At 40.5% G+C, this 238658-nt stretch overlaps 6 protein-coding genes across 26 annotated transcripts; 5 read left to right on the top strand and 1 right to left on the bottom strand.

Moving 5' to 3' along the window:
* The first annotated feature begins 38187 nt into the window (after window positions 1-38187).
* On the top strand, window positions 38188-157966 carry neo1a (neogenin 1a). Of its 13 annotated transcripts, none has more exons than XM_037248499.1 (29): window positions 38188-38758; window positions 80568-80891; window positions 101889-102164; window positions 103469-103619; window positions 113248-113384; window positions 119948-120102; window positions 120553-120673; window positions 132862-133030; window positions 133858-134012; window positions 135671-135819; window positions 137126-137264; window positions 137514-137563; window positions 140479-140623; window positions 141864-141974; window positions 142064-142258; window positions 143206-143301; window positions 145714-145889; window positions 147626-147764; window positions 148482-148589; window positions 148737-148931; window positions 149949-149981; window positions 150211-150279; window positions 151096-151231; window positions 151630-151874; window positions 152920-153012; window positions 153275-153430; window positions 154391-154678; window positions 155185-155321; window positions 155831-157966. In XM_037248499.1, exons 1-29 carry the CDS (start codon window positions 38665-38667, stop codon window positions 155981-155983), a joined length of 4395 nt encoding a protein of 1464 aa, XP_037104394.1. In that variant the 5' UTR covers window positions 38188-38664; the 3' UTR covers window positions 155984-157966. The 13 variants fall into 13 exon arrangements, with proteins under 13 accessions (XP_037104394.1, XP_037104399.1, XP_037104393.1 ...); XM_037248504.1 differs by having other exon boundaries at window positions 145657-145889; window positions 155897-157966; XM_037248498.1 differs by having other exon boundaries at window positions 145657-145889.
* A 1474-nt stretch (window positions 157967-159440) lies between these two features.
* LOC119120755 (sorting nexin-1-like) lies at window positions 159441-167618 on the top strand. 2 transcript variants are annotated; one of them, XM_037247950.1, is made up of 15 exons: window positions 159441-159603; window positions 159980-160124; window positions 162766-162893; window positions 163028-163094; window positions 163210-163253; window positions 163338-163479; window positions 163789-163867; window positions 163984-164059; window positions 164152-164265; window positions 165325-165418; window positions 165573-165778; window positions 166008-166151; window positions 166245-166325; window positions 166425-166496; window positions 166616-167618. In XM_037247950.1, the coding sequence occupies exons 1-15, from the start codon at window positions 159484-159486 to the stop codon at window positions 166664-166666; spliced, it is 1563 nt and encodes a 520-aa protein (XP_037103845.1). In that variant the 5' UTR covers window positions 159441-159483; the 3' UTR covers window positions 166667-167618. The 2 variants fall into 2 exon arrangements, with proteins under 2 accessions (XP_037103845.1, XP_037103846.1); XM_037247951.1 differs by having other exon boundaries at window positions 159442-159603; window positions 159998-160124.
* A 1384-nt stretch (window positions 167619-169002) lies between these two features.
* csnk1g1 (casein kinase 1, gamma 1) lies at window positions 169003-194348 on the top strand. 4 transcript variants are annotated; one of them, XM_037247218.1, is made up of 14 exons: window positions 169003-169245; window positions 174994-175381; window positions 175737-175777; window positions 177155-177224; window positions 180730-180881; window positions 181187-181421; window positions 181973-182058; window positions 182623-182707; window positions 182848-182996; window positions 183071-183178; window positions 184455-184565; window positions 186157-186263; window positions 188421-188444; window positions 191041-194348. In XM_037247218.1, the coding sequence occupies exons 2-14, from the start codon at window positions 175195-175197 to the stop codon at window positions 191093-191095; spliced, it is 1410 nt and encodes a 469-aa protein (XP_037103113.1). In that variant the 5' UTR covers window positions 169003-169245; window positions 174994-175194; the 3' UTR covers window positions 191096-194348. The 4 variants fall into 4 exon arrangements, with proteins under 4 accessions (XP_037103113.1, XP_037103115.1, XP_037103114.1 ...); XM_037247220.1 differs by lacking the exon at window positions 184455-184565; XM_037247219.1 differs by lacking the exon at window positions 188421-188444.
* A 555-nt stretch (window positions 194349-194903) lies between these two features.
* rps17 (ribosomal protein S17) lies at window positions 194904-196310 on the top strand. The gene is made up of 5 exons (XM_037248108.1): window positions 194904-194983; window positions 195374-195525; window positions 195845-195950; window positions 196032-196097; window positions 196182-196310. Exons 1-5 carry the CDS (start codon window positions 194981-194983, stop codon window positions 196257-196259), a joined length of 405 nt encoding a protein of 134 aa, XP_037104003.1. The 5' UTR covers window positions 194904-194980; the 3' UTR covers window positions 196260-196310.
* Window positions 196311-204102: 7792 nt separating this feature from the next.
* Window positions 204103-212920, top strand: LOC119120951 (cytoplasmic polyadenylation element-binding protein 1-like). Of its 4 annotated transcripts, none has more exons than XM_037248235.1 (11): window positions 204103-204559; window positions 204686-204889; window positions 205717-205946; window positions 207197-207449; window positions 207519-207632; window positions 208663-208767; window positions 209969-210105; window positions 210635-210833; window positions 211293-211387; window positions 211449-211529; window positions 211613-212920. In XM_037248235.1, the coding sequence occupies exons 1-11, from the start codon at window positions 204529-204531 to the stop codon at window positions 211721-211723; spliced, it is 1560 nt and encodes a 519-aa protein (XP_037104130.1). In that variant the 5' UTR covers window positions 204103-204528; the 3' UTR covers window positions 211724-212920. The 4 variants fall into 4 exon arrangements, 3 of the variants coding, with proteins under 3 accessions (XP_037104130.1, XP_037104129.1, XP_037104128.1); XM_037248234.1 differs by having other exon boundaries at window positions 204103-204581; window positions 208663-208752; XM_037248233.1 differs by having other exon boundaries at window positions 204103-204581.
* A 6878-nt stretch (window positions 212921-219798) lies between these two features.
* On the bottom strand, window positions 219799-226996 carry rbpms2a (RNA binding protein, mRNA processing factor 2a). 2 transcript variants are annotated; one of them, XM_037247660.1, is made up of 8 exons: window positions 226478-226996; window positions 225058-225135; window positions 223703-223741; window positions 223474-223536; window positions 222400-222550; window positions 221882-222045; window positions 221187-221259; window positions 219799-220817 (listed from the first exon to the last, which is right to left on the bottom strand). In XM_037247660.1, the coding sequence occupies exons 1-7, from the start codon at window positions 226529-226531 to the stop codon at window positions 221194-221196; spliced, it is 615 nt and encodes a 204-aa protein (XP_037103555.1). In that variant the 5' UTR covers window positions 226532-226996; the 3' UTR covers window positions 219799-220817; window positions 221187-221193. The 2 variants fall into 2 exon arrangements, with proteins under 2 accessions (XP_037103555.1, XP_037103556.1); XM_037247661.1 differs by having other exon boundaries at window positions 221897-222045; window positions 226478-226995.
* Window positions 226997-238658: the final 11662 nt, after the last annotated feature.

Here is a 238658-nt window from a genome sequence, read left to right as displayed (position 1 = left end):
TTGGAGTTGTCATTAAGCACGCTGCATGCCTTAAGTGGTTGTGCTGAACAGAGCTGCTTGATGCCCTGTGAGTTGCTGCACTTATTTGTGGAACGTTGCTTTGCCATTCCTCATCTTTTTACATTTCACATCGCCTGCGAAAGCCGCCCCAATCCAAATATCAGTGGCATCTACCAACAGTGATGCTGATTATGATTATAACTTAATTATAACAGCCATTTGAAGTAATTAACTACTCTTAACGCCTTACTATTTCAAATGTAGTAGTCTGATCACACTGGTCTGCATAAAAAAAATAAAGAAGAACGAGTATTTTCAGGTTTTTTTGCATTTCTTAATTCCATACCTAAGTCAGTGGTCAGCGGTTAGAACTATCCATGCTGCTCTTGGATCTTCACCAAGATTTTTTTGCTTTCACAGTTTTGCTGTGAAATGACAAACAGGATGGTTGGTAAATAGTTGAGGCAAGACTTAAATAAAAAGAGGTTTTCCACGGTTCTAACACAAAAGACGGTTCAAAACCGTTAAAACAATGCATAATACGGACATCTCAGCTCACTCAGAAAAGTGAAACGTGTCCTTATAGCAACGTTCCTGCTTATAGTTAGATGATGAACCTTGACACTTGATTTAATAAATATCAGGTTCAGCAGCGACAGAATGGCTATCAGGAGCGATGTAAGTTTCCCTATGGGACCAGTTTGCTATTTAGGTTGTTCATTTTAGAAGCTCCTAAAAAAAGTGGGGAAGGTTACACAACCCATGTGACATTTATCTGCAAATGCATGAAAGTTTTGCACATTTAAATGGACAGATCAAGTGTATGTGAGTTGACAGACAGATGTACAGTGCATGTTTACATCATGTCATAGGTGAGTGGAGACCAGCATTTAGCTAAAACGCTGAATGGAAACAAGTCCTGGATGGTTGTGTGATGTATATTTCTATAAATGACATAAAAAGAGATCACCTTTTCCAGATAATTAAGCGGATCCAATTCACAGATCATCTAAGTTTCCTCCTCATCTCATAAAAAGCTGTTTCTCTCATGTGGCTGCCTGCGCTTGTTTGTAACGAGACATGTTTACGGCCACGCTTGGCGTCCAAGTTGTAACTGGGGGACAGCAAATAGAGTGCGAACCAAATTTCCCAGTGGAACACGTCTTCGTCTCTCAGCAGTGCTGGTGGCTGACACCTGGAACATGGCAGTCCAATTGAAAATTAGATTTAAGAGAGATGGTAGTGTTTACAGTCAGGCTGTAAAGCAGATGTACTTGTAACACGGCGAAGTGGAGCTTTGGAGAGCTGACCTGATTTGTAATCTTCTCGCTTCAAAGGATATGATCAGCCCAAAACTTGAATATATCTTAATTATAAACGCAGATGTTTTTCCTTTGAGGCCAATTTCATGGTCAAGTTCAAATGCAAGTAAAGAACTATGTAGAGGAGATAAGGTAATTTGTACTGTTGAGAAAAAGCACTTTTTCAGTGTTTACTGAAATGCCGACAGTGGCTCAAAACTTCAATAATTCAAGCATTAGTTGTGATCTGTTCTCCAACAGTCTGCTGTGTTGTGCCACTTCCACATCACAGAGGTGTTTTTGCCTCTTTAATATGGAAGAATTTATAGTGCTGCCCTATAAATGTTATCGAGAAAGCAGTTTAGTTATTCAGTTGTAAAGCAAAGTGGCTCACTACTTTAGCAAAGTGATCAATTCATATAGCTCTTAAAAATATTTTTAATTGGCATAACTTCCTTTATGGGGAATTGGTTTATTTGTATGTATCATACATTTGTTACATAACTGGTTTTAGGGCTGTAATAAAAGCATTACAAAAACAATAAAAATGTTAACTTTGAAAAATTATGATTGAACATTCCGGCTAAAAGAACAAATAAAAAAGATGTAATATAATGTTACAAAAATTAAGTCATACTTTTATGAAATCTCACAAAAAATGAATTAAAGAATAAATGAGGTAAGAATGAGGTGATGAGAAAAATAATGAATGACATGCCAAATTTCCCACACAAACAACCAATTACCTAACTTAAATCAATTTCAATTCATGCAACTTTACAATGTTAAAGCTCCAATTTTCTTTTTCAGTTCGGCGCCTCTATAACACCAATGCAGTTTGTATATTTGTCTTCCAACTTGTGCACTGCATGTTTTTGCTTACCAAAAATGAGGTCAGGCTGACAATATGGTTAACAAGAGAAAACAGAGCCTTATCAAGTCTTGACAAAGACTGCTCTGTCGGTTGTGGTTGCCCTTTAGCAATTCTATTGATGTCTGATTTATACATAAGCCAGCGTTTGTGCTTGAAGTTAAATTATAGCATAGACACGCCACGGAGTAGGCACGAGAGAGAGACAGGCCTGATGATTAGTTTTGCACTCTTACCACATTTCACGATGACGCTATTAATGCGTGATTAAAAAAAAAAAAAAGTGAAGGTTGCTGTTTGAATCAGCGTAACGATGCTTGGGAAGCCTTCTACTCATCGCTGTGCGAGGAAGCGAAGGAGCAAAGCTTTGCATTTCAATTGAGGCCACTCAGTAGCGGGCACCGCATGCTTTTTGCTATTGTTGTTTATCTGCACACACTGTTTGCTTGTTTGCTCTGAGCACCGTCTCCCAAAATTCCTCCCTCTGCTCATCTGCCGGAGACAGCTCAAAGACCCCCTGCTGGCATCTTAGTGGAGCAGCTTTATCTGACTCGGCTGCCACGGGCTCAGTGATTGTGTCATTGGCGCATATGCTGCGAGTCACCAAAGTGCATCGTCTTTAGAGAGGAAGGAGCCTTTCATTAGGGCATCAACAACAGCTCCATTCTTCTCGCACCACTTCACAGGCATGCCACTCATAGACTTTGTGAAGAAATAGACATGAGGCAATTTATGGGAGGTGTATTGCATATTTTCCCATGTCCAATACCTAAAAATAGATCATTTCTCTTCTTATAGAAATTGACCGATTAGTTTCACAAAAACGTTGCACTGCATAATGTCATTTTTATAGGAATTTCTTGCCCGTTACCTATTTGTATAACATTTCACATTCACACCCAAAAAAAATGCTGTCTCGTTTTCGTAACCCACTCGCTGGCTGGCTGTTGATTTTGTGGCTGATTTAGGTAGTTACTTTTACTCGATGTTGGGTTAAATATTTTTCACTCAGCAGATTGGGTTGAAGAGCTGAAGCTGGTGGCCATTTCGGACAAAGTTCTTAAGGTGATGTAACATTCTTAGAAAACATCAGCGGCGACTGGGTTGTGGATTAGTGTGTAACAGCTGACTTTATACACGGGCATCAGTGTTCAAATGCTGGTCAAGGTGGATGGCCCACCTGTGAAAAAGGGTGGCTTGCGTCTACTGTAGTGTGAAAACTGACAAACGTACCATGTGAATGACTTGCTGCGGTGACTCCTGTGGTAACCCATCCATCCATCCATCCATCCATCCATCCATCCATCCATCCATCCATCCATCCATCCATCCATCCATCCATCCATCCATCCATCCATCCATCCATCCATCCATCCATCCATCCATCCATCCATCCATCCATCTTCTTCCGCTTATCCGGGGTCGGGTCGCGGGGGCAGCAGCTTTAGGAGGGACTCCCAGACTTTCTCTCCCCAGTCACTTCATCCAGCTCATCCCGGGGGATCCCAAGATGTTCCCAGGCCAGCTGAGACAGTCTCCCCAGGGAGGCGTCCAGGAGGCATCCTGATGAGATGCCTGAGCCACCTCATCTGGCTCCTCTCAACATGGAGGAGCAGCGGCTGTACTCAGAGTCTCTCCCGGATGACCGAGCTTCTCACCTTATCTCTAAGGGAGAGCCCGGACACCCTGCGGAGGAAACTCATTTCGGCCGCTTGTATCCGGGATCTCGTTTTTTCGGTCACGACCCATAGCTCGTGACCATAGGTGAGGGTAGGAGCATAGATCGACTGGTAAATTGAAAGCTTTGCCTTTTGGCCCAGCTCTCTCTTCACCACGACAGACCGGTACAGAGTCCGCATTACTGCCGACGCTGCACTGATCCGCCTGTCAATCTCGCGCTCCATCCTGCCCTCACTCGTGAACAAGACCCCAAGATACTTGAAGTCCTCCACTTGGGGCAGGATCTCATCCCCGATCCTGTGGTAACCCATTTCTTTGAATTCTTTTTTTTAACCTCTAGTTAGATCAATTGACCCAAGGTGCTGTGTCAAATCCTCAATCCAATGCACTTGCTATTAGCAATCCAGCAGTGGCTCTGTCTTGTTACTTTTGACCCAGCCGTTTTAAGAGTGAAGAGCAGAAAAGCCACCTGCTTCTGGGCTTCCTGTGTTGCGTGTGCATGTACTCTGGTTTCCTTCCAAATGGCTGGAGACCAATCCCGGGTGTACGACCGCCTTTTTCCCCAGAGTCGTCTGGGATAGGCGCCAGCTCACTCACTACCCTAAAAAGGACTAGCGCGATACAAAATGGCCGATAACATCCTGTGAGATAACGTCGATACTCTAAACACTGTCCGAGCGAATGCCAAGAGGCTCTTTGCCTATCATGATGGCTGCTGTTGCTGCAGTGGTCCTGCAAACGTGCCTGAGTGGACTGGATAGCGTCACGGATCAATACTGCCGACTGACGCGAGATTACTGCAGCGACCACCAAGACACTCTCTGCCACTCTCTTGAGTAGTATTCATTTTGCCACAAAGCAGGGGATGCAGCTGGAGAATTATCAAGTGGGAGACGATGAATGGACTCTAGTGATAGGAAATCGTGTGTTATCAAATGTGAGGCACGAGCAGGTTTAATCTCTCAAAGTGTTTTTGTTAAAGGCAAGCATATGGAAACCCGCACATGATAAACATGTAAAGATGGATTGAGCTGAGATTCGAACCTGGGCCCTGCCAACTGTGAGGCAGACATGTAAAACATACATTCGCCATGCTGCCATTTTGAATCTGTAAAGAATGTACAGTGTACGTATATAGGGGAATTTGGACTGGTTTGTTAAAACATTTGGCCGCCCTTTTTTGCAGCAATATTATATCAGTAATGTATAGATTGCATAGATAATTTAAAAGCAGAGCACATCAAAGTTGCAGCGAGCTGCAGGCTACATTTAAAATGTTTTTGAAGCCAAGTAGCAAGGCCTCCTACATGGCCACCAATCTTGGCAGAGCTGATAAATAGAGTCTGTAATCAGAGGGCTCAGTTGGACGTGTTCTCTTCTGCACAGCCTCATCTCAAGTCATGAAAAACACCCAGCTCTATGAGCAACCGAGACTTGGAAGGAACGACATGCTGGATTGAAGCATCACGGGGAAAACATGTTTCGCCGGGTGACGTCACGTGTGCGGCAGACAGTCGCCATTACTGTCACATGATCAAATTATAGTTTCAAAGGCAATTACAGGACTTAAATAGAAACAAACTGAGACTGTAGTTGGATTGGAACACAGCGGTGAGGGAAGTCCTTGAAATGTCCTTGTGTGGCGTGCTCAATGCTGCCACTTGTGTTTGTGTGGGTGGTCCATTGAGGAAAAAAGACACGTTTGTAAATGGAAAGGTGAAACGGCAATCCAAATCTCTTTTTATTAACATGCAACATGGTAATATACACACTTGTACAAAATGGTCACAGAATTAGCTTCAATCTCACAAAAGAAATACTAAATAAAAATAAATTGTCAAATTTAAACAATGAAAACAAATGAAACAGGCTTCTACGAAAATGATGGTACATCTCGAAAATATTGAAACATAGTCAACACCTCTTCATGGCCTACGTTGCTAGAGGCAGCTGGAGGCAACGGAACAGAAGCCAGAAGTAAGCACTGCTACTTTTATGTCGAAAAATTTTGTGTTTTTGGTTGTCTGAACCGTAATAACAAACATTTGAAATTCTATCATCACAGCCTCCTCCAGTAAGAGAAATCGCAGACTGTTGCTGAATGCGATTCAGTGAGAGCACCGGACTGAGTGTATCATCATCACTCATGTTTGCAGTGCACACTTTACATTAGGTAAGATTTAACATGAAATATACTATCATAAAATGTTGAAATTGATGATTGTCAATGCCGTACGTGCTCGTCTTCTGTCCCTGTCGTTGACTCGGCAGCCCTTGTGACTGCGGGACACAAAATTCATTGCTCAAGTTGTTATATTGTAAATCGTGTCTATTCGAGACATAGGGAGGTAGAGGCCTCTAATGATTTACAGGCCTTCACTTTATCTTTGGTATCAACACTCGTTTTTTTCTATAAATGTCCGGCAATTGCACAGTGGGCAGTCCTGTTAAATTGTCCCTCCATTATGTACTATGTGAGGGCGTAGGGGTCGATAAATATCGTCCCATCACTCAGTCAACTTTTTAAAGTGCCATTTGAGTTTACTGACTTCTTCACTCAAATGACGTTTTTGTAAATGATGTTTTTAGCATCCCCACCTACGTAAAAGCTCTGAGAAAATATGCTAACTGGGTTTCAAGCGATCATACTGGTTGTTTTTGCCGCCAAAAAAGCTGCACCCTATAAATGACGTCACAATGTTTACATACTTTGAAGAGGATATGTTCAACCAAGTTGTCTTCTTTAAATTGCTTGCAATCAATAAGCGTGACTATTTAAAGGGAGACAAATTGGCTTCGTTTAAATTGCCACACTGCAGGGTGTGATACTTAATTTGGAATTTTTGGTAATGTTGATATTTAAAATGAAAAAAAAAAACGTTTTTATTAAATATATGTACTGTTTCACAACAACAAATCCAACTTCTAATGTGAATGGAACGCGTCCAATTGTTTGATGAACAGTAATTGGGGAAAATGTTTTAGAAAATACACTTCAATGCAAAATAAAATTATCGAATTATTCGATTAATCGAATCTGAAAATAAACCATACTGACATTCCCATTTTGCACCGCGCTGCATCGAAATATTCCATTCATCGATTCTGAAAACATTCAATAATACCAGCCCCATTTTGCAGTGTGCTGCATGTTTGTGTATGGCGAATCAGAGGCATACACAATCCACGCCTTTTGCGAGATACTCCTGAAAACTGCAGCTCACAGAAACACACTGGGGATGTTTTGTGTTTGTGAAGTGAATGGTAATGTATGCAGGTGACTCACATGGAGTCTTGGTGCACGTTTGTATTCATGAATACTGCAAGTGGTGGCTACAAAGGGAGCGACGAAGAACAGCTTTGGGCCAAACGTGAGGCTCGGTGAATAATTGGCAAGTGTTGCCCGGCTGGGTCAATCTGTTTCCTCCGCTGGGATAGTCGCCTTGACGTCATCGTGCCACGCAGGTCCTTTACGAATAGAGACATTCTCAGTGTGTTCATTTTCTGGATGGCTCCACTGCAGCCTCACACATGGAGCAAACGACCCGGCTGCATCCAATGTGAGATTGGAAATGTCAATGATAATCTCTGCGTTTGTGTGCATGAGCATGCAGATTTACAAATGAGCACAGACAACGGAGTATGTCATGTCAGTCAAACGGGTCATGAATCAGCCTTGACCCAAGTTTAATTACCCCCAAAGAAGCCGTTTCTGTGTTAGATGGTTTGTCAGTGTGGCGGCACAAATAAGGCCTTTTAAAGACAAACCACGAACAAATGCTTCTGCTGCTCATGGGAGTGCTGAACTATCAAGCATAGCATTATGCATCCTCACCGAATCGATCCGTCACAAAAGATGTTACTCCAATGAGCTTTTTTGTTGCCGATGCATGAATGTTTCTACGTTGATTCATTGGCTCGGCATGTTTAGATCCAGGATTAAAATCAATGAGCACAATTACGGCGAGCTCGTTTCAAGTAATTCCTTTTTCTTCCCTTTTTCTGCTTGAGTCTGAAAATGATGCAACAAATCAGTCAGCCCCACAAATAATTTCTTCCTTTCTTCCTTGCTTTTCTTCCCTAATTGGTCAATAGTGTCAGAACAAATAACCGCAATGAATTTGTGTCATGTACTACGTATTAGTGCAGCTCCAAGTTTCCGAGAGCAGCTGGTTAGAAGCATTAGCTGCAAAGTCTCATACATATTTCCCATTGGAGTTGGAGACTAGTCTTTATCCTCAGGTACACCTCTAATGAGATACAATGAAAAAGCTGCTGAATCTGGGTCTTTTTCATCATCCTATATTTATGAAGGGAGAGTTTCTGAAATGTTGTTGCCCAACAAAATTATGAAGTAGACTGGATATAAGTAATGCATTTTGCCTGTTATTGTCTCCCATTACCTCAAGACGGGGACGGCCCCCTTCAGGCTACCACTACTAAAACAAATATTGTATGTTCAACGTAATAGTTTTTTTAAATGTTTTCCTTCCCATGTGTTTCTATGTGGGTCTGTCAAAACATTGTATCAAATGAAGTTAGTTCATGGAACCACTATAGCCCCCAATGGACCAAATTTTCACATGGATTCCAATACACACTTTTTTATTTGATTTGATACATTAGATCAATATTAGCTTAGGTTTTCTTTTAGGACTATACGCCTTGCAGGGATAAATAGCTTGCGCAGATTGGCAATTTATTGCTGTTGTCAGTATATTGGCAATAACGCTATCGAAACAAGACCCGATGAGATATAATGCTGCTTTCTGTCAACCACTCGAAAGCCCCTATCCAACTGAGAGCCGAATAATTGAGTCTTTTTGAAGGCAGCAAATGTTCTGTTCTCGTCAGAGTTCGTCTAGGTTTGTTAAAGGTCGCAAATGTTGCTAAAACGTTCGCTAGACAATCGCCAACGCTTGTAGTGATTTTTCGCAAGAAAAGTACAGGCGAATGTCTGCTGAATGTCTGGCGAACATTTATGATCTTGAACAAACCCTTCAGAGACTGTATGTATTCTCTGTGTTTGAAAACAGAATAGTTTGCCCCTCAGTGGGATAGGGTCTTAAGACGTAGTACAGTACTCAAGAGCAAACGAATAGGTGATGTCATTCGCATTGATAGCAATGTTCAATTAAATGAGTTAAATATTTAGTCCAAGGAAGTTTCTTCAATGTGAGGTAAAAGAAAATCAGATCCAAAATGTCGGCAAAGCAAGCCATTGTATTAGTGTCACCAATTTTGTGTTCAGTGGTTTGTTCTCTACTACTACAACAATATTTATTGTTTTGAAGTGAAACAAAAGTTGTGCGAGAAGCCCGAGATGCCACAGTATTTTCTTCATCTTAAGCACAAGTGTATATCCTTTCTTTGACTTAAGTTGCTCCTCAACGCTTGCTTGCCTCTGACTAACACAACTGCGCCACTCGCAAAGCTGCTCTGAAGCAATCCTTGGATCGGCAAAGTAATTTCTCTTGGGAGGAGTTACGATGCACACGGTTGGTCTATCGGTGAAGTTCCTGTGTGGCATGCATTGAACATGGCAATGTCTAGAAAGCCATTGCAGGTGAAAATAAGTCAACCGTAGTATAAACTAACCGTTTTTAAGGGTTGCGTATCCTTTGTGATGAATCATTACATTTTCAATGGTACTTTTATTAACAAGTTTACTTTATTCTACACAGTCTGACTTGCAGTTGCAGCCACTTTTGAGCTCTCCTTGATATATGTCTAGTCTAGCTCTAGCTCTGGTGAGAGCTCTTGATGTGTGTTCTTTATAGCAGTGTCCAGCTGCTCCTCTGCAAAATGTTCTCATCGCTAGTAACTCACTGACTCTTTTAAGCTCTCCCATTTTTTCTCAGACCAATTGGAAACCTTGAGCCACGAGGTGTTTCTTTGTGCCATTGTTCTTTTTCTTCATCGCCTTTGTTCTCTGTCTTCCCCGAGTGGTCGTCTCCTCTTTCTCTATCAGATAAAAATAGAATGACAGTCGTAAAGGAAGCCCTCATCCGCGTGTGTAGCAGAGCTATGAGAGAGTCACCTGTGAGGCCAAGTGTGCCCTTCATAGTCATCTGCATGCATGCAGATGAGACGAGAGACCGCACGGAAGCTTTATTAGAACTGATGACCTCGACTTTATCGTTCATGCATCATTATGGTGAAGCCAATCTTAATTTGCCTTTCAAATCGAGGGGCGCATACACATGGACACATGTGTCTCTATCTTCATTTATTTCTCCTCCTCTGTCTCGTGCACACAGAATCAAGGAAGGGCAGCGTGCCATCTGTGGAGTAACTAGATGCTTTCGAACATTTAGACTTGTAGCAATTATGTGACGTACTGGAGAAAGTGGAGTCCAGGAAAAAAAAAAAATCATCAAAAAGCAGCATCGCTACTGGATTTGTAATGAGGCAGTGCTGCTCATCATGTCTCATCACTGTCTGCAAGCAAGCGTAGTCACGGCCAGGCTGCTGGTTCATTCTCATCTGTTGAAAGGTGTTGTCTTGTTGCATGGTATAGTCATTATTGTCAGAACATTATCTCAATAATATAGTCCGGATGGCAAGATAGTACAAACATTAAGAACACAAATTCTGTTAAAGGCGTATTCTGTTTGATTTGACCATTCATGACTAACACATCTTAGAAATAGCAGAATACCTTCTTTTAAATCAACAAATGCAGACATCGGTCTGTCCATTTTTACTTTATACAGACATCTGTCTACAAGGGGTGGGCTGAAAGACCCCAATTACTCAACAAGTCAACCTAAAAGAAGTTTTCCTAAAGTGGTGAAAAGCCCAAGCTAACAGCAGAAGTGGGTCCTGCCAGCATTGTGTATTGTGTTGTGTAGTTCAAAATGTTTCAGCAGGATGTTTAGTACATTCATGTGCTCCGCCTCACGTCCCATTTTGGGATTACCTGGGGGTATTATGTTGCCACGGACAAGTAACCTCTTTTACCGATCCGTCAGCAGGTTTTAATGGATTTCTATTCGCTATATAATTATCTGCTTAAACTGTCCATCAAAATCTGGTCAGACATCACGATGCCCTCAAGGTAAGAAAAGACTATATTGTTGTGGCAAAACAGAGAAAGGCTCCCAAACGATAATGTTTGTTCCAAAGTACATTGATGAGTACAGCATACTGCATTTACCGTATTTTCTGGACTATAAGGCGCACCTAAAAACCCAAAATTTTCTCAAAAGCCGACAGTGCGCCTTATAGTCCGGTGCGCCTTATATATGGACCAAATTCCTAAAGTTAAACTGGCCCGAAGCATTGTGTCATGAAATCAATCATAAGTGGCCCACTGAAGACTATGAATCATGAATCAAAAAGACTATGGATCATTATTTTGTGATTATAAAGTCATTTGTTGCGTCTGAAGTTGAAATAGAAAAGATAAAATGGGGAATGATTTGATTTGGATTAAAAATGTGACATGATGCATTAATGGTGCGCCTTATAGTCCGGTGCGCCTTATATAAGGACACAGTTTTAAAATGGGCCATTCATTGAAGGTGCGCCTTATAGTCCGGTGCGCCTTACAGTCCGGAAAATACGGTACATGGAGCAGGAATTGGATTGCGTTTGGATTTGTTTCCCAGACTGTCATATAATTATTCATTTTTATTTCATGCACACAACTACTTCATGGCCACAAAATTATTTTATGCACACATTATACCTGATTGGGGACACAATGCTTTTCATTGCGTACCAATCAAAGGTGGTTTCCCCTATGTAATGTCTGAGGTACCGTAATATATTCATTTTTTTTAGATTTTTGATGAGAAAAGGCATTCTACTACACTATCCTTTAAATCACATTAAAAATAATAAACCACACTTTAGTGTCATCGTTTCATCCAGTTAGCAGTCGACACTGAACAAATGTAATTTCACCGTCGTCCTCACCTGATAACCACGCGACACTTGCAATGAGGCAACAAGGCAGGATCATTCTCGGTCCAGTGCACACATGGACAAAACCACATGTAACCAGGATGCTTGGCTACCTGCAGAGTATTAGTGCAGAACGAAAGGCCTGGGGCCATGAAGTGGGACCGGGATGAAGAGGTGCTGACACTTGACTTCAGCAAGCACTCATTCAACGGCTGATGCACCCGCACATGCATAAATATACACACACAAACAGTCTTGCACCGGGCTTTTAGGGGCTTAGTGGAAAACCAAATGGGTGGGGGTGGAGAGGAATGGCCTGGGTCTACAGGGACAGCTGCATACGTCTTCCCTCCACACCGCCTCGCACCTGTTACCCATCATGTCCGCTACGACGCACACAATCTCCAAGGGTGAACCCCAACACACGACTCCAGGCCCAGGGAATTAGTCTACACACACACCCCACACGCACATCCTGGATTTATAACCCTTTTCCGCCCACAACCCTTTTCCTTACAACTTAAATGCATTGAGTTCATGCAATGACACATTGTTGTGTCATCACAACATGAGGAATCTCTGAACATGAACACACTCCGAACTATTATTTATTTACAGTGTGTGTCAATGAAGATCGACATTATGAATCCTTTAAAAGCATCGTGCGTATTATTTATGTAGGTTATTGACGACAACAATATAGCATAGTACAGTAAATAGAGTATGGCTTGCATGCCATAAATAGTCATGTTATATTTGCTGCATTAATTTAATTATTTTATCCTCAAACTGGTTAATCAGAAATGGTTAATGTCATATATATCTCATTAGAAGGGAAGTCCTGATTGGTTGTGATTTGAGACCTCGCAACTGTGATGTCATTTTGAGTCGACAGCAAGTGGCAAAATGGCCGCACACCTGAGATGGATAAAAATGGATGAATTTTGCTGCTTAACTCATATTCCACAAACTCAATATTAATCAGAATGCCGCGTTTAGGCTTGTGGGGGCACATGCAACATATTGTTAGGAAATGTTTTGGGTTGACTTCCTCTTTAAATTATTAGTAACTCATTTATTTGGAAATAATTTAAACTAAAATGTTCCATATGTGTACTAGAACACAGAAATTTACTGTTACATTGGTAAATGAATCATAAGTAACATGATTATACTTTATTATTTATTTTTAATTAATGAAGCTTTTAATCATTACAACTTAAATACTATAATTACCATTTGAAATGTATTATTCCTCATCTTAAAATAAACCGACCCATCTGTCCGATTTAAAAATCTAATTTGGCCCTTGAGTACAAAAACCTGCCCGCCGCTGGTCGAGGTGCATATTTCCTCTGATTGTATATGCCGCAAAATGGCATATTGCTAGGTGAAGCAGTAAATGATTTAGCCCAGACATTTCCTGACAGGAAAACTGCAATATACTTTTTTCTGTTTCTTGTAGCTTTCATCTGAGGAATCCATCCCCAACCGTTGAGTTGATTAGCTCCATTTAGCATAGTTCATGGCAACAACAAGCCAATAGGTCATTTCCTGAAAAGCGTTTGAGTTTACTGTCCAAAATTGTCTTTGTGTGGTTGATTTATCGTTTTAATGAAAACGCTAGGTTTGCGTGCTGGTCTTTATTTATGTGAGTTGTTGAATCGGAAAGAAGTGAAGCAGGGTGCCCTTGAGAGCTGTCTCATGTCAGGGATTGTTGGAGACCCAAGTAAACATCAGTCAGACTGCTGAAGCTGAAGGGAGGACATACAGACATCAAGTCAGAGACAATGGCAGTCCTTTATTTTGTGGCGGTTTTAGCTTCAATGTGTTGCCAGTGACAAAACAGAAACTACCTAGAAAAAATCATTGTAAAAGAGAATTCGGTTGTCATCGGGAGAAATGAGTGGCTGAAAAAACTCACAAAACTTATCAGTCAAAAAGACCTTGGCACAGAATTTGTGCTGTTGGCCTTCAGCTAACATTCTTCCATGCCCCTGATGAGTACAAACTATCCACCCCAATCGTCTGATTTCCGAAATGTTTTGCATGCAAAATAGGTGCAAACAATGAATGCACAGTCAAACAGATGTGGAAACTCATCTATGAAGTGGGTGCATCTGCCAAACGGGCAAAATTACCATGCTGGTTTTTTTTTTTTTTTTTATTCTAAGGGGAGTATATGTAAATAGATCACTTTTGCACAAACCATGTGATGTCGCCATTCTGAGGTGAATTTCAGTGGCTAATTTCGCATCTTTAAATACGGTCTGAAAGCCAGGTTATGATGAGGAAGGGAAGGAACCAAAATTATTGTGACATATTGCATCTTGAAATGTTGAACCCAGTCACAAACCATGCAGTATCACTTGTGAAAAACTTTTTAACTCTGCATTATCTTTCATCTGGGTCTTTTTGGCGCACTGTGACAATCGCGCATCAGTTTTAAACAGTGTCATGCTTGATGAGCAGATGCATATGTTCGATTCCCATCAAGACCGCGTCCAGTCTGTTAGCATGAAAATGCAATTACAAAAACACTTGTTGGGATCTTACCGAAACGGGGCTCAGGTCTTTTCTTGCTTCTGCCATTTGGCTACTGTCCCACAATCTATCTACCACATCTTACATGATCTTATCTTACTATTAGTTGAGGTTGGTTGTGCTATTATACCTGAATTGCCGTCACCAGAATCAATATATTCGTTCTTAGTTTTGTTATTTGAATCTGAAGCTTCCTCCCACAATCTTATAGCAAGCTGCTTAGGTTAATTAATGACTGTAAATGATCTGTAGGTGTAAATGTGAATGTGAGTGATTGTTCTCTGATTTGACCCTTGCTATAAATTGGCAAGACTAGTGCCAAGAGGGAGCGGACCGATGTAGCGGTGGCCCGGGATCCGAAAATTTATTAACCATCCAACAAAAAGTTCAGATTTACGTTTGTCACATGTCATTCCCAATGCTCTCCCGCTTGCTTGAAACATAATATTTGAACAAGGACTGCAAATGTAAGTCTACGCTAACACGCAGAGGCGCTTTAAATTATGAATGTACTGTCTACGTTTGCTGCTGTTATCCTTTCCTCCCTTCCTTCGCCATACATTTCACAAAATGATTCCCCAGCAGGCCTCAGCTCGGTCAGTTCCATTGCCAGCAGCCCTGAGGCGAGTTTAGACTGCAAGCAGAGATGCACCTGAACATTAAACTGGGATTGCGGCACTCAAGCTCACTAAATCTCTGTCCACTCAACAGGTTTTAACACCTAAGCAGTGAATCACCACCACACACATCTCCTCCTCCCCACTGATCAGCCTTTACTGCAGCGTCATTGCTGCCCACAGTCTAGTAAAAAGCCTCGTTCGTCAGCGTGCAAATGACCGCAAAGGCGACTGTCATGGGAACAGCATGTCAATACAACTTGTCTTTCAGTGGCCTATTTTTTTCTCTTTGCCCTCCTCCCTTCTTGTAAACATGCTTTAGTTTGTTTGTGTGTTCTGTGAATGTAGTTAGCTCACCAAGGGCAAGGAGCGATTGCGAATGACTCCTTTATGCGCCAGAGACGACTAATGTATGGTCTGTGTTCTGTATGGCTTTAATTATGTAACAGTTTGTTTCCTAGCCTCTCATAGTTCATTGCAAAGCCTTACAAACATCATCATATTTCAAACGTCATATTTCAAACAACTGCGTCTGTTTGCCCACTCGCAGATGTCCAAATGACTTCTCCGTGAACACGGCGAAATTATAGTTGCATATGTTTCCATATGTAAGCTGTGATTGATTGGTTTGTTCATTGTTTGTATCACCCCAGGCAGTTTGACCATGTTGTGTTGTGGGACCCTAAAAAGAATTGAGATCATTTTTTTATGCAGAAGTTTTCTCATCTTGCTTTGTGTCATTGGGGCTGTTTACATAATGCTGTTTTTAATTGGAAGAAAAGTACTTTGTGCTTTTGTAGACTTCAGCATTGCTTACCAACATTTATTGAACTACGGTGCATAGTTAACATTAGAAAGAAAAAAAAAAAGAACCTAAGCTTAAACCTAAAGGGGAAAAAAAGCATTTAATTGTTGTAGGTACTTGTCATCACAATATATGCCGCTGACACAGATCAAAACAGATACAAGTATTTGTAGTAAATATATAATTGTCCAAATCAATCAATGAAATTGATTAACTTTCCACAGAACACTCGGTGATCTCTTGACCATGTTAATGTGAAGCCAACCGACTTTGGTATGCAACCACTGTGTGTGTTTTATTTTTATTTATTTTTAAATCCTCATCGTGCCGCTGTATGGTAATGCTTAATGTGCCATATTAAGAAATCAGATTCTGCAATATATCAGCCACATCACATTAGTGATGCTATATTGAGACTGATTAATTTGCCCGTGAAGCGATGCACTTGCATTTTTTACATCCAAACCGATTTTCCAGTTAAAACTGATTTTCCGATTCAAATTGGTTTTCATTACTTCCCTGATATCCAATTATAAATTGACCTGATGTGTGCGGTGTGCTGTGTTGCTTTTAAGAGCAATGAGCCCACTTTTGACAATTTTTTGTCTTGCCGTGCATCACGTTTCTTCCATTTTAATTTACTTAAAATGTCCTAAGCCCATATGTGTTCATAGCACTTCGGGGAGCCATTGTTAATCAGAAATTCACTTTTATTTTTTATTATGACCAGTCCAACTTCCACGACTGCAATGCACTTGAGTGTTGTTATATTGTCTATGTGCTGCTCAAGCGTTTCTGTTCAGATATTTTTTTGCTTGAATTGTTATAAAACGGCAATGCGAGAGATTGCTCCACAACGGTGGTAGGGGTGCTATAGCCCCATCCGGAATCTGTGTAGCTCCAGTTAAGCTTCTCTAGCATTTTATTTGGTATTCTAAAATATACCCTTCCTTCCATTTTCTGAACCACTCATCCTCACTTTTGCTATGCAGCAAAATTATAATTATTTTTTCAGCTTTCCTATGTATCAATCAAGCCCTCCTTTAGCCCCGGGAGAACAAAATGCTGGAGCTCTGGCTAGACAACAGCCTATTTGTTGTATTTTGCATTGTTTGATGGCATTAGGTTAAACGGACAGTTGTTTGAATACACAATGTGATTTCTTTGTTTTATGTTTAGTTTGGCAGTAAACTTCAACTTGGAACAGGTTGAAGCCTCATTTTTGAAGAATTGTTCCCTGATTTTAAAAAACAGAAAACCTATGTCTCAGTTGGATTTCATGGCACCACAGTTTAAAGAAAAAAAGAAAACATTTGGATATTATTATCAATCAATGTTCCGTAAAAGTGGCCATAATGTGTCTCCCACCCTCCATTTTGCAGCATTCCTGTCATTTGGCCACCAGGATGCGGAAGGAGATAATGACTGATGCTGTGTGGTGAGAGAGGGTCAAAGCCACAAGGGTCACGGTCTGTCCCCATCTCTGTCATCTTCCTTCCCTTATCAACTATTTACACACAAACACACGTACACACGTCCATGTCATTTGATCTTCCGAAAAGAAAGGATTGAGATGCCGAGATGCTTATATTTAATAAGACAGTTAATGCTATGAAGACATAGACGTAGCTAGTACTTGCGACAGTAGTCCGGTTTGTTACATTATAATGCTACCCATCGATCAATCTGTCCGTCTGTCCATCTGTCTATCCACAATCTGTCTGTGTCCTGGCATTCCTAATGTGTATCACCTTCTTTCTGTGCTGCAGTTGCCCACACCACTCAGATCATTATGGCCGCATTGGGGAAAGGTTTGGAGAGGCAGCTCACTACCTTCCATGCGGCTTCCCCGAGGGGTATTACCCTGAGCAAGGCAGAGGCTTTGTAATCTGAGCCCAGCAGGTATGTCGACAGCACTGACATCAAGTGTGTGGTTGCGTGCATGCGTGGGTGTGCTTGCGGGCATGCTTGTGTGCGTGCTGCATAGCAACTATGAGGAAAATGACGAAAGACAAAGCTTTCCATGGAAGTTTTCCACATGCGCAATGCTTGTTCTCATATGACGAACAAGGAACGGAGGGGCACCACTGAAGGGGAAAAAGGGATCCCAGTAAACTTGCAGGTCTGAATGTTAGTTTGATCACAAGATTTGGAATCATGTTAAATTACTTTTGGGTCAGTCTTGAAGCTTTACAGTTAACATTTATGCTTTCTTTTCATGCACTCATTCATTTTCAGTGGTAAGAGGTGAGGTCCACCTTAGACCATGGGTAGGCAAACATGCAGGACTGGAGTTGCCTACCCATGCCTAAGACTGATCGTCACTCAAACACAGGGCAGCTTTCTTTTTTCATTTGCTTTTCGATACTGAATGAGTGCATAGTGCAGTTTTTATTTACGATCCACTCACTCACTTTACCACTTCTGTGACCAATGGCGAGACAATGAGAAACAAAGTGAAGCCTTATTTATGACACTCCATAAACATGGCAGTAAGGCATTGAGAGCTCTAAATTTTATTTCCCTGTCTGATTAGGACATATTTCATTAGTAATTTACAGAGGTTCTCTTTTTACAACAGTGCAATACTGTTCATATGGTCACAAAGAACTTCCAGAGTACTTGAATATACATATGTACTTGACGACATCAATTAGCTTTTTGTGTTCACCTTTACTTGCTACTTGTGACTTATAATGAAAGATGCTTACTTAGAGTTGGGAGGACACAAAATTCTGATGTTAGTCATCTTCACTTCCATCAGTTGAATTGTAGCAAGTGCAAGAAATTAGACAGTCCCCATTCATCATTTCCTGTCTATCACGCAGAATCTTCCGCCAATGCCAGCAAGTAAGTCAACAGGAACGTATAAGCATCCTGCAATGCTCTGCAGGTTGCCTTTATTATGACAGTGGGGAGGCATGAAAGCAGAGAAATGTAGTCTTGCAATGGAAGCAGAAAAATCCTGTCAAGATTCAGCAATATGATATGTTACCATGTGGCTGGAGTGATCAGCCAATCATGAGCCAATCATGGTTTGGAACTTTACAACATAAACACAGTCAATGCCTTTCACTGGCCGGCAAAGGAAAAGCGACATTTTAAATGTGTTTGACCTTGACAATTGTTTATTACTTGAATGCAAACAAACACTCTTATGACACCTATATTTCTGATGTGGATGTGTCAGTCGTGTCACTGATTGAAAACTCAGGTAATCCATATCACGTGGAGACCAGTGCAGCTAGCTGTGACGATCCATAAAGCAAGGACAGGGAGCCTCGCAGCTCCCTCCCATTTTGAGCTGAAGCTGCACCCTCTTTTCCAAAATGGTGTCCCTTTTGGAAGGACTAGGGTCGGAAAGTAGGAAAAGATGGAGGTTGAGTGGCTTCCAGTCAGTCCAACAGGGTAATTCGAGACAGATTTAGGTGAGCTGTCCCCAAGGTCTTGCCAAATAGAGGTTCATGAAAAAGTAAAGGGCAGCAGCATGGACCTGGGAAAGGAAGTCATTTTGACAAATTTGCCATAAATACTGCAGTAGCCCCTGAAATATAACAGACCTTCCAGTTCCTCATTAAGTTGCTCTGGCCATTTAAGGCATTCGTGAAATCTGCACACAGTGCTGATGAATTGTACAAGGTTAAAAAAAACAATAATGCCAAATGTTTATTTCGCCACTTTACTCATGAAAAAATAAATAATAGCGTTCATAGTGTTCCAGCTATGTCACTCATTCGGCAGTTGCTGAGTCCAATCTATCATGTTTCACCGTTATTGTCAAGTAGCGTGTTTTACAACCACTGGGATGTTATTCTCCAAGTGGCCTGTATACAATGGCCCTCTCTGTGGAATGTACTATTGGGCACTCTGCCACTCAGCCATAGTGACATTTTAGGCAATGCCTACATCAAGTTAAGGCTTTCTGGCAGCACAAACATGTCACCATGGCTGTATGTTATTTTTGGAAAAAGTGGAGAGCTGAGCAGGGTCGTGATTGCTGTATTGCACCTCATCAGCCAGCCCAACAGTCCAGATGAGGGATTGTTTCAATTTGGCTCTTTGCCTTTGTCGGGACTTAACATGCAGATGGCCAGCCAGATGAGGGACAGCTTCTTTCTTACTTTGAATTAGGACAATTCCTATTTTCACTTTAAAATTCAAGTCATTTGCCTTGACATTTAATATGGGTTTGTATTTAAAAAAATACTGAGAGTAGTGCAGAGTGATCTGGTTTATTTCATCCCTAGTGGTGCCTTGCTCCAGATGACCTTGTAGCCCACGTACAAAGTGGTTTCACCTGCAAAGTAATCAGAAGTTGGTGTGCGTGCGTGCGTGCGTGCGTGCGTGCGTGTTTTTCATCCTACTAGTATTACTACTTATTTTGCAGTTTTTTTTCTTCCACTCACAATTGATAAAAACAATTGATGAAAAAATTATGAGTTTGACCACTATTTTATTTTATTTTATGTGCTTTGACACCATCCTACTTTGCATTGGAAATTTTAGAGGAGTAAAAAAACGTAAATGTATTGCAAAATGTTTAAATTTAACACAGTATCGAAAAATTCAAAGAATGTGATCTAAACATTTATTTATTTATTTATTTTATTAAAGCTCTCCAATTTGGGGACTAATTAGAGATACCGTAGGTGACTGTGCAACAATTTAAATGAAAGCATGAGACTCTTCCAAAAAAAAAAAAAAACCTGTGCTAACAATAATAATATTTCTGTAATCAATGTTTGAATACGCAATCATAGACATTATTCTTCTGGGGTTGTAGCACGCATAGAGAAATCTGGAACGGGGCCATAGAGGCCATCGGGAATTTTGGTAGATTCCCGAACGGCCCGTCCCACCACCGACCCACACGACCCCTGTCGATGATAGGGTTTCTGATGAGTGGTGGGCGAGGTCTTTAATTCCCCTCCACGACCCCCGGTAAGAACATATTCACTGTGATGATCAGTCTCCTCCTATTCCAACTCTCTGTGCACTTTGATCATCAACTGAATTGCATACAGTCCGGCGTTCTACCGAACTGTACTGCATTACAATCATCATTGATCAAGCTGCTGAGTCCCTTTATGTATGTGTGAATTCTTATTTTTTTCATCCTTACACCCATACACACAAGTGCGATTTATGAGTATCGCAGATGCTTCCATTCTCTATTTTGAGTGCAGCCTTTATATGCCACCAAAGCAAAGCAGCCTCTTTGAAAAATGTGAGCATAAATCCTGCCAACTATGCACATGCCAAACATTTCATGCTAATGATTGTACTATGCATACATCTTCAGAAAAGCACCTTTCTCAAAAGCCCCTGTAATAATCCACTTGATAATTATTTCTCTACAATATAATCTGCATTTAGCAGGAGAAAATTAGTTCCCTTTGTAAAATGCCATTTTTGACATTTGGCTTCCACGGTGCTTTAAATAGAAGAATGATGTGCTCAAACTGTAACTTTTCTTTTTTTCACTATTTTGAAAAATAGCGAATGTCACAAGTGAGGTCTAGTAGAATTCCTGTTTTACTTTTGCTGGTGTGAGTCCTCTCCAACTCACTTCCCAGTCCAATACAAGTATATAGTATTAATGTAAATTGTCCATGTAGTTGGTAATTGATTTGCTACCAATTGAGGAAAATATCCCAAGTCATTCCCAGAGAAAGTGACCCTGAAAAGAACAAGGATTCTATAAAAAGACCTAGTAGGAAAAGGTTCCCCACCCCTGCACAAAACAACTCCATACACAACAAATATAATGTCAACCTAAGATCCAAATGGCATACTTTTTCCCACTTATACACACATACCAATAATTAGATCATATTTAGTGTGGGGTCTCTTCTGCACAAAATTGATTAAAATGGGTTAAAATTTGATATTTATGTACCACGCTTTCCGTGGATCTGAGTTTTCATGAATCCAGGATCCTGAAGCCCTCCAGTATCAAACTCCAGTATCAAACTCAAGGCCCAACCCCCCCCGAAGCCCGCCCAGTGGATGAAGACTAACAAAAATGTTGGTTTCATAAACACATGAAAACCTCTGTGGTGCTTTGAGCTTGGCCTCGATAATAATTACAAAATCTATCATTGGGCAACTACAAACTAACTAACTAACTAACTAACAACATCGGCACTGTGCTTGTATTTCAGCAGGCGCCACCATATACTGAAGCTTTTCGAGAATGAACAAATTGCCCATTACGATTCAGTGAGACATCCCAGTGATTATTCATTGGCTAAAGTTTCTGACTGATCACGCCTCAGAGATGTCAAGAGTGCAAAGTTTCTGAAACTTCATTTCACCGTCGGCCTGACCTTTCTTTTTCTTCTCAATAATCATGATGAATAATTGTCTGGAAGTTGCGCAAAGAAGTGCTGAGCTTCCAGCTGACAAATGGACACCTAGTATAGAAGGCAATTGAAGACTTTTCTGTGTTTGTAATTTAGTTGATCCTAAAGTTGTTATTTTTGCTTGGCCTTTGAGAGTTTCTTGTCTGTTAAATGTTTCGCCGTATAGTTGTGTTTCATGGCAAGCAGCTCTCTTTACCATTCTCGTTGGGAATTTCAGTTGTTTTGTGAAAACTGTTCCTATACTTGGTCCCACCTGGCAAAGCTGTCAGAGGCATGGCTCGGTGCCTTGGCATGCAGCCGCCATCTTCCTGGCCCAGTGTCCACTTTTGGATGCCAAGTGGGCCTCCACTGATTATACGGATGTCCTGTTGGGGGACGCCTGGAGGGGCTTGCCTACCTATGTGTTCAGTGGGAACCTGAAGTGCACCTTCAATGATTCCTTAATTTCTCAGACTCATCATCAATGTACTGTGTTTGAACGGATAAGACTTTATTGGAAATAAACTGTGACATTTTTCAGCCATCTTTTTTCAATAGAATTTGTCCATATTTGGGGTGGGGCGGGGTGGCTTGTTGTTTTGTCAGATGATTCTATAGCTTGTCTAATTCTTTGTCATTAATAAACCAAATGACAACTTATATTGTGAATCAAGTCAAACGCTGATGGAAAAACTTGATAAAACGTGATATGAAAGCTCGAAGTTCTTCGAAAGACACATTTTTGCACTTTATTTCCATGAACTAAACTGCTGGTTTTATCTCACTGATCATTTAAATGTGTCAGTGAACTGATGTAAATAATTGAATGTTTGCAGCGCATGAATTACCAAAACTGACCTTAAAATATGGATGTTTGTCTTATAGCAGCGCTTTGCAAGTGTATGCACTTGTGTTTTGCTGTCAAAAGGAAGATCCAAACCATGATGTGTTTTGATCTAATAACGTCAGAAGAAGAAACCTCAATACGTCAAGAGAAACGGCTGCTTTAACAAGTAAGTTGTCTTGGCTTTATGGATGGTTTAATTGGCAGTTTTGTCGCAAGTGTCACACAAAGTGTCAGCAAAGTATGTGCTACGATTCTCTGGTGTCATAGGGGGCTTTTAGAAGGTCCTGTGTGAGTTCAGACAACTGTTAGCGTTTCCTGAGCTTTCCTACCACTCCACATGCAGTCAGTCGATGCTTTCCAGACCAGTTCCAAAGAAATGTTTGCAAACTACAGTTTTATTTTGCGAGATTACTTTGCTAGAATTAGAAAATGTGCAATGCTAGGTTGTTCTTTGTTGCAAGAAACAAAATTTAAGATTCGTCTGAAAACGGAATGCTTAACTTTTGTACTATAACTTGACATGTCCTGAGTGTTGTTAGTCACCTATATGTTGAACAGAGGGTGTGTTTTACCGAAGTCAAATTCCTTGTTTGGCACGCTCAAACATGGCGAATAAAAAACTCTTGAATCTCTTGAATCTTGAATCTTGAATCTTGACATCTCTGTGTTGGGAAACCGGGGGATATTCACCATTCCGCATTCCGTTGTGCTCGTATGTAAACACTAACTGGCAATACAACCAGTTTAACAAGGAGGTGCAAATTTAAAGAAAATCATTTTGAATCCATTTTATGTTGTGAGACGAATTAGATTAAATCAAAATAAATCATACAGTTTCTATACTCTGTATATTTTAGCGGAGAAGGATGTCACAGAGATTCATCTTACTTCAATCACTCTTTCCATAAAACAAGGTTACCAATTTCATGAAGAGCTTCCCACTTGGATTTGCTGGTTTAATGTCCCATCAATCAAAAATAGTCATTACTCTTCATTCATCCATGTTAATTAAACCCAATTTACTCGTCTCTCATCACCATATGTTCTAATTTGCCTCTTTGAATTTGTTGTTACAATCATATAGTTGCATACAAGTAATGGCCTTGACTTCAGTTCAACAACTTTCTGTGGTTTTCGTGATGCAATTTCAATCTTGTATTTCAGCAGCATCAAATCGATCCACTGACTTCATATTCTTTTTGCACAAGCTCAAGTGTGAAAATATTTCTCTGCTGTATTTCAAAGCCAGTTACGGCTCAATCTCCTGGGAGTGTTTGTCACACCGCACATTGATACAGCAGCTGGTGCAGTAAATGTGCTATAATTGCACAGTCGCACATGGCTTTGGGTGTGTTCATAGTATCACACCAAATGTGTTCATCAACAGTCTGTGACAACTCCTTCCTTTACTTATTCCCATTCAAGCCCAACTAAATGTTGGGTATGCATATTGTTATCACGCCTGTCATCTGCCAACAGGTGTATCTCAGAAAATGTTGGAGGAAATGATTCAGTGTTATGATCTGTATGGCATCTTTGCAGCAATGACCGTTAATGGGAGGTGCTAGCAGTGCAGATCTGCAGGTGCTATGCTGTTAACAGGGAGCCAGTTGAGACTAGCTGTGCCACACTACTCACAGTGGTGACAATTCAAGCAAAGCCCTCTCATGTAAAATCTCGTTTCTTATAGGGATTGAAGATGACAAGGAAAGAAATCGTATACCTCCACTGAGAAACATAACATGAAAAGGAATGGTGAGTTATTTTAGTTCTGTAGATTTGTCAGTCATTAATATGCAAGGGTCTTTGTTGGGAGACAGTCAGTTACCGCAAAATATAATTAAATAATTGGATTCAGGAATTACATTTGGGCCATATAGTAAAGAAAGCAGACTGAAGGCTCTGCAGGTTCACAGAGTCCCATAACGCTGTAATAAAGTCTGGACTCAAACTGAATGCAGCTACAAAAACACTTCTCGTATAACAACCAGGCTTGTAGATAAGCACAAAAATCTCTGTAATAAGACAAGGCCATTTCACTATAAAGCTGGGAGTGTTTTTGTTCTCTTTTGCTATTCAACCTGTGTTTGGTCGAAGCGAGAGTGATTTCTCTCACCACCGGTCTCCCTGATTCAACATGTTCAATCAGCCGGACAATCCTCTGACATGGGCTGATCCGTGCCAACGGTGCAGGATAAACCGAGCACACTGCGACCACAGCCATACGCTCACAAAACGCAGTGAACCAGGCTCATTAAACCTTGAGCGCAAGCGCACACATGATGGGTGGCCATCTGTTTCACTTCCTCTAACGTCACCTGAGCTTTAATGACTTTTGTTATTAAATGTGCTTATTGGAGCTAAGAAGTAGATTTCTGTAGTAAGGTTCTTTGCTTCAGAACCTAAACCTACAGTGGCTGCAGAGACTTGCAAATGTGTATGACTGTGGTCACCAATTCCAGATAATCAGCAAAATCTGCCAAAGCTGAATAGCATTTCTGATCATGATCAAGGTTGTTCTTGCAATTTTAAAATGAGACACAGAATGTTATCCACAGACTGTAAAGAAAATAGATGAAGCAGTTGAATTTAATAATATATAATATAAGAATGGATAATGTTCTTATATTTGACTTTGATTTGCTATTTCTGTTTCCACAATGCTTGTACTATGAATTATATATTCATTAATCTATCAATATTTATCACATTAGATGATCAATCAAAGAACGACTTCACTTTGAATTGGCCACACATTCAATTGATATTACAGAATCCCTCATTTTTGGGCAGTCTTAACCCGCGTACAAAACGTATATCTTGAGTATTGTTTGTGAATGTCCATTAATCCATACATTTCCTGAACCGCTTATCCTGATGAGGGCCTCGGGCATGCTGGTGCCTATATTCAATTTTTTTTTTTTAAACTCCTTCCATGATTGGCAGTGGGAAATCAACCTCTAAAAGCGTTATCCTACACGTTGTCACAGTTAGCAGTTAGATTATCCATCCATCCATCCATCCACCCATCCATCCATCCATCCATCCATCCATCCATCCATCCATCCATCCATCCATCCATCCATCCATCCATCCATCCATCCATCCATCCATCCATCCCGCCTCCGAGCTTCTTGTGTGGAGTTTGCATGTTCTCCCCATGCCTGCGTGGGAATCCTCCAGGTACTGTCGTTTCCTCCCACATTCCAAAAAACATGCATGGAAGACACTCCAAATTCCACATAAGTGTGGTTGGTTGTGTGCCAATGATTGATTGAATGATTGATTGATTGAATGATTCATCTATGTATGTGTGCCCTGTGATTGGCTGGCACCCGGTTTGGGGTGTATACCACCTACTGTCCCGAAATCAGTTGGGATAGGTTCCAGAAAGAAAAGCGGTTCACATAATGAATGGATGGATAATAATCAATAACTTTTAAAATTAATTGAAAAAATTAGACATTACTTTTGAATATACAGTATAATTTCTCCAACACTCCACTGATGAAAGCTGGGAATGCAGAACTACACATCCTGTGCACTTCATCAAGGCTAATTTGTCAAGTTGATATACTGAGTATTGTCGGTTTTCAAAAGACTCCTTAAAAGCCAACCTCGACCCTAAAAGCATCATGTTGTGTGCTTACAAATGTAATACGGCTACAGCGCTTTCTATTGCCATGGCTTTACTTCATGATTGATACCCAATTAGAAAATAAAGGAATAAATGATTATCAATCACTGCTGAAAGCAACCCTAGCAATTTATGCACTTATAGACAGCATGCGGAATTCTCCGGGGGGATGTTTTACAGACATAATGAGTTAGAAAACATTGGGGTAAACAAATCGACTTTTTTTTTTTCAGGGAGACCTAATTACAGAGCAGGGATAAAAAACTACTATTGCAGAGGATTCAGGCATGCAAGAGTAATGCATTGTAATGGGTCTCGGGGAGTTAATGCTTTTTTTTTTCTGTGTGATATGTTGCATGTTATGTTCTGTGTTGCGTTTGCTTGAAGATGTTTCAGGTCGTTTTACTACTTAATCGTTTTAGATTTAATCAGAACATTGGTTTGTAACTTAACGATGGCAAAGAAATCAGCCAGATTTATTGGTGCTGCTACGTCAGGATAAAATTGGAGCTACTAAGAAAACTACTATAGCACTGATACATCAACTGGGGATTTTAGGTACAGTACATTTTCAAATAATAATTTTGCGTGTTTTAATATGAACCAATGGAGTACTGACCTTGTTACTTAAACTTTAACCTCGGACATACTGGTACTAATATTTTCAAAACCCCCAAAAAACAGTTAACTAAGATAGGAATAGCATTTTGCTTTATAACACCCTGATGAATAAAGAAAATTCAGTTCGTTATTGGTAGCTTACAACTACTGCAGAATTCAGCAGCCCAGGAGCAGAAAGGGAGATTTAGAGACTTTTTGTGTGTTTCAACATAGATTTTAAGATTTTTTTCCCCATTAATTTATTACACCCTTTATGGTTTTGGCCCCTCTTATCACGCAGATCATTAACCCTCGCGGACCCTCAGATCCTCCACGAGCAGCCTTTTAGTAATACCCAGAGTAGTTGTTGACATTTTTTCCAGGAATTCCCATTGTTTTGGAGTCTATCACTGTCAGCTTCACTTCTGGCATAATGTCATGTGTACATTGCATTTCATGTTGATTTGATTTATTGAACAGCCCGGACGTTATGCTGCTTTTCAAAACAACATCTTACCAAGTGAGCCAGAGTCAGGACAGGAAATTCCAATGGAGTTTTATCGCACTGAAAACATTATTTATGTAGTCTTTATGTGTCTGGAACGCAGCATATAATTTCCAAAAAGTGTAATTATCTCATCATCAGTCTTCATCTTAATCACACGCACCATAACTCACAGAACCAAAAATAATTCAAGATGCAATACACAGCAAGGCAGGATTTGGCAGTAACTGCCCTAACCCATAACATTCTCACATTGGTCAGAAAATCCACCTTGTCAGATGAATCTGAGGGTAAGGGAAGGAGGGGGAAAAAAAAAGATCCCTCAACCGAGTGTTCTCTTCACAGTAATCGTTTCAATCTGTTCTGCCAGAACAGATTGCAGCATTTTGCTTCCCTGTTGGAGGGCCCTCTACTCGTCGTCCTTCCTTGTCATACGGCATCCCATTTCCCGTTATTGCAAAATGACATTTTCCATTTCATTGTCAGACTGGATCGCATATACTCAATGTGCCCCGTCCACCGGTCATCTCCTATGATCATCCATCTTGGACAAACCATTACACAGCAACCACAAATTCACACTTAAGTGGAAAATGGGGGAATAACAGAAAATATGCGAGTAAAATTGGCCATACACCATCAAAATGAAACACTTGTGAGACCCTCTACATTTGTGTCAGGTCAAAGACAATGCTTTCTTTAGGCCCCGTAAACACAAAGAACCCACGGAACATTAGGTGCGACTTCACATTTTCTATTTACCGGAGCTCGCCTGGCTCTTTTTAAGGATTTGCAGTCCATGTTGATTGATAGAGCCCGTGTAAGTGGCCATGGCAATTCCAGAAACAACAGTCAACCTCCTCTGGCAGGAAGAAGGCTCTTAACCACAAGAGCTGAGGCTGAAGGGGAAGGTGGGAGGTGAGCCAGAGGGAAGGCAGCCTGCGGTTGCACATCTTTGGAAAGCTTCATGTGTTGCAGAGACAGCCCCTTAAGTAACTGAAAGATGCTCATTATGAGCGATAGAAAGCCTCCCCTTCATAGCAACAAAAACTGCAAACCGAGCCCGTCTGGAGAGGAAGCGAGCACAAAAAGTTGTCAAATTAGGACTAAGAAAGTGAAAGGCTTTGGAACAAGTGCAAGTCATAACATCCACCAGCCTTTACAATCACAGCAGGATATTTAGAATTTTAATGTATCAACAGGGTTTCCCCAGAAATTGTAAATATTTACTCATGAAGTGACAGAAAATGCAAGGGGGCTCCACAGTTGGTCTCTTTCATCATATTTAAATGCCAGTAATTCAAGGCGGCCACCAAGGCAAATTCCATACTGCATAGAGTATTCGTTTTGAAGCCCATGTTTATACGCTGCCAGTTATAAGGCCAGTGTCTCCATGCAGGGGGCTCCTGCTGGGATGATAAGGAACTGTCTGCCTCTCAAGATAAAGTCCAAAAGAGAAGGAGGGCAAGTTGGGGAGTGGACTCACAACAGTATTATCCGTCATTGTGGGTTTCATTTGAGTAGCCCGTTTTGATAGATTATGCATTCCTTTCACCCATCATCACCCTTTGCTTTTTCACGACGTTGCTCAAATGTTCATATATGGCCTTTGGGGTGCAGGGTCTGTTCTTGACCATATTGAGCAAATGAACCAGAGAAAGAATCACTCAGGCCTGCCTGTGAAATGGGTCTGTTGTAGAGCACAAAAATATGAAGAACCAAGATTGGTTAGGCTTAATAGCTTTGACTAGAGATTCATAAAAAGCCACTGACATTTCAAGCAAACCTCAGGCTGATTTCCCTAATCGGCAATTATATTACATGGGCCCTGCCTCACCTTACAGGAGGCTGACATGTTTCACCGCCATTTTTCCATCACATACCTAAAGGAGACGAATCACATCACAAATTCGCTGAATCACGGATGGGTGAGTACTGACACCAGGTATCGTTATCTGTGCTGATACCAGCCTTTCGATTGTGTTCCATTTATCATTTTGTTCTGTTTGCGGACAATTTTTTGAAACATGAGTATGATATAATAGTAGTAGTTGTATTGTAACTTTTCTTTTCTTCACTTGTTGTTAGGGGGATGCTAAGTCTTCAGTTGCCTAAACTAGCCACACTCCGAGAGAGAATTATGCGAGGTAAGTTTATTTGTATATCACATTTCAAATACAAGATAATTCGAAGTTCTTTGCATAAAACATTTAAAAGCATTACAGAAAGAGAAACAAATTATGAAACAGAAGGCAGCACAGAACTTGAATGCAGTAGATGTTTGTGCGTGTGTGAGCCGTTGACCATGTTTCATACATTTGTGTGAATTTTTTTCCACGAAGACGTGCTACTGGAGTACGGATCATATTCAGGTGGACATTTTTACGGTTAATCTTTGTGATTTCCTATGGGTGGGACATTTTGAAAGGAAAACTGCATTTCTCTGAACTACTAATTATAGACAAGGAAAATGTTCCTCATAAATTGTGTGGGGGAGGTAAACTGGGCTTATGCAAGGATGAGACAAGTCTGTAAATTAAAGTTCTGACTCTTAGCCTCTGTGGCAGACATTGGCTAGTCAGAAAATAAACCATTACATTAAATACATTACAGTCACAGCGGTCACCACCCCCGTGTTGAAATATTGACTCACCTTGTCAATTGAGCTTCAAGCTGCTCTTTTGTGCTTCGTGAATGAGGAGCTTTGGTGTTTCTAGAGTGCCTTAATTGACTCACATCACCTCTAAAATTGTAGAAATTCATATTATATATTTTTTACATTGTACGTCATTCTGGAATAAGTAAAAAAAAAAAAAAAAGCTAAACTATAAAGTACTTTATTGAAACGTAATATTTAAAAAATCGCCCTGGTCTCAAAAATGGTTTGTTCCACCCAATCCCTCCTACCTGTTGTCGAATGGGCTCTCACCATGCTGTCTGCACAAAGCTATACACTGCCTTCTAGTGATATACAACCATTGTGTCAATACTTGTCTTGAACCAGGATACATGGAACATTTCCTAATTTCTACTACTCAATACCAACAGATCATCATGTATCACAGGTATCGTTTTGTGCTGTTATCAGACTTAGGGAGTAATGGCATAGTACATGTACCAGCTTTACGTATCCAGAATACCTGAATAAATGTAACAGTATTCTGTTTCATTTACATAAGTTACATTAGTTTTGGGCCACGATGGCTGCCTTGCACTACTCCACTTGCACTACTCCTCCTGTACTTTTGCGCTATTATACTGACTGTCTGCTGTATGCACAATTGCACCATTTCCACCAAGTTGCTCTTATTTATTCATTGCTCTTATTTATTCATTGTATGTACCTTCTTATTTTTACTTTTTGTATTGTTTACTTGAATGTGTAATATGTCTTGTCACCGTGGGATAGTAGGAAATGCAATTTCGATCTCTTTGTATGTCTTGACGTGAAGAAATCGACAATAAAGCAGACTTTGACTATGATAAAGCACACATAATTATTTATTAAAGACATGAGTATTTCGCAAGATTACATTTTATGTTTATATGTTTATTTGAGCCATCAGCGCAAGAAGTGGATAAACATTTGTCAAACATTTGCCACAATTATCTCACTCTATGGGCCGCTGAGACTCCAGTCACTCGATGGATGGATGGATGGATGGATGGATGGATGGATGGATGGATGGATGGATGGATGGATGGATGGATGGATGGATGGATGGATGGACGGACGGACGGACGGACGGACGGACGGACGGACGAACGGGCGGACGGGTTAGTGTGTGGGTGGGTCAGTTGGTGGTTGGGTGGATAGATGATGGAGGATGGATTTTTGGGTTGGCGGGTGGACGGACAGACGAACGGACGGTTGGATGGATGGGAAATAACATACTGTACTCCATCTGGTCAAGTGCAAATTAATCACAGTTGTAGGCATGATTCTGCAGCCCTCTGCATACTGTACACAACGAAAATCAATAAACCCTCATATGTAATAATCCACTGTCATCTCGAGATACACTCCATTGCATCATTCAGAAAGTCAATAAATATATTTTGTACTGTCGAGCCTTTATTATAACCTTATTCAATAATCTAAAAGAAATGTATCCCCACAGTCCAAGGGCAACAGAATGAGAGCTGAGATTGCTGTCAAATAATTTGAGCTGAGCAGTGTGCATGTACATTATTTAATTGGCTTGTGGATACGAGTTCACTTGAACTGACAGCTCCACCATGAAATATTCCATTATTTTGCCATTTGATAAAGAGGAAACCATGCAGTAGAGCAGGAAGTCAGGATGGTTGTTTATCTATGTGTGCCCAGCGATTGCCTGGTGACCATAGCTATTGCATTCTTTTGTTCAGACAAGGTATACAGATTTTACCTTAAAAAACCTTTCCGACAGTTTCGGTAGCAACTTCCGCCTTCGTCAGAGAGTAAGACCTGTACACCTTGTCTGAACAAAATAATACAATGGCTATCATCAACGAAGACATAGCGTATTTTCCGGACTATAAGGCGCACCTAAAAACCTAAAGTTTTCTCTAAAGCCGACAGTGCGCCTTATAGTCCGGTGCGCCTTATATATGGACCAAATTCCTAAATTTAAACTTGCCCGAAGCATTGTCATGAAATCAATCATAAGTGGCCCGCTGAAGACTATGAATCATGAATCAAAAAGACTATGGATCAGTACGTTGTGATTATAAAGTAATTTGTTGCGTCTGAAGTTGAAATAAAAAAGATAAAATGGACAATTATTTGATTTGGATTAAAAATCTGATATGATGCATTATAGCCTGGTGTGCCTTATGTAAGGACAACGTTTTAAAATGGGTCATTCATTGATGGTGCGCCTTATAGTCCGGTGCGCCTTATAGTCCGGAAAATACGGTAATGAACACAATTCAACTACAATCAACTGCCTGGTGACCAGTTTAGGGTGTACCCCGCCTACCGCCAAAAGACCGCTGGGATAGGCTCCATCACGGCGACGACCCTTGTGAGGATAAGCAGCTAAGATCATGGATAGATGGATCGTTCTATAACCACTTAGAGTCACGGGTGTGCTAGAAAGAGAAACACAAACGTGTTAAGGTCACCGGGGGCGAACGTCTTGTTAAGCTCTGTTAACTGCTACTCGGTAGAAGAGCATCAGTGCAATCAGAACCTAATTAGTAAAGATCCAACATATTTAATAGAATGCACAAGGGAATTTTTAAATGCAGATGGGGCTACTGTGTAGCAGTGATTAACAACCACTGTGCCATGGCAGTAGTGTTGTGAGAGATGTGTGCCATGGGAAATTATGCAATTTCACTTCATTGGGCCAAATATTATTTGTTACCTAAAAATACATTATCTATCTATGCTAGCAATATATAGTGACAAACAGAAGAACTAATGCACTTCCATTGGATGGCAGAAGATACAGTTGACCTGTTCATCTACCTGGACTTGTGCATGTTATGCCGAACACAGGTTTCTATCCTTTATGCACAGCAATTGGACCAGGAGTACAGAATATCAAATATTGTATGGTCCATCATAGGACATAATGCATCACCATCATTCCAAATAATTTTCCCCATAGATTTGATGACGTTAAAAGAAATGAATGTTATTGATTTCATGGTCAATTAATAGCCCAATTATTTTGGACGCGCTTCACAATCCATCTATATTAAATGGATCTTATAAATTAAGTTTCCATCCATCCATCCATCCATCCATCCATCCATCCATCCATCCATCCATCCATCCATCCATCCATCCATCCATCCATCCATCCATCCATCCATCCATCCATCCATCTTCCGCTTATCCGGGGTCGGGTCGCATTGGGCACCAGCTTTAAGAAGGACGCCCAAGTTTCATTCGTGGTAAATGATTTCTCTCATGTGTTTCTTATGTCACTATCCTGAAAGAATCAGCTCCAACAACTGAGTAATGCTTTCAGTTAGTGACTCAGTCATGTAAGAACATGTAATGCTGAACTTATGACCAACAAGCTCAAAATCAACACAAAAAAGTAATGTGGGCAGATGGCTTGAGATAAGGAACAGCTGATGACAGGAAAGGATTCTACGAAAACTCATGCTCAGTATTAACTTACTTTCTATGGAAACGATGTTATTCCACTTATTTTAGGACATATGTAATCAAATATACATCTAAGATTGGTCACTCCCCCAGTAAGAGTAATAAAAATAATTATTTTCTTTTTATTGCTAGTGGTAGACAGGATTTTCAAAAAATAAAAACAGATATGTGTATATGCATATGTAAATAAAGCTTAAGATGAAAATGAAAAGACTTCATGAAGTTCATTCTGTTGATTTTTTTTTTCTTGGTGCATTGGATCCTCCCCTCTCTCTCTCTTCTGACAGATTTGTGTTAACCAGAAAGCATGAAGCAATTTACAGATGGAACACTGAATCATTCATAACTTTGTTCTGCTGAGCTACTAAAATATGAGGTGTGTTCTTTTTTGCTTATACAAAACACATTGATATATTAGGTATTCTCAATTGAAGATAAACTCAAGGGGGTATATTGTGTCCCCGTGCATGAGGCATTATTTTTTTCCAATGGCTTGTTTTCATGTACTGTCGATAATGCCAAAAACATGACTGATCTCAAATGTGAGCCCTGAGGCACACCAACTTAATGAAGCAGCGGGTGGGATGGATATGCTGAGTATGTTGTGGGTTTTTCACACCAGCGGAGGGAGCTATTCCATATTACTAAGTGAAAAGCTTTGTTTTGCACCTCAATGGAGGCTTGACAGTGACTAGGCCTGTTTTTCCTCATTCCCTTCCCCCTTAAGCCAAGCGACAAGTTTAGGGTGGTACTCCTTGGAATCATAGCCCCACTGTCAGTTTTATTGTCTTTTCATTCTCTGACAAAGTATAATACACACTGCCCCAGGGATCATTTTAAGCAACTTTATCTGAAGCTTCGGGGGCTATTTTGTTTTACTACGTAAGCCTCTCTTTGGATTACGAGCCACCGTGCAACATCATCTGGAGTCAAGTTACAAATGTTTAAATGCAGCCTCAATGTATATTTGAATAACTAAACCATGCAATATTGCAACTATATGACAGGAGGTTTTGCGATGTACTATATAGTATATCACAATACGTAAATCTTGTTTGACCCTAAAAATTATGAGATGGAAAATAAGAACCTGTTTATTATCTGGGGCTCCTTCTCAATGTTTCTCATTTTCCCCCCCAGATGATTTTTGTGTGTGTGTTTCATTCCCTTCCCGCGGTTATGATCAGGGGATATTGTTAATACTTGTCAACTGTAGATATGTTAAGCCCTTTGAGACATTTCTGTGATTAAGGGCTATACAAATAAATTTTACTTGACTATCACTGAAACGCAGGGATTCGTTTGATCAATATTGTACGAATCAGTTAAGTTGTAAAAAGTATCTAAAACAAGGTTAATCAATCAATCAATCAATCAATCAATCAATCAATCAATCAATCAATCAATCAATCAATCAATCAATCAAGTTAATGGAGATTAAAGGCAGTGCAGCACAGTTATGGTTTTAATTTTCGTTCTTGTGAATAGAGGGGTCAACAGTGCGATGGATGGGAGTGAATTCCGAAGAATGCTCTGTCCTTGGGACCTCGAGATTATTAGCGGAGGATGGAGGAAGTCTTTAATGTAGTTAGTTGTGAGCCTGGTTATGGAAGCCTTTATGGATGAATATGTAAATGTTTAATTTGATGCGGTAAGGCGTCAGAAGACAGTGAAAATTCGGAGAGACAGGGGTGATGTGGCCACGGGGACGGGTATGGGTGAGGAGTTGGGGGAAAGAGTTTTGAATGTATTGAATTTTGCTGAGTAGATTTGAGGGCGTGCTGAAAGGATGCTGTTACAGTAATCAATGAGAGATGATATAAAGGCCTGGATAAGGGTTTCAGCTGCAGAGAAAGAGAGGGAGGGGCAAATGCGGCCAATATTTTGGTTGGATTTAACTGCAGCGTTCGATACGGTGGACCACAGTATTCTGCTGGCTTGTTTACAGCACCAGATTAGCATTACTGGCAATGCTAGAGTTGTTTAGATCCTATTTGGCTGGACTAACCTAAGTCACTTTGAGGCTCGCTTTGCCCCTCTGTCGTGTATGGTGTTCCACAGGGTTATATTCGGGGGCCCTTGCTGTTTTCATTGTATTGTGTTCTATTTGCTTTTCAAATCTCTAAATGGCCTTGCATCAGTTTACCTCTCTCCCCCTACGCCTCAGGTCCGTAGACCAGACACTACTGGAAGTCTGAGGGCGAAGTGGAGCCTCAGAGGGGATCGAGCCTTGTATTGTGTTGTATTGTGGAATATTTTTAAGGTGATATGAGCTGGTTTTGTTACTTCTTTAATGTGCTGGGAGAAGGTGAGATTGTTAAACATGATTCCAGCAATGGGGTGCAGGTGAGAAGGCGGATTTATCTAAAGAGAGGCAAACGTTTAGGGGTGGTGAGCTGAGAGATTTGGGACCTATTATGATAAAGTCAGATTTGGTACAGTTAAGTTTGAGAAAGTTACTTTGCATGCCAAAGGATTTGGTAGATAAGTAGATTTGGATTTCATCAGTATAACTGAAAGTGGAGACCATGGCATTAGATAATCTGACTGAGGAGGAAGCTCTGAGCTCTCAAGGACACCTTAGGGGACAGGACATTGATTTGACTGTTTGTACTTCACCTGTGCTTTTATTGCATTTGAGGATAGAGTTCCATATTTTGCAAGTGAATGAGCTACCAAACATTTTTTTCTAAAAATCTTCCAGTGAACCCATATAGTCATACTGTAAAATGATACGTGTTGCAAAGTTGCTGCGTGATGTATTGTACAACCGCCATAATGAATAGAGGTCTTGATATTATTGGACAAAGAGGCTTCTTCATTTTGTGCTGCAGCCCTCATTTCTTAGTGCTCGTCCTTTGGTCTTGCTACCGCTGGTATGAATCTTTTAAGACAAGAAACAATAGTCAAAGCTAGCAAGGCTAACCACTATGCTCTCCCACGATTAATTTATTTTTGTAACCTTGGCACTGTACAGACGCATAAAAACTGTGTTGCTTTGTTGGCTGGAAATTGCTCCTGCACTAGTCCAGCGACGGCTGTAGACGGAGAAGTCATACATAGTTCTCTGTAAACGGACCGATTAGAAGCAGAAATGCCAAGAACACATGAACAGATAGTCAATGTCAAACATTAAACGCCGAATAAAGGCATATAGTCAACTCATTGGTTCAACCTCGAGCAAATGATTAATGTGAAATGACGTCAACAAATCTGATCATGCACTTGAGAAGTTGACGACTTCTCTGCATTCATCTTCCAAAAATTTGGCTAAATCCAAGCGAGGCAGCAAGTAAAAGGAAAGCTGGACTCAGTATTCACTCTTTTTATTTGCGCTACCTAATTAATTCAGCATGCAATGGCTTCAATTTGTTTTTTTTTACAACATTCGAGGTTTTGTAAGCTAAACATGCCACTGTATATTAAAGTGATATACATGTGTCTCCAGGCTACTGTGATTTTGATCAGGCACGTGATCTACATCTAACCTTGGACTTACTGCAGAATCAGAATGCCTTTTATTGTCATTATACATAGTATAATGGGATAAGAGCTGCCCAACAGTGCAAAATAAAACTATAAAGTATATAAAAAAACATGATAGATGTTAAACTATATATGTATATACAGTGGAGCCTCGGTTTTCGAACGCAATCCGTTCCAGAAGGCTGTTCGAGAAGTGAATCGTTCGAATTCCGAATCATATTTTCCCATTACAAATAATGGGGAAATAATAATCCGTTCCAAGCCCCCCCCCAAAAACGCCTTTTTAAGCATTTTTTCATTTGCACATTTTTGTCCAATCGCGCAACTGCAGCGCACCGCCGAAGGCGCAACCGTAGCGCGTCGCCGACCGCGCAACTGCACCACGCAACTGCACCGCGCAACTGCACAGTTGTGGTGGTTGAAGTATAAATATATTGCACGTCCAAAGTGATCAGGCTTATTACATGTTTGAGTTGAGACTTATTGCACTTAAGGTTTTGTGAAAGATTATATAACAATTTGTTGATTTTTGTTCATTTTTTGAGTTGCTAGTACAATTTTAAAAATATATCTAATATATTAAGCTTATTTTTTTGTTACTTGTGAACTTTAATCTCACAGCCATCAAATTCACTCTTAAAAAAAACAAATATGCCTAACTATTACAGAAAACACTGAAACAAAGGATTAAGAAATATATTAAAACGAGCAAACCAGATCAACAACAACCCCCAACTAAGTTTCAATAGCCAAAACGAACTTAAACAGAAAAAACGGTTTTAACCGAGGGTTCCCTGAATTGAATTCCAAAGAAAAACTCCTCACCACATTTTCGTGGTTTCCTGAACAAGCCGCCAGGATCCAAACGTCCACGAGACTCCACGCCCCGTTTTCCGGGGAGCCAATGGAGTTCCAGCCCCCCTCCGCTCCGCTCCCCTCCCCTTCCAGGCTCCACCACGCTGCTCCCTCACGCTCTCGTCCCCACCGTAAGCGGCGAGCTGGCTCCGGCCAATATTTGCCTTTCTGCTTGGATATCATTTCCCCATTTACTAGCTCTTTTTCGTTTTGTGCACGCGGTGGACACTGGAGTGGAGACGTCAGCGCGTTGGACGGCCCTCGCCGGCTTTGCTCTTCATTGCTCTGCGCCTCCCTAGTCATGGATTGATGAGTGTTTTTTCTTCCGACCTCTGCCTCAACCAAGTTGCGAAAAGAGTGTGCATAACCTGCGGCGCTCTGTTTCCCAGCTTCATGTTTTTCCCGGACTCTTTTCTAAGTACCTGGCTCCGCATGCGTCTTTGCGGTTTGCCGATTTGAACTTTTTTTTTCTTTTTTCTTTTGTTTTGGGAAAAGGATTTCATTCAAAACCGGGATTTTTGAAAGTCTACCAACATTTATTTGTGAAAAGTGATGGCCGAGCGGGGAGCTCTGTTGCTCCTCTCTCTCCACTTCTGTCTTACCTTTCTGTGCACGGGGAGCACGGCGGCCAAGCATGTTGACAAAGGTACACGTCTCTTCGTATCTTATTGCGTTTTGCCATCCCGGACTGTGAAAAGTTTCATCGTGACATGCCGAGAGGAACGGACAACTCTCCATTTGTTTTCCAAAAGCTCCTATCGCAGCTGATTGTATTGCGTTCATGTCATGGAGCCTTTCACCATCTTGACAAGTTTAAAAGTAGACTTGTTCCATTCTACATTTGAATGCAATGTCTTCCAAATCCTCCTCCAAAATTGATGTTTTGAATGTGAATGCAAGATAAACACGTGTTTAGTGCACATGAATGTGTTGGCCTCTATGCAAATGGGGGGCTTTTAAGAGAGGGAAGCGCCACCATCAGTCCAGTAGACATCTCATTACCTGGGTGTCAATACACGTTTAGCTGATGGATAAACACATTCGCAATTCATTAGCTTTTCACCATCAGTCCAACTGGTGGTGTTCTGTTGTGGGAAATGTCACTACCCCCCTCTTTTCATTGTTAGACATCAGAGAGCAGCTATTGATTGCAGCCTGAGCTCAAGTCACTGTTGGCAATCTGTTGCCATTTTAAGCGTAATGATAGAAAATGCGCGTTTGGAGTCTATCACAGACCTCATCTTGACTGTTTAGTCAGCATTTATTTGGGGGAAAATAACTACAGGGCTTGACCAAGGTTGTGTGTTGCAAAAGGGATTGACGGGTCTCTGCTTGCGTATGAAGCATGATGAAAGACCCTCTCCTCCATGAGGAGCTCTGCAGTGGTGGAAAGGGAGAGAAAAAAGGGAGAGAAAAAAGGGAGAGAGAGGGTGTGTGTGGAAAAAAGCCCCTCCTTGGTTTGGTAGGAGACACATACAAAAGAGGTAGATGGGGGTAGGGTGAAACAGGCTGACTGTCTGGAAAGTAATAAAACCAAGAGATTAGGGGGACCGGGAGTTCCTTTGGGAGGTTTGATTGATTCCAGAGAATTGGACTGGGACCCACACGCAGCGAAGGAGTATCAAATTACTAATTATGGGGTACCCCACCTCCCCTTCAAAATATCAGTTTATTCACAACGCGTATCCTTGGAAGTTTTTAACCATAGTCACCAGATGTTACCTTCAAGTTGGCCATGTTGTAGTCAAGTTTGTCCCCTTGGGTCAGGTACAGGTTCAATGGATTGCTCTGCCTAGTCCGTTGAAATGTGGCTACTATTCTTTCGCCTTCTCCCTTTGCCCTTCCCTGCAAGATGTAACATTCCACGAAAAGTTTGGCTTTTGTAAACAAATTGCTGCTGGCAGTGTAAAATCCACTTAGGCCCTATCTTATCTCTGTAATCCAACTGGGACTGACTTGTGTGCTGATCGTCTCCCAGCGGACAATGCAAATAACTTGCTGAAATGCGTAAACATTTGGCCACCCTTTCTGCCTTTACACAGCACTGCACAAGGTGTTATTATAACACAGACCACCTTCGATGTAACATGGCCTGCAGACTTCTCAAACAACTGTTGTTTTCATTGGCACTGATGACTGATAACCCTAACCCTAACCCCCCCCCCCCCCGAATAAATTCCGTGAAACAGCGATGCTGTGAAAGGTGAACCATGAGATAGCAAGGGAACACTGTATACTGTTTAGTGATTATTTATTTATAGTCTTAGGGTTTGCAGAAAGTCCTAATGATCTCTATCTTGACATTTGGATAACTGTGTACTTTGCCAAGTGTTTGATTTATTTGCCCTGCTAATGAATCCCCCTTCCCATTGGACATTTGTTTTGGGGCTCTTTCATAGTAGAGAAAGTGAATATGATGCTGCTCAGTGCTATTGACGTTCGAGGTGGAGTAAGAATGTCCCCGCTATCATGGTGAAACATAGACGCTACTGCCACTATTATAGCTATGAAGTCTGTGCTTGAAAGGCTTTGTGGGGTGGTCAAATTAACAGCAATTATTGAAATAATTTGCACTGACTGTCACAGTCTATGGTGTGTAATGGTTGGGAAATGCAGATCAATATCTCCTGAATAGATGGCGTCACGTCAGCTGGTGCTTCTGTTGGGGGGTTAGTGTGCTTCAAGGCTGCCTCCATCATTCCGGTGCCGAAGAAACCTCAAATCACCTCATGGGATGACTACAGACCTGTGGCACTGACTCCCATCATGATGAAGTGCTTCGAAAGGCTGCTCAAAGATCACATCGTCTCCAGACTCCCCCCAACATTCGATCCGTTCCAGTTTGCCTACCGGCAGAACCGCTCCACTGAGGATGCCATCTCCTCCGTTCTTCACCTGAGCCTGGCTCACCTGGAGGAGAGGAACACCCACGTGCGGTTGCTGTTCCTGGACTTCAGCTCAGCGTTTAACACCATCATTCCACAACATCTGGTGGAAAAACTGGAACACCTGGGCTTCAGCACCCCCCTTCGGAACTGGCTGCTAGACTTCCTCACCAACAGACCTCAGTCAGTCCGGGTCGGACAGAACACCTCAGATGTCATCACCCTCAGCACAGGCTCCCCTCAGGGCTGCGTCCTGAGCCCCCTGCTGTTCACCCTGATGACACACGACTGCGCCCCCAGGTTCACCACCAATCACATCGTGAAGTTTGCAGACGACACAACGGTGGTGGGCCTCATCAGGGACAACAACGACCTGGACTACAGAGAGGAGGTGGAGCAGTTGGTGGGCTGGTGCAGAGAAAATAGCCTGATCCTGAATGTGGAGAAGACGAAGGAGATCATCGTCGACTTCAGGAAGAACCAGCCTCACCACGCTCCACTGATCATCAACAGCTCAGCTGTGGAGGTGGTCAGCAGCACTAAATTCCTGGGAGTCCACATCACAGACGACCTCACCTGGACTGTGAACACCACAGCACTGGTCAAGAGGGCACAGAAGCGCTTGTACTTCCTGCGGAGGATGAGGACAGCCCACCTGCCCCCACCCATCATGAGGACGTTCTACCGAAGCACCATAGAGAGCATTCTGACAAGCTGTCTCTCGGTGTGGTGTGGAGGTTGCAGCGCCTCCGATTGGAAGAACCTGAGGAGAGTGGTGAGGACAGCAGAGAGGATCATCGGGGCTCCTCTTCCCTCCATTCAGGACTTGTCATCCCAGCGCTGCGTGTCCCGAGCCCGTAATATTATCAGTGACCCATCACACCCCCACCATGGACTGTTCTCCCTGCTGCCCTCTGGGAAGAGGTTTCGCAGCATCCGCTGCAGGTCCACCAGGTTCTGCAATAGTTTTTTCCCTGCTGTCGTCAGACTGTTGAACATTCAAACGTAGCATTCCTCTGCACACTTGTAAATACTGCTTTTGTCTCCTGCACTGTTTACATACTTTATCACTGCTGCACTTTGTACTTTATAATTATCTTATTTCATATTTTTATATAGAATGTCACTTCTTAACCAGCCGAAATGCCACTACATTGTTGAAAGCCGTATGCAACGAAATTTCGTTTTGTGTACACCTAGTGTTGACAAAATGACAATAAAGTTCTGTCTAAGTCTAAGTCTAGATGGGATTTCACAAATTAAACTTTCAGTTGCCTATTGTGGCACAGTAAATAGACTTTTAGTTCATCCAACAATGCACTTGTGTTGACTCATTTGCTTGTAAATTAATCTTGTTAAAAACTTTTGTACATGTTCAACTTCAGCCAAGACCTTATTTGCACATTGGAAGTAATGGACTTCTCAAAACTTGCAGAAGAAGCTGTGACTCAGCTGGACAAATGAGCCTTGTTTGTAGCAGGTCTTGGTCCAGTAGTTCTGTCGAAATCTTAAAAGTGGCTACTAAAGGGGAGTACACATGGGACACAGGACATAGGTTGTTTTTCCTGCCAATGATATTGTAATTCTTTGGCTATATATATATATAGAGCTGTGGTGAGCTGCTATTGGTGATGACTTCTTTGTTTGCTGTTCTAAGTCCAGACAAACTTAACAAGGGAGCTTGAAAAAAGCCAAACACTGCCAAGATGCCATAAAGCTGTTGGAGGTTCCCAGTATGACTTCTCCCAGACTTTATTGTAACCCGAGGAGTGCAACATTTTTTACATTCTTGCACATGTGATATATATTTATTTGGAAGTCTCACTTTTTTTTCCCCCTCTTTTGCCTTTTTCTAAATTGCATTACTTTTTAATTGTATTCTCATGGCTCCTGTTGTGCTTTTACCAGGCTTTCTTGTTCTGCTGTGATTGAGTAATGTTGAGGCTTAATGACTTCTGGGAAAAGAGGCTTCCTTGGAGCTGGCTGACAGGTGTGGTAGCCCAACAAGCAAAGCATACACAAAGAGGAGTTTGAAATCGGGCTTTGATTTTTTTACTGTCTTTTCATTGCCGTGTACTTCAGCTTCTGTGCTGCTGTGATAAACACCACGTGATGCTTTTGTCCTGAAGCCTGTAGTAAGTCAGTATCCAGTGGGTTGCTTGTGTTGGAAAGGAGTCCGTTTGATTTGGACATTCCTTCGTGTTTGTTCAACTTTGTCTTCACATAGTGTGTCGGCATCGGTATTATACTCGATTGCATTCTTGAAGAAGTTGAGCTAGTGCTACTATAGCACAACGTGCTTCCAGTAAGCAATGATGCTAGCAGTTCAATCTAAAATAGATCACATGCACCATTTATGTCTCAGTAGTTTGGCAACACTTGCCCTGATCATCATTTCATTGGGAGCTAAAAATGCAGTTAAGGTTAATGCAATAGTGAGGTGGCGAGACTTCGTCTTGGCAGCCGCCGAGGTCACAAATTATGGCATCTTAACTGATTAATAACCCTCATTTGATTGCAGCGTACCTGCTGGAGTGCCAGCATCCTGCAGCTCTCAGATATAAATTTATTCTCTGCTGTCGTTTTGGAGGACGTCCAGGATGTGATGAATTCCCTCGAAGGTCTTCTCAACGGGGTGGTTTTGTGATGAAGTGCAGCTGTTGATTAACTTGCGCTTATAAATGCAGTGGCAGAATCAGACAACATTCCAGATAGTGATTTTATGAACTAATTGATTTCCTACCCATCAAAAGCTCAACACATTCAGTACAGCATCAACTATGTTACACAGGGTGAGTCTCAGGCTCGGTCGGTCAAAGGAGCTCTTCATGCGCTGGAAGGGTGTGGAGGCTCCTAGTCACAGAGAGTCGATTGTGGGCGCCGCTTAATCTAGCCGGCTGCCATCGTCTTGTGCCCGGCCTGTGGCTCTTGGCAACTCTAGACATGGATGGCTGTTTGGGACTTTTTATACAAACCGATGTTCCACATCTGGGCATGAACAGATGTTCCCTCCATGACTTGAAATGATTATTTTTGCAACAGTGTGTGTCAGTTAACATGTAGCAAAGATTAGATTCAAAAGTTTTTGTGCTCATTTTATTTGGAAAAAGCGGGTTGAACGGTCTTCACAAACCTATGTGTTTTTGAATTTGCCTATAAACGACTTTATTTAGAATCAGGCCAAATGACAGATTACGACACGGGAGTAATTTGCTGGTCATGTGGTTTTGGTTGGTCTGTTAAGAATTTTGATTTCTAGATCAGAGCATAGATTTTTTTATTTTTTTTTATGGGCCTCACATAAATTATAGCCTGGTTTCCCCTTTACTGAATCATGCCTAAGATAGTGTGACCACATTTCCACATTGTGACTACCCCTTTTAATACAAGTTTCCTGAACTCCAATCATGATTCCTCATTTAATTCATTCTCTTTGAGGTTGGGGTATTTCCTCCATAGCTTATTTAATCAAGATCTTAGAGCTTGCTGACGATCCGATCATTTGAACTGGCTGTGTTGCCAAAGGGAAACATGGAAAACAGGCAGGACGGTGACCCTTGAAGACCAGAGCTGGACATACCCGATTCAGAGGCATCAGCAATTCCTGATGCCTTCATCAACTTGTTTCCTAAATTTCCTGTATTAATTTATACTCCCCCTCCTGCTGTAGTAGTATTAACCCCTGTTTCTGCGGCTAGATTGGAGCTGAAACGGCTGTTTGAGCAGTGGAGTGTTATATAGAGGTTTCTTTGTGCTTGTTGGGATCACCCCTTGGCTCTGGCTCCACTGACTGCACTGAGCCAGTCTCATCTCAACTCTGAGCTCATCTAAAGCTGACAGAGGTCGAGAGCTAGCTCAAAATGTGAAATTAGCGTCTTTCTTTCACTGCCATGGTGTCATGCAATCGGTCCTCTCTTTTGAGTCTGCTTTTGTGTCTTTCTTCCCAGTTGAACAGCAGCACAGTGAAACGTGATGGCATTTCTTTTGTGCTCAAATGTTTATGTGAAGTAAAAGTTGAGACAGGCCAGAAAATTATAATTGCCCCTTGAAATGTGAAATCCAGTACAAGTACTTTTCACTTGTAAGGGAAATATCAAGCCACAAGGGACATAGTATGTGGGCTTTCTGTACGGATTACAGAATTATGAAGGAGCTGCTTGTGGATTTGTCATTTTGCTTGTGCCTTTTTTGCAGTCAGACTAAACCACTTCTGGCTTTGGTGGTTGCATGTGTTTTTTTTCTTGCACAATGCTGATAACGGCCAGATAAGATTACATGCCTTCCCTTCACTCGGGGGCTCATTTCCTAATGTGGATTAGAAACCTTGACCTTTGGGTAAGAATATCATCTATGTGACAGTTTTAATAGTCTGAATAAAGACTTTACAGTGCTGTGAGAATTATACAGAATTCAAATGGCTCAGTACTTGCTCAGGACAATTTCTGTTGTTCCATGTGGCGCTAGCACTCTCTTACCACTACGAATACTCATACGATGCATCTGGGTTTCAGTCTTTGTTAGACAGAGTTTAGGAGAGGCAACCTCTTTGATGAAACAGTCACTTGAGTCCTTGCAATGCAGATATGACCTTCCTGTGACTGATATGAAGGAGGAAGAGCAGGGTGATCTTGGTGAAATGATAAGCAGACGAAAACAGAGCCAGAACCTGCTGCAGGTGAGGATTTTTACTTGGCCTGATGTTTTTGTGATAGGCAGTGAACCACTGGGATTCACGGCTTGATCGCGCCTGCTTTTGTCACCCCTGCTTGCTCCCAGCCCGTGGCAGGTCACTCATGAACAGCACCAGCATGGCTGCAAAATGGATGGCAGCTAGCAGGGAGCACCTGCGGAGGAATAGCAGGCGAGCAGCATTCCATCACAGGACCCTGAGACACAGATGTCATATGAGACTCGAGGGAGGTGTTTAGAGTGGGGGTAGGGCGGAGGGGCCAATGGCAGAGGTTCTGCTGTGGTGGCCCAGTAATGGAGTCGGGTCGAGCCACCTGCTACCAACTGATATTTAATGAAGTGCCTCATCTAGAACACCGGGAGATGAACATTGATGACAGCAGTTTAACTTGTCTCTTGTGACCGGAACTACTCTTTTATTTTGCGACCTCCATGGTTGACATTGGTTACATATATAGATATAATAGATGTATATTATTTCCCAGAGATGAACTGGGCAGAGGGCACCTTCAATTTAGTATGCTTTTTATCCCGCTCTTGAATTCAAGGATTACTGCCAACTCAAGGACTATATTTGTACTAACTCACTTTTAGAATCAGGACCATATGGTGCCGTGCAGAATTAAGTGTGTAAGAATACTTTCGTAATCAGATTGTGATGGGTGCTGATTTGCTGCGTCGTTGACCTCTTTGAACAAATATTTTGATAGGTTCAATACAAATCAGACTAGATTTGAGTGAAAGCACAAAACTGGATACCTACATAAACCACAAAGAAAACTCGTAATGGCCGGTCAACCTTTTTATACTGTTTATTACTCACATTGATGCAAAGTGAAAGAATTTACATGTTTAAAATCACTTTCAAGGTTTAGTTTTGTTCTGAAAGTTCTCTGCTTTATTAGTCCAACTGTTGTGGTGCCAGTTCATACAGAAGTTTATTTCCCCCAAACAACTTGTATTTAGGAGCGACTTTTAAAAGTTATTTTCTTCTTTATTATGCATCTTTTGACGACTGCAACTTATACTTGACTTTAACTTAACATTGTTAAATTTCCTTTCTCTATGTTTACACCTTAAGCACCCAGAGTACTCTAAAATGAGCACCTGCACTATATTCGGACATCATAACAGACTGAAATATAGTATGCACTGCAATCTGTTTATGCCATATGCTGTGCAATACAGTCGTGAAGTGCTCATCTAAATAAAAACAAGCTTAGCATTAATTAAGCAGGTGTGAACGCATGATAGTCTCGGTTGGTTTTGACACTGCTGTTAATTCCTGGACAGCAGTTAATTCAGTTGACAAGTAAATACTTTCATCTGCCTTCAAAAGAAGATGTCAGGAGTGGTTGGGAGTTATAAAGGGTGCAGTTTTTATTAGCCATTGTTGGCCGGTGGGGTGCTTTTTGTTGCAGACTGACAAGGGACTCAATAATGAAGCTCTAATCCAATGATGTCTGAATCAGTGGACCCCTCTTGCACCCCCCCGCCAGTGCCAGCGCATTCCTGGCCTTGCGGGGCAGTGTTTCGGGGCCAGCGCTTTGTCACGCACCCGTCCGTTCTGGCCGCAAACTACCATGGTGGTAGTGGGGTCATGGATTCAAGTATGTAAATGTAGGGGATGCAAGAAATGGCACAGCTTGACCACAACTCAACTGATTATGTCAAATGTTTTTTTGTATCTCTAGTTTTTGCTGAGATTATTTGGTTGCCCCCACAAGTAGCCAGCCACTTGGCTCTAAATTGAGCTCTCCATCTTCATCCTGTGACTATGTTGCCTTGTAAATTTCTTAGCAGAGGTGATGATGGACCCTCTTGGCTCAAAACCAATGGTGGCATGCGCAGAAAACAAAACGTGCGTTTAAAATAGAGCTTTGGTGTGAATTTTGGGAATGCACATAGACTAGTGTTCCTCCTAGTCTCATGTATACATTGTGTTTCATTGTGGGCTAGAGAAGCTTAGCTGTATTAATTACCTGTGTTTCTCAAAAGTAACTCTAAACTTTGACTTGCATGGATGGTTTGAAGGAAGTGTGTCTTTGGAAGCTGTAAAAATCCATTTAAATCCTTTTTAATGAATACTTTTGGGAAGATGGCATTTAAGAGTTGGGTGGGATTATCACTTTGTTTTCATAGGTTTAATTAATGAAGTTGTTTCATCCATAGCTTAGTAAGAGGCTTTAAAAAAACAGTGGAAGTTTTAAGCACATCTGAAATTGCACTTAGTTTTGGATCAAAATTATACTTTTCCTTTCATTGAGTTACATGAAGAATGGGGTCAAAATGAATTATGCAGTGATCACTTTGTTGACTGGCAAATGTGATGTCAACCAAAATATGAAGGAAAATATGAATGTAAAGCGCATTACAAATAAAATTTATTATTTCTATTATTATTTATTTTATTACAATTATTATTATTATTGTTATTATTATTATTGAAATCATACACCTCCCTAAGTAAAAAAAAATACAGTATATGCATTCACATGTAATAAAACAGACAGTACTTGTACTTTGTTTTTTGTTTATTTTTGTCAGTCTCTAACAATATAATTTCCTGTGGGGAAGCAATTGAGTGAAATGCGGGAAACCATTAGGAAGCCTGGGACTCGTGTCTCTTCCTGCTGAGTAAATAGTGCTGAGGCCTCCATTCATTTCTTCCACTTGTGAATGAGCCTAGTTGCACTTGTTAAAATAACATCAGGATATGAACTGTACTTGCACAGGAGCATCCAGAAGCTTCCTTGTTCTTCTAATTGACTCGACTGAATTGGGCTGTTTTGGTTTCAAAAGGTTCCAAGGTACCTCTGAAATAGGTTTGAGAAACAGCAAATGAAGAACTGCCCACGTATGTTTTTGTGCTTTTGGCGATCACTGTTAGCACGCATTGCAGTCATTGGTTCATAAGTTGGCTTTTGAAAAGAGTGAAGTCAGCGATGGGGAGAAAACTACAGAGTGCATTGTGCTGTCTTGTTTTCTTCTGGCTAACCCTTCTTGGCAGCGACATCCTCATTTTTCTGTGTGGAATGCATGCGTGACTTGCAGCCAGACGGTGTTACTTAAGTTGTCACCCGAGAAGCCCTCCGGGGTAAAATTGTTTTGTCCTTGAGAAGAGACCATAAGCGTTTTTGAGCTGGTCCGCATTCTATGATGATTTGGAATGTAGTTGGGATTTAGGCCATGTCTACTGCCAATCCTTTCCTCTGCGGGTAAAATTCAATTTACGTTTTAAAGTAGTGTTTGACTCGACTTTTCACTTCTTCACAAGATTTTCTTGACATAAGCTTTACTTGAACTGCTTTCAGAATAGCTATGTTTAATTGTTGGGTCAGATTGTTATGCCCAAATTCGGTACTTATTGTAATTGCGCTTTGGTTGGCTCCCAGATTAAGCCGCAACTAATCAGTTTAGCGCTGCAGATTTTCTCAGATTAATTCCAGGAGTCCAATCTGACCGGGTTTACTTTCTTCCCTGTAACAGACAGAGCGTCTGCGTTACCTGGGATTTACTAGCATATGAAGATGAAATGATGAGATCAGAGGTGGTGATAAATCCTGATGGGAAGACTCCGTAGGCAAAATGAGATGCACACACAGCATCGTCTCAATCGTCAAATGCTCATCCCCTCGTTCCCGATAAATTGGTTTTAGTTGTTCTACTGGTGAGAGGGGGAACAGTCCTACAGAATTGTGGTTTGTTCTGTCAGGTTGGCCATAAATCTTCCGTTATAGCATTCTTGTCTCTAATGGTGTCTGATGCATCCTTGTCGTTACTTATTTGCATTGTTGTATAGGAGGGGGGGGGGGATGAAATCCAATATTGGATGTCTTCCCTTTTGTTGCACTCCATTTAGCCTCTAGTGATATATTTATAGTTACAACCAACTAGGCAGCACCGATTCACACTGTGTAGACAGTGTGAGCTTTCCTAGCCGGTGTCCCGGCAGATTCACAGACAACTAATTTAGTGCTTGTTAAGTGATTTAGCGTCTGTTTTTATAGGACCCTAGCGAACCACAACAGACCCCACCCCACACACACACCCTTGCCCATTGCCTTTCCTGCCTGTGGCACTGGGGCTGGCTTTTGAATATCAATCAGCCCGAGACGCATTGTTGCGTTTATGGAAGGGGGATGGGACCAAGTGGATCTTGGTTGTAGTAACTACTTGTGGGTGTCAATCAAAAATACAGCGTGACCAATGCGTAGCTCATTGGAGGCTAGTTGGAGTTTTCTCACGGGGCATGAGACTTAAAGCTTCTGCCTGAGGGTCGAACCCTGCCGTTCCGTCTCTCCGTACAATGAGAACATTGGTCGGGCAATCAATAACAAGCTCCCTCTCCTCGCCGCTACCCTGGTCAGCTGCTCCCTGCTTTCCATATATCAACACCGTGTTCGATGTTGGCTTCATCATTCTCTGTCAACCCCGCCAACACCTCTGTGTGTAATTGTATTAGATTAGTCATGGTGGCGTGGTTATTTGGAGCACCCTCACCGCTATTGGGCCAGAGGTTTCCTCTTATTATATCTACTTCCCCAGATATTAGTTTCAAGTATGTAATGTATCATTTCCCCCCCATAGGTTTCAATAGTTCTTTATTAATGGCAAACCCAATTGCGATGGGACTGATCAGTTCATTTCTTCTTAAAAACAAATCCCAGAGCAGCCATGTTTTAGTGGAACAGAATAAGAATAATCCTGCACATGCTCTCAGGGAGAGAAGATGTAAAGTCACGCTTGGCGATAGAATATAAAAGAACAATTTCCACACCTTGTTCTTAGCTGCTATTCAAAATGACCTACAAATGTTCAAATGCAGTGTTTATTGGCTCATTACAAGGGTGTGTTTTTGGTGTGTGTATTGTGGACAATTGTAGTTATTCATCTTTAGAATAAGGAAAACATTACATTTCCTTGACGTAATTATCTAAAATGTACTGTTTTCTGAAACAGCAGAGCACCACCTTTTACTAATCCCCTCATCAACTAATGAGCATTGCTTCGTGTTAACAACTTTTGTATAACCTGTTGTGCATGTGTGGATAATCTTGTTGTTGAGATACAATGGCAGTATGTTTTTGTGAGAATAGCACAACCTAGAATGGGAAAGATTTAAAAGACACGGCCAGAGGATCTGTCTTTGTCGATTACACACGCACTACAACCTTGGCGGCCACATTAGATCTCTTTCTCCGCACACCAAATTCCCATTAATAATGTATACAGCGCTCTGGCGCGTTTGCTCCCTATTTTGCCCTCCCCCCAGCATTGCCCCTGTAGGCGTCCTACACACCCACCTACCTTCATCCTGTTGTGCCAAACCCTGTTCGTCCCTCCCCCAGACACATACACACGAACGTACACTTTCAGCTGTGAGACTGCTTGCCAGGAGCCCTGGCAGGCGTGCATATATCATTATAGTTTTGTCCACACCCTCCCAAATAGTCACCATCGCAGTGTTGGTGCCAATGTTTTGTTGCCGTTATTATCTGTGTTTCGATGAGGACTTGAGCTTGTTTTGTTTCCCCTGACACAAACCTGCGAACGGTAACAAATGAATGACAAGTTCAGAGGAGGTTGTGAGAATTAAAAGATGTCTACAAGCTTTTGTTGATTGCCTTCTGCGTACAAAGTGGGAAAAGTCGTGTTTTATTCATGTCATTCTCTGTTTGATTGTCACTTTAACTTTGCAGCCCTCATTTGATCAGAGACAAGCCTCTTTAATGTCTTACACTGCAGTCTCAGTTGGGGAATCAGACTAACTTACAATAGGACATTTTGTCCACGATATGAGCCTAATCATGGTAAAATAGTGCCATGACTCTATAAATGATCAGCACGTGTAGAAATGGTTTTTTTCTGATATAACAACACAATCAATATTAAGACAATGTTTACATATTACACTTGATGTGTTCTTCATAACTAACACCCAGGAATCTACCAGCGTAAGAAAAACAAAGTATCTTAAGTATTGTGCACAATCCTTAAATGCTTAACATCAGTCACTTTTATAGAGAGTAGCAATATTTATAAGCTGTTTAATCATCATTGTTATTATGATTTATTATTCATAAGGATCCTGTCAACACACAAGTTTAGGTTCTGGCCTCATTCCAGTGAGAAGTATAAGAGAAACATGTGCGACCCAACACATTTATTAATTAATTCATGATTTGTAGCTATGGTGAGAAAGTTGACATGTGACATTTATGAACACGTGTATGAGTTGGTTGTGGCTAAAGTCATAAACCTGTACATTTTGCGTTTGAAATGCACTAATGCAGTAGTAATCCTCCCACCATAAGTGAAAGATGGAAAAAAAAATAACCTAATGGATGAGCATGATGGATGAACTTGCCTGCGAGGGCACTTACTTGAGCCGCATTTCTACCAAGCAGTTGGATTCACTTCAGCGCGTCATGGTTTGACTCGGAAGTATAAATCCTTATGTTTTCACCACGTCGTGTTTAAGTGGGATGGATTAGCTTTCCAGCTCACACATACGTGATGGCAGTAGGGAATGTCCCAAGTGTGAACAAAATTGTGTGATTGATCCGATCTATGACATCATTGATTGACTGATAAATTGACATTACAGATGATCTATGTGTGACTTGTTTGAAGGTTAATTTACCATAAAATCGGATCTAATTTTGATCAACATGTCTGAGTTTTACGTAAGATAGCATTTATGTAGCGGATGTTTGTTGTTTAATCAATAGTTTTACATTTACAAATAACATTTCACCTCTTTTTTGCCGACATGTTCGCAAAAGTGAAAACATCCACTCATGGACAAAAAAAGAAAAGTAACAAGTGCAGTCGAGATCGTGACTTACCATTGAAAGGCCTCTGTGTTATGATCCACTCATTTGCCTCGTGCCGTGTGACGTAATATGAGTGATGTGACGTAGCACGTGAGTCACGCAATGACACAATGAATCGATAATGAAATTAATTGCCAAGACCTTTAAATGTCAAATTTGACCAGTATTATTGATTTGTTGTAGCCCTATCCTCAAGCACACTTCTTACTGTTTTGCATTTGGGTCAATATAGTCTGATGTTACAAACGATGATACAAATTGATGTTTATGCTTTCTGTTGATGATATTGAAGCCATTAAGAGAATTCCACCTATTGTTTGAAAAGTAGTAACTATAGTCACACGGTAATACATTTTTTTAGGGTTAACCCGTAATTGAACCAAATTGTGAGCCTTTGAATCATAATCGAAATATAGGGCAGCGAAGGATTGTCAGCCCTGTTGTTGACCGAATCCAAACAGTGGAATTAATACAGCGGATTGAGTACAATACTGCCAGGTATTTTAGTTGTCATCAAACACATTCTCATCAGGTTTACAACTCAGTTTGGTTTGGATGTCTCACTCATAGCTTTTCACAGTCAAACAAAGAGTAAAGCGAGAAAAGCATTCAGTGAAAAATATCAGTTGACAAATCAAGGGCAGGTTTTCCTCACTCCTAGAGGAGAAATATTTGCTGTCTTCTCCTGCAGGATTATGTTTATCTACTCTTAAACTGTCGATGTCATCTGCTACGGTATATCTATGAGCTCATTAATCTACAAGACTTTAAAGCTACTGCTCAGTAACATCAACAGAAGTGATGGCCGCCACGGCGCAAAGGATATGACTCAATGTTCACAGGGCTCACATTTGATTGAACACGAGCATATCTTTATGGAGACAATGCAAATATCTAACATGATTAATAATGGAGAACCTTTTTTTTAACAGGGATTCACAGTCATGCAGTGGAAGCAACACCTGTCTGCTTAATTATGCCAATTTCAGACAAAAGATGAAATTATAAGCGGACATAGAAGTGGTCGGTTTCAGCTTTTAAAAGTTGGGAGAAACATCCAATGGAATTTGTTTGCTATCCCTCACGGAAATGTCCTCCCACCCTACCCGAGGCTATCTGTCTTTGTGTCATCCTATTCATTCTAGCAATGCTAATTAATATGGAGAAAAGGGCACAGGGTTTAAAGAGGAAAAAAAGTGGTGACTATTGGGGTGGTGTGTGAATGGAAAAGCGGGAAAGATTAATCAAACCCGAAGACACTCTTAGTGCTGGCATATGCCTTCTGTACCTCTCAAAAATGTCGAGCTGAAAAGTCTGAGCGTGCGATCTGATATCATTTATATCTGCAGTATCATATACTTGTATTCAGGAGGTGAGTTCGAGATGTTTGACCTTGCGGGCAAAACGTCTTTTCAAATAGGAATGAGATATTTACGTCTCCTAGCATCATCTCGTCTTGGATAAATGTTAGCTTATGTGTTATGTTACAGACGCTCAGCCTGCGTTTAACTTGAAAAATGGCAGTGTAGAATTTTGTTATGATGAATTGGCTTCAAGTAAACATACCCAGGAGGATATCTTGTGCCTTGCCTTTGTTTGTCTTCCAGTCCACACGCCCTTTGAGCTTAATTTACATTCATATTGAATTCGTTACATGTCATATGCTCTCACGGATGTTGTCAGGGGATACGGGCAAGACTTATCGTTTTTTATGGGGGCAGCTGTGCCCATTCAACTGTATTTGTTCTAAGTGATGAGATAAGGAGGAGCATGCATAAATGTTTGATGAAACTGATATGTTAACATTGTCCTTTGTTCTTTTTGACAAGTGAAACAACACAATTTGTCATATTTACTCATTGGCATTATTTAAAGGGAGAATCTGAAGCTACAATAAGGCCTTTTTTTAAGCGTTCTTTTTTAGTTACTCTCTTTATCAGATGATTGTGAGGTGGTCTCATGTATTATTGCAACAAGAACTATGTCAACACATAAGTTATTCTACAAAGAACAGTGTTTGAATCGTTTCTTTACTATGATTACAGGAACTGTAGTGTCCTACCTGACCTTGCAAGTATGCGTTGTGTCACCACTCGGACCGTTGAAAGACATTCGTGCAATAATTTGCAGCATGTTTACACAAGCCGGCCCACCGCTCTCAAGCTTTCCTTCCACATACAGTAGTCCGTCAGGACACGGCCATTCATCCCTCCCTGAAATTGTCAGTAATGTCAGAAATAGTGTCCATTAATCAGCACAGCGCCTAGTCAAGTGATGCAGGAAGCACAGAGGTCAGATCCGCCTTCCAATTATCATACGTCATCCCTTTAAAAGGCCTCTCGACACTCAGCCAACAGGTTGCCATGGAGACCCAGGACAGGGAGTGTGCGGCGGGGGTTAGGGGTTGGATAGCAGTACAGGGGACCATTAGAGGACCATTCTATTGTAATTAATGGTGGTCCTTTTGGCTGGAAATCAGAGTCCTGAAATAGACACACATTCTCTGAGAGTAGATGTCACTGTGGCAAGATATACGTCCACGTTGCTGCAAAGCCGAACAGGTAATAGAACACAGATGAATGCTGAATGGTACAAAAGGGATAGATGGTCAAACAGTTTTCATTTAGAATAGCGCTATGTAAGTAGCATAAATACGACACTGATAGATTATTTCGATTGCAAGGGCTTCTTTTTATAGTCTTTTGCTAGAGGACAACCTCTCTTATTGCTGTCTTTTTTGTCCATGCTTAAATAATCACGTGTCTAATCAAGTTTTAAACGCTGTTCACCTTGCGAAAACGCACCTCAGTTTATTGGCTTTATAATCAAATCTGAGGTCTGCTCACCCATTGGGGATTTTCAGTGTGCCAACCATTCATGCAGCCACAGCCACTTTGAAGTGCCGGCAGACCCATCTCCCTCCTCCCTTCTCAAGCAGATAACTCCTCTCCATCTTGCATGCCTAAATGTGCATACATACTCTGATATAAAAAGCAATACTAAGGGCAAATGAAAATGCAAACGCATGGCACACAGATGCCCTTGTTGGGGTCGAGAAAATAACAAGACACAGAACACTTGATGGTTAAGTTTGGCAGTGGGCTTCAGAATATTCATGGGGACTGACGTATCCCAAAGGTGTAGTCGTGACCCAACTCCTCACAAGTATACATGTATATTCTGTGTCACACCCACTTAAACGATCTCGCTTTTAAAACACCGAAACGTACGTGCACATGCAGGAAGCAGCCTTAGGAGAGCCTGCTGGCGCCATACCATCAATTACTTTTGTCATCAACCAAATCCCATTACTCCCACAGATGTTTCATTGCCATCTTTTCATGCTCAGACCGCACCCCACACAGGTGTAGTCTCTACCCACTCGCTTCCATCTAATGATGGAGACAAATCTCCATTCACCATTCCTTGCGCTTCACTCTGTGGGGTTGAGTGTGTGCAGGGTTGTGCTGATTGATCTGCTGCTCGAAAGGGTGGAGGAGGCGATGGATAGAGACGAGGTATGGCGAGGAAATGCAGGCAAGACAAGACGGGCAGCTTTAGTATTTATGTAGCGTGTTTCATGCACACATAATCACCCAGACCTATCACCAAGTGCGTTAATATTAGCGATGCAAAATATATGCATAAAAAAATCAATATTGCGATATTGGTCCATGCAATATGCATATTGTCATTATCTAAGTTAGTTACAATTAATTAGTTAAGACATGTTGAGCATGCTTAATTTGCTCCATGAAAAACCATAATTCCTTCATAATTTTGTTTAGGCACAACCAGATTGTGCAGCCCTAGTCAAATGACACATTTATTATAGGTCATCAATGTTCTCCTTAAGTCAGCAGCACAAGGCTAGTCGGCAGAGATGTGAACTCAAGACAGAGAGGTAGAGACTTTCTGGGCTCAGTGGGTGTGACTGCTGAACTGAACCCGCTGACAACATGCAAGATGTCGCATCTGGCGCCCAACGTGGGGCACAGCCATAAAACCCTGGGCGGAGAGTTTTAGCAGCAGTTTATTCACAGTTCATAAGCAGTCCAAAATGCTCAGTCGAGCTTTTCAGGTTTGTCCGGCAGGTCATTGTCATTAATGGTGGTCCTTTTGGCTGGAAATCAGAGTTCTGAAATAGACACACATGAGTAAAACAAAGAAGTTGAGATTTGACTAATACATCTAAAATTAGAGGTTTGAAAGCATGGATTGGTGGATGGATGAATGGATTTCATTTAAAATTAGGGCCTTCACAAACAAATCTTTTTAGAGTCAATTAGCCATAATCCATTGTTTATTTAAAATACCCGCCCCCTTCCAGCTGAATCCGAGAGGCATAGGAAGTGCTGCTTGTTGGTTGATGCAAATTTCTTGTTTAATATATTTTTTAATTTGTTACTTAAGTTGTGTACTTACTGATAGCACAAACACATTTGTATTGTTACTCCCTTGGGCTCTGTCTGCACCCCATCTCTCTTTGCTCTTCGTCAAAAATGGCAACACATTGAAATTAATATAAAAATGCCACTTGTAGAATGAAAATCTAATTAATTTTGCTTGCCGCTTTGATCTAGTAAGCCGAATTGTATTTGCTGGCAAGCATCCTAGATGTAGACCGCTTTCTGCCCAAAGTCCGCCGGGATAGGCACTATCTCACCTTTGACCTTGAGCAAGATCGGAAATAGAAAATGGATGGATGGGGTTAAATATTTACCCAGAGCTGGAGGAAAAGAATGGATGGGCGTAAGCAACAAAACAGCCTTTTCAAATCCTTAGCTAGTAGCCCAGGTGCTAGCTCTCAGGTATCCTACCGCACCACCCCTTTTACTCTTCTGTTGCCCCGTGCTCTGTGATGTGTAATACTTCCTTGCGGGCATTTTGGCCCAAGCTATGCTTTGCTTTCACTTCTCGCTCAGTCTCAACCATTCTCCTTCACAATAAGACACGATTGATGTGATAGAAAAACATACATGTGGGTTTTCCAGCTTTCACCCCTCCTTCCACCATCTTTACCCCCTAATTCTATCGTTCCCTCCGTCTTACCCATCTTTGCCCATGGGGCTCCATTAATATCATTTCATCCTGCGGAGCTGCTGACACGCTGCAAAGAGTCCATGATAAATAATTCACTCCCTTGGTGCAGGGCAGACAGACTCTCTCGCTTAGGAATTCAACATGAGTGAGTGTATGTAATGGTGGGGAGGGGGTTATTGGTGGGATTTTGACTAGTGGCGGCAATACACATAGATGTGGGTCGGCAACACGTACCGCACACTACGGGACAGATAATCAAATGGATATAAAGTATTGACACTGTAGAAGATGCTCCCTCACACTGGTGGAGAAAATCGACATGTCTTGTCTCACGAGTTTATATAAAAAATCTTCCCACTCTCACCTTTGTGTCTTCATCTCTATGTTTTGCTCCCAGCAAGCAGAATTGTGATCACAGTCTATCTGATAACATAATTCAGAAAGTAATGACTGTTTGATTTATTGATGGGATTATTTATGCAAATTCCTGATCAATATCTTATTTAATTCAGAAACAAGCCCCAGCTACTCGAGTTGAAAGCCAAATTCAAGCAAGTCACCCACAATTTATGGGAATTTATATTTTATTCAATTCTACTGACGAATAAAAACTCGAGGTGCAATACAGATATTGCAACAGTTTTGACAGAAGTCCCCAAACAAATTTATTGAAACACCATTTTCAAGTCAACACAAGTCCAGTCTCTACATGTTTGACATTTTGTTTTTAGGAAGTACAAACACTTTTATTACACTATTTTAGTGGCAGATCCTCCTAAAAAAGAATCATGAACTTTACTGGTTGCACACAGCACCTGATACAAATCCCATAGCACAAAAATTAATATTGCACATACAAAGATATTGCTCTACTCTCAACATGGACCTGCTCAAAATTAACGTGGCAACTAATGCAACCACTAATGTTTAGCATGTTGTCACCACCTGCCTGCTCTGTGCTTTCCAATAGAAGAGAGGAGAAGGAGAGTGTCACGGAAGGAATGGAGGAGATATTCTTGGATTTGATTAGCCTCAAGCTGCAAAACCTAATTGCCCCTTCCAACAAAGCCATATTGAAATGATGTCTTCATCTTGAAGCTCCAAAGTCTGCTATCATATGTTGCCAGAAAATAGGATGCCCATTGCTTCGTCCTCCATTGCCTTTGTCACAAAGAGTATAAGGGATGCGGCGTTTGCTATTCATAAAAGAATGTAGGATGATGTTGATAAGAGAGAAGGAAAGGACTTTTTTTTTTTAACCAAATTCTTAAATACTTGATGACTGTCTGTGTTGTGAGGCTGTGCCATTAAATATTAAGCAACTAATTAATTTATATTGTTTTGATTGTTTTGACATTACAACGCCTACGGGCTCAAGTAATGACCGTTGCATCGCACGTTTTCTTGGTTTGGTCATGTAATGTCTGCAAATAGAACATAGTACACCTAAATTTCAATTTTACGCAGATGTTGGGGTCTAGAATTTGGGTATTGTGTTCATCCTGAAAGCGTGTGGTATAGAAAGTATTGTTTTTTAGAAAGGCATGTTTTTAGGCGGTCAAAGGGTCCACACACAATGAAGGTTGTTGATATTTTAACAGCTGATATTTTACCAGCTCAGTGGCCTAGTGGTAGAGTGTCCGCCCTGAGACTGGAAGGTTGTGGGTTCAAACCCCGGCCGGGTCATACCAAAGACTATAAAAATGGGACCCATTGCCTCCCTGCTTGGCACTCAGCATTAAGGGTTGGAATTGGGAGGTTAGATCACCAACTGATTCCCGAGCGCGGCACCGCTGCTGCTCACTGCTCCCCTCTCCCCCAGGGGATGGATTAAAATCACACGGGGATGGGTTAAATGCAGAGGACAAATTTCACCACACCCAGGTGTGTGTGTGACGATCATTGGGACTTTAAACTTTAATTTTAAAAAAAGAGAAGCAAGACGCGGATGATAATATCTGGTGGATTGATTAAGTCATTTTGATGCTATGTGAATTGGATGAAAGAGAGAATAATTATTCTACTATTCTACTCCTGTGTCCAGCCACGATCTTTGACTAATGAGTGACTGTGTGGATGAGGTGCTTCCGCGAACTTCCTCGTTTTTGAATCAGCAAACAGCCCGGCTTCTTATTATCTAACGCCTTTAAATTGGGCACAGAAATTCCGGTTGAACAACCAAACAACTCATCTTTAACCAGAGTTTATAATGTGTTACTTACTTATAATGTGTTACTTACGTCAGTGATGTAAAGTTCAAATACTGGTCACTTCTGGGGAAGGGCTATTGAGGCGACTCTGTTACTTCATTATTCAAGGAAAACAGGACTTGGCACGGCAGAAAATGAAAGTGGCTTACATGGCTTACAATCAATCAGGCTGGTCGTCTGTCCTGTTGCTTGCAAAGATGAGTCCATATGCTATTAGGTCAGTGTGGGAGGAAAGGTTCAGAAAAATTGCATTGGCTTTCATCTGCTGCTGTTTATATGTGACCTCAGTGGAGTCAGTTCATCCTTAGTAGTGAGAAGCTCAGCTCTCAAAGGCCATGGTATTTGGCCTTGACTTAATCCTCAAAAAGGATTGTTCTAAGCCATGACAAAGTAATATGGCCTAAAGAGATTGAGCTAGTATTCAATCCGCATTTGCTGTAATGTGACACTACAAATCTTGGTGATATTGCATTAGCTTGTAATTTCTCAGACATTGTATTGTACATAATGTTACTTACTATATTAAACTGTTTTCTTATACTTAATTTCAAAACACAATTTCAAATGTATTAAATAACGGTAACAGTTAATTATCGACCAGACTTTGGACGAAAAGCATTTGACTACTAGGAATTGTTCGAGGAAATATGAGACTGAATGGTTTGGTTTGCCTTCAACCATGAAATGTCCAACTAAAGCATAACATTTATATACATGTGATTAGTGTCAGGTTTTCATGCGTGGGTTTTATTTGGCTTCAAACAGAACGAGAGATACGAACCAAATTGATTCTGAGTGAAACTTATCAACTGCTTAATGAATCCGGTTAATTGACTGTGCAAAGGGGTGCCATAACACTTAAGAGCAGTAGCGATCTCCAGAAACCAGTCTGCTCATCTGTGCTTGCGTCACTATTGATTTTAGACTACTCTTCAAACTATGACACCAACATAATTTTTTGGCACGCAAAAGGCCATGATGATGGCCATTACTGCTCTATCAGGAGCATTTGAATGACTTGACACTTTTACTGCTCCATCAGAAGCATTCAAATGACTTGACACTCTTGTAGAGTAATTAGCCTCTCCGCTGAGATTGCAGAATAGTCCCATCGGGGTTTTTTTACCACTCCGCTTGCCCCCAGAGATTTGCACTGGGGTCTGTGCTATCAGTGTATCACTAGAGACAAAGAAACCTCTGCAGAAGCAAATGAGCAGTACCGCTTTATCTGCTGCTTTAAAGTAAGGTTGGAAGAGTATTTGAGGAGATTTGTAGTTAATACATCACAGGAAATGGAACGTAGAGCTCTCGACTGCATGGTGACAATGAAATCTATGGCCCCCGTGCTTAAGCACATAGCTACTGACTGCCGCCAAGAAGTCTGCGGCACATCTTAAGGTATTAGCAAGGCGACCTCACTGTGCCACTTCACTACCTCACGGTAGAGATGCCATTTCCCTTTCACCTCTTCTGAAACTATCAGTGAGTTTTGGAATCATCTTGGTTGGATGCTATTTGGACTTGTTACTCCCAGTCACTACCACTCACTATTTCCCCATCAGTCAGTCCTCTGGATCTCCCTCCCACCTAGCTCGCTCTAGCTCTATAATAAGCAAACAAACCCACTTCCTCTTGACACTTAGCGCCGTCGCGGTGATTTGCTGTGCTTGTCAGGTCGAATCCCGAATGACACGATGACCTCTGTCAACAAAAGGACGGTTCCCGGAAGCTGGTCGGGTGTCATAATTTGTGCATAGGATAGATTATCTCTCCGACACGCCATTCGGATTTATTTTTTTTCTCTATTGTCGAGAGTAAAACCTGGTGTGCTAGTTTGCTTGCGGCAACCACAAAATGCATTGCTTAACGTGCTTTACCAACCCACATTGGTGGAAGTGCATATGACACAATATTTTAACACAGACATCCATGCTTTCCTGTTATTCTTGGCGCTTATTGTATGCCTGTAGCACCTTCTGTAATTGTATGCATGTCTGTGTCGTTAATTCTAGTATGTTGTTTTGGCTCTATGTCTAATTTATACTGGCAGTGCTGTGTCACAGTTGCACAATAGCTCCTATGAAAATACAAAGCGTATCCCCAGGTGAATGATTGATCTTTTTTAGTCAGGATAAGGCATCTGTATTGTGATTATAGGTCCAGCAAGTTCTTTAACCCCCATTGACACAGACAGGCATGCCTGTACACTGAGCATCCATGAGCAATTTGCTTATTAGCACATAAATGAGTCTCTGTAAACCAGACACACAGCCACATAAAGTGTTAGTTTTCCCTAGATAATGAGATGCAAATGATCATGCATGGGGAATTGGAAATCCTCAGCAACAGGAGGGGGAAGGGAAATGATAAGTGTGTCTGCATGGTGGGATATTCTTGGCCTGCAAACCTAGCAGACAAGCAGATTTCATGGCAGGGAGCTACATGGGGTGTCTGAGGTGTCATTGCCAAGCAGGGTAACACATCCTTTACTGGTGTAATGGGGGTTAGGGGCATTCATGGTTGCATTGGGTGCTTTCCACACTCTGCTATTGCAAGGTAGAATGGGATAGCTGAGCCTCTCCTTTCCCAGTAGTGAATATAGACTGCCTTACAAAAGAGGTAAACACTACAAAAGCCTTGGACGGTGCTAGGTAGAGAAAACAGAGTATGCATTTTTTGTCGAGGACTTAATTGTATTGTGGAGCATTTTCTTTTCTTATTTTGTATGACCGTGAATGTGTAAAATAGGCTCTCTTTAAATCTTCAGAAATCCAGGCTATGAAAATGAATGAAAACTCTGTTGTTGCATGCCGGGCCTGTACCACAAGCATGCTACTTAAATACTTGTCTATAGGGCTTTGCACTACCAGTCAAAAGTCTGTACACACTTTGTCATGTTATTGAAACCATGTTCAAACTTTTTACTGGTAGTCGATGCAGAAGTATATTTTTAGGAGGTTACGCTGCGTATATTTGGGTCGAGAATTTGAGTTATGTGAATAATGCACATCCCTGGTCACAGTAAATGTGCATGTAGCCCGAGAAGCGTTTTTTAGATCAGAATCTTAAAGTGCACACAGGCAACAAAAGATCTGTGTTCCACCATTCATAAATCAATGTGACAGCCTGTAAATATGTATTTCATACACCCTTGCTTTAGAACTGGGCTGTGCAGACATTTTAAATCCATTGTAACCTACTTGTTGAGTCTTGACAATGACAACCAGTTTGAGAGTTATTTTCAAACGTTGGCGTTTCACTCGCCATTATTTTAATTCCTTTAAATTCAGATCTGTTTTTGTCACCACTTAATATGTACTGGTTTTTGTCAAACCTAATAATGAAAATAAAATGGAATTTAGTTGCAGGCAAGCAGGGTAACAAAACTAATGTGACAGTTAAGACCTGTCCAAAAAAAAAAAGACCAACAGAGGTTGAGAACAGAGAAGCCCCCACCAAGTAGAGGAGAAAGGGATAAAGTTTCTTTCTTAATGTCAAACTGAATAGAAATCCATTTACATTGACTGAATTTGAGGAAAACAATTATTGCCACAGGTAAATTTTGTCATTTGAAGTGACCATCAACCAAAACAATCAACTAGAACTGTAAAAACAAAACAAAAAACAGACATAAATTTAATTCAGATTATGTTACTAGTTGGGATTATGTGTAAAAAAAAAATACAAAAACTCTGATCATTGTTTTCTAAATAAAACCAGATGTTGCAAATGTTTTATTTTGATCCATCACAAAATAACATTAATCTACTTTCATTGTGGACTACAGAAATAGAGCGTTCAGGGACTGAAATTCAAAGTATATGGGCAGTTTCAAATAAAACAATGTCTCTGCACAGTTAATTGATTAAATCAATAATGATCGATTAATTTGATAAACAATTAGTTGTCGATTAATCTAGACTCGAGAGTTGCAGCCATCCAGGTCTTTCATGATCAATTTTCACTCTGGCTTCAAATTTTATATTCTTTTTTGTTTACTGCTTGCTCAAAGAACTGCCCTTGTGAGATGCACGCTGCCACTACACATTGACCTACCAATCTATCACAGTTACGCGGTGAAAGAAGTCAATTGATGTACGAGGCCCAACAACCCACACTGGGCTGTTGTAATTGAAAGTTGAACACTCACTGTGACTCGGCTGTGGCGCTATGTAAATCCAATCCATGCTTGCTGTCTTCTTCATTCTGCATCCTTATTGTGACAGAAAAGAAGAGCACATATGGTCCCGTTGGCAAATGTTGCGATTCACACATTTGTCACGGTCTTTCACTTAGTCAACATGGAATTAGCCCTGTAAAGATGCTTTATGTATTTTTACACAGTATATGGCGACAGACGAGTGTGTTTTTGTGGCTAGATTTATGGGATGTGTTCAGCAAATTCATGGTTGGTTTGATGATTCAGCAATGGGAGGAAATAGCATGAAAACTTTAAAAATAGTAGTAAAACTTGTACGCCACTGTTTATGTTGCACCTGGGATATACAGTTAATGTGAGAAATGCAAAAGTCAGTTTTGGGGAGTCAACATTGTACATTATACATTGTTGAGATAAAATGTTGAATTCAAGCACCTTCTATTTTTCTTGCTCTTGGAGAAAGATTCGTGCTAAGAAATATGTAATTAAAACAAAGGAAAGACTCTCAATTCAAATGACTTTTTTCCCAGTTGAATGATATATCTATGTCAAATGTTTGTTTCAATATTATAAATTATTTAAAGCGTATTATCTGTTTGTACCATCCTTCTGCATCACACCATATTTCTTCTGCTGTAACTCCAGCTACTATATTTTCAAATTTTCCATAAATCTCTTCTTGGGTCTTCATCCGTCCTTCTAGCTGGCAGCTCCATTTCCAGCATCCTTTTACGAATATAGCCACTGTCCCTCCTCCGCACACAACCAAACCGTCTCAATCTGCCCTCTTTAGTCAAAGAGAGAATTGTTTGTCTTCCTCTAATGGAGCACATTAGCAAACATCTTGAGCATTCATGTGGCAATTTATGTCCCGCTGTATGTCCCACAGAAAAATTCAGACCGACACTGAGCCCTGACGATTGACCTAATTATTTATGGTTTTCTGGCATTATAATGTCATAGCTAATCACTGTTGCCCTATATAATCTTATTTGCCTTGGTGAACTGACATTCATTTAATTACCATAAGAGTTTCATATAGGGAAAAACAAAAGTATATTTTTAGACTATCAGGACATTGTTTTTTTATTATAAGGCAACTCTTTGTGGACAGCTGTCCAAAGAGCTTAACCACTCCGTTTCCTCGAGTGTGTTTTTGTCTCTGCACCATCGTTATATTTCCCCAGTGTAAGGACGCTATATTTCCCCAGTGTAAGGACGGTCTTTTTTTTTTTTTAACCGACCTAACATTGCCACAAAGGAATAAAAGGCCTTTGAAGGTACACCTTAAAGAAGAGATGTTTCTACAGTCCCTGGAATCAAAGGATGCAGTGCAACTCCTTTGGGATGGTCTCCGTGGTTAGCCAGCAGTCTTAGCTGGGGTCCCTAAAACCAAAAGTGTCTTTTTTTTTTTCTTTTCTTAAGAAATCACCATGGGGGCATCAACACAAATCATGCAGTCATCTGTGATGTTTGTAAAAATAAGAAGTGCACTATTTGCTGTGTTATATCAACATGTGGGACTCCTGTCACAGCATTAAACATGAATTGTGATGGCAGTACTGATGAATAGGAAAGAGTTAAAGAGCTGGAGCGATCTGTTGAGTCTAGCGTGGTAAAGCCAGTGGACTGGAGCAAGACTCGCCCAGTGACTGGCTGAGCTGGCTCGTTGCCAGCAGCGCCCCATGCTGCAGACAATACTACCTGTGTGCTGTGAGAGTGTGGGAGTGCACGCGCACATAGACATTTGAAAACAGCCAACTGCTTATTTTGTGTTGACTGGAGGTTTGGGACTTGTCCTTCCCTTTCCATCGTGCCTCTGTCCCCTAAATGTCTATCAACAAGCTTCAGCTCCTGTTTTGGCTCTTTGTATTTCAATGCATGTTTGAAATCTACGACAAGGGCTTAGAAATTAAAGGGGATCTGAATTTTTTTTTTTCCGAGGGTGACTTTTTGACCATTGCCTTACCGCAATTGGATACCTGTGACCTACAATAAACACACTGGCGGCAAGAGGGGGAGGAAGGTGAACCCAAGGGGGTCTCCATTCTCTGGTTACTGCATAGAGGCTGCCACTGACCAAGGGTCGCTATGGCAACGCTATTTGATTCCTACAACAATACAGGAGCGCCACTCCCCTACCCCCTTAGAAGTGCCACATTTGCAATCTGGACCTGTGTGATTGGCCCATCATACTGGCGATAACCATCAAGTGGTCGATTTTGCTGTTTCTGCACCCAGGGTGTATTCAAGACTAATTGAATACAATAGAATTAAATAGCACATTTGATTTCTGCCCGACTATTAATCTGTGTTAATATTTGATTCGTTTCTTTGGCAGTGTTGGGTCATGCAATGAACAATTGTGACTCGTGAGCAAATTTTACACTGCTCCGCACTGGATATCCTTGAGTAGAACTCAATTAAAAAGCGAGCTGTTTTCGCTATTTCCCGACCAGGAAGGTCAAACACCTGACCAGCTAATGACCTACAAGATTTTTATATAAGATTTTCTTTTGGTCTAAGGTGTGTTAAGATTGGATTATTCCTGATAAGTGTCCAAAACTGTTTGCGGCCAACAGCCTTTGAATATTCAATTTGAATTTGATTGATGATATTCTTATCTTAATGTGTGTGATACGGGTAAAAACAAATCTTTTGAAATTTGAAAAATCCTTATTTGTGTACAAAGCCTTAGTTGTTTTTGTCTTCAGATAAGACATTGGATATTTTTAGCAGCTTTGTTTTGTTGCTGAAGGCAATCACACATCAAGTTGTTATCAGGTAACAACCTGCTAGTTGTAACTTGCTAGCCTGCATGGGATCAGAGAGGGTGAGGGAATGCATGTTTTGTCAAGACAAGAAGTCTTAATTTACAAAGTGTGCAAGAATGTTTCTGCTTCTTGTTTCACAGAAAGAACGGGGACAAAAAGACAAAACTTGAATGTCAGTGTTGTATTGACATAAAATACTTGACATAAAAATATTTATTTAAGCCGTGATTGGTACCTTCTTTGGCCGTGAAGGTGCTTGCTATCAACAAAACATCACAACCACAAATGTGTCCACATGGCACTTAGGTCCTGGCAGTTGTAAGATAGCTTTACTGATTAATATTAACATATAATATTTATTGATATTAATATTTATGAATACTTGAGTTTTTTTGTCATTGTTTTTAAAATATTCTTATTTGACTTGCTTCTTATTTATCGTCTTGTCGTTCTTTAACGTTAATTTCAAAGTTGAGTTTTAATAGTTGAATAAATACGAAGTTTTGAAATCAATGAAAAATCATGCTTATTAATTGTAGATCCAATATCAGTTACTATGTGTATATAGTGGTGATGATTTATGTTTCCATAAGCACCCAGACCGACTCCTCAACTCTTAACATAAAAACTGTAAACACCATAACACATTACAACCCAGAAAGATTATCTTGGGTGAAAGTTGAAAGACAAAATATTCCAAAGTGGGTAAGCTGAGAAGACTAAAGCCATATGACCAAAATACATCATGTGGTGTGCCCAGTGCCCTGCCCCCTACATTTTACAGGAAATACCATGTTGGCTGTGTATGAGAGCAAGAACATTGGCTGGGCCTCTAGGGTGTGAGCACATGGACCCAGACAGCCCTATTTCTTTGTCCCCCTGCTGTCTTAACAAGCTGTACACTTCAGAACATCGACTGAGTCTTTCATCAAGCATTTCACCTTTAATATGGACTCGATGCCCTCCCCTGGACCAGCTTTTCATATCTGTATTGGGAGTATATATACTATTCTTGCTGAGATGTCAAACATCTATGGAGCTCCTATTGAGGGATCTTTGAACTTGTAAAGATCCTAAATAAAGGGCACCTTTACCCCTTTTATTTGGGATTTTTGTAGCTTCTCATTAGTGGATGAAATTCGATATTAGCAGTATTTTGGCAATGTTAGGACCGCCCTTGCTGGTCAGGGCAGGCCAGCCTTTAAACAGACGATGGTATTGTTTGCACATCAAAAGAGCCAAGACCAATTATCACCTCTGCCTCTCAACACGACAGATGCTCCTCCTGTCGAAAGTGGGGGAAAAAAAAACTGTATTCGAACTCACAGCAACCCTTCATTAAAGTTGTGCTTTCATTTTTTCTGGCTTTGTGTTAAAAATTTCGTGGCAGTGATGCACAATTGCCATTGCTTTCACAGATCACTACAAAAATTGAGCTAATTATCCCATCCCCAATGGTATGTACAAATAGGTTCATACGATAGGAAATGTGGCATAGTCAAAAGAGTGGAAACTGAAGACGACAAGTCTAAGCCTCAAGGTGATTTTCGCAGATATTTGCCTTGGTATTTTTTTACAGACTTTCAAGGTGTTGTGTTGTAATACAGTTTTCATGCAGAGTAAAGGCCTATTTATATTTGCGCAGGTAACAACAGCCGCGTTGCATCTCATGACCCAAGCATTGGGTCGTGCAGCACCTCTGCAAAATTGTTGCTGCGGATCAGCTTTCGTGATTGGTCCGTTTAGTCACATGCTGTGATGACATAATGGGGCCTTCTCCGGCACCGGTCCATTGTAATTTGTCACCACGAATATGCACCATGCAGCTTGTTGCTGCTACTGCGAAGCAAGCTAGCTTGGAGGCGGCGGTGTGCGATGTGCATGTACCACCTACGATGCCACCTTCTTGATAGGCAATACAATTAAATGCATCATCGATTCTGTGTCCCTTTGCTCTAGCAGGCATCTTTTTTATTAGTCGCTTTTTCACTTGTTCAAAAGCTAAAGTAAAAACTCCCAACTCTACTCCGCCCCGACGAGTATGAAAAGGCCTAAACGGTAGCAATGTTTGCTTTGGCTCCCATTCCCATAATCCACGTCAGAATGGCTCTTCCATTACCTTTGTGTTGCCTGTGCTCAGGATGGATGAAGCTATCAGTAAAACATTCACTTGCCATATCCCCTAATGCACAGGATTACAACAAACATACATCATTTTGACAGATTACTCTCATTGTTTCACTTTTCTTCTGCAAGATGAAGTGCTTGTAAGGGGGATTTTAGTGAAAGAGTTGGAGTTAACTCAGAATCATGTCATCGGTCGAATGAAGCCGTATAAACAAACTTTCTGTAGCCAAGACGCCAACTTCTTTGAGTGCTTTATCATTTTTGTTTGTGCACTGTTAACTCAATTGACTATTCCCTTAGTTTACCCGTGAGTGGAGTAATGACCAACCCACCAAGATACTTTAATATAGTATTGTTACAATAATAGAGCGCCAATAACAGACCGTGTCGCTACATTAAATGAGAATACCCAAAATATAATTACAACTACCCAACTTGTTTTTGACAAGTACCACTGCGTGAACACAGATTAGTGCCAAGTTCTTCCACACTAAACTCACAGGAAAGAGTCTAAGTTGCTGACCTCACCTGTCAGTCCCCCCTTGCTTACGTCTCAATCCTCTACCTGCAGACCTCAACCTATACTGTCAGCTCGGAAATAAGTCGAATAATTTCAAAATAAAACTACTTTGCTTTTCCAGTTTCAATGTTTTAGTAAAAAAAATAAGCAATCGAAACAATTTGAGTTTGTTTGTTACCTGTAGTTCGTTAAATGTATGTCTTAACTGATGGGTTAAATTTGTGTTTTATGTGGGGAAAACATGAAACGTGTGCAATACAGTAAAAGCATTTGTAATTGTAGCTACGGCAAAGGCAAACTTTACACGATGCTTTATCGAAGTGTAATGAAGTGCACTTCCTGTTAAGTACACTTGAAAAACTGTGGGGTCAAAAACACCCCATTTTGGGTTAAAAATGGACCAACCCAGGAAGTTGTGTCAATTTGCACAAAATAAGCCATTTTTTGTATTCATTTTTTGTTTGGGGTTGTTTTTTTGCAGAATAACCCATACTCGGGTCACATTTACCCAATTTTCTGGACCGATCCCATTTTTAAGCAGCGTGTATCTTTTTCAGATAGAGAATTAGTGCCAGTAGTGTCACACATATAATTGCAACTCATAACTGATGAAGGCATATTCATTCATAACATTTGAAAATCAGGATCCACTCCAATTGTGGATTTGGGCAAGCTGCCATTTTTTTTCATAACATTTGAAAATCAGGGTCCACTCCAATTGTGGATTTGGGCAAGCTGCCATTTCTTTTTGCTATCCAAAGATTTCTCAATGTACCAAGACACCTTGGTAGGGAATACCTTCATCTTTGGGATGTACTTTTTAAAAATGTGTTTACTTTTGGCTGGCAGTGTTTGTCGCTGCTTTTGAAGATAATTATTCTCTATGCTAATTCCATATCGCTGCACCACAGCTCGTCTCACCCTGAGCACTTTTAAAGAGCCTTTACACAACCAGGAATTTACGATCTACTACTTGTATTAGATTGCTGCTGTGGATTCCTGGCCGTTTTGTCTTTATATTCAGGACACCTATGTACTGTTTATTAAATCTGACCGAGTAAAACCATAGCAACCATGTCTGATTGACAGCACTGTGGCTGATTAGTTGGCGAGCACTCGGTCATAATCCACACAAGCATGTAAACAAGGACTGAAGTTGCCTGTGCGTACTTTGTACTACCGCCTCGCCTTTTGGCTAAACAACCTTCAAGGGCAGTATTAATAATTGAAGCAAACACTCAGGAGGACGAGTGACCTGCAAGAACCACTCTGCTTAAGAGAGACGATTAAATATGGAAACTATTTCTGGTGACTAATCATGTATGGTTTGTTTTCTAAGAGCTTAACACCTACCATACTGTGGGATCACTCCTCCCAGCCAATAAGGTTAATTGTTTGAGCAAGAAAAAAAAATTACGCTAGTGACTGCCGTAGGGATGTAAATGGGCTTTCTTTGTTTGCACTTGCATATGGTTCCATCAAGCGGAAGGGCTACCATACCTTTGTATTCAACATAAAGGGTTTGGGGTTGGCTGAAATCAAAGGCCTAATGATAGCTGGAAATGCAATAATGTTAACATGTTCTGCTCAAATTTAGATCTTTTTAACATATGTTTATTTCTGCCTTTGTAAAACACATATCTCGCACCACAGACACAAATACAGATTCTTGCATATTGATGCTCGTGTTGTGTTCTGCTGAACACCATTTTGAAAACACACACAAACGCCGGATCGTTAGTTTTCTGTGTTCAGGATTAGGCACATTTGGGGCCATCTTGCCCTCTTAAGTCGGTGTGGTGTTCAGGGTGGACGGGTGGGATGTGCATGAAACCCTCAAGGGGAAAGACTGAACTGCACACAAATCATTACTGCTCATCAGCCTCCGCCGCTCAGCCACTTATTTGCTTGGCAGCTTGGCTCGTCTCGCCGACACGCATTTAAGGCAGCACTCCTCATTATACATCAGGCTTGTAGGGAGGAACAAAGAAGGGGAAAACACAGTTGCATCGGAGAGGGATGGTCAAATAACGAAAAATGTGCAACCAATTCGTCATCATTTCCAAGCCCATTGTCCCAAAAATGTGTCACTCATCTATTTGTGAAAGAATTTCAACATGGCAGAAAAATGTGACCTCAGCATTACGCAGCCCCATCTGACACCCCTCCGGTGCATTATTTATGGCAACTATAATAAGTAAGGTTGTATGCAGTATATTAAATACATAATATTTTATTGATGCCCCTTTAATGGAAACTTTACAGTTAAGACTGACAGGAGAGCTTTGTATTTAGCGGCTGGTAAGCATGTTTGAATGCCTCATTTGAGCCAATTGAAAATTAAACCCACCTTCAAATACTTGCTGCTGTTTACAGGAGAATTGGCTGTCGGACTGTATTGCTCTGCGGAGGTTACGTCCGCTCTTGAAATACAGTAAACATTTACAGGCTGTTATGTTCAGCAACAGACTGTTTACACACCTTGGCCGAATGATAAGACGGCACGCCAGCTGCACTCTGATCAAATCTGCCACAGGACATGTTTGTGTCAAGTGCTCATGCGCCGCCCGATGTGTGTTTCCATTGTGAGAGGGACACATGCAGATAGAATGATGAAAGAGAGAGAGAGGGGATTCCTCGTGATGCCCTCGATCTCTCCCCGCACACAAAAACACATGCTCACGATATCATCACACGATCAAGCCGTCGGTGTTCAGGAAATAGGGTTTCTCTAACTAAGTGACTGAAGCGTTCCAGTAATTGCTGAGATAGGAATGTTTTGTGGTTAGGGCACTGCCAAATTGATATGATACAATAATATGGCGTAATCGCTCCACTTTTATTTCATTCGGAAATCTTCAAGCAGTACTGCAAGAGGTTTTTGTAACCTGTTAAGAAAAGTTAGTTAAAACATTTACATTGAAAATGTAAACAGTCTGTATAGACAAAAATTGTTTGTATTAGTGTTATGCAATTAATTGACACATTAATAACGCCTGCACAAGCAAATGAGTACAGTCTTGCAAATGCTACTGTTGAATGATGCAAATGAGCAGTTTTGACCCACACTGCCACAGACATATTGATTAAACAGCTTTATTCTTAGTTATAAACTCTTGAATATGGTATTCATTTGCAGCATCTTTTGAGAGATGGAGGGGAAAAAAGTCCTTCTATTTGGCTTTTCAGAGTTTCTGAGCCAAATGGTTTGACTTCTACTGTCAAAGAGCTTTCCAGTTCTGGTTTTCAAAAGAGGATTGTAGACTATAAATCGTTTCTTGTAAAATGTTGAACTTAGTTGCAAACCTAATGATGATTGGCCTGCCTCTGAGCTGAAAGTTTTTTTGGCCTGTATGTGTGTGCCCATCGCTGTTTTATGAGGATACGAAATGATGCAGCTCCTTTCAAAGGTGATCTTTTTGCAGCACTTTACCCTCCATATTTGCCACCCACTTTACTACATCCCCCAGTATCCTTTGTTTGTGTAGTTACACAAGCAGAGACTGGCGCCGGCCTCACACTCGCTGTTGGAGCGTGAAGAAGAAGAAAAAAAATCCATGTGGTGGCACAAAAGTGCAAACAAAGCAGTGTAATGATTGAACAGATGTGGGCAAGCTTGCAGATCTCCTGAATGGAAAAGCATGCCCAGAGGAAGAAGGGTGTCATTCTGAGAGGATTGTCACACACCGTAGACTCACTGATAACCATTCAGCAAGGCAGATTTGAATATATAGAATAGTTGAGACTTCAGCTCCACCACCGTCTGCATTGAGCTTGTCTCTTTTGTGGTTGGCTATAGACCTGGGCAGTTAATTCTGCTTATATTGCATTCCGTCATAGTAGTTTGCTTCTAAGATAATCTTAACTTTACCAGCAACATGAGCACAACTAGTTGATGGCAGTTCAAATAACTTATTAAAAACAACATGCATATTCTGTATGGTAGCTGAGCCCTTGTATCATTTGTTCATTCATTTTCCAATACAAAATAGCATGAAAAATATTTGTTCATATTTGTTTCAAAAACTAAAATAATAATAAAAAAAACAGGTAATAACCCATTTTCTGATTTTCAGTTTTCCGATCATAGAGAAAATGGGGGGAATAAAAAATGTTAACGACTTGTTACCTTTTCGTCTGCCGCAAGTTGTGTGAACCAGGAAAAACATTTGAACTTGAAGCAAGCTTTCACGAGACCTTGGAGGGTCTTCATTTATTTATATTGACACTTGGGCATGAGCACACTTAAAAGAAAAAAAATCATACCTTACAGATTTTTTTCTTCAAGCAGTTTTCAAGTGGTTTCGTTTTGTTTGCATGCAGGCCTCATGCATCTAATTCTTTTTCAATGTTTTGAAAAAGAATGAGCAAATGATACACTGATTTGATGTGTAGTATATTCCAGATGCTTTGACGCTGTGGTGATCATTGTGTGTTTCTTAGGCTCAGAGTAAAATGAGTCTTTGTATGAAAGAGAACGACAAAGGAAGGTAGACAATCTTGTACATGATGATGGCAATAATAACGAAAAGCATCTCACAGCCTTTTCATTTAGTAGTCTAGAGATAGGCCAGTGGTGCAAACACTTCACCCCTGTGACCACGCTTAACTCCACTCTTATTACTTGGCTGTCGTTAAATGCGTTTCTTAACCGCGTCCATGTTGCACAGGATACTTCTATGTCTGTATGGATTTTAAGTTTACAATCTTTTTTTTTTTTTTTAAGGAGTTGTTGCGTTTTGTTCAAGATGTCCGTCGTTGAACAAGGAAAACAAAGATCTGGAGGAATAGTTGGTTCTTTATTTGCAAGATCTTGGGTTGTTTTACGGCAGTCAGTACACAATGCACTTCAGCAGATGAAACAACGTCAGACTCCAGATCAGAAGGTTTTATACTGTCCGCAAGCAGGAATACGGAAGGGAAGAAAAGGAAGGGGGAAAAAAAGGAAAAACATCCTCATAAGGCAGACATTTGTTCTGTTATCACCTGAATGTTTTGTATCTATGTGTCATGACGTTAATGAGCTGTGCCTTAATGTGTAATGGAAAAGTTACAAAGCTGTGTGTGCCGTGTCTGTGCTCTGATGGAGCAACAATGTTTGTATAAATTAATAAGAGTATTTAGACATTGCTGTTGCTCCCTCTTCAGAGTCATATTCGATTTCAGGTAAAACAGTCATGAAGTCTCCCTCCCAGAATAATCTAGCTGACTTTGATCTCTTGTATGACAGTGTTAAATGATTTTCTCCGAAAGGCTGCGAGCAGGCAGAGACTTGCTCCTCTTTTATCAGCACCTCCCCATCAAGCACTTTGAAGCTGTTTATGCACTGCAAAATATCCCAAAAGAACAGAGTTCCTGCACATTGTTTTCAGAAAGAGTGAATCAACTCATCTGAAAATGCCATCCCAGTATTTGAATTTATATTTACGTCTACGGCCTTCCACGTGCAGACAGGGACAACAGTTTCTTCTCTTTTTTTCTCTCAGCTGTTTACATAAACCTCAACGTACAATTGGGGCAACAGGCATAAAATTCCACAATGCCTTTCCAGCTCATGATTTTATAAAAAGTGTCTTGTGTCTGTGTCCTCAAGAGAGGGCAACATGAATTCCAAGCTAAATGCAGATTAATAGGATTATTCAACCAAAATGAAATTGTGGTTTAAGGGGACTGGAGTCTGACTATTCCTTTTCCGTACGAGGCCAAACTGGGGGGAAATATTGATTTAAGAATCCAATACTTATAATTTGCTACATTTAAATGTGAAGGGAATTCTGAAGTTTATTGATTTCTTTTGTGTTTTGATGAGTGAAAATGGTTGCAAGAACCAGTGGGCTAGAGAACACTATTGGGTATATTTTCCAAATCCATAGATGTTTCTTTAGTCTCGTGGTGGCGGTGGTGGGCTGAGGGTGTTGGAACTGGTAGGGCGAAAGATGAATGCGAGTTCCTGTCTCAGATGACTATCTCATTTGGTGGTGTTCACAGAGAGGAGGAACTCTGCTCAATCTGCCCAGTCTGTCGACTACTTCCTGGCCATGTCCATACGTAGATCCGGTAGCTTGTCCCCAGATGGATGAAATCATTACAGACTTGGATAATCACAGGACTGAGGGGAAACTGGAGATTTTTTCTAGTTTCCTGAATTATTCAGAAACAAATTCTGTCTCTTTAGAATGCTGCTGCGGTGCTTTGGGCCTCTACGCAATGTGTCTATTATGAAATCGGTGTGGAATATTCAGTTATCAGTGGTTGACTGAAATTCAGTTTAAAACCTATGTATCGTAATGTAAAACTGTGTTTTTCTCAAATTAGCAAAGAAAAGTGTGCTCAGCATCTCTGTTGGTCTGCATTGCTGTCTCAGTGGGTTGCTCCTTCACTGGACATCCACTTTTTTGATTTTCATATTATGTATTATTTGTGCCCTCTGCATCCATTTCAACCTGGTGATCCTGAAAGGGGGATCCTTCCATCTGTGGTCCCTTCTCAAGGTTTCTCATTTTCCCCTGGCAGGGGTTTTTGAGTTTTTCCTTGCCCTTTTGGGAGCTTAAGATCAGGGGATGCTTTGAGAATAATTGTCAATTTTTGTCTATGTGAAGCCCTTTGAGACTGCTTGTGATTTAGGGCTATACAAATAAACTTGACTTGACTTGACTTGACTGTGGGCCCATGGGGGGAAGTCTAATAAGAGGGCGAATCCAAGCCTCAATCACTGCCGGTTAATTATCACATCCACAGCAGGTTCGAGCTTTCCCCACTGTGTCATCCCTCCCGGATCTCGATCAACTACTAACACACATAAGAAAATCCATCTTTCTGTGCATTCTCCCATTTGTGGAGGTATCTGTTCAGTTTTGCTCCAAATATTTATTAAATGGGTCATGTTGTGTGACACAGATAAGGCTTAACCACATAATTTTCATTTCTTTGTGTGGCTACCTGGTAGGAGTGGGAATTAAAAACCGGTTCTTTTCGGGAACCGGTTTCCAGTAATATCTAGGAAGCGTTTGTTTATCAATCCTGTAAGTGGGAGAACAAAACCAGCCCCTTGACATGAGCTCGACCGCCGGTGATGCCTCTTAACGAGTCTCGTTCTTTGGTGTGATCCGGCCTATGCGGTGGAGGGGGCAGCAGGGAGTGAGAGGAGAGAAAACCGTACTGATTATCACATTAACAGGTTATCTAACAAATATGATTTAAATATTTAAATCAGATAGACAGCCAAACTTGACACACTTCCCAACCATGCATCTCTCTGAAGTAACTTGGTTGTATTGACTTTATTGGCTTTCTGTTTTGCAACTTAAAACGTCTCTCGCATAGCAAAAAAATAGGATGGTAATTGAGACAAGTGGAAGAAAAGTCAAGCTTCCTCTTCAGTTGCACAGTTATTTTTGACTCTGTGAAGACTAATGTGAGTCGTGTGGCGACATTCAAGCAAGTCACAGTTTGTTCAGGTTTTCGGCCACACAAAAAAAAAGTGCCTGCAGTGTATTTCAAAGCAACAAGACCTGTACTGTATTGCCGTTCAGACTTTTAAATTGCAATTCCAATTCTTTGTGTGTTGAAGTGTTTTACCAAGATTGCCCTTGCCTTTGTCCCCCCCCCTCCCAGTCACATTGGGGGCTCCTTTGCAGTAAAACCAACTGGTTTTGAAAGTTCTGTCTAAAGAGTGGCTCAATAAGAAGGGTAGTCAATATGGTTGCTCTCAGACAGTGTCTCAGTAAGGGAAGAGGTTTCCTGCTGAGCCACTGATGGAACAAAACAAGGTCTTTGTTCGAGCAGACTCTTTATCGCTCTCCTTTTCAGTGTTTTTCCACAAGGATGGCTCTTGCCTGTTTCATGGAGATGCTTGGATGAGTTATGCACCAATGTACTTTTGCTCTGTTATTTTCCAACATGGGCTTATGCTTAATAATATTGCCTCAGCTTGAGAGCGCAGTATAGAATATCATGGCATCACCTTAAGCTGCGCTCCCGAAAACCTTTAATGACACAGAGCAAAGTGGATTTGGGACAGAGGTAACAGCCCATACTTATCAAGTAGACAACCTCATTTTCTAGCCTCATGCTCTCTGCCCCCTCGTTCTCACTGGTTGCCTGTTGTGGTGTTTCCTCATTTTCAGAGGCAAGCCGATGCTCTGTTTCCTCAAACCATTTGAGACTATTCAAAACACTCACGTATTAGACTGGACATACAGTAATTCTCCATACGCACTTTCTACAAGTGGCCACTGTATCACAGTAATTCCAACATTGCCTCAGTAAACTCACCCAGAGATGACTCTCTTTATAGAAGTTTGAAAGTCAGAAATGCTTGAGGCTGAAACAAAGAGGTCATAATAATATCCTATAGTCTGAAAAAAGGGAAATTTGTGTACCGTATTTTCCGCACTATAAGGCGCACCGGATTATAAGGCGCACCTTCAGTGAATGGCCCATTTTAAAACTTTGTCCATATATAAGGCGCACCATATTTGTTATATAAGTCCATATATTTGGACACGCCTGCCGTAATGGCTCAATATTGGTCCATATATAAGGCGCACCGGATTATAAGGCGCACTGTCGGCTTTTGAGAAAATTGGAGGTTTTTAGATGCACCTTATAGTGCGGAAAATACGGTACTAATTCGGTGGCCTCAACGTTGTCTTACTCCTTTGGCCGTTAACATGCATTGCATCTGTGTTAGAAGGTCTTACTCACATTTTATTTAGTTTTGAGGTGCATTATCTGAGGAAAGCGGTTTGGATAATGGATGTATGGAAAATATAATGCTCCTTCCACTTTTCAATGGCCCCATTACCATTCACCAGTCTTATTGTTTGTGTTGTTTGATTCTCGGCTTATGTTCGATGTTGTTTACTGCCGAAAGCAGATGGTTGGCCATTTTGTTTGAGAGTCGTGGTAAAGCTAAGCCCCCCACCCCCCTTACTATTGCTATGATGGGGATAAAATGTTGCTAAAAACATCTGTTGTGCGTCTTATTAAATGTGGAAGGATAGCGTTTACAGAGTACTGGGTAAAAATGCTCTTTTAACCCAACTCGCCTATCGTATAGATTCAGTGTTAGTGTAAAGTAGAGAATTTCTTCGTGTCACTCGTCTGAGTCTGTAGCTGCTTAAGTATTAATATTCTTCACAATATAAACACTCGGCTGCTCTGACTGAAAGCCGCCTCGCAATTAGGTGGAATTTAAAGGAGCCATATCATGAATTTTATTTCACAATTTAGAACTGTTCCCAGGTAGCTTCGTAAAATGCCCTTGACAAACTTTCTGTATGTGTAGTTTTAGATGCACATGTAAATTAGACACTTCAGACACATTTTCAGAACTTAATAAAATATTTACATTAGTTGATTAATTTTTCCCTTGATGGCTCTCAATTTGTATGGAAGCGATTAAAAAGTCTATTTCTCAAAGTGTCCCCTTTATAATTACTCTAACTTGCAGTTGCTGAAGAATATCTGCTTTGACAAATACGTTTAAGGGATAAGGTAAGGATGCCCAATACCACCATCATTTTACATGCATAAAAATGTTCATTAAAGCGATGACACATCATTTTAGAGTGATCGCTTGTTTATTTCTGACAAAAGGCAGAACAGTCATGCTGCTATTTAGATTTTATGTTTAAAATAAGACCCCCCAAAATCACTGAATTAGCATTAGTTTGTAATATATTTAAAGAAAACTGCAAAATACAACTAAGACCCACTTGCGTTTTAGTCTTGGTTGGAATTGAAAATAAATTGAAGTGCAGATATAATAATTTCAACTGTTAACTGTTAATTAACTGATCTTGTCACAAATTGATTTGTGTGAAATCTGAGCCGGTTTAATGAAACTCACCTTGCAGGAAGCCATGATTTATTCTGTTGTATGAATGGCAACAGATGGATAATGCAGGTTTTTCTCACTTCCACCATCTAATAGAGCATTTCATTATTCTGCCTGTCACGTCGTCGCTGGCATTGATAGATGAACAAAAATATTCTTCTAGTGAATAGCCATACATTTTTGGAAAAATTAAGTGAGTTTGAAAAAATTCCTGCAAACGCTATCTAGTATGCTATGGCACCCCTGTTGGAAATAAAATCATTCATTTAGATAGAATGGGTGCACTTTAACACCCCCCATGCTGAATGAGCATCGAAATGATTGCACAGCTTAGTCTTAAAACTGAGTTACCTGGCAATTGAAAAAATATAATTCACCTCAGTCATTTTCTGTCGCAATTTTTCTGTAGTTGAGCTTTCGAGATAAGCGCATTAAGTATTGCTACTGCTTGGTAATGGAGCCCACATTACAAGCCTTCTCTCTTTGGTGCCCACAAGGGAGTTGACGCCGCAAGGTAGAGGACTTACCTCCGAGAAGTTATATTGCTCAACCGCCGACATCGCTAGTAGCTCTATCCTTCCTCTCTCTCCCTCACTTGCTCTTGGAGACAAGCCATTTCTTTGGAAGAGAGCAGGCATAGTTTAAACTGTGTTTAACATTCCGCCTCCTATTTCACTCCATTCACTGCATTATTAAAATACCTCCACCCCCTTAATTATTTTCCACCGCTCCCCATCCCTGCAGAAATGGCAATTGCTGTTATTTGTCTAACCAATACCACCGTATGACTCTAAGGTGCTGGGACCTGAATAATGGATGAGTACAAATGCAAAACAATTGCACTTAGTCTGGCTTTGCACCATCTATTTCAATACGATGTTAACGTCTATAGGCGAGAAAAGGAAATTGCAATTGCGCCCCACTGTCTCTACAACTTCACTGCACTCTCCGCTCATAGGCGCGATATTAACTTGCCAGGGAGGCGAGTCTGGGTTATATTTATCAGGCTCTTCTATTCAATTTCAATGGGGTTTGTGGTTTCATAATGAAAAGTGTCCGTATGCTTTTCTCTGAGAATGGAACGTTTAGTGTTTGACCAGTCATGTACTTCCAAGGTTTCTTTTTAAAAAAATCTTTTAGCAAGCAGTCATTTTCTCATGACTTGCCGTTTATTTCCCAAGACCCACCAGAAACAATATAAATCCAAATTGTACAATAATACCAAAGACATTTAGATACAGTGTTTGTGTGCATTATGAATAATTTTATGTTGTATTCACAGCAGATATTGTATCATATGACAAAGTTTGCAATGTGGTGGTTGGAATCCAACTCAGTCTTCTCCATTGTTTTTTTTTCTCCCTCCAGCATCAGCAGCACAGCCTTTCAACCCATTCCGGTTCACGGTGGAGCCCCGAGACACAGTGGCTATTCGGGGTAACTCTGCACAGCTCAACTGTTCTGTACACAGTGATGCAGCCGTACCAGCACGCATAGAGTGGAAGAAAGATGGCACCTTCATGAGCCTGGTTTCGGATGAGAGACGGCGCATACTCCCTGACGGCTCCCTCCTCTTCACCCATGTGGTTCACTCAAAGCACAACAAACCCGATGAGGGCACTTACCAATGTGTGGCCACCATCGAAAACCTAGGATCCATTTCTAGTGGCACAGCGCACCTCTATGTTGCAGGTGAGGGGGGTTAGGGCACTAATATGTAGGAAGTTATACTTTTATTTCTTTCGATTTCAGTACTGGTAACCCCGTTGCACCAATAACCATTAAATGTGTGAATAGATCTTCTGACTCGTTAAAATTGAGATTTGTCTAACCTGGCACTTGAACATTGATTTTAAGAGCAGGTTCTGTTGTGAGCAGGTTTTGTATTGGCAGTTAGTAATTATAAAGCTAAACGTTTCTAATTAGCTGGCGTTTTTTTCCCCCCTTAAACTCCTCTTGGCAAACTGAGTACTTCTTGTGCTCCACTTGAAACACTATTATTAAAGTACTTTTTAAATTATTTTGATGACTACATGAAAAGAAAACCTAACAATTGATTGACTGATTAAAAAAATAATAATATTAGTCCGAAACTGCTAAATAAATCATCTTTTCTGCAACTACAGCCCTACAATTATCGTGGACTTAAAGTAAAAAGAAAAAACAAAGTGGACATCATGACCAAAATCTGCAAATAATGGAATAATCGCATTGGATTTCAATGCACTAGCCAACAGTACAACTCATTGCAATAAATTAGGAGTAAATTTTCAAAATTTGTGAATAGAAATTTGACTGAATCATTTTGAAAAATAATCTAATTGCATTGTGGGTGTGTCATTGCAATTCAATATTAATTTGTTCAAGCTCCTCTCTACGAGTAGCAGTAATTTTTAACAAACACAAGCAATAAATTAATCTATACAACAAAACAACTACAACAGATTCATTATACAATACATGGATGTTTTGAATGTTTTTGTCATATACTTGGTTAGGCTTACGCTAAAATAAAGGCCTATGAACCAAGTATGAAAGACTTTATCCACTTCAATTCATTCTTACTTTACCAAACACTTTGACTAGCAGTCTTTTAAGCCTTCATTATGACAACTTCACAGAACTCTGCCAAACAAGTATGGAGTAAATAAAAGTAAGAACCAAGAAGTAGCAAACTTTCACAATATTGGTGGCTTTATCACTTCAACTTTTCATGTTTCATGAAAACATTGTATGTAAACACGTAAATTGCACCTTAACGCTGAACTCATTTCGACACTATTTCAAAATATAGATAAATGCGATCAAAACTACCCACCCACTGAACTGAAGCGTTTTCTTTTCCTTTTCTAAGTTGCAGTCTTTGCAGTCTGGAAATGGCATTCTACTGCATGCAATCGATTTGAATTCAATAATTGTTCGGCCCAAATAGAAATTGAATTCCTTCTCTTTGAAAAAAAGGTAGTTTTTCTTTCCTCTGAATGTCGGCCATGCGATCTTCATTTAAATATCATCTGCTACTATGCTTCTAATGTGTGCTCCTTTGTTGATGGGAAAATGTTTTCTAGTTGCTTTCTTTGGTTGTAGTCATTGATTTCTTGTCCTTGAAGTGTGTCGTCAGGCCACACAACAAAAACCTGAATGCATTGCTTTTATGGATGCTACATGCTTGAAAAAGATTCTGATTTGTCTTTTCTATTTCTTCTATTCCAATGTCACCTTTCTCAGTGTGAGAACAGTGAGTGACATGGGATTATTAGGTTTCTCGAGTCAAGTCGTGCCCTGGAATTCAATTTGCAGCCCAGCAATGCATTTACTGTGCTTTCCTCTTGCCACAATGCTGGCAGGTTTAAAGATACTCAAGAGATGCCAGTTGCATGGCCTATACTGTAGTAGAATACTTTTGTAGTCTTGGTTGTATTCAAGGTGTGTATTCAATTTTGATATTTTACTATTAGTTGCGATAATCATCCTAAAGATTTTTATTTAAACCAACAGCACTTTTGTCACTGAAGGATAAAGAGGTTACCCGGTATCAGAGCAACTAGCTCTCGTGGTCCATCAGGCTGCAGGCTATTATTAAAAAAAACATTGTTCTTCATTGGAAAAACACTAACAATGATTTGGTCTCAACGTTGTTTTTCCTGCTCACCTCGTGCAAGACAAAATAATCATCCAATTGACTCAGAACAACATATCTCTCTACAATCATGTGGGGTCTTCACAGCCGCAGTAAGGCACTAAACAAATAGTTTCAGCGCTTCCATTAGCTCTCAGGTCTGTGGAAATATAATGCAAATGGGGAACTTGAGATGAGCGCCGCTGTCAGACAGCCTCATAGCCAAGGGGTCAACCATGTCTGGGCGTTAGATGCAATCACTTTCTACTTCAAGAGTGGAGCATCCGTCAGCTTGAGTCAGCAACGTTCACACACATACTACATTTATGGTTTGACTTTAAATATTTTGCACAAACATGGCTGTTGGTGATGGACCTGCTGCTGGCGGGCAAGTGGCCTGTAAAAAGAGTCGTGAGTGCAGGCCATTAGGTCACATCAGATCCAGGAATGATGGTGCAGGCTGACGGTGGCGTGGGCGTGACCTCTTGGATGTAATGACCGAACAAGTCACGGATGGCTGGCGTGGCACAGAGCATATCCGACAAATATCAGGGTAATATCTGGGATGGATTGCCAGGAGACGTGGGACTTACTTCCGCGTGTTAGCACCATCATTGTCACACCTCCACAGGCTTCTGCAGTCAATGCTCATTTACACTGACTAAATTAATACTAATTGCGCTTCACTCTTTTCCCTTCTGCCCAATCAGCGCTCATTTAATTCATCTGAATTAAGAGCAAAACTTTAGAAAGCATTCCCCAGTCTGTTTTCTCTCTCTCCATAAAAGCAGATGTGTAAGGTATTGTATGAATTGTAACTCTCAGCATCGAGTCGTATTGTCACACCGAATTGACTTGTAATGTGGACTATAGATACTGTTGTATCAGCACAAAAATTATGCAGCATCATATAATGCACAGGTGTCAAACTCAAGGCCCGGGGGCCAGATACGGCCCGCCACATCATTTTATGTGGCCCGCGAAAACAAATTGTGCATCAATTTCGTGTGTCATTACTAGAATTGCAAATTGTCTTCACTTTTAATATCTTTTTTTTTTAAATATTTGACCAGTTTTTACTCGTCTGATTCGAAAATGAGTTATTTGTCAGTTTGTTTTGTAGCTTTTACTGTATATAATATGAGGTGCTCATACATTTATTTGGGTTGACAGTTATAATGGCCCTCCGAAAGAAGCTATGACTACAATGCGGCCCACGAAAAAAATAAGTTTGACACCCCTGACATAGTCGTGCATTTAATCATGTTATTTTGTTTTAAAATAGGGCAGAACAATGCCCTAGTGGTTAGCAAATCTGCTTCGCACTTCTGAGGTGCTGGGTCTCAGCTACAGCCTTCCTGTGTGGATTTTGCATGTTCACTCCAAACATGTGGGTCTTCCCCAGGACTCTAAATTGTCCTTTGACCTGTATAAATCATCTCAAAGCACTTAAACGCTCAATCAGATTGTTCTGATGTCAACTCTTCACATCCACAGGTCAGCATACCGTATTTTCACGTTATGTGCATCTTGGAATTATATGCTGTGATCATTTTATAGTCCATAATTGCTTGCTTTGCGAATCTGGCATTATCTCATCGTCTTCATATGTATATTGTGAGGAACTTCTTATTTTGAATGTGTGTTTTTATTGTGCATACATTTGTATTTCTTCGTGGAATCAAGAACCGTATTGTAATAGTGATGTGACTTGGGAAAAGGTTGTGATGAAATAGCCATTGTCTTTGTGCTTTGTTATGTGGCCTCTTTTGTTTGGTTTAGTCTGTGTGACTACAGTCAGATATCATGGACGTGCACACAGACTTTAACAAGGGGGAGGTTTGGGGGACTCAGGAGGGGGGCAATATTATGTGTTCAGTTTGAGTCTTAGTGGGGAAAAAGGAGGAGGGGAGAAGAATTATAGGGCAGAAAGCAAATGAGCAGTGTGCAGCGGTGATAGCCAGGACACAAAGCGCTACACAGCTAATGAGAACTCCCATCTTAACTGGCTACTGTTCTCCCACACAGGCGCCCCCCTCCCTTGTCTGGCTTTGAACTCCTGAATTGCTCATATTGAGTCACACCTCACTGCTATTAAAAGGGAAACCCCCCAATTGAGAAGAGTTCATTCTGTCTATGCTCTTGCGTGCTTTTTTTTATAGTTTAAATCCTAAACACCTGCATGCACTTTTAATATTTCAGTCTATATCTGGGGTTTCTTGCAATATTCCTCTTGTTCTGTCACAATTTTAAGTCTGTAATCCTTTTTTAATTGTTATACCTTCCACAATTTCTTCAAATCAGGTAAGATGATCCAATGAGTCTAGTGTCATCACCCATTGTTGTTATTCATGACAGATAAGGGACACACTTGGACGAGATGGCTAAAACATCTTTTGTTTTAGAAATAATAAAAGTATGTCACCATAACATGGGTAAACATGTACAGATGCAACAAAATGAATCCCCCCTCCCCCACGCACACACACACGCACACACTCACACTCAATATATTTGACATACATATTATTTATATCTAAAATCTAAAGACCAAAGTGGACTAAAGCTCCAATCTGAAAATTCTCTGCTTACAACACCGGTGTATCATCGTGTTGCATTTGTGCTGCCAAAACTCCTGATCTTTATGATTTTTTCAGCATAATCTCCACGCTAATCTTCCCCACACAAAAATCACCTTGAGTCCTGTGAGTTTGTTTACATCACATCTTTACTGTGTTTTTGGTAGCATCCTATAATAGTGTTCCAGTCCCCCACATAAGCCTGGCATGGCGGTGTTTCAGCTTTTTTTTTTTTTTTTTTAACAAATTTGTTTTTTATCTGTCTTTATTTCACCACATCATGTGTGTAAAATAGTTGACATCCAATGTCAGTTCCTTGCACAACTTGTATTGCTCACCTAAGCATTGCTTATAAAAATTAAGATTCACTTTGTGTTGATGACAGGCCCATAGAATGACGTCATCAACAAATTTCATTACAAATATTTAAGAATAAAAGGTTATTGTATAGATTTATGCATAATTAATAAAGAAATCAATATTATTTGTTTACAACTGCTATAAATGGTTGTTTAAATCATAAAATAATAGCAAAAGAAATCTGTAAACATCGGTCGCCCAATTAAATTGACCGATTATGGTCCTTCAACTTAGGCCAAAATAACTTAATTGGGCGACTGATTAATTGGTCGGGCCCCTCTTTAGTTCATTTTTGTTTCTGTGTGGACATGGAGACAAGCTAATGCATTGAGAGATTTACATTTAGTAACCGCTCACTCCCCCAATACCAACAGACACGCTAACTCGCGCTAGATAGCAGTACCCATGGGTTTCGTGTCCTCGATAACACAGGCTCGTCGTTTCTCAACCACTAATTAATTACTGTGTCATTAAATTAAAATACTCCTACTTGTAACTACTGCCTTCTCAAACACAAGGATTCCCTTGTGCTAACGCTGCTGACAGCTACAAGGGATTATCATTACTGCTTCATGCATGATTCTTCTCTTTCACGACAAAAGTATTGAGGCGCACCTTGTAATCAGTCAATTTTTTATTATTAGATGGCTAGAGCTTACTTCTTTCTGAATTTGAATTGTTCACCTTACCAAAAAATTTTACGCAGTTTGGGGAAAGTCCCTTTCTTGTTTGAGTTTATAAAGCTTGGGTGAGTTCGGTTTGGAAGAACTTAAGAGCCTCAAACTCAACCCCATCAAACCCACTGTAGACACTTCTATTTTCAGTTGTATTTATTTTGGCAAGGGAGCATTCCCAAAATGATTTCCTTCCATTTCATTCTTTATTTTAAAAAATTGTTAGTAGTAAAATTGGTTGCTACTAGATTTAGAGAAATCAGAGATCATGTAAAAAAACAAATCAAAAGTTTTCTAAATACAATTAAATGTTATTTTATGTAAATCAAACAAAATCTTAACCAACAAGCATCACAGTGAAATCAGAGATTATTTCAACTTTGTTTTCACCTCCGCATTGAATGGTTAAATCAATATTGGTGAAATGTGTATTTATTTGTTAATTAGATTTGCTCAGAATTTCGCATCTTAGAGTAAACTTTACTTTTATCTTTCTCTTTAGATTGGAAAAAGTCTCGGGGCAGTCTTGCTGGCAGGCACTAATTAGTTTATTAATTGCTCCCTATAAACTAACTAAATAAATGTGATTCCATTTTTTAACATTGCAATCTAGTTTTCTTCTACATTCATCAATGTGGTATGCACAGGCCACAAAGGGATATTTTGTTTGGACCTGGAAGACGAGACTGGACGGTCCACATTTATCCCACTGCAGTTTTCTCTCGTCAAACTACTTTCATTGGCTTACTGCTATTTTTTCCCCTCAATGACTCAACATCCCCCCCATCTTTTCACTTTACTACCTCTCCTAGCCTCTATTTCTTTATTATCCTCTCATTCCTCTGCACAGCTCCAACACACCCGATGGCCTGCAGACACTCACTCCCTTGCATTGCAGTTCCACTGTGACCACCGTGCTTACTCATAAAGAGAAGAAATTGCTAACCAGTCGTCATAAAACAACAGCACAAACATGTCATTCACTCTCCCAGGAGCCAGCAGAAAGAGAATATAACATATTTTGTCTTAGTTTAGCTTTTTTTCTTCATGTAGTTCACTTTGATACTTGCATACATTTTATACTTGTGATTTTTTACCACCACATTTAATCATTGATTTATTTTTTTTTAGCCCCTACATGTAATGTTAATTGTTTATAATTGCAATAGGCTGTCATTGTGAGAGAGGGGTGTTTATCCTCTGGTAATGTTATACTTGACAAGTGTAATTCGCCAATTCATGCAATACTTCTACTGGTTTTTGTAAGTTTACAGCACGTTTACGTAGAACCAATATGGTCTGGCTGTTTGGATGACATGCATGAACTCAATTTTACATTGTGAAGGCCTCTTTTGAACATTTACGGACTGTCTTTCTTTTGAGTGCTGGGTTACTGCCGCAACAAATGGCTCAGATCTGGAATCGGGGTCAGGGTTGTTGTGTTGTTCCATTATCCTGATTTCTATCTTTCCGTGGCACAGGAGAGGGTAGAAAACCAATAGGAGGACAGTTTCAACACTAAGGAGCATTAGTCACCGATTGAGTTGAAAAATGAAAACATTCATCTACCCTTGGAGACCGAGTAATGAAAAACAAAATGCAGTTAAGACGAGAGAAACTGCAGTCAGACTGTTCTGCTTGATGTGGATGCACAGCACACACAAACAGTAGTTGTACCCTTACACAAAGGTTGGCAAAATATGGCGTGAAGTCCAAGATGGAGCAGGAGAGAAATCCATCTTTTTACCGTGTGTTTTTACAGTGTTGACAGGAAGCCTTTTTGATCGTAGGAAAAAAGACAGGCTCCATTTTAGGTGCAGCCACTGATTGATTCGGCCCTCTGTGTAGGCGAGGAGGCTGATTAGGATGGCCCTATCTCTTCTCTCCAGACACCTTCGTGCTATGTGCATATGTGTGTTTGTATTTATGAAGAAATGTACACCTGATTGAGTGGCTGAACATACAAACAGTATTAGTACGGTTGAACTTAATGAGGCTCTTTAATGCAGCCAACAGCCCCTTTTACCATCTAAGCAGATTTTTGTGTGTGCAAATAGGCCATCAAAGCTGAGGATCTACATAAAAAGAGATCGACAAATGTTGGAGGAGTTCTCGATCTAATTCATTACGGATTTGATTCTAGATTGTGTTGCGTTGAAATTTTACCTTACATTTTGGATGTGACCAAATGGAATGTTGCCTGCGTGATCACTGGTAATCTCACTTTTCTAAATTGTCTACACAATCTTGAATATTTCCTTGAAATGCTTTCATTTTTACACATGACGTTTAGGATGGAACAAGGGCATCAGTAACTGTATGGGTAATTGTTATTTTTTTTTGCGGACAATACGGATCCCTTTCTATCCCACTCTCCATCCAACGAATTTGTTTGCTGACATTGACACGAGTCACAAGTGGGGATTATAGTAATTAGCCAACATCTTTTATGGATGCATTTGTGTCCATGTCCATCACCTTCAAAATATTGTGTGTTCGATTCTCATTCAGTTTTGAATTAGCGCACACAGCCATTTATATCTGGGGATTTAGTCCAAGCATTTCTCAAATCCCCTTGAATCTGACACCAGAGTTCACTTTCACAACATTTTCAACGGGTATAATGTTGTTGGATAGCCCATCAAAACATCGACTTTAGTCCTGTTGGATAGTATAAACTAATATTCAGTAGTACTGATGGTGCTAGCTAGACATCAATCAGATAACTGAAAGATAAAAAGTGCAAGCATGTCCATCTTTAATTGACCAGCTCTCATTCAATTTTTGAAATTCATCTCTGTGCTGCATAGTAGAGAATGATTATTATTTTCTTTGAATGGGTAGCTTTGCATTATTTTTGCCTCTCAACAGACAGGTTCATTAACTCGATGGGCTCTGAAATACTTGTCCGATGATGTGAAAATGTAATTTTTTTAGAATGGGCCATCTACCTACTTCGGGACTTAAGTTTGCCGTAACCTCCATCCTCTTCCACTTATCTATTCCATAGGAATAACCTAGTATGCAAAGTTTTTTTTCTTCAAATACTCAACTACTTTATATTTCCATAAGACAGTGTTTTGCTCAGTCATTCCCGTGGGCGTTGCTGTTCATAAAGTGTCAGGTGTAGTGTTTACCAACATGAAAACAATGTCTGAGCCGTGATTTGTTACTTGGAAAGAACATTTACACACAGCTCCTAATCTGCATTTAAAAGGGCCAGAGAAGTGGATTCTGTTTATCCTCCGTTCCCTCTGTATAATTCACTAAGTGTCCTTCCTTGTTACTGTCTCAGTGGTTGTAAGGTCACTGCACCTTGGCTTGAATGATAAATTCCCCGCAAATCTGCTTGTTGAATATTTTCGAGGGATCATAATCAGCATAGTGAATTCAATTAAATTAAATTGAAATTGGAGCAATATTCCCTCATTTGGTCTTTGGAAAATGACAGCTGAGCGACCTGTGTAACACACAGGTTCAAGATCTCCCATAGCTGTTCAGCTGAGATCAGGTGAGCGTGAAGGTCACTGTGTATGAATAATTTTCATAGCATCAAAAAACTGATTTATTCAGGTTTGGACTTTAATAGGTCACTTGTGTGTATCTAGCCTGTTACAGACTTTATGTGTGCCGCCATCCTTTCATCTGCTCCTACTCGCCCAGGCACGCGAGAGGTAGTTTTGGGAGTATCCACATTAAAACGATCCCGTTTCAAAGCTAAATTGGCCTTCATAGAGTATTTGAACCCTGTAAGAGACTTGACTTGCACATTTTTGCAGATTACCTATTGTTTTTCAAAGTCCTTTTGTTCCTCAAACTGTTGGATGGAAAAGGGAGTTCAGTTCGGTAGTGGGGATTTTGGGCTTGTTAAGAGTTTCAAGGACTTTTTACCACCTGTTCTGGAAGAATTATACAGAGAATAGCTTCCAAAAATACCATTCACATACTGATGTTCCCATGAGTACTGATATCTTCTTGTTTTGGCTTTTTCCTGGCTGTAGTGAGGCCCAGCAGCACCTTTTTCTTATTTTTAATAAATAAAATTGGCCAAAGGATTGAACACGTGTAGTATCTGAAAGTAGGATTTGCTTCTCTTCATCTAAATAAAACATGTTTAAGCTACATATTTAACGTTGCCTAGCTCTTGCTGAGGAGGCCGGAATATTGTGCAACCGTGAGTATTTCGTTTTATATTCTGCGCTGATGGAACACATTATATTGTGCACAGATGGAGGGAAGAAACCAAGGTGCTAAGTTCTCAGTCGGTTTCTTATGCTTCAGAGATACGCATAATTCTTTATATGCCCTTGTGATTTTAAGATGGTGATGCAAAGCTGCTTACATGCTCAAAGTACGAGAAATAACCCCATCCAAAACATTTATTTTCTCGACCAATACTGGTATTTTGGTCAGCAAAATTTAATGTCAAGTAAAAAGTGTTTTCCTTGGTCGATTGTAGATTCGTTGTTATAACTCACAAGTGACAAAAATAAGTATAGCAAGATACTGATCTTGCGAGATAATCATTTATGGAGGGTTCATTTGCATTTACTTTGTTGTTGAAACCTACACAGCAAGACACTGTAGCGCTCAAACCTGCAATGGTGAAAAGAGTACTGAATGAATGGATAATGATTGTCCTATGGAGGCTGCAGACGGAAAGAGACAAAATAAAGCCTATATATATATAAATGCTCTCTATAAGCATTCATGCAGACTAAAACTAGAAATCCATATTAATGTTCACGTATGTGTGTGTTGATAGTATGTATGGGGAAGGTTGAAAGCAAGAGAGTGATATGTCACTTCAGTACAGTTAAGTAATGCATGCTTTGACTCAACCCAGCCCGAGTGAACTCTGTGTGGAACGACCCTGGGGAGGATGTTAAGACTCCTCTCCACGCCAAGCACCGTCTTCATGGCCTTTTGATTGGTGGAGACAAGCTGTGGACATGCCAAACTCATTTTTGTATGTGCACGGGAGCGCAGAATTGCCTTTTGTACAACTCACTGCATCGTTAACATCTATTCTGCTCCATCTCTCTAAGTGCGTATGTGTTACTCCGAGGCTGCCGAATATCCTTTGCGCCAAGGTCAATGATAACCATCTCCTGCAGTGTTTACACAGATAGACGCTCACAGTCTTAGCAAGATGCCATAATTGCGACTTTCATACCATTTATTTGTAAAGTACCTTCACACTAACACAGAAATGAAAACATGGTGGCGGAATACTAAAGCATCAACAAAAGCTGCTGAATCATTGATTACCTAACATTGAACTTCAGATTCTTATTTTTAGCGAGCCAAGAGAATATAGGCCAGTGGAGGATTTTAAATGAAAGTATTAGCTATAATAAAAACTATCGATTGAGTTTGCTAGCTATTTAGCCATCTAATAAATGTCCCTCTCGCTTCCCATATTGTGAGAGTGCAGCCTTTGGGAAGAATATTTATTACTTGATTAGCCCTCTTGTAAAAAAAAATGGCATCCTTTTTCAGTCAATGAAAACAACTGATTGGATATGGACAATTTGAACTTTGATCCAGTGGTAGTACTGTGCAATGTGTCTGGTTACGGTACTGGTTTCTCTATCTTCCTATCTCCCAAAAGTTGAAAAGTCTTATTTGCCCACTGGGGTTAATACAAGTGGAATTTATATGGAAATCTGACCACATGTTGTTAAGCTGGCTGTTACGGTAGCCTTTTTTCACACTGGTCATTGAAAACGCAGCGTTGTCATGGGTTTTTATCTGCTTACTGTCCCATGTGTATCGATGTAGGATGGGTGGATTAAAGTCACCCTGGGAATTTAAAGGTTTACAGCCTCCAGCGTAAAATCAGAGGCAAGACAGAGACATGTCACAGGCTATAACCTAAGCCTCAACTTTACTACCTGAGACCTCCTGTTTTCTGTGTTGAAAGCAATTCCCTATATGCCAACGCTCGACTGCAGAGATTCCGTTGAAAGTCGAAGCCAGCCCAAGTATTTCAGGTTGCCATCGCTCTTTCAACTTTGTGTCAGATTTTTTAAATGCTATCTGCTAGTCAACTCTAAGCTCCAGAAGGAAAATGAAAAAGTCCACACTTCAGCCAACAAAGGCAATACTGCTGAGAATTGGTGTGCGCCTTTGTCAGGCTTCTTGTAATTTTTTTTTTCCTCGCATATCAGGAGATACGACGTCAATGGATTGTCGCAGTCCGCACTGATATTAGCTTGCGGGCATGATTTGACAAGTTCTCTCAGAAAGGCACAAGCAAATTAATGTACTGTAATGCATCTGGTGCAGCATTTTTATAATGCAATGTGGCCCCCAACAATGATCTAATATGATGTATAAATCAGGTTACCATACGAAGCACAATTCAATTTTGCATACACCTTAATGCATGCAACCTTTGTCAGCACCTCAGTGACATTCACATAAAGATGAATCCAGGAGTTACCTTGGATACGACGGAGTTCAATTTCAATGTCGGCAAATTTTTAAGTTGGAATATCCTATTGATCACTACACCGACGCAACTCAGTCATAATTACAGTAAATATATTGAAAACATTTGTAGGCCATGAATATAAAACAAATGTAATAAAAGTAAACTTGGTGGTAACACAGCATGCATTTTTGTGGTATATTAATATATATTCTTACACCTTCATGCAAAATAATTCATTGCACATCATTTGCAACCTTGGAATGTCATATGTCAGGACAGATGACAGATGACCTTCTGTATTTATGATCTGAAATAATCTATTCACTGAACAGCCAGAGTGATGAGGTAATTTAAATACTACTCATTAATTTAATCATATGAATATTGCTTTTTCATCAGGGTATTTACTGTAAGGAATTCCATATCACATATTCTTTTGATTTAATATTCATTTTTGGGGATAAAAGCGTAGTGCTCATTTTGGACTTAAGCATAACTCCCTGTCCCTCTTTTTTTCCCCCATTCACCTGCACTCACACTGCTCAATCACTTCATCGTACAACACGTGGTATTACTGTTGCTTCTCTGACTGACGTACTCTGACAGATTTTAAAAAAAAAAAAATCTATTGTATCAAGAACAGCGATTCCATTACTGTGCACGATACATACATTGTGGGCGCACATGTGCCTTGACTTGAGTGGGTGGTCCGTGGACTATTTTTATCCTCAGAAGTGCCAGTTATAATGAATAAATCTTTATATGATCTCGATACAGGATCAGGTGACACGACTACATTGTATCTGCACCGAAACAAGCGCTCTATGGGCTTTTTGAGTGAATTGCTCCAGTTGTTTGATTGGATTGTGAAAAGCGGTGGCTGTTAGCAATATCTGGCAAGACACAATCCCATCACAGTAATTGTATGACAAGTATATGTTGTGTGTGCATATTTATGCAAATGGAGAATTTTAATGGGCCATGGCTCAGCACCTCATAGCATGGCAGAGGAGGCCAAGTTTACTGACCAAGAGAACCCGTCAAAGCAGTAACACTAATCAAAAGTATTGAATTTTATGTGTCAAGTGAGCTCAACCACAATTCAAATAGCCTAAATTGAACACGCTCATATTCCTAACTCAAAGGGTAGTTCCTCAAATTGCCGCTTTGTCTCAAACGCTGCAGCACAAAACATGAATATTCTTATTACAAGAACAAAATGATATTTTGTTAATTCCAAAACTTGTGCCTTTCAGACAAAGCCTTGCTATGTTCTCTTCTTCTGCATCACTATCCATTTTCCTTCTACCCAAGCTCCCATCTATCTCCGTTCTCAACTGCTTGCTCTTGCGCAGCTAGAACCTAAGCACAGCAACAGGGCAGGCGATAGCATCTACAGATGCGCTGCCAAAGAGATAAGAACCAAGAAGCAGCATGCCCCTCTCGAGCAAACAACAGGGCGCATTGAAATATGTGGCGGGATGATGAAGAAGGAATAGGAAGGGTGGAGACAGACTTCAAGCAGCTTGAGATTAATTAAAGCATAGCATGTGAAATGGGCCAACATTTGGAAGGAAAGGTGAATGATGTATTAGGTAGGGTATGTAGAGGTTGTCTAATTAGCTTATATCTGTGTCTATCTACTCTAGAACAGGTGTGTTTAGCTGATTCATCGTGTATCCCCAAGGCTTGTTTTCATTCCAGTACCATAAACAGATCTGTAGCTTCATTTCTACGCAGCATTTTGGTTCGGTTCAGTTAAACATGGCACATTTTCTTGTGTATCCCCTAGAAAAGCCTCACAAAATGGTCATAGAATATTCACCTGAACTGTCCTAACAAGATTTCATGAATGGTCACGGTTCGTGACTTGTTTTGGGATGATTTGAATCGTCGTTGCATGGTTTCACAATGTCCATGCGCATGAGTTTTCTCACACATGCAAAAAATATATTTCCGTCACGGATGCTTATGCTTATGTTTTTTTCCCCCTATGATACCAAAAACAGTTACAGTTACCTTCTCCAAACGGATAACCAAGAACCTTTGTGGTGTGCGTGGGTGCGCACGTGTGTGTGTGTATACAATTTGGGAATTGCATCAACCTCGAAAGCACGTTATTTAGAAAGTCTTGGAAGTATAATAAAATCAGAGCCATGCATACGAGTGTATATATAAGGTAGTGAGACTCAGCTGCTACACTGCAAAGTCATACAAATACAATTGAAACACTTGCATAGTACATGTGTATGTATACTACATGTATATGTATTATTTTAACAATACTTAACTACAAGCTTGCAGTTGTATATAGCATACTGGCTAGGCAGCACCCATTTCCTGTCTTTGTTGTAACAAAACAACAAACTTCTTCCTTGACCATATAAAAGTGATCAAATGCCATGTACTGTAAATGTCAAATAGATAAAATTGCTGCTCAGTGTGCAGATGAGTCAGACTGGGAAGAATCACGCAATGCATGGCCCCACTTGGTTTCTATTTGCACCATTATCGGCAGTGAAGGTCTGCTTTTACCGACGGTCTTCTGCAATCATACAGTACATTTCATGTCGTCACGTCTGAAGCCGTACACGACAATTCATATGTTCCTCCAAAGCTCCCAACTGTCTACTACAAGTTTTACTGTATTCTCAAATGGCTTGAGTCACCTATAAGGGCAAGGTGTTTTTTTTTCTAGCTCTTTCTGAAGCCAGAAGATGTTTTTCATTGAGTGTGGAAATAAGAACTCGTCTGGGGCCAATTCTTCCGGAAGGCCATCGATCTATCTTTATTCCATATTTCAGTTGAGAGAAGGGTTATTGCTTCTTAATTCTAATAAACTGCTGTTCTTGCCACTTACCACTAACTGTGCGTCTGTGCATGCACTTTGCGTCGTCTGCCCCTTTTGCTGATAAAGATAAATACGCTGTGATGACAAACCCAGCCAGACTGCATTTTGTAATCATGACAGTATAGTAAGCATTAATGTTTGGCTTCATGCATAATGAAGTACCTCAGTGATAAATTGATGCATTGCAACAATAATCACTCTCTATTGTCGTATATTAGGGGAACCGGCAATAAGGAATTAATTTTCTGTAATGGTAGCATTCTGTGCTGTACACAATATGTTGAATTCAAAGAGGCTGTAAGCGAATGGCACTAAAAAACATAAAAAAAAAAAACCTTGGTTGTTGTTTATACCATCGTTGAAAAAAAAGTTGAACTATGATTTTTATAGTGTAACTTTTTTATTACACCATAACAGTTATGGGTGTGCATCACTTCAATGAAAGACGATTTGACGCATATCTTGGTGTGATACAATTTAAGAATGATACACGTGGGATGACTCAATTCTTATTTGATGCACTAACATATTCTAAATCAAAACTGACTTACCGATTCAGTTCGTTTTTCGTGTTCCCCACCCCCCATAACTATATTACACTATATTCCATAGATAGTTGCAGTGGGGGAGGGGGGTTGGCTCATCCTGCAAAATATTTCAAGTTAAAAATCTAATCCTTTGAGTATTTCCTTGTCAAATACTCTAGCCACATTACGAACCTATTCAAATCAAAGTCCCTCTTGGAAAGACAAACAAGGCTGTGGTATTTTCAAGCATAGCTACTAAGAATTCCCCTTGAAAATGTTTCATAATAATCTTAGTGCATTAGAGAGACAAGGTGATCTCTGTACTGGTTACCAAAAAGCCTGATTTTTTATTTTAATGAAGCGTGATAAGTGCAAAAGTGGGATGGTGTAATTTTTGTGGGGTATGCCTTTGTTTCTTTTCAGTTTGGCGAAGAAGTAATGCACTTATTTGATTAAACATGCATTTCTCAGACAAAATTAGGACTAAACACAGCAAGGAACACAACATTTAAAGATTAAAAGAAAATACTTTCTCATTAGTAGGAAACTTAAAAGTATACCACTTTCTTGCTTTTATGGTTATAGTTTTTGGGTTTTGTCTGCCTTTTAATTGAAGGATGGTGAGTTGCTTCATGGCCTCCATTGCAGAGTGAAGAAGTCTTGACTATTTGAGCAGTGCTTACTGGAAAGGTGCTAATTAAAATAACCCCATTAGTTTAGATTTTGTCCTCCATGCCCTGTTAACTAATACATTTAGATGATATCTTCTTCCAAGTTCATCATGCAAGAATGTAATTCCCCCACTGAGCCAAACATATGTGGTGTACAAAAGAGCCAGTAGCTCACTGCATCATTGTATAGCATTCCTCATTGCATTTAAGAACCATTGAAATTAAACATGTGAAAATCTGTTGAATATTAATAAGGCGTAAATACTTTAACCGTCTTACCCTGAAAAAGTAGCAAGTAATTTGCCTGAATAGCATCGTTTGCTGTATTAAATAAGACCCTAAGAAATTATCTCCCCTGAAGCTTTGAGAAAACTTTCAATTATGGAATTAATTATCATTTATGCTACAGCATGTACAAAAGGGGCCTGGAACAAAAAGAAGCTGAGCTGATGTAAGGCTAAGAACATATTGTACAAAGGAATTATACAGTGCGTTTGGACTAGGCTCCCCCTCTCCACCCCCCCCCCCCCCCACATCATTATTATAGCCACTACATCTCATTTACTGGGTGAAACCTTTTGCTTCGCTAAACATGAATTATCCCACTCACACAAATAAATATAATGTGGCAGTGTTACATTGCTCTATAAATAGGAGAGAGATTGTGTTCACACTGCTGTGACTCTGCAATAAAAGAAGTCAAAGGACAAGACAAGGAGGGTTTATTATCGCGAGTAATTTCATTCTTAAAGATTTTTCCAACATGAAGGGCCTCAATTTCAGCTGCTCAATTTCAGCTATTGTTTTTACCCACCTTCCTCGAATGACTTTCGCCAATGACTTGGGATGCCTGTGAACTTGTTGAATTTAATGGGCGGGGGGAATAATAGGGTGGTGGTAATAGAGTCCCTTTGAGGCACTGATAAATTGTGGTCCACGATTTCTGCTATCATCAAAGTGAATCTTGACATTTCTACCTTTTCATCGCCATGATTGCAAAATGGCTTTTGGAGCAAATGTTTCTCGGTTAAATGAGACACTTTTTTCTATCTTTGGCGCCAAACGCTTTACATTTGATGAGGTTATTAAGTTGCGTGTGCTACTGCACAAGTCATAGGTTAAGTGTTAGCCTTCAAGTTTCTAGTAAGTCAAGTTGTTTTATAAAATTAACATTGTTCAAACTGAAACCATACCAAACTACCAGTTTGTCAGACCAAACTTCACATTAGAAGTGCTGGGATTCTCTGCTTCTCCTGTGCCTCACAATTACACATCTGCAACATGGAGTTTCCGAGCAGAAAGGCGACATTTCTGCAAGGCGTTTACTAATGCACTGAATCTAGAGGGAGATCTGTGAGTCTCTCTGCATATTCCATTAAGCTGCTCATTGTTATTCTGTGCGGAATGTTATTTCACAGCAGCGGGGGCCGAACTGTGCAATTTAAGTGCATGCCTCTTGATGTGCATGTGTGGTTACACTTGTCACTTATTCGATATTAAGATGTGCATTTCACAGTCATAATGTTACAAGCTGATAAATAACTCCAAATATTGGCATGCATGTTATATGACATAAAACGAGATCAGAGGAACAACACCTCAAAGCGTCTGGTTTCCATCCATCCATTTTCTGTACCGCTTGTCCCCGATTTGGTTAATGCTCTATGTTCAAGAAAATCTTTCAATCAAAATCATCAATGTTTATATTACATAATTCTAGTGAATAACCCAAACGACATAACATATCTTTTGTATTTTTGCTTTCTTTGAAGGACTTCACTAGAGTTTGACGAGGTGGATACGAAACTCCCACCTAGTTAATTTAAACGGAACTTTATTGGAATCAATAGTGTTGGAACAAACTCTCCACTTCCGAGCCTCCCCTGACACACACCACTGTGTCTATGTAGACATAGTACATACACGGGCACACACACACACACACACACACACACACACACACACACACACACGGTAAAATTTATTCTAATCCATTTACTTAATAATCGCTGGTTATTACATAATAGGATGGACACGTACTGATTCAGAAGAAATATGTCCAGAAGAACAAAGGATGAGGTCTCTCGTTGTTGGTATTAGTATGCATCTTGGGGATTTTCAATAGCGCCTCCTAAGTGTGTCAGTTTATGCCTGAGATTAAAATGCATCCCCACACGAGCTTCCAGTTACCGCTTGTAATCTTGGTCTAATTTTCACGCTCTGTGCGTGCGACAATACACGCATGTTTTGACAAGTAAGTCTACTCTGCTAGAATTAAAACGTTTAGAAAAAATGACTACAACATCAAATTAGTATTCATTGTAAATGCGGTCATCCAAGATGTTGGCTGCATTAAAATTTCTGGTCACGCTCATTGAAGTAGGCAGTACATCAATGTGGGCTGGAACAGAATCATTTTGTGTCCACACTGCTAGTAGAAGATGGTAGCAGATTCTTTGTGAAGAATGAAATATCTTGTCATGTCTGCTAATGACTTTCAGGGCCATCTCCCCTGTGTGCGCTTTAGGCCAAATGTCATCCCTCCCGTGCAACACAAAGCCAAGCTTGTATCTCTGGTTATTAGACCTGAGACCTTTGTTTTCAAGCTCATCCCTTAAAATGTCAGGCCTCTTTGGGCCAAACTATTTCAATTTCTCTATTCCTGAGTCTCAAAACTTTGACATCTTTCCCAATTGCGTAAATCGGACTGCTACATTTAAATGACACGGCTATAAAGCATGATTCACCCTGGTTAAATCAAAGTCTATAAAACTGCTAGTGCTAAGATTCTTAGGATCCTTGCTATGAAAAATTTAAATCAAATTAAATCGTCATTATAAGCCAGATCTGTACCCCAGAATTCCCCCATCTCTCATGTATTATTCACCCATCTTCTCATCGTGTTATGATGAAAAATAGAGCTAATATTTAATCTGTTGGAGAATATGGTTCTGTTTGCGCTAATGTGTGCTGTCCTTCATGTTACAGTAGGCGTTTGCTTGCTCCTTAAATCTTCGATCCGCCTCTGGGACTTTTTAGCTCTTTGACTCCATCTCCATGTGAGATTACCCCCTGACTCAATTTTGAGAGGGAATTTAAGGTACTGTTTAGGTGGAAGGAGGCTGTATCATCCTACAGCAAGTCTTTCGCCTTTTCCAACAGCATTTTTCCAAAACATTAATCCCCCTTCTCTTGAGTGCGCAACCTACTCAGCTTGTGAATAGCTTTACTTGCAGTTGATTTGGTGTTTGTCTGTTTTTAACAAAGTTACAAATGTTCAATTTGTAACATGGTGTAACTGTTAAACTTCAGTAGACACAGTAGTATAGCACTTGTTTGTCTACTATGTTCATTATTTGGCTACTCTGTGGTTCATGTGTGTTCTTAGCTGGGGCTAAATATAAATATATAATTGTCTACATATGCTATTGCTCAACAAAGTTTTGTGTTTGTGGTTTTGGATAATTTTGAAAACAAATTGAGCTGTGAAAAATAATTGATTAATCGATAATTATCGTTATTTCTAATAGTTATTTACAGTCATAATATGAGTAACTTTGTTGTGAGTTGTTTGTTTGATATTGTTTAACAGTATACTAATACTAAAAATTAAGAATTGATGAGTAAACATGAGGATCAATTAAGAATTGATTAGTAAACATAAGGATCAATTATTGCTCAGTGGCGCTGTGCATGTGGGTGTGACTAGTTGTTTGTCTCTATATGGGCCCTGCAACTGGCTGGTGACTAATTCAGGGTCTAATCTGCCTTTGGCCCAATGTCGCCCCCGTGACCCTGATCAGATAATAACACTAATAAAACAATGATAAACAGTAGAATGTAAATATTTTGCAATACATTTTAATTCAAAATAAATTTGTATACAATTGCTAGATTAACTGATGGAATGATCAAAAGAATAATTAATTGTCAAAAAATCGATGACAGCTTTACTAACAAACAAAAATATTGCGATCAAAACATGTCGTTTTTGTTCACTTTGGTCTACTGAAACACAAATGCACGCGCACACACACACACACACACACACACACACACACACACACACACACACACACACCACAGTTATCCCCAAAGAGGTCCCTCTAGTTCAGCTTTTTATGGTTGATAGAGTAGCCTTGTTACTCATCTTCCCTAATTAGCCTTTACAGTAATTATATGCAATTGTTTCAAACTCATCCTATGAGTATTGTTATCAAATCACTGGCTCCAAACACTAAAAATAATAATTTTATGCTGCAGTGAGATTGGAGATAAGCACCAACAGTAAAATTGTTATTTTGAATTACTTTTGCCTGTCTCGTTTGCTGCAAAACATATTAACCATTTTGGCAAAATCACAAATACACCTGTTTGTCTTGGGATTTGCAGCAGGGCTGGGCAATTCATCAAAATTCAATCATGATTTCTCGCGATCTAAAAACGTTAATGGAAGAAAAACAATTCGTGTGCTGAATGGCGTTGTGTGTTTGCAATTTCCCAACGTTTTGAAACTACCCTGCATGTAACATTTATGTGATTTTGCCCTCCTTAAGTCTGTAGCGAATGTTGGTTTTCTGTCAGATTCCTAAAGGGTTGCAAATATTTTTTTATGTTGTAAAGAAATTTTGGACATGATCAAAATTTATTGACAACAAGAAAAACGGTGCGACTATTGAAACTGTTGGTGAAAATCTGCCTTACGACTTTGCGCACAACCCGTATTTGTTTTTTCCCAGACATGCTTTAAAAATGTAATGAAGCTGGGGTTACCAACTCCAGTCCCATAATGATTTCGATGTATTCCTTGCTCAACACACCTGATTATCTTAAATGCTTTGAAAGTGCATAGTCTTGAGGTAACTGTAATCTCAAATTATAAATAGACGGTTTGAAATAGTTTGTGACATTTGTTTTTATTGGGAAATATTGTTTCATATTAAAACTTGTCTCTGTCCCCCTTTTGAAGGAATGCCCAGGTTCGGCAGCCAGCCAGCACCTACATCTGTGCGTCAAGGTGACAGCCAAGTCATGGCCTGTGAAGTCAATTCAGACCTGGTGCCCTTCACCCGCTGGGAGAAAGACCGTCAGCCCCTGGAGCTCAACTTGAGACTGGTCCAACTACCCACTGGTGCCTTGGTGATCAGCAACGCCACAGAAAATGATTCTGGTCTTTACCGTTGCTTGGTGGAGAATGTGGGGTCATCAAAGTCCAGTGAAGAGGCGCAGCTCCAAATCCTGCCAGGTATGCTGAGTCAGTAAGCAGACGCTTGAACGGCATAGATGGTTGTTTTGCGTTGTCTCTTTGTAATTATAAACCGATATAAACTTTTATTTTGGCTACCCACTTCTATGACGACCACATTATGAAGACTAAGCCTGATTTACTGAGTTCTCAAATTGTGGGCGCTAAACAGATTGCCCACATTGCGAGTGGGCTTGTTGCACATAATTTTCCAAGACTGTGAAGCAATTGGCAAGTGGTGGAGAATGCCGCATTTAAAAAGGAGGTTTGCAGATTAGGTAGCTGTGGTCGTTTTCACTATCAAACATTTGGGAAAGCACCGCAAGTGCAATGAGCAGTTAGTGAAACTGTAATCGTCAAATCATTCATGAATCATTAAAAATCTTTCCCGAAACAGAATTTTATTTTGGAATGTCCAGAACGTGCAGCAACATAGAAAAACAAAGTTGTGCTTCTTTTTTTTTTTTTTTTGTGGGCGCCCCTGTGACTACTGCTGTTTCTAATTTCGGAGGTAAATGACGTTGGCTTTGAATTACCTTTAATGAAAACTGTGCCCAGCTGGATGGAGAGAGTGTTGTTGCTTTCGGTGGACTTATCAGAGAAAGCCTTAGAAGTCAGGAATTCCTCTGTGGCACTGTCGTGTCTCATCGCTCTACACATTTTGTTTACTAAGTTGTTAGGCACTAGGCTCCTGCCGGCAAAGTGAAGATATTAAAAGCAATAAATTAGTCTTCAACAACCTCAGTAGGGGATTTATCTCTTTTTGTCTCCTCGAAGGTATGTGGTGTCAAAAGCTTGGCTCCAAACAGATAGTAGCTTAATCATATACTGCAGGAGGAAAATTGGACATTTTTTCCCCCAGATGTTTGTGACAGGAAAATTAAAATAAAAAAAACAAATAAAAACTTATTAGCTTGAGGATTTTTTTTCTTAGCTTGTGAATGACTTAAACATTTGCAGGTCTTAAATTTAAAACTACTGTAAACTCACGGTGGGGTCAAAGATAGAGGCCAATCATGACATTCTGGGTTATTTGCTACAATAGGGAGCTATGGGAGAGTGTTTTTTTTTTTTTTTTGCACTCCAGAGAGCTGACTGCTTTCAAGTGGTCGCCATGGACATTTTTCATCCACCCATTCTTGGTTCTGGTGTCAAGAACAACTACGCCTTGGACCTGAGTACTTTTGAAGTTTTTTAAGACGGATGGCCCTCTTAATTTGAACGATGGCGCTGTGTCTCACTAACTCACTCCAAGATTAACCCCAGCCACAACCTAGACTTGATTTCTTTTTGTCTCATTCCAGAAACTGGAGACGAGAGGAAGCTGGAGTTCCTTGTACAGCCTGTGCCTGTGACCAAGGTGCTGGGTGCCAGTGTCCTGCTGGCCTGCGTGGCTGCAGGTTTTCCAACACCACATGTGCGATGGATGTTTAAAGATAAACCGCTAGAGGAAAGGTATGCATTTTAAACTTTATCGTTTGTTTTTTAAATGTAAAGTTTTTCCCTCCTTGGCCCTTGTAGCACTACCACACATTTTATTAAAATGGTCAGAATGATGATATTTAATTTAGATCCCACAGTATTACAAAACAAACTAAATAATTCCTTCAATGCTTCTAATCTCAATGCAAAGGGTGTGCACTGTCGACAACACACGTAATTCCGGGTTTGCGTTGTGATCTCGTTTACTTTTTAGCAAACATTTTGTTAAAGGCATTTTCTATTCATATTGATTCACACGTGTCAATCGTGAATCATATTATTTAATTACTGCCCAGCCCTGGTAGATAGAAGCAGGAATGAACGGATCGACGGACGGACAGCAGACGGACGGTTTCCTCAAACTCTGTGTCAGTCCTTACTTTTGGAATGCAGCAGAATATTAAGGCTCCTTTGTACTGCTCCCCAAGTTGGTAAATCTCTTCTTCCAGAAATCACCCCAGGGGGCATCTGGATGTGGCACAAAAGCCAGTCTGGAGATGAGGTTGCCAGCGTTCCTGCAGAGAGGAAGTTCACACATTAGCAACCTAGCACTTGGGCCCTAACTTCTATGGCGCACATTATCTCAGGAAAAGTAGCTGGAATCCATAACTGAAAGTTTTCTTAGATATAGCAAGTTGGACTGTCACCACCCAAGTAAATTAAGCGCAACTCAAGTAGGCATACCCTAGCCACTGCAGCAGTTTAATAGAATTTTAAACTTGGCTTCATCTATGTTGATTCAAAACAAAATTGGATTTCTGCTTGTTAAACATTTTGTGAAGAATTTGACATCCTTAAATAGGTGGTTTCGGTACACGTCTGACTTGCCAAGCTGAGGATTTAATGCATTGCACCACAATTCAATGTCTTGTAATAACTAACCTTCACCTCCAATGGGAATGGCTTAAATGGTACCTATTAATCTAGCTTTTAATTACCAAATTCCATTCAGTGTAAACACCCGCCCCCCGGGTTACCCATACTGGTAATTAGCAAGTGCACTCCCAACAACAGGGAGAGTCTTTTAGGGGGTTATCGTAAACTCCGCCTTGCCACCTTCATAACTGAAGCGTATTACAGAGTGATTCTGTTACCACATTTTGATTTTGCTATGACATTGATAAATGAAAGAATAACCTTGGTATCCTTGAGTCTCCTGTTGTGTGATAGCTGAGAGCTAGACGCTGCTGTCAGTTCTTAATTGTTGCACCCGTTGTGGGAGCGAAAGAAAGGAAGCAGCAAAGAGCAGCTTAATTGGTCTTGGAAGCACAGCACAAACGGGGCCTTGAAAGTGACAACATCAATGTTTGAGATGTGAAAAAAAAAATTGCGGGGGTTCTTCAAAGCAGTCAACTGAAATCTGGGTGAGTCTAACAACAACGAATGCTATTAGTTGTTTTTTTTTCCATCACATTCCTAGAAAATTGACTGATTTGGAAAACAAAACAATGAGTGGTAGTTTTCGAAGCTACTGATTCTAAAACATTCTCACTGTGTCCTCCAAACTTTTTTTTCCTTTTTAAATGGCGCCATGTCGTATCTTTATTTTGATTTGGCGCCTGTGGGAATATGGCTGATTCAGAATTCTCATAAGGAGAACACCCGAAATGCAAATAAAGAGCAGGTGGCCATCTTTTAGACTTTAGACTGCGATTTCCACGTGCTTAGTTGGATATTTCCTAAAGAACAAATGTGCTGCTGAAATGTGATGTGAACAGCATTTTCTCTGCATGCATCATGTAGAGAAAATTTATAGAGACCGATTCTGAAATGAGGGCCTTTTGAAGTTTGGTTTTATTCTTTTGATTTTTTTTTTTATGTTACCATCATGGTCAACATCACAATATATATGGCTGAAGTATTTTTTGTGGCCAAACTTTTCATCTCAAGTTCAAAATGTTTTTGCCCATGGTCATCATTTCTGCTTTTCATGTTAAATATTTTACAACCAGATGAATTCACATTAACTTGAACATATGTTTAGTCATGTCTGGTTAACATTGTTACCAGGGTTTTTCCTATGTTCAAAATCGTATGACAGCCGTATCTAAGGTTGTTGTTGTTGTTTTTAATTTATCTTTTTATTCCCCACAAGTTGCCGCTAGGGGCGGCATGATAGTACATTGGTAAGCACGTTGCCTCACAGTTCAGAGGTGCAGGGTTCCATTCCGGCTTCAGTCTTTCTGTGTGGAGTTTGCATCTTCTCCCTTTGCCTGCATGGGTTTCCTCCGACATTCCAAACACATGCATTGTCGGGCAATTGAGCACTCCAAATTGCTCGTAGGTGTGAGTGCGATCAGTTACGTATTTGTCTCTCTGTGCACTGTGATTGCTGGCAATTCAGGGAGTCCCCCACCTACTGCTCGAAGTCAGCTGGCATGGGCTACAGCACACTCATGACCTTCGAGAGGAGAAGAGGTTCAGATAATGGATGGACGGATGGAAAGTTGGTGCTATCGGCGTCCCGATTTTCCCTGTGGGATGCTACAAACGGCATTGCAATATTTTTTTGTCTGAGTAACGTTTGTGATTTTTAGCATTGCATATCTAGCAGGCAAAATCAATTTAAAAAAACAACCTCGCTGGGAATGAAATAAAAGAAAAGAGCAGAGAAATCCAAATTAACATAACTGGCAGTTAAAATGTAGTAATTCATGGTGGTGACGTGGAAATTTATGTCAGGTCTGATAGTAGTTCACAAGGGACTGGTGATAGCGAAGGTCAGAATGCAGGACAGGACGAGTTGGCGAGTCGAGGGTACTTAAATCACAACAACAGCATAACAACGCAAAGCCAATGTGGACGTGACTGGCACATCATTTTTTATTCCTCTTTCCAGATCTCAAAAACCCAGAGCCAGTGGCTTTGACAAGCAGTGGCTAAATCAATTTACCTGGCTACTAAAGAAGGCATCACTGTTATTTATGCCAAAAGCAATGTGGCCCAACACAGCAGACAATTTCTGCCTCCCTAGTGAGAGAGCCAACAACCAACTACAGACATTAAAAAGTCATGAGGTGACGGCCATTCACAAAGCAGTAGAAGAGGAGTACATTAAAAATAGTAATACCTAAACACCCTCAATAACAAAGTTAGAAAATTTAAAATAATATAGTTTACATTGGGCAGCACGGTGAGGAGGGTGCGGGTTCCCGGTGTGGAGTTTGCATGTTCTCCCCGTGCCTGCGTGGGTTTTCTCCGGGCACTCCAGTTTCCTCCCACATCCCAAAAAACATGCATGGTAGGCTGATTGAACACTCCAAATTGCCCCTAGATGTGAGTGCGAGTGCGGACGGTGGTTCGTCTCTGTGTGCCCTCCAATTGGCTGGCAAACGGTTCAGGGTGTCCCTCGCCTACTGCCGATGACTGCTGGGATTGGCTCCAGCATGCCCGTGACCCCCGTGGGGAAAAACGGTATAGTAGATAGATAGTTTACAATTAATAGCTCAACAAATATTTTTTTTCCCTTTACTGTGCCTGTAAAAGAAAGTGAGTCAGTTGGATTTCAGAGGACATGCACGTCTCTCACAATATAATGTTTGCGGAAGTAAATATAGTCCAACGAGCAGGCACCACAGGCTTATCCTTTTATCTCATGTCCAAAGAGAAACAATTCGTTTAGAGATGGAACTGCAATATTTTGAGGGAAATAAGGCGAGGCTTTTCGTGTAATAAATGAAGGTTGCTGAAATAGCACAAATGTCCAATTTATGCTTCATGTTTCAAGTGGGAATAAATTAAAATCTAATATCAAGTCAATACTGTTACTCAAAACAACTTTATAGATTCAGTCAAAACTGTCTCACTTCTAAGCAGCGCGTCTCCCCGCCTGTGCAGATCACATGATGACGTCCGACCTGTCGCATCATAAGAAATTCCAATACGTATCCGAATTAGGACCAAAAAAAATCATTTGATGTGTGAATGTAGCCTAAGACGCATGAGCTCATTTACAAAGCAATCCTCTTGATGTTATGCTCTGCATTCTGACTAAACTTGGTTCCCCAATGCTGACTGTATTGTAGTTTGTCAATATGACACCTGATTGACAACTTCCCCACTTGCTTAGGGGCCACAGCGAACACTGTGTCTGCTCTCTTTGTATACACATCTGATGACACTCATGAAAAGTCATCTTTTGTTATTTGGAGTATCACTCGGTTGTCTAATATAATCGTCTCGTACTCAATGAAATGGATGAATTATGCATGGCGCCCTGCAAACAACAAACTGTGCTTGTAAATCCACTTTCTTCCCAAGTCTTGACACTCTGCCGTCTGTCATCCTTCTTGTCCCCTGGAATTTATTTGAATGCGACTATGGATGTCGTGTGGGAAGACAGGAGTGGGATGGAAATGTGTCTAAAATTAAACTGCAGAATAAAATGATCATGTAAATGTCTTGCACTCAAAGCCTCAAATGTACTCTACTGCGATTTAGATAAAACACAAACAGACATGCACATTTAACTATATGTCTCTTCCTGCTGCTTTGAGCAAAGGCAATAGCCTTTTACCTTCTTGTCCATACTTTAATAAAACCAACTGACTGAATTTAATAATGTTTTTACACAACTGACTTTACAAATATTTATATATGGATAGTAAGGGCCTGGAAAACATTTTAGAATCTCTTACAAACCCATATAGTATTGGATTTAAACTCAGGCTGTAAAATCAACAAAATAGTCCTTCAGATGTTTAATAATTCCACCTTGAGACCAGAAAGGTACTTGTGCCGAAATTTCTCATCCACGTCGGCACTTGTTTTCTGAAGTCATGTAACTCATTAGCCCCTGATTTTAATCCTTAAAGAAAAAAAACATCCTTTAATCGTGGCTTTCTCACACTCTCAAAGAAAGATTTGTCCTTGCACTGGATGCAAATCTTTTGACTTGTTCAGATTTGCATGCACACACACACACACACACACACACACACACACACACACACACACACACACACACACAACACCAGACTGCTATAATAACATAATTATGGTTTAATGACAGAGTAAACCTCAACATGAAGTGTGAATGTTTTCTCTGAAACACTTCACATAATGATGGATGCAACATGGAAATGTGTGAAGATAATTGGAGTGGTTGCTGGAACGTCAACTAATTTTAGGATGCGCTTTCGTGCATCACTAAAACAAAACCTAAATGTTTCTCTCCTACATTTGTTTGACACCATTTACTCAGAAGATGTTCAAAGTAACAACATTCCGTGTGCCAAAAACATGTTCTTTTGATCAGATGAAGCAAAAGTGAATAAAAAAATAAAATCCATATGATCAGTACAAAATGTATTAACAGGCTGTCCCGTTTGCATCACTAAAATGTAAGTTGCAGTAACATACAAAATAACCCAGGCAGACTAAGTTATGTTAAGTTTAGGAGCTCAGTGGGCGTCGCTGGTCTTATACTAATCAGCCTCTCAGTGCACACACTCATCTCAGTAGCACATATATTCCTGCGACCAGGGGTCATCACGGCTGGTTACTTCCTCTACTTCTTTTAACCTCTCTCACCAAGGTTCCATCAACATTTTATTTATGCATGGAAAGCAAGTCTATATTGAGTTTCCAGTCGAAGTTCAGATTTGTGGGGTCTTAAAAGAGAATCTTCAGCGTATTTTAGCTTGTGGTTTTCTACTCTATAATTATATTGACGTTGATATTTTGTACATAGCCCTCCGAGAGATAATCACAAGTTACATATCATTGGACACAGGACAACACCACCAACTACATTTTTTTTTAAATGCAACCATATAAGACAGAGATAAAATGGTTCTGCTTTAGGACCCTGTTTGGATTATAAAGCAGGGGAAAGTGACAACTGTTCAAATCATTCCGATCCCTGCTGTCTGTGGTCGTCAAAGAAAGTACCCCTGAACAGAAGAAATTCCTAAACACTATCTTAAATAAAAGGAGTTGGAAGAGGGCAGATGGCAGGGTTATCGCGGTCAAGCAGAGCAGGCAGAAGCACACTCCAAACTTACCATTTTACCAGACAATTCTAGATAAAAATGGCTAATATTTCTTGCAGCCACTTATCTCCACAATAGGTGGAGGTTTTCCTAAACTAAAGTATGATGACAGTCATGAAAGAACACTTGGCGTGCTCGACATATCCAAACACAAATACTCCTCACGTTCATGAAGATTATCAGAAACTGTTGCTGGTTACAGGGTCAGCTAATAGTCTGTGTTCACTGTGTAGCTATGCTTACTTTTCGGTTATGACTTGGCCAGCCAAGCTGCCAAACTTAGTATGGGCGTGATTGTTTTTTTAGTATTGTTGGGTTTTTCTATTTCCTACAAAGTTTGCAAAAAAAGCTAAAATGCAAAACCTCTTGTTTTTACCAAATAGTCTATTATGACTTTTTTTTTTTCTTCAACATCGTTCCTCTAGAGCAGGGGTATCAAAGTTATTTTTGTCGCGGGCCGCATCATAGTCATAGTTTGCTTTAAAGGGCCATTCGAATTGTCAACCCCAAATAATAAGACTAATAAAAAGTGTTCAAATATTTAAAAATGAAATATTGAAATCAAATCAAATATTTAAACATAAAAAAATGTTTCATTGCTAACAATATCTCTATTTTTTTTTAAAGTGAAAACAATTAGAAATTTGGGAATTGACATGAATTCGATTTGTCTTCGCGGGCCACTTAAAATGATGTGGCGGGCCGTATCTGGCCCCCGGGCCTTGACTTTGACACCCGTGCTCTAGAGCTCCAATAAACATGACCTCTAACCAGAATCCCATCCTAAAGACAGCAGTATGCTGTCTAGCTGATTGGCAGTTTTCCTAGGCCCACATGTCCTGGCCTTGTCACCAGTTTGTGTTACGGAAGACCGAGTCGCACGTAAAGTCACCTCACTCCACAGTTCTGTGGAACTGCCACTACCTTTTTTTTTTTGGAGAAAGAGAGAGAAGGATTTGTATTAAATGAATCTACTTGTTGACAAGGATTTGCATGGCTTTTGGGGGTGGCTGTTCCGGAGGGATGAACAGAACGATTATGTTTGAATTTTTGTAAATCCTGATATTTATTATGAATTATTTCTTTTTAATTGTGGGAATGTTAAATAACTTGTACGCCAAGAGCGAGCCAAATTACTCAATTGCAATAATTCCAGGCCAATTATTGTCTCTTCAAAGGTCTAAAGATGACATAATTCAGTCTGAAGAGCTCTTACTCTGCTCCTAAATACTGCTGTTAGTGTTTCCTCTAAATAGCTTGGGGGTCTTGTATGTTCCCTTCATTTCAAAAGGAAACTGTCAATGCAGAAATGCTTGAGCGTCTCAATAGTTGTCCCGGTGAATCAAATGCAGACTGCTCAGCACTGTGTGAGCAGCGAATGATTCATACAATGCGGCTTGGATATTCACAGCCTCCCAGCATGCTTTGCTTTCTCTTCAACTGTGCGCACAATGAAGTAATCAGAGCACTGAAAAGCATTCGCTTGACATTTGAGTTCTATGGCATCCTTTAAAAAAAAAAAATTTGAATTTTTCTCTGCCGTTCAGTTGATCTTGTATTTTGACTTGGGACCATGTATTGATCAGGTGGTTGCCGTCAGTCTATAAAAAGCAGGATGCCCAATTAACAAGTGTAGTAATATGTGCATGTCTGAGAGACCGAAACCAGATATTGCGGCCGATTTATGTCCACAATGCTCATGAAACTGGCTAGCAAGCAATAATGTCCATATGCAAAAAAAAAAAAAATATGCAAATCGCATACAGTAGTGCCACAATCATCCATGTGGCTGGTGACACAAATGATTGATTACAGTATAATCACATTATTGTAGGCCACTGCAACATTAAGCACTGCTCGACCTCAACACTGCTTGAATGTCGGAAAATAAAATTGTACCAAAGTAATGATTACGCTTAATCATAAAAAACAATAAATAGTATGCATTGATATCCAACACCACACTCTTTGTTTATACAAGGTAACCCTACTTGGAAAAATACATTTGCACCTTTTTTTTCCCCCTTTTTAAAATAGTTTATTTAATAAATTTCTTTTGATCCAAGAGGAACTTACACAATTATTGCGTTTCACAGAAATTTGTCTCAATATTCTCATTTTGTTCCCCAAAAAAATAAATGAATAATCATAATTTCCTTTCACAAAATAATTGTGATTAATATTTTTTTCATAATCAATCAGCCCTAGTAAACTTAATACTGGTAAACAATGTCAAATTGGTATTTTCTGAACATTGTTACCTTTGTTCCAGACAATATTTCTGGGAACGATAAATTCTCTACCTAACTACTTTTGTAAAGAATTTATATTTTATGCAGCTCTGATATTGCGTCATACGGGGCAAGTTGTTATAATATTGTGGCTTGTTAGTGTATACGGTTGAGACTTTGCTCGAACGACAATTGGTTTTATCTATCGTGTTGGAAGTAGTACATGGTAAGTGCTACACTTTGAAACTATCGTGGTTAATCATGAAGTGAACAGTGTGTTATGTGTCAAGAAGATGCCAAGCAGTGATGGTCACAGAATGTCAAGTGTCAGTGCAGACTGTTGCCCACTCAGGGAGATAAAAATGAGTTGCAGCAGAAGCCCTCCTTTTAGCTGCTGGAAGCAAAAAAAAAAAAATCTACCTGCAACACTTGACTGCATTCCATGTATCTCTCATTCAGAGACCTGCACTCCCTAGCTATATACTACCTATGTTTTCTTACCTTTTCCTTTGTTCTGATTCTTTCTCACCAAATCTGGATGTCAGCTATTACTTTGTATTTTCCTCCACTCACCCTCCTCCCCTTGCCTATGCCCCAGTGACTGTTGAATCAAGCCTGAGCTCGGCTACAGCCTTTTGGCCTAATTGGGGGAATAAAAGTGCGTGCCATTTAATACGGAGGGTCAATTGGTTCTCTGGAAAGCTGCGTGTAAATCTGGTGTAAATATTCTTAGAACATGTTTGACTAAGTCTCGTTATGCAGTTTTCAGGTAGCCTTTGCAGAAATTACTTTGAGTATTTTCATATACCGAATCAGAAACATAAAATGTGACAGAGTGAAAAGCATCCTTAGGTTAGTATTTTTCTTCATCTCAATAGTCAATGAAAAATGAATTCCCGCTATGACTCAGTAGACATGTACTGTTTAGGTTAATTAAATTAACTAGTTAAATGGAAGAAAATGTTTCTTGACGCAATGTATCAATAATCCACTCATCCCACTCACTGTTGTCTACAGTGTCACACTCAAACACATTAGGACATGCCAAAAAGAATAGAATTTCGACATTTTATCTATAAATTCCACTACTGGTGGTGTCTGTCAGATTTCAATATCCAAACATTTGATACGCCTGATAGTGGAAGGTAGTATACCAGGCCCAACGTGGAACACTAGCAAAAGAAACCTTCTCTAAGAATATGCTTCAGGGAATAAAGGTTGGAATTAGTTTCTACTAAATCCGTAGACGTGGGAAAAAATGTGATTGTACCGTGGGCAGCCCATGAGACCTTTACCCATCAATACTATGAGGTTAAAGAACTTGAGGCCAAGTCTTAACTTTGTTATATTCCTCAAACCTCTTTTTCTTTTCACCAGCGAGGGCCGCAGGGAATTGCTTGGAGGTGGCAGTCTTCAGATTTCCAATCTCACAGAGGAGGACGCTGGCATTTACACCTGTGTGGCTGACAACACCAATGCAACAATTGAAGCCCCGGCTCAACTCACTGTGCAAGGTACTCTCAACAAGCCAACTGTCACTTGACTTTCCAAATGCCAGGTCTCACTGTTATTCAGAAGTACTAGATGATAAAGAAGCCATTAAGAAACTTTTAGAAGCAACTTCTTGTAGGTTATAGCACATTTCTGCACACAAACTCCACAATAATGTAGAGGCTTGAAGATTTTCTATCACCTAACTAGAAAAGAGTTGTTCCTCTTTTGAATTGCATTCCTCCCCAGTGTTCATGATTTTGTTGAACACATCAACCACATTTCCCATTAAGATGCTTGTTGGTGTTTATTTGGGACAATGATTCCAAATTTGCATGCAGGTCAGCTAAGAAACAGCTGCTTTTTTATCTTGACAATCAGTGCAGGTATTTTCTACTCTTTCCTATGTGAAGCAAGTCAACAGTTTGATGTGAAGCAACAATTGAATTGGGAAACACCCTGAGGCTGTCCCGCAATGTCACCCCATTTCACACAAAGCGACATCACGCTAGGACTTCATCCCTTTGCTCACAAATCCCTTTCCTCTCCTCTTCAACACCCTTTCATCATTTCCTGTCAGACACTGCGATTAAAGGAGACAGTAATGGAAAATTGGATCAGGTGGTGGGAGGACATCTGACTTTGGTGCCTTTGAGCCTTCAGATCTGCCACTTCAATTCCTACCAATCCCTCATGTTTAATACCTGACCCGTGACCCAACTCCAATGTTACAGGCATGTAGAAATTGATCTCCAATATATTTAAAAGACATCAAGTCCTTATGTTAAGTTAAAAGAGTCACATTTTACTGCAGTACACACACAGAGTAAATTGTGTTTTTCCCCCAGACCAAATTAATGGCGAAACAAGATTGTGGCATTGATTTGCTCCCTGAAACATCAATCGATTTCCCCCAAGAAATAACTGCACTTGTAAATGAAATTCATACAAATTATTTTCCAATGTTAACTTGCTGGCATTTTTTTATTTGATATATCTGAAATTGGATACATAATGTTCACAATAGACTACTCAGGAAAACACATTTAGGGTTTATACCAACAATTGGAATCTGCCTTTGTGGCTTCATGATAAATTGAAGTTGCCGTGGATGATATGGAGTCATCTTTTCGTCTCTTAAAAAATCACTTTCAAACAGTAGTCTTGACAATGAAATAGCCCAAAGTTGGCTAAAAGCTAAAAATATCACCCTTCCACTCTTTCATAACCATCCAAATTATACTGCGAGAGAATTTCATTGAATTTCTCAAAACTGACCACTTAATGACATTTTTATTCTATTGTGTACAATTCTATTTTTGCCAATACATTTCTATTGGTATCGGCAACAGTAATTTTAGAATCCAAAAAGCGTCAGCTGCTTTTTCCTTTCACTCACTTTTATATGCCATTGATATTTCACATATAATATTTGAGTTTTTCTTTGAATGGTTGTGAAGCTGATCTGGATCTCAGTGTCCATATAATTCGAGCAGTGTTCATGTCAATGTTTGCATCACTTGCCTACTTACATCACATCTATCAGCCTAACTTACACTGTGACTTTGCTACATCTCACCCTCTAGTAGAGCTGCCATGATTAATGAGGCCAGAGGAGACAGCGTTTTTTGATGATGGTCAGTGTGCATGCGAGTGCGTGCGTATGTGTAGATCAGAAATAGCTCCTACACTAATACCTGTATGTAGGTTTCCCGTTTTCTGATGCGAAAGGTTAGTGTCCCTCATCTATCATGTCCTACTGTTATCATGACAGCAGTACCATATTGTTTTCTGGAAACACCCGAATGAGGTTTTTAGAACCTAAGTTTCACACCATTTTCAGTCGAGCCCTGCATTGGCTCACCTCCTGCAGATTTATTCATAGGTGAAAAAAATCTTTAAATAGTTTGGGAGAGGTCGGGGTTTTCCCCCATTTTTCATATGTTAAATATCTATCAACATTTCTTGAATGATCAGGGTTATTTTGAGTATTTTGGAAAAAGGGATGTACCCCAAGAGAAATTAAACACAGAAAAACTTTCCATGGAACTTTCAAAAGCAAACAAATCCGTTGACGCACTGCTGCTGCAGACACGCCTTTTCCATATCCTCACTGGGTGTTATCACCACCAGCAAGGAGGTGTCTGATTGTCATCCTATGGCTGGCTTGTTTAGAGTCTTGTCCGCCATTCTTTTCAGATAAAGCAATATCGCCAACTCACCGGAGCCATGTAAGTGGCATTTGTCACTGTCACGGAGTTGTAGAGAACAATTTCATTTCGATGCCTCATGAAACATTAGCCCCACTGTCAGTTGTCTGTCTTTTGTCTCCTCTGTTACTCAATATCCAAAGCACCCATGTTTGGACTAGTTCTCAAATGTTTTAAATTATTCATCCAGAAATCCATGTGATAACTTGTTTATTTGCTTTAGAGTCGATCTTTGCTATTGGTGGGGGATTGGGACCCAGTCGGCCCATGAACTGATCATTACGAATCAAATTAATACCACACTGCTAAAATTTTAGATTAGGTGTAAAAAGTGAAGGAGAAAAATGCAGTTATTGCAAGCAATGGAATTGCAACTAAATATTGTATATTGCTCACATTTTCATTCGAGGAATCTTTTAAATTGTTAAATACATTTCAGGTCACTAGAGAGAACAGAGAGAATCTTCAGAAAACCTCCCAAAATCCTTCAATGCATTTTTCAGTGTTAAGCAGTTCATATGTGAACTTTTTGTGACCTTTAAATGGTTCACTAGAGTCTTTCTTCCATCTCTTCTCATTTAGAATCGTCCAATTTGCTTTTGCTTATGTGATTTTGCCTTCAATAAAATGGTAATTTTTTTATTCACAGTCACTTTTTAGGAAGCATCTGTGAACTACTGTACTGAAAACAATACATCGCTCCATCTGAATGTTTTTTTATGTTCGCCTATTCTTACTAGTTCTTAATTAAAATGTTACTTTGTTACGCCTTCGACTTAGTTTTTGTTTGTGTTTATACCATTGCTTTTTGTAATGGCTTCAGTGAAAACATTTGATTTTCATGTAAAAGCCTTCTTTATGATCCATGAGCCAGAAGTCAAAATTCATCAATAATGGAATAATAAGCAGACAGTACACAAGAAACTGAACAATAAACACAATCAAATATTTATAGAGTCATTTAAGAATCTTGTTGCAGCAGGAACAACTGACTTATATTTGTCCTACAGTAGCCAGAATGTATATGCTGCATGTCTTCATTACCAGCACCACAACCTACAAAGACTGCTGGGGCCTGCTAATCCAAACATTGCTTTGATGCTCAGTCAGAAAACAAAACACAAAGCTACATTTTCATTTTTTCAAGGCAGTCGTTTATTTTTCCATCGCAGGGTCGAATGATTTTCTTGACAAGTTGAGCTTGGGTACTACTCGCATGGAGGAGCCATTTGAGGAAAAGCTTGTAAGGGCACTTGAGCTCTTTCTTTGTGGTCTTGTGGAAGCTGTTGATGTGCCTGCAAAGACTGTGTAAAGCATTTTTTAATTGAAATCATTTCTTAACAGATACATATATAGCGCCCTTAAATCCTCTCAGCAAGTCGCACTTGGCATATTGGATGTCAAAACTGTGGACCTACACATACATATACATACATGTACACACACTGCTTCATTTTTGCGGTAGAAACAGAAATTTATGTGAAAACGCGGTAGAGAAATCACTGTATTCAAGTACTACAAAGACCAAGATTTGCAAAAGCATGCGCATTTAGAAGCAGGTAACATTTACAAGCCGAGATATTCGGCTTAGAATAGAGATGATCCAGGGGTCTTATTTGGAAACTTAAAAACCTGATTTAGGGCATATTTATGTTTCTCCGCAAGCTCACATCGACTTTGAAATGCTGCCACTATTTGGGTTTAAACGTTTTATTGATTGCATGCAAATGTAGGCAGTGACATTATCAAATGTGGATGTCCCTCCGAAGTTGATCAAATTAAACAAGAAAACTGGTCAGGGTGGCTGCCAGGAGGCCAACAGCAGGATTAAAGGCGCTGCAAGAATATATGGCATGATCATTCACCACGTGACAACAATCTCCCATCTTCTCCTTATCTATGGGTGAAAGGCGGGGTAGACCCTGAACTGGTTGCCTGCAAATCGCAGGGCACATATAGACAAACAACTCGGACACTGCGCAGCCTATTTTGATTGTGACTGGTTAATTCTGAAAACAGCCACATCCCAAATTATCAGCGGGTGTGTCCCCTTGTGCAACCACATTAGCTTACATTGTTTATTTTGACTTCCTCTTTGGAAAAGATTTTCTTTTTCAACTGAGATGCAAGTAATTGATCTTAACCAGACATTTTAGCATAGGTCAGGAGACTTTTTTTAAACTGTACATACGAATGTTTCTCATCCCGTTTCTCATCCGAAACAAGCCAAATTAACGGTAAGCAAATTCTTCGGCTACCATTTAACGGACATGCATGAGCACATCACTTTTGCTCGCTCCAATAGGTTCCAAACGTTTCAACTCCTTAAAAGAAAATGGTGCATGTCTGCTCACATGGAAGAAGGAAGTGGAGGCTGGAGATGAAGAGATAGTCAAGGAGGTATAGTAAGATTAAGTGGCAGGAAAATGGGAGACAGAGTGGAAAAACAAAGATGGAGAAAGATAAAGAAAGCTACAGGGTACCAGTCTCCATTAAAACCTGACATGGGTAAGTCTCTCTGAGGGGTTCACATTTACACAAACAGACTCAAAACATGCAAATTTGGTGGTTATACAGATTGTGACAGCATGGTTGCAGGAAATTTGTTTCCTTGCTTAAACAAGTCGCTTTACAAACCCCACACACCAATGTGTTATGCAAATACGGAACTGAAAATCCCCCGTACCCAAACAGGTTTGCAGACACAAACGGTGGTATCTGTATCCAGATGCAATTTAATATTATTCACTTTCACAGATGGCTCCACTGCCACGAGCAACCTCAACTCCCGCCACACACACTTTCTCAGCCATAATCCATATTCCACAAACGAAACATTAATAAGAGCACTGTTTGCACTTGTTGGGATGCACAGCCTAAATGCAAAGTATTAGGTGTGGCAGGAAACTAGCTTTTCTCACAACCCTGAACACACCACCTCCACTGTGTGGTGACAACATGATGCCGTGGGGTTGCTTTTCTTCAGAAGGGACAGGGAAGCTGCTCAGAGTTGATGGGAAGATGGATGGAGCTAAATACAGGGCAATCCTGGAGCCCGCAAAAGACTTGCAATTGGGAAGGAGATTCATCTTCTGGCAAGACAGTGACCCTAAACCTAAAGCCAGAGAGCTACAATGGAATGCTTTAAATCACGGGTGCCCAACCTAATTTGACCTGAGAGCTATTTTTCAAGTAGCCCAGCTCCCGAGATCGACCAGTTTAGTGTTAACATTGCAAACCTACACACCTTTTCCAGCCTACAGTAACTAACCTCACTTGTTCTCATTGTCATCCAATCACTAGACATAATTGCTCTCTCTCTGTTCCTCTCTCATAGGTGCACACACGCTTGCAAATCTGCATAATGAGTAAAGCCATAAATGACCCTAACAATAACCGAGCAGAAAAATGAACCAGATACAAAAAAATACGAACAAGTGGCTCCACAAAGTATAAACACGGGGAGACCGAATGCATATGCACACCATATTTTTCAGATTATTTGCCTGAAAATTTGAAAACAATTATATAAAAACTATCTAAAATTATATAAAAACTAACAACAAAAAACAGTGACGTTTGTGGTTGTAAGATGGCAGAATGTGAAAACGCTGGGTCAACAGGATGAGGGCAGCTTGATCTCACAACCTGCTCCTGTAAAGCCAGAATCAATCTTTATCCACCCACAACCACTAATATCAAACCACCTGGATAAAAACAAATTAGATGCCAATAGCAATCACAGAGCTTAAAAAGGCTGATGAGGAAGCATCAGCAGTCCACACTCGGAAACTGCCCAGTGAGGCTGCCGCCTTATCGGTCAGTCCACAGTTGAGTCAATGCAATCAAACGCAGAGGCCATCCTTGCACAGTGGGTCTCACTGTCTCTTCTCACGTGCATGTACAGTGCGGTCCAATTATATGCAGAGGACGTGCTCCCTCTGACCTTGTTCCACGACTGATTGATGAGGTGCTGCTTGACTGCAGAAGATCAAATAACTGCTGTCTGTTCCTCATTACCAAAAGCAGGAGACATATGCAAGAGTTCACCTCAGCTTGAGTTACATGCTGACACATGGAACCGATATCGAGGTTGCTGTTGTCTCCCCTTGTGTAATAAAGACAAAGGAAAGGGTATTGATCATTTAAATCTGAATTTGTAGCGGTAACATCTGCTCTGGGTGCATAATGTGCGCGATTAGATTAAACGTTCGTCTTTCTTCTGCTAGCCTTTCATGGATAATTTGGCACATGAGGAAACAGAATGGCGTCATTTGGCTTTGTTCGTTTTGTGCAGAAATGGACAATTGCATATAGTTAAAAATAGAAGAGTATTGTTTTTGCTTATTTCACTTAGTCCTGTCTCTCTTCCACAGTTCCTCCCCAGTTTGCAAAGAGGCCGGCCAACATTTACGCCCATGAGTCCATGGACATCGTGTTTGAGTGCGAAGTCACAGGTTCACCAGCCCCCACAGTGAAGTGGGTCAAGAATGGCGACGCTGTTATTCCAAGCGACTACTTCAAAATTATTGTAAGATATTTTTTCCTCTTTGGTAGTAACTTTCTACATTTTCTCTGCAGTCACATTTTTTATGTACAGTATAAATAAAAAAATTTTTTTAGACCAATTGCATCATAAAGTCCAGATCATCCATACCGTTGTACTGGCTTAATGCAGATTCAGCTTTCACCATTTTGAGCTGTAAAACATAATTCATATCTTTCAATACACAAGTTTTAACCCTGCTCTGATTTTTCTAGATGTTTCTGTTCAGAAACGAAATTCAATAATGATATTTTACCATTAAAGCCATCATTTTAGTGAAAGACCTTTGCATACAGAAATATACATTATTTTGGCAATTTCCAATGTGATTGATTCAGGGCAGTTGTAGGGAATTTTTTTCTTCTTTTTTAACAGTACCTCTACCATCTATTTTGTAACTTTCTCCCTTCTTCTCTCCATTTTGCTATTATGTAGAAGGAACACAATCTACAGGTGCTGGGCCTGGTCAAATCCGATGAGGGTTTCTACCAATGTCTTGCAGAAAATGATGCCGGAAACATTCAATCCAGCGCTCAACTCATCATCTTGGATCACGGTACGCATCACAAACACTCACTCATGTTCAAGGCAGATTAAATTATTTTAGATGGGTGATAATCAAAAATTGATTAAGTACATCAGTTAACTAAATTATTGTGCCTGGTAGGGCTGCATCTGATTGTTTTGCTCGGATGACAGAGAAGAGTAATGATTTCTGGCAAGTTTGTGTTTTCTTTTCCACACCATTAGTGAAGCCGAAATCCCAAAAGTCTCGTCACGGAGCTCATCTGCCATTTTGGGGGTCTTATAATGTATATACAGTTGGCACTTCTTGTGCAAATCTTGTGTCTTGAAAGGTAAATGAAACCATTGAATTTTGGTTTAACCTGATTTGACAGATGGTACATGAATACAAAAAGTAAAGGTATGAAGGAGCGTTGCAGAAATGTAGAAACTCGTGCAAGCTTCTGGATGCTGCCATTTGCTTAAACATAAACTCTGGAAAGGTGTTTTGGAGGGCTACAGCCTATACACCCAAAATACAGTATGCTTTAGTTCTAATTGTCATAGTGGGTAACCAGACCTCGTGGCTCATAGCATCAAATGTGCTGGAAGATAGACTTGTGCAAAATGTTTGAGTATGTTAGTTCTCGTGTCATTACCTTTGAACATTAGCGGAAATGTAGTAGAACATAAATTCAACCTCATTTGCAAGTTGATGACGTTTCCATTTTAAGCCGCAGGGCTAGATACGATCTCCCTTCAAGAAGAAACTCAAACAGAATAGGGAATTCCATCAGTGCGGAAACTGCAAAAAGCAAAGTAAAGCAATTGTGAGCAAAGAGGAGGAATGGGAGAAAATTTTGTGTTGCATGGCATTTGAATGCTTATTACAAGAAGCAGTCGGAAGTCCGCCCTAATTACACCAAGCAAGAGGTTCTTGACTTATTTTTGTTTGCAATTTGGTGTTTCCAAACAACTTTGTCCCAAAAAATCTTTCATTTTGTAAAAGCCTGGTTGTTGAAGGTAGACGCCCTGTTGCTATTGATTGGTCGCCTCAACAGAGTCCATTGTCCCTTGATGTTATGTAAAAAGGAGTCTCAGTAGGAAACGGCAAGAAAACAACAGTCGCCATTTTAAAATGCTTCATACATTAAGATGATAACAGTACCGTATTTTCCGCGCTCCAAGGCACACCGGATTATAAGGCGCACCTTCAATGAAAAGCCCATTTGAAAACTTTGTCCATATATAAGGCGCACCGGATTATAAGGCACACCTTCAATGAATGGCCCATTTTAAAACTTTGTCCATATATAAGATATATACATTTGGCCCGCGAGCCGGACTTTGGACACGCCTGCTGTAGTGGCTCAATATGGGTCCATATATAAGGCGCAGCTAATTATAAGGCGCACTGTCGGCTTTTGAGAAACTTGGAGGTTTTTAGGTGCGCCTTATAGTGCGGAAAATACAGTAGTTTTGTTTACAGATCATCTCAGCACACCGCTCTGCTCTGTCATTGCTGCTCTTGAATTTTCTGGTGAGGTGCACACTGTTGCTGTGCTATAATTCGATGTAGCCCACATAGCTCACGCAGCAATTACTTTCCAGCCTACACAGCCAGCGGTGGAAGCACAAACCTCATCAGAGGTTATTTTATTGCTATTTATTATTATATAGGAAGCAAACTGAGTTGAACTGCTTCGTGGAATTGTGGCTTAGCAGGGAAATCAAGCGCAGCCAGCGGCAGAAACTTGGCTAATACTCATTAGTGATCATTATCTTTGTGTCTTCACTCTTCCAGCTCCAGTTCTTTGTAGTTCAACTGATTATCCTCCCAAGTGGGTGTTTGGAATAGAGAGAGGTCACTTGTTAGCTGTCGGTTCAGCGTGTTACTAGTTATTTATAGAAACAATGTTTGTGCCCTTAAACTTGAAAGTTCAGAAAAGTGCATAAAATTTTAAGAAATTAAAAAGCAAATCACTTTTCTTACTCCTGCAACTATTCAGACATATTTTTGGGCCAGGTTTTCTGAAATAGAACTCAAATTGGTAGTCTAAATGATGCTGAACATTCCACATGTGCATTATGGGTCAACTAGTTGCAAACAAATGGGAGTCAATTAGAAACCAAATGCCAAAGGTGGATATTGAGAAGACCGAATTAATTATGTTGTTTCGCAGAGGCCAAGGAGATGCTCTGTAATATTTCTTGTAGTCATATTTTTAGATTGGTCATCTGGTGGAAGAGCTTGTCATATGATGTGTGTTTTTTAAAGCTAGATACAAAAGAAGCAAACATTTAGATGGCTCTTCCCAGTAACATTCATCACTGACCTGTTTTAAAACAGTGGACTGTGATCCTTGGATTTAAAAGTTGTGAACACCGTTGTTGTTTTTCATTTGATTGTGTGGTATTTATGGTCTAGAATTGTTTTTCATGCTATAATGTACTGTAATTATGACCAGTACGGTAAATTCATGGTAGACTTAACGTGAAATTCATGTTAGGGCACAGCTGTGGGAAAGGAACTCCGTCGTAAACTGGGAACGTACGATAAAAATTATTAGAAGCTAATTCGTAGTTCAATTTGTTCAACTCCAGCCTTCGTCTAGAGCCGTTGAAAGTGACCTAACTTGGATTTTTTGTTGATTAAACAAACCTTTCATCAGCTATTAGTGCTGTATAAGCACTATCGTCCTCAAAATGATGGGAAGGAAGTTACATCAGATGCTGCTATTTAAGGGCTTCTTGTTACATCTTATTTCGACAGTGTCCTGCAGCCTTTTGCAAACTTTTCCGACCGCATAATTTTCTGAAGTGTTTGTGCATGATATTCTGGCAGTTGTCAATTACAGCTTGGCGAGGAAACTGGTCATGTTTTTCAACTTTGAGGTTAGACAAAGCAGTCATTTAAATGATTTCCACAGATGGTACAAAATCTTAGTCTGATCAAATGACACAGCATTACAGTTTGTGTCTTGCAGCGCAATTGTTTTTTTGCTTAGTTCTTGGAAATCTAAAGCACAGACACACAGTCGACATTTGTGCACGCTAAGCTATGAATAGATAATAGTGATGAGCTGCATATTTTGTTTGAAACATACTCTATTTGGCTATAATGCATTTTAATGGGATCATAAAAGCAAAGGTTGGTGAATGATACAGATGTCTGCATTTGCCAATACAATATGAACAAAAAAGGAGAAGGACCTCATAGATTGCTCTTTGCCCTTATTTGCCATTTTGAAAATGGCCTTTTTTATGGAAATAAAAAAAGGCCCGGCTAAGTTGGTGTCCCTTAATTCCACATCTTCCATAAATTATAGTCTGACATTTTGCCTACTTGTGATCAAGGCAACTATGACACTAGCCAACCTGAAATTGGATTTGGATATTTAAGCTCTGAGCACTCAAGCTCTTTGAGTCGCCTCTGTTACAATCATATCACATTGAGATAAGTAACCATCCATGATACATGATACATTAAAAAAAAAATTGCTGATTCTGAACAACAGCAGGCTCGTTTCTGTTTGAGATGTTTAATAAATAAAGGGGGCCCACTATGTTTGATAGCATTATTTATCTCTCCCACTGTTAGACATGACAACAGAACAGAGACCCTCTCCTCCCATCCCATCATATGTAGAACTCCCACAGTGAAATAGAAATGTCCCATTACTGCCACTCCTTGTCAGTCCCTGCATTACTCTGTTCAGAAAGTATATTAGAGACATGTGGCGGACATAGCATGGAAAAAGCCGTGTTTGAAAATACGACATCCTAGATTGATGAATCATTGACTAAATGTTAACATCATATTGAAGAATTTAAAAGAAGACTATTGCCCTCACATTTGCAAATAAGAGCCAAAAGAACTTCAGACAATTAAAAATGGGAAATTTAACATTAGCAAAACCATATGATTAGAAAACTAATTTATCTTAATGCTAACATATAATGCAAAACACCATAGATAGGTAAATGGAAATTAGTATAGATATTGGTTTCATTGAAATATAAGATATATAATATAAACACAGAGCAGCAACACATACAAACATCATATCCAATCCTACATAAACATCTGTCGTTCACCTAATTCCTAAATCACGAGTCTTTGTGTTAAATAGTCCAGTTAAATAGTCCAGTTTCTATACCAGTTACAGACTTGAACAATGTGGTAACACCAGTTGTTCCACCTTAGTATAAGAGAAAACATTTCAATGTCGCTTCCTGCTCATTTAGCGCGCCAGGAGGATGACATTTAAAAGAGGCCAACAATAAGGTACTGTCACGTTTAACTCCTTTCTGAACTTTGTCACTTCAGACGTGAAGCAATCAGCAATATCAGTACCTACAACATTGGTTCTGTTTTGTTAAAAGTAGATGTAGGAGCCATCCAAAACTATAAATTCTCACTCTTTGGTAACCACATGACCCAGCACGCTTTGTGTAAACAAGCTTCTTGTCGCTCAATCTCATAAAACTGATAAATCGCACACTGCAAATATTAAATATATAAACAATTTTCCCCAATAGTTAAAATTTTATGAGCACCCAATATTTTGAATTTTATGAGCACAACGTCTTCCTTTCCATAGCCGCTCATGCAGCTTACTGACAAAAAACACGTAGTGGCCATCAAATTCAAAGTATTGCAGCGATCATTCTGATTATTTCAGAGGTTGACAAATACTAAAGTGTGGTGTCTTCGACATACATAAAAACAATACCCGATGTTCTTGTGGCACTTAGTGAATCATCATCTGTTATCGGATGTCGCACACAAAGTTTTTTCCGAATGGGAGTTCTCAGAGATAAAGTGAATAGCAGCAGTTTAAAGAGATGTTTTTGAGGTTTTGTCATTACGATTGACTGCAAAAGGTGCGGGAGGAGAGATATATTGTTAGCTTATAAACTTTTTTAGTTTATGATAAGCAAAGCTGTACAAATTTCATAAAGGCAGCAGTAAAAGTTGTCTTCAAAGGCACTGGTACAAGAAGCAGATGGGCGAGCACTCCGCTGCCTTTTCTCACCACCTTTATTCCCTGTTCAAATCAAGACGTGATAATAGGCTGCTCACAGATCCTTTCCTCCAGCTTGACGAGCACTGAATAAAAGCTCGGGCCTCCTTCAGGAATACTGTGCACTCCATCATCTGCCAGCAGGGTCACTGCCGGGCCAGCAGGAGGCAAATGCGTGGTGCTGCGAACGTGTGAACATACCAGCGCAGCACACACGGGTCAGATGCCATCAAACGTGTAACTTCAACAGTAGACTCTCGCGGCAATATGCGACTGTTAGAACCATGTCAGGCTCTGCTGGGACACAACAGTATGCTCACATCCAGTCACAGCTGTTACAGCTGGGAATGTCAAGGCCTTCACACTATGATTGACATATTGTATATTCGGCCATAACATTAGGTACACTTACTATGAAAATCCAATGCCATGCTTTTGTTGCTACAATCTCTATTCTACACTTTATTGTTTCAACGTGATTACATTTTTACGATGGTACAGTTTTTTTCATAGGTCACATTTCCGGGAATGAATTCTTAGTTATTAAGAGGCATTTTGCAATATATTTAGAGTCATCGTAAACCTTCCATCCCTGTCAAGCCAAGGCTGCATGCACATCATGTATGTCTTAGAGCGGGTGTGTACGTGCGGGTGCACGTGCGTGTTAATCATACACCTCCTAGTCTAAAATGATTGGGAAGAGGAAAAATCATCTGCTACCAAATTGTTGTTTGTGCAGACGCTCAACACTCACTCTGCAGTGGCTTTCCTTCAGATGCCGCTTACGCTGAGTGTATATTTGAGCATTTAAAGGGGCTGTTTTCCTGGTGAACTTTTGTATTAATTCAAGCGGGGCGAATAGCTTTGCTTTATTCATAAACGGCCTGTCAGCTAAGTGCTAACTGAAATGTTACGGGTGCCAATTTTGCTGTTGTTTTGCCCTGGAAGGAGAAAAAAAAAGACTCAAATAGCCTTGGATACTTGTCAGTGCTGTTTTTTTTAAGGTCATGCTTGTTATAAACATCGGTTTATGCCTGCCAGGACTTGTGTTTGTGTTTTATACTTCTTTCAACACTTTCCTTTATTACTATATAACACTGTCCTCCAACATGCAGTCATCCAGGATGCCAAGCTGATGTTTTTGGATGTGCCTAGTCCTCTGGGCAAGCTAATTAAGGTAGCTCAGCACTTTCCCTTCACACCCTTCCCTTAGCAACAGGCGGCTGACCCCTGCGAACGGCACCTCAACAGCTTTTATGTTTCCTGTTAGCACTCACCCTCTCTGTCTTCATTGTACCTCCCTGTTGCCATAAGCTATAAGTAGAATAGGGAGAAACATCACAGTGGGCAGTGGACATCCTGCTGTCTGGTGGAGTGCATTTATATTTTCTTTATCTGGCCAAAAAACATTCGAGAAAAATAGCAGTCTATTTAATACAAAAAAGTTGTTGGTTAGGCAGCCTAAACATGAGCCAGTGTAATTAAGTCATTTTGGTATCAAACACTGACTAGAACAGACTCTTAGCTCATATTCTGAGTTGCACAGAAAACAACAAATCCACAAAGATAAAAACATACTGTACCGTCCTTGGTAGTGTGGCTCATTCATTCATCGTGTGCTGGTGTAGTTCCAAGGTTGTAAGACCATTGCAAGCAGAGAAGATGTGTGTTTTCTAGCAGCTGGAGTGAGAGGCTCTGGAGATGTGCAGCATCATTGCCTGTTTTGATGTGCTTGAAAGCCAAGCCCAAGGGGCACTTGCTTTTCTCCCGCAGTCAGCCTGTGGCATCTACATTGTTTACTGTATCTGTACATGCTCATTTACATGCCCAAAGAGAACCAGCGTGATGTTGCGTGTTTCTGGAGGTGATTTGTGACAGCTTTTGTTGAAGTGAGGCAGTCAACCAAGAAAAAAACACTGACTCCCCAGTAGTCCACGGCCCATCACTGTGTACATGGAATTCTACACATCCCCCCCTGTTTAGCTTTGTGGAATATTGGTTGTCACTTTTTATAGAAACCACATTACCCTTGAGTAAATTCCAGGAGGTCTAGTGTAAACAGATTTAACGTCCTGCTTTCCTTTGAATCCTCTCTGTAGTTCCATTGGAAAAAATGCCCGCTGGGTTTAGCTAAGAGAGACAGCGCTTATAATTGTTGCTCTGAAAAATATATTTGGAAAGAAATGCAGATCCTGTCAGATCTCAACTTTTCAGCAAATTGCAAAACCTGGAAATAATTGACACCTCCCCTCGCACAAAAATGTTTTAATTTCCTGTGCTGCCACAGGATCACTGCCTTTCCATTAGAAGAATAGCCTGTTTAAATGATGCTTTTCCCATCACTTCAACATAATTCCTTGGGACCAGCAAGCCATTAAAGGCACCAAAGCAATACTTTTATTTTACACAGGGCTTTGGGCTGAGCACAAACACAACAAACAGGCAATTTTTTTAAGTGAATAATGAAGCATTTTTCCTTAAAAAAATATGTGAAAAGGTGAATCCACAAGTAATAAATCATAAATGTGCGGGGAACACTTAAAAAAAACAACTCAATTTTATAGCGAGACCTCTTGTTTAGAATTTCTTTATTTCAGTTTGTTGGTTATTTTGACATCCAACCCCAGTCTCAAACTATGTTTGAAAACCCGTAACATTTTACTCAGGATCTTTACTTCTATTCATTGAGTGGAACAAAAAAAACATGCTTGCCACTTTTATTGCAGTCAACCATTTCTTGCTTTGCCTTCTCTTTGTGGTTCATTTTCCTTTGCTGATTTCCTTTTTGTGCAGATCAGTTTTTCACGAATAGCCAAATCTGATTCAGCCAATGTGAAAAGGAGCCGTTGCGGAGAATAGCCACAATCGTCAGAAGTTGCTCCCGGCCACCAATAATTTTCCACAACGTTTACCTCAGAACATTAAAACAATTAGAGGGTATTGTTTTTGCCTGCCCGCTTTATTGTACCCTTAAATTGAATTGAACACTCGGCACAGGAGGAACCATTCTTGTACCTGATTGCAGCACGAGCATACAACTATTTGGTGTGTTTTATATAGTCAGTGCTATGTAAAGTAGTCATCCTTTTATTTTGTCCCCCTTTCTTTCGTTACACCATCTAAAACATTTTTTAAGTGAAGTGAGAAATGAATCCATTAAAAAAATAATTATTTGAAAGCAGAAAACTTAAAATTGCCATGTGCATATGAAGTCACTCCATTTCTTATGATGCTCCTAAAAAGCTCAGATGAAATCCTTTACCTTCAATCACACAATTTGTGAAATGGTGTCCACTATTATGTCCACTATTGTTCCATAATGTTTCAATTCATACACACCTTTTCTGGAAGGCCGCAGTGGCTGCAACACTAAAGTAAGAGGCACTTCTAATCGAACGTTGCTATAAAGACCAAGGAACTCTCCCAAAAGGTTTGGGACAAAGATGTTCAGAAGTACAAGTCAGGGTTAGGTTTAAAAACTCATCTAAACTTAGATGATCCCAGGGAGCAATATGAAATCCATAATAATCACACCACAACAAACTTGCAAAGAGAGAGGGCTGACCACCAAAACTCACAGACCATACAAGGAGGCAATATATTAGTGAGGCAGCAAAGGTAACACTGGAGGGGCTGCAGAGTTCTACAAGAGTGGCTGGAGTATCTGTTCACAGGACCACAATGGACCACGTACTGCACTGAGTTGGGATTTATGGAAGAGTGGCCAGAAAAAAGGCAATATTTTCAGAGCACGTTTTGAAAAAGAAGGCATGTGGGAGACTCCCAAATGGTATGAAGGACAGCGCTCTGCTTAGATGAGACTCCAACTTCAGCCATCAGCTCTGTCTGATGCATACCCAGCTCATCTCATCACTCCAAGAACAGTATCCTGACAGTCAAACTTGGTGGTGGCAACTTCATGCTGTGGGATAAGCAGGTCAGGATGGAGGAATATTTTTCAACAGCAGTCACTGGGAAACTGGTTGACGTCAGGGGAGAGATGGTTATTACCGAATGGTGACATTCCCGTGCAACACCTGTACGAGAGTGTTAAATGAGTGTTGGCAAAAAATCAATGAATGAGATTTGACAAGCTCATAGAGATTGATCAAAAATGACTTGCAGCCAATATTGCTGCAATTGGGTCGACAACATACACACTTGAAGGGTAAATAATTAATGGACGTGCTGATTTTGAGATTTATGTTTAGGAATTTTATATATATATATTCCTCCTTTCACATTCTGCAGATCCATCAAATAAAGTTCAGGTAAAGAAATTGTTTTAATTCAAGGTTACAGTGTAACATAATGGGTGAAAAGCCAATGGGGTGAATGTGTCTGCAAGGCACTGTAGACATTTGTGCTGCTTCTGTAAAACCTGCAATGCTTTTGACTTACTCATTCATTCTTCATCTGTCAGATGAAAGTACGTGAGTGTGGATTGGACCATTAGTTTCATGCTGGAGCTGGTTCCGATATAATAACCATTATCAAAACAATTACAAATGGCAGCTTCCCCTGAGAAAAATGTTATTTTCTTTTGCAAGATCCCAGTCAGGTCACGGTCTGCTATTTCTACCTTCATTGGTCTATCAGTGGTCCCGGTCCTGTGTGTGCTTCTGGCAGATATGAATTCCTTCTTTTAGTACGAGCCTGACTGACTCTCTTATCTGTGCGCTCAGACCATTTGATGAAGTACTCTGCTTATGTTAAGTCACAACCAAGGATGCTGCCAGTTATTTGGGCCCTGAGAAAAAAAAATCACTTTGGGCCCCAACATTGTATTGCCGCAAATTCAAAAACCGATTTTCTATGGCCACTATCAGTCACGGACCCTTGGAAGCTTCATCACTTTTCACTCTTTTAACGGCGCCCCTGGCGCACCACTGGAAAATAACAGAAGTTGACGAGTTAGAAAGAGAGTGAAAAGTTGAAGTTGTAAAGTGTTTGAATTGATGTTGTCTTTTACTTTTTTTCATTTTAGCCCAGTATTTTTACTATGGTCTATAGTCAGGTGTCCCTTGCAGCTCTCAAATTTGTTACAATATATTTAACACTAACTTTTAAGAAACAACTTACGGGGACAGCTGTGGACGAGTGGCTAAGAATGCCGCTTGAGACCAAAGGGCTGTAAGTTTGAAAGAGGTCTTCTAATGCTCCCTTCCACTTTTGTTCCAGTGTGTCACCAACTAATTGGAATAGTGCTTTTTGATCTGCCACTTCGCCACTGACGCGTCTACAGTTCCACATTCATTTTTTTCCCTCAGATTAATATTAAGACAAATGCTTCACCGTGCATGTCTTTGTCCCAGTTGTATTATGTGTTGGTGGCCCAGATATATTATGCAGATCTGAAGTAACCTTCCTCATTAAAGCCTTAATGCCAGCTATTCATTACCTTCAGCACAAAGACTAATGATACAATTAATGAGCTATGAATGAAGCTTGGCAATGGTGGTAGGAGTCTGACATCTCCTTCCTGTAACAACCTCGAGCCTGCATGTTCAAGACTGATTGGACAGACAAGCGCTGGTTACTCTGCTGCATGTCAATTATTTGCAGATGATGTTAAGATGGAAGCATAATTAGTGTCCTGGTCTATTCTACGCTGCTCTGTTCAGCCTCTTGAGCGTAGTCATTTAACCATGGTTTTGTTCATATTTACAATCATGACATAGGGTTAGGGTTGTCTGTACACGCCATATCTGAGAAAATTTGTTCAGTGTCAAAGTCCTTAGACTTTGGGTTAAGTGGTCCAGTGTCTGCCTAAGTAACAAGTGATCAGCAGATTGATTTTGTGCTTAATTTTTGATTTTGTGATTGAAGTCCTTAAAGTGTTTCATTGTTCTCTTTAATGCCCCAAGGTATTTAAAAAAATCTTACCTTTTGCCAAAGATAATTACTTTCATAATAGAAATAGAAAACCACATATAAAAATTGTTCACAAATTTAAGTTGCATGTTTTTGAGAAGTTTGAGCTCAGACTCCGAAAAAATCCTCATTCCCTGTTTGTTCGGAAACACGTTCTGAGCGCGAGCTGCCTAACTACAACTGTCCGTAAATTTAGAGCATTGTTCCAATATACTGTTTGGAAATTCAGAATGCCCCAAAAAACAAGTGCCGGAGTCCAATGGGTCAGGCAGTACAAATAGGAACAGTTCAAGCACCTGCTGCTATAAAAACTGGGGGTCCGCTGTATATGCACTAATAATAAGGATTAGTCACTGTGTGCTCACATGTATACCTTAGCATTTGATAGCTGGCCATCTTTTCACACGTTTGACACATTTGAATTGTAACCAAACCTCCAAAAGACAAATTAGTGTCCCGATGGAGTGACGGATAAATACTACAGCAGTCACTTGAATTGCTACTTATTCTGTCCATCAAGAACACAAGATGCACTTGCCATGTTACTTTGCTTGTATTTGTGTTTTACCCCATCACTTTCCCTGACCTGCACGCGAATGGAAATATCCCATGCATTGACATTACCTTTGAAAAGGTTCCGTCTTGCCCACTCGTCAAGCAAATGGAAAGTAGATCTCGCTGCGTTGTGCCACAAATTATTCTCTCCGCCCTCCCTTTTCCCAACAAAAAGCTGATCAAATTAAATAAATCTCAAACATTTCTTCAGCCAGCATTCCTTGAGCGAGATCACCTACTGTTCAGGATGGACTTTTGTCTCTGGATGCAAATGCAGGTTTACCTCGCCCTTGGCCAAAAAAAGGCAATAAAGATCGGTTATAAATGACAAACATTTCCAAAAACCTGACTCATAGGAGTTGTGTAAATGTCCTGTACTGTTGTGTCATAGCAAGCAGTGTAAATCTGCACGTGTAGTATCCCCCTGTATTGTGCTTTGTAAGTGTAGTAGAACTGTTTTATTTCTGTGTTTTCTCGTGACACCAGACGTCTTTTTTGTTATGTTGTTGTTATTTTGTTTTTTCTTCTGTTTTTGTTCTTTCTTTCTTTCGTTTCACCCTCATTTCCATTTCACCCCCTTTTCCACTCTCCTCAAAACTGTTCTCTTTTTCCTGGAAATATTTCTCCCATTTCCACCCCCAATGCTGTCTCTGTTTCCCCGGTTTCCCCCCCCCCCCCCTTTTCCCTCCACCCTCCCACCCCTCTTCCCAACCCCAAGATGTAGCCCTTCCCCCTCTCCCTCCCCCCTCACTGACTCCTAACACTACTGACCATGTAACGTCAGGCTCTGGGGGTGTAGCTGGTCCAGCAGGACCCACTCCCACCGCCCCCCGCGATGTTGTGGCTTCGCTGGTTTCCACCCGCTTCATCAAGCTTACCTGGCGCCCGCCGGCTGAACCGCACGGAGACGAGCTAACCTACTCTGTTTTCTACAGCCAAGAGGGCACAAGCAGGTAATACACAGTCTACATTGTAATTGTACCATGGCATTGCTCCTCTGTGAGGGAACACTCTGAGTGCATTCCTGAGCTTCCGGGCATTCTGCAAAGATCTCATTAAAGTAGTTAAAGCACTATTTAAAGCAGTATGTGTTTATTAATTAAAGATAATTATTTCCTCCCAAGGCTTTGTACTGAAATGAACAAACACTTGCTCCTTAAACCTCATTTCCCTCCAAACCTACATATTTTCTCGTGCATATTAGTCAGAAAAAATTAAAAGGTAATTTAGGTAGCGACAAGCAGTTTTGTATATTCTCATGGATTTTTTTAATACTATCTGTTCTGGATGAATTATGCTGAACTTCATGCACAAGAAAAACTCCCAACCATGCCCTTCCCTAATTGTTCATTTCCCCATACATAAAATACCAAAGTCTTGAGACACCTAATAATTCATTTGCTACTGAATAAGGATTTGGGCTAAAGCCTGTAAAACAACCTGAATCTAAATGTAAAGCTTAAGACATTTTTGGCAACTGTTGCTTCCAAGCCTCCTGAACAAACCCAGAATAAAAAATATGTCCAAATGGTCAAAAATTCTGAAGTTTTGACAGTTTTCCAAAACAAAGCACTATATGAGTTTGTTACATGACTACCAAACAACCATAAAGTTGCTCTTTAATTAGAATCCCCGACTGGGTAAAATCAATGACAATGCCAGAGTAAATGAATGATTTGCGTTCATCTTAATACGTCCACTGATCCTTGTGCGACTTTGAAATATTTACAAATACAGTGTAAGGCTGATGTGTATGTGTATTTACTTGTTTCCACATCAGGGAGCGAGTTGTAAATACAAGCCGACCAGGGGAGTTGCAGGTCACCATCCAGAATCTGATGCCAGACACCAAATATCGCTTTAGGGTTTTGGCCCACAACATCAACGGCCAAGGAGAAAGCTCTACTGCTCTAAAGGTGGCCACCCAGGCTGAAGGTGAGGCAAACAACCGTGTGCACACACCACACGGGAATGTGGTTTTTCTGTGTGCTCGGTAAACAGGATGCGTAAACAAAAAGACGGGCTGCAGCTAGTTTGTTGGAAAGCTGCTCATATTAGTTCACAGAGGAAAACAGGATGCCCTCAAAAGACGCACACAAATGTACAAATAAACCCTCACCCATGCAAATATTCACTGCCATACACAAACACTCGCTTCAAACGGGCTCCCACCACTGAACACAGTTACACATAGCAAAGTCTTTTTAAGCTCGACCACCCAACAACACACCAGAGAATTGCTGAATTATCTCCTTGTGAGCTGCCCCTTATTTACCCTGAAGCATTTCTTAAGTCTTTTTGTGTGTGCGCGTGAAGTGCTCTAAACCAAGCTTACCTCCATAACATTTTACGTTCGGAAGTACGACAAAGGAAACATTTTCCGCTTTCAAGTCCCTCATTAAAATATTTTGACTGGAGGAGACTTATAAATCATAGAAGAAAGATGGGACGTAGCGGTGCGCTTTTCTTTCTCTCTGTGTGCCAAGATATCGGCCCCTCACCTTCACCCACTCTTATCGTCATGTATAAAAGAACTGTGAATGGAATTTCCCAACACACTGCCGCTTCTGATGTCCTTTGGCAACATTCATTGACTGTCACTTTCACATCCAGTCACTGTCCTTGTCCTTGTTTGGAGGGCAGGCAGATGAATCAACAGACTTTTATAACCAGTGAAAGCCAAGCTGTCATTGGGGATCGCAAACATTTGGGGGAGCATAGTGTCCAGGTTTACCAGCTTTACCTGGACACCTTTTTATGTGTCTTGTGAGCTCTTAGGTTCAAATTGGAGCTTAAACTTTTGATCAGGTTGCTTTCGTCGTACTTTTGCTCTTCATAGCCTGTCTTAAGATGATTCAGGCAGTTTCAGACTTTCAAAATGGCACCCTGTCTTTCCTGTCAACAATATCTGCAGTCGAGCTTACGATATATAGTATGGAGACGTGTGTTGACATGCAAAGCTTATAAGCCTAGTTGCAGTTCCAAGCCGAGGGACTTCTCAGCACAAATGCCAACTACCAGACCCGTCGCCAGAACTCAGATGATCCGATATCTACTTTACTGTATTTGCACAGCCCTGCCGCATGCAGTCAGTAGTCTTGAATGGCACCTGCTGGCTGGCATTCCCATAGCATCCCCAACATTTTGGGAGATTTGTCTTGGGGCATAGTAAAGTACAGGCGAACATCTGCCAAATGTCTTTGTGACCTTGAAAGAACCCTGACGAACCGTGGCGGAAACGCAACATTTGCTTCCTTCGAAAACACTCGCAATTGCTTGGCGCTCAGTCGGTTAGGGGCTTAAAGCAGATGGGATAAACTGTGACCCTGAACAGGATTAAAGCTATAGAAAATGGATGGATGGTGGTTATGTTAATTTCCTTTGCAGTCAAAGTTGAATAGAGCACTCTGATAACTACAGTAAGTTGTTATGGGAATATAAACATTTGCTAAACCTTTGGTCCATTAGGAGTCTCAGACTCAAAAGCTCATGCCATTCTTAGAAGTTGGCAGTTAAACTGAAAATTTGACACCGACTCATGCATAAGAAATTCAAGTATTCAGAATCCTGTTGTCATCTGTCATGCTTCTCAGTTCAAGTTCCCGGCCCAGCTCCGAATCTTCAGGCGGCATCGAATTCACCGACCTCTGTCACTCTGAGTTGGGACAAACCTATCACCGGCAATGGAGAGATCCTCACCTACAAGTTGTACTACACAGACAAAAGCATAGGAAATGAACAGGTTAGTTACACAGGCTGGGATGATTTTTCTGTCAAAAATGACAATGTCATTTGAATACAAAATACTGGGGGAGGGGGGCTCATAACCTGAATATGTCAGAACGCACTGTAATTTATGACTAACGTAAACTCCCGTCGTATTAAAGTCATAATAAAGAAAACAAATGTATGAAAAACACTCCTTGGCCATGAATATAAAACAATCTAATGAAAATGTTTGTTGGTAACAGAGTGTGTCATGTTCCATCCCACATGTTGACTTATTCTTATGCTGCTGAGCAAACAAAACGAATTTCCGCTGTTAGTCACCTCAAAATCTCATGTTCATACGCTGAGGACCCCCTTAAAGCATTGAATTGAGTTCCTGAAGAATCATTTAGAAGCCATTAAATTCATTAAAATGTGACAAGAAAAGGACATTCCATGAAAAAGTACAACAAAACATGCAAATGAATCCATATTATAGGAAATGTCCAGACACTTGTTTATATTCATCTTATTACTGATATGACTATAATGTTTATGCTAATTGTACTGATTGGATTACTAACTTTCATGATAACTTTCAAGCCCAGCATTATTGTCATACTGTCAAAACCTGTTACAGTAAAAATCTTTTTGTTGTGCAGGTAGGGCTGTTTCACAGGAGTACAATTCAGAGGGTTAGAGAATTTAGTCAGCCCCAGCAGCTGCCGCATGCAAGCCAGTGAGGCATTAAAAAGCTTTTAATATGATAATGAATGAAACGTCATCCAATGCATTGAGTAATGATGCCTCAGTACCCTGGAGGAGAGTGCTTGAGATGAGCTGGGAAAGCCGCAAAGAGATGACCTCAAACACTATACCTGTAAAAGGGAATGATGACTCTCGAATGCCTCTTTCGGTATAAAGTTGCTGTAGATAATAATCACGTCAAGAAGTTATTATTAGACTTGTATGAAAACATTGTTAGGTTTGACAAACTAAGAACTGAATGCAAATGAGCTTTAAGAAATTTAGGACACACTGATTGGCCTAGTTAGTGAAGCGAAATTTGCGAGGAAGCAATGTTTTATGGTCTGAATTGAGATAAGATGTGTAAGATAATGCTTCATTACTCTCACTTTTGGGAGACCTTTATGTTACAGCCCTGACAGTTTAATGTTATAATAACAAAAAGGAGGGCACAGTAAAGAAAAATGGAAATGCCCAAAAAAATTGCTAAGCTTGTTCAGTGTATGTGAATCGATATTAGAAATATATGTCTCATCCTTGCAACACAGATCTTTTTTTAAGAGACTACTCACATGTTTCTGTCTGTCTTGTAGGATGTTGATGTCGATGGTCTGTCATTCACCAAGACCGGTCTGAAGAAGAACACGCAGTACAGTTTCCGTGTTGTGGCCAACAATAAGCACGGTCCAGGTGTCTCCACTGACGATATTATAGTTCGCACATTGTCTGACGGTCAGTAATAATACATTTGTCCTGGGAACCTATTTAATAAAACAACTAGCTTGTTAGAGACAGCTCTCAATGTAATGCATAGGTGTGCTGCACCATTGTAATCCACAATAATAAATATAGTGTGAAATTTCTTGATTGACAGAGTCAATCAAAAGTAAGAATGATCATCTTTGTAAAGGCAGCCAGTTGTATTGATTTTGTGAGTGAGTGTGACTTTTCTGCTATGATTAATGTTTTTTTTCCTTGCAGTGCCAAGTGCGCCTCCTCAAAATTTTACTCTTGAGGTGCAAAACTCAAAGGTAAGCCACAATATGAAAGGTTTTGGGAAGGGGGGGGGGCTTCTCTGAGTGTGAGCTCCTTGTTTTGTGAAAAAATAGATTCTCTGCCAACACTCAAAAAACGCACCAGTGGTGTGTGAGGGTGTGTGAACCCTTATTGATCGTCTCATCAGTAGCAGACTGGGCTGTCACAAGTGCTTTTCCTCTGTATCATGCTCCATCAGTATACTTTCAGCTAAAGACGTACTGCTAAATCGATGTGCAAGTCTTACATATTAAGTACTGCAATGAAATACTGTTAACTGGTATTATTTTACTTGTAATTTGTTGTGATTTCGTATCTAAAGTCTGAGCCGCGAAAAATGGTGAGAGTTTTCGTGGGCAGTGAATGTTAAGTTCTCAACAGAGTTCGTCGGGGTTCGTTTCAAAGTCGCAAATGTTCGCAAAATGTTTGCCATCAGTTTTAGTGATTTTTGTTGCAAGAAAATTTCGACCAAAATTCATTTTCCATTTTCTTTTCCGCTTGTCCCCACGGGGGTCTAAATTTAGACTTGGCTACATTATGTACTATAAAAAGCGGGAAAATAAATTCCCTCAAAATCTGCAATGGGATGGTCACAATATTGATTTGAGATGGATTCTACATCTGGTGATGTTACTATTTAACCATAACAGATATTTTACCATAAAGTGTAGAAACATTTTCCCCAAATATCATCCAATAAATAGTTGCTCTGATTGCATAGTCCATCTTTTGTTTGAGCAGCATAGTGTTTTGTCTTTTCTGCCATTGATTCTCCACCTCCCAAGCCTTATAGCAAGTCTTTGGGTGACAGAGTTTTTTTAACTATAATTGTTGAATCCAATTTATTACAGTCGAGCACATTGTAGCTCTTGTGTGACACTGCCGATTCGATAGGCAGCTGAAGTGGCTGCAGGCTTCACAACAGTCGCCTGATGAAAACAGGAAGACGGCCTCTTTTTATCCATTATGGTCCATCTTCAATCAGAGGGCTGCAAGCCTTTTTATGGTATGCTTCCACCAACCGATGCATACGTTTTGTAAAGATGTTTCTGACTAATGATAAGTGAAACATAACATGTAGACCAAGAACCTGGAAGGAGAGGCGAAGATAAAAAAAAAAAAAAAGTGTGTGAACTGACTGCAAATGTTGGAGGAGTCTTTGCTGGTCAGTGCTGCTCACAGACTGAGTGAGAGAGAACTGTCAAAGCAATGCGGAAGAAGAAGCTGTTCAATAATCCTATCACACACAAGCAGCTTGAGAGGGAACTGGCCACCCATGTTGAGGGAGCGTCAGCTGAGATTTGAGTGCTAGAAAACAACGGGTGCTGCTGCAAATGTTAAAAGGAGTAATTCGTTTGAAAGGATGAGAATTGACACACACTTGTTTTGTTTTGGTCTCAAGGCAGAAACAAAATTTTTCCGTGAAACAAATAAGGCTTCCCACAAATCCTTTGAATTCTTCCTCCTATTCTTTTTTTTTTTTGCATTCAGATAGTTTAATTTTCATCAGAAGCAGTCAAAAAGTATCATTAGATACTCAATATTGAAAGAATTGCTGTCATCTTTCACATTTGCTGGTCACTCGCATTTCCTCTTCACGTTCTTTCATGTGACTCACATCAACTTTGTTTCAAGGAAGAAGAACAGACAAATGCATGAGTAGCGCCTGATTATGTCAAATGAAAAACACACGTCACACAATTGGAGTTGTGCCTTTTACCCAACGGGGCCGTATCGGAAAGTGAGTGTGACTTGTTCATGCATTGGGCCTTTTGTAAACCGGTGTGACAGTAGGGGGAAGCATTAATTAACTCCGAGCTCCTGCTGAGCTACCCCCAACCTATCTCTTTAAACACATTCAGAATTCCGGTTGCATGAATCCCAGCGTGACGTGTGTGGCCGGCAAACGAATTTCCCACATTGAGCTCTCATGCTTGTGTGTATTTTTTTGTGAGGCATTCACACCACTGTCAAGATAATACAAATGAGCTCACCATGTGTCTCTTTTCCACAATATGGCAGCACCTTAGGTTTTTTTTGGAACCTACCACACAAGCGTCAGTGCTTGCGAGGCGTGCAATGACATGCTCCAACATCACACTCGCAGGTGTTCTATTACAGATCACAATTCCAATGAAGTTGGGACATTGTGTCATATGTCAATTAAAAACAGAATACAGTCATTTGAAAATTCTCTTCATGGTCTATTCAATTGAATACACTACAAAGGCAACATATTGTTTATATTTATTGTTCAAACTCATAAACTTGATTGTTTTTTGCAAATATTCACATATTTTAAATTTGATGCCCGCGAGACATTCCAACAAAGCTGGGACAGTGGCATGTTTTTCCCCTTCAAACACACTGCTTGGATGGAAAGCTTTATTTGGTCCGAATCCTGTATGTACCTTTCATAATCAATGTTGCCTTCACAGATGTAAAAAAATCTGCCCTGTCATGTGGGCTAACACGCACCCACACCATAACAGATGCTTTTGAATTTTACGCTTATATCAATCTGGGTAGGCCTTGGAGTGTATGTAATTTCAGAAAACAATTTGAAACGTGGACTCGTCAGATCAGAACTTTTCTACTTGGCGTCAGTCCATCTCAGTTGAGCTCGGCTGAGAGAAGCCAGCCATTTCTGGGTGTTGTTGATATCTGGGTTTCATGTGTGGTGTGTCCACGGCCCACGGGACCATTGGGTCCCATGAGTTGAGATAGCATTGACCTCTGATGGTCGCTCATTGGTCAAGCAGATTTGTCATGTCTGAGTTATTTTAACCTTTGCAGATACCCAGCTAGACGTAACAAAAAAATAAACATTCACTAGCTGTAGTATTTCACTCCACATGGAGCTTTTTTCATGAAGTTTTTGCTCGCATTGACTCTCATTTGCCCTCAACAGAGCATCATGCTTCGGTGGCAGCCGCCGCCCTCAAATTCCCAGAATGGAGAAATCACCGGATACAAGATCCGATACCGTAAAGGATCACGGAGAAGTGAGACAGCGGAGACCACCGGAGGGACCCAGCTGTCCAAGCTCATTGATGGTAACAAACACTGACTGACTAGCACTGCTAGGATCATTTTAGTAATGAACTCACCCTGTTGTATTAACATATTTAGATCTAGGATATGCTATATATATTAAAATGTCTGCAGTTGAACACAATCCAATCTGAGATGCTTTGACCTTTCTCTAGTTATGGATTTTGTGTGTGTGTGTGTGGGGGGGGGGGGGTCTTTTCAGTTTTACACTATTAAGATTAAGATATTTTCTTGGAATGCAATCAAGTCATGCACTTATATACTGTATAGAACTAATACATGCAGTTATTTACTTACCAGTCGGAATGAGGTTCAATTCTCGATTACTTTTGGGCAAAGAAAAACATAGCAGGCTCTGTGTTAGCTGCACTTTACCCCTGCTGTCAGCTCTTATCATTCAATTAGTTATTTTTTGTATATGTGTACTTGTATGCCCAAAATGTTGCTTGGAGTTTCTTTTTCTTTCGAATGGGGACTGAGTGACCCAGAGCCTATTTAATTTATTAGGGCATGCATATGATCATAAGTTGTCTCATTGGGTTTGCACGTGCCTGTTGCGTCCCCCACGGCTATCACCCAAATCAATCAGTGATTAAAATTAGATGTTGGCTCAGCAACTTTCAAGTGGCATGACCTCCCACTGTGTGCTGCATCAAAGAGAATATGCACTTAAAAGTTGAATCTTTTCTCAAACATTCCAGAGGCAAGAATCAGAGACTTGTTTGTTGGTTTAAATGCATTAAGAGGGAGATGTAGCCTCGGAGGCACTGGGTTTGGCAGACTTTAGAAGCTACCCCAAGGGTGGCCCAGAATAGTCAGTACATGGCGTAGGTATCAACTACAAGATGAGCATGCTGAAAACAAATTGGACTATTTTACAATGATGTTTCTTTTGTCTTCTTTTCTCCCCCAGATGAATATAGCAGCAGTTTAGTCTCCTCATGAATGCCAGTCGTGAAACTGGATCTAGATTTTTCCTAATCCTTTTCGTTTTTTTTCTCAGTTCCATCAAGCTGTTTCTTTTAAGACGTGCTGCATATTTGCATCTATCAAAACAGTCTAAACCCATGTGGAGATGTCAAATTGCAATGTCTTGATGTTTTTGAGAAGGGAATAGTACCATGGTGGGGGAGGCTTAAAAAATGTATCTTCATATCATGCAGAGTGGTTTTGTTCATCTGTTGAAGAATATTTTCACTAAAATGCAAGTCAGTAGAAGTTAACTTTTTTTTCCTGGTGCAGGTCTCGAGCGTGGGACAGAGTATTCCTTCCGAGTGTCTGCCATAACAGTGAACGGCACGGGCCCAGCCACCGACTGGACTACTGCAGAGACATTTGAGAGTGACTTGGATGGTAATCTTCACTACTTTTGCTTCTTTAATACCGGCTTATCCATATCGTTGTCTTTTGGTAAATATTTTATTTGGAATTTCCCTTACCAGAATCACGGGTCCCAGATCAGCCCAGTTCGCTTCACGTCCGTCCACTGGTCAGCAGCATCGTGGTGAGCTGGACGCCGCCAGAGAACCAGGACATTGTTGTACGTGGCTACAGCATTGGTTACGGCATTGGCAGCCCTCATGCTCAGACCATCAAAGTAGATTACAAGCAGCGCTACTACACCATTGAAAATCTCGGTAAGAAAAAGCCATTTTGGAGGTAAGGTATGTGTTGTGTTTTTCAAAGACGTACTGACTTGTTGACTCATCGCCTGTCACTTAATTACACTGATGCGTGTTTGTGTCTGACAGTACTAGTCAGACACTAAAAAGGCCTTGGGAAGAAGCCAAACCTGCTGCTCTTTTTAAAAAGATGCAAATTGGTTGGATTTTGTTACACAAAGATAATTAAACTGCACCACTGGTTTTATTCATAGTGGCAATTTAGAGGATTAATGAGCACTGAACTTATTCCGCAAGTTGCTCATCACACCATCCGGCGACAGAAATGGATTTAAAGACTTTTTGGTCATTTTAGTACTTGTGAAGTTGTTAAAGGGAAGTCACCCCAAAGATTCTATTGCATTTGTGGAATACGAGCTAACCAACAGGAGGCTCGGTGGCACACTGGTTAGCACGTCTGCCTTACAGTTAGGAGGGTGCTGGTTCAATTCCACCTCTGATCCTCCCTGTTTAATTCATATTCCACAAACAAAACATTAATTAGAACACTGTGTTTTTATTATTTGGGCTGCACAGAACATATTGTTGCAAAGAAAATTTGAGGTTTGACTTCCCATTTAAAATGTTCTTCTCGAGTATGGCATATCTTTTTTTTTTTGCTGCTCTTTGAGGACTTAAAATGTGATCAATTCTGATATTATTTTTTATCTTAAGACCAATGTTTGAATTGTTTTAGATAGTGCTAGTATCAATCGCTAGTCTGTCATGTTTCTGAGATATTCATGGTAGCACATTGCCATATTTGAAGCCTTCATTACAGTCGCAGCAAGAGGATTTATTTTAATTCAAATGCTTTCTCTAATATCGCCATTATGAGTTGAGTATCTCTAGAGTTTCATCTTAATTAGATGGCTGCATCAATTTATATTGCCACACTCCATGTTTGCATCTCTCTTGTTCAGACCCCAGCTCCCACTATGTGATCACACTCAAGGCCTTCAACAACGTGGGTGAAGGGATTCCTGTATATGAGAGCGCCATCACAAGGCCACAGTCAGGTAGGAAGTGCAAAACTATCACCAAAGGACCTGCAAGAGTGGTTGACACATTTATCTTCACAGCTTTGTTGTTTTATAGTAACATTGGGTCTACTTATGAAATAATAGCTTGAATTGGATCTCATTAGAGTGTAAAAGTGCACCGAATGTTGTAGATAGTGAGTATCCTGTAACTGTAAATCACAATGAGACAGGATAAGTCAGCGCACCGAATCCCCAAGGAGGACCTTTCTTCAATCAACTGTTTGCCTTAAAAAGGCAAGGCAAGGCAAGACAAGGCAGCTTTATTTTAGTCATCAAATTTAATTGATTATAAAATTAATCGACAACTACTTTTCTAATTGAGAAATCCTTTGGAGCCATTTTAACCTTAGAATTGTCCAAATCTTCTGTCAGGCTCTCAACAGTAATTATTCAGAATATCTTTTGAGTTTAATCAAAACTCGACATTTGCAAACGTCTGCTTTTACTTCAAAAACAATTACACCAGTAACTGAATCAATTTGGAGAGAACGACATCATTCCTCTTGCGTTATATATTTAATGGTTATTTAGTGGTTTTTATTCACTAAACAATGTATAATAAATAACATTAAATGGGCTGGTGGTTTTGAAATCCACTTTGATGCAAAATAAAATTTTAGCCGATTACTCGATAGAATAATCGATTTGGGTTTAAGACATTTGAAAGCAAAGTAAAGAAATAAACCATAGCTCAGCACAAAGACGCTAAACTATGTGGAGGTAGGCGTGTTGATTAAATATAACACAGCCAATCCACACAGTGCTCCACTTGCCTCGTTTATCGGTTATTTAGGCATGATTCCTGTCCCTTTGTGTTTAAGAGCTCTGCTGCCCTCAGCCATGACCAAAGACAAGCTAATTATAACATACGTACATCTCAATTACAGACCAAAACGCAAGTCCCAACCCAGTGTTCGCCACAAATGATCTTCAAGTGTAAAGCACTTCTAGTGTTGTTCCATAAAAGCAGACTTCATACACTCTCTGCGTCAGTGTATGACGATAAGTTGCATGGGATCCCTGGGGCGTCCCAAAAGAGGGGGTCTGCACCCTTCACACGTTCAAATCTAGACTCGCAGCTCCCCGCTCAGCCTTGATGGCGCCACTTTGTCTCCTCCACAGCTCTGTTGCAATAGTGAGGGCGGGATGCTGAATGACATGAATCACGTCACGGCGGGTGGCAGTCTAAGTGCACACATGCACAAGCTTCTCTATGAAATGCATTGCTCCACCTCACATCCTCGTAGACACATACAGTGCTGCACACACCCGGACCCCCTGTGGTGACTTTGGCAACCCTTCGTCAGATCCAAACGTTTCTTCTCAAAGCAGAACCAAAAATCCTTCCACCGTCGTCTGTTGCTGCCTCCTCGGGGGCGCGTTTTTTTCCTGCCAGTTTGTTCAAGTCAGGATTAAAAAGACAAGCTGACCTACATAGGATTTATACTTAGGAAACATAAAACTCTTAAAAAAAAAAAACTTGGTGAACTTGGGTTGCAAAAGTGTGGGGCGGGCTTAACTTGAGTGAGGAGCGAGCAAAGTTTGAAGAAAATGAATTCATTAACCCCTTTACAAATAACAGGGACCCACTTTTGAGTTTGGTAAAAAAGAGAGACAAAACAGCTTCTGCATTTCACTCAAAAACCACAATACTCTCCTTAATCGCATGAATGCTTTGGTTTTCATCAAAGTGCTTGGAACAGAGAATGAATGGAGTCATGCAGGGTGAGGACCAACAAGTGGTTGAAGAGAGTCATCGCGGATGACTGACCAAAGCTTGCTCTTATATCACTTAATGAAGTGAAGACCATGAAGAAGTCAAGCAAATGTGCAAGGGAGGGGCGCACCCTTAAGTCAAACATAATTTACATACATATTTGTGGGCATTTTTGCTTTATATTCAACATTTCCTACCATGTTCCCCCCCAAAACAATCGAATGGAAGTATGAAAAACAATTCTCTGTAGTCTATAATCGAGCATCTCTTCCTTTTTCTCACAGTAGCACTAGTAGTGATATCACACAGCAACTTTTAAAAGTCTGTAGATTTGTCTGATTTTAGAGGTTAGTGTATATTTTTCTAATAGAATCTTTTCTCTTTCTCTTCACCCTTCCCAATCCCATGTTTGTTGTGCTTATGTTTGGTTTCACCTTTCACCCGCCATTCTTCTTTGTAACTCAATAACCTTATTTTTCTGGCTGTTTTTTTACCCTGCATCCCATCTGGACTCCTGCCTGATTGTGTCATGACCATGTCATGCATTTCTTTGTGTTTTAATTTGCTCATTTTAATTTGTACGCTTGGCTGCGGGTTTACTGCCTGTTGGGCAGACCCCATAGACCCTGATGTTGACCTGTACGAACTCTTCCATGCTCCATACACCCCAGTTCCAGATCCCACCCCCATGATGCCGCCTGTGGGTGTTCAGGCCTCCGTTTTGAGCCATGACACCATTAAAGTCACCTGGGCGGACAACTCGCTGCCGAAGAACCAGAAGATCACAGATAACCGCTACTACACAGTGCGCTGGAAGACCAACATCCCTGCCAACACCAAAATGAAGGTAAGACTCTTGTGGAGTACTATACAATATATACTATCAAGGAATATTGTTAAACATGTTTTAACACGAGAAAATCCAGCCATTTGGCTTTTCTGTCCGGTGCGCCTTATAGTGCGCCTTATAGTGTGCAAAATACGGTATATTTAAGGCTACATAACTTCTGAAATCTGAAGTTAAGGATAATAGTTTGTTCAACTGTTGTTCACATTATTGTAAAAATGGGTTTGGAAACAAAAAAATGCTTACAGTATTGAAATGTTTTTATTCACTACCATTTGAAATCTTGGACCAGATTTCAGCAAGAATTATGCAAGAGGTTTGAAAATATTTGGCATAGCCACACCATCTGATTTCTGCATTTGCCAAATGTCTACTTGTAGTAATATACACAGCACACCGTGGTACAATTGGTCTTGCATTCACAGTTTCCTGGCACATTGCGCTTTCCCATGCCTGGTGTGGAAGGTTGGCGGAGTAACTCGTCCTTATTTGCTTTCTTAAACTGTATATGAATGGATATCAATGGGCCTCTCTCAGCCATCTTACGTTGCCGCTGTTGCTGACAACTTCTGTTTTCTTTTTCCTCTGAAAACATTGTGCGTTTTAAGCTACCTACAAATTGTTAGCCTCAACCGCTCCATTTTATAGTACAGCACAGCCCGCTGGCATGTATTGCTGGTTGAATTTGAGTGATTTGCACACTGCAAGAGTAATTAAAGAGCTCTACAGGCTCATTATGTTTCTATTCAATTAACTAAATCCAATATATTTACACGTCTATTAACAAGGTATTTTTTATATTGGTCTAATACTTCGTGTGAGGAACTCTCATGCTGCTTATAGATTCTCTGCCTTCTGCCTTTCCCTGTTTCACCATCTGCTGTTGTACTGCCCCACTTGAGAACAGAACGTTAATCTTAAAAATGCCATTCTAGATTATACTCTTAAAAAAATGAGTAGACATCCCTTGTAATATGAACTAAATTTGATCGTAAAACAAAAAAAATAAAGACATGACCTTTAAATTCAATAATGGTCAAACTGGAGCAGCTGTCTCTTTGTAATAGATGTGTGCTAAATGTTTCAAACGAGTTGTACGGTAAAACTGTGGCCATGAAAGGAACCACAGTCAGTAGGTGCTCTTCATGTTAAAGCACACACTTGCATAGTCACATGAGTGTTTCTTGAGTTTGGAATCTCCTGAAAACCCACACAGTCCTTCCTCAGGGACTTTAGATGTCTTTGTTTGACACTTAGAGTACATGCAGGGGGCGGCAGCCAACTTCTAGGTTCGGCGAAGCAGGATGAAGCATTTTCTTCAAGTTCAGGTCATTGGCAGAGCCCCGACTAGAGACAAGGGGAAAAAAACAACACAACACTGATTTATATCTTGTGGACAATAACATCAGAAACTCCAATATTAACTTAAGCAGCAATGATATCAACTGTGTCTTTTTGAGGATCCATGTTTTCACACTTGAAAATTACGACTATGTAGTATATAGCCCTACCTTGGATTTCTTCTAAAATGGAATATTCATGTTGCTATTACTATTGCTGAAACTAGCAAATGCGACTGAAAGCCTTTAGTTTTGAAAGAAGTAATAACATGAAATAACATTGGCAGACACTGAACCATTTTGTATGTATAACATTATAAATAATTATTTGTATTATTTTATTATTAGTATTTTACATTGAGGTCCAAGAATGATGTCTTGTTCTCCTGTTCACAGGTTGCCAACACCACCAGCCTAAACCACATGGTGTCAGGACTGAAGCCCAACACCTTGTACGAGTTCTCCGTTATGGTGACCAAAGGTCGACGCACGAGCACATGGAGCATGACAGCCCAGGGAACCACCTTTGAAACCAGTAGGAGCGCCACAAACATGCATCAAAATGTGACAAAATGCATAAACCTCTCACTGATTGTAGCAGCTAATCATTGATTAGATCACAGCCACATGCGAGTTTAAGATGATACAATGATAAACTGATTTTTTTTTTTTTTTTTTTACATCCCCCACTGTTCGCTTGGGAAAATACAGACAGAGCCCTGCGGCGAGTAGCAGAAATCTGTCAATAATTGGTGCCTGCCTTACAGAGGCTTATTATTGTGTATAGCAGGGCTCACCAACCTTTTTGAAGCTGAGAGTTACTTCTTGGCTACTGATTAGTGGGAAGGGCTAACAGTTTGATAAACATTTCTGAAATAATACATTTGGTCATGTTATTATTTGGCCTGATGATAAAGAAATCCGTTATGTGACAAAATTGATCATGTTAATGATTTCGCACAATTGTTAGAAAACTGATAAATACCAATATGCAACACTTTGAAAGATCTTCCATTGATTACATTTTAAAACTTCTACAACTGTTTTCCAAAATTGTAATGCATCATGGTGAGCTATATTTGGAACAGGCCTGCAGGGTTCAAACAGACGGTAGCAAAGCAATACTTTAAGATTAGTTAGACAGGATGAATAGTTATATTTGCCAACATTCAGGCTAACAATGTAGCATGAATGAGGTTTTTTTTTTTTTTTTTGCTATGGTGAATACCCTCTCGTCAATCCCCACCTTTAGTTCCTAGCTCGTCCCCCAAAGATGTGACAGTGGTGAGCAAAGAGAACAAGCCTCGCACCATCATCATCAACTGGCAGCCTCCCTCTGAGGCCAATGGGAAAATCACAGGTAAGTCTCAAAATTGTCACGTGGTGGTCTCATTCAGTTTTCCCCCACACATCTGGCCTGAATTAGTCTACTTTTCCACGTGAAAACCAGAACTGGCATTAAAGCCATCAAAGCACATAATCTACCTCTCTGCACCCCCTTTTATAGGTTACATCATCTACTACAGCACAGATGTCAATGCGGAGGACCACGACTGGGTCGTTGAACCCGTGTTGGGCAACCGCCTGACTCACCAGATCCAGGACCTTACTCTAGACACCACATACTATTTCAAGATTGAGGCTCGAAACTCAAAAGGCATGGGCCCCACGTCTGAGGCTGTACACTTTAGGACCCCAAAGAGTGAGTTTCTCTAAAATAACATGGCAACTAAATATGAGATGCAATTAGAAGCATGAGGCTGCCGAATAAATTGTTGAGGAGTGTTCTTTTGTACTTAAATGGAGGTCACAAATTCCTATATTCTTGCATAATCACACTCATTGGCCACTTCATTTGGGTCACGTTTGAGTAAATACTATGTTCCCCCATATAGTCCGTTCCTAGAGGTCCAGGCTCACTCCTTGTGGTTGTGGGACTCCAAAAAAAAGTGTCGAGTTTTAACGCCACGTGTTACATTCCGACTTTGCACTTTTTAAGCTCTTACGTCGTGGATGATGTCCTTAACTGCCAAGTCCGTCTCGGTTCTTGCAATTTTGCACTTTTTATTTCGTCTCGTAACTCCATTCTCACATTATATAATTTGTAATATAACGGTTGGTAACATTGATTATGCCTTTCATTATATGCAGCTGAATAAATACTCCCCTGTAAGTACAATTGGGATTCCTGCCTAATCAAACTTGAATGTTCTCCAAAATATACAATAATAAACATATTGTTAAATTTATACCACTCTCACAGTGACCATTAAAATCCAGATGGATCTCAATATAATATATATCTTGCGACCAACCAGTGAGTTTAATTTTGGATCTACATCCATTTTGGAGGGCTTATTTAATTTCTATTGCCCCCCCCCCTCCCTCCCTCCCATTTGAGAATAATATTTTCTGTTGATTTTTGTCCCCCAAGCCTTTACTTCTATTGGTTACTCTTCACTAGAGTAATGACATATAAGGTACACATCTCACATTTGAGTTATTTAGTTGCGGTATTTGTCAGCTTTCTTTAATAGTAGTGTATTTTGTTTTTTTTTTTGTTTTTTTTTCACTTAAATCAGTTTCAAATTGTTCTGCAACTGCCTTCTCACAGACTTGATCTCTTGTTCTGTTTTCTTCTCACTTGCCACCCTGCTAACCTGTGTTTTTTTTGTATGATGTTTTTTTTTTTTTCTTCTTCTTTTCTGTGCTTCTTAAGCTGAGTCCTCTGACAAAATGGCTAATGACCAAGGTAAACACCCCTTACACTTCATTTTTGTGTGCACACTTGTGAGTCTGCTCCTCTTGCTAGGATTTCCAACTTTCCAGCTTTGGCTTATAGCAAGTTTTAGATTGGAGTCTAGCCCATTGACCTACACGAGGCAGTATGATATGCCAAGACCAGAATCCATTCATCAATTTAAAGATTTTCTGTAAAGCATCTTTTCCCTCATGAAGCCACTCTTTGTGTCCACTGACAGCCTCAAATCTTCCATCGAAGCCTGGACCTCCGGGCAACCAACTTCCCCTTGATCCTGGATCAGCAGTTGGTAAGATTTTTCAACATTTTTAAGCTTCAAATCAAAATAAGTACAGTACATGCTTATAATGTCAAATTGATTATATTTTTGTAATAGACATATTTAGGGATGGCCAGTATTGTTGATTACTCAGAATTGGGTTAATTACGCAGAACTGACTGTTGATTGATTTGGGGGTCTGTAAAAAAGAAAAGAAAATATCGCTTTGAGCCGGTCATACCACTTCAAAGCCACCAATTGTACCATTTTCTCGGGTCACTGTAATTTTTTTTGCCATCTTAGCTTGCATGTTATGACAAACTCCTATGAGCAATATTATTTCAACAGGAGTTCACAAAAAATAACATTTGATTACCATAACTGATCAATTTCCATCCAGAACATTTAGTCAAATACCCATCCATTGTCATGTACGGGCAAAGCAAGGCGGTTTTATTTATTTTCCACATTTCATACACAAGACAACTCAATGTGCTTTACTAAACCAAAACCACAACACCCTAAAAGCATTTAAAAACAGCTAAAGACATTCAAAGGCCAAGCAAAGAGAACTAAAGTAGCTTACTAAGAATTATTAAAAGAATGTACAAGCAAAGATTTGAAAGTACTAGTTTTCTAAAATTACTGACAGTGAAAGCTACTTTAATGCTTCAAAGACCTTAAAATTAGTTTGGAGCGGGGAGGTGGCAAAGTCTTTATCCTGGATTCAAAAGGATTTACTGTCTTCACTTCTGTTGACCTTCGTGCAGCAGAACAGCTTGTTTGCTTATTTGACGGTTCTGCATTCACATTTACCATGCTAAGTGATAAGTGGTCTTTTTCAAGGCAAATCCGGTATGGGAAGCAATGAAAATCACATCCTGGTCATCGTCATCATCATCTCAGTGGGAGCGTTCATCATCATCCTGGTAGTTGTGGGGGCCTTCCTGTGCACACGGCGCACCACGTCACACCAGAAAAAGTAAGCAAAAACCATCACACATCAATTTCTTATTTTTTTTTTGTCTATAAACACTTAAATCTTTGAATTATGAGTTCACTACTTCTCTCGGCTGTCTGGCTCTTACCAATTGTAGTCCCCATGAGGCAACAAGAATTGGATTTACAGAAGGTCTGCTTCTTCCATCAAGGTTTCCAGTCTGTCATAAATTTCAAGTAATCATTGTAAAAAAAAAAAAAAAAAAAAAAAGATGTCGAATGTTGTGCTCGTTATGATCATATCAGCACACGCAGACTGTTCCCTGCTGTTGTAACATCCAGGAGATCAGATTACACGAACCACAGACGGTTTTATGGTCAGATGGCCTCCTTCAACGTGACTGTCGTTTCCTCCATTAACCTCGCCTTTACATCACACAGGAAGCGGGCGGCCTCCAAGTCGTCCAATGGCTCGCACAAATACAAGGGCACCTCCAAAGATTTGAAACCGCCTGATCTTTGGATCCACCATGAGCGGCTGGAGCTCAAACCAATGGACAAGTCACCGGAGCCAAACCCGGTCATGACCGAAACACCCATCCCGCGCACCTCCCAAGACATAACTCCAGCAGACAGCGGCATGGACAGCAACCCCCATCTGCAGCAGAGGCGAAATTCCTACCGTGGTCAGTCTGTGGGAAGAATAACTAGTTCAATGAATCTTATGGTCATATGATGCGACTCAGGCTTTTGAGTCAGACAGTCGTTGCTAGGTTTTAGCTTGGAATTGTGCTCCACTATTGTTTAGCATTGCAATGTAGCTTTTTTCCTCGTAATTTTTCCCATACGATATTGACTTGTGCATCTATGAGAAAAGAAATATTTAGTTTTTAATTATTTGGCCTACATTATACAATCACGTTGAGAAATTAAGAAAGTCAAATTGTTTATTTGTAATTTTATGATTTTATTATGGCTGCACCGCATCATTTACATTTGGCATTTTACCCCCCATAATGCAACGGGCTCTTTACTTTTGCATAAATATACCTCGCGGCATTATGTGGAAAAAAAGGCAGAACGAAAATCATGCACTGTAGCCACAATAAAACCGCAAGATTAAGAATACTTTTCAAACATATTAGTATGATGTAAGCCAAATGGTTAAAACGTTTTTTTTACTTGCGCATACCTCGTGGCGTTGTGGATAAAATGCTACGTTTTTAGCATTTGGCTCCAAATAAATTTGAACGTATTTGCGAGCCAGTTTGGATGTATTTGCGAGTACGTTCGAACGGATTTGCCAGTCAACATATTTTTAGTTTATATTGGCAGCTCCGCACTTCCATAAATATGTCTCATTAATGTTGCCAAATGCAGCAGCCCCTCCTCCCCCATTGTTGTTTGTGTGTCTAGATCCAACTTGTGTTCAATTAGCGCCTGCTTTACACAGTTTCTCAGTAAGTTTCTGGAGGTCTGCACTCAGTGTTTGATCATTTTCTTGTCTTGCCAGTCATATGCATGCTTTTCACACACGCCATGTTCACAGAATGACTGCTCCACCTTCTTGCATCAAAAGTGTTTATCAAATTTTACAATACCTTTTTACAATTGGGTCAAAATGTAGGACTTAAAGCATCTGAAATGAACCATGGTTCAAAATGGATTCATCTCCAAAAAGGGCAGAGTAGCAGCTCTTTCTGATTGGCTGGTTTCCACCATACTTTTTAGGCCATGAATCAGAGGACAGCATGTCGACCCTTGCAGGCCGGCGGGGGATGAGGCCTAAAATGATGATGCCTTTTGATGCACAGCCACCTCAGCGTAAGTGTGTGTGACCAGAGGTGTGTCTGAATGTGTTTGATAAGTGAGCGTGTCATTGTTTACACTTAGTTTCTTTGAAAAATGCAAAAATGGGAGCACCACGGATATCTGACGTCTTGTACCCGGATTCATTTATTGCTGATGATTTAGTTCTTGACAAAGGATGAAAGCGTGTGAATGTGTATGTGAGCGGAAGTGCATCTACATCCTTCATCTTCAGCCTTCTCTCATGATAAACCTCCATGTCCATTTGAATCCACAGCTGTAATTAGCGCTCATCCCATCCATTCCCTCGATAACCATCAGCACCATTATCACATGGGCAGCCTGGCATCGCCCACGCGCAGCTACCTCTACCATCAGGGCAGCGGGCACCCCCGTGTGCATCCCTGCAGCCCTGTCTCCCATTTAGACACAGGTGAGACACTGCCCCGTGCTGGTCGCTGGAGGAATTACAAAAAAGGACGCTCATGTTGACTCGAGTCATTTTATTCCAAAAAGCATGTTTCCACCTTTATGTATTCCATTGTTCTCTGCCTCACCCGTTTTACTGTCTTCTACCTCAGATGTTATTCAGTGAAGTCTGCCATCAAAGTTGCAATTAAATGTGCTTAGTGTTGTAGCAGCAGCTGTCTTTGCACGACACGGCGGTTTTTAGAGTGGAGAGGATTTGGACCAAGGGAAGTGACAGTAGTGAGGAACAACATATGGCCAAATTTGAGCAGCCAGATGTGCGTTTTTGTTGCCGCTGTTTCTTAGGTTTAGTATTCTTTTATAAAAGTTTCAAAAAAAAAAAAAATTTGAATATGCAGACTACGTGTAATTCGTGTCATCAGTCGTTCTGTGCAGGGCTGCTTCTTTTAGCGGAAACTGCCATCTTGAAATGCTAATTTGCTTATTAAGTAACATCTCATTTACTAACTGCAAGGCCGCATCCTATGAAATGATGTGATTTGTAAAAGGCATTGTCCAAGACTGGGTGGCTACAAAGTGCTCTTCTGGTTTAAGGGGAAAATTATTATTGTCTGGTATCCTGTTTGTGGTGATTACTGCACTACTCAAAAAGTGTTAGGAACATGTTTGACTCCCAGGCCAAATTTCAGGATGAACCTAAAATGCAATATAACCTACAGGTAAGCTTCATTTGGCATTTTGATGCACATGTCACAGTTTGCACAACATGCTTAAGATGAACGGCAAAATTCACATGGCTTTTGAGCTATGAATCGACTACTAAATTTCCAAGGAGGTGGATATCGCTATATCTTTGTGTGACTCATGCAGTCTCCTCGTATCTCTGTTGTTACTTGCTGATGACACTTTAAGCTTAAGAAAAATCGCTTCTTCATCGGTCTCCTCCCCCTCTTCTGTCCTCCAGAGTCGGTGAGGAATACACCTTGTTCGGAGCCTCTTCCTCCAGCTGCCTCATCCTCGCAGGCCTCCTGCCCCTCAGAGATACTTGCAGAGCCCGAGGGCAGCTACCACGGCTCCAGCACCACGGAGGAAGAGTGCTGCTACACCGGCAACCTGCCGCCCCTGCGCTCGGCCCACCCGCACGCCCACGCTCACCCTCTGAAGAGCTTTGCCGTGCCTGCCATCCCAGCTTCGGGTCATCCTAGCTTCGAGTCCCCGGCGCTGCCCAGCACTCCCCTGCTCGCTCAGACTGGTGAGCAGAACCTTCTGGCATTTCATAGTGTCTTGTGTCATGTAAACTCCACGCTAGTAGGCCAGAATGAGATTCAAACCCAGAATCCCAGAATGTTGGTCTTCTTCTACCTCAATTTGGATTTTCTAGCTAACAACAAATCAGTGATCATCACTGATGGCTGGCATAGTTTTGCATGCTGCAGTTTGTCATATCTAAAAAGCACGATGACAAATATCTCCAGACTCATCACAATTCTAAATTGTGCTTTTTAATTAGGTTTGTGCCTGTTTGTTTTTAGTTCAATTGAAGACGTATTCTTTAAATGGGTAGTTATAAATTGTGTGAGTGTATTAAGGAATCTAGGGATAATGCATCGACGTGAAAATGGCTGCAAAATCACAAGTATGCAAATTTCCCCCCGGATTTTTGGTTGCCACGTAGCACCGCCACTGAATGTTTGACACCAAGTTACTGAACAACATGGTGCTCATGAAATTTCCGCTTGGTATGTTCACCTGATTCAGGGCCTCCCACACACCCCCATGTCGTTAAAACAGCCTGCATCGGCACTCTTGGAAGGACTCGAACGCCAATGATAGTCAACGTGCCCAACGCCCCCGACGTCCCAGAGACTAGCAAGATGCTGGAGGATGTCGACAGCGTGAGTATTGCGGCCTGCAGACGTCTCCTGCTGTTCAATATTGAATTGTTTTAATGTGCCAGAAATGTAACTTTCACACTGTCCTTCCAAATCCATATCAGGTTTTCTTGGGGCACTGGATTATATAGCTAGCTGCAGATGTACTTTGATTTTAACCACGGTTTCTGTTTCCTCTTTCTCTCTTCATTCTTCTTTAACTTCATTCTCACCCTCTGTTGGCTGTAATTTATGAATCCATTTACTTTTTTTATGGCTGATTAATACAAAACCCACAATTGGAATGTTGGGTTTATTGTTTTGCTTCTTTGCTTCTGCTGGTTTATTTTGCTTTCATCTGCTGTCGCTTTCTGGTCATGTAACTTCCCACGCTTCAGTCCTATTGATCCATCATCCCCTCGCTCGCCTCACCCCACCCATTTGACTCCCCCCCCCTCCATTTCCTCTGTGAAAGGTCCCTGACTGACCCTCTCCTCTCCTTTTCTCCTCCCTCCTCTCCTCCCCTCCTCCAGGTGCTTGCCTCCCTACCCCCCTGCCCCTCCCCCGCCCCTCGCAGTAACCCTGTTCCTCTCCCTCAGAGTTACGAACCAGATGAGCTGACCGAGGAGATGGCCCACTTGGAGGGCCTCATGAAGGACCTCAATGCCATCACCACAGCACCATGAGCTTACACACACACACACACGCACACACACTACACTCCATACAGATAAACCATTGGCACAGGAAAGTAAAGAAATAAATAAATAAACATTTGGGAGCAAGTGGCCCATGGACACACAAAATGACTTCTGTGGGACCCCCACACCCCCAACACCTTTCGTCCTGCAAAGAAAAAAAAAACTCCTAGGAACTTTTTTGGCTCACCTTTCTCAATCTCAGGAAGGAGATGGCCATGGCGCTTCATGTTTTTATGAAGAACCATTCTCGGAGACAATGAACTCGGTCAAATGATTGTGATCTTACTTCCTCAGCAAAAATACAAACATGTTTTGTTTGTTTGTTTGTTCGGTGCCACATGACGATGCACGTCTGTCAAAAGTCCAACGACATGCTAGTATTGATGTTGGTCCATGCGGTCTCTGTGTTTCTTTTGTGCGTTTTGTATATCTATTGGGTAGTTTCAGTGAAGTGAACATTGGACATCCGCCTTCTTTACAACCCAACATTATCCGACATTTAGTCATGTATGTTTGTATCCCCTTGTACCACGATTGTATTGTTTTCTACGTTATTGTATTCTTTATTTTTTACATACGTATCCTTATAAACATGTACATATGTTGTTTTTATTTTTTAAATTGCGTCATTCTTTGATTTGAAAGGAAAGTGTCACAAAGGAGTTCTAACATTTTGCAAGTTTTCTTTCCAGGGGTCTCCTTTCTAAAAGCCTTACTGCCGTGTCTGCAGGTTGGAAGGTTGAGTTGACTTGGACTCAGGGTGCTGTCCCCACAAGCCCCTCCCCTTCCTGGCACACTCACACTTATACTGCAGTCAAACAATCACCTACAATAGACCAGTTGTCTTTTTTACAAAGTGAGTGTGTCGTGGCGTATACACTCATTCCTGGTGGCCCCTTGAGTGCAACATTATGGTTCTATTATACGTGAAAGACATGTTGGCCTTTAGAACGGGACTCATCATTTTTGTAAGAAGAAAAAAAGGCTAGTTACAAGCCTGATGTCAAGTCTACTTTCCTATCATCCTGTTACCCAAAGAAATTTATGGTCATCATTTGCGAACTCAATTTTTGGGATGTTTCTCACATATCCATTATCATGAATGTCATTATTAGTGTGGGAGATTTTAATCATGGATACAAACCTTTTCTTTTTTTTATTTGGGGGTGGGGGGATGTTTGATCAAAAACAAAACAAAGATGGGGGGATGTTTGATCAAAAACAAAACAAAGAGGGAAGTTAAAATAAATAAATAAATAAGGGCCGGACTCCATTTGGGAAATTATCTATTGAGTTGTTAACAGTTGAAACCTGTATTGCACTTTTTCACAGTTTTTGGAAAGTAAATTTCTTACATATCTTGTGTTTTGAATATCAAATGCTGTTTGTGTAGTGTAGTTGTCCTCTAGGTAAAGAAGCAGGCAGCTGGTCTTGTTTTATTTTATTTTTTAAATTGATTTATTTTTTTTTTCCTGCTCCAGAAATGATACAAATTTGAGCAGCCGAGTGTTGATTTTGCAGCTCATGGTGAGGAATTATGTTGTTGCTTGTTCATGTACAGAGATTTCTTTGCTTTCTGTAGAAAAAAAATCGGTGGCTTTTTAAGAAAACGTGAAAAACATGTCTGGGAGAATTTGTTTTTGTATGTATACAAGCTAATATGAATACTAACAAAATAAACATTTCATGTTTTATTTCAGCGCAAATATCCAAGAAGGCCAAGTAGACAACGTGTGCAATTGTTGTAGCACTGGCCACCACATTAGGTACATCTTCCCAAATCTGGACCTAAAATCACATTTAAATTTTTTTATAAACATTCTCTGTGAAAGATTTCATAAATGTCAAGTAAACTGGCAAAATGTTCTGGACTCCTCACACACAGATGTTGCATTATTCATTTTTATGAAGTAATTTACTGATATCTGTGATAAACATGTTCCAATTAAAATGTTGTCCGTTCGATCAGTTAAAGCCCTGTGGATTGATAATGAATCAGATGCTGCATGAAACCGTTTTTCTGAAAAAGTATGGTAATGTATCCAAAAAAAATGCAGGGAATTGGTAAGTTTACAGATCATTGGAACAAAATCACCAAAATGAACAGACAAAACAAAATTATATATTGCAAAAACATGGGAAAAGGTTATGGAAACACTTAAAAAGTTATTGGTATGAATGAATCAAATGTGGATTTCTGGAAATTGACGGTAATATAACAAAACCATTTGATATTGCAAGCTAGTTTAATAATTATTTCATTAATAAAGTGATTAGTATAAGGAAGAATGTGTTGCCTGGGTGCAGTAACATTTCTGATTCCATCGTAAAAAAAAAAACTTGATCGTAGATAAGGATTGCAACTTTGAATTGAAAGTGATCTGAGCTTGACAAAACGATTTTAAACTTTAAATGTACTAAACCCTGTGGTATTGACAGTTTTGATGGGAGATTCTTGCAGCTCACAGCCACGGTCAACCGAATTTTCCATCAAATGATGTTTTCATCAGTGTTTTTCCACGTTTATGTAAGACAGCCACTACCCCAAAAAGGTAGAAAGCAATTTTCATGACCAAACACTAGACCATTTGGTATTCTACCCGCTTGAGAAAAATCTTAAAGGGAACAGCATCAACTCTGATCTCCATCTGTAAGGTAAGATCTCTTACTGATGACCGGTTAAAACATCTTGATCAGAAATGAATTGTAGGCTCTGTACTTTTACCGAGTTTAGTGCAGATTTTGATATTATTGATCATGAGTTACAGAAAAAAAATAGATGTATATAGGCACAACAATATTGGCAAATAAGACCACTATGAATGTCCTTGCAGAAATGATTGCGTGCTCTTAACGGAATCAATTTGGATTTCTAACTGGGTTGATGAGAACAAGACTCCAAATATGTCATAATGTGTCTAAGCTGTGCCTCTCGGGAATACAATATTGAGAAGATAAATGTTCACGCAATCACCTTTCTTTAAAATAATCAATGAGGGTAAACTATTTTGTGTTTCATGGGGAAATCACAACTTCACTCACTAATATGAGGAAATGCCACAAGTACACGGTAAGCACACATACTTGTACCACGACACTGGGAATGGCGTATATAATCCATTTCTTTGATAACTGGTAAAACTAGAGCATATTTATGTAGCTCTTCATAAAACAGAACTTGCCGCACTTTTTTTATTTTTTATTTATGCCATGTGTGTATGTTGCCATGTTCATCCCAATTGTCAAACAATGACATCAGCTTTGTATTGGCGGGCGAGCACTTGTTTTGCACTCGGACTGGGGGAAAAAAAACTTTTCAAATACATATTGGTGCATCTCAATGCATCACGCAAGACCAGTCAAGTGCATGGAACTATCAAATTGAGTTTTCCGGTAATGTGCCATTACAGCCAGCAGAGGTCGCTCCAACAACTTGCATCTCGCCGTCTGCCTCCGTGACGTCATCGACCCTCACAGCAAGGAAAATGGCGTCCGACTCGTCTCGTAATCCTCCTCCTTTCCCTGCAAACGACGAGCCAGAAGAGGGACTGTCTAACTTGGTAGATGGAGACAGTGACGAGGGAGAAGATATTTTCGTCAATAATGTAAGTTTGCGTGTCCTTCTTTACCTAAGTTGCCCAGTCATTGATAACTGGATGCAGCTATGCTTAGCTAGCTGACTTGTCTCAATCTTGACTTGTCTCATTTTTGCCATCTAAAATAATATCTCTGCTATGTTGCCAATGATGATAATCGTGGTAGTCCACGTGACACAGTGTAAATGTAATCAAAAATCCAAGCCAGGGCCGCGACCGACTGATGTGTTAACCTCAGATGAACTTCCCATGATACGTGTGGGCTCGAACTCTTTAACTTTGACTTTGGTGGTTTCTAATAGCTTTGATTCACAGAGGGCCAACCTCCACAATATCCACATTTCTACAGCGTCGCTTTCAGAATGTCTTTCTTCGCTTGACATAGATGAACACCTCTGTGCAGACTAATAAATCCATGAATCGCGGAGTATATCAGCGAGGTGGCGAGCTCCCCTCCGGCGATGCAAGCAGCCGCACCAGCGCCCAGTCCAACGGAGTCCACTCTGACGAGGACGACGATCTGTTTGCCGGTAAAAGCCCTCCCTATCCTTACAATTGATATTATCTTTAAAAAATGAGAAGACAAAAAAGGTGATGTTGGTTTCACTAATCAATGTCACGACAGTCTATTTTCTTTTCCTTGCATTTCTCAGTTTACAGACAGGACTCACAATGAGCTTTGCGTAGTTAAAGAAATAGTTGTTTACGTTTATGAGCCACAACAGCTCACAGTTATTACAAGGACAAATTATTCAAAGCAAAAATAATCAGAACTGCATCTTAAAATCACAGAAGAGGCATCTCTCACTTCTGAAGGAAGTTCATTCCACAAATTGGCTGACCTCGAAGGACTGCAACGCTGTATCACATTTAGTTTTTGATCTCTTTTGAGGAACATTCAGACAAAGGCCATAGGCGTGACCTTGCAGGACAATAAAACACGTAATCCACAAAGTATGGAGGCGCTTGACCGATCAGCGCTATGTGGTTCAGTTAAAATTTGGACTGAATCCTAAAAGGATCACAGAGGCTGCAAGGATGAGGTAAAGGGGGACATTTTAGAAAATAAGAGTGATGTGGCTCAATCGATGGGCTTGAGACAAAAATTGGCATTCTGAGCAAACTGAAGATGTTCTAATGAAGTTTTGTCCATGTGGATGAAGAGAAAAATCGAAAGTCTTTTTACCTGTGTCATCAGTTTTAACTATCTGTATGTATTGCTTATTGTCTTAATTAGTTGTGATTGGATTTGCGTGCGAAAATATGAGTATGGTGATGGTGGAACATGTCCTAGATCAGAGTATCTACTTGGTGGAGTCTTTATATGTTAAATGAATCACCCTTAAAAGGCATTATTTTTCTCGGTTCCAGGATTTGCTGGTATTCTTAATTATCAAAGTGAATAATATCAATGAACAAAGATGAAAAAAAAGACTAATAGGGCAATTTTTTTTTCGTCCAGGTAGAAACTATGCCTATGATTGTCTTTCAAAGCATTTTAATAATAAGTTATCCAAAACTATTTTCTTGCTAAGTATTTTATTAATTTTATCTACTTTTTTTTTAATTTCTTTACCTTGCTAACCCTGCAACTGCTTTAGAATGTACTTTTCATTACAGTATGTGTAGTACTTTGAGTTACCTCATGTATGGAATGCTCTATCAGTCAATGATTCACACAGTGATGCTGCAGAAAATTACAAAATTTCACTTAATTGTAAAGTGAAATTATTTACAGAATTTATAACAAGTCATGCATCTTTGTCCATCTATCGATGCCATCGACTTAATGACAGACAGCACAAATAAAGTATATTCTGTTACAGCAAAAGGTTTTATAATTGCCGTGCGTACTCTTTTTGTCACATTTTCTCTTTGGTGGTATGCCATAAAATTATTCAAACTTAAAATATGTGCCTTGTAACATTGCACACCTGGCAATTTGAAATTGTCGGTCTTTTTTAATTTGATTGTTTGTTCAGCCCAACTAAATATTAATTTAAGATGGCAGGCAATTCACACCTCTGAAATGAAATTTGTATTCCAAGCAGACCGTTATATAGTTATTTAGATAATTGGACATGAATTTCCTAAGCAAAAGATAGTCATATTCTGAAGGAGCATAGCCTGCGGTGCTTAAAGTGTGCATTCAATTGCTCCAGCCAATTGAATGAAAAATGCTGATGATGAACTTTATTACCATTGTAATTCTTGTTGAGCAATCCACACTTGTCAGCACGTGAATAGAGCCTGCCGGAATGTGGGTGTATAGAAGTACTAAATTTGACAGTCTACCAAACATTTACCGTCCAGTCTCCAACCGACTTGCGGTGCAGATGAAGTCAAGGTGAAGTAAAATATTTTGTTCATTCATGATCACATTCTCTGCCTAGTTCACCTGCATGGCAAATGAGTTCCAATGCAAGAGCTGTATCAAAGTATTTGGCCTGAAGAAAAATAGTAATGCTCACTTTTTTTGACTGTCGGACAGGTATTAATTACAGTTTGTCCCACCGGGTCATGTGTAGCTGCAGGGATACTTTTATGTGCGGATCTCATTGCATTTTTATCAGGAGCAACACTTGCAGCTGCTTCAAAGCTGATGAATATGACATCGCACAACATAACGAGTCATCCACTTTTGTTCGGGCATGCCTTAGCAAATCCAATTATGTGTTAGGAATAGAATATATTTTGGGAGTGTATAGAAGTGCACTGTGTCATCTTCTGAAAGGTTTTTTTTATTTTCGTCTTTCAAAATTGCAGTGCAATGCAGTTGTGCAGCACTGCAAAGTCAACTAAATAACGTGTTTTGTTAAGACTGGTTTTGTCCTTTATTTGTAGACGGATCGCGTTAGTTTTTCCAGGAGTAGCCAATGATGTACCCACCATGTAACAAATGCTGTAATTAAAGCAAAAACACATGAAAGGAAAGAAGGATGTGCAATGTCTGCTGTCATTAATCAACAGCACAGACACTGAACGGGTTGGTCAACCGTAGTTAACAGTGTGCCAAGTGCTGTGTAAAACTACCTTACCTTAAATATTATGGTATTTTTTTCTGAACGTGTTTTGTTTTGTCAGTTTTGTTTTGTCATTGAACAGAAGTTCAATAAATGAATCTCGTCTGTATTTTCTGGCAAGAGAAAAAGACTCCTTTTCTTTCCGCAGATGCCCAACTAAGCACGGACAAGTCTGGCAGCTCTGGCCAAAAAGAGCTCTTCAGCTCCTCTGGCTCACGTCCAATCTCCTCGTTTTCTCCGAGTCCTGCCGACATGCCAGCCCCCTCCTTGGAACAGGTACAGGCCTCAGCCCTGCAGGATAGCGGGAAAAATTAATTGCCAACACGCTTTCCCAGTGCCCACTCTCCAGTTATGTGCTTAAATTGGCAAATGTATTTTAAGAACTGGAAACTGACCGCACATGTTTGCAGTTGGAGGAGGAAGAGGAAAAGGATACTTTTGACGTGGATGTGGCTGTCACCAACCCCGAGAAAGTCGGTCAGTGTTTTTTTTTAAGACTATTTATTTCTGCGTGTGAAATAGTGACCTTTCAGCAAGTCTCAGCAAATGTTTGTTTTTCCGCATCCAATTTGCTTTCTTTCCATTCTCCCAGGTGATGGCATGAATGCGTATATGGCCTACAGAGTATCTACAAGGGTTTGTAGCTCTATGACTATGTTTATGACTTCAAGTAGTGTGTAATAAATATCTTGAACAAAGTATCTTTGTGTGGCCCTCCAGACCTCCTTGCCCATGTTTCGAAATAGGACCTTCTCTGTGAGGAGGCGCTTCAGTGACTTCCTGGGACTCTATGAGAAGCTGTCAGTCAAACAGTCACTTCATGGATGCATCATTCCACTGCCACCAGAGAAAAGTGTTGTAGGTGGGCCTTCTTTTGATTAGATGATATTGATGTTGAAAAGCAGCTTTGTCACAATGCTAGTTTGCTTTTTTTGTGCTTTATTTCCCTTAAATTAGCGTCATCCATGTCACCTCTGCTTCTTTTAGTAACCCAAAAACATCAAACCTTCTTTAACCTATTAAACATGTCTTCCCACAATGGAAATGCTTAAATCAAGGTAGCTGCCTCTTCCAGATCGATTAGCTCAGTGCAGATTGTGTAAACAAAATATGAGTGATGTGACTACTAGTTTGCCGTGTACCATCAATTGAGTGAGAATTCCATTGACAGGAATGACCAAAGTGAAAGTGGGGATGGATGACCCGTCATCAGTAGAATTTGTGGAGAGACGACGAGCCGCTCTGGAGAGGCAAGATGTGCACACGTTTGATACAGTGATTTTATTGAAGGGCATAAATAGTATGCCGTTTTCATTGTTGTGTGCGCTCTGGGTCTTGTTTCAACTGATGTGTTCTCGTTTTGCAGGTATCTGCAGAGAGTTGTGTCTCACCCTTTACTGTTACAAGATCCCGATGTGCGAGAATTCTTGGAAAGAGAAGATGTGAGGGTTCTTTGACATGCTCTCCTACTTTTTTTCTCTTAGATAGAATGATGGACTTTGAAAGTGGAGAATCTATGTGTTTGTCTTTTCAGTTACCCAGAGCATCAAACACGCAGGCGCTGAGTGGAGCTGGCTTCCTTAAAATGATCAATAAGGCGTCAGAAGCTGTCAACAAGATGACCATCAAGATGAACGAATCCGACACTGTAAGGGGATGTGGTGTGTAGATGTGAATAGCTTTATTCAGAGGTGAAAGCACCTCATCACTTGAACCACAAGCTTAGATCAGTGTCAAGAGTCCAAAATTACTCATTACTCATTTAGTGGATATGGTAAAGACAGCCTGAATTTCAGTATATTGTGCAAATGTCCCAAATTGTGTCACTGCTAAGTACATGTCAAGAACTATGCCATTCTAAAAATAACACTGGCTATATAGTAGTAAGAAAGAATGAAGTACTTTTACGTGTATCCATCCATTTTTACAACAGCTAATTCTGTTGATGGGAAACTGAAGCCTATCCCAGCTGACTTGAGGCAATAGGCAGACTCAAGCCGGGGCTGGTCGTCGTCCACTTACAGGGCACATTGAGACTGACTCACTGTCACTGAGTGGGAACTGAACCTGCATGCTGACAAATATTCCCGTCCGGTCGATAATATGCATTCCCGGTTGGGGCATAGCTGCGCCGCTACAACCATTAGGGCAGAAAACATTCGGCATCGGGGCGGTTGGAGTTGTTGACAAATTACAAAAAGAAATATATATACAGGTCAAAAAATAATACATCGCTAGACATTTACTGCAGAGAGTACAATGGCGATTTGAATTTGTATGTGCTCAGCTTGGGCAGATACGCTAGCTTCAGCCCGTATTCCAAAACCATGCATGTTCGGTTCATTGATGATAAATTGCGAAATTGTCCTTAGTAAGAAGCTTTCTATAGCTGTGTGTGCCCCGCAATTGGCCAGTGAGTGAGCCATGAGGGTTATTACTACCAACAGTTTTGTTTGCACTGTAGCACTTTGAGATTTGGTGTCAAATGTAAAGTGCGTTATAAATCAATGTTTTTATTAACACCGCCACTCGTCCAAAGCCAGCTAGGCTTACACTAGCATCAATATTGAACATAATGGGGTTGGAACTTTCTAGACTGACTTGTACTTGAACTTCTGTTTTGCATCAAACATTTTTTCCCTGTTAGCAGTTGTTGAAATATGAGATTCATTTCTGACTTAGTTTTGAGACTTGTCGTCTTTTTCAGTGGTTTGAGGATAAGTTGCAGGAGGTGGAGAACGAGGAGCAACAGTTAAGGAAGCTCCATGCTGTGGTGGACTCGTTGGTCAATCACAGAAAGGGTGAGCCACATCTACATGTCTTGTCAGGAATTCATTAAAAAGGGTCAACAGAGTTAAAAAGAAATAGGGGGGGGGGGGGGGTGCCCAGATGTTTCACGTCAGTCTTCTGAGAATTACAGAGAATTACACGGATGTTCTCACCCACCAACACCAGAGCTATGCGGAAACACGGCAGTATTTGCCAAAAGTATGGCCATGCTGGGGAACTCTGAAGAAAACACCGCTTTGTCCCGGGCACTTTCCCAGCTGGCAGAGGTCGAGGACAAAATGGAGCAGCTGCATCAGGAGCAGGCTTCCAGTGACTTCTTCATTTTTGCCGAAGTGCTGGCTGACTACATCCGTTTGCTGGGTGCTGTGCGGGTAAGACAACTGGGCAGTCTATGAAGACTTTGCTCTTAGGCTCAGGAAGCATATAAATAAACAAAACTAACTCATCCAGAAATAGTGAAAATAAAGGTTTGGTTTTCCAACCTTTGTCAATGTATTGTGTACTGTGTTGCTATGAAAGATTACTTTGCCATTTTCAAACCGGTTCTTGGATATTAGGTGTCACGTTGGCTTTTGTCAACCACTCTCTGGCTGTCCACAGGGCTGTTTTGACCAACGCATGCGGGCGTGGCAGCGATGGCAGGAGGCTCAAAGTGCGCTCCAGAAGAAGAGAGAGGTGGAGGCAAAGCTCCTGTGGGCCAACAAGCCGGACAAACTGCAGCAGGCCAAGGAGGAGATCGCTGAGGTACGCACACAAACAAGTTGTGTCTATGACTTGTGAATAGCATATATGCTGTGTCATCACTGATTTCATTGTGTGTTGTCGGCATGTGCGCAGTGGGAGGCTAAAGTTACACAACACGAGAGCGATTTTGACAGAATCTGCATGACTGTGCGCAAGGAGGTTCTCAGGTTTGAGGTAAGTGTTTCAATTGCCTTGCTTTAATGGTCAGAAGCAGCATTATTTTTAATTAGCAAGGAATAGAAAAATCGAATTCATCTACTTTTGTATTTGTAGAAAGAAAAAAACAAGGACTTGAAGGCCCAGATCATCAAATATTTGGAGTCGATGCTTCAGTCTCAGCAAAGGGTAATAACATCAATCATTTATTGCACATTGTTACCACTAAATGACTGCATTTGGCTTTCATTGGTTTATTCCGTATTGTAAACCGTCTTGTCATTCTTCTCGTCCTATTTCTATTCCAGTTTATCAAGTTTTGGGAGGCTTTCCTTCCTGAAGCCAAGGCAATAGCTTAACAAAGGAGGATGGACATTTTTTTACAACCCATCTGCCTTTTCTGAACATGTTACCTCTACCACAAACTGAGAGGACCATTTTGAGACACGAAACAGACTTCCATCTGCTCTTGTATTCTCGAATCTTGTACAGTTTAATATTGATGCGCTGCATAAACCTTTGTTTATATTCCCTACTTTAAAATGCAATGAATGAGATTCAGGAAAGAGGAGCCAGGTCATAGTATTTGTAAAGACAACATAATAATTAGAAGTCTTTCACAAAGAGGGAGGCGTGAGTATCCAACGTAAATGTTTACACTGAGGTGCAGATTGAGAGTAACACTGTTCCTAGTTTACATTGAAGGTCAAACGTATGACAGACATTCCAGTGTAGCCATAGATGAATTGTCAGATTATGTTTTGATGCAATTGAATGCATTGCACTGGGTAGAACATCATTTCTTAAGTCTTAAGCCACTATTGACGTGCTCAATTAAAAACCTAGCGCATTGCGACTGAGTATCACATACGACCTATGTGAGCCGATAAATGTTACAATAACAGGGTGACAATCTTGTCAGAGCAGTTATAATTGGAGGAATGACAAGTCAGTCGCAACTTTGTTCGGACTGGATGAGGAATTCTTAGTCAAGATATTCGTCTTTTGGAGCTGATGCTGGCGCATATGGTTAAATAACTTTTTGTTGTGTAAAGCAACATATGCAACCTACAAGAAATCGTCCAATCACTATTGACTTACTAGTCAGAAAATATACTTTGGTCAAGACATGGTATTGATACACTAGTTAAACAGTTGGTTTTTGCAACTTTTGTGACTTGGGTTTTTCTGCCATATTTCCATAAGAGTGTGCTTTACTTTTGTAACCACTTTGCATTAGCACATGTTTTCTTGGAAATGCTATACAGATGGTTGATTTAAAAAAAAAAAATAAAACATCAGGTGACACTTTGTGCAGTTTTTTGTATTTTTACTGAATTCATACTGTCAAACTAACAGTGGATGATGACTTGAGCAGCAGCATTGAGCATTGGGTTTTAATCTGTCTTGTCTCTTTTAGAATTTAAACGACCAATCCTTCAAGTATTTCGGAATTATCTTGCTAGGCTAGGAAAGAGAAAGAAAATTCTAAAGTACAAACAATCTGACGAGTGTGGACAGTCTTCCAGCATATCAAAGGTCTTCCCTTGGGCCACATGGTGGGTTGTGCTCATAATACCTCTCAGAGGCAACCCAAACAGACGCCTGAACAATTTACCTCAACTAGTACGTCTTGATGCGGAAGAGCAAAAGATCTATTTTGTGACACTCCCAGAGATTGAACTTCCCACCCTGCCATATCTGTTTGGATTTGTTTTACACTGAACTTGTATATGTATTTAGCCATGTTGCAAGAACTTAGTCCTGTGCTACCAGTAAAACCTGCTCCCATCAGCAGAATAATGTGAAATGCCAAAATTGATGTAAATATGAATTCTGCTTTCAGCTTGGTCTTTCCAAACTGGTACTTTACGTGTGTTGAATAGAAATAAAAAATACATTTGCTAAATTAGGAAAATTACAAATCTTGTTAGTTATCGTATGAAGAAAAAATTGGGAAATTTCTGACTGCAGAAAATGCACAAACATGTTATGATTCAGGTACTGATACCATGCAGTCTTGAAAGCTGCAAAGTACACGTTGTGGTGATCGATAAAAGAAATTGATTGATCCTGATTTTTCACAAATCAGCCGATCGCGGTAATTGGCCAATCAATCGAAGCACTACTACTTATATGTTATTAATTTCGTAGTGACAATTATTTTAGGGGAAAAAATATATATGTTGCCTTTTATAAGGGGGGCTCCCTGGCTTCTTACCTGAAGCAAATCGTCTCGAGACGCCCCTGCTTATACGATATACATAGCTCGAAACAGTTCCAGAAACGGACTTTGAATGCCTAGTGGACCACCTTTAGTAAATAGTGTTTGTGTGCCTCTGTTAAGACCACCCTGTAATTTCCAAACCGGAGTAACAATGGCCAAATCCCGTGCGTTTTCTGAAATGCGATTATGTTACGCGTTGACTTTATTTGACGACGTTAGCTACGTGACCTGGAAAAGAAGGTGCAAAGTGGAAGAGTTTGTGAGCAAAATAAGACAAGCCTGCCATGTGGCAATGTGCACTGTTAAGCCCGGGGCGACTCCTTTCGTCATGACCCCTCCACTGCCTGATTTGTCATTTATTACCAACCCCAGAATACTAAATCAGTGTTATGGAGGAAGGTGACAGGACATCCCACGTTGTATCCACAGCTACACGAACTCGTATCCGTGTGACCTGGAAGTGTGCGTGTGGAAGCGGGCGGTGCCGTTTTTCTACATCCGGTGTGTTCGAACCTCACTCCAGCCAGCAGCGAGCGAAGGCGGACTCCTGAAGAATAATGGAGAGGGCTCCCACTCTGTTGCTAACATGAAATATCAGCACCAACAAGTAACAGCGAGAGCCTTGAGTCAAGACTGGCTGTAACATTGCGAATTCGGCAGCAACACATCTTACGGCGCGTGTCCTTTTCATCTGGATCCATCGCAACCAAGGTGAGCCTGTTGTGTTTGTTCGCGGTCAGCCACAAATCCGGAATTTGTCGGGCTTTTGCTTGTTCGTTAAGATTTCCATAGCTGATGGGGCTAATTTCCTTGTTGCGCTTGGTGCAGCTGTCACTCAGCCATCAGTACATGTTAGCGAAGGCGTTTACGATAAGCTGCCATTAAGGCTTATTCGAGTCTTATCGTTCATAAACGCGTCTCGTACGCACCGTGAAAATACGATTTAGAAATAGGAGTAACTCGATGTTTCTCCACATCTCTTGTTTTGGAATAAATTGGCCCAGACGATGTGGCTGGCTAATGTGGCTAGCGTTAGCTTTGCGGCAGGTTTGTCAGGTTTTCTGCTGGCGAGCTAACTTGGCTAACGGTGTGTTCGTCCACTAATCGATGTGATGACCAGCACCAGACTGAGGTTGGACCCCCACGGATGGCGACTTGCTTTGTTCATCAAGTATTGGCTCGTTTCCTTGTTTTGAACCGCGTTCGGACCCTAAAGTCTCTTTACCGCTCAATTCAAGATTAACCCTCGCAGCTTCAACAAAGCGCTGCAGCTCTTCAAGTCTTGTTTTGGATCGTCCGTACGATGCAAAGATAAGATCGTTTGTTTCTATCATCTCGGGGCCTCTTCTCGATGTGGTGGCTTATGCTGGAGTTGAATTGGTTAATTGTATTGAAATTGCAAGACCTCACCTTGCAGTCACACTTAACAAGTCGATCCCCATCGTTTGCCCACACTTAAGAAAATCGAGGAGAAACAAATTGCAACATGGCGTTTGTTGTGCTACACTTGGAATTTGAGCTCACCTTGGGCAAAACTTCCTTTTCTTTTCCACTGGTAATGTTAGCTGACTGTCACAGCAGGAGTGTGGACTATTGGCAGGCCCCCTCTCAGGCTGCTCTTTCCACTGAAGGTTAAATCACTCCACTCACAGCCTTTATTTTTATGTGACAATCAAAAGATGCCAACAGATTAGTTAGTTGATACCTCAGGTATAGAACTTCTCTCAACTTAATAATGCTTCACAATACATTTTAATGCAATTGTGTTGTATGTTTTAACAGAAGACATGTATCCTGATTTGTCGGCGTTTCATATTGTTGTAAAAAAAATTAATAGAATAATAATACTGGCTCAAACTCAATCTTGTTCAAAACGTAGCTCGGCTTCTGACCAGGGCAAAGAGATCAGAACGTATTACTCCAGTGCTAAACACTTGACACTGGCCCCCAGTCAACTGTAGAGTAGATTTTACAATCATTTTACTGGTCTTTAAATCACCAAATGGCTTAGGTTCCAAATGCATTAAAGAAATGCTCATGGAATATAAAGCCAGAGGGTTGTGAGGTCAGCAAAGTCAGGAGAATTAGTGGGGCCACAGCGGTCAATGCAAACATGGTGAATCATCTTTTAGCTGTTTTGCAGCATGTAAATGACGAAGCTGTCAACAAAACAAGAGTGTAAATGTGTTTGAATCCAAGTTAAAAACTATGCCCCCATGTTCTATTAGAGCACTGTACATTCAGTTGGTAATTTTAGTAAATTACATGATTTGTTTCTCTACATTGCTTTTAAATCTCAAATGTTTCAGTTTTTCAAATGTCTTTCAGTCTTTTGCATTCAAATATTGCATTTATCCTTTAAATATTGTCCTTAAATGTTGTTTTGTAACTATATGAAACTCATTGAATTACAGCGTGTATGAAATGGGCTCTATAAATAAAGCTGCAAAACTGTCATGTCATGAAAATCGCCCTGAACAGATAAATCCACAAGGAAGCAATTGCACATGGGTTTCGTTCAATTATCAAAGTGACCCATTTGTTTTGACTGACTCAGTAATGTTTTTTTGCCTCTTTTACTAACCAAGCATAGATAGAAAATAACATAGGCGATCACATTTTCACCCTCTTCGCTGTCCCTAATGGCCAGACCCAACTACTTGAAATCATCACAATTGGTGTAGTCTTGTAGTTCTGAACAATGCACGAGCGTGAATCATTAGTTAAGTTTGACTATTGTTCAGCAAAATATTTTTGTCCTGAGTATTCTTTTGACGAATGCCATCATTTTGCATGGTGAAAGACGTAGCCGATGAAACCAAGCGTCATCCATAAAACGGGAAGTCCGTGGCCGTTATCTTAACTATTATAATTTACTATACTGTCAAGACAACTGTTTTAATTAGTCACAGATTTTCCATGATGCTTTCCTTTAGTTGAAGTGGATGAAACAAGTTTGCTGTATGTAAGCTGTTTGTAACCTCAAAATGTCGTGAGGTCAAAACCACCAACGACCCCTGGGAGTGTGCAGACATTTATTTTATTAAAGCTATCTTATTGTTGCCTCGCCTCTCGCGCATTATGCATCTAAAGGTGTATTTGCTCCCGTACAACCTTGTCTGGAGTTCAATACTGGGGATTTCCCCACCTTCAATCAAAATGAAAGCGCCCACAGAGCCTTTAGGTAACCACAACGTTTAGGTAAATAAGACGAGCATGTCACAAAACAAAGTCTGCTGCCTCGATTATTTTCATGGAAAGCACGGTCCGTACAGGTATACTCTAATATGTCACACAGCACATTAGTAAATTGAGTTACCATGAAGCAATATTGATACTCCAAGCCCAAATGGAACAGAGTTGTCCTTAATATGAAACCCAACTTGACATTTGCATGTCCAAATGTTAGATGTGAAAATGTCTGTGACCAGAAAGACACATTGTAGTTTTCCCTCCATTTAGCTTTGTACTATTGTAACGTGTGTAAATGAAGACGGCTCAGTTTGCTACATGTGGCCTAGCTCTACTCTGTGCTCCATGCTCATTCACCAGGGAGTGGCCTGGCTCGGCAACGTGCCCAGTGCAATCTGGTCAGTGAAGGCTTTCTACCTTTTGAGCACGACAATTGTTTTCTCGCTTGCCACGGTGCACCAATATGTACATAATGGATTTTTTTTTTTTCTCCCCAGCAGTGAAGCTCTTAAGCGAATGCTCATGCAAGCCCCGGTATCTCATTTGTATGTTTTGTAGAAACGTCCAGACATGTCTGAACATGTTCAAATGCAGTGGTGATGCAGTTATGCAATATGAATGGTCGCATAAAAGTCACATTTTCCCTCCCTTAAGCCCAGAAATACATTTCTATTTAACTGTCCCACTTGTGTGTTTTCCACAAATAGAACCTTAAGGGAGACATTATTGTGAGTCTGTCATTACACTTACTAGCACCATTTCTTTATGTTTAGTGACACTGATTAAAGGCACTTGAAATTTACATTCAATTGATTATTATCATTCAAACGTGTGTGAGTTTTTGTGTTTCTGGAATGTCATATAACTTTTTCATCTTCCTTTTGGCTCCTCAGTAAGCCATCAATCATTAATTAGTTCCTGTCTTTTCTTACAGAATGATTGTTCAGAGAAACCAGTTGGCATACAAGGAACAATACACTCAAGCTTAATATTAAAAAAACAAACAAAGTAAATTAATTGTCAGGAATGTTCTTAACAACCCAAAAGTCCTCGACTGGGTCATTTTTCACTTTGTCAATGTGTATAAAATTAAAAATATTAAATGAATGATATGAAACCAGATTCCTTATAAATCTTTTTAAAATTCTTCTAATTCCTGTTACGATTACCATTTCCATAGCTAAAATGTGCAAGCTAAAAATTCCACTCCCTCCAAATATAAAAAGTTTTGGTGTGAATCTCAGGCCTTTTTAATAAATTTATAGCAATTTTATTCAGGTTTGTTTTCACAATTTCGAAAATTTGAATAAGAAATATGGGTGGATAGAAAACCACCTAGTAGTTAATTCAGTGTGCTCGCTTGGAGGGTTTTGCTTGCGTCATCACAACATCCTGTTTTGGCCATGTGGTTTCGGACTGAACCCAACACTTTTGCATAATTTTATGCCAAAAAATTTCAATAGCTGAATTGTTGGTGCATCTCTAAATAATACACTGACAGTGGATCTGTGATTGAAAGAATACCGATCTACTAATGTATTGTTTGTTGGAAGGCGTGCAAATTCAAGGTTCTTCATTTTTGCAGGAAGCATACAGTGTTTAATTGCTTCTGTATTGTTCATTTTGAGTAACAGTATAAATAATATGTAAGAAAGAAAAAAATATTTTTCACCTTTAATCAAGAAAATAGTGTCATTATTTCAGCTGTCATTAGAATGTGGTTCAATTTCTGAATAGTTTTGTAAACGAAAATATTTAGAAGCCATGCAAGAGGGTATATTATGTCTAGAATTATTTTTTAAATAAATCACATCTTGTAATGTCTTGACACTATTATTATCTCAGTTATCTGTGGTGAATACAACAAACAATGCAAAAATCCTTTGCAATCAGACTGGATGTGTGTGGGTTGGTCATTGTTAGTCCAGCTGCAATCCTCTTTTCGGATTAAGGTAGTTCACTAATGATTGTTTACACAACAGGAAGAGTTCCATCTTGCCAATGGTATTTACTGTAAACCTGTTTTAGAGCAACCCAAGTCGGTTCCTGGTTTTACGTAATAGTAATATTGCACGGTTGCCCTTGGGAGCAACTGGAGGTGTCTTTAATGCTGAGAACTGTGCAGGCAATACCGAGCATGAGTCATCCGGAAGCCCACACACACAAATACATGGTACTTATCTGCAGCAGCCTCTCCATGCACAGGAATTACAACATTGTCATCAACCTTTTAGTTAAATTGACATGTAGGCTTTAATAATTAATACATGTGGTAAACTGTCAAAATTTCATTAACATGTCCCACAAGCAAACACTGGATGTTTTTTTTAATCTATCAATTTGAGATGACGCCGTATGATTGCTTGGTCTTTATTTGATTCCTGGTGTCATATTTATATGTGCATCTGTGCACTTGATGTGAACAGACGAGCCTCCATCAATGTCCCTGGGAGTGGACAGCTTTTATGTAATTGTTTACATAATATTCTCCACAAACATGGCCCATTTGGCCAAGGTTGTGGGCGGAAGATAATCTTGATAGTCACTGTTGGCTGGGATTCTTGCACTCATCTCAACAGCACCCGGCTGACGGTAAACTACGCCGTCCTTATCGGGCATTGTGCTCTTGTAAACAGTCATTAGTCCAGCCCATAAAATTCACAACAATACTGTCTTTACAATTAATTTAAGATAAAGTGTTCATAGTTTTTATAATCCCCAAATTGTTGAACGAATGCTGGGGGGGGGGGGGGGGGACTCTTTTGGTGCTAGATGAGGAAGATGTTGTGATTACAGAGTTAGGAGAGAAAACGTGTTTAGCAGGCAGTAGTAGTCTGCCCAAGCTTGATGATAAACTTGCTACCGCTAGATGCGGCAGTGTCTCTCCTCAACCTTCCCAGTCGGACTACTCGGCTCCAGATAACATAAGCAGCCTGGCAAAGCTTTTAGCTGCCATTTAGTTATCACAATAGCTTAAGAATCCGTGAGTCTTGGTATTGTTTTTGCTCTGTGTGGAGTACCCACTACCCAGTATGCCTTGCTTTTTTTTGTATTTTATATAAAAATAAAATAATAATTGGTGTTAGGTAGTTTATTATTTCCCATAGTAGTGGTATTCATTATTTGCATTCACCCAACTCTGTATTTATTTTCATAACAATGGATGGGTGATTATTTTAATTTTGGACCATTTCACTTATCTGTTTGTTTGTTTTTTGTTCTTTCTAATCACTATTTTAATATTTTCTACGGAATCTTCTGTTTTAGGGTTTTGACCTTCTTCCCTCCGGTGATCAATGTTGAGGCCAGAGTGAGGACAGAAGAGTGTCCAAACCAGCTTTTGTCTCATGATTGTGTGTGCGACGTCCAGGCACTGCCAGTGACCAGGGCGGTGGCTGTGGTGGGCCCAGCCCAGGGGGGCTTTGTACACGTCACTCCAGGCCCTCGTTGAACTGTGCCGCTTACACCATGGAACCACAGAGAGACAAATATGGCGAGCGGCCTGCCAGGAGTACTAAAGTTTCCCAGGGAAGTCGCATTGGACACTCGTCCCGGCCGTCGGGCTCCTCAAGCTCCTCTGGGGTTCTCATGGTGGGCCCAAATTTTCGTGTAGGCAAGAAGATTGGCTGTGGAAACTTTGGGGAATTGAAGCTAGGTAAGTTAAAGAAATGAGTCATAGCAGTCTCTCTTCTGATAATTATTTTTGCAAGCACAGTCAAAATTCGGAACAAACATACGTAACTTTGTGGTGTGGATGTACAAATATGAAGATGTAAAATCAGAGTTGGGCACCAAATTGTTTTGTACGTTGTGGGATGTTCTGTTGGTGACACCATTTTATTCTCTGTGCACATGTATTTTGTTAAAATGGCAACAACATTTCACAAAGCAGAATAACATCAAACTGGCAACAACATATGAATCAACTGTGTTCTTATGTTTGTTACATGCTTATGTGCATACATATAATAACATGGTGAGATGTCTTTTAACATTTTTTCTCTCCTCAGGTAAAAATCTCTACACCAATGAGTATGTAGCTATTAAACTGGTAAGTTGACATTTTCTCTCTTATCAAAACTCTGGTACAAATGGTTGTAAGCAAGATGCATCTTAGTCATCTTTGGGTGAATGTCTCACCACCTTTAGTAATAAGTAACAAGAGTGCAAGTGTTTATTAGTAGATAATGCAGTCAGATCTCTTCTCATGCTGCACTTTATTACTTGATCAAAGAAACACGGTTGCTAATATTAGACTGTGCCATTGTTGTCAGACAGGAAACATGTTTCATTAGACAAAGGGATTGCTTAATGTATACACAGATGTTACCAGATTAGTCACCACTCTTTTCATACGCACTAAATTAATGTTACCCAACAAATTATATAGCACGGATGCTGTTAAGAAGCCTAGATGCTGGCAAAGTGACTCATCTCTGTTATTCCACACAGGCTGAGGAAATGTTAGTGTTCAGCTCATCTACCAAAGTAGTTGGTGCTACATATTTGGGCAGAGTATTGTCTTTCCAAAACGTCAGTGGACAATGCAGTCCATTTTTCGTCTGCCAAATCTTTTTCGCTCAGTGTCAGGTTAATAAAACTAACCTTGAAATGTCCACAAATACATTTGGATTACAATGTAAAAGACAGTGTCTGGATTATTAATAGATAAAAGTTTGGTGCTGTTGCTTGTGTTATTGAGTTTGTAGCCCTGCATTATATTTGGCAAATTGTATATCTGTCTAAATCACGTTGTCACCTTAAATGTTGATAGTATGTTTTTGTGCTTCCTTTTGTGTCAGATTGGACACACGTAAGGCTGAGCCAATTGTCCCCTAACAGGATAAAGCATGCCCCTCCCCATGTACCTTGCCAGCCGCCATTCAGTCTTTTTATATTAAGCTAGGGAGTAGTAAGGCCATATTGAAAATAAATAATTGACTTAAGCCCTTATCTCACTGAGTGGATTGGTGAGTGTTTACGCACTGCTCCAATGTAGATTTTTTGCATCAGGGGTTGTTCAACGTTGCAAACGGTCACAAAGACATTCGCCAGAGATGTGGCAAGATATTTATTCAACTGTATATAGGAGTTAAATTCAATTATATAATAAGTATTGTACTATCATTCACTTTTCTACTTGAAATATTTATTCTCATAAAAAAAAAATGTTTCACCTGAAATTACAGAATTCTCCTAAATTTGTTCTTATGTATGGTACTTTTTGTTTAAATGTGTAGCCCATATATGGTACTACTTTATAGAATCATGCAAGCTGTTGGTGATAATAAATCATATTTGTGCCAAACTATCATTGATACAGTGCACTTCTCTGCAGTGTGCTTGTGCACAAGCAACAAAATTACACTGATTTCACCTGTAATGTTGGCATTGTCTCAGACTTACTTTGCCTGTTGTTTTTGCACAGGAACCAGTAAAGTCAAGGGCACCACAGTTGCATTTAGAGTACCGGTTTTACAAAACGCTGGGAACTACAGGTAGGTCAAAGCAACAGACTTGGCTGGTATTTTGCTGTCACTGGTTTATTTGATGTCATTTGATAAGCTGATTGTATCATTTTACACAGTGGGTGATCGGTATCCTTGTGTGGCTAAACAATCACCTTGGAGGCAAAATAGGAGTCATGTGCAATTTAAAAAAAAAAAAGAAAAAAAGTGGAAGAAACTACTGTACAGTAATCGGTCTTTAATTTTATTGAAATAAAGTATCCCTTTGACTAAAACTGAATCTGGTACAGCCACGTGTCTGCAATCCCATAATGAATTTGGATAAACTATGCTATGAGAGGAAATATATGGGGACCATTTAAATAATAGCTGCAATTTTAAAGGATTTTTTAGTCTGAAAATTTTACAAAATTACAGTCATTTATTGAGAATACCACGCACTTGCCTAATACACGAACAGTAACGCACCCCAAAAATTGCCCCTCAAAAGCTATTTTAACTTTTGTACTCCCATTATAGTCTCTCCTGATTTGCAGGTGTCTACACTAAAAAATATATATATATGCATAGTAATTGTACAGATTTGATTTTTTTTATTATTATTTGCACAGTAATTGGACAGATTTGGATTTGTTGTGTTGAAAAAACACTGGCATCACCGGAGCCTTTGTCGAAGCTATCGCCACTTCCTGTTATGAGACGCAAAGCCATCTCGTGTGATCACACTTGATCTCACAAAACCCAGCAGCAGCAGAATGTCGAGGATATGCGCCGGTGTTTACTGTGTGGCGAGATCGTTGTATCGTTGAGCACTGTGGCAAAAAAGGCTTGCTTTGGCAAATACTTCTTCCCGTCTGGGAAATCCACGTTTATACAGAACACGGCATTGAGCATGTTTGTTTTTATTTCTGGGTGTTTTCGCCTCCCTCCAACTTACCCCTTTTCTAGACGTCACCTTTTCGTATTACATTGTGTGTTAAATGTTTCCTAGTCAGCATTCATTGCAGCCTGGCGGTCCTGCAAGGGAGATCTTCCCATCTGCGGTTCCCCTCATTTCTCCCCACGGGGGTCGCGGGCTGTATTACAAATTGCATTACATATTGTATTGGAATGAAATTAAATTGTTTTTTTTAAACAATCCCTAGATTTCACCTGTACAAGGTGATAAATCAGTGGTTTCGGGCGTACGCATGTATAATAGGCTCACGGTTCACCCTCGATTGTCTTTTGTTTGTTTGTTTGTTTTTTCGCAAAAAAAGTCTGTTCTGAGAATTAGGGAATTTGTATACAAGTTAGTGTTGGAGAAGGGGATCAGAGAATTTGTGATGCCCAGTCTTTACATTTGGAAGTTCATACGTTCTCACTATTGTTTTTGTAAAGCTGAGGAAAGGAAAAGGGCAACTGTGTGGAAATTCATTAAATATTTAGAGAGTGGGTCTGCCTTTCTTGGTACTAATCTGACTCTCGCCTCTCCTCCAGACAGGATAATATGACATCATTGCAGCTCCAGATTCCACACAGTCGATGCTGTTGTTATCGTGCTTGTGGAGCTTTCAGAATTAATGTGCATTGACACATGGCCAGTCAGGAGTTATTTTCTGTCTGTAACCAACTGTCATTGGATACTAATGATGATGATTATTATCAGTGATCAGTTCAGTTATCAGTAATCACGGATTTTTAAAATTCTGAGGACTATTTTCCCATGCAAATCTGTAAGTAATTCTGCTACCATGTCGTCACAAGACTGCAAGATTTGGGGTAATGGTTGAGCGAGTATTGTTTAAGGTCAGGCGCACTGTGACAGGGTGTTTGCAGTCATGAAACATAGTTTCTTTGTCACTGTAAGGACAATTTGAAAATCTCCTGCATTCATGCAATTCATATTGAAACAATTAATGTGACAGATGAAAGAGATTTTGTAGAATATTTTGATCACCCCGTTTGTTTGTTTTAGTTTGTTTTTCTTTCCTTCACAATAATGCAGCCTTTTGGGGACTTTGATTATGCAGTTTTGTGGAAAAAGATTTTCACCCCTTAAACTTTTTAAACCCAATTATTTACTCTAATTTAAGTGCTTTTTAATGTGCATTTTATTTGACAGATTTGCACAAAGTAATCCTAAATTGTAGTGTGAAATGAGAATTGCATAAATATGTAAATAAAATATTTTATATTACAATAAAAAAAGAAGAAACTTGTAATTTGCTCATGTATTCACCCCTTTGTTATGAAGTCCCTAAAAAGCACTGATCCAATTACCTTTAAAAGTCGCAAAAGAAAAAAAAAAGTCCACCTGTGTCCAATCTAAATGGTAGATAATCTCTCAGTACACCCATGGGCCGTGGACAAAATTGTTGGTACCACTCTGGTCATGAAATAAAAAAACACAGTGGTCACAGGAAAAAACTTGAATATTACACAGTGATAATAAACACAAATATTATGAAAATTAACCAAAACCTTTCTTTTGAACTCTGGTTTAACAAAATAAAAAAGTCACTGGCCTGGACAAAAATGATGGTACCCCAAGAAAAGATTGTAAATAACAACCAAGGTGTATCCTCCAACTAGCATCGCCGGTATCTTCCATCTCTGGTTCTCTGTGTGAATTGTTTTCGCAAAAGCTTTGTACATAGTAATAATGACATTTTCTCAGGAGGTTTGAGTGTCTATCCGCCCATACACCATTATAATGCGTCGTCTATATTCTGTACATAGAAGGTACTGGACTTTCTGTTGCCAATAATGATGGGTCTACTGTCTTGAGTTTTCGTTAGTTCTTTAAAAGTCCAATGTTTTCTGTTGAATAACCCTTCATCCACTTATTTACACCATCTCCAAACCGACACATTTCAGGCCTCCCACAGACACGGGGTGCATGTAGTTCAATTAGCAACCCACAGCATTGGATAATGGTGTCCAAAACACAGGATGGAGCGCGGCTTGACTCCTACTATCTCCATATGCTGGCAAGAGCTGCCGTTCATTCTGTAGGACAAGTTAATTTGCAGGCACCATTGCTATAGACCACTGCATGAACATTAATGACTTTAAAAAAAGATACTAGTTCACTCAAAATTATACAGTTGCAAGAAATGAATGTTGAGAACCCTCAGTTTCTGTGTGAATTGCTCTTAAAATGTGATCATATCTTCATCTAAGTTCCAACAAGAGAAAACCAGCACTTTGCTTTTTCACGTTTAACAAACAGTTGCATGGGTAGAGTGTTGCATTTTTTATTTTATTTATTTTTATTTATTTTTTCCAAAGACCGCAGTGTGTTACTAAAGTGTTTCCACAACATAGCTCATCAAGAGTAAATCCAAGAAAAGTATGGGATACCAAAGTTGGCACATAAAATCAAACTTTTCCATGTTTTGGTACCAAAGCGCATCTTTGGGACTGCGCAAGAGTTTAAGAGGTGGCGCTTTTCCATGGTGTACTTGAACGCACTAGTGAATACACATCAACACAATGATGTCACTCAGTAGCTGCCATTTGGGTTCTGACAATTTGTCTTTATATGTTTTAGCTGAAGGTGTGCCCCAAGTCTTTTACTTTGGACCATGTGGGAAATACAATGCCATGGTTCTGGAGCTCTTGGGCCCGAGTCTGGAGGACCTATTTGACTTATGTGACAGGACCTTTTCATTGAAGACTGTCCTAATGATCGCAATCCAATTGGTGAGTTGTTCACTATTTCAATTATATCAGTGGCTATTATGAATTAGTACGTGTATGTACTTATATGTGTTTAAAGTTTGTATTATGGCAATTAACCCTGAGGTTTACCTGTGATGAACCCTGGTGCATGGTAGATCTCATTGAGTTTACTTTATTGGGTGGGGCAGCTCATCCATAGGTAAACAGACTAGCACTTGTTTAAGAGATTTTTGCTTTCATCCTCACTAGTGTCTGGGTCAGGGGGAACTAAGTCCGGTCCTCAAGATTCCTGTTGTTACACTCTGACTTTTATCCTTTCTCTACAGATATCTCGAATGGAATATGTGCATTCTAAAAACCTTATCTATAGAGATGTAAAACCTGAAAATTTTCTCATTGGACGGCAAGGGAATAAAAAGGAGCACATTATCCACATTATTGACTTCGGCTTGGCCAAAGAATACATCGACCCAGAGACCAAAAAACACATTCCATACCGGGAGCATAAGAGCTTGACTGGCACTGCCCGCTACATGTCTATCAACACGCATTTAGGCAAAGGTATGCTATCACAACTTTGGAGTTTATTTTGAAGTCCTCTAAGCAGTGGTTCTCAACTGTTGTCATCCTGGGACCCGCATCTTTGTGTTGTTACAAAGTCGTGACACACTTATGAAAGTTAAGAGCAGTAGGGTATTTTTTTGTGTGTTTGTTTAAAAAAAGCCTGTGATAATACATGTTAGGCATATGTTCTTATTAAACACTGTTGCAAATAGATTTGACTGTTCCTCCCAAAGCGTACTGCTTGCAATGACCCCTGCTAGCCAAAGTCTGAGCTGCACTGTTTACGGCGTAAACTAGTGACTAGAGCAGAAGTGAGTCATTTTCCCATTTCCCGTCGCTTACCTAATGTTTTTTGAAAGGAAAACAGAATAAAAATACAATTTGTATTCTTCGATATTTTTACGAGCCGTCCACAACAAAATTTGTAAACGACCCACTTTTTGTTCCCAACACACCAGTTGAGAATCATTGCTTTAAGTGTTTCATGTTAGTTAGTTTGGCTCCTGAAACTAGTTTATCAGAGGAAGTTAATAATTTTTTTCATGTAGAGCAAAGCCGACGAGATGACCTGGAAGCCTTAGGTCACATGTTCATGTATTTCCTTCGTGGGAGTTTGCCATGGCAAGGGCTCAAGGTAACATATAAATTAGTTTCATTTTGTTTCCATATTGTATTCATTGGAATGTGTTTTTAATTTATTCATCCGCTGTGCTGATAAAATCAGGTTGTAAATATCGGTCTGCAAATAAAATAGGAGATTTTGTTGGAATCCAACACTGGTTATGAAAGACAATATCAATATCCTAAATTGACCTAAACACTGTCACTAATTAATCATGAATTGGGGTAGATCAGTTCTTCTGAATTTTGATTCATTGTACCCAAAATTTGGGATAGTTAGCACAAGCAAGGCTCATAACTGCATCAATGCTTGGAAGGGAATGGTGTGAAGAACAAATAAATCTCTAACCTCAATCCCATGTATCTCTTTAGAGGTATAAACTTGAAAGCAGCCTCAAAAACGATTAAGAAAAATTCCCACAGACAAAAGAGTGCAAAAGTTAGACCTGTCATAATGTGAGTGGGTGCGGCGCTATATGAACACTTGATTTCCCATCCAACCATCATTACGCTGTAGTACAGTAGTCATTAGAACTGCTTCATGTCACGTGCCGTACGTGTGTTTGCTCTCCCGCAGGCTGACACACTGAAAGAGCGATACCAAAAAATTGGAGACACAAAACGAAACACTCCCATTGAAGTCCTGTGTGAGAACTTCCCAGGTATTCTGCTTACTTGTTCAGCATAATTGACAGTTTTGCAGTACATACAAACATCATACAATGTATAGCTTACCACAAGCACAGCTGCAAGTTCTGTTAACCATCTTGAATTCTTAGCCCTGTGATGTTGTTTCATTCAGAGGAGATGGCCACCTACCTGCGATATGTAAGACGGCTAGACTTCTTTGAAAAGCCGGACTATGAATATTTGAGGACTTTATTCACTGAATTATTTGAGCGCAAAGGATACACCTTCGACTACACGTACGACTGGGTTGGCAGGCAGATTGTAAGTGGCACACGTCAAATGAAAACTAAGGAAGATCAAGTGTGATGCATGTTTATGAGTTGTCTTTCCTCTAGCCCACGCCAGTGGGGTCCGTCCATATCGATTCGGGGGCATCTGCAGTCACAAGAGAGAGCCATCCTCATAGAGACCGGACCTCAGCACACCCACCAATAAGAAATCAGGTATGAAAGTATGAATTCTGGGACTATTCACACTTCAGGTTGGGCCGTTCAAGTGTACAGATGGCTCAATTCAGGAAATATAATGCAATGATGAAAGGTTTTTGTAGAACTGTGGTGAATATGAGTTGAGGGCAATGAAAGTTCGTAAATCAACAAAGCCACCGACAACTACTAGTATAACAAACAAAATTGTGTTTTTGTTCGATATACATGACATAACAAGCACGCAACAGAGGGGGTGATTGAACAACGTTTTGAGATAAATGCGGAATGTGCCTTGAATGCCAAAGCGAGTCAATACCATCTCAATTGTATATGTGCAAGATTTTTGAACAAACAAACGGGCTGTTGAGGAATTGCATTTTCCCCTCTTACAAAATGTTCTATTGCAAATGGTTTTATGTGAACACAAAGCTTACATGGTATTTCTGTTAAATAGCTCAGCTCAAACCAATTTTAAATGGAAGTCAACCCCCAAATTTTAATGGTAATAGTATGTTCTGTGCAGTCCAACTAGTCGAAACACGGTGTTCTGATTAATGTTTACTTTGTGTAATGTGAATTAAACAGGAAGAAAATCCACCTGTTTTTATCCATTTCAGGGGGCGGCCATTTTGCCACCTGCTGTCAATGTGATGTCATTTTCAGTCAACAAGTGACAAAATGGCCGTCCGCGAGATAGCAAAACGGGTTGAATTTGCTTCCACGAATGCAATATTAATTAGAATGCTGTGTTTAGAGGAGTGGGGCTCATACAACATATTATTGTAATGGGTGTAATTGGCTGTTGACTTCCCCTTTAAGTATGCATTTCCATACGTATAATGTGACAGGAGTATAGTTTAAAAGTACACTTTGAGTGGCATGGATTAAAACTAATTAGATTGCTGTCATGGATTTACATCAATTCTTATTTAGTTGACCGCTCTGTCATTGTGTTTACTTTGGGTACAGTACATTGGATTAATTATCTGACACAGTAAATTGTTATTCATTGGTTTAGTACGATTTTCTATTGGGTTTTTGTTTTGTTTTGTTTTTGGTCAAAAGCAACAGTTTGTTTGTTTTTTTCTGGCTGGCTATAAGCCTTGCTTGGTTTGGTTTGACGATTATTTTATTTTTCAATTTTCATGGTGCTTTGCATGAACCTGGCCTGGCACACTGGAATACCCATCTTTCCTAATGCAACTATTCCATAATTCCTCCCTCTCTCATTGCACTCCCAAACCTACTTCTTCTCCCTGTCACTTGGCTGGCATCCCTGACTCCCGGGCAGACAGCAGTCTCTGATCGACGAGGAGCATGGGAAGTGCAGCCCACTCGCCAAGCAAACTCCTCCTATCTGACCTCCCACCTAGCAGCGGACAGGCACGGGGGCTCAGTGCAGGTATGCACCCCTCACCTGTTCAACCAGTCACACCCCGTCCAGGTCTGAGGCCCTGAATCTGTCTTGCAGCACCTCATTGGCCTTGTCACATGCTCAAGTGGCCTCTATATGTCTGAGCATATTTCTTTTTCCCATTTGACATTCTAATAAGTGAACAGAATTCAAATAATTTTAAGCCAATTTTTTTGGAGTTATTTGTCATCTGTGTCATAAAGGAGACTATAAAATTTTAGAGGTATTTCTCCAATTTAATTTGTCTCTATAAAATGAAACAAAGTCACAGCTCAAAATTGATCATAAATGATGTGGTCTTAGACATGTTGTGGTCTTGTCACTCTAAATTGTCTAATGATTATCCAATTTGGGAGATGAGGTGTCGAGACAGATATATGATCATGTTCGTCTCACAAACCTTTGGTCCTCTGGCAGGGGAATGTTTTTTTTGTTTATTTTTCCCCGCACCACCATATGCATGTTGCCCCGCCCCACAAATGGTAATGATGCCATGGAACAACAGTCTTTGCTCTCAGGTCTCGCTGTACTCTTCATGGCATCTTTGTCTGCCTCATGAAAACACGAAGCTTCATGCATGGCGAGATTACCTGAATTAGTGCATGTGCTCACGGTCCTTCTGAAATGGACTTTAAGAGGAATATCCATCCCCTGTTACAGTGGGTCGTGAAAGGAGTGGTGACAACCCATTTCACAATGCTGGTTGACGGCCAATTTGTGCCGATTTCAAAGCAATTTTGCCATCAGCTACTGCGGAAGATCACTATGGGGTCAAACTGTTGTCATCTTAATGTTTTACGAGCGCACAAGCCACTAAAGTATTTATGTAAGTACAATATTTAAGCACACCTAATTTTAATGATTAACAAGAAGGAAGTAATGTTACTGATTCACCTCACGCTATGACGTTTTTCAACTTAGAAGTACAAAATGAGATAACCTTTAAGACAATGAATAAACGCTTTTGACAGTTCTTCTCTTAACACCTCTTTTAAAGGTTGGTTGTTCTTTTGAAACCAATGCAGGGAAAGCTATAAAAAGCTAGCTATCTAGCAGGACAACCTATAAAAAGCTATCTAGCTATCTAACGTTTTACATTTTGTGCAAAAAATGCAGTTTGTTTAAAAAAAATAGTTGATTTGAGCATTTCAGTATCAGGCAATCAAAACAATCATGCATATGTCCCCCAAAAATCTGTTCATTAATGCAGAAATGTGTCGTTATTTGTATTCATACCATATATAATGCCACACAAATTGATGCAGGTGTGTTTGTGTTTAAAATGCTTTTAAATCCATCAGTACTTTACAAAATGCCAATTGTGTGTTCAGTTGCACAGTGAGGCACACCAGACTGTTATCATGAATTAAAACCACTTCCGGAACTGTATCTAATCTTGGCCAGTCTGCATAATACATTAATGTAGTCTGCCTTTTGTGCTATTGATGTGCGGCTTGCCCTTTGGTCGCAATGTTGCATTTTCTTCACACGCTGAAATCATTGCTGTAGTTGTTGTGTGGTTGAGAGTACAAGCGGACAGATGTGATGTGAAGACGCGTGTGTACTGCATGTGCCGCAGGTGGTCAGCTCAACCAACGGGGAGCTGAACGCTGACGATCCACTAGCAGCTCATTCCAATGCGCCGATCACCGCCCAGGCAGAGGTGGAAGTGGTGGACGAAGCCAAGTATGTGTCATGCAGCCGCACCTCTTCTCTTCCATGTCCTTATGCTGCCCCCTCTCTTTCCTGCTCTTCCTCTCCACTTCTTTTTGCTGCTTTGCCCTCGCTGCCTTTTGCCGTGCTGTGGAATTGTGACATCCTTTATCTTAATACGACCACGTGTATCTCGTTTCTGTGGGTTGCTCATCTTTGACTATTTCTTTGTCTATCAAATTTTCATGTGGTTCTACTTTTTGAAGATGTAATGCATCAGTCAGACTAAGGTTCTCATTTTGAGCCGCTACTACGCTTTTTAGTAGGGATGTCCCAATCACAGTTTTTTTGCACCCGGGTCTGAGTAACCTGTTTTTCAGGATTTGCTGAAAACAAGTCCCGATCTGATAGAAAGGAAAAAAAGCCCATTCAGATTGTCGTTTGTTTTTTTAACAATAATATCCCATCGTGACAGATTTTATATGGATAGTAGAGCAGTATCTGCTAATTCTCGTGGAAGCTCACTGAAAAAATAATATAAAGTAGCAAATACCTATCTCCCTGTAGCAGTGGTCCACAAAATACTAACATTAAAGGAAAAGTCAACCTAAATAAATAAACTGGGTGACCTCCATTTCAGTAAGTTACATATGACGGTGGCGTCTCAACCTTACCCAACTGGCCATGAAAGATTCAACAAAAGATGAATAACTTCTAATGAATCACTTTCATTTGCAGTCGTTTCTATTTTTGTCTAATGATGAGCCTTCCTTTAATGGCGTCACTGTTGGCAGGTACTTTGAAAACCCAACAGAACTCGTGCTGTTGCCAGCTAATTAACAGTGAATAACAGTGAAATGACGTTGCGCATCACCATATTTTAGAAGTTATCATCTGACCTTATGCGCAATATGCCTTTGAACAGTGGTCCCTAACCACCAGTTTGGCCCTTTGGTACTCTGCGTCGCTTTCCCTGGCATTTAGTTTCTGCTCCACCAATACTATAAATCAGGGATTGTCAACCGATGGTCCTCGGCCCTTTAGTTGTCTGTGGCGGTATTGCAGGTGGGCCAAAATTGGAAACAGTTTATTTTCCGGCAAACGTTTTTAGTCATTTACCCATCGTAATTATGTCAATGTAGCTGAGATTCCCAAAATAGACATACAAATGCAAATAAATAAGGTGGCCGTCAGGGGATCAACAAAACAGTTTTGTTTTCAAATTCTTCAAAAAATGCTGATAAAGTTTCTTAACATGTTCCCCATGTGGGACTTGTGCAAATGTGGAAAGAAATTCTCAGAAAATTCGGACAATACTCAAGTCATTTTGGTCTGGCACCTGGAGGGGTCCAAGTGTATTGCAGGGGGGGCAGTGCCCCCGTGGCCACAGCTCTAGCTCCGCCAGTGTTCTTGACTGCATTTTACTGCGGAAACGTTACACCCAGTACTGTAGTGCCAGTATGTCGCTTTTTTGGCTTTTCCCTTTATGACTCAGACTTTAAGGTCAACGATAGATCAATTTTTAACATTACGTATGAAACCTTGGCATTGCACCAGAATTTACCGAGATGGGGGAGTACATGGTAAGGTTGGAAGAGGGGATTATGTCATCACAGGAGTGGTCGTGGTTCATTTCAGATCTTCATGAAGTATTAAAGACTGAATTAATGCAAATGCAGTGTGAACGTAATCACTTTTCTATCAACCTCCATCTACAGCTCACATTTGAAATGTTCAACTTGGCTTGCGTTTCCTCCGTGGGATGTATAGGAGATATGACGATAGCTGCGTCACCTACATAGTCAGTGTGACATCATGGCAGCAAGACCTGCTATTGAATTCAAATCGACACGAGGAGCTGGGTGTGTGGGTGAAAGCGTCTTCTCATTCCATCCTCCATCGACCAATGGGTAGACTGCAATGCATCTCGCTCCCACCATTCGAGTATCACTTAACTCCTGTGGGTACTGAATGCAATACAATATGACATGAACTTCCTGAGACTTTGCAAGCAATCCAGAATTAGCGAGTGGTCTAGTTTTCCGCACTCAAGGCTCCCTCCCCACTGTGCTTGTCTGTTAATGTGTGCGAGTGTGTGTGTGTTGCACGCGCTCTGTCCTCCTCATCTTGTTCTTGCTGTAATAATCTATCTTTCTTTTGTCTTTACACTCTTTGTTCTCTCTTCTGTAGCTGCGTGAAAATGCTCAACCTGTGGTGAGTCCCTCTCTGCTCGTCCACCTCAGGCTCATGGGACAGGGAGTGGATCAGCTAGGCTGGGCCTAACCCACTCGTTGGGTTTTGAATCGGAAATGAACTCATTAGAACACCTAGACATGTGGCCTAGATCCTGGCTAAGCAAGGAGGGACAACTTTGAAAGTGACAAATTCAGAGAGTTAACCTAATTTTTGAATAAGAAGGACCCAGTCATGTCATAATCGACAGCATTGTTCTCTGTGTTATTGAACCACTGGCCCATCATGTCTTGGCTCTTTGTGTGCACCCCTTCATATTCTTTCCCCAGGACCAATATTTCTGTATGCTTTTGTTTTGTTTTTTTCCCCTAGTAGTTAAGTTTTTAAGATAATTGGTAGCAAACGGACCCAAATAAATATTGATATTTTTCAGCTCACACTACATGGACTTCGTGTTGGTGCTTCAAACTGCAACACGGGGTAGTTCGCTGCTCGTTGGCAGCTACAGTGCCTTGCGAAAGTATTCAGCCCCCTTGAACCTTTCAACATTTCGCCACATTTCAGGCTTCAAACATAAAGATATCAAATTTAATTTTTTTGTCAAGAATCAACAACAAGTGGGACACAATCGTGAAGTGGAACAAAATTTATTGGATAATTTAAACTTAACAAATAAAAAACTGAAAAGTGGGGCGTGCAATATTATTCGGCCCCTTTACTTTCAGTGCAGCAAACTCACTCCAGAAGTTAAGTGAGAATCTTTGAATGATCCAATGTTGTCCTAAATGACTGATGATGATAAATAGAATGCTCCTGTGTGTAATCAAGTCTCCGTATAAATGCACCTGCTCTTTGATAGTCTCAGGGTTCTGTTTAAAGCGCAGAGAGAACCATGAAGACAAAGGAACACACCAGGCAGGTCCGAGATACTGTTGTGGAGAAGTTTAAAGCCGGATTTGGATACAAAAGGATTTCCCAAGCTTTAAACATCTCAAGGAGCACTGTGCAAGCAATTATATTGAAATGGAAGGAGTATCAGACCACTGCAAATCTACCAAGACCCGGCCGTCCCTCCAAACTTCCATCTCAAACAAGGAGAAGACTGATCAGAGATGCAGCCAAGAGGCCCATGATCACTCTGGATGAACTGCAGATAACTACAGCTGAGGTGGGAGAGTCTGTCCATAGGACAACAATCAGTCGTGCACTGCACAAATCTGGCCTTTATGGAAGAGTGGCAAGAAGAAAGCCATTTCTCAAAGATATCCATAAAAAGTCTCGTTTAAAGTTTGCCACAAGCCACCTCGGAGACACACCAAACATGTGGAAAAAGGTGCTCTGGTCAGATGAAACCAAAATCGAACTTTTTGGCCACAATGCAAAACGATATGTTTGGCGTAAAAGCAACACAGCTCATCACCCTGAACACACCATCCCCACTGTCAAACATGGTGGTGGCAGCATCACGGTTTGGGCCTGCTTTTCTTCAGCAGGGACAGGGAAGATGGCTAAAATTGATGGGAAGATGGATGGAGCCAAATACAGGACCATTCTGGAAGAAAACCTGTTGGAGTCTGCAAAAGACCTGAGACTGGGACGGAGATTTATCTTCCAACAGGACAATGATCCAAAACATAAAGCCAAATCTACAATGGAATGGTTCACAAATAGACATATCCAGGTGTTAGAATGGCCAAGTCAGAGTCCAGACCTGAATCCAATCGAGAATCTGTGGAAAGAGCTGAAGACTGCTGTTCACAAACGCTCTCCATCCAACCTCACTGAGCTCGAGCTGTTTTGCAAGGAAGAATGGGCAAGAATTCCAGTCTCTCGATGTGCAAAACTGATAGAGACATACCCCAAGCGACTTGCAGCTGTAATTGCAGCAAAAGGTGGCGCTACAAAGTATTAGCGCAAGGGGGCCGAATTATATTGCACGCCCCACTTTTCAGTTTTTTATTTGTTAAAAAAGTTTAAATTATCCAATAAATTTTGTTCCACTTCACGATTGTGTCCCACTTATTGTTGATTCTTGACAAAAAATTAAACTTTTATATCTTTATGTTTGAAGCCTGAAATGTCACGAAATGTTGAAAGGTTCAAGGGGGCCGAATACTTTCGCAAGGCACTGTATGTTCTGTGCAGCTCAACTGGTTGAAACAGTGTTATGGTTTTGCTTGTGGAATATGAAGGAAATAGGCCAGATCCATCTGTTTTTATCCATCTCAGGGGGCAGCCATTTTCCCCACTTGGTGTTGACTAAAAACGACTTCACACTATTCAGGCTCACCAAATTCCTGAAGTTGAACGATGATTGGTTGTGGCCTGAGACCTGGCAACTCTGATGTCATTCAGTCGACAGGAAGTGGCAAAATGGTGGCCCCCAGAGCTAGATAAAAACGGGTGCATTTGCTGCTCAACTCCACAAACGCAATGTATTAATCAGAATGCTGTCTTTAGACGAGTGGGGGCACATACAACATAACATTGTAAAGTAAAAAATTGGGTTGATTTCACTTTAAACGTACGGTCCTTGCCTAACAACTGAGTATAAGCACTCTTGCCTGTGTTGTATCACTTGCCTAAATGTTAGTTGAATGTGTGTTTCTGTCCGCAGGTGCTGCTGCTTCTTCAAACGAAAACGGAAGAAGAACACACCACGACACAAATGATGCTCTGCGAGCAGCCTGAAACGCTCCGGCTCAGTTGATTGTTGCCGACAGAAATCGGTGAAATTCCATTCAGAATACGAGCGCAAGAAAAGGAGAGCTCTTGTTGGCAGCATATTCTGAAAGGACCAGTGAATTGTTTTCTGGACTTTTTTTGTCATTTGCTGGGAATCATGTTTTAATTTTTCATCCAGGATGTGCGGGATAACATTTTGTTGGAACTTTTGCAAAGCATAATTTTGGTCAAGATGCATTTTTCTCCTTTCGGCATCTCCCCCCTCCTTTACTTTATGATTGGTTGTTTCACTCGCTAAATGGTATTTTCATTTCCACGCCGCTCTTTTTGATGATAAATCCCGTTTTGGGTATTCTTGATGTGGGACTGAATGTAAAGCATGACACATGAGGAGTCAAGAGCCTAAATTGCTTGCATTAGCTCCTGCACTTTCTGCCTCCAAAGAGACCAGAGGGCACAGGGGGAGAACACGCACACACACCGCCTGCCCTGTGCTCCCAGCGGAGAATCGTTCCGGCTCCGAGGTCAAGTACCCCTCTCGACACACTACAACCCTCCAAAAATCTTGTCCTGGTTTTTGAACACTCTGAGAGGCTGGAAGAAGAAACTATTTATGATATTTATCTCTCCGTTGCCACCAGTTTTCTTACTAATTCTCTCTCCCAACATACACGCTGAATGTATATGAACCGAAAAGTAAAAGACTTCGGAGCATTTGTCATTTGTCTGCGCACGGGTGAGACCAAAACTAACGTGGAGAGGCCACGTGATGTTCTTGAGATGGCAAATGATGGACTCTGCACCAGTAGTTGCTTTGGAGCTTCTCAACACTACTGTTCTCTGCCTTAACCCCAAACAACCACCTCACTTGACTTGTGTAAAGAACGCATCCTGATCTGATGGTTGTTAGATTAGCAGCAGTTGGAGGGGTTAAGAAATGTATTTCAAAAAAGATGGCAAAATGGGGCAAAAAAAGCCCAAAATTGTGGACTGTGAGCGACTGATGGATTCCCGCCCGATGCCCCCTGCACTGCAAAGCACTGCTCGATGATCCCGACCGACTGTTGTCAACTCGCAGAGCGATTGTATCCGCATCATTTGTGTTTTGACGTAGTGTCACGGAGGGCTGCCTTGAAACAATATCGTCAGTACGTCACCTTGCCTATCCTCCGAACACAGTTTTTATTTTTTTTTTATTTCATGTCTTGCTAATGTGAACATTTGTAAACTCAATTGTTTGTTCAATCCAAATAGCCATGAGTAAGGAAGTGGTAGCAACATGTGAAAACAAAAAAGCTTGAGATCATGACTGCACTACTACATTTGTTGACCCCAGCGTTCCTCCTTTGTTCATTCTTAAATCATGTGTTTGACATCAAGTGTGTGCCAGGCTTCCGTAGAGGTGCCGGCAATACACCTTCATTTGTCAACCCTCCCCCTTCTTTTTTTTTTTCTCCTCTTCTTCATAGCAGTGTGCCATGCCCCATCCCCTCTCCACCTCTGCGTGTACGTACACATAAATCCACTCTCACTGGAGTCCTGGGTGCAGTTTTAAGCGGAGCTGCACCCACATCTGTTGGAATACAATGTGGTAGATGTTGGTAATTAATCTCACTGAATTCATATATGCTTGTTGCGTGTATTTACACTGTATAGCCTTTGGTTTGTTCTTAGCCCTCACCACTCACGTGAGGCCTAAGTGATGTTATTGAAAGTACTTGAATATGAGCATCTACGGGACCTTTTCTAATAGTTGGAAGTCTTAACCGAGGGGAATGGGCTATTTGAATGACAGGTATTCCTTCCTTTTGGGGACATACTTGTGTCTGTTGACTGTGCTGAACAGCTGATGTTCAGCTGGAAACATTTTTGACCTCAGACTCCAATGATGCCACAGTGGCATCAAGCAGGGCCTCGACATTGGGCTTCTTGAGAAAAATCGAACATGGTTCCTGGTAGTGAGGTGGATATCCGGATTAAATAGCCTTTCATGTTGCTTTGTTTCATGTTTCCCCTGAATTATGGATTCCCCTGGTGCCATTCCTGAGACTACTACGACAAGTCCATGCCTTTGACCTGTGCCAGGAACGTGGATTTTATTTTTTAATCATCTCATTCCACCTTGTGTCCTTTGTTAAAATGTTTCCACCATCATTTAAAAAAAAAAAATCCCAGCGCCTGGTAGCTGAATTCAGTTACCAGGAAGTGTTGAACAAGATCTAAGAACAGTGTAGTCACATGTCCACAGAGTTTTCTTTGCTCCTGCCTCTTCCTTCTATTTCGGGTGTTACAGTCCTTGACGGCCTTTTTTATCCTTTGCATCTGTGGACCTCCTGCAGTGCAACTGTATGGTTAGTACGCGCATGGCTTATCCAGGGAAGACGTGCTCCGTCTCCTGTGGAACACGTCTATTGTCGGCTCTGTGAGACGTTATGGCTTCCAGTCACCTATATGAACTTGGGAGGAAAAGACATTCCATTTACTTTCCGACCAATTAAGTTGAGCTTATCCTAGGTTTTGTTGCGTTGGACTTCAGGTTGTGCGTGACATCCAGAGCTGTGGTGTCAAAGATGTGTAAAACAACGCTAAGGATGGTTCAAGTGGGTATGAATGGCTTACTTTTTGGGTTCTCTGGCACTTTTCCTCGTTGCTGTACTGTACAATTGTCTTGGACTTACTGTATTTTTCTTTGAAGAAGAGGGTGACATTTACTGCAATGTTGTGATGCTTATTTGAGAATTGTAAATTGTACAGACTTCGTAATTGTAGTCTTGGTTCTTTCTGTTGGGATTTCATATAAAGGCTGTAATCGATTATTTTTTTCACCCTGCCTTCCAAACTGTGGAAAATCTAGTTGTACAGCGCCAAGAGTTTATTTTCCCCTCGACGCAATCCTCCCCACACCCCCAGAACTATTATTAAGAGAAATCTCAAAACTGTAAATAAGTATTATTGTGTTGAATTATGAATGTCACTTCAAAAATTTACTTTGAGTTAGTCAAAGGGCTTCAAGAGTGAAGGACCCAAGTTTCCTATTTTTATTGTTTCCAATTTTTAATTTGTTGAAAAAGCTTAAGCTCCTTTCTTTCCTTTTTTTATGAATGAAATGCCGGTTCTTTACTGGAATCATCTTAAACGATTTGTCCCACATGAAAAAATCACTTTTTATTCCCTCCATGCCTAAAGGGAAGTCCAGTTTGCACCCTTTTTTATGTAAAATAAAACATTTCTCCACCTTTTTGTTTGTTGTTGTTGTTCTTTTGGTTATGTACATTATACAGCTGCTTTTAAATAGCTTCTAAATAGATGAACAATTTTATAAAGGATTGTCCATTTTAAGTTAATATTTAAGTCAATGAACCATTAGTTTTTTTTTTCCAGCATGTGGGAATAAACCCCTAAAACCTTTTGCTGGGGGAAGGGTTAGTTTCATTTATTATGCTTTTGGGTGAGAGGCTTTAACCTCTAAATAGATAGAAGAAATCTAATTAACATAATCACTACATAGAAATTTGATAAATTAGTGTACAGTTCAGAGACTTGCCACACTAGCATTTGTGTGGAGAATGCAATTTTCAAAACATAATACAAATGCATCTTTGTATTAGTTAATAACGTGTTATAATGCACATGAGTCTGCTTGGTCAATAAAATGAACCGATAAAAAAGTCAGTGTTTTTATCACCTCTGACCGCACGGGGGCAGTGTGTTTTTCAGCCAATTATGATAACCGATGAAAAAAAAGTGTTCTAATCACCTCTGACCGCACGGGGGCAGTGTGTTTTTCAATACATCGTGTAATTAGGCCATGTTGTACACTATAAACTTCCGGTTTAAAGTTGATTTCGTCCTTTTAACCAGCCGAAATCATCATGGTGGGTATCTCCTCTACTGGAATCAACTCCCTGTTCAATCGCTCTCAATCACCACATTCTGAGGGCTCACTCAACGGTGAAAAGCGTCGTTTGTCTTACAAACGCCACCAATAATTCCATCTGACACGACATTTTTCGTTGGCCTGGATGGAGGATGGATTACAAAATGAATGAACTCTAAGGGAAACAGTTTAGTCGCTACTGGAAGCTCAAATTCCTCTCACTATTTTAGTGCGGACATCGAGTTTGGTACAGTTAAGTTTCTGTCAGTACGGAAGCCAAAATTTAGCATTGGGTGAAGGACTTGTTTAGGTGAAGAGGACGGTTGTGTGCTTTTGGGCTGCGCTTGTCTGCCACAGTGACGAGGGTTTGTATTTTGGTTGTCATCAGGGTCGAGTACGGACGAAGACTGTCAAGAAGGCTGCCAGGGTCATTATCGAGAAGTATTACACTCGTCTGGGCAATGACTTCCACACCAACAAGAGGTTGTGTGAGGAGATCGCTATCATCCCCAGCAAACCTCTTCGCAACAAAATCGCTGGGTGAGTTGGAGATGCTCCCCCTTTGGATTTTTTTTGCTCTCTTGAGACGATTCAGACCTGGGCGATCTGTTGTGGTAGGTGAAAGGGACGTCATTTGCTCCCGACATGGCGCCGTGCAATAAAAGGTAACCAGGTGGATTTGCCAAACTTTACAAGAGCCCCTATTTATTTATTTATTTTAAAAAGGGTTCGGTTCCGTAGTCACTTCACCTCTAGCCCCTGCATTGATTCATTTCTCATCCGACTTAGTATGCCATTTAATGGGTCAGAACATATTTAATATAAAGCGTTTAGTCCAAACAACTTGCTTGTGTTGCAGTTACGTGACACACTTGATGAAGCGCATCCAGCGCGGTCCAGTGAGGGGCATCTCCATCAAGCTACAGGAGGAGGAGAGGGAGAGGAGGGACAACTATGTGCCCGAGGTCCAATTTTTAAGCTTCTTTGTGTAATTCTGAACTTGATCATTGAGACGCATAAGTCACTATGTGCATATCATCCTCCAGATCTCGGCTCTGGACCAGGAGATCATTGAGGTGGACCCAGAGACCAAAGAGATGCTCAAGCTGCTTGTAGGCGCACACGCACTCCTACTGTCTAAAGTTGAATTGCAAGTGATGTTGTGATAGTCAAATGTTGTCTCTTCTTCTTTGCAGGACTTTGGTAACATCTCAAAGCTTCAAGTGTCTCAGCCCGTTATCGGCATGAACTTCAAAACCCCACGAGGACTGTAGAGCCTTGTTGCTCTTTTTGCTAATAAAGACATGTCAATGGTGGTTAATGTGCACCGTCTCAATCTTTTCCATTCACAGCTGCCACGGTCACGGGTTGTCCGTATTTTGTTATGGAAGAAGAGGGAGCAACAGCAATGTGTAACTACTCTTATTAATATATACAAACATAGTTGCTCCATCAGGCACAACTCATTAACATCATGACACATAGATACAAAACATTCAGTAGATAACGAGACATTCAGGTGATAACAGAACAAATGTCTGCCTTATGAGGATATGTTTATCCTTCTTTTCCCCTTCCTTTTCTTCTATTCCGTATTCCTGCTTGTGGACAGTATAAAACCTTCTGATCAGGAGTCTGACGTTTCATCTGCTGAAGTGCATTGTGTACTGGCTGCTGTAAAACAACCCAAGATCTTGCAAATAAAGAACCAACTATTACGCCACATCTTTGTTTTCCTTGCTCAATGACGGACATCTTAAATAAAATGCAACAATATACTCATACATATAAATATACTCATACACTCAAGTGTACACTTAGCCATACACACATACAATAAAACATCATACTCTCATATGTATATACACCCATACTTCTGGTCACCCTAGTTCAGTCCTCGAGGGGCCGCGTTCCAATATGTTCTCCAAGTTACCCTCGTTAAACACACCTGCGTGAAAAGATTTTGGTCATTTTCACGTTCTGCAGGAGCCCAACTTTTCACACAGGTGCACTTAACGAGGGAATCTTGGAAAACATGTTGGAATGCGGCCCCAAGGACTACAGCTTGACACCTGTGACCTTTGACCATGATATTTCCCTAATAAAGTGGCCTGTTATTAGGTACACTTGAAAATGGCGGTGTACCTAATGGAGTGTCCAAGTGACGTCACAGCTCAAACAGCCAATCAGAAAGTGGGGGTGAGGGCGGGTGTGGCACTTTTCACTTAAACCAGGGGTGTCCACCTCCAGTCCTCGAGGGGCCGCGTTCCAATATGTTTTCCAAGTTACCCTCGTTAAACACACCTGCGTGAAAAGTTTTAGCTCCTTTCACGTTCCGCAGGAGCTAAAACTTTTCACGCAGGTGCACTTAACGAGGGAATCTTGGAAAACATGTTGGAATGCGGCCCCGAGGACTAGAGCTTGACACCTGTGACCTTTGACCATGATATTTCCCGAATAAAGTGGCCTATTATTAGGTACACTTGAAAATGGCGGTGTACCTAATGGAGTGTCCAAGTGACGTCACAGATCAAACAGCCAATCAGAAAGTGGGGGTGAGGGCGGGTGTGGCACTTTTCACTTAAACCAGGGGTGTCCACCTCCAGTCCTCGAGGGGCCGCGTTCCAATATGTTTTCCAAGTTACCCTCGTTAAACACACCTGCGTGAAAAGTTTTAGCTCCTTTCACGTTCCGCAGGAGCTAAAACTTTTCACGCAGGTGCACTTAACGAGGGAATCTTGGAAAACATGTTGGAATGCGGCCCCGAGGACTAGAGCTTGACACCTGTGACCTTTGACCATGATATTTCCCGAATAAAGTGGCCTATTATTAGGTACACTTGAAAATGGCGGTGTACCTAATGGAGTGTCCAAGTGACGTCACAGATCAAACAGCCAATCAGAAAGTGGGGGTGAGGGCGGGTGTGGCACTTTTCACTTAAACCAGGGGTGTCCACCTCCAGTCCTCGAGGGGCCGCGTTCCAATATGTTTTCCAAGTTACCCTCGTTAAACACACCTGCGTGAAAAGTTCAGTTCATTTTCACGTTCGGCAGGAGCCTAACTTTTCACACAGGTGCACTTAACGAGGGAATCTTGGAAAACATGTTGGAATGCGGCCCCGAGGACTAGAGCTTGACACCTGTGACCTTTGACCATGATATTTCCCTAATAAAGTGGCCTATTATTAGGTACACTTGAAAATGGCGGTGTACCTAATGGAGTGTCCGAGTGACGTCACAGATCAACCAGCCAATCAGAAAGTGGGGGTGAGGGAGGGTGTGGCACTTTTCACTTAAACCAGGGGTGTCAACCTCCAGTCCTCGAGGGGCCGCGTTCCAATATGTTTTCCAAGTTACCCTCGTTAAACACACCTGCGTGAAAAGTTTTAGCCCCTTTCACGTTCTGCAGGAGCTAAAACTTTTCACGCAGGTGCACTTAACGAGGGAATCTTGGAAAACATGTTGGAATGCGGCCCCGAGGACTAGAGCTTGACACCTGTGACCTTTGACCATGATATTTCCCTAATAAAGTGGCCTGTTATTAGGTACACTTGAAAATGGCGGTGTACCTAATAGAGTGTCCGAGTGACGTCACAGATCAAACAGCCAATCAGAAAGTGGGGGTGAGGGCGGGTGTGGCACTTTTCACTTAAACCGGGGGCGTCGACCTCCAGTCCTCGAGGGGCCGCGTTCCAATATGTTTTCCAAGTTACCCTCGTTAAACACACCTGCGTGAAAAGTTCAGTTCATTTTCACGTTCTGCAGGAGCCCAACTTTTCACACAGGTGCACTTAACGAGGGAATCTTGGAAAACATGTTGGAATGCGGCCCCCGAGGACTGGCGTTTGACTAGGCCCTAGTTTATATAGATTTTTATTTTGTCCAGAACTTGTCTATATTCAAAATCTGTGAATAATACATTTTCACATTTCACATTAAAGCATTTCACATAAGTTAAGTTGTCCTCAGACGAGCTTCCATGTAGAAGCTATACATTGCTAGTAATGACTCTGGGGCGCAGCTCCTCACAGCATCCCTAATCCAAAATGCTGAGTATCAAGCAGGGAGGTATCGGTTTCCATTTTGTAATATGACTCAGCCGGGGATCGAACCCACAACCTCCCAGTCTCAGGGAGGACACTCATACCACAAGGCCACTGAGCTGGTTATACATACACACATACATACATACATACATACATACATACATACATACATACATACATACATGCATACATGTATACAAACTCAGACATACACTTAATCATTCATAAACTCATACATACACACATACTACATTCACTTATACATACACTTATACATTGCTATACTCATACACACGCACGTACATTCACTCATATATACACTCATACATTGATTTACTCATACATTGATATACTCATACACTCATACATTCAGAAATAGACTCACACATACACTCATATATATACACTTATACATATAGTCATACATACAGTCATATTAAATACACATGTACACTCATACATATAGTCTGACATACACTGAAACATACACTCGTACATACTCATTCATGCACTCATACTCACTCATAGATACACTCATCCTCTGATATACTCAAACACTCATACATTCAATAATAGATACACTCTTGCACATTCATTCATACACTCATACATATCCTCATACACTTGTACATACACTCATACACACATACACTCACTAATACACTCGTACGCCTATACATACACGTACAAAATACAGTCACACTCATACATACACTGGTACAAATACATGCAATGACTTGAAAGAGCATCAGCATCAAACCCATATTCTGATGTTATAACATGCATGCCGAAAGCTGCAGAACTCAAGTGTCCCGAGAGGCGGCAAGCTTATACCAACGTTGGTCAGATGAGGACGACTGTGACAGAGTATTTCGGAACTATCAAAAGATTTGATTGTACATATTTGTCTTAAGAAGGCTGCCATTGTTTATGATTTGTTTTGTATAAGGATATTTCATTAATTACAAAGAGTAAAGTACTTTAATGCATTCATCTTCTGAAGTCCTTTATTCTCACGAGGGTCGAGGGCGGGCTTGAGCCTATCCCAGCAGTCTTTCAGCGATAGTTGGGGTACACCCTAAATTGGTCGCCAACCAATTAAAGGGCACACGTAGACAAACAACCATTTACACTCAGAATCACACCTACGGACAATTTAGAGTGGTTAATTGGAACGTGTGTGGGCAGAAACCATGCAAGTATGAAGTAAAACACGAATATAATTTTCTAGCAGCTCTTGGTTGGTGGTGGACTCTGATGTTTCGAACAAGGAGATCCTCAACTTCATTAAAAAAAAAGATCTACACAGAATCCCACGGTGAAAAAAAGACCACCTCCAATTGGTGAACCTGGTTGTGGCCATGACCCCCCTTTGAGCTACAATGGTTAATGGAAGGGTAGAATTGCTGTCAAGAGCAATAGTCAATCATACTACACAGCAAATTTCTGTCATGATCAATCAAAAACATTATGTCACTCGTGATTGTCTTTGTTTTTATTACTTTGTGTTTCTTTAGTGTTTCTCATTACAATTACTTATAGGTGCAACTGATGACTGCACCATTTACATGCAGTAAATAGCTGAATATTGGCAGTCTTCTGTTTTGTAAAGGCCATGTAATGCACACAAAAAAGAGGTCTTTAATAATACATAAAAAAATAGAATTGGTCCATATATGAGAAATATAGTTTAGCTGGGTCCCTACGTTGAGCTTTTTTTCATTGAGGATTTTAGACTGTCCAGAACTTGGACCCCCTGAAACCAATATTTAAAAAAAATAATAATAATAATAAAGAAAAAGAAAAGTTTTTAGCCTTTTTTAAAAAATAGTTAAAAGAAAAGTATCTCAAATAGGATCGAGCTTGCCTTATTTCCCTCGCAACGGGAAGGTTGTTTCCACGATTTCGATTTGCGCGGTGAGGCCTTTGAATGCGATCACGTGACCAGACGGCGGCTCCTGAGGCTCGATGTTCAAGTCGCACGTTCACCATATTGACACTAATTAGCACCCTAACCCTTATAAACATGATCTGTTATTGCACTTTCTCGTTCTTAATGATTCTTTTGGAGTAGCATAGTCGACACACAATGGCTTTTTCTTTGGTGAGTATTCGAACAAAACGAGAAATGTCAATTCTACATGGCTCCCGACTGTCTTCATTACGTTATTTTGGGAGCTTTGGTGTCACCAAAACCTTTGTCTTCTATCCGCCTGGTAAAAAGTGTCATTCTCGAACATGTTTGAAGGCGCTTAGTTTGACTGCCTAGCCTAGCGTGTGATATGAAAGAAGGTTTGGTTTGTGTTCGGCACAGAGAAACGATCCCGCCAGCCCCGAGTCGGACTCTCCGGCCTTGTCGACGTGTAGCAACGCGGACATCTTCCGCAGGATGAACACCATGCTGGGCAACGCTCTGGATCTGACTGGCGTGTGCACCACTCCCAACAGCACCAAGGGCAAGGCCGACTTGCTGTGCGGTAAAGTCAGACACAACGGCACATACAGTGCGGCCATTTAGCTCTGGTGGTTGATAAACGTTTCCTTAATAAATCTTTTACACTTGTCAACTGGTCCCATTCGGGTGGGTTTCTTTAAATATATATTTTTGCGAGCTGAGCTTAGTAAATACTGTCCCAGGCAGTTAAAAGTATATGGCAACACATTTGGGATTTTTTGTCAACAGATTAGGACGTTCTGAAATTTTAATGCTCATTTGTCACACTCTAGCTGAGATGGGTAGACTACCTAAAACTTGGTAAGAATACTGTGACTTTAGAATAATGACTCAAACAAAAAATAAAACTCTTTGCTCAAAAGTACTTGAGCACGAGTAAACAAATTAGTGGAAAAGTAACTAGATAGTTGTAATATTTTCCTCAAAGCAAAAAAGATGTACTAATTCAGCTATTAAATGACTCACAAACAAAAAAATAAAATAACAGTGGAATCCGTTCTGTCTTTTTTCATAGGAGGTTCCTCGTCTGAGAACTGCATTCTGTTAAGTTTAACAGAAAAAGTACCAATCAGGCTACAAGCACACAGATATAGTGGCATATTCCGTGACCTTCAAACTAATGTCAACGCTGTCTAACAGAAGTAGTTATTTTATTCACCAAAATGACTGAAGTCTCCTATATACATTTTTGATACAGTATAGGCTTCTAGTAGCTGTTTAAAAAAAATTCCGCATTCTGTGTTCAGGTTTTTGACAGAAAAAGTATCAGAGGCTACAGGCACACTGATAGTGGAATAATCTGTGACCTTCAAACTGTCAATGCTGTCTAACAGAAGAAAGTTATTTTATTCGTCAAATTCACTGAAGTCTCCTATACACAGTTTTGTGACGCAGTATAGGCTTTTAGTTGCTATTTATAATTTTTGCCTCGTGTGCCCCCAGTTTTGTCGTACAATGACTCCCCTGTGGTTCATACACAATGATTTTCTAAATGTAGAAAGTAACACAACTGATTATTAAGAGTTAAACATTGTATTCTTATGCATCACATGAAGCAATAAAATAATATAGCTTTAAAATAAACAAATGGATGTACAAACTAAGAAAACAATTAACAAAAAAAATTCCTTTAAACATCTTAAGCAGGCATATAAATTTTAAATGTCACAAACAAAACACTTGGCAAGAATAATCGAGGGGGCTATATATATAGTAGTTGTACTTTTAATGTGCCATCTGAGCTTTGAGGTATTTAAGATGACTCGTGGCTGTTGAGATTTTGAGGTCATTCAGCTTGGAAATTACTTAAAGGGCCAATCAACTTTGTTCTATGTTGTGTGTTTGTGGCCCCTTCATTGCATGTGTGGAATATGAATTGAGTGGCAAAATACTTTGTTTTTTAAATCCACGGGAGGCCATTTTGTCACTTACTGTCGACTGAAGAGAGTAGTTGCTCAGGTAACTACCATCAACAGTTGAGCTCACTAATACTTCATGACCAAACAAAAAAATAGATGAACCGTTATTTCTTTGAGCAACTTTGGTCACTATCAGTCGAATGGAAGTGTCAAAATGGCTACCCCCAGAAATGAATTAAGATGTGTAGACTTTCCTGTGTAATTCATTTTCCATAAATGCAACATTGATCAGATTACTGTTTGAAGACTGTTGTACAAAACACAATTTTCTTCCTTTTTAGTCTTAAACCACCACATAACCTTGGCATCTTCTTGAACATGTTACTGGAAGAAATCATCCGTAGCCATAAATGTCTTGTATTAATAGTTTCAAGGCATTTTGTTTCAACCAATGTTTGGGGTCGACACAAGAGTTGATTAACCCCCCCCTCGGCTTTAATAAATATTTGAGCTGAACCATGACAGCACTATTCTGCTGCACGAGTTTGGCGGAAACAGCATTTAGGACAGCACCCAAGTAGGAAGACTCAAACCCCTATCCCCCTCTTAAAAAAACAATTGACAATTTGAAAGTAAATGTAGATTTTTTTTTTTGGGTAAATCTCTATTTGCTTTGACTACATTAATCTAACTGTTTGCGGTTGAGGCTAACATTTCAACCATTTTAAGCAAAGTCTCAAACGGTTGATTTATAAAACAATTCAAGGTAAATAAGATGTGATGTATTGTCTTCCCATTTTTTGTGACAATTTAATTTGGTGTTCTGAGAGTCTTTGTAAAATACGTATGTACCTTGCAACAAATGCTGGGAAACGTTAAGCTTTTGGTCATCATGGTAATAGTGATCATGACTGAACAGCTGATTCATGCTGCATCACACTGGTTTACAGCATTGCAGCACTTTTTGGGGGTACCGATAAGATTTGCCAAGTTTTACATCAGCACAATTTCTTGCTCGTCTGGAGTGTCGTTTCAATGAACAATTTACTTTTGAGGCTAAGTAAAAACTTTGCGTTGTAACTTGTTCAAACTATTAAACATCAATATACAAAAGTATAGCGACTCTCGAGCCAAAGCCCAGTTAGGCAGTTGCTGAATCAGGGCTGTAGCTGGTGTTTGGATTCTCTCCAGGGAGAGAAAAGGGAGGAGCTGGTGGACATTGCTCTGCTTTTTTTAAACATCTGATCTGTCAGCTGCTCCTTTCGAGCGAGGCACCGTTACCCGCTATTTTTTTCTTTTTCTAATGTGAAAGCTAGATTGTACCAATGGTTATCAACTTGAAACTTCTCTGCTTTTTTTGAGCACCCTTCAAGTCTAAATACTTTTTAGTCTGCTGAGTCATGATGCCTGCGTGCTCGAGCTCCCTCCCCCTCCCTTGCTGCCTTGGTCAGCTGGCTCAGAAAACAGGCTAGTAAGTGGTAGCTGCAGTGTCGGTGGTCCTCTGCCGCCCGATACCTCCTGTACCGCCAGAGAAGGGGGTACCCACTCGCCGGTACTGCCAGCAATTTTTTTTTCCCCCTTAAGAAGCAAGGAGGGAGGGAAGGCTGATGTCATTAAGAGACCGTGAGTGCATGAGCAGTCATGTCACATGCTGCTAGGTGGGTCAGCCATGCAGATGGAGATGCATGGCACACGCACGGGGCGCAGAGGCAGCAGGTTAGCTCCCCCGTCATCCAGGGTAGGGCAGAAAACAGACGGTCTCTGCTGTGGCTGTGAGGGCATTTTTGTGGCTGTCTAACACTCTCCTTTTTCTTCCTCTCACCTGGACCTTCACCTGTGAAGAGTCTGGCTTGGCTTCAGCGGGCACCAGGAGGATGCTCTTTGAAGGCGTGCCTGAGATGCAGTCGTCCCGGGTAACGCAGAGTGTGTCCGACTTGGGCTTGGGCCTCCAGTCTCTCCGTTTGTCTGGCTGGGACAGACCTTGGAGCAGTCAGGAGACTGAGTCACTCTCCTCTCCCTCCCAGGTTCAGACCAGTTCACCTTCAAGTAAGTACTTTACAAGCTTTGTTTCCCAGCCCTGAGGGACTCTTAGACACTCAGTCAAATTGGTCTTTGCTGAAATGTGATAGGAAGAGCAGTGTCGCTACAAACTGTCGCATCACGGGATGATTTGGCACTTCAGCTTTGCTTCGGCAGTCCACAAACAATTGACTCATTTCCTAAAAAGCGTAGCAGTGTAAAGTTGTGAAAACAATGGCTAGTGCATTTCAAGCAGTGTACAAGTGAATTTCATACAGTAGTTTGAACCAGGGAAACATTAAATGTCTTCCAGTGACTTGCGGTTACAATTGACAGATTTGTTCCGACCCGCTTGTAGTGCTGAAATGGCATCACGGCTTGTTCCGGCATGACTACGTTTAGAGGTTAACTGGGGCCACAACAAAGTGAGGCAGAGCTTTGAATGTCTATAGCTGAATATTTACCGCCTCCCCTTACTTTCACTATCCCATTGCGCTACATGGTGGTGGTATGTTTTATAAGTGCCTAAATTTGGATAAAGTACTTTAAACTTGAACTTTCATAGCAGTAATAGTATAATTTTCTTGGTAAAAATGTTTTATTTGGATGACAAGGCATTAGTACGAGAGTGGAATGCCCTGTTTCTCCATGATGGAACCCTGTGAATCTGTCAGTGGGTGGTAACTTTGACATCATTCATTTTTGCCAGAGTCTGTTGTAATTGATTTCTATTCACTTGATGGGTCATTTCCTAAATATGATTGGTAAAATGATGCATCCTGTGCCCAAACTCTGCACAGATGACATTCCTGTGTCTGCTGAAAATGGTTCTGCTTCTCTGTCTACTTCTCCAGTGCTGGGCATCCTGAACAGTCCCTATAGCAGCATCCTTGGAAAGCCTCCAGCTTACCCGCCCTCTGAGTCTGTAAACATGACCGCTGACTTCCTGGAGAAGTTTCCTGGCATGGCTCGCATGGTGACCCGTTTGGACTCCAGCTGCTTTTTGGATTCGCGCTCTAGCAGCCCTGAAGACTCAGAGACGAGTGGCTTCAGCTCTGGTTCTGACCACCTCTGTGATGTGCTGGTATGTGGAAGATACACTTTCTCAGTTCTTAAGTTAGCTCTGGTGCACACCGTTCACGATCTTAAAAGGTGATCTCTTGTAGATCTCAGGTTTTTAGCAGTTTTGGTTGTACTGTGGTGTGCCTCCCATAATCCTAACATAAACCCCCTCTACAAACCTTCTGTTCCACCACCTGTTTCAAAACAATCCTGAGTCAGAAATCACTAAAGGTCTAACAGAAAAATACCCTTCACTGCCAGATTTGTTATTACAATGTTTCAGAAGAGGAAAGGAGATGGTAGTATGGCAAGATGGCATTGACTTTAAGATACTTACATGGGTAATACTTCTTGCTATTCGAGCAACACAACCAGGATATTTAATTAGGGAAGGGACGACACAAGATGTCTCAAGAGTGAGTCCTCAAGAACGAGATGAGATTTTCTTGAAATATCTAACATAAAATAACGTCTAATTTTTTCAGGTTTTTATTTTGCAGACCACAAGAAAATGATCTAGCTCTAAAGTACATGTGATAGTCACAAGAGTTACAGGCTAATTTTTCAAATCGATCTTACTGAATAATTTAACATTCTTTTTAAAGTGCTAATTTTCAAATGCTGCTTCAATAACTGTTGCAATTGACATTTTCCCTGTTAGTGAATAGAAATAGAAAAGACATTCTTTATAGAGTTCCAAACATTAAACAAATTGTCAGCAAACAGTTCCCCGCAAATTTTGAGCGTTTGCCGCATGCACACAAGTGGATGTTCATCACTCAGTGATGTTAGCCTAACGTTACTCTTAACTTGATCGCCTACTAATAACTTCTCCCTTTGACAACTTGCTGACTCAATTGAGTGCCCAAATAGAAGACAAAAAACAGACAACACAGTGAAAAAGATTGGCAGCAGCTGCCTGAAAGTTATTACTGTTTGACCAGAGTGAAAGAGAAGAGGCGGAGCTCAAGCAAAGCTTGCTGGGGAAAAACAAAAGCGGCGGTAGTTTTATTGGTGTTCAGCAACATTTCTGTCACTGCCATGTATAACCATTGATCCAGCCTTCCTGTTCTGACCTGAAAAAATATCAGCAGCCTGATTTTTCTTTGGATAAACTTGTAGACAACTTTGGACATTTTAGACTGAGCTTCTTGCTGACTTGGCCCTTTGGGTTTCTTTTAAAATTAGTAGGTTCAAACAGATTGAAATTAAATTAAGCAAAAGATAATTGCATTTGAAAGAATGGTACATCTCTGATCTCTTTTCCTTCAGTCCTCTCTGCGGATTTCGCCTCCCCTGCCTTACGTATCAAACATTCAAAAGGATCTGCTGCGACTGGGCTCCCGTTTGGACCCCCAGGACACTAGCTCTCCTCTCACGCCGCCATCCAGCGCCAGCCCGGGCGCCTCTGCTCTATCTCGCCGCTGGCGCACTGGTTCTCCGTGGCCTGGTGTGGACATACTGGACCAGCCGGATGAAACATTTAGCATTGAGAGGGAGGCGCGCCTGCATAGACAGGCTGCAGGTAATTGCATGAAAAACGGGTTGTGTAAACTATGAATTGCATCAACTTAAAACATGCCTTTGCGCCAAGCTGTGAATGAAGCAACCTTCACCTGGAGCGGTCAGCTGCCTCCCAGAAACAACAAGGATCCTCTCTACTCCTGCAAGGTCTTTCTTGGTGGTGTACCTTGGGACATCACAGAAGGTAATTGTTCATTTGCATGCATGTATACATTACTCTTCCAAACAGGCAGGAGTGGAGGGCAGAAGAAATCTGAGATAACTGCAAATATCTGCCTCAGAACTAATCATTTAAAAAAAATATTTGCGATGCCTGGAACCATGTTTGGCCAGTTTTGTTTACCACTGAACTGTTACAGACAGATGCACTCAATCAATGGGGACTTTCACTTTTGCCTTAAACCATAAGGACAAAAGTTTTCTGTAATTACTGCAGAGCTTGGAGATGGGAACATTACTCCGTAGCTAAATTAGGATCAAGTTTAGAGGTGCTCCAAAGACCGGAAGGATGGGGCTGTATGTGGAGGCTCATTGGAAGCTGTGTGACGGGTGTAGGAACACTTGGCACTAAAATTAAATGTATGCAGGAAGTCTGCGAGTAAACCAAATCTGATGACCGTTACTCAAAAGATGAGCCAAAGCACAGGAGGAAAAGATTATAATAGTAAGATATGTGAACTTGGAGAGTTACGTATGTTGACAGCGTGCATCCCACAATGCACTAGGCCAAATGTTAAAGTTGCTTTGGCAGTATAGAAAATATATTGTTCCTTTTGAGTATATACAAAAGCCACACTTTGAAAAGGGTAGACATTCAGGGTGGGACAAAAGTGATTAGCACATAACAGACTACCAAAACAAGAACCAACACGTTGAAAATGGATAACTGCATAAAAATAGGAACAAGACGTCCAACTGGGATTCTTCTCAAAGTGGGAGTTACCGCCTGTGAAGCCATCACTTAGTATCTGGTGAGTCGATTACTCTGTTTAATCATGGAGATGTAAACTCATTGTGTAGTTCACTATTAAATGTTGAAAGATGTGATCCCGGTGTTTCCCCGCAGCTGGGGAGGGTGCGAGCACGTCACTGCTTGCCCCTCCGGCTTTTTTTATTTTTTATTGTTACTATTGTTAAAGGGGACCGTCTAATCTCCATAGATTTGCCGCTCTCCGCCTGACATTTGTCACAAGTGTACCCCCCCCATGTTTCAGCTGGACTCATCAACACATTCAGTGGCTACGGTCCTCTGACTGTGGAGTGGCCTGGTAAGGACGGAAAGCACCCTCGCTGTCCTCCCAAAGGTAATGTGGCAAAAGGTAATCACAAGTCGGTAGGCCTGTTTTTTTTATTTTTTTTATTAAACTGGTTTTAGGGTGGCACTATGGTGGGCACATTGGCATGGCATAAAGTTGCTGAGTAAGTGGAGCAGCGCTAGCACAACATTCTTTCTCCTGACAACCTCATTTAGGACTTATCAGCAAAAGGTTCTGGCATTCTGTACTTGAGTAGAAATACAACTACATTTGTAAAAAGGAAAAAGTACACATACCAATGATGTTATTCCAGTCAAATACCAGTGCATTTTAAATGCTAGGAGGTACCCTAAGTGCTCAATGCAAATTATATTTAGGCATTTGCTGAGTAGTGAGAGCACACTCCAGTATACATTTTTGTGTAGTGTCTTGTCCCAGAGTTGAAAAGGTAAGCTACAATATACTTTGTTTCCATGTTGATCCTTCTGTGTGAAGATGATACGCCAGCACGCCATAACAGTTCACATGGCCGGCAAAGGCAATGCATGGCCATAGATGAAGTCCTAGCTTTGGTCTTTTCTGAATCAATTTTAATGTTTTTTTCATTTGTTGAAGGCAAAAGCGTGTGCTATAAATAACTTAGAACAAAGGCAAACTTTTTTATGTATAAAGTGACTCAACAGCATTGTATGCATCACAGGATACTGGCATCCATGGTCTGTTCCCCCCACCCTCATCCACACAAATTACTGTACTGGCCACTTAAATGGCCTAGCTTAGCATTGCACTAGGCACACCTACTGTTGGGTAGTGCTTCATGCTTCTATGTTTTAGCAAATTGAATGTTATGTGCATCTTGACATGGAGCCAATGACAAGCTGGCTGTGATGTAGACTAATCTAAATTGGTCATTGTCTTGCATTAGACTCTGAAGTAATGACCCTATTTTGAAAATGTAAAATTGATCCTGGTGTTGAAATGTAAACAGTAAAGGTTAAAAAATATACTCAGTGAAGTGTTGGAAACTACTCAAGTATAGTAATGAAGTATTCGTCACTTACGTTATACAGTACACTGGTGATCTAGCAAATAGAACAAGGTTCATGGTGTCCCTCTCCCACTTTGCACAACAAACCTGTATCTTTCACTTAATGTTAGATAATTTAAAAAAATCCACAAGTAAGTTAAAGTTTGAATCTGTTGCCCTGCTGTGTAGCTTCCACATTCTAAATGATTTCAGACTAAAGGTTTGCTGTCCTTGTAGGCTATGTGTACCTGGTTTTTGAGAACGAGAAATCTGTGCGGGCATTGCTCCATGCCTGCTCACAGGACCCGTTTCACCCAGAGGATAACAGGGAGTACTACTTCAAAATGTCAAGTCGACGAATGCGTTGCAAGGATGTGAGTAGAAACTTGATGTTGACAAGATTACTAATTGTCATACTGTTTGCATTTTTTCAAATCTCCCATAGCTTGGATGAACATGAATAAATGAAGATCCAGTTACTAGTTTGCATCCAAAAATGTACAAAGTAAAAGGAAATGTTTGTTGAATCAAAAAAACTGTTGCAAAATTAATTCTTACATAAAGGACTATAGAAATGAGCTGCTTGCTGTTGAGGCTGAGATTCCATTAAGTTGATATAGATTAGTTGTCCATTTATTATTGCGGTACTAGATAATACAAAACGGCTGCATTGAAACACTGAAAGCAATTTAGTCAGTAGAAAAGGATAACAAAACTTGAAACAAATGTCAGTTTAATGTGGAGCAACGAACATTGATAAATGTGACAGTGTTTGAAACATTTGAAAATGTTTTCATTTGATTGCTCAGTGTCCCTAATTATGTGGCGAGTGAGTGCTGTACTGAAAACAGCTGGGGAATAGAGTGTGGGTTCCTTTTAAAAAGTCGTGTTGTGTTCCTCCAGGTGCAGGTTATTCCCTGGGTCATTTCTGACAGCAACTACGTGCGCTCCCCTGCTCAGCGTTTGGACCCCAGCAAGACGGTGTTTGTGGGCGCACTGCATGGCATGCTGAATGCAGAAGCGCTGGCTAGCATCATGAACGATCTGTTTGGAGGAGTCATGTATGCAGGCATTGACACAGACAAACACAAATATCCCATAGGTAAGATCATACGGGCTGGCTTGGCGCTCGTATCGCACCAAGCTTGTATCGCACCAAGCTTGTATCGCACCAAGCTTGTATCGCACCAAGCTTGTATTGCATCAAGCTTGTATTGCCAACTTGAGTCTCAAGTGGGAGGAAGAAGTATGATTTTTGGACTGAATATTCTCCATAAATGCTCAAATGAGGTCTAATCATCAAAATCACAGATTGAAATCTATTTTAAGTTCAAAAGGTAAAAAAAACTTTAACAGTAGCTACAGTTGGCAAAAAAGTAAAGTGCTACTCAAATGCTCAGCAGCTAATATTGGGGCCTTGTGCCCTTCTGGAGCCTCCTTTTGTGTGATGTCCACATGCTGTGCCTGCTGCCACTGTTGTGTTCTGTCATTGACAGTCTACATTTTCACAACTCTTATTGCTATGTGGCAATTGGCTAATTAATGGTTATCTTGTCTGCAGGGTCTGGACGTGTAACGTTTAACAATCAGCGAAGTTACCTGAAGGCTGTCTGCGCAGCATTCGTGGAAATCAAAAGCTCCAAGTTTACCAAAAAGGTGCCACAAAAACAGTCTGGGTGCAAGTCAAATCCAAACTTTTGTCTATCTTTCTCTTCAGGTCCAGATTGACCCTTACCTGGAAGACTCAATGTGTCAGGTTTGCCTCCGCCAAGCCGGGCCGTTCTTCTGCAGAGACCAGGTTAGCATCACGGCAAAATAAAAAACATTTGTTTGGTGGTCTTTGAACCCATATTGAAATGTGTGAAAATGTCTTGTGTGCAGGGGTGCTTCAAGTACTACTGCCGCACTTGCTGGCATTGGCAGCATTCTATGGACATCCTGAGCAACCACCGGCCTCTTATGCGCAACCAGAAGAATAAGGACTCCAGCTAGGAGGGCCAGGAGTCAGTCCCCCTAGGGGCCAGGCCGTAGAGCACAAGCCGTCCGGACGGCTGTCGGCGTGTCGCGCGGGGAACTCCACCAGGCACGGGGGTTATCACTGTTGGAATGTTCACTTTTTGCACTTGCTCTATTTTTGCTGTTCACAGTTGGCACTATGCACCGTGACCTTGTTGGGAGAGACAAGGGACCGTTCACTTTCCAGCATTTTCCTCAAACGCCAGAGTTCGTTGAAGGGTAGGAAGTGAAGGAAAATGCCCCCCCCCTTTTTTTTTTTTTCTTTTTTTTTTTTTTTTTTTAGTTTACATGTTGCATAGTGAAGAGCAGTCACGCAAGTCTCATTGCCGTTCATTGGCAAACGCCATACAGTGCCTTTAAAGTTTTAGTTTCCCCCTCCCCTTCCCCCAGTTGGTGTTTTTTCCAGTGCGAGCCAACTGGTGTTTCTTACTTTGGGAGTTGAATGTTGGGCTTCATTTAACCAGTCGCATTTCAGACTTTTACGCAGTTTTTTACTAATTTGTACACACAGCGGTTTTAAGTCATGACATGAGAAATTTGAACAGAATTCTACCGGTGGCTGTTTTGGAGAAAACCTTTTATTTCCCCCCAAATCCCAGTCCATTTTTTTTTTTTCTGACCGCATTTTATTTGCCCTGCCAGATTTCAACATGAAGGGCACAGTTTGGAAGTCCCACCTAACTTGCTTTGTTGCGGTTATGTCAAATGTGGGTTCCAGTAGTGTTGGATACTGCTTCAACTAGTCATCCTTTGTTTCAATCGAATAGACCTTGAGTGAATGTTTTTTGTTTCAACTTTTTTTAATTTGCACTTGTGGAGAGGTGGCAGTGGTTTTAATCACATTATTACATTAGAAGGAGGATGTGGCTGTGATGGAGCTGCTGGCCTCCTGTTGAATGTAAGAACTTCCACTTTGTTGATAGACTTGTCCACCCAGACCTTGAGTAGATTCCAAACGCACACTTTGTAAGCCTTGTCTGCCTTCCTCTTGCAGATGGATGTGATTGCATAAGCGGTGTGCCAAAGTCTGTCATTTCTCTTGCTCTTAAGTTCTCTTCACCCAGCTGCTTTTTACAGTTTGCAAAGTCTACCTCATTGTGGTCTGCCAAGTTTGCTGCTTACAGTTGTGGAGTATGTTCAGATTGGGCACAATAAAGGTGTTTAAGCATTAAACTGGCACTGTCTGGACTATTAATGGAAGGCCATGCAAATGAGCAAACTCTCTGCTTGACTGCCCACTTGCTGGCTTCAAAACAAATCAAGTGGTTATTTCCAAGTCTGCCTATTTTAAATTAAGGCTTGGGATGAATTCAGTTTATCATCACCACCAACATTTAACCATGTCTTCACTGAATGAGTTGTGGATATTACTGGAGAAATAGGAATATATGACTGATCTGTTGGGTTGCATTGAAAAGAATAAGATGGTGATAAATGCACTACTTTAATGAGTGACTAAAACTTAAAATCAGAATGAACGCTAGCCCTATTGCACTTTTTCCATGAGTCAATCATCTGATATTGTTTCTAATCCATTACTTCTGCAATGCAATTCAGAGACCACATTCTACTTGTCTAATTTTTATTTGAATATAGGTATCCATGATACATTTCATATAGTTGCAAGTCAATGGTTTAAAGCTAGTAATTTTTTTCTTAAGAAATTTAACCCAATACAATCAGTTCAAAACCATCATGGACCTCAATTTCAGATCACGCCATTGCTCCAGTGCATGTACTAGTGCCTGTACAAGTGTATGGATAAGTTTGAGTGTATGTGTAGGATCAGTGTTTGAGTGTAAATTTGAGTATGTGTGTGTGTGTGTGGCACGTCTGAGTGTATGTACGAGTTTAAGTATGATTGTGTACATATGAATGTAATACACACAAAGCACAGCCTTCAAATAAACTCTGAATCAGTTGGAAGCTGTCTGATTTCCTTGGAGAAAACTGCACTCAATATTTCTTTTTGTGACAGACATTTTGGTTGATAAGTGTAGACTCCACCATAACTAGCAGAAGGTGTATTATCTGTTTTCATCTGTGATTTAGTGCTGCTTCCTCCTCTGTAAGGGTGCACTGGTTGACCCTGACATAAATAGTGCACTCCAATCGGATGTTGTAGGAATTGCTTTTTATTAAAGAAAAAAATCTGCTTGTTTTTCTTGCATTCATTCTGCAGACTGAATTGGGCCCCCTGCTGGCCAGTTATGGCCCGTGGGCCTTATGTTTGACACCACTGTTGTAGATGCACACGATAGAGGAAAAAGCCTAACATGGCTTAATGCTAGAAAACTACAACCAATCGTAATGATAATTCTCATGCACTTCTCTCCATGCCCACCTCAATCTTTGAAAATATCAAAATAAAATATCAATATACTAAATGGTTTTATGAAATCATCTGGATACAGATACATTTTAATACAATATATTAGACTTTAAAGACTATACATCTACTGACAAGTGATTCCAGTTTACTATCATTAAGCTACATTAAACTCAGTATTACTGTATACGTCAATGGAGACTGTCGGCAATCTATTTTTAAAATGTATACGGATTCAGATGAATATATTTTGTGCATCCACTTGATGAAAGAAAACAAAGTCAATATTTTTTTTCAGAGTACTTTAATGGTAACCTGTATGACTTTATTACAAACAAAACGACATGAACCAAAAAGCAACATTCAAGAACAGAAGCCCAATTGGCTGGAGGACCATAACAGAATGTTTACATGGTAGAAAAAAAAAAAAAGCCAATTTTTCAAGTACAGCTGAACTTGAACGTGTCATATTTTTGCGGTAATCAGTCTCAACAACAGTATCACAATCTGTTGAAATTCACTTTAAATGGTCATTAACCTCTTTGAAACTGAGACCTACTTCTTGGGGTTTCAATCTTTGGGCGGTAGGGTTGCTCGCCAGCCAATCACAGCGCACACGGAGATAAACCATTCACACTCACACACACCTACGAGCACATCGGCGTCCCATGCATGTCTTTGGTAAGTGAGAGGAAACCCACACAGGCACGGGGAGAACATGCAAACGCCACACTTACCGAAGCCAAAATGGAACCCTGCACCTGATTGGTGCTATCCGGTGCCGCACCGTCCTGCCCAATTATTATTATTATTTTAACCAGCTCAAGTGGTCATGTGGTATGAGTGGCCGCCCTGAGACTGGGAGGTCGTGGTTCGATCCCCGGCCGAGTAATATCAAAGACTATAAAATAGAACTCGATACCTCCCTGCTTGATACTCAGCATTTTGGATTGGGGATGGTGTGAGGAGCTGCGCCCCACAGTCATTACTAGCAATGTATAGCTTTACATGGAAGCTCGTCTGAAGACAACCTACCTTATGTGAAATGTGAAAATGTATTATTCACAGATTTTGAATATAGCCAAGTTCTGGACAAAATAAAAATCGATATAAACTAGGCCAGGGGTGTCAAGCTCTAGTGCTCGGGGGCCGCATTCCAACATATTTTCCAAGCTTCCCTCGTTAAGTGCACCTGTGTGAAAAGTTGGGCTCCTGCAGAACGTGAAAATGAACTGAACTTTTCACGCAGGTGTGTTTAACGAGGGTAACTTGGAAAACATATTGGAACGCGGCCCCTCGATGACTGGAGGTCGACACCCCTGGTTTAAGTGAAAAGTGCCACACCCGCCCTCACCCCCACTTTCTGATTGGCTGTTGGATCTGTGATGTCACTCGGACACACCATTAGGTACGCCGCCATTTTCAAGTGTACCTAATAACAGGCCACTTTATTAGGGAAATATCATGGTCAAAGGTCACAGGTGTCAAGCTGTAGTCCTCGGGGCCGCATTCCAACATGTTTTCCAAGATTCCCTCGTTAAGTGCACCTGCGTGAAAAGTTTTAGCTCCTGTAGAACGTAAAAATGACCAAAATCTTTTCACACAGGTGTGTTTAACGAGGGTAACTTGGAAAACATATTGGAACGCGGCCCCTCGAGGACTGGAGGTGGACACCCCTGGTTTAAGTGAAAAGTGCCACACCCGCCCTCACCTCCACTTTCTGATTGGCTGTTTGATCTTTGACGTCACTTGGACACTCCATTAGGTACACCGCCATTTTCAAGTGTACCTAATAACAGGCCACTTTATTAGGGAAATATCATGGTCAAAGGTCACAGGTGTCAAGCTGTAGTCCTCGGGGCCGCATTCCAACATGTTTTCCAAGATTCCCTCGTTAAGTGCACCTGCGTGAAAAGTTTTAGCTCCTGCGGAACGTGAAAGGAGCTAAAACTTTTCACGCAGGTGTGTTTAACGAGGGTAACTTGGAAAACATATTGGAACGCGGCCCCTCGAGGACTGGAGGTGGACACCCCTGGTTTAAGTGAAAAGTGCCACACCCGCCCTCACCCCCACTTTCTGATTGGCTGTTTGATCTGTGACGTCACTCGGACACACCATTAGGTACGCCGCCATTTTCAAGTGTACCTAATAACAGGCCACTTTATTAGGGAAATATCATGGTCAAAGGTCACAGGTGTCAAGCTGTAGTCCTCGGGGCCGCATTCCAACATGTTTTCCAAGATTCCCTCGTTAAGTGCACCTGCGTGAAAAGTTTTAGCTCCTGCGGAACGTGAAAGGAGCTAAACCTTTTCACGCAGGTGTGTTTAACGAGGGTAACTTGGAAAACATATTGGAACGCGGCCCCTCGAGGACTGGAGGTGGACACCCCTGGTTTAAGTGAAAAGTGCCACACCCGCCCTCACCCCCACTTTCTGATTGGCTGTTTGATCTGTGACGTCACTTGGACACTCCATTAGGTACAACGCCATTTTCAAGTGTACCTAATAATAGGCCACTTTATTAGGGAAATATCATGGTCAAAGGTCACAGGTGTCAAGCTCTAGTCCTCGGGGCCGCATTCCAACATGATTTCCAAGATTCCCTCGTTAAGTGCACCTGTGTGAAAAGTTAGGCTCCTGCCGAACGTGAAAATGAACTGAACTTTTCACGCAGGTGTGTTTAACGAGGGTGACTTGGAAAACATATTGGAACGCGGCCCCTCGAGGACTGGAGGTGGACACCCCTGGTTTAAGTGAAAAGTGCCACACCCGCCCTCACCTCCACTTTCTGATTGGCTGTTTGATCTTTGACGTCACTTGGACACTCCATTAGGTACACCGCCATTTTCAAGTGTACCTAATAACAGGCCACTTTATTAGGGAAATATCATGGTCAAAGGTCACAGGTGTCAAGCTCTAGTCCTCGGGGCCGCATTCCAACATGTTTTCCAAGATTCCCTCGTTAAGTGCACCTGCGTGAAAAGTTTTAGCTCCTGCAGAACGTGAAAGGAGCTAAAACTTTTCACGCAGGTGTGTTTAACGAGGGTAACTTGGAAAACATATTGGAACGCGGCCCCTCGAGGACTGGAGGTCGACACCCCTGGTTTAAGTGAAAAGTGCCACACCCTCCCTCACCCCAACTTTCTGATTGGCTGGTTGATCTGTGACGTCACTCGGACACTCCATTAGGTACACCGCCAATTTCAGGTGTACCAAATAACAGGCCAGTTCATTAGGGAAAAATCATGGCCAAAGCTTAACTAAAAGTGAAAAGTGCCACACCCGCCCTCACCTCCACTTTCTGATTGGCTGTTTGATCTGTGACATCACACGGACACTCCTTTAGGTACGCCGCCATTTTCAGGTGTACCTAATAACAGGCCACTTCATTAGGGAAAAATCATGGCCAAAGCTGAACTGAAAGTGAAAAGTGCCACACCCGCCCTCACCCCCACCTCCTGATTGGCTGGTTGATCTGTGACGTCACACAGACACTCCATTAGGTACACCACCATTTTCAGGTGTACCTAATAACTTTATGCATTTTTTGTACGTGTCCAGAACGTGTATTTGACTACTTGCTCTTTATTTTGGGGGACACCAACACATATTGCACAAAGTATAACATATACATAGTCATATAAAGCAGTTAACCAAATGTCAGATTTTTGTTTTCATGCCCAAAAAAATAAAAAGGAATAAACCAGACAAGTTTGAACAGGTTTTAATGTTTATTAAAATAATAAAAGTAAATTTCAAACCAGCAATCTAATGTGAAATTGCAGAGGATATATTGGATATATGTGTCTGCGTGCGTGCGTGCGTGCGTGCGTACGTGCGTGCGTACGTGCGTGCGTGCGCATGAGGAGGATGTAGGCGAGTGGTTGCCAGCGAGTGGCGACCATGCCGAAACGAAAATGCACCTTTACGGAGGTATTAAAAAAAAAAAAATTGCGTCCTTTCGCCAGAGTCGTGATGCATATGAAGCTGAGTGCCTAACTTACGTGTCCGTCGCAAATAAAGGTTCTGTATTATTCACCAATAAATGCAATTGATGTCAAATTTGCTGGATAAAATGACTACAGCAGATGTAAGAAATGCTGCTCACTTGAGAATGAGTCTACTAGAAGTTGTGGTGACATTTTGATTTCACCTCTGCTTAAGAAATTGGTGGTAGGCTTGCAGAGTGTGGTCTTTATGTGCTTCAAAAAGAACACCCTTCGAAGTCATTGCATTCTATTAGTTGTCCACTAGATGGCAGTGAGAAATCGAAGATTTCTACGCACCGCCTCTGTTAATGAAATCGCTAATCAAAAGTACATTTGAGGAGTCCTTGATATTTACATTTGATTGATGTTCTTATTTAGCATAAGTTAGTAAACTATGCAAAAAGAAAGAATTTGAGAAGTGGCGAAGACTTTCATGGCACTGTACGCATAGTTAGGAGACAAAAATGTTGCATTTTTAGAATTTCATATACTTACAATGAAGGAGGATGTTATTCATTATTTTCTCTATCAATTTTCTTCCACTTCGGATCACGAGGTCAGCAACCTAAGCAAAGAAGCCTGAGTACCCCTCTTCCTTTGCATAGTTTCATTTCAGCAGGCGTTGGTCAAGGTCCTCCCAGAACGTAATACCGCAGTCGAACAGGAGGTGGCAACAGTGATCTTCACTAAAACATCGGAGCTGTCTCATTCGCCTTCATGGTTGCTTTTACAGCTGAATTAACATCCTTATTTACTCGGCCGCGTTGAAACGTATAACCAAGTTAGTGTAAAAGCTTTCTAATGTGCTTTTTTTGTGTTCGAATTTTGAAATAAGTGCATTTTCTACATACTTTTGAGCATATACTATTAGTGCAAAATAGGAAAAAAGTCTCCTAATGCAATCAGATGTTTGTTTACAGATCACATACATTAAGACATTACTTTAATCTGTGATGTTTTTGCTCTCATAAGATTAAACATGCTGAAGTCAGGCTGGAGAGGGAAAAGAAAAGAGCAAGAAAATAGTCCGCTTTCCAGTCACACATCTTGGCAGTACCTATTGATTTCATGTCAATCCAGATCAGTGTGAAAGTCAAGTTAAATGAACCACATCACTTTAGATTTCCACAAAGGACAGAAGAAAGGGCATTTCTTGGGTAAATATGCTGTCCATAGGAATTGCCGGCAGTTTTGTTTTCAACCCTTTTCAATTAAACTAGATCTCACAGCAAGGTCTTCGGTTTGATCCAGGTCCTGTGTGTGTTTTGTTGCAGTAAGCTTACTTTCCTACCAACATTGGCTCACCAAAGAACAGATCCATTGGACAATGGTCTTGTCTATCACATCTTTGATTTCCTGGTGATCAGTCCAGTTTGAATGATCTCAAATCAAATAGGACAGCCTGATCTGGATGATGGTCAGACACTGATGACAAGTATATGTGCACCCATCTATAACTTTGAACAGTGCAAATGTTTATAGTTGGGCAGCATAATTAGGCAGCCGCCACACTGAGAACAATCCCTGGAGCCATTATGGTTGGTTGAGCAGAATGTCTTACCAGCTTAGGAGGTCAACCCCACACATGAGGTAGAAAGACACTAATGCATTGGTGCATTAACAAATAGCCGGATTCATTATTGATACAAACATCTGCTGACCATACAGTGTAGTAAATTGTATGCATTTCCAATCTTCTAAGTGGCTTGTCAGAAATAAGGGATCACTAAAGAAATGCATTCACTTCTTTTATTCATAAGATGGGTATTTTTGTTTACACCTTATGCACAGCAGATACAGAGACAAACATGTTTCTAAACCACAAACTAAATTAGACCTCTTCCAATCCTGCTTCGCTTTTTCAAAACAGCCCCCCGCAAAAGTTTGTAGTCCAGTTTCACATTCTGAAAGATCATTTCACAGCAATCTCATTTTAGCAGAACGGCACATGCCATGTTCAGAATACTTGCATTTATTTTTGGACAAATACCCCCACTTCCCATTAAACAAATTGCACTTTTCTTCCTCTAAAACTATTCCAACAGGATTACAGGAACAAAAATTACCACCAAAAACAAATGACAACTAAACATTCAACGTATACATGTTCATTTAGTTGCACAAAAACGCATATACACACACATTACACAAAAAGTACAAAAATACTTGTACTTTATTCTGGTCAAATAATGACAATGATATGATCACGGGAATGGGATTGTCAGAACGAGAAGATGCCTTCACAAGGTCCATGCGAGACAAGCCATTGAACAAAAAGCCAAGCTTTGACAGAGCTAAGGCCAAGGAGCTACGGGAACAAAAGGTTTTGCTGCTCAGACCAAAGGAAAGAGGCAACACTAAGACAATTAGGATACACAGAACTGTTCTAAATTCATGCCAAAAAGACTTGAACATGCAACGTCTTCACACTTCTGAGGGTAGTTGTAAGCCACATTGGGACTCCTACAACTTTGCGGTGTTTTTTTTTTCCCCCCTCAGCAACGATGAGCCATGGAGCTTTGACTAGCTTGCAAAAGGTTCTATCAAGTGCTAAGATGTACCGCAAAAAAGGGGGCACAAGAGATTGTCAACAGCAAGATGTTTTTTTTCTACTCTGACTCCCCCTCAAAAAGACAATTGGCAAGGATATAAATACTGATTCTAATGCACATTTGTCCATTAAATAAACCTGATTAAATTAATGAGCTTGGCAAACCTCACTTCAACTGGACAAAGGTGTGGTTTCCGGGTGCCTGCAGAAAACAAAAACATGTTAGCCCAAAGTAACACTTTGCATGTTCACTACACACGCGTCTACAGTTAAGCACTGATAAATTTGTCTTTTAGACATAATTTGTTTTTTAATAAAAAAACTTAAATGTGGAAAAAAATCTAGCGACATGAATAAAAAAAAAATAATTGAAAACTAAAGGCCCAAACTGGTTTGTATTTCTATTAGACTTTCTTTTCCTTTAACACCAGCCTGTTTAAGCTCTTGTTCTAATATGAATTGGCATTTTGCGATCAATTTCTTTGTTACTGTCGAGAAGCTTGTACGAGATTATTAGTCACAGAAAGGCGGATCGTGAAATCTGAACAGGGTTTAACAAAAGGTCACTCACCAAGTATCTAACAAAACTGGCGGGACTTCCATCCAGGCTGGGAAGTATCTGAGGGAGTTGGGTACCAGCGCATCTAAAGAAACAGTCATGACAAAAATGAGGTGATTCAAAACTTGGATCTAAGGGTTTATTTTTCTTTTAAAGTCAAGTAATTGGCTTATCAGAAATGTCTTGTTTGGTTACAACATGAGCAAAATTCTGAAATCTCAGATTGCAGTTAGACGGCACCCTTCCCCTCTTAACTTTTTCGAATGCACACATTTTGGCTACATTAAGTCAGGAGTATTTGACCAAGTAAATAGCAAGCATTCCTCAGCCTCAAGTGGCCAGCACAAGGGCCCAAGTCATTGTGCTTTGTGATGTAGCATTCCCTCCCTTGTGCTCAAATAATTAAATGGAATTGGCAAACAATTCATTTGAAATGACTCAGATGGTACATGATTTTTTTAAGCCTTCTTAGACACTGCCAGCAAAGCAGGGAGCTTAGAATTTTTAGGAAAATGTTAGACTTTACTTAAAGCACTTACTATGACTGACAGGTGAAACAAGCTCAGTACTACGTAGTTCAACACTATAGCAGATCCCTTTGATTGAACAGAGCAATGTCAGAAAGCTCATCATTGATACTGGGAAATACGTAACGAAAGTGAACATTTTACATCAGGAAGTGTGCAAGATAGAAGAGAGACACACACCGGTTGGTCCCTCACCTGGGCGTGGAGGGCTGCGGCAGCGGCGGCCGCCGCAGGATAAGTGAAGGCCGCATGAGGGAGGCCAGGGGTCAGTTCTGCTGTGTACAGTGGGTAAGGGGTCCACGCGTCCGGAGAGGCTGGGATCAGTGCGGCCCCTGTCAGGTCATCTGAGGGTGTAAACGGCACACGTTGAAAGGTCAATGCAGCAAGCCTGGAAAATTGACATTGTTTTTACAACCACTCTAAGTGGCCAGTCATCTTATCTTACTCGAGTGAAATACCCCGTTTCACCAAATGCAAAAGAAACATGTTTGTTCACTACCATGTCTAAAACCATTTAGATGACTGTTGGTTGAGAACGTTAATTCATCGGAAAAGCAAAGCGGCTAAAGAATTGAGATGCATGCATGTGCAGGGTGTGTTAGATTTGTTAAACACTTAAATATCAGTACTGCCATGACGACACTGGCCAAGTGAGAGGGAACGGGAGCCTAGAGGGTGCAGCCGTACGTACAACTTACATGGGTCCCGTGCAATGAAGTGTGCTCCTAGAGCAGGGTGGATATTTGTGGGGTTCGGTGTGGCCATCAGCTTACTCTTTGCCATCTTCGTGTTGGCTTTAGCAAACTCTAAGCGCAGGGTCTGAGGGCTTTCGGGGTCAAAACGGATACCCTGAAGGAGAAACGGAGGGGGACATTGGATCGTAAGGGAGGTGGGCTGAGATTGCGGGGCTTTAGTTGACTCTCGCGCCATCTCCTTTCCTACAACCATGTTTCAATACTTCGGATGTATCCTTCCGATATCCCGTGAGCCCGGCCGGCACTGTTCTGCTCTCACATGGAGAATGCAGCCAATATTCTTCCTGACTGCATTGCACCCAGTTAAGCAGAACAGTTGAGGACATCAGGACAAAGGACATGCTGAAGGATACAACCTGAAAGTATTTGCAAACGCTTTCATCTCTCTTTCCTCAGAATGAAACCATGAGCTCACGTGACTGGACAAAATCCAGCCACAGGAAGTCAGGAGGAGAAGGAGAGATGAGGAAAGGGCCGACGACAAGACCAAGTGGCATCGTAGGGGTGGTTTTACCTTGCTTGTGTTTGTGCCCTAAGCGCTGTGCCCACATGCAAGTGAGAAGTCTTTTGAGTGTGTTTGTGTGTGCGCCATCTGCTGTGTCTAGGAGGTGATGCTCATAAGGAAGGCTAGGCTATGAGTGTGTATGTGTGTTAGACACTGCCATCGTGGCCTATGAGTGACAAAAATAAGGTTACTCTACTGAAGATGTGTTCAAATAACACTAAAACGTGGCTAAAGAACAAGTATAGTAAAGCAGTGATATGCAAAATTAGGAAAAGCTACACCAGACTAAAAATGGATGTGTATCAAGGTCAAAGTAAACTACCGTAATGCTACAGGATTCTCCCATCTTTCCAAAAAAGTCCCTGCCATTGAATTATGAAAAGACAGAGAGAGTTGACTTGTTGGAAAACGGATGGGAAAGGACCTTCAAAACACTCCCGTCTCTTCTTACATTTGTTAAAACAACAAAAATCAATCATTGAAAAGAGACCGTAATAAATCAGAATACTTGCATTTAGAGCATTTTTTGCAGCTTCGGCTCCAGATCGACTGTCAAATGTTACAAACCCGACAGGCTGGAAGACAAAAAAATACTGAGGGCGTCAAGCACATTTATTTGACAGAACAAAATCAAATAGGAAAGGGAATTGACACAGACCAGACAAATAATGACTAGTCCTCCACTAACATTACCAAAAGAGTCGGAGTGCTTTTTTTTTTTAGCATCAGATGGAGACTCACCTGTTTTGATGTTAACTTAATCAGTGACCCTTCATAACCCTGCAGAGAAGAAAGACAGCCAATTATCCATCGTGGAGTCACATGCAAGGAATTCAGGCATGAAGGAAGAGAGCCCTGCTTCTGTCAGCCATCAGCTGGAGATCAGTTTGCAGCCAGCATGGCTCCTGTTGCATTTCTTATGCAAACATTAAGACTACTTATTTGAAAAATGTAAGCTTGACTGGCGTTCCTATTGGGGAAAAAATTTAATTTGTTGCAGAAAATTCTTGACAGCATAGTTGTACCGGATATTTTTGGAAAGCAAAAAGTTGCCTGAAACCTCATAAGAAAAGCATACAAGGAGCCTGCAGCCAGTCGGCAGGCAGGCGGCAACAATGTCAGAGGAGCTACTGTAACAAAACTCAAGCCGTTTCGCAATTCGGTCGAAGAAAATATTTCCCTTTCCAGTGAGCAAGTTGGGTCACACACAGGGTTGGTCGGTCGGTCAGTGACGAGGATTACTCATTTACACATTCCACAGGATCATCCATGTGTGAGGGATACCACTTCCAATTTAGTTAGTTAGGACACAAGTGGGAGGGCTGTTTTGGAACCCGCTGAACACAGCCGTGGATGAACAATGATGCGGCCTCATTTCCATATATGCAAATATTTGGACTCATTACTAGGGAGATTGTTGGATTCCAGTTTGAACAAATCGTGTTAGAGTGCACATCTAGATAAGTGTTTCCCAACCTTTGGACCAAGTCATTCATTTTACGTTATTAAAAAAAACGCAAACAATACAACAAAAATAATAGGGCAATTGCTACTGAATATTTTCCATTTATACGGTCCTTTATTTGGTATTGCTTAGTGATAAAAATGATGAACAATTAAACAATAGCACACAAAAAGGATTAACATTGTATTATCCAAACCTTTCTGAACTGATTCAATTACTGGTGCAGTTTTTGCTTTCCAGAGTAAAAGACATTTGCATCTTGTTTTGACTAATCAAGATAATCGGTTTTCATGAAATAATGCAAAAATTAATGAATTGCTGTTGAGGCTGATAGAATATTTGGACCTCTCCAAGGTAAAAAGTGAATCTATACGATTACTTTATTGTTAAAAGTCGATTCAATTAAACAGATTGCTGAAATATTTGCAGCAACTTATTGTGTTGGATGAATTAACAAAGATAGCATCACTCCTGATCTCACCATGCAGGTCAGGAATCATTGATCTAGAATGATGAAACTAAAAGATGTAACTAACCAACCAACTAACTTAATTGGTTAAGACAAATCACCTTCATTTTCTTTATTTAGCTGAATCTTATTTCACAGATTTACTACAAACATTCGACATACCTTGAATGGCCTGAAGAGAAGGTACAGTTCCCGTGGTTTGATATCAACTGGTAGGCCGCTGACAAACAGTGTTCGTACCTGAAATTTGGAGTCATCGTTAAAGCAAGATGAGACTTCATGTACGGATTAAACCTGACAATTTCTCACGAGAATAGCTTCAGACAATTGCAACTTTATATTTCCTCTTAAGAACGTTTGTCACTTAATGAGCCCAAATCAAATCTGTTAACCTCTCATAGTAGCATGTCAATACATCTATAGCTGCTAAAAACGGCAATTGTACCGCTCCAGTTTCAAAGAGGCCCTTATAGAAAAAAGTGTTTATTACAGCATGTTTAGACAAATCTCTTGACAATATTGCAAGTTACTTTTGGATTACCATTCCTCTAACCGGACAATCAAACTAAAATACAAAGTGCTGTACACTTCAACAAGCAGGTCACCCATGAATCAACCCTTAGTGAAAGAACACTCATTGTGATGTCCCTAAATGAGCAAAAACCAAACAAGGCTCCCATCCTGCTGGGCGTGCACAGCTCATTGAAGGCCGATGCCAAGTGAAGCCCAGAGTGGCTGTGGAAACAAACAGTGCGCGGGGCCCATTAGTTCTCAGCTGGTGGGGAGGTTTCTGCTACAATGGGGCCGCCAGAGGAACAGCGCTGGACAACAGTTCGCAGCGTGACACCATTTCCTTCCTCTGACCCCTACCCTGCCACCGCTCGGCCATTTTTCAGGTGCCGCAGCACCAATTTCCTCCTATGCAACAACCAAAAACATGCCTGAGCAGCTGCCATTACAACTGAGGATGAATTAAGACAGCCATTGCTTTAGAATATTTAGGTAAACCAGAATGCATCCTCATCTTACACATGTTTAACAAATGAAAAATCAACACAATATTTGTAAAAGCTACTTCCTTTTTCCTTGATCTATGGGAGTCACAATTAAGCACACAAACTTTGATTGAGATCAACAAAAAAAAAAAAAAAAAAGGGGGGGGGGGGGGTTTCGGCGAACAAAAGGGCCGATGCAGCGCTCCCCTCCTGCGTGTCTTCATTAGTCCAAACTGTGAAACAATTGTTGCTGGCAGCAGGAACAAATCTTCCTATTCACACAGTAGTCGCAACAGTTTTGAAATAGTTTTTTCTTCTAAATCCTTAAAACTGAATTAAGGATTGAGACGCCGTTTACCCATTAAAAGTCACTATTATACGAGCGGCTCTAGAACGCACGCTTATAAATTATGTTTCAATTTTCAAGTTATGTCAAATACAGATTTAAAGTTAATCGTTCCAGTTTCGATTTCATACAATTTTGAAAAGCAGCGCTCAGTTCAAGAAAAGAAAACCTTAAAATTCCGGAGATATTTATTGACTTGGTTTAATGAACAGACAAAGTGAGGGGAAAAGGTGAACCTGACCTCCTCCTCCATGGAGACATTGTTGTTGGGCTCCGGGTCCGTCTTGAGGCTCATGTTGAAGATGCTGCCGCGGCGCCGAGTGCGTTCTGGCCGGGTGAGAGTGGCCCAAAGTGGGTTGCGGCTCCTTTGACAGTCCGGTGAAGATCGCACAACTCGAAGTGGCGTGGTGCGGGGGTGAAGGAGTTGACCGTTAGTTTTCTTCTTCAGAACAGCTTCGATTCGAAAAGGACGAATGTTCGTTCCCCTCCCTAAAATAAGTTAAGGGAAGGGGGAGAAAACAAGGGAGTGACGGAAAAGTAAGCAGTCGCGCTAAACTAAAGGTGAGACGGTGGATTTGTGCTCCGTGTGTGAGGGTGAAAGACGGGGGGAAAGAAGTGCAAGTAAAACGCTGAACGCCTCTCCGGTCACATCAATGCCCTCAGTTGTGGGACTACATTTGAACAGGAGGAACAAGTCAACTTTTCTCCTCCTCCCGCTCCTCAATTAGGTCATCAATTATGTGTGTGTGCGGGGACGCAATCAGGCTGTAGACGCGCCTCAGCTGTGCCATCCGCCCCCACTGCCTCGCCTCGCCCCGCCCTCGTCGGCGTTCCCTCACCCGCTCAGCCAATAGGCTGGCACCGTTGACACTGCCACTTTATTAGGGACACTAACAATTTCTTTGGGATTTTTTAAGATCTCTTTTGAGAAAAGAAAAATAATAATAATATAGTCTTACCTCAGAATAATAGAAAAAGCGCACCCGTAGACTGAATAAAAAACAGTGGAAAAGATTATTTTTATTGCATGACTTCATTTTAGTTAAAGTGCACGCGGTGGTGAATTTAAAGGTAGCATTTTTGTGTGTGTAAAATTTAACATGGCATTTTAATGTCCTGTACATGGAGGAAAACTACAACATTGGTCACAACGGGCTTATATATTCATCTGGCTCTTAGTTTGTCCAATTACTAATGTATCCTAATTGTGATTTCAAGACGTATTGTTCTTTTTGTTATTCTATTATTTATGATTCATAGCAAAAATATGAAAATATAGAGGAATATGTTGATATTATACGTTTAGATAATACACAATACAGTATGTTATATTATAAAATAAACAAAGTGTGCACTTTTGTTTTTATTATCTGCGCTGTTTCAGAATACAGAACGTGTGCTTCATACGTGTGTGAATTCCAAATTGAAACGTCTGATAATACAAATGTAATGCACAGTGACTTTCCGAGCAGCTATATTAAAAATAATAAAATTACCCTGTATTCCATGAATAAATATTTGTGTTTTACTTAATAAATATAGAGAATGCTCTCTGTACATTCGTCCAAATATTTTCCCAAATGTATTTTATGCGTTCTCGTTCACATGTTCGTTCTTTGACTCATAAAACACAACACGCCGATTGAGCTGTCATTCTTTTAGTTCCTGAAGGATAACAACAATGCTGTTTTACACGAGGAGAGAAGGGCCTGTGTGTGAAGTGACGCGGCCGTGGACTTGGACCTGGACATGTGCCCGACCGGCATGCAGTGTGTTTCCTCCCAACGATCAGCTCGAAAAGGCCAGACAGCTTCCGGACTTTGTGTGGAAACACAATCAGACCTGCAGGACGAGGAGGGGCCGCAGTGTTGCTGGCCTTCTGCAAGCATCTCGTCTAAAAATAGGCAAGTCATCATGGATTTAATGTGGTCGATGTGGACGAGTGCGTGCGTGCGTGTCTACTTGAGGCAGCTCAAATGAGAAGCCATTCATCATACGTTTTGCAACAAAACCTCGGTGAAAGATATGCTGTCTAAAATAAATTTGGGGCGCTTTTTATGTTGTGTTTTATAATGTTAAATAAACATTTGTTCATCCGATGCAATATTTGTATAAAAAGGTGCAAATCATGCTCCTTGTTTGGTATGCCGTCTGTGCAACTGCATTATAACATGCTGAAGGTTGTTTCTAATGTTTTTTTTTTTCTTATTTAACTGGGTTGACGTTCCCAGACATACAACACTTTGAGATTATGTCACTACTTACCATTTTTTACATCGTTAATTATTATGAGAAATCATGATCTTACATCCACTACCAGCCAAAAGAACATTCTCTCTTTGATTTTTATTTTCTTTGAATACATTTGACAGCCAAACAGTCTGTAACCTTTTCAAAGCATAACATGCAAACAATTAATGTTTGGCCAAATGATTTCTCATTATTATTGCATTAATAATAATTAATACTTAAGGAAATTGAAGAAAAGCAGGTCAGGTCACGAGTTGGAGACAAGACCAAACAAAACCTTTAAAAGGTGATCTTGAGTGTTACAATATTACTTTCTATTGCTATTGAATGAGAGACTGTGTGCAAACCTTTAAATGGAAGTGTAGCTGAGTATCATTCATTGCTTTGAACAAATTTGTTATTTCAAAAGTGTGTAATCTACATGCATCTAGCTCGACTCTTTCATTTTAACATTACTTAGGTTTACATTTACGTTTAAGCCTTTAAAGTCATTGCAATGTAGGGCTTCACTCGCCTCAGTTTCATTATAATAAATGAAATTTTAATTCTGACCTCATATTCTTTGTTTGGTTGTCTAAAAAGAAACTGAATCCAAGGTATGTGTACAGGAGAAAACCCAGAGAAATGGTCTGCAGCTGGCAGCTGTATTGTTTAAAAATGGGAGGGAACGACATCTATTACGCTCTGTTTGTCATTGCAGCAACACTCGCAGCGTATGAAAAATTCAATCTGCTGCAGCACGATCATGAATTTATTCAGCAAGTACAACTTTTACATGGTGGAAGTTTTAACGTGAACCAAGGCCACCGCAAGTAAGACTAATAAAAAGTTGAAGCCGATTGGTGCGTTTTACATAATAAAATGATCTCATTTTATAAATTTGACAGTAAAATCACAACATGACTCTTTTAAACATTGGCAGTTTGATATGACTATATTATATGAATGTGTGTGTGCGTGTGTCTTTTACCACCTTTAATGATAAAGACTTCAAATGCTACTCAATTAAGTTGGCTTGTCTGTGGCAGTGGACAAAAAACAGCATGGCGGCTGGCCAGTATGCAGGCATGGCTCCTGGATTTTCTTTTTCTCTCCCAGTGCTAAAGGGGACCTGCGCCGATACATAGAGGAGCTGAGAAAATTAATTACTTAATTAATAACTATATTTGAGAATATCCAATCAAATGCTAGAGGGGTTGAACCGTGTCTAGATAGATTTCTGACCGTCCGTTAGCACCCCCTCGCCCTGGTGTAGCACCGTACCTGCCAGTATGTGGAAACATGTTCTCATTTGCAAAGACAAACTTTTAAATAAGTTTTAAACGTTCACTGTTTCTCCAACCATGAGATTTTCATATTTGTCGCCTTACGCAACAATGGCAATGGTGCAGAATACATGTAAATACTGATTTTTGTTTTTAATACATCACGTATTCTCTAAATTTTGTGTTGGATGAAATTTTCCACTGTCTTCATTCTGCTAGTCTTTTGAGATAATGTACACTATTGAGAAACATGAATCAGTGCTATCTTTATCTCATGTACAGAGTGTTTAGGACGAGTGTTTAAAAGGCATCAGTAAAGTGCTGAAACTTTTTTTTGTCAGCGACCTTGGGTAAATGTTGTTTTATGTTTGTGCACTCGGTGCACTTACTATATGTTTTATTTATGCGCCTTTTCACTCACATTTTGATGAGCCAGTTGACGTCATTGAAGGCAAAAGTCTGTGGTTTGTTGGCTCTAGCGCTTTGCACGCTCAAGACCTCCACAATAGAAACCATAGGAACATTTTAGAGATGGCATTATGTACATAATAATCGCAGTACATTGTTTTTTTTTAAGTACATGACAGCATTAGGTCCATCTCTGAGATAAGATCTATATAAAAATGTTGTATTTACAAAAGTAATAAATCTCATTTTTGTTTGATACTATCGGAGGAGTATTCATTTCACAGTATTGTTTATTTCTTCCTAGTAAGTTACAATAAAATTGTGGCTGGTAAGCAATGCATGTCATACTTTTTAAACAAGATCTGTTGTACATTTTGGATGAATATTTCAATGCTTATTGAGGAAGACGCCCTACTACTTAAAGGGAAAATGTGATTTAAAATGCTCATGTTAGTTTTTGGCTATGAAAAACATGACGTTTTTGGCAATGAGAAACATCAAGGTCAAATACACCATGCTACTTAATTCCTATTTAATAGCATTTTCAGCATTTTATTTTACAATTTGCTCTTGTTTTTTTATCTACTACAACAGATTTTGCAGGATAATAATAATGATATATGTAATATATTTATGAATTGAGGATTAGTTCCAGTAACAGGTGGATTTTTTTTCTGAAACATCACCACTATAAATTACCACCCAGGCTAAGATACGTATATCGTACGTATATATAAGATACGTAAGCTTTTATTGGTCAAACATAAAAGCAAATCATGAAAGCGTCTCAAAACTTACTATAAAAGAGGGAAGATTCAGTGTCAAAAATACATTTCGAGGAATAAATAACTTCTGATTAATATTTGCCTGTCTAGTGTCGTTAGCACATTGCCTTTTCAAGAAAACCCAACAAAAACAAAGTAAAATCATGTAACATAAATGCCCTCCATTGTATCCGCTGGCTTATCAAATGACTGCAGGAGCATTAAATCACGTTGTTGCCCCCGCCACACACACACCTATCCTCCCCACACCACCACCATCACCTCCTCACGAGCCAAACACGTAAGAGAAGCCAACAGTGAACATTTTGAGAAGCTCTGTATAGGGCTCATGTTTTATTTGTGAGAAGCGGGTCCATTGTCCCATAAGTCACCTCACACAGCACTCTTCCTCTTCACGCCACACTGAGCTTGTCGCACTGAGTTAGAGTCACACGCTGCTAAAGCACTTAGCTTGTGTTCCCCGCGTCCTCTGTGGTAGGGCCAAACATCCATTTGGAGGCCCTGGGAAACTTTGAAGCTTTTCACCCCAACATGGAGCGAGGGAGGCCTGGGACACATTAATGACGGTGGGCCAATAGCTGTGCTGATAAGTCTCCTTCCTCGTGAATACATTAAAGCTGATCAGGGGACACATGTAAGGCTCTGAGATGAAACAATCTGATCGCTCAGATTCCTTCCTCTGACTGCTGATTCGCAGAAAGGCTTTTGGTTGCCACGTTTTATCAGGCTGCCATCAAGGCATAACTTGTCACACCTCTAGCAAGCAGCAAGGACAGAAGAAGGGTGACTTTTGCCTGAAATCAATGAACCTCACACTCCATTAATGACTTGTGGACAAAAATTCCGAGGTGGTTATTTCTGTGTGTAAAATGCAAGACAGTGATGTCTGTAAAAATACTGCGTTTGGCTGGTAACCTGTTTAGGGTGATTCAGGGTTCCTCTCGCCATATGTCAGCTGGGTTATTCCCCAGCTCACCTGTGAAACGAAGAAGGACAAACGCTATAAAAAATGGACAGAAGTTATCATCACATTCAACAAAGTCAACAAAGTCGATGCAATGCATTACACTGACCTACATGACACATACACCTATGACAAACTAGCATCAGATAAGTTCCACTTTAGTGTGGCACTTTTGGTAAAGAATGGCGACTGACTTAAATAATTAACGCTTTCCTCTCTTTATGATTTCTCTCTAAAGCAGTTTAACCAAACTGTCATCTTCAATCAGGGGCAAAGGGGTGAGGGGCTGTTAGGAGTAGGTATACTCTCAATAGATTATTTGTGACTCATTACAACATTCAGTCATTATAAACAGATGTCATTAGTATTTACTGTAGAGGCTATATCACATCAAACTCAAGGCCCGGGGGCCAGATACGGCCCGCCACATTATTTTATGTGGCCCGCGAAGACAAATTGTGCATCAAATTCATGTGTCATTACTAGAATTGCAAATTGTCTTCACTTTTAATAATATCTTTCTTTTTAAATATTTGACTAGTTTTTACTCGTCTGATTTGAAAACAAGTTATTTGTCAGTTTGTTTTGTAGCTTTTACTGTATATTATATGAGGTGCTCATACATTTATTTGGGTTGACAGTCATAATGGCCCTCCGAAAGAAGCTATGACTACAATGCGGCCCGCAAAAAAAAAAGAGTTTGACAACCCTGCTTATCAGCACCAGCAGTTATGTTTTTTACCAACATTGTCATATTAAGCTATAAGATGCAGGTTAAAACTAAAAACCAGCAGGACATCTGACATCGTGCTCTTGTCGTGTGTGCGTGTGTGTGTCTTTGAGCTTTGTCAATGATGTTCCATGTCAATCACATGCAAACCTCACTGGATCGCTAATCTTAATTCAAAGCATGAATCTTTTCCCTTGATATCTCATCCAAGACAGCTGAGATAGCCCATGTCATACATAGGATAGCGACATGTTCCTTGTTGCCACTTAACTGTGTCAAATCAATTTTCTTCAAGGTTGCGGGTACGTTTGCTCAATATTTCAGCCATAACGCTAGAATTTGAATGCTATTTCAAGTATAATCAAGTGTGCAATGTTGACTAAGACTTGCCTCCTCTTAATAATACTTAATATGCCGTATCTTATATCAGTCTGGAAACACAACAAACTTGAAGTGAAGTCGAGGATGTGAGTTGTAGACTGCCAGAAAGGAGTTAGAGAAATATTAAACGGCCTTACTACAGGTGAGATTGCACATCACGGATGATGTAAACCAACAAATATGAGCAAGCTGTGCTTGCGTTCAGCACGTTAGGATGAATCATTTGTGGAGAAAACAAGCAACTCACACATATATTCCATCTATCATTGACTAGCGAGACCTTTCAGACATACACTGACAACAAAAGGGTAAGAATACAATTTTTTTTTACTGAGGCAAGAAAACAACAAACAACAAAACGTGGATCACTAACATGATTGTATGTTTCAAACTTTTTGCAAACTTGCCATAAAAGCACTTTTGCCAAACACATTTTCTTGGCTTTGGAGAAATTAAAATGAGGGATGCGCTTGTCCTTGATCTTGTAACTTGTGGAACATAAACATTCAAGTATTTCCTTTGCTTGGAAACATTCCCACCACTCAGAGCTATTTAAGAGGAAATGCTGCAGATAGGATCCACTGGGACCATCTAAATAGATACTCTTTTCTCTTGAGTGGAAATTTGTAGCTCCGCTGAGATTTACCACAACATGGGAAAAATTTACATATAAATGTCACCTGTTTTAAAAGACCTAAATCAATCCTCACAACAAAAATGTGAGCTGTGCCATCTCTTTATCTCATAGAATTACTCTGAACTTGGTGAAAATAAACCCACTCACCACATCCTTCCGAGGCAAAACAGCCTCCACTTCCTGTTTATTTATGTAATATAGGACACAGGGGGTTGTTCCGTTTCAAGCAAAGGGCAGCAGATTCCCAGCTAGCAGACACTGGAGGGATGTGAGACTGCTGTAGACTTCTCTAGGGGACGTTCGGTGGGTGGGCAAACACAAAATGAGAGAAAACAACATAATGATGCAGAGGAGGAGGGAAGGAGCATAATTACCCCGGGAAATGCTCATGTAACTGTGGGCCAGATTAGATGCCACAGTAATCTGATACATTAGCAACTTGGAGACCAAAGAATATTTTTGCATTTGTATTTGAGTTTAAATTCATTTGTCCGTAGATTGCTTGATCGACACATTTGCATTTCTCTCCTTGTTTTACTAGCACTCTGTACATTAAAAATATATATATATATTGTTCTTTGTATAATGACTACAATTTTTGTGAAATTGTATGTTTGTTTTGACCATTTTATCTAAAAATTGAACAAAAATGTTGAAATATGTTTCTCTAAGCAATGGATCTAATCAAAATAACTCTACTCTCTTCCCTGAATGAAGCAAATTTCTGATCCAGAGAGGGATCATGCACAGGGATGGCCAATGTTCTACCAGGAAATCTCAGGTGCAGGAAGTGTGGCACCACTGACAAATTGACGTTGGACTGGGTCTGCGGGCACTTAAGACTCAAGCAAATCTCACTGATGTTTGGACACTTGGGCTCAGCGGACGGGATGTGCACACGTTCAGTTGTTTGCGCAGAAGCTGTGGAATGTAAACCACCCGCCACCCACTTGTAAACACAACGCTTCATAACAACTGTGTTAAAAAAGGTTTGTTGCCTAATCAACATCAGCCGAATACTTTGAAAGGCTAATGTTAAATTCCACAACTTCACATAGCCAAACTTGACGTAATGACTTGGATGCAAATCAAAAATAGCGTCATCAGCCAGCTGCTCTTTTTACATGACTGATTTAGTAAATGAAGCCTATTTGAGTTTTGTCAACACAAACTGGGCCCTTGTGTGGTGCTGGCGTAACATGAAGATATATGCGTACGCACATTGACAGCACCGAACTCATTCTCAGCAGAGATAAATGATTGATCCTGACAGGGCGTGATTAATTTAACAGTTTGTTTATATTTTCTCATCAGTACAAGTCTCGGCCACGCTGTTACATAATGAACACAATTTAGCTGTCTTGTTCAACCAAGAATTGCATTTCCATTTGGATTTAGTATCCAATCCTATGTCTTCTGTGTATATGTATATATTTTTTTTTTTTTTCTTCAAAAAATCCCCAGTGGTAGCACCCCAGCGTTGCAAAATAATTACATTGAAATTAATAAAGCCATTACTAAATTGACGAGTCACGGTAGTTGAAAGAATAATGACTCGTAAATATTTTTACGATACAATCTTCCTTGCGTTTTACCAGCTCAAGATGAGACTGAAGGGAGATGATCTCACGGGTTTTTAGTCCAAAGCAAAAATAGTAATTGAGCTAACACTTGGTATATTTTTGGAAGCAATAGATTGATATAGATAGATAGACAGAGTCCACACTAACATTTACATTGCACCTCAGTAAATCTTTGCAAGGTAAATCTCCTAATGGCACAGAGTATCAATCACAGGACTCCAAACTAAACATGTTAATCGCACATTCTTCTCTTCCATTTGGAGCAGCACAGAGCGAAGGCATGGTTCTCATCCAATGTACAATAACAAGGCACTTAATAGCAGCGAGATGTTAGGTACACCATTCAGAGACACTAAATCAGTACGCGCCACGTAAACACCGGGATTTTGCTCCACTCACTCATCCAAAAAGTTGACTTTGTGGCATTTGTAATTGATTACAGTATCGTGAGGAGCATAGAGAATGATCTACCTGGATTATAAAACCATTTTGCCTGTTTAATAGTGAAGTAAAATAGCTTTTCTCTTACTTCTGCAGTCTTTGGTTCATCTCAAGTAGCATTGTTCTTACAAATGTCCTGTTTCGAGAATTAATCTTTACGTACAAAATGTTAATGTTTAATCCATATGGACTTTTCCCACGAGATGATTCTTGTTGAAAACTGCTCCACACGAGTCTTATTAGATATTAAATGACATGACATGTTTGCTGTGAAAATTGTATGTTCTTTTCAACTAGATTTAAACTGACATTGAATGCAAATGAATTGTTTATGAAAAGGTGGGAAAATATGTGGTTGGATTTGCAAGACAGAAGTAGGAGAGCAGAAGCAGTGAGCAGAACTAATTTCATCAAATATTAACCTTGGTTAGAGACCGGCTTGAAAATCTTAGAGGTCCAGTGGGATTTCCCTGCAGTGAGACTTCTCCAAGAAAGCTTCACAATGATGGATGACATCATTTTCAAATGTAAAGATGTAATTAATTGTTGATAAATTTGTATTTTATTCACCACAAGCCCTAAATGATAAAAGAAGAACCTGAGAAGAGAAGAAAGGCTGAGATTAGTTAGCAGTAGTCACTTGTAATACAAGTTAAATGAACAGGCTTGTGACAATTAAAAAATGAGACGTTAGAGGTTCCCTCATTAAAATTAGGCTGTGTTTGAAGAGTATTCTAAAGTTTTTCACAGTTTTCTGCTGATTGTTATTGACTTATTTCCGCCTGTACTTGAATGTTGTTCTTGAATGACAGCTGTTACTGTTGCCTTAAAATGTTTGTTGCCTGTAAAGTAAAAGGACTGTGCAATGAATTATTCCACACTGGGAAATGTTTAGAAAAATTCAAAGTCTGAATTTGACCTGCAGCATGGCAGAAATTGCAGTCAACCTTAAAGATACCACTGGACATAAACGATTTCCTTGAAACTTGAAAGGCCCTTTTATATTTTGGGGGAAATCTGGATAAATATAAATGCATCAATAAACCTGAAAAAAGAAAAAACTTACTATAAAGCGGAAAAATGCTTGATAACTAACAAGGGACGAACGAGAACATAAATCGTCTTCGCTCCTCGTCATAATTTTCTGTATTTCAAATGAGTTGGTCGCAAGTCCATAGACTTCCGTTCCACAAGCCAAGTCCCGGGAGCCAAGTCCTAAAAGCTTGAGACAATGCTGCCCTCCATATTGGAACTCTCTGCTGGGGAACCCCCACTCACCCCATCCTGTGCGACAGCTGGAGATGCAGGCCACGATAAATCATGTCCACGTGACCATATATGGTTTAAAATATGTTATAGGTCTGGGGGGAAAAATGGACTGTCCATGTTACTAAGGTTAGCCCCAAAAAGTTTCTCAGAGAAACTTTTGGTCACCGCCCACATCATTGTCTCAACTGGAGCATCCTCTTCTACTCCATTTGGATAAAACTCCCCCTCAAAGCCAATCTGCTGCAATTTTGATAAAACATGAACTTTGAAAACAGCGGGTGGCATTTAAATTATGCAACCGTTGACATCCTCTTAGGAGCTAAAGTAGAGTTTGGCTGACTTGTCAGAGGGAACGGGCCATGACAGGCCTGAGCGAGGGGGAGGGGGTGGAGTGGTGATCATGCATTATGAATGGTGCTAAGTTGGCCTCAGATGCTGCAACGGAGTGAAAGTGATGGAAAGCGATAGAGTAGTGCCAGCCTATTGGCTGCCTGCAGGTAATGCAATTCACCCTCCTCCGTCAAAAAATAAGAAAATGTTGTCTCCACCCATTACCGGCATCGTTTCGCACCACGGGACCTGTCGTCAGCCTAAAACATTCACTCTCCCAAATAAAACCGATGCAGTTGTCTTGCAACACCAAAGGAGAATACCGAGGATGACTAAAATATTTTAAAAGATTGCACTTTGGCATTTCAATTTAGGTAGGGTTTGTCCGACACTTTTAAAATTTTATTTCAACATGTATATAGTTTTTTTTTTTTTTTTTACAATCGCCTTGCACAAATATAGAACCAGATTGTTGTCTTAAGGAGGGCAGAGTATCAATCCAAATGCAGAGCATGAAGAAGCGTACTGTAGAAAAAAAACTGTGAAAAGGAAGTCTGCTAGTTTTTATGGTTATAGTAGATAAGGAAGCAGCCTGGTCTCTTCCAGAGGCAATGGAGACCAATTAGTGTGTTGTAACAGATTAGGTATGCTGAAAAAAAACATGCCGTTTCATTTTATTGGTCCAAAAAACAGTGCTACAATTTGTTACTGTATCTTATCAAGCACTTTATAATTTTGTCATGACAGCATTTTTTAGACATTCTTGCTTCTGTAATGGTTTCACCCTTTCTATAAAGTCAAACAATTTTGACACCACTTAGAACTCACTTCAGCTTTTTTCTTTCTATTGTTGGTTAGAATTTTCGATTAACCTCAAATGCATGTTTTTGGAATGTGGAAGAAAGCCACACAACATGGAAAGTCCAAACAGGGAGGCCTGAGCCGAGATTTGAACCCAAAACCTCTTGACTGTGAGGCAGAGGTTTATCTCCATGCGAGTGTTTATCACATTTCTGATGCATCTTTCTTCACCTTGTGAACTCATTCGCCTTGGCCGGCTGTCCACATCGACTGCTTTAAGTATTCCTATCAACTTATGTCAATGGGCTTTTGTCTTTGTTATCAGTGAGTTGTGCAGGCACGCTGCAGTCATGCAACTCAAAGTGATTCATATTTTTTCTCTGCTCTGAAAAGTCACACAAGATTTGATGAAATGTTGAAACTACCTAGTCTTGCTTCACTTGGCACCTTAGTTTTACTGTATAAGTATATAGATTTTTTGAATGATCTCATGCACTTCATCAAGAGAATATACTGATAAAGGTGCTCCATTTTGTTATAGGACTTTGAATTTCATATAATTATGTAATGTATCTGCG

This window comes from Syngnathus acus, chromosome 3 (assembly GCF_901709675.1).
Source record: "Syngnathus acus chromosome 3, fSynAcu1.2, whole genome shotgun sequence".
Lineage (NCBI taxonomy): Eukaryota > Metazoa > Chordata > Actinopteri > Syngnathiformes > Syngnathidae > Syngnathus > Syngnathus acus.
The sequence above is the reverse complement of the archived record's forward strand: the minus strand, read 5'-3'. Positions and strand labels throughout refer to the sequence as shown.

Bases quoted from the DNA above. Each gene is read 5' to 3' on its own strand.
- neo1a (XM_037248493.1), top strand. From the start codon at position 38,665: ATGGCCGAGCGGGGAGCTCTGTTGCTCCTCTCTCTCCACTTCTGTCTT. The intron at 38,759-80,567 runs GTACACGTCTCT...TTCTCCCTCCAG, and splicing joins GGCCAAGCATGTTGACAAAG to CATCAGCAGCACAGCCTTTC. The intron at 155,322-155,830 runs GTGAGTATTGCG...CCCCTCCTCCAG, and splicing joins TGCTGGAGGATGTCGACAGC to GTGCTTGCCTCCCTACCCCC.
- LOC119120755 (XM_037247950.1), top strand. From the start codon at position 159,484: ATGGCGTCCGACTCGTCTCGTAATCCTCCTCCTTTCCCTGCAAACGAC. The intron at 160,125-162,765 runs GTAAAAGCCCTC...TTCTTTCCGCAG, and splicing joins GGACGACGATCTGTTTGCCG to ATGCCCAACTAAGCACGGAC. The intron at 166,152-166,244 runs GTACGCACACAA...GCATGTGCGCAG, and splicing joins CCAAGGAGGAGATCGCTGAG to TGGGAGGCTAAAGTTACACA.
- csnk1g1 (XM_037247218.1), top strand. From the start codon at position 175,195: ATGGAACCACAGAGAGACAAATATGGCGAGCGGCCTGCCAGGAGTACT. The intron at 183,179-184,454 runs GTATGAAAGTAT...ACTCCCGGGCAG, and splicing joins ACCCACCAATAAGAAATCAG to ACAGCAGTCTCTGATCGACG. The intron at 188,445-191,040 runs GTGAGTCCCTCT...TTCTGTCCGCAG, and splicing joins GTGAAAATGCTCAACCTGTG to GTGCTGCTGCTTCTTCAAAC.
- rps17 (XM_037248108.1), top strand. The intron at 195,526-195,844 runs GTGAGTTGGAGA...CTTGTGTTGCAG, and splicing joins CTTCGCAACAAAATCGCTGG to TTACGTGACACACTTGATGA. The intron at 195,951-196,031 runs GTCCAATTTTTA...ATCATCCTCCAG, and splicing joins GGGACAACTATGTGCCCGAG to ATCTCGGCTCTGGACCAGGA.
- LOC119120951 (XM_037248233.1), top strand. From the start codon at position 204,485: ATGTCACATGCTGCTAGGTGGGTCAGCCATGCAGATGGAGATGCATGG. The intron at 207,450-207,518 runs GTAATTGCATGA...CTTTGCGCCAAG, and splicing joins CCTGCATAGACAGGCTGCAG to CTGTGAATGAAGCAACCTTC. The intron at 210,834-211,292 runs GTAAGATCATAC...TCTTGTCTGCAG, and splicing joins CAAACACAAATATCCCATAG to GGTCTGGACGTGTAACGTTT.
- rbpms2a (XM_037247660.1), bottom strand. From the start codon at position 226,531: ATGAGCCTCAAGACGGACCCGGAGCCCAACAACAATGTCTCCATGGAG. The intron at 222,551-223,473 runs GCAAGTATTCTG...TTTCTCCTTCAG, and splicing joins CTGCAAAAAATGCTCTAAAT to GGTATCCGTTTTGACCCCGA. The intron at 221,260-221,881 runs GTGTGTGTCTCT...CTGTTTCTTTAG, and splicing joins CCCAGGTGAGGGACCAACCG to ATGCGCTGGTACCCAACTCC.